The sequence below is a fragment of the Argopecten irradians genome, chromosome 4 (genome assembly GCF_041381155.1).
Source record: "Argopecten irradians isolate NY chromosome 4, Ai_NY, whole genome shotgun sequence".
Taxonomy (NCBI): Eukaryota; Metazoa; Mollusca; class Bivalvia; order Pectinida; family Pectinidae; genus Argopecten; species Argopecten irradians.
Window position 1 is genome coordinate 22,631,752 of NC_091137.1, and position 288,358 is coordinate 22,920,109.

The window sequence follows — 288,358 nt, forward strand, 5'->3', positions numbered from 1 at the left end:
AACAGTTTTTAATGGCGCAGCCATCTTTTCTGTTGGTATCGTATACAAATTACGGTTTCTCTTAGCAAGAAATTTCAGATGCCTGGTATTTGATGTGCCAATTTATGAATTCATGAATTTCTATTATAATCAAAGCATATGCGGTCCATGTATATAAGAGTAAATAAATGTAAGTGTTATATACAGCTGAGAATATTGATGGTGTTGCCATGGTAACCGTGTGTTTATTTTAATTTCGAGCATTTGAAGACAATAAAAAACATTAACCTCCACGAGCAAGTTTCAATTATATTTAGATCGTATTTCAATGTGAAATGCGAACAAAAATCGTCATTAAGGAATCTTAGGCGTCAAAAGGATTACTAAGTCGAGGAGGAAATAAAGTGGTCTGCAATATTTTCCAATTCAGATTTCTCATTTGAACTTCTGTGAGGTTATCTGTCGTTTACTTAACAATTAAAGAGTACAAATGTAGAAAATGTATTACTTTATACCTCCATGGAAACAAAAGAAGGAAAATGTAATTTGTGATGCTAATATGTTTAATAGGCTTGGATAAGGAATCCAGAAAAGGAACTATACGCATTGCCATGTATCCTGTATCCTGATGGGTCAAGAGCGTGTTCCACCCAAACCGACTGGCCTTGCTGAAGCGGTACAACAACAAGTTTGCTTCCGTTGTCAGAATTGTTACCATTTGCAAAGGCGACACCAATCTGATGACCATCTTTGATTATGGCGACATGAAGATATGACTCACTCCCGTAACACATGACAGTCACGGAAAAGGCGTACAGACCAGTTATGGGGGCAGTGAAGTGACCTTGATGGGGGTCATAACCGTTACCGTCGTTGGATACAACAGTGTCAAACACTATGATCTGGTTTACACCAAGGGCGGTATGCGCTGACAGGGTCGCAGAGAAACCAATACCTGGCATGGCGTCTGAAACTAAATATTTCACATACGGGTAACTGACTCTTAAGTAACATGCTCAAATATTTTTGCAATTGTTATGAATGTATTTCTAAGAGAAAGTCCGATGTTTTGACTTAGATATACAAGTCCATAGTGAATGAATGTCGTTGTTGAAGTGAAGACCGCTTACTCTTCCTGTGCATCTTGTTATAATATCCCACAACCATTAGTTCTGCATTAATCTAATATACATGTTCTTTTCGTGAAATTAATCTCAGAAGATGAAAACTAGTCCCATCTTTGTTTTACCTCTTTTTTGAAGAGTCTTCGGCAGTAATTGCCATTGATCTACAAAATTAAGTAAGAAATGAATCAAATTTATGCATAAAAAATGCTTAATTTGTCGTCTTTATTTTGTAGTTTTGTCGGTTTCAAATGCATGCATGCGTTAAACATATTCAATTTTATTTAAATAGATAATCAATTATATCTAGATTGTTGTAGCTTGATATGAAAGGGACAATTCAGTGAGGCTACCTCTGTTACATAACTACGAAGCAAAATATGGTATAAATGTTTTGTTCTACAACAAAGATGCTCCATAACATTGTTCAGTATTTTAATTGATACTGTTGACATTTCTAATCGTATAGTAACACGATTAAGCAGGTACAATATGTGCGCTGTATCCACAACCGAGGCAATGTCACGTAAGTTTAAAATTGTAATACAAAACCACCGATGAGTTTATAAAATTGTTTTAGTCTGGAACATACCACAATATTTAAAGGAGGACAGTGAGAGAGTTTGAACAATTCACACACATTTTGCCACAGTGGGCTTTCCTGTCATACTTCAGTAAAACCAGATAATCTAAATTCCATTAGAACATGTTTGTTTCCGATATATGTGCAAATTTTAATGTACTCTTAGACTGAATTGTCCTTTAAGATTCGTTCTGAAATACATTTAATGTATAGCTAGGTAGCTTGCTGCATAAAGAGAAAACAATTTTTTGTATAACATATTGTAGAAACTTTATGACATAGAGGTTACCTTTTAGTTCATTATTTTCGGCTGTAAGATCCTCTATCCGTTCTTCGAAGTGTTCTGTAACGAAATTTAACTTTTCGATGATGTTACAAACCATAATCATCAAAACCAATATTCTGGGAATTTCAAATCAGCTTCTTTATACGTATTGATGTAAATAAGACAAATAATAACATTGAATTACAAAAGTAAATTGACATACCCTTTAGCTCTTCTATACGTGTTTCGAAGTGATCTGTAAAAAAGAACAAGGAAATATATCCATGATATATAATATTATCTTAAATGTGTCACGTTTAGATTATTTTCGGTCACGACTTTAATCACTTGCAAGGACAATTTCTTCAAATGTGAAGAATTACAGCAAACTACGACACTTGATTTATTCTGTTTTGGTGAACTCATTTAACTTGCATATCTTAACCAGTATCAAAACGGTTGCTTTTTAAGCATGAAATCACGATCAGGAAACAGGGACTAATAGGCATACCTTTTTGTTCCTGTTTATCAGTTGGAAGCTTTTTGATGCTATCAGAAAAAGGATTTTTCTCTGTGACAACGAAGCATTAAATCGAACTATGGTATCCTTGATCTTTTGATAATTACAATATAAAATATTTATGTATAAAAAAATATACAAATATATCTTTAAAGGAAGAAAAAAAGTAATCGCTAATTGCGGAACTATGTTTTTTAAACTTCAAAATTACGGTATTTGTACGTTTAATACCTTGTGTATAGCAATCAAATTCAGTCATGGACTACATTGGTATTTTCCTATCTCATTACATCTTACAACTTCTATCAACCGATGCCTCCCCCCACAAAAATAATTATAATAAATAAATAATAAATCAATAAAAAAAAAACATCCCAAGACATGATAATTCAGAAACAGATGAAAATTGCAAATGTGGATTTGTAAGTAATCGGTATAACACGCATGAATATAAATGTAGTTACAATATCTAAACAAAAATGCTAAATATTTGTGTACTCGTGTAAGGATATTTGATACCCCGAACTCCCCGCACTGGTATTGTATATCTGTTGTATAATTCTATTTTAACTTATACTACTACTGATAATACGTGAACTAATTTAATATATTTTGACCAACTCCTATTATGAATTGTTTTTAACAGATCTTTTGTACCAAACTGAAACGTGAAGCAAGAATCATCCATGATACATATATCGTATACTACTCATCACTCGACTCACATCAATATACCCTTGAGTCCTCGGTGCTCAGCAGCAAGAAAATACTAAAGATATAATTTCATAAACATTCAATGAAACATATATTGGATATAGGCAATCGGGTTTATAAGGAATGGGTCTTGATTTTTAAGATGAAAAGAATTGTCATCATTTAAATAAAACAACCTCTATCATATCAACTTATGCCTTGTTGCTGATGCGCAAACTGACATAAGAAATGACCTAAATTTTTAAATAATTTTCTCTCTCTGAGATTTTTCCCCTTGCATTTTATAAACTTGAAATCATGATCCTTCTGTCTATATTACTGTAAAAGAAGAATTATTCGCGGTGTTGATGTTTTCGGTTAGTTAACTAAAAAGCACGTATACAGTAAATTATAGCCTTTATAGTTTCGCTTGTATTAGTAGGTGATGCAATATAAATTTCAATGAAATCAACATACCTTTTAGCTGCTGGTTTTCAGCTACAAATATAAGAGACCCGTAAACATCAAAAACGAAAATGATTGAATCACGTTTCTTTTCTTTTATTGTATTATATAGATATATTCTAAATTAGGAAAAATAAAGAAATTAATGTGTTTCATTAAGGACGCCGATGCACAAACATTTAGGAGATATGCGATGTGACTTTGCAGAATTACATGTATTTGGAAGTTGAACAAAACGTTTATATTTAGCAATTTTTAGTTTTTCTCTGCTAAAAGTGAATGCTAATTTTAAAACATGATATATATGTAAAGTGTCACTTGATTATCAAATGAGGTTGAAATAGTTAACTGCACTAAACGATAATGTAAAGAACTCAATAATAAAGAAAACATATTAAATGAATTGGAATGGAAGGGGAAATCATCTTACCATTCTGACGCAGGAAGGCGGTCTGTAGTGCCTGAACCTGTTGCTGAAGAGACGAGAACGTTTCCTTGGTAACTTCAGTATCACAGGTAACCGTGGTAGTTACCATAGAAATACAAACTAGATATAATATTACTATGGACGACATAGCTGTACGACAAGTATTGTCACACAAGTTAAAGGAACGTCACAAATTTTATTTTTATCTTACAGATAAGCTGACACACTTTACTACCGATATTCTCTCGGACAGTATCTGGTATAAATACATATACATGTATATGATCTTACTCGTACATAAGTGTTCATTTCATATCAGATTTTATGAAACAAGTTTTTATTTTTGCGAGCTTTGGCAGGCAAGTATTAAAACTTCGAGACGAGTTTCATAAAATCTTACGAAACGAAAACTAATATAGCACAGTGTATAATTTCCAACTGATTCATTTTGACTTCATTGTAGATGTAACCCTGGTCAATACTAGCCGCACTATATATCGCTCGGCTAGAGAGCATCAGACTAGTAATCCAGAGGTCACGAGTTCGATCCTTGGCAGAGGCAGGTATTAAATTTATTGTAAATCCTGCACCCATACATATGCCAAAATGCGTAGATTTTGGTAATTAAACTTTTAAATTAGTATTAAATCATGACTTGCTGCTATAAATACATGTAGTAATAATCTACTGTACAAGTATATAAGCAATTATTTTTAAAACATTGTTTTCCTCATTGCTACTGACGATAATTGTGGTACAAGTATCTAGAGTGTCAATTAAATTGCCGAGAAATGAAATTTCACTTGTTATGATCAAACTTAATGCAGTTTACATTTTCAAAACAAAGTAAGTAACTTTGGTCTAAGAATACCAGGAAGTTGCTAGAGAAAAGATCAATGTGTAACATTCATAATTTGATAGGGAGATGTACATGTGTTCGGTAATACGATTTGCATCCACATTTTTTTTCAACCATGTATGTGCCCCTTAGATTGTCACTGTTTGTGTCTGGGCATTAGTAAATGTTTTTAGTAAATTTCAATAAGAATTTGAAAGATAAGCTGTTGATCAAGATAAAAAAAAATCTAAATTGATTTAAAGTGCTAATTAAACTAACAAAATAAAAATACACGAACGTTATGTCACGGTAAGAAGCAAAGTGATCATTGTTTTTACATAAACATTCTTTTCCTTATTTATAATTTTTTTTTAATCATTTGTGCATTCTTCCGTTGTTCTAAAAGTAACTTCACCATACAATGTACAGTGATCAATCTGCAATACATTTGAAAAGAAGTATAGTTTAGGTTTTACTTGGATTACTCGATGCATGTACATATCAGGGACCGTCTCAAGACTAGATGCTTAAAATGAATAAATATACAATAAGGACAGGTCATGAAACATATGTCGGGTGCGCATTAGGTTTAAATTCAACTTTGCTAGCCAAGCGTATTCACTTCTCCCTGTTTCAGAAAAAAAGGATCGTGTATTCAGATAGATCGTGCATACCATTTTTCGAAAGAAAGTTTGCATGTGTACTTGATTATTTTCATATCGGATATAATTTGATAATTTAAAATCTCTATTTACATGACAAAGTGTTTATGTCTATGATAATGATACTGAAAAACCCCAATTTTATAGTCAGTCGAAATCTAAATCTTCCTATTAGTGTTCATACGAACCTGCAAATGAAGATCATGGTTTTCATTCCAACACAGTCTCGCTGATATTGAAATACGGAAAAATATCTTTTCAACTATATTTTTCTCGTTTGGTGCGACCACATCGAAAGAACATTTTTAGGAGTATAATAAACAATGTGTATTTTATTTCATTGAAAAAATGTGTTCCACGGTTCCAAGTTGGTCCTCAGATATGCGCTCTATAAAAATTGGGAAAACCCCCACTAAAATTCGCGAATCGCACGACTATGCAGCATTGCTGTCGTGTTATAGATTATCTATTGCATTTTACAAACTGTTTTTTTTTCACAAATGCATTGTAGATTTATATATATGATGTAAAATATATAAACATATGCATTTAGAAACCTCATATTTGACATTTATTTGTAGGTCTACTTTGATAATGGTCACCCATATACTAAGTCGAGACGGCCGATATATCACGAGTGGAACCATGCCTCTTAATAATTATCAATGTTTGTTTTCTTATCTTTTTTATTTCCTGTATGAAGTTTATATACACTCTAACTTCCAAATATGCAGATTTTATCCATAGCGCTCACGTACTAAAGACTAACGTTAGCTATGTTTTGCTGCTTTAGCTTATATGTTAGTTTTCGATAAATCACCAAATTTCTTTAATTTTTAAATCCTTACTGATTTATGTTGTAATTGTGACGTTGACAACTCAAGAAATGAAATGGCAAATCTCATTATTAAAGTTTAAACGAATTGTGATTCATAGAAGTAAGCACTATTGCATATTTAGCCGCTTCGGTAACTTGTCCGGTTGTTCCGGTTGCCGCTGAGGTGTTTAAAAAAATCGCTTACATTATTCAGAACCCGCGAATTGCCTATTAGAGAGTAAAATTGTATTACTTTTATACCTGCATTGAAATAAAAGACGACAACGTAATTAGTGATGCTAAAATGTTTAATAGGCTTGGATAAGGAATCCAGAAAAGGAACTATACGCACTGCCCTGTATCTTGTACCCCGATGGGTCATAATAGTGTTCTACCCAAACCGATTGGCCTTCCTGGAGAGTAACAACAACAAGTTTGCTTCCGTTGTCCGAATTGTTACCGTTTGCAAAGGCAACACCAATCTGTTGACTGTCTTTGATAATGGCGACATGAAGATATGACTCACTCCCGTAACACATGACGGTCACAGAGAAGGCGTACAGACCAGTTACGGGAGCAGTGAAGTGGCCGTGTCTGGAGTCATAACCGTTACCGTCGTTGGTTACAACAGTGTCAAACACAATGATCTGGTGATCGCCAAGAGCGGTGGTAGTTGATAGAGACGCGGAGAAACCAATACCTGATGTAGCGTCTGAAACTAAAATCAGGTAGCTAAAACATGCAGAAGGCTTGTGATACGATAGCTCAATATAAGCGTTTGTCTGAAGCACCTATGTTTGGACTTTCGGTTAGCTGCTCAAATGTTACAAACTTGGAGAACATTGAATTTTTGTTGCAAAGGGAATACGTGCTTATGTTTTATATACTTAAAAATATCTTTTGTCAGAAGCGAGGAATGCATTTCCAGAACATTATGTAGTATATGGGTAACTAAATCTCATTGTGTCAAACACAAATGTTTTTACCTTATATGGTAATAAATTTATACGACCTTTTGACTACGACATACAAGCCAATATGAAAGGTGTTTGGCCTGATTCACTCGATAATTACTCATAACTTTTCCGTCGTTTTCACTCTGCCTAATTCTCATGATATAAATGGATATTATGGATGTAATTGGTAGCGTGAAGATCGCTTACTATCACGATGCACTTCCTTAAAATAGCATAGAATTATAAGTTCTGAATTATTGCAAAATTTATGTGGCTATCACGAAATTGATTTCGAAAGATGAATACTAGCCGCATCTTTGTTTTACCTCTTTTTTGAAGAGTCTTCGGCCATGGGTCTACAAAGTTGAGTAAGACATGATTTAATGTTTATACATAAATCTATTTAATTTGATATTTTTTTTCGGTTTTCAGATGCATTCGTGCTTGAGACATATTCCATGATACTTGAATAGATAATGACATAATAATAGATAATTAAGATTCGTTTTGAAATTATCTTAATGTATAGCAAAGTATTTTTGCATTAAGAAACAATGTTTTATATAACATATTATTAGATTTGTGGCATAGAGCTTACCTTTTAGTTCATTACTTTCGGCTGCATGATCTTCTAAACGTTTTTCGAAGTGTTCTGAAATGAATTATTTTTATGACGATGAAATGCAAATCAACTTCATCAAAACCAATATTGTATGAATTTCAAATAAGCTTCTTCATATGTATCGATGTAAATAAGCCAAAATAAAAATAATATTGCATTACAAAAGTAAACTGACATACCCTTTAGTTCCTCTATACGCTTTTCGAAGTGATCTGTAAAAGGAACGAAGAAATACCTCAATGACAACGATAAACTAATATCTAAATAAAATTGTTTTTAACGTGATACATCTAGATTACTTGCGATTACTACTTTAATCACTTACGAGAGACTTTATGAGAGAACTAATTTAACATATCCAATTTGGAAATAATTAATAACTAACAACCTTTAGACGGATCTACTTACTTAAGAAACGATCGAGATCCTTTGTTTACTTGATTGGGCATTTTACAACATTAACAGGGGAGGCTGAAGTTGGTTCCGCTTAAACGGAACTTGGAACTCGGAACTAACTTCAGCCTCCCCATTTACAGCAATATATATGCACAACTGGATATGTCAACAGACGACCTGGGCAGTTCTTCTGTCCTTATCGCCTACATAACCTATCGTCGTACCGGCGGTATGTTCTACACTGCCTCAGTGTTGTGTTCTCTAACCCTGGCTTCCCAACTAGCCAGTGACCCGTACTCTTGGCATACACGATTCCTCCGCGTCCCCTTGTCGTAAACACAGTAGATGAGAAGACAATATCCTACTCCGAGGTATGTCACTACCCTCTATCCCTGTTATACTCCGGGGACAACCTCTGGCACCACTGCCAGTGTCCTATTCCGAGCTATGTCACTATCCTCTGTCCCTGTTATACTCCGGGGACAACCCCTGGCACCACTGCCTGCCCTTGCCTGTGTCCTACTCCGAGCTATGTCACTACCCTCTATCCCTGTTATACTCCGGGGACAACCCCTGGCACCACTGCCTGTGTCCTATTCCGAGCTATGTCACTACCCTCTGTCCCTATTATACTCCGGGGACAACCCCTGGCACCACTGCCTGTGTCCTACTCCGAGATATGTCACTACCCTCTATCCCTGTTATACTCCGGGGACAACCCCTGGCACCACTGCCTGTGTCCTATTCCGAGCTATGTCACTACCCTCTGTCCCTATTATACTCCGGGGACAACCCCTGGCACCACTGCCTGTGTCCTACTCCGAGATATGTCACTACCCTCTATCCCTGTTATACTCCGGGGACAACCCCTGGCACCACTGCCTGTGTCCTATTCCGAGCTATGTCACTACCCTCTGTCCCTGTTATACTCCGGGGACAACCTCTGGCACCACTGCCAGTGTCCTATTCCGAGCTATGTCACTACCCTCTGTCCCTGTTATACTCCGGGGACAACCCCTGGCACCACTGCCTGTGTCCTATTCCGAGCTATGTCACTACCCTCTGTCCCTGTTATACTCCGGGGACAACCCCTGGCACCACTGCCTGTGTCCTACTCCGAGATATGTCACTACCCTCTGTCCCTGTTATACTCCGGGGACAACCCCTGGCACCACTGCCAGTGTCCTACTCCGATCTATGTCACTACCCTCTGTCCCTGTTATACTCCGGGGACAACCCCTGGCACCACTGCCTGTGTCCTATTCCGAGTATGTCACTACCCTCTGTCCCTGTTATACTCCGGGGACAACCCCTGGCACCACTGCCAGTGTCCTATTCCGAGCTATGTCACTACCCTCTGTCCCTGTTATACTCCGGGGACAACCTCTGGCACCACTGCCAGTGTCCTATTCCGAGCTATGTCACTACCCTCTGTCCCTGTTATACTCCGGGGACAACCCCTGGCACCACTGCCTGTGTCCTATTCCGATCTATGTCACTACCCTCTGTCCCTGTTTATACTCCGGGGACAACCCCTGGCACCACTGCCTGTGTCCTACTCCGAGATATGTCACTACCCTCTGTCCCTGTTATACTCCGGGGACAACCCCTGGCACCACTGCCTGTGTCCTACTCCGAGATATGTCACTACCCTCTGTCCCTGTTATACTCCGGGGACAACCCCTGGCACCACTGCCTGTGTCCTATTCCGAGCTATGTCACCTACCTCTGTCCCTTTTTTACTCCGGGGACAACCCCTGGCACCACTGCCAGTGTCCTGGTCTGAGTCGCCTGCAATACCTTTGCCACTCAAGTGTGAAAAATACAAAACCTCTGTCACTCCTCTGAATAACCTCTGGCACGACTGCCAGTTCTGAGCCTTCCTGGCGTACCCAGGGCCGTTCACACTCCGTCACTGACACTGACAATGTGTACATCACCAGACAATCTTTGCAAGCAACCCCTTACTCAGGACCTTCCATCGATATACACAACGTACCGATACCAATGTTGCCTTTTCAGACAACCCCCTTATTCAGGTGCTGCTGGCACCAGTACTTTGTACAGCGATCAATCTAAATCTCAAAACAAGTTAGTTTTCGCTAACGTTTACTTTGAGCAGTGTATCCAGCTCTGATTGTTGATTTTTGGGTGTTTATAGTCAAGATTTAAGTAACAACTTTCACACGTTACTATGACCGTCCTCTTTTCTCAACACAGTCTTGGGACCGGCTACGGCGGAGTTAGTATCCAGCCCTTTTGATTAATTGATGGTCCTTATTCCGGTTATAACCGAGCCTAGGACAAAGTATCCAGCCCAACACATTTCGGTATGATTGTGTAATAAGTCATGTTCCCTGACAATGGTATAATTCATTTGCATACAGTAACTTGCAGTTGTAAGTTCTTTTTTATATCACCATCATATTGTAAGGTACATATTACCATTTTGGCAAAAATCACTATAAGCAAACCTAATTAGTCAAATTGTAGTATATGTATCGCCAACGATATTTTTTCTGACAACTTACCAGACTTAAAATACCCTTAACAGTTATCAACTATGGATCTTTGTTGAGGTTCACTTGGTGATATACTACCCTGGTAGAATTATATAATGACATGTACAATGAGCTATACCCTCTTGTCATTAGTTGATATTCTTCCAGTATGACATCAATAGACCGAATTAAAGGACGATATGTTATTTATTACTTTTTTCAATGTTGTATGAAAAAAATACAAAAAGAGCAACCCAAGTACATTTTCCCGAACAACTCGGGATATTTTTACGTCACAGTAGCAATAGCCAATGCGAATAATGATAAATCGTAGCATGTCTAAATAGTATCCACAAAAAACGCATTTTCAATACATGAAATCATAAGGAAAGTGAGAATAATTGGCATACCTTTTTGTTCCTGTTTATCAATTGCAAGCCTTTTCATGCTATCTGAAAAAGAATTTTTCTTTGTGATAATGAGGCCTGAAATCAAACTTAACATTGCAATTATGTTAATTACAATATGAAATATTTATCTAAACAGGAAAAAAATCAGGAAAAAGAAATTCAGCTAAAATAAGTTTTCAGCTTAAGTATTTGTGTTCATGTGTAAGGATATATGATACACAAGATCCTAATTTCGACGGAACTCCCCGAACTGGTATTGTATATCTGTTGTACTAATTCTGTCTTAATTATTACTATTGATGCAACTGCTACGTGCACTATTTGAAGTATTTTTAACCAACTCTGATGATGAATTGATTTTAACATATTTAATGTTTTCTTTTACTAAACTGAAACATGAAGAAAGACTACTCATTACCCGACTTTTTAAACTGAACACTTGATGTGGTAATTTTCGTTCAATGAATTGAAAAACATACCCATGAGTTCTCGGTGCTCAGCTGCAAAAAATAGAAATATGCAATATAATGACACAGACATTAAATAAATTATATATTAGATATATGTAATCGAATATATAAGATTGATTTTTCAGATGAAAAGAACTGCCATCATTCAAATAAAAACAACCTCTATCACATCCACTTACACATTGAAGCCGATATGCAGACTGAGTAGACGGAAAAATGAGGCAATTTATATTTTAAGTAATTTGATCTCCATCTTGTGTGTTCATTACATTTAATAAAATTGTCTATATAATTGTAAAAGTGGAATTAATCTCGGTGTTAATATTTCGCTTAATTAGCTTTCATTAAATATCCTCGTGCAAACATATTGACAGGCCAGATTGTTTTACATGTAAATAATTTTACTATAGGTGTTCAGTGTGTGCCTATTGTTACATCGTGAATAGGTTTAAGCCATGCTTTGCGATAGACGAACACGCAAAAATTATGTGCATGTTTTTTCGGGAAGTATAGCCTTAATAATTTTGCTGGTATAAGTCGGTGATAAAATATAAATTTCATTTGAAACAACATACCTTTTAGCTGCTGGTTTTCAGCTACAAAAATAAAAAACATGTTAAGTATAAAAACAAATATGATTGAATGAATTTTTTTTCTATTATTGTATTATACAGATATATTCTAAAATAGTAACAATAAAGAAATATTTAAGACGCACATGCACATACATTGAGGGAATAAGCGATGTGACTTTGCAGAATTACTTGTATTTTGAAGTTGAACAAAATGCTAATATTTAGTTAATTTTAGTTTTTCTCTGCTGTCAGTGAATGCTGATTTTAAACAATGAAATGTAAATTGTCACATAATTATCAAATGAGGTTGAAGTAGTTAATTACAATAAACAGCAATGTACAGAATTCAATAATAAAGTAAATCTATAAATAAAATGAATGGAAGGGGAAATCATCTTACCATTCTGACGTAGGAGGGCAGTCTGTAGTGCCTGAACCTGTTGCTGAAGAGACGAGAACGTTTCCTTGGTAACGTTACTATCACAGGTAACCATGGTAGTTACCATAGACATACAAACTAGCTGTAAAATTGTTATGGGCGACATAGTTGTGTATGTACAAGTATTGTCAGAAAAGGTAAAGGATTCTTATTTTTATCTTACAGATAAGCTGACACACTTTACCGATATCCTCTTAGACGGTAGTTGGGAGTCTATGTTTACTAGAACCTTGTACACGTGACAGGGGAGATAATTTTATTTCTTACAACACAATCAGCAATTATATATGAAGCAATTGATATTAAAAAAAAGCCCAATCATTCAGGCCATGAGCGAGGTCTTTGTAACACGTGTGTAAACTTGTGAAGTGAAATCGGTTGATAGCTGGGATCTGACGCACTATTCCATACTCAGAACATACTCGTACGGCCTTCCACAATAAATATCGTGCAGTAGGCCTATGTTGTACCGGTATTATTAAAGCAATGATATAATGACAATCCTCATCAGACATATGCCAAATGAAGTGGAAGTTATCTGTACTTTTAGAATCTCGATCGTTACAGTTTTCACGACATGCCGGAAAATGTTCCCGATACAATTATCATAAGGAATATTTTACCCTTATGAAACTAAAGATTATTTGTAAATACATTGAACTTTCAAAAGCATAATTCTATAGCTAAGGTATGTTGTGTATATATATATTTACCTGTGTTTGTAACACATTTCATTTAGATATTGATATGAGAAAAATGTGTCGGCTTATCAATTAGCCATCAATATATTTGAAGTCAATAAATCGTTCTGACCGACACGTATGAATTCAAAAGGGAGATTAACTTCCGGATGTTTCGGTCATCTTGAAATTGTTAATCAAAGGAAATCCTACGTAATGTGTAGATTACTTAAGTGATAGCGGAAGCTATCTTATTGTCATAGAATATGTTTTTTTACCCTTTGGCACCGTACGGCGGTCACCATTGTATTTGTGTCGGCTGTCAAAAGTTTAGCTGAAAAAGCCGGTTTACCTAACACCTGAAGCCATCTAGTGCCTATATAAGTCATTGGTCATTACCAATAAACCTCTGAACCTTATTGATGGCTTGACTATTATTTCTGGTAAGAAATTCTATGTTATTGCATACATTTGTTTGTAACTTATTTTTACTATTATGATTACTTATTAACTGTATATCTTCAAATTGTCAATTATTCATTGATTTAATTATTATTTTTGTACTTAATAACACAATGCGATTAATCAGGTATTATGATTGTAAAATGTATTTCAAACTCAAAAGTAAATAATTGGAATTGATGTTAATTAATTTTATTATCGTCCTAAGTTACTTATATGTTAGAAATCTATCTTAATTATGGAAGTCGATAATATAATTGAAATTAACCATCTTTGATAAGGTCCCGCAAAGCGGAGACCGCCATATTGTATTTAAACCTATTGAGTTACGTCTCTTTACATTGCACTGTGTAACGTTAACTTTACAGGTTAATCATAATGGTGTATCTTTGTAAATATAATCATTTTAATTATAATAATATCGGCATATGTTAATTATTGTAGGCATATAGATCATTAGGATTTGAATAATAAATCTTCTTGAACAGACATGATTATTTTGAGACAACAGCCGTGACCTGTTTGCTTTTAATACTTGTTGTAAATATGAAATTATTACATGTTGTAGTCATGGAATTGTTAGCCATAACTAGGTTGTTGTCTTTAGAATTAGCATATTTACTCATAAATCTTTCTGTATTTTATAATTAAGAGCATCGGTGATGTTGTCATCTTCGGAAGTAATGTCATTACATGCTCATTGCTATTGCTTTGATTATTTCATATTAAGAAATTATCTTGTTTTGCTAAAATCTGTAGTTGGTCAATTTATTGAATTACTTATAATTAAGATTTTAATATTGTTAATTTTCCCGTCGGCTCCTTTCACGCAAAGCGTATATTATGTACTCTACCATAAAATAATTATTTCCCCCCATTTTATGAGTATTTCCCCAGAACAAAAGAATTGTTTATTCAATATTGTAATCAGTTTATATTACTTAGAAAATAATTTGTATTGAACTACTACAATGTAAATGATGATTTCTTAGTTTCGATTGTATGTTTGAATTATGAAACATCATGACCAATAAACCTCTGGACCCTATTGATGGCTTGACTATTATTTCAGAACCAACTACAGCTATATAGACCAACTACAACCAAACAACAAACCACAAAAAAACTACATAAAACAATAGACAAAGTTGTCGTATATGTGATGTCGGTATTACTATTTATATTACGTGAAACATTATCAAATAAAACAACATAATGCCTGTTAACTGTTTACTAAATAGAGTATTAACATCAAAACTTGTCGTAAGCGTTAGTCTTAGTTTAGAGAGTGTGTCTACGACATTCTTTTGTGAAACAAATGTGTTAGTCAGGTGATTATTCAGTGCGGGAAACACAGGTATGTGTGTTTGTTTACGTAATGTCTGATTGCTGAATGTAAACAAATACGGACACATACTGCTTGGCTTACAACCGATGTTGGCCATGCTTATATTTTGATACACTGGAGAACATAGACTTCATGAGGACAGCAGAATAGTTCTTCAATACATCGATGTTTACAGTATATATGGCTGTTTTAAATTACGACCGGTAGGTGTATCACATGCATATATGGCTAACTTCACAGTAATATTTTGAGAGATGGAGTTATTTACCACGGCTGATTAATTTGTAATTATTGACCTTAGCTAAGATATTTATTTTTAGTACCTGCTATTTTAATGTAATTAAAAGACATTATAGCATCTTTGTTTTTTTAACCAGCAAATTAAAATTAAAACTGGGAAATTAAAAACAATAAGGCCTCCTACTGAGTAGACTATATCAAATTGATTTTTATTTTTGGTTTTGAAATATTTGTATATTAATTAGATTAATTTACCATGCAATCTGAGTGAGATATATCCAATTTGATTATGTAGTATATATCCTAATTAATAAACTACATAATTGTGTCATCATGCAGAATGAGAATACATTCATTCCAGATTTGGCTGATCAATCATGAATATCACAGAGCTACATGTCCTCTATTATGAAGTCATTCAAACAGATATGATTGTAGTGTGATTCTGAATTGATCAATGTGAAAATTACAAAAAGTCATGATATATGTATATGATGACAAAAAAATGTTATTTAAATTTAGTTTTAAAAAACTTACTTTTTATCAAGTGACATTTGATATTTTTTATCTGGAAATTATTCTGTGCAATTTTAAGTTCAGATATTTGCATTTCAAAATTTAATTTGCATTGTATTAAGAATCTAAATATTATTTTTGTAATCTGTGGTATTCTGTGGTTTAAAAGGTGTATTCTCGAAGAAATGAAGAGCTTACTAAATGTTTGTTTTATTGTTTTTGAAGAAATGCACAAGAAATGAAATCTGTATCGCCGGCCTACAATAATGGAAACTGTCATCAATATCGACCTCACTGCGGGTACAAATGTGTAGTCTGATGATCCAAATCCTTAATTTATACTGGGTATATACTTAGTAAGATATATGAAGATGTTTTTGATTTATAAAAAAAGATGGTCAGTATATTATAGTTATAAGGCCTTCCATTTTGTAATTGATTAAAACCCCTTCTTGGGAAGCAGTGGCCTTATGGCTATATACATTGAGTCATCAAATTACCACCACCTGTGTTACAAGTTCAAAACCTGTTAATAAGAAATCTCATTCACACATGCAAAAATTATTAATGTTTTCTTTTTTATTACATGTATTTCAGACACTGAAATAGACCGCGATGACAGAAAGACATATGCTGTTTACAAAAAGACACTAAAAACAACATGTGAATTATTTCAAAGTTAATCTTAACAAAGGAAAAAGAAGCCAAATGAAGAAAATGAAAACTCATGGATTTTGACCAAACTCATTAATTATAAAATATGATTGTGTCTCCTCATATAACACCTATTCCATCTTTGCATATTACAGAATTGCCTCCCTTGCGGGTAGGTATCCATTGTGATGTCATTATTTTGTTTGCGAAATTCTGGTAGATTTCTCTTAAAAGTATGATATTGTGCCTGCAAACACATGACATCACAACCAATAACTACCCGCTAGGTCATATAACTCTATTATATGCAAATATAGAATACCATTAGTCAAGATCTATACTATAAAGTAATGACTGTGCTGTTATATTACAAAATATATAATTTGAATTGAGCATTTAGGGAATTATATGTAGATGGACATGCATGTTGTCCTGTAATTTTAGTATTTATTTCTAATTTTTATGTGCACTACCATTCAATATTTTATTTATGAATGTATTTGAAAATAAAGAAAGAAATAATAATTTATATGAAATACAATACACTATTATTTAGTTGTCACTTTTGTTATTTTTCATAAATAAGAGCTATTCCAGTAAAACATCTTTCACAAACCCCTAGACTCCAGGTTTGCTTAGATATTCAAACAACAGCTGTTACAGGAGTTGTTTTTTTATTTCTTTTAAGCCAGAAGTTACCAAAGATGATTTTAATGAAATAACTCTTGTTAAGCACCACTTGATTTTTAGACGCTTTAAATCCCCTAAGTGAGACCCCTTCAAATCCCCCTAAGGATACAACTTCAAATCCACTGGTGTCCTTATTTACATATTGTAGACGTTTAAAATCCCCTATGTGTGACCGCTTCAAATCCCCTTAGCTGGACCACTGCAAACCACCTTATTGGGGCCACTTCAAATTCCCTTATCAAAACCACTCGATAACCTCTTAACTAGACCACTGCATATCTCCTTAGCAGAACCACTTCAAATCCACTGGTAAATAATTAAGATATTTTAAATGCTTAAAATTCCCTTAGGTGACTTCAAATCCACTTAAACTATCGTAATTACGATTGCAGCATACATTTTACATTTTTAGGTCACCTGACCAAAGGTCATGATGACCTGTGATAGTCTTTTGTCAAATCTTTTGAACACGGTAATGTTACGGAGTTATTGCCCTTTGCGCTAATAATTATTTTTGGATCTTGTGAACATGATAACTTGAGTAATAGACCAACATTGGAGAATTCTTTGAAAAGTTCGAAAATCAGCGAGATTTAAATTTAACTTACATAGTTATTGCCCTTTGCAATAAAAATAATGAACGTAGTGAACACTTTGAATTGAGTAAATATGCACCGATCTTAATGAAACTTAAAAGGAGACTAACATTAGAAAGGTCTCGTACGAGTTCGAAAATTAGCTTGATTTGACTGTAACCTACGGAGATATTGCCCTTTGCAATAATAATTGTTATTGGACTTTGTCTTTTTATAGAAACTATCCATTTATTTCTTATTTTCAATTTGTTATACCTATTTAAATGATTTTTCTCTCTTTCTCAATAACTATTAGCATATATATAAAATTTGTCTCTATCTAGAATCCAATAATTTCGTGCTAGTCTCGGAAAAGTACATACATAGGCCAATTTACTCCTTTCAAAACAATGGTAATAGTATTGCTATAAGAACCAACTTGATCAGGGAGCCTTTGTGTTTCAGTACTATCAGTACTTTGATTATTTCCTATCTGTTGTATAAAATAAAATGAGAACTAAGACTTTGTAATATTAATAATCCTAAAAAGGGCCAAAATAAATTCAAAGTGAAATAAAAAAAAAAGGACTTTGATTATAGCACATGAAAACTGACTTTTAAATTAATTCAGCTGATGCAATCCAAAAAATTAACAACGTAGTCATTGGAAAATCATTTGGTTGGTTTCTCTTAGAATCATAAATCATATATCGAAGAATAGGATCATAACACATCACCTATACAGGTAAGTTCACCTGATTGAATCAACGACTCCTGCATTTATGTATAATGTTTTAAAATATATTTTTGCACATTATCAAACTTCACCTATTTGTCTAGAAATGACATGATGCATGTCGATCGTGTAATCCGATATAGATTCCTCTAAAGTCCCACCTCTAAATTTAGCAAATGATAGCAGAAAAGTTATATGAAATATATATATTCAAATGAAATACATTTACACATCAATTTCAAACATTGAATCATTAACTAAATATTTCAACTAAACAAAACCCACCTCTCTAAAATTAATATCGAACTTTGATCTTCGACTTTCATTTCCAAGATAACACATCGAAACGTGACACATATAATTTTCGCTGGTTGTATAACACTATCATTACATCAACCATACTTAACAATCTGAATTAATTGTTAAGAAATAAACCTACCTCTTTGTTCCAGTTTTTAAACTGTAAGTTCTTCTATGCTTTTTTTGAAGCATTCTGAAAAAAAATCCTATAATTTCTACAGTTCAGTTCTCGGGTATGGCATATGTCTTCCATCCAATGGTGTTTAAATGTACATACATTTAGTTAGGTTAATATTTCGGAATAAAATACCATTTCAAAGTTATGAAGACTCTATGTATCAATTCTTATTGGTGTATTTCAAATTATGATGTCATTTTAAATTATTTCGCATCATTAAATCTCTGCATTATTTTAATCTGCAATATTTTTTTTATATCTGATTTAGCGATAATTACCAGCAAACACACTTAATTTGACGGATATGCATTTATGATTTTTTCATTAATTGTTTTCTTATTTCTTATGACGGAAAAGCTTCTCAGCAATATTACTAATATTTTATTATCTCCCAGTAAGGCAAAGACAAGCCGCACTATTTCTTTGCACATGCTCAACAATTACATGATGTTGTCATCTTAAGACAATAAAATATTAACGTTATCATGACGACGATGATGCTTCAACCAAGACACTTTGCTTGCATTACAATTGTTGACACGTTTACACATGAAAAGAATTAGAGGATAAGAGGGAAACACACTAGGCAAAGTCTTCCGTATGGCATTTTAAGAATTTTTAACCATTTGGCTCGAGATTTACCTGTTTGATAGGGATACCTTTCTGAATACTAATATTTGTGCGTGTGAAAACGAACTATTTTATTTAAACTAGTTTGACAACTCTCGGGAATAATTTAAGCAAAAATCAACACCTCTCAGAAAAAAAATCTACAAAGATATGATATTATGATAAACTTGATAATATATGTTAATAAAAACTGTAAAAAACATAACCATTCTAACATTGCATACCTGCACCTGTTAATGGAGAGAAGAAATAGTTGCCTTGGTAAAACCATTGCCACATGTAACAAAAACGGTCGCAGCAAAAATGCAATTAAGGTGTGACAATGTTACAGACGTTATACTAGTGGACAGGGTTTTATCGATAAAACAATGCCTTTTATATTAAAAAATAAGGCAAGTTAGGTTAAGGTAAATTTGAAGGTAACCTTTTAATGTATTTGAGTCTACAAAAGTATCAAAATCGTGTTAAATTAACATTTCAAAAACTAAAAACCGTTTTGGTTAAAGAAACACTCTGAGAATGTCACGTGATCTGTAGTGTCGTACTCGGCAAATTTCAGGCACACTTAAGAAAATATAAAAGGCAAGAAAATGTGTTGTAACTAACGTTTTACGGAACCGATTTTTTTTTGCGGTTTGGGACACTTATAAAATGATTTATTCAAGATATGGTAGTGTTTTGGGCAACTTCGATTCCGTGGAACAAAGACGTAGACATAAATTGTTGCGCGGATTGTTAGTTTTAAAGTGTACCTTACTCTACGAGTGTAAACTACATTTTTAGAGAATATAAAGAATCGCATTGTAGGTCCGTTACACCAAACCACAACACAATCGGTGTAATAAACATTAATTATGGTGCATTTTCTCACTGAAGACATTCCTGAAAGGAGGGGTATCACTAAAGTACAAAAATTCAAATTCAAGCTATCAAATTGTTGAAAAATCTTAAATTTCAGCAAAAATATTAAAGTTTTAATGTTAAAATAAAACAAATGCTTAACTAGGTCACTAGGTGACCTATTTTTTTGAATTTTTCATCAGTTTCCTGAACTGAATTTTACACATTAGGACTGAAAGCATTACATGTGAAATTTCACCCTTTGACCTTTTGACCTCTGAAATTACTATGAGCTGTGAAAAAAACGAATATTCAGAATAGCATACAATATGCAGCTGACGCTAAGGTATTTTCATGCAAAATATCTAGCTTATCACTGAGCGGCCGTAATACGGCCCAAAGCAATACCCTCCTTGCCATGTACGATACGTTGTGATCCCGTGGCTTCCTCATACAGGGTATGCACATTTAACACATGTAAATATAGAAATAATTCAGGTATCGATCGTAAAGTCATAACATCGACCATAATGTGAAATCAGATAACAACGATAGTTGGAGAAATTGTATGTAATTTATTGTGATTTTTGAAATATAGCGTTTCCAGTTACAGGGCTCAGATTCATAAACACTTATTCACTTTAAAGACTCCATTACTTTAAATTCTCCATAGGGAAACATTACAGAAGTTAAGAAAAAAACTTAACTTAGGAGCCTTCCTTAAACTCTGTAATACTTTCCTGTGCAGAATTTTTATTAATGGGTTCCTTAAATTTAAGGAATATTCTTGAAACTTTGCCCAAGTAGTAATATTTTGTTGTATTACCAAAACTCAACCATATCTTTCTTTCTAGCCACCATTAGTGATCGACCAGTTTCATATATGTTTGCACGGGTTCTAAAATTATTGTAATAAAAAAGCTAACGAGTAAATACTAATTATACAGGTTTTTAATAAGCCATGATCAGAAACCCCGAAAAGGCGCTGTGGCCATAGCCGTGTATCTTATACCCTGACGGATCGGAAAAGTGCTCCACCCAAACCATCTGTCCAGCCTCCAGTTGTACAACCACGAGTTTGCTCCCATTATCATAGCTGCTTCCATTGGCGTAGGCTTTTCCTATCATCTGACCGTCTCTCATGATGGCAGCGTGAAGATTCGACTCGCTTCCATCACACATGACAGTCACAGAGAAGGCGTAGAGACCTGTAACGGGGGCAGTGAAGTGACCTTGATGGGGGTCATAACTGTCACCGTCGTTGGTTACCACAGTGTCAAACACTATGATCTGGTGTTCACCAAGGGCCTTGGGTGTTGACAGGGACGCGGAGAAACCAATACCTGCTCCTTCCTCTGAAACTAAATACCAGAACCTAGGTAATATATAGAATATGTAAGCTAATATTTATTCCATAAGCAAAGTCGATCCGGTTTTTCAAATTATTCATACACGATTAATCTTGTTTTTCTCTGAGATTTCAGCAATACACGGGAGCTGACATTGATGATGCATACCAGTGTATCACGAATGTAAGTGTCGGATTTCTCTGTTTTATTTCACAGCAAATTATATCCTTTAAAAGCAACCTATACTTTGAGATATATGTTTATGGTGTTAGCAAATAATTTAAGTTTTTATCATTATCTTCTTTCTTTCTATTATTTATATAATTTGCATTTAAATTACAAATAATGTACCTCTCCTTTGCTGGGAGCCGTCAGATTGCAAGTAATCTGAAAATTTGAAAATAAGATTTAAAATTTACGAATGATTAAGAAATGTATTTCATATATTATATTTGCCATACATGACTATTTCATAAAACAGAAAAAAAATATCCAAGTTTCATATCATTAGATATTAAAATTTAGAGATTGAAAATCACAGTATATCGCATGCTTTATGAATCAGAAAGAGTTTTGCATATTAGATATATAAGATTTTTAATCCAATAAATCAATTACCTTTCAGAAGCTTATTTTCTGCTTCAAGATCTTCTATCCGTTCTGTGAAAGTAATAGACATTTTAATGATATATAAAATCAGTACTTTTTTCAAATTTATCATTTCAAGTAAAATGCTTACTCAGTAAACCAGTTAAAAGCTATAAATTCTATAACTACGTCAACATATCTTCTTTGCGAATTGCGAAGTATTCTGTAAAAAGGATATTCATCTGTATAATTACAAAACATCAAACCATATATAAGAGTCGCTATATCCAAATGGTCTTTATTCGATTAGGCATGTGTTTCGTTATTATAAGATCTCTGACTAGAGATTACTTTTATGAAATAATTTAAACCGCGAACATATTGGCTAGCGAAGTTGTGTTTAGATGAACCCCGCTAGAGTTCATATTCACAGCTTATTATCACGTCTGCTTAGTTGATGGAAATGCCCATTAAGCAGTTGGGCTTTATATGGAGGTGGTCACGTAGTCAAGATTGGCTGTAATTTATAGATCATAAAAGAAGTATGCAATTGAAAACGTCAAATTACGATCCGAAACTAATCTGACCTACCGTTTTGTTTATGGTTTTCAACGGTAAGTCTTTTGATGCAATCTGTAAAAGGAATGGTTTTGTTACTATGCGTAATTAATTCCAACATCTCTTCTCATTTTACATGCATTTACAAATGAATATGTAAATGAAAAATGCATCTACATGATACATCTTAAGACACATTTATAAGAAGTGAATCGTATGGTCACTGCCAGTAGCTTTAATTCCACATTTACGATTTAATTGCTATTTGCTAAAATTTAGACATACCTTTAAATTCCTGGTGCTCATCTGCAAAAATAATAATTTAGAAGTTAATTATATACTGATAATAATAATGGCAATTCCGTCTTTGCATATTACAGAGTAAGCTCCCTTGCGGGAAGGTTTTCTCTGAAAAGTATGACGTTACGCTCGCTAACACATGACAGCACAATCAATGCCACCGCACGGACAGATAACTCTGTAATATTGAAATACAGATTATATTAACTAGAATAAGCTAAATAAAGGCTATGTAGAAATTGAACTAATGGGAAATTGATATTTAAGCCATACATATTACAGAATATTACAGTTATTCGTTATTCAAACGTTATTCAAATTAAATGTACACACTTAAAACATATTTCACACTTATTGACTTAAGCTAACAAAATGTCGATAGATCTTACCATTCTGACGTTGGCAGGCTGCCTGTAATGTCTGCACCTGCTGCTGGAGAGACGATAGCGTTTCCTTGGTAACGTCACTGTCACAGGTAACTAGGGAAGTCAAGACACACAGACAAACAAACTGTACCAATGCTATGGACGGCATGTTTGCCAATAAATTTTGCACTTTGAACTAAGTAATCTCTATGACCGTTGCATTTATCTCGAAGATAAGCTAACACAGTTTTAAGACATGTTGTCAGTACGTATGCGTAAGTTATGAATTCATAAAATTGTCTTTCTTTTTTTTCCGGACTGGATAACAAATGAATATAAGCACATTGTTATGTGAGGCACATTAAAAGTAAAACAAAACATAAAATATTGTTTTTCTACTCAGGTATAGTTGAATTTCAGGTGAGGTGACTATTTTGCTAGAGTTAAATCTAGTATCTGCAAGAATATATCTGTTATACTTAAGCAACAATATATTAAGGAAACTCCAAATAACTAAGCTGACATTAAAAGCATACCGATGTATGTATCAGTCGTAATGCAAATGGAATACTAACCTAAGAAAACTCGTCTACAGCCTTTACAAAATATTGAAATATGATACAATGCTATGAAGATACAAGAACCCAAGAATGATTATTTTCTCTTTTCTCTTTTGGCTTACTGGTCTTTTATATTACTATAATGCTATTATTAAAATACTGATATGAAATATATTTTAAGACTTATATACAAATGTATCTATAAAAAAATAATTTGATTTGTATAATCTCTGGCTATGAGAGGGCTTATATAGCCCTATCCTATTGATTTAAAAAAAATGAAATGAAATTTTCAACAAAAGGAAAATTTCGATAACAAATGGAAAATGATCCGCCAACTTGGACCCAAGTGGAACGCTCTAAGACACTAAACATATGTACCGGTTCGATTCGACTGACATGACGCATTCCATTATATATAGTAGGAACTCGCTAGTGGAACGCATGGCTACAGTATTCTATATAGCTATTCTCAATATAAAAAATAACACATATTAAAGATTTATGTCAATGCTTTAATAAGCCATGATAAGAAATCCAGAAAAGGCACTATGTCCGTTACCATGGATTTTATACCCGGATGGGTCAAACTCATGCTCCACCCAAACCATCTGCCCAGCATCAAGCTGCACAACCACAAGCTTGCTGCCATTATCATAATTGTTCCCATTGGCAAATACCCTGCCTATCCTTTGGCCGTCTTTCATGATAGCAACATGTAGATTCGACTCGTTTCCAACGCACATGACGGTCACGGAGAATGCGTACAGACCTGTAACGGGAGCAGTGAAGTGACCGTGTCTGGAGTCATAACCGTTACCGTCGTTGGTTAGAATAGTGTCGAACATTATTATTTGGTGATCGCCAAGGGCCGCATCAGAGGACATGGACGTAGTAAAGCCAATACCCGCTGCATCGTCTGAAACTAGATTTAAGAGGCTTAACAGTATTGAAGCCGAACTTGGCAAAGTCGATTATACATTAACATGCTAGAAAGTATTTTACATTTTCTTCTCTGATTTGAAAGATCTCTGTTGCGAACTTTAGTTGGTTAGCTACAATTTCTATTTAAACGCAACATGCATAAATAATGGTACGTGCGTTGTGGACACAATTATTAAATTGCTAAACCGTCCGATCATTGTCGTTACATTCGTCAGAATTTTATGCAAGATTGATATATAGATGGAACTTGATCAATACTTGCATTGGGGATGTACGCCCCTTTCACACATTCAAGGATTATGCTCCGGAACACCACGGATTGGAAATTTTGTTCATCCGGGTACATACCAGATGATTCACGGACAGTCAGGAGCACTACGGATTGTGTCGGTCTCTACACGATTATTTCACGGAGGAACCTGGTGTTGAAACGGATATTCAAGGAATATCATGACACACGAACTTGTTAAGTCCGTGAAGCTTCCGGGAACACTCCGTGTGCAATCCGTAGATTCAGTGTTCTTCCGCAGGAAAAAATCGTACGCATATTTAATTTTTCTCCCGGACAAACGTTACCATGCCGGACGGCCCCGGATATCCCCGGATGCATACACGGCCTTAACACGGTGATGGAGGATTGTCAAATATTGTCCAGGATTGATCCGTGTTGATCCGGCGCCTCTTCCTTGAATGTGTGAAAGGGGCTTATTGCCGATAAATCAAAAAACGTTTGCACTTCTGGATCTATTGTTCTGTTCTAAATTCACTTTGAAAATGTTTGAATACAATTATAATGTTTTACCTCTCTTCTGCTTGGTCATAAGTTGTAATTGCAAATAGTCTGAAAATAATATATATATATATATGTATATATAAGATATACTGAATGGTTATGTATATCAGTTCAAAACTGTACTAATAGTTTTAATACTGTACAAACATTATGTTTAAATGAGTAAAACTTTATCAGAAATACTTCACAAAAGAAATAAACTCAATGATATCAAGTAGCGTGTTTGTAAACCGGGATTGACTAGAAATGTAGTTAAATAAGTACCTTTAAGTTCATTGTTTTCTGCAGTAATATAGTCTATCCGTTCTGTAAAAAACATATGAAGGTGGTTTTCAAATTTAGTTTTTAGTGTTTTTATTTCTGGTACCACATAATACAGATACAGGCCAGGTAGGCCAATATTATAATAAGTAAGACTAAGAACTGATGAAGAATGAGACTCAATTACACCAATTTATTTTCCTATATAATGGATGTCTTTCTAACAAAAAATATAAATCAATATTAAATATTTTAACAAGTTAATTCACATTGGAGTTAAGTTTTACGAGAAAAAAATAAGTAAATAACATACTGAAATGATGTATAGATGTTATGCTGAAATGCACACAATGTATTGTAAAATTAAAGAAATATTGAATATATGTACATCAATTATAAATAATAAAAATGTTGAGGTATTTTTCCCTGGTGTTTTGTATGTTTATATATCACTTCCTGGTATAGGTGGTCTTGAAGTTAATAACAATGGAATATAACTAATGGGGTTAAAAGTTGCGTTGTAAAGTGTTGTGCGCTTGTTATTACCATGTACATGCCATTTAAATGTCAACAGTATTCTCTAATATTAGCCATGATGTATATAAACCCTTGATCACTTTTGGTTTGTTAATTGTACCAAAGACTTCATTAAAAGGCTTGAAAACGATCACTAGATTAACATTTCAAGTCATTATATGAATACTCTGTTTTTTTCTTTAATACAGATTAAATAGACATACCCTTTTAATTTTGTTGTTTAGTTGTAGAGATAACAAAATAAAAATTCAAATTATAAATATAAATACGAATTGAACAAACTGATATTTTTTGATATCTTTCCTAGTAATTGGAAATCATTTTTGATGTTCAAGGCATTCCTATATACAGTGCAAGCAACGGGATATCTTTATATTGGAAAACAATCTAAAATAAAGTTTATGAACTATCATTATCTTTTGTCGAATTTCATCTGCAATAATACCCCGTTCATATCATGCTGTACATTTTTAATAATGTTTAACATTATTAAGAAGGTAATCTTATGCAGACGGTAAAATTCAATTAATTAAACAATTAAAGAATTGATATGATAACAGAAATCAAGTGCATGTGTATCTTACACATTTAAGATAAAGAGTGATTTGTTTAAATGAAATCATGCAGAACAACATCACCGAGGAAACCTTTGAAGCATTATAATCGCTAATATGTGTACATTACTTTAAACTATATCACGATATGATTGATCATTATGTTTTATTCTTTAGTAATAGCGTCATTTAAAAACAACTAATAAAGACTGCTTTTATACCGGGATTGATAAGACTAACCACTGATGAGGAATGAGACTCAACTACATCAAATTGTTTTTCTATATAATGCATGTCTTTCTTTTCAAACGATCAATAACTCAATAACAAAAAATATCTTTAACAACTTAAGTTCACATTGAATTTTAATTTTAAGAGAGAAAATAAAAAATAAGTAAATAACATATTGAAATAGTGTATGAATGTTATGCTGAAATTCGTAAAATATATCATAAAATTAAAGAAATGTTGAAGACATGTACATCAATAATGAATAATAAAAAATGGTCCCCTGTTTAAGTAAGTGTTGTTTTGTATGTTTTTTATCACTTCTTAAATGGACTTGAACATAACTAAGTTGATAAAAATGAAACATAACTAATTGGGTAAAAAGTATGTACATTGTTGACTCGTAAAGTGATGTGTTTTTATTTTTTTTATTTAGACAAGGTATATGAAATAATTTACAAACTACACAGCAATATACGAGTCAACAGTTTTTCCGTATTTAAGCCATGATGTATCTAAACCTTTACCAAACAAGCGATTTATAGTTTTGCCAAATATCACTAATTAAACAGGGGGTAATGCCTTCGATTTGTTATTTCCTGATTTAATACCTTTAGTGGAAATTATTTGAATATTATGCATTTTTCTTACCTTTTTGATTTTGTTGTTCAACTGTAAAGATAACAAAACAAAATTCAAATTATGGATGAATATATGAATTTAACAAATCGATGTTTTTTCATCTTTCCTAGTAATTGGAAATCACTTTTGTAACAAGCAACGCATTATCTCTATAACGGACATGCAAAAAAAAATCGTAAATAACTTTTGTGAACTTTCGTTATTGTTGTTTGCAGCAATAAACCGTTCATTCTTTTCTATTAAGTTTAAAACAAAAACCAACCTTTTACATTGATTGAATCTACGACAATTTTCTTACAACGTTTAACATTAATGCGTAGGTTAGATTTTCCAGACGGTCAAATTCAAGTAATCAATTAATTAAAAATTTGATATATAAAAAAAACTTTACGTAAAATAAAGAGTGTTTTGTTTAAATCAAATCAAGCAGAACAACACCACCGAGAAAACTTTTAAAGCATTATAACCGCTAACATGTTTACATGGCTGTTTAAAACAATATTATGATAATATAAAATTAACATACCCTTAAGTTCCTTATTTTCAGCTGAAAATAATAAAAAAGACACACATCATCTTATTAAGCAAACTTAAACAACACGGATACGCGTTTGGTTTATCCCATTCATGAAGCAGACAAACATAGATATTTTAAGCAAAACATATTTCCAATAGCTCGTAAATAAAAAATAATCGACATATAACGTTTGTTAAAGCGAATAGTCGGGCAAGTGACTGTAAAATCGGTAAAAATGGTATTAATATATCCGGTATAATTTCTTATGAATTAGAAAAATAAAACTTTCCGTCAAAATCGCTGTACATGCGAAGAAAATAATAATATCTATGGGAATCCTAAAAGTCCTCCCGACCGGCTATGAGTGCAGGTCAATCTTAACGCATGCGCAACATCCACCACTCTCCGTAGTAAACAAAACATGGCTACCGTAGTTTTGAACCAAAAGGTTTCCGCCAAAACAACCAACTGACTCACCTAAAATGCGAAAGGAAAGGCAATGGAGCAGCGACAATCCCAACAACTGACTCGTTAAACATTACGACGCATGGAGAGTGTTAATACAACTTGTTATAGTGAAGAGAACAGTTCAAACGAGCACGCGGCTCCGTAGAACGAATAATCATACCCTGCCTCCACTCCGTTCCCGGCAGGGTATGAATTCCACCCCGTTGCCGCTAGTGTTGCAAGCCCCGATGTGATCCACATCGGGCACTTTGAGACTGATAAAAATATATTTTTCGGGTATTATCCTTATGTAACTGTATTGTTCTGACAACTATGATCAATATTCAATTCACAAACCTTTCGATTATAATCTTTCATCAACTATTAGTGGTAAAATCGACGGCAAACACAACACATGTATAATTCTGTTCAAATAGCCGCCATGTTTGATTTACCGGAAACCGTGACGAAATGAAACAAATATGTTTAAAAGTTTTAAAAAGCCAACAAACTAAGAATAAATATGGTGAAACTGAACAAATGTAAGTATTATTAAGAATTAAGCAAAAAAGAATTTTTAAAGTTCATGTTAAAAACTTTGTAACATTTATTTCTTTCGTAGTGAAAATTTGTAGGTCATTCCATATATGGTACTAGGTGCCATATTTGGAGCGCGAGACTTTCTAACGAGAAGCATCATGGCGGCCAAGTGAGCCGTGTCGGAGATGCGAGCCATTCAAAAGTGCTTCAAAACATAATTTTGACAAGGAGGTGGGTAAATAAATAATCATTTTATGTTAAAAATGTTTGATATTGTTGAATTTAATTAAAAAATTACATGACACACATGAAATGCAACATTTTCACCGCTGGATGTTTTGCAACACTACGGGCAATGGGACGGAATCGTAGCTCTGACGACGACCATCTGTCAGAAATCTTCCGTCCGTCGTTCAGAGCTACGTCATCGCAGCTAGCGGCTCCGGACCGCTACTGTACGTACCTAGGCCTACTACCCGGTACTCCCTGATCAGCTGATAGTGAGTGAGTCTTCGTATTTTGATCATTATGTTAATAGTCCCTAGCAGTATTTTTTCATAAATGAGTGGTCACATTTGGTCACATGTTTCATACCTGTTCCCCAATCGCGTAAAACGTAACCCTGGGGTAAATAGCGGCTCTTTCGTGGGGCCTCTTTAGGGGTAATGAATGCCCTGTATATTTATAAAATGTACCGTTGTAATGCATGTACAGTTAGAATGTAACCGCTAGTGCATTATCAAGTTAAGATTTGTTTCAATTAATCTATAATATTATGCTACCGGTCAATACAGACCTGATGTATATATTTATAGATTTTTAATTTGTAAATTTTTGTTCTGTACATGTTCTGGTAAGTGTTATACACATACATTGTATATAGGATTTACATTGTAGGTTAATTGGTAAAATTGTATTGTATATGTTCTGATATACACATATACATATGTACATGTAGGTTTTAGCTTGTTCTTTAGATATATTTGGAGGACACATACAGTATTATTTCTGGTCATAATAATAAATAGTGTTTGTATATTTATTACAACTGTACCTGGTTCATGTGTATATGACAAACTTTACAGAGTTGAAATGTACTGCAGCCATGTATCATTTATAATTATTCTGAATTTTTGTTGGAACTATAGATAATGAATTTTGTATCTTTTTTGAAACAATATTTGATTCTATCAAATGCATCAGTGACACATTCACAACTTATAAAATGTTTTTCTCTAAAATAAAAAAAAACCCTGTAGAATGAACCTACATTTATTCATTTATATATATTTGAAATTGATCATTTCAATTTTTGTCATATTCAACAGATATAAAAAATTGTTGGTTCTTTTTTTCAGGCACCATGCATGCATAGTGACATGAATACAGAAAGTTCATCCGTTGGACCTGTATACAAGTGTATGTATACATATACATACAATTAGCATCATATGAAGACTGAAGAATGTTGATATGAGTGCACTTGAAAGTAAACTTTTCCAATATGGACCTAGAAGATCATGAACAGAACATTTAAACAGTATTAATTTATTAAATGTTCCTTTCAACTGTAATCATTAAAAAAATTATGATGCAATACTTTTTCATTGTTTAACTTTGTAGAAATATTTGTTTATATTAGTCCTCTAGATCCAGTGATTATAATTCTTGCATCCATATGCCGGCCCATTTGTTTGTCAGGGCTTGTGAGGTAGCTTTTCAATTACTTTTAAAATATAAGGATTTTTTTTTTACATATAGCAATATAGATACCATTGTCTTAGCATTTCTAAATTCTACTTTACAAGAGAGTAGACTCAACATATAAATAAAACCATAAAACTAGCAAGTTATCTGAAATGTTAAAAATCTTTTTGTCTGAACCAAATTTCACATTTATTGTCTATGTGTAACTTGTACATAGACCATTTATGTATTAATACTGTAGTAACAGTGATTACAAACACATAGACTAAAATGTAGTATGTAGTACTATGTACATCTGTCTTTGATTTGAGTTCTAAACAAAAAAGTGGTACCTATTGGGAAGTTGTGACTTGGGCGGAGGGTGAAATACAGAAGAAATAGCTACACATGGAAAAAAAGAAAGATATACAGTACCATATGGATTCAAAGTTGCTCCAAAATCAATGAGACTAAATAACCAAAAAAAAGCCATGTAAACCCCAAATATGCAATGACCAGATCAATGATAAAGCACCCTTCCACTTCCAGTTATCTGTAGCTATTTCTTCTATATTTCAACCCCCCACACAAGTTACAACTTCCCAACCTCATGATTCTTCTGACACACATACCTGATTGATTGTCATGTTATTTCAGGTTCCTATTCAGGTATTATTCCTAAAAACCAAAAAGGGTATACACACTGTGTACTCTCAAAGGAGGGGAACCACTTCATTCAAAAATGGAATTTACAATTTCATCTTAATTTTGAAATTTTCAATTTAATTATTAATTACTGGACTATTAAAACAGTATAGAACCCCTCGGCTACAGACAAAGTACTGTGGTACACATTTCTCTTAATAAATTACTTTTCTTCAACTCAATCTCAATCATCATCTTTTTCTCCAGAGCACAAAAAAGAACAGGAAACAACAGAAAAGGAAAGTAACATACATGTAGGCCTATATGTTTTCTGGAAATATATATGATGTGTTAATTCTCACAGCATAGGCCTACATGAATGTGAAGAATTAAATATTATCAATGTTTGAGAGAATTTCCTAGTTGTAATTCTATAGCAGCTACATGGAATGTACGTTTACATATATACATTGTACGATACATATACATCATAAAAGTTTCTTTCCTTCCAGCTGGACATTCATGTCATTTCTCTCCAGAACTCAAATATTGTTTACAAAAAAACAAAAAAACAAAACAGAGACATAGATAATTTAATTAAATCTCTGCAAAAAACTACACGAATAATTGAACACATATATTGTACTTGTAAAATATCTATGTATGAGCTAATTTATTTTCACATCTTTGACAGCTACATGCATGGACGTTCTATGGAACGTTTTCGTGTGGTTTTAAATGGGAAATTATGTTATGATTATTTGTACTTAACCTTCATGATTCGGTTGATGTAAACAAGGATTTATAAGTGAGACCATATACGTCCTTGATGTAAAATACGACGAACGCGATGCTGCAATAATTGCCCCTTCCGGGGCCCCATCTCTGCATCGGCCGAATATTTGTGTCGATTTCCATGTACAAGATGCTTTTATCGAAAAATTATTACAAAGCATTGTCATTAATGTAAGAATACTTCATTTGCATCAAATGTATCATCTCAAAACAACAATTTGCATACCGCATTTGTGGTTTATCACCGACACGACTGAGAAACACATGTCCATGTTGACATTTCCACGCAGCCTCGTTTTCAAAGAGTTTGGCGAATTTATATTTAGAACTGTGCTAAATTTACACGGTGCTTCCCCAAAATTTCAATGGTCAAAACTGGACACCGTAAGCAGAACTTGACCATCATTATGGTATACAATGACTTTTGGAAGGCCAAAGAACGCATTTAGTCTGGTTTCCTTTGCCCGACTATTCACTTTAAGGTAAAATCTGAAGTCCTGAATTATTTTCAAATATCAAATCATTTGGATATATTTTTTATCTTTAAATAAAGGCATGCGCAAAGCCCATTCATTCATATCATAAATACTTGTTTAGTTATATTCCCACTAGTATTTTACGTTGTGCAGAACATTTCAGTGTTTTAGTATTATAGCATAGCATTTTAAACTACGAAATACCCCTTGAGCATCTGATGTTCACCTGAAAAATAATATAGCGGAATGAACTGATGAATTAACAAAAGTGTGGCATACATATCTTACTTTAAAGATGCTCCACCGCTGACAAACCGTATTTTGTTCTCTATCAAAACCAGGAGCAGACAAATAAGTATTTAAAAGTGTGGCATATATATCGCATATCATTTGTAATTCATTGAGTTGTGTAAAAGTTATGATGGTGTTGATTTCAAGAATAAATGGTCCTATACAATACTGTATCATCCAATATGCTTTTAATGTAAACTATATAAACGTACCTTTTAGCTCATGGATCTCAGCTGCAATTATGAGAAATAAATCACATACAACGACATGAAATTTACAACAATTTTAGTCATATTTAATCATGTTGTAAAAGACGAAAGAATGAAAACAAATACAGAATGTTTCATAAAAACCTGAATTATTTTACATACGTTTTTCGTTGCCTTATCAACCGCAATCTCTGAAAACTTATTATTTAATTATTGTTGATAAGATTGGAGTTGTCACATATCATATGTTATAATGTCAGTAATTACCTATGTGGACAATTCTAGGAATCAATTACTAATACAACAAGGATATTAGGAAGAAACTCTTTTAAAAAAAAGACATTTGCTGTGGAGATAAAGATATAAAGCCGATTTTAAGTAATCTACAAGTTAACTTCACAGAGTGGACAAAGTGTGTAATGCTGACAACGCAAGTTGAAAATTTTCGTGTTTAGATAATACAAAATCTTTTTAATGCTTTGTAGACTACCCTTGTATATCGGCCTAATATTGACAACACGTACAGGTTACACATGTATTACACATGTACATAGCACAAACTAGATTGTTTTATTTCTATTTTCGTCTTGAACTTATTTTGGATATAACTGATAAATACTGACAATCTTCAGGTCAGGTCAATGAAACGATATCAGGTGACTGTGTTGTTTATTTTGAGTTATGAGGCTCGTGTTCTACGGTGTACATGTGCGCGTTCAGTGTTTCAATGAACAACACAAGACTGGTCACTAGGTGCCCTAAAATAATGGCGGCCCACTTTCCTTAGAAATGATGGCCATTTGAAAGAAAAATATTTCCCTCCCATCAGTAATGCTTTTAATTTGTATTGTCAGCTTTATTTTGATAATCTATATAGTTAATGAATATGTCCTACTCAATCATAGACCTTAACACTATTTACGGATACCATGCATAACATATATAGAAATCGAAATATTGCAAAGCAAATATTTGTAAAGTTCATCACTCTGATATATTAAATGATTTATAAAGCATAATGTACGCCTATTGACTAATTTAAATAGAGGAAAAAATTCTGACCATTTTGGCTTTGAAAGGCGACCTGTAGCGTCTGCATCTGCTGCTGGAGAGACGATAGCGTATCCTTGGTAACGTCACTGTCACATGTAACTGGGGCAGTCATGGCAAACATACAAACCAACTGAAATAGTTTCCGGAACAACATAGTTGCTTATTATCTTCTATTATACTTACTTGAGTATGACTATGCAGTCTACCTTTATATTAAAGAGATAAGCCGAAAACTGTACTATATGTGTGAGAGAGTACAGCTACGAGGCCGAGTGCTGTACCCTATTACATATGAATGATATGTGTACGTTGTTCAAGATACAAATTTCTCATAGAAGTGATTTGAAACTCTTCTGAAAATGTTTTTACCTTGAGACGTCGATGCTGTGCTAAGGATTTACCTTTTACTGGTTTATAAGTGACTGTCCAAAAATGATAACATATAAACCGAGCTACAGGTCACTTATAGACCAGTTATGATAACCCTGTATATTCCATGAAATATAACATAACTAGAACAAAAGAATATACGCTTATTATGTTTTAATTTACATATAAGCTGCCACACTTTAAGGCTATCAGTAATTAAGACGCAGTCGGGTGTGTTATCAAGGTATCATCTCAAATTGAAACATTTTTTACATTCAAATCATTTTAATAATTAGTAATGTAATCATTGTGTTTATAATATTTTATGGGATAAGCAAATTATCACGTGTTGTCAATTGATAGGGTTTATTGTCTAATTAATTGCAACTTACAAGTGTTAATCAGGCTTGTCAAATTACGGGAAAAGAACCAATGTGTGTTACCTTTGCCCTCAGATAAATGTTTATCAATACATTTGTTTAATATGTTAATTGCAACACCACAATGTAAAGTCATGTTATTTTTAAAATATTTGCTAATCTAATTACAAACCAGTCCCAAATGAAATCCTCTTTCAGAGTATTTAATCAGAATCGCCGCGTGAACATAGAAAATGACCGAAACGTAAACAATCAAAACGAGCATATGCATTATTTTGGAATGTAGAGTATGAATTTTGTAAAACAACGAATAAATCAGAATAGGTTCTCAAATCCTTGCTACCGGTCAGGGTTCTCGTGTAGGCAAAAATGATATTTTAGGCCGGGATGTAGGTGGGGGGGGGGGGGGGGGGGATCGGGGGCTGTCCATGTCAACTTAACGAACACAATGTTTTTCTGAAGCCTTATGACCACTGATCCTCACATAACATTGTGATAAACGTTGTCTCGCTCAAACTCGGGATTGAATTTCCGGTTATGACTTCATCAAGATGGCCGCCATCTCGAATTTCACTAAAGATTGAAAAATAGTCATAACAAATGACTTTTTGCAACCGAAGAAGACAATGTGATGGCATCAAAATGCGCCACAATATAAAACATCAAATACATTCTAAGGACCATATAATCCAATATATGTAGTTATTTTTCTACGCAGGAAATTAAAAAAATTGATTATTTTGAGCTCAAAATATGATAATTTTTAAGCAAAAATTTTTCATATTTGGCTTGAGCGCAGCAAAAAAATGTATGCCAACAGAAACTTTTATTTCTAATCAGTTATTTGACCTCTTATCAATCAGTAAAAACAAACACCAACAAAAAAAACCAATGTTAACATTGTATAAGCTCCGGTTATGACGTCATCAAAATGGCCGCATCTCGAATTTCACTAACAATTGAAAAATAGTCATAACATTAACATTTTTCAAACCGAAGTAGACAAATGAGGTATCAAAAAGATCATAATAGAACAACAAATTCATATCGGGACCACATAATTCAATATATGTAGTGATTACTAGGTAGGAAATGAAAAAAATCGAATTTTAAGCTCAAAAATGATAATTTTTTAGCAAATTTTTCATACTTGGCTTGACGCAGCAAAATGTTTACCAACAGCAAACTATTATTCGTAAACATTTATTTGACTTCTAATCACTCAGTAAAACAATAAAATATATAGAGATACAAAAAAGAATTATTATTATACCATCATTAAGTTTACAAAACATCACCGGGTGCGTATACTGGGTATATGCTATTTTTCTAACTCCAAACCGCTGACACTACAGTTTCCTGGTGTATTATAAGTTCCTTAAATAAGTTTGACTATTGGCGATTTATAAGTAGGAGACATGAATGTAAAGTTGACAGAATATCTAAAAAGTAGCTATAAGTTTATTTTATTATATAAAACAAAACCAAATGGGGTCAAGTAGACAGTTAGACTTTACTAAACTAATCAGGTATAGAGGCTGTCACAGCATGCTATACATAAATTGAATTGAATGCCATAATGGACCCCCTGGGGTTAAAGAAACTAGGTATACCTTACCTGTGACGCCAGACTGATCATCTCAGGTAAGGTGTCACCTCTGGTGGTGGGATGGGGAAATAGGGAGAAAAGGGCCCTAGGCCTTGTGACCATATATAACGACAGACCTGTGTGCCTAGAGTTTACAGTATACAAGTCATATATGCGGGTACAGTGTATACCTGTATCCCCGTGTACAATGTACAGTACATGTATATCAGTGTATGTGACAGACTTTTGTACCAATTACACATCAGTAAAATATGATAACAATTAAATAATTAATATGTACACGTATGCAGTTAGAAATCCTTGATATGAATATGATAAAAATATTGTATTTTATGTGTATATGTATAAACACTAAAAACACAACATGAATTATATGCGACACTTACATTATTTTAATGTACATGCGGGTCGATGATCATCACTTTAAGTTATTAATCTTTTAATAAATATACACAACTTTTGCTGCTTAATATTGATATAGATTTCATATGTTTATACAAAGATATATATAGAAATAAATCAAAATTTAATATATCAATCAAAATATATTTAAGATATTATGATGTAATATTACATGTGTAGAAATATATGTTTAAACAGAAATAAGGATTTGATTTAAATGATTAGACTCATCAACGTGGTCCGTTTATCATATGGAATGATTTCGCAAATTTTATTGACTGATCGTCCCAATCGCACAGCTGTTAAATAAATATATGAAATTTCTTAACAGAGTTAGAGACATATAAAATATATATTTGTATGTCTCTGACTGAGTTATTTGGGTACAAAGGTAGCTAATAATAAGAATTTTTTAATAAATTTCAACTTAATTTATTTCAGTTAAATTGTTGACTATTGACAAAATACAAAGTTCTGTAACTTTTCAAAAATCAAAACCCATAGGGCACCTGTTCACCTGTATTTTCAGGAATCACAATTTGTGTGTTAATTGAACTGGCTTCATAGGTAATTACAGGATTAGGGGAAGGACAGTCATGCATGACAAGACAGGTGATTCCTAGCTTAGTTTCTTGCCCTGGGGCCTGGCCAGTTACAGGTAAAATTCACCAAGCGACTAATGAGGGTATAATAAAAGTGTAATAGACAAAACTGCTAAATGTACAAAATCTGACATTCTAAATGTGAAATACAAGTATATATAGCTGTTAATTTCTAGAATGGCAAAAACGAAGATATATGATTCAAATAAATAAATAAAAAAATCAAATAAAAAAATTAATTTAATACATGAAATAAATTAAAAAATAGATATAGCTATTTATATCTAGAATACCTAATATTTGATCTGAGTAAAAAATGTAGCTATTAGTAAATGTATTATAACAAGTATAAAATATTTGATCCTAATAAATAGATAAGTTCATTTATTTTCTGAAAAAATTATCTATAGAAAGGTGTATGTGGTCAAGTCATATCGCTACGGTATATTCTTTACTTTAATATAAAACTCATATAAGGCTAAATCACTCAGACGAAACCCATATTTGTACACCAATAAAAGTAACCATTTTATTTAATAAATTAATTATTTACATACTAAACTTAGTTATGCTAAGTTTTAATTTACAGAGTACATTTAGTAATTCATCTAAAATAATTGAAATATATTTAAAACCATTCAATGAAATATATACATGAACAGATTGTACATTCCTACTTATGCAATAAGTAGGAATATCAGGCTCATTTATCTTGTGCACTTCGATGTGAACTCTAGTGCACTACAGTGTTAACTCTAGTGCACTACGTTGTTAACTCTAGTGCACTACAATATTAACTCTAGTGCACTACGATGTGAACTCTAGTGCACTACGATGTTAACTCTAGTGCACTAGCTAGTGAACCGGAGTTAAATTTTTACTTGTGCACTCCAGTGCACTTCACTACCAAGTTTAGCTTGCTCTCAACTGTAGGTAGGACAAGTCACAGTTTCGGTTTTTTTTCCCTATGCATAGTATAAGCAAAATGTCAGATGGTTACCACAATGTCTCATATTTCTTTCACTGGTTCTCAATTATAACCATTATCATTGTGCGTGCTTTCCCACCTCACTGAACTATCCTCTGACGTGACTCAGCATGTCTGGTAGCTGGTACATGCAGTCCGAATCAGAGTAATCGAGATATCAGTATCCAATTCGTCGAAAGCCAGAGCGTCGTTTCGATGTCGATGAGCTGATGTGACACTACATTACCAGTGGTGTTCTAGCCTGTCATCTTTCATGACCCATCCATGGCCAGAGTTTATATCAGGAACAACAGGTTCAGGGATGTGGGATCTCCTTCAGATTCTAACATTTCATATATGCTGTTTGCAGACTCCTCAGGAAATTACACAAGATCCAATTTCTTCAAATGGTGGAATGATTCAAGCACCATTCATCAACCTTGTGGACACTCGTGCGACTATAGATGGCACAGGTGATATCCTCGAGGTCGTTAATGAGGTCATACATGTAAATGTTAAATGTTTTTCATTGGTCAAACGTTCCCTAGTCCCTTGAAGGTACTGGTTGTGTCGCATCTGGTGTATGCGTGGATACACCATTGAAGACTCTCCAGAAAAAGTTTTCTGCAGTGCTCTCCAGACTTGGCAAAGAGAGAAACTTCACTGTAGACCTCATTTATGACCTCAAAGAATTCACCTGTGCCATCTATGGTCACTGATGGTTCACAAGAATGAGGAATTGTGCTTCATACGAATTAAGGAGAAGCAACTCAACCCTTCGCAGGATGTGGCTCTAGTGTCTTTTCCATCCAACCGGAGAAGTCTGGAACATCATATACGATATGTGAATCACTAGGTTGTAAACAGGATGAACTCCCACATCCGCGAACCCGATGTTCTTAATGTTACCTCTGGCCATGGACGGCTGATAAGTTAGAACCACCAAGGATTTATTAGTCCTTGGAACCACGATGGTGAACCGGTAATGTAATGTCACATCAGCTCATCAGCTGATCGACACTCTGGCGAGAAAGCACGCACAATGATAATGCTTATCATTAAGAACTATTGAAAGAAATATGTGATACTGCAGTAACCATCTGACATTTCCTTACGTTATACACAGAAAAATAAAGTTAACAGTGGATGCGCTATTTCTAAAAGAAACAAATTTCGGAAAGTGTCGTGGTATTAACGGAAACAAACGCTTTCTTCAGTTTTAATTTGATACCCTATTAGTTGGCGTTGTGCTGTAAAAAATCATTTTGAGACGCTACTGGTCTACAAACTCTCGAACATGATAATAGATTATGTTAGGAAATTGTCAAGTCCCACTTAGATATTAAGCCAACTTAAAATTAAAATGTGTTAAGATATGAATCGTCAATTGCCAATGTTATCTTCAGGAAATTCTAAGGCATCCGGTTTGTCAGCGGTTTGGAAAAAACAGCAATCATATACCCTGTATACGCACCCGGTGATGTTTTGTAAACCAAATAATGGTGTAACAATAATTCTCTTTTGCATTTCTATATGTTTTTGTTGTTGTTGTTTTTACTAATTGATAAGAGGTCAAATAACTGATTACGAATAATAGTTTCTTGTTGGGAAACAATTATGGCTGCGTCAAGCCAAATATGAAAAATTTGCTAAAATATTACCATTTTTGAGCTTAATTTTTTTTTTCATTTCCTGCGTACACATCACTATTTATATAGGATTATTTGGTCCTTATATTATTTTTTGTTCGATTGTGGTAATTTTGATACCTTATTTGTCTACTTCGGTTGAAAAATATCTATGACTATTTTTAACTTTTCGCATAGCGAGCTAGCTAGCTCGAGATAGAGGCCATCTTGATGCTTATCATCTGACCGTCTCTAATGATGGCAGCGTGAAGATTCGACTCGCTTCTATCACACATGACAGTCATAGAGAAGGCGTAGAGACCTGTAACGGGGGCAGTGAAGTGACCTTGATGGGGGTCATAACCGTCACCGTCGTTGGTTACCACAGTGTCAAACACTATGATCTGGTGTTCACCAAGGGCCTTGGGTGTTGACAGAGACGCGGAGAAACCAATACCTGCTCCCTCCTCTGAAACTAAATACCAGAACCTAGGTCAGATATAGAATATGTTAGTTAATAGTTATTCCATAAGCAAAGTCAATCCGGTTTTTCAAATTATTCATACACGATTAAGCTTGTGTTCCTCTGAGATTTCGGCAATACACAGGAGCTGACATTGATAATGACTACCAGTGTATCACGAATGTAAGTGTCGGATTTCTCTTTTTTATTTCACAGCAAATTGTATCCTTTAAGAACAACCTATATAGGCCATGGGCTAGGAGGGTCCCACATGCACCCCCCCCCCCCCAAACCTCCGAACCAATCTTTTTTCTTAACCCTTATGACCCACTGATCACAAATCAAAATGTTAACATTGCATAAGTTGGGATGAACTTCCGGTTATGACGTCATCAAGATGGCCGCCATCTCGAATTTCACTAAAAATTGAAAAATAGTCATAACATTAACATTTTTCAACCGAAGTAAACAAATGAGGTATCAAAATGACCACAATAGAACAACAAATACATTTCAGGACCAAAAAAATCCAATATATGTAGTGATTTCTACGCAGGAAATGAAAAAATCGGATTTAAAGCTCAAAAATTATGATTTTTCAGCAAATTTTTTCATATTTTGTTTGACGTAGCAAAAATGTTTCCCAACAACAATCTATTATTTCTAATAAGTTTTTGGACCACTTATCGATCAGTTTAAACAACAACAACAACAAAAACCAATGTTAACATTGTATAAGTTCCGGTTATGACGTCATCAAGATGGCCACCATCTCGAATTTCACTAAAAAATGAAGAATAGTCATAACACTGATACTTTTCAACTAAAGTAGACAAATGTGGTATCAAAAAGACCACAATAAAACGACAAATACATATCAGGACCAAATAATCCAATATGTGTAGTGATTTGTACGGAAGAAATAAAAATTAAGCTTTTAAGCTCAAAAATGGTGATTTTTCAGCAATTTTTTTATACCTGGCTTGACGCAGCAGAAATATTTCCCAACAACAAATTATTACTCGTAATCAGTTATTTAAACTCCTATCAATCAGTAAAAACAAAAACAACAACAAAAATATATAGAAATGCAAAAAAAAAATTATTGTTATACCCTCAATTTTATAGATTATCAGCGTCTCAAAAATAACACAACACCTACTGATAGCGTAACAAATGTAACCTAATTAAGCTAAGCCTGTGTTTCCATTAATATCAATAACAGTTCCAAAAGCGTTTGTGTCTTTGAAAATGAGCACATTCATTGTTTATTTCCAATGCATAGCATAAGCAAAATACCAGATGGTTACTACAATATAACTAATATGTCTTTCACTGGTTCTCAATGATAACCATTATCATTGTGCGTGCTTTCTCGCCTCACTGACCTATCCACTGAAGAGACTCGGCATATCTGGTAGCTGGTACATGCAGTCCGAATCAGAGTACTCGAGATATCAGTATCCAATTCGTCGAAAGCCAGATCGACGTCTTCGATATCGATGAGCTCATGTGACACTGCATTACCAGTGTTGTTCTAGCCTTTTATGACCCATCCATGGCCAGAATTCATATCAGGAACAACAGGTTCAGGGATGTGGGATCTTTTTCAGATTCTTACATATCGTACGTATATGCTGTTTCAGACTTCTCCGGCATAATGGAAATTACACCAGACAGATGCACATTCTTCCAATGGTGGAATTGGTTCTCCTTAGCACATAACTCCATAATTCGTATGAAGTACTATTCATCAATCTTGTGGACCCTCGTGCAACCATAAATCGCACTGGTGATATCATCGAGGTCATTAATGAGGGCATAAATGTTAAATGTTTTTCATTGGTCTGACTTTCCCCATTCCCTTGAAGGTGCTGGTTGTGTCACATCTGGTGTATGCGCAAAGAGACCATTGGACACTCTCCAGTAAAAAGTTCTCTAAAGTGCTTTCCAGACTTGGCAAAGAGTGAAACTCCACTGCAGACTTCAGTTATGACCTCACAGAATCCACCTGTGCCACCTATGGTCACTGAGGTCCACTAGAATGAGGAATTGTGCTTCATACGAATTAAGGAGAACCAACTCAACCCTCCGCAGAATGTTGATCTGGTGTGTTTTCCATTGTGCCGGGGAAGTCTGGAACATCATATACGATATGTGAATCTAGGTGAAACTAGGTTGGAAACAGGAAGAGCTCCCACATCCCTGAAGCCGATGTTTCTGATCTTAACTCTGACCATGGACAGTTGACAAGTTAGATCCACGATGGTAACCCGGTAATGTAATGTCACATCAGGTCACCGAGGTCGAAGACGACACTCTGGCGAGAAAGCACGCATAACGAAAATGATTAGCATTAAGAACTAGTGAAAGAAATATGTGACACTGTAGTAACCATCTTATATTTCCTTGCGTTATACACAGGAAATAAACAATGGATGTGCTCATTCTAAAAGACACCATATGTTTCGAAAAGTGTCATGGTATTTACGGAACTCTAATTTGATACCCTATAGCTATTAGTTAGCGTTTTGCTGTAATAATTCAGTTTGAGAGGCTACTAGTCTACAAAATTTCGAACATGAAAATGGATTATTACTAAGTCCCACTTAGATATTCAGCCAACTTTAAATTCAAATTTGTTAAGATATAAATCGTCAATAGCCAATGTTATATTCAGGACATTCAAAGACACCAGGAAACTGTAGTGTTAGCGGTTTGGAAAAAATAATAATCATATGCCGCATCCGGTGATTTTTTGTAAACCAAATGATGGTATAACAATTCTCTTTTGCATTTCTATATATTTTTGTTGTTGTTGTTTTAACCGATTGATAAGAGGTCAAATAACTGATTGTGAATAATAATTTGTTGTTGGGAAACAATTTTGCTGCGTCAAGCCAAATATGAAAAAATGCTGAAAAGATTACCATTTTTGAGCTTGAAATATTATTTTTTTTCATTTCCTGCGTTCAAATTACAACATATATTGGATTATTTGGTCCTGACATGTATTTGTTGTTCTATTGTGGTCATTTTGATACCTTATTTGTCTACTTAAGTTGAAAAATGTCAATGTTATGACTATTTTTTATTTTTCAGTGAAATTCGAGATGGTGGCCATCTTGATGACGTCATAACCGGAACTTCTACGATGATAACATTGGTTTTGGTTGTTTTTGTTGCTTAAACTGATTGACAAGTGGTCAAAAACCTTATTAGAAATAATAGATTGCTGTTGGGAAACATTTCTGCTGTGTCAAACAAAATATGAAAACTTTGCTGAAAAATCATAATTTTTGAGCTTTAAATCCGATTTTTTCATTTCCTGCGTAGAAATCACCACATATACTGGATTTTTGGTCCTGATATCTATTTGTTGTTCTATTGTGGTCATTTTGATACCTCATTTGTCTCCTTCGGTTGAAAAATGTTAATGTTATGACTATTTTTCAATTTTTAGTGAAATTCGAGATGGCGGCCATCTTGATGACGTCATAACCGGAAGTTCATCCCAACTTATGTAATGTTAACATTTTGATTTGTGATCAGTGGGTCATAAGGGTTCAGAAAAATATTGGTTCGGAGGTTTGGGGGGGGGGGGTGCATGTGGGACCCTCCTAGCCCATGGCCTACGTACTATGAGGCAATAGTGTCCTCTCAACCAGGCCATAATGGATTTAGTACATCACCCTCATATGAGACCCGTTTTCATGTCATCGTAACAGAAGCACCTCAAACGACGCGACGCAACGCTATCTCCATTTCCACACCACGTTGTTACATTATACAGTACAACATATGAATTGTTGCAGAAATCTGTGTTTCTATGAAACGGGATTCGTCTTCAAGAAGATTTAAACGTCGATCAATATAGAACATGAGTAACTGTCTTTTGTAGAAAAGCAACAGCTTCCATCCTCGCACACAACAGTCTGTCCACCATTTTGACGTCTTTGTCGGAACGATACGTTATAATGACGTCATGTAATGGTGACATCACAATACATTCACGTTCAATTTCGCGACACTTCAATAGTGCCCGCTTGCCCGTGCCCGTTTGCCTTGGCACTTTTGCAAATAGTACCCATGTGTGTAACCAATCAGAATCAGGTATTCTGTCACATGATGTACTAATAACTTTTATTTTTATAAATTTGCAATAGCGGTGTAAGACTATTCTGACTTTGATGATAATAGCAGTTGTTTACCACAAAAAGCTCAAATGAAAGGACTATTCATCAGGTAAGATGGTTTCAGTTGGCGATGATAAATAAAAGAAAGATTATTGCAGCAAGAAAAATATGTCTTATGACATAATCCTTGTATGTTGGGTAAATAAATAAAAACTAAATACAGATATTCCTTTGACTATGTCAACGAGGTAATTTGGTGTTTACAGAGACCTTTCGTGCGCTCCATTTTTAATTTTTATGCCAATTGTACTGAATTGATAATGCACCCCCTAATGGAACGCGTTGGGATTATTCTATTACAGGGGCACACATATGAAAAAAAGCAATACCTATAAAGATTAAAACTGCATTGAAATACATAATAAATAGAATTTCATCGAATCTAAATTTATTATATCTTGTTTTCAACAAAAGGAAAATTTCGATGACAAATGAAAAACATCCGGTCTGCCAACATGGACTCCAGTAGTTCGCTTTAAGACACGAAAAATGGTATCGATGGGTATCGGTACATCTGGTACGAACTCGCCAATGGAACGCACAGTAACTAAATATTGTTTGACTCAACAAATACGAATAATTAACAATCGAGCCTTTATTGAGAGATGACTATCACATGGGAATATATGGCCAATTATCGCTTAAATCGCAATATAAAGAATAAACAATTTTAAAGATTAATGCGAATGCTTTAGTAAGCCATGATAAGAAATCCAGAAAAGGCACTATATCCGTTACCATAGATTTTATATCCGGAAGGGTCAAACTCATGCTCTACCCAAACCATCTGCCCAGCATCAAGCTGCACAACCACAAATTTGCTGCCATTATCAAAACTGTTTCCATTGGCATATACTCTGCCTATCCTCTGGCCGTCTTTCATGATAGCGACGTGAAGAGTTGACTCGTTTCCAACGCACATCACAGTCACTGAGAAGGCGTATAGACCTGTTACGGGGGCAGTGAATTGTCCGTTTCTGGGGTCATAACCGTTACCATCATTGGTTACAACAGTGTCAAACAATATGATCTGGTGATCGCCAAGGGCCGCATTAGGTAACAGGGACGTGGCGAAGCCAATACCAGCTGCATCGTCTGAAACTAGAGTTAAGAGACTAAATTGTATCAAAGCCGAACTTGCCAAAGTTAATTATTGGCGATAAATATATTGAAGCAAATGATTGTACGATATTTTGATTAGTTAATCCCTTTGATTTTCGGAAGTGTATAATGACTCTTTAATTAATTAATACCTAATTAATGGGCAGAGCTATTTGATAGTTTCTAAATTTACAGTTATATGCAGGAAAAATGTATTAACCATTTATTTGTATATATTTGGATCGTATTACAGTTGTAGTTGCAGCACATAGTAGCAGCAGGCACACTCGGTTACGCGACCATTACAATACATTAACATGCTAGGAAGAATGTATTGGGTCGCAACATTTTCTGTATGAATAAGACATGAATATTCACTTTGAAATGTTTGCAAAACCCTGAAAATAATTATAAGGTATGATTATATTTGGTTTTGGAAATAATTTTAGTTTGTTTTACCTCTCTTCTGCTTGGTGATGCGTTGTAATTGCAAATAGTCTGAAAATTGGAAAACATGATATTGAATGGTTATATGTTTCAGTTTATAATCATACTAATAGTTTTAATAGTTTCTAATATACAGATATTTATAGATTTAAATACGAATATATGAGTTGATATCAAGTAGTGTGTATTAATAGAAACGAGGGCTGTTTTGCATACCGGGGTTTATTAGACATTTTAATAAAGTACATTAATTACCTTTTAGTTCATTGTTTTCAGCGGTAATATACTCTATCCGTTCTGTAAAAGAAAATGAAAGTGTTTAGACAAATTTGTTTTTGGTATATTTTTAAAAAATGTATTTGTGTCTTGTATCGCATACAGATACAGGCCTGGTAGATCATTTTCATAACAAGTACGACTAACTCCTGATGAAGAATGAGACTCAATTACGCCAAATAATTTACTTTCGTATTTAATGTCTTTCTTTTCGAACAATAAACAAATTATTAAAGACACATCTTTACATAGTTAAGTTGACATTGGAGTTTAATATACGGGAGGAATAAAAAATAAACACGTAAAAACATGCTGAAATGGTAATTTATAGGTTTGCAAACTATCACTTGTTTTCTGGTTTTACTTACTTTCCAGGATATTATATGAATACTCTGTATTTTTCTATTATATATATTAAATATACATAACCTTTTTGTTGTTGTTGTTCAGCTGTAAAGATAAAAAAAATATGAATTGAACAAGCCGCTGTATTGTAAAACCATATATTGAGGAAATAGGGATCTTTCCTGGTACTTGACATCATTTGCATGTTCAACTCATTATTATGTGCATTACAAGCTACGTGATACATTTACATTGGCCAAGGGAAAAATTCTTTATAGTTAATAACTTTTGTGAACTCTCAAAATCTACGAAAATTTTCAAGCAAGCTTTTAACACTATTGCGTAGGTAAGGTTTAGCGCTTAGAGAGAGAGAGAGAGAGAGAGAGAGAGAGAGAGGAGAGAGAGAGAGAGAGAGAGAGAGAGAGAGAGAGAGAGAGAGAGACGCAATCCAAAAAATAACTTGAAGATTGATTTTCTTCGACATCTTTACGGAGTGAAGCATTTTTATTAGAAACATGCATTTTTTGAATATGAAATTAACATACCCTTTAGTTCCTTATTTTCAACTGAAAAAAAACCCAACAAAACGGCACATAACATCATAATAAGCAAATTCAAATAACAACAAGTGTACGCGATCGGTTTAAACTTTTAATCCTATGCATGTTGCAGACAAACATGGACATTTTAAAAGTATTTTTTTCAATGGCTAATTCTCCTAGAACCAGTAAATAAAAGAAAACAAGACAAGCCCTGAAAAATTTTAAAAATATAAAATCACTAATATAACTAATTTCTGTTGTCAAGTTTAGGCATTGCACAAAACTAATTCATATGATAGATACTAGGTAAAACATATTTCTACTCGCATGTTTACACTATTTCTGAACATTTTAGCATTGCAGCGTTTTAAACTAGGAACAAATGATGTTGCCATACCCTTAAGCATCTGATGTTCACCTGAAAAGTAATTCCACAAATTTATAAATGCGGCATAGAATGATGAAATAATAAAAAAATGTGGTATTAATAAATATTGATGATCAGGAACAAAGCACCGTCTTTTAAATTAAACATTCGTCGTATCAATTTCAAACAAATTGCTCTATAACGATATCTTCTATCTCAGTTTAGCAAACTGTCATAAATATCTTACATGTACCTTAATTGCTGGCATAATTTTTACTCCATTAAGATTTGTAAAAGATATGATGTATGTTCTTCTAATTAAAACAAAATTAGCATACCTTTAAGTTCATGGATCTCAGCTGTAAGTAAGAAAAATAAATCATACACAACGACATGAAATTGAAACATCTTTAGTCAAATTAAATGAATTTGTAAAATGTAAAATGTTTGAATGAAAACAAATGTTCAAATTTAAAAATTAAAGAATGTTTCATTCAAAAATGAATTATTTTACATCACAAACGTGTTATTTGCCTTATCAACCGCAGTCTCTGAAATTGTTTTATTGTTAATTAGATTGGCGTATAATGTCAGTAACTACATGTGGAAAATGTATAAATTATCAATACAACTATGATACCCTTAAATCTCGACAATAAGCCGCGGCTTATATTCTTTGGTAGGGAATTAAAAGCTTATTTTCAAGAACGGCCTATTTTCGAAATTATTTATCCTGTAACGTATGATAGGCTTATTGTCGAGACCGACTTACTTTCGAAACATTTCATAGGTGTTTAAATTGAATATTGAAATAAAAATAAAACATAAAAAGTACATGAATAAAAATAAATACAAATATGTATTTATGTATAGATAATTATACATGTATCTATGTATGTAATAAAACAACAACACCACTACAGTGCGTTATGAGAATTGACCACACGTCAATTATTATTTTTTTTAATTTTTGTATTATTTCCTTGGGAGGAATCCGTGGCTTACTTTCAAGTGCGGCCTATTTTCAAATCGACGTATTTTCAAGATACATTTGTCTGTAAGACATCTAAGATATAATTTCAATATCGGCTTATTTTCGATTCAGGCTTATCGAGATCATAGGGTAGTAGGAATTAACTCCTTAATAAGTACTATAGGAAACAAAGATAATTGCTACTGTTTATATATCACTTTACTGGTTATATTTGCAGTGGAGATCAAGATATAAAGCCGATTTTGAAAATAATGTACAATTTAATTTCACAGTGAGGACAGATCTTTTTTTCTGCTTTTCAGATGTCCACTATGTGTCGGCGTAAAAGGTATCAATATTGGCAAAACGTGGAGATAACATATGCATTACAATATGCATTACATAATGAAAACTAGTTTGTTTTGTTTTTATCTTCATCTTCAACTCATTTTTGTATATAACTGGTAAGTACTGTCAGGTGTGTGTGAAATATACAAGACTGGTCACTAGGTGCCCTAAAATAATGGCCGCCAAACTTCCGTAGAAATGATGGCCGTTATACAGTCATCATCTGTAAAGCATTGGAAAGAAAAACATTTCCTGTCATCACTAATGCTTTAAATTTGTATTGTCCGCTTTATTATGATAATCTGTATATTTTATTAATATATGTCTACTCAATCTTTCACAGATCAAAGCATTATTTATAGATACCATGGACAACATAAATCGAAATCGAAATATTGCTAAGCAAATGTTTGTTAAGTTCATCAGTTTGATATATTAAATGATTTATAAAGCAGAAAGTAAGCGCATTGCCAAATTTAAAGCGAGGGATAAATTTCTGACCATTTTGGCGTTGAAAAGCGACTTGTAGCTCCTGCATCTGCTGCTGGAGAGACGATAGCGTTTCCTTGGTGACGTCACTGTCACAGGTAACTGAGGCAGTCACGGCAAACATACAAACCAACTGAAATAGTTTCCGGAACGACATGATTGCTTATTATCTTCTATTATACTTACTTGAGTATGACTATGCAGTCTACCTTTAAAGAGATAAGCCGAAAACTGTAGTCTACCTTTATCTTACAGATAAGCTGTCACACTTTAAGGCCATCATTCTTTAAGACACAGTCGGTAGGTTATTTAGGTATTACCTCGAATTAAAATGTGTTGGTATATTATTTTGGATCTGAAAAAATGTACACGTTCAAATTTTTTCAATTCTTAAATTTGTAATCGTTGATGCCTTATTATGTTAGTAACTGTAGGGAAATTACAATTGTTAATCAGGCTTGTCAAAAGACGGGAAAAATACCCCTCTAGTATCAATAATCCCACGCTAATGTTGCTTACTCCATATATGGCAATGAGAACCAATGTCCTCATAGACATGCTTGTCAATACACTTGTATAATATAGTGATGACAACACGATTATACAAAATCAGGTTATCTTACAAGGATTTGCAAATATAGTTAATACCCACTCGAAAATGTTAAATACTCTATCAGTTAATCTAACTAGAATCGCCATGTGAAAATAGGAAAAGACCAAAACTTCAAAAGTAAAAAAATGTCACATATTTAACTTTGGAAAATAGAGTCTATGTTTCGAGTATGGATGTTGTAAAACAGGGAAAAAAACAGAAATTGTACTAAACTCCTTGCTAACGGTCCGGGTTATCGCAATGCAAATATGATAGTTTAGGCATATTGATGTGATTAGGGCATTGTCTCAGTACAAATGTATACTGATATGTCACGCTTTAGACTGGATTACCTGTCATAGTACTAATTCTCTCCGTTTGGCTGCGTTCAAAAATACTTTTTTTCGGAGCGAAGTCTAGCGGAGAGAAGAAAAAGTGCGACAGGTTATCTAGTCCATTCTATCTGTTTGCGGAGATAACCTTTTCGGTGATTGAGAAAAAAATCGGGAAATTAACTTGCACCCCGAGAGAAAGTAAGTTGATATTTTGCTACAGTCCAATCTACACTAAGCTTGACTTGGGACAAAGAATGCACATATAACCTTATATTGTTTGCCTGTATTCTGCTCGCATACATATGTACAATAAAATAAGTGAAGCGTTTTTCATTTGTTATTTTTCTGCTGCGTTTCAATTGTAGTTCTACAATTCAAAACCAATGTTCAACAGGTGCTATGATGTCAGTTTTTTTCTGAATTCTCGAACTGTCATTCAGAAACTACCAAGGAATTTTATTTTTAGAGTGCTAGGTATATGACGAAAGCGGCCAATATTAGATATGTTTCCTTAACCACACCGTATATCTTCATAAAATATCAGACGAAGTGGTAATGAACAATTGTAGCTGCGTGTTGCAATAAAAAAAAAAACTCCGAACGAATGACTTAGATGTTTTTAATAAGCTTGGATTAGGAAACCAGAAAAAGTACTATAGGTATTGCCGTATATTTTGTTTCCTGACGGGTCACCGAAGTGCTCCACCCAAACCATTTGTCCTTCCTGAAGTGGGACAACCACGAGTTTACTACCATTATCATAATGATTACCGTTTGCGAATGCGACCCCTATTTTTTGACCGTCCTTGACGATGGAAATATGGAGCTCTGTCTCACTTCCATAACACATGGCAGTCACGGAGAAGGCGTACAGACCTGTGACGGGGGCAGTGAAGTGTCCGTGTCTGGAGTCATAACCGTTACCGTCGTTGGATACAACAGTGTCAAACACTATGATCTGGTGATCACCGAGTGCAGTGGATGTTGACAGGGACGCGGAAAAACCAATACCTGCATTTGCGTCTGAAACTCGATAAAATCACGACGATTTCAGCAGGAAATGATACTACATTGAAAGTACACATGCTTCACTTAAGGTCGTTTGATAGTTTATGTTTTTGATAAATATATTTAATGGACGAAAAGTTTGATTTCTGAAAGAGTAGTTCAACAGATTAGACAGTGTCGAGCATCAATGACAAGCCACCTAAATTGGTAAATAGGAAGAAGACCTTTGTTTTAATTCGTAATATTATCTGGTTACATAGCTAATGGTCATTTGGAACGGTTTTTGGTTGAATGGAAGTGTTATAAGAGAACGAAATGAATATGTTATATTGAATGATGGACCTGGACAATATGATTCCTGTTTATTATACCTACCTCTCTTTTGTTGACCTCTGCACTGTATTTGACAATGATCTGAAAATTATAAAGATTTAGAAAAATGAAAAAAAAACATGGTTAGAGGACAGGAATAGGAGTACTTTAAGTTCCAGATGTGATTTGCGTAGCAAGTTTTCTTCTTCATGTAAAGCTACCAAGGCAAGTTAAAAAGCATTCACTTGCAATTGACAAAAATGAAGAATGCAAAAATCTGAATCCAATGTCTTTGAACTTGCATTTTCAGTTTTAAAAGGAATTGTTTTGATAATATTAGGCTAAAGGTGATGCATTTTCATTTAGTTGTTTACATGCGATATCTAGAATTGATTTTTATCACATGATTGTGTGTAATGGGTTTAGATACAAATACAAAAAAAATCATTTAAATTCATCAAATCTATTAATCTACAGTTTATTGATTTCATACCTTTCATATTATTGTTTGCATCCTCAAGATATTTTATACGTTTTTCGAAGTTTTCTGAAAAAGTAAACAATATTTATGACTATGCTTTATAAACAAACAGAAAAATATCACTTTTGTATGTATGTCAACAATTTCTTAAGTTTGTCTATACTTTTGATTTAAGTGTTTCCAAAGTAAATTATTTTGATAATAAAATAAATAAAACTTCGAAATAAGTCATTATCAGATTGAGATACTCTTGCAATAAATGTGCATTCTTATAATGTACGCTTATTACCACTTTAAAACGATAGATCAGTGATGAAATCATTAACAAGAGAATAGATCATAATTATTTGCTTACCTTTTTGTTCCCGTGCATCATCTTTGAGCTCCTTTATGTATTCTTTAAAAAAATGATTATGACTTTATATATCCACAGAATTAAGTTCAATATACATATATAATTTATATAACGCACTAGTCAGATTCTCTCTCTCTCTTCCCCTCTATCTCTCCATACCCCTCCATACCCCCCCCCCTCTCTCTCTCTCTGAAACAGCAAATTCTTACCGTTTTGCGTTCGCAATATAATGTTACCATCAACGCAACCACTGCTTTTTGACCGATATTCTGACGCAGAACAATACATTAACGACAAATGATATCAAGTCATTGATGTGGTCTTGTGTGTGCATTTGTGTTTGAACATCTTTTATATTTGAGAACGTTGACACAAAGGCTCGAACCTGGAAAGCTTCAAATATATAAATATCCTGGGACATTAAAATGTATAGCATGTCTCTGACTGCTTAGATTACGTCTGTATAAACAAAAGAATGAAATATCAATAAAAAACATTTTCCAAATATTTCACTTGATATATTTCAGGCATTTAGAATATTTTCTAATATAAGAATAAATCATGTAACCATTCTGATGTTGGAAGGCGGTCTGCAGTTTCTGAACCTGCTGCTGAAGAGACGATAGCGTTTCCTTGGTAACGTCACTGTTACAGGTAACCAGGGGGATCACGGAAAAGATACAAAGTAGCTGTAATACTGGTATGGACGACATGTTGTGTTATAAATGTTCGTGACCTGTGACCCGGCCTTTATCTTAAAGATAAGCTAAGGTAATGTAAATACTATTGGTAGATACATGATTTGGGCCAAGTTGAAATTTAAGTATATCGTTTAGAAATCAATGTTATTAGAACAATCTAAGACATTATTTACAAGTTTAAATTAACTCGGTTAAATTGAATTGCAATTTTGCAATATTTTTATACCATTCAATTTCTCATCATTTTGAAGACGGCGGACCCTCCTGCCCGAGGTGTCCTGCATACTTGAAATGTACGTGTGCTATTAGACATCTCCAATTTTGCTCGACACGAAGTACTGGCAAGGACTTCATTCTTCGGGACGTTACGAAATCCAAAACAAACGTTATTCGTATTCATTATGCTTTACATGTACATGTATCATACATGAAATGTATATGTCCATTGTATGATTGAATTTTCTTATCTATCAAGGTTTCACTCCGCCAGCAGACGTTCGTTTGCGTTACTATCAAAAAAATAACAAAGTGACTGTGGTACATGACGAAACAGAATACTTGCTTTTAATTGGTTACAAACAATAAATGGTATGAAATTAGATTTAAATATTTTCTTAAACTTAAATATTACTGAGAATCAATTATACCTCAAAATTAAAGGAAACATATGCCAAATATTCGTGATATAAGAAATCAAATAATAAATGTTACTCAAAGGTAATATTAGCCCATTATAACTTATCGGATCGGTTACTATTGCCTCATAGTGTTTTCTCATGATCCTATACTTCCTCAATGCTGGTATAGAATATTTCAATTAAAGACCCACTACCTTTAAAACATAACCATTTCTTAAAAATATTAATAACATAAGAAAATATATACCGATGGACTAAGGTGAGGTTACAACACCAAACATGAGTAAGATTTCCTGCGTAATATTTGAAAACAGTGTCAGAAAAATGTATTGCGATTGGGAGGCTGCGGTTTGTTTACGTTTTCTCCCACCATTCACTGATTTGTCACCGTTTTTAGCGGTGGGAGATTTCTCTGTCAACCTCTAGGGTATGACAGATTGCGCGTGCTAACTTTTTGAACCTGAAGTCAAGCCTCGGGTTGGACGTTCATGAATTACCCCCCAAGGTTGTGATTTTGTTGTCACACCCTCATAGGTAGGAAAATATTCTATTAGTCTCCTTGTCATAGCGGAAATCTTGTGTCCATTTTATACTGCTACCTTACTGATTAATTCCATCAAAATATCCTAACCAAATTTTATATAAGCCTCTTTCTATTATTTTAAAATTATATCAGTCGCAACGCCAATGGGCGTCCTCCTGAGTATCATAAAATTGGATGTAAATCTGGTATGCTATAATATGGCTGCCTGCGACTCGAATGTAGCTTTTCCAATCTCACTGGTATAAAAATAATGTTTTGGATAGTCAATTATGTTGTGGAAAATTTCATAGAAGAAAATTCTCACTATTTGTTGCACTGCAAAAACGATAATGTTTTACGCTAGAAGTTCTTATCTCCCGTGAGATATGAAATAACTGATTAACTGTTAGTATTGTGTGGTGATAAATCTTTATCCCATGAACAAAATTTGCTTTAACTCAAAAGTCAATAATTTCAAGTACAATATTCCAAAATAAAAATGGCGTTTGTTATTTATAATAGATATCAAATTATGATTCCAACACTTTAACCGAATTGAATGTAGGTATAAGTGAAATCGGAATGCATTTGATGTTTATCTTTAGATCGCATGTATAAATCTCATTTGACACAATGTAGATCGCTTTTTTCTATACCGCTTATGTCACCACAATAAAATTTGGCATATCCTTAAATTACACTGGCTATCTAAATATATTTATATGATAATAAATCATTACAATAAAAAAAAACTTTGCAAGATATGTTTTATTTTATTAATGTGCCACCTTGAAGCCGGATTCATGTCTAAGTGTTAAAGCACTCACATGATCAATAATTCTAACTGTATTTTACGATGTAACAGAATCAGATTTATCTTTGTTGTGTTTTGTGTTTTTTTTCCATTCAAGCCACTTCAAATGATTAACGTAAAAATAAGGATGACAACTTGCTCTTACACAGAAATAGCCAAGTAGGACTGGAATATCTTGAAATGATGGTTACATAAAATAAAAACACGTGATCGATGAAGCAATCATCTTTAATAAGCTTGGATAAGGAAACCAGAAAAAGGACTATAGGCAGCGCCTTGTATTTTGTTTCCTGATGGGTCAAAATCGTGCTCCACCCATCCCACCTGCCCAGCCTGAAGCCGCACAACCACGAGTTTGCTCCCATTATCATAATGATTACCGTTTGCGAATATGACACCTATTATTTTACCGTCCTTAACTATGGCAACATGGAGTTCGGCCTCACTTCCAACTCACGTTACGGTCACGGAGAAGGCGTATAGACCTGTTACGGGGGCAGTGAAGTGACCTTGATAGGGGCCATAACCGTTACCATCGTTTGTTACAATAGTGACAAACACAACAATCTGGTGATCGCCAAGGGCCACATCAGGGAACATGTTCGCATAAAACACAATGTTATAATTGGCAGTTCCATCGTTTGTAGCTAAACATAAATAATAACACAATAATTGTAATAAGTTGTAGTAGAGGTGGTGCTACATCCGATAATACACGTATTTTGTTGAACTATGTAAAAGGCATTCCATTTGTTTCATACATAAGTAAATTACAGATTAAAAAATATATATTATTAAAAATAGCTCTGCATTTGAGAATGTTGTATATTACTTTCATCACGATTTAATTTCTCATTAAAAGACGATTGAAACATGAACCCTTAATCTGCAAAATGCATTCATCATACTTTTTTTAATATGATCACTGAGTTTTTGAATGGTTTCTTTGTTTTTTAGCTTTTTGCCGGATCTTGAATTTGACTTGCAACTGATCTGGAAAATAAGATAGAATAAAAAAGGTAAATAGATGAATACCGTTTTGTAATTTTGGTTCATTAAGTTAGAAAGATGTTAAACATATCTATTTTTGTTATTACATCTTCAATACAATTTAATAATACAAAACAATAGACTACATTTTAATGCTTTGGCCAGATGATCAAGTTTAAAGGATTTTATGTAGTTTGTAAAATTGAAAATTTTTGTGTTACCATGTAGTTTGTTGTTGATGTTCATTATGAAGCAAATGTTACAAATATATAATAAGTGTATTTAAGATAATCGTTTAATTCACATTCAACTAGAAACGTCAACCAATTTGATAGCAATGAACTGAAAGACTAAAAAAGGATAAATTCTACATCCTCATAAGTCCTCCTAAACGCTTGTCAAAGTGGTCTGTAAAATATACTGATCTTTATAATGAATCATCACAGTAAAAATGTTTGTCAATCAATTTGATTAGTCAGTAACACTACAATTAAACGATCTTTATCTTAGTATTATCATCGGATTTGACATCACTGTGAAATTGATATCGAATTAACATGCGACGCCAGCTACGATACAGGATCGACCATTGCTAAAGATCAAATATCTTATTTCTCATAATGAAAATTGCTTATACAGGCTTTCCTATTTTCTCTTCAACTAAAGTGATACCCTAAGGATAAATTAACACTCTGATGACTGCTTCACTTGTTGTGTTCTTCTTTCAATGAAATTACTTTCATGTTTTTCATGTAAACTATTGAAGGAAAGAATGTTTTAGAAACAAATAATTAAAATGCAATAATATTCATTGTTTCTGTGATGTTTATTTTTTTTATGTACCACCAGAAGTCTGTAAACATGCATGGATGTATATTTGATTAAATCTTACTGCTAATTATATTGGGCATTTCAGAAATTAATACTTTAAAATACGCCATTTAGATTTTCAGATGCGAATATGCAATAAAAATAATCAAATTTTCGAATGGTACTAAATTCAAGTACATAAATAGACTCGTCAGTGTATCAATTAAATAATGCATTTTAGAAATTAGTTAGCATAGTATATTAACGTCATGATACGAATCCTTACACAATGGAATAAAAGTGTTAATAGCTTACCATTCTGACGCTGAAAGGCGGCCTGAAGTGCACAAACATACTGCTGAAGAGACGAGAGCGTTTCCTTGGTTACGTCACTGTTACAGGTAACCAGGACAGTCACAGTGAATAATAAAGAACATCTGTAATACTTTTATGGACGACATGTATACTTAATAAGTTGTATATCCCCCGGGTCCGATTGACTCTCTGAAAACAGGTTTAATCTTAAGATAAGCTCACACACTTTAGAGTAAGTATCATGTGAAAAAGAAAACAAATTGCCTATTTGTAGGGCACAGGAAGGATAAATTCGGTAAAAATTGTGTTAATATATCCAGTATTATTTCTTATGAAACAGAAAAACAAAATTTCCCGTCAAATTGATCTACATGCGACGAAATTAATTTATATTATAGGAATCCTAAAACGTCCTCCCAGCTGGCTATGCCCATGTTGACATTTCCACACAGCCTCATTTTCAAAGAAATTTACACGGTGCTTTCCCATTTATTAGAATGGTCTAAACTGGGAACTGGGCAAGGTAAGCAGAAATTAACCGACGTTTTGAAATGTAAAGACTTTTGGAAGGCCAATGAACGCATTCACTTTAAATAAAAAATGTTATCGTAATTTCATTCGAACAAAATTTAGCTTTTAATCTTATGTTTTGTCAAATAAAAAAAAACAAACAAACAAACAAATAAAAAAAAAAACACCAAAAAACAAAAAACAAAGCAATACTTAATTTGCCAGAGTAATCACTAATCCTACATATATACAGTCGAGTATCGTTAAAACAAATAGGGAAAACTCGATTACTCTGTTGTATTTAAATTCGAAGTATTTTGTATGTTCCAATGAAACTTCATTCCATATTTAAGTAATTCGTACTCGAATACTCGGATAACTCAAAATATTATCTTTCTGTCTTCGAGTTGGCGAGAGCGGATTAATTATTCATACATCTCTGTACAATCCCGACACCCAGCATTTTATCCACAGTACCTTGTTCAATGTCTCTTCTCTTTATGATTGCACCCTGCTTTTGAGTCTATCGTTCAATTTCTTGATATCATGTCATGATAAATCTTTGAACTTAAAAAATGTTGATATTCTGGTTACTAGAAACCAACAAAATGTAACGTAGCAAACAGTCCAACTACTATTCAGTTATATTGCAAAATAATGAAACCGATATTTAGCAAAGTAGCATCCTTTATTCCTCATTTATCTAAACTGGTTACGTCTTCAATTACCTCCCTTTATCTTACTGATTGTTTGCTTGCTTTCTTGTTATTATATCGTTTTAATTGTCAGTTATCGATATCAGATACATTGGATACATAGAGGATATTCCATGTTTCTTGATGAATAACAGTTTTATTTCATCGAGTGTGGTTGGAATCTTTGAAATTTCTCACGAGTGCAAAGCACGATTCTAAACAAATTCAACGTTTCCATCTCATGAGATTATATCTATTACATAGGCCAACTAATACCAGTACCATCAATGTGGATGAAAAACAACAGAAAATTATCTTATCCAACATTTATGCTCCAACAATTTAAAATGAAAAATTAATAAGAAAGATGCACGTAATATTATGTTTTGTCTTGATATTTCAAAAAAAAGTATTCCCGCCAAAATGATATTTTCATTGTGAATGATTGGTCAATATTGAGTGAAAATAAGAAAAGTACCACATATTTTTTACTATAAAACCTTATATTTTACTCTAATTAAAAAAAATCCTTCACTATTTGATGCAGGAGGAATGATAGTGATTTATCATTATATCAATAGCGTCAATCCATCAGAAGGCAGATTTCATTCCATTTTGTCACGTGCAATAACATTTTGAGTATTTCACGGTCAATCAGAATTGGCGAACATAAATGACCGCGCAAATTTTTCAAGCCTAATAAAGTTTTTTAATTGCAAATCGTGAAATGATATCGCCGTTAAAAAGACATTGGGCGTAAAAAAATTAAAGTTAGTTGTCGAGAAATGTTGGTATACAATAGTGTAGACTGTCTCAACCTCCAGTATCAAACTTATGACAGACGCGAAAATGAACATAATTATCACACACAAAAAAAGAATAATGCTGGCTCAGAATAAACAACAAAACCCTAACGGATGGTGCGAACGTCTTTAATAAGGCCAGATAAGGACTCCAGAGAATGTACTTTCGTCATTACCGTATAGCTGGTATCCTGGGTGGTCATGATAGTTTTCTACCCAAACCATATGCCCAGCTTGGAGTCGTACTCCCACTGTCATAATTGTCAACGTTTGAGTGGGCATTGCCCACCATCTCACAATCTCTGATGATGGCGGCATGGACAGGTGACTCGCTTGCATGGCACAGGATAGTGATAGCGAAGGCGTATAGACCTGATGCGGGGGCAGTGAAATGGCCGTGTCTGGAGTCATAACCGTTACCAACGTTAGTTACAATAGTGTCAAACACTACGATCTGATGGTCACCAAAGGCCGTGGTAGTTGATAGGGATACATGAAATCCAACACTTTGACTTGCTAATTCACAGTCTGAAAATAGACTTATTAGCAATAATGGTCATCAAGTTATAAAACATGTGTATGTCATTGCATCTGGATGTAACCTACTGTGTATTACCTGTACTGCGATATAGCCCAAGGGAAGTAAATGTATATCATATTTCAAATTTCAAAGTAACTTGTACTGGCAGTAGTAGTGACCTTATTAGTTATTTAATTGCGGGTTTCCATAAAAATATCTAGCAAGGTGTAGCAGCGTTGTTTTAAAGGCATTAGTTCACATATTTAGCCAGCATCGGTTTATAATCCACGTTAGGCATCACTTCATGATAAAATATAGCCCATAGACAATACACAGGAAAATACTATACTAAATAGATATTTGATATCATGTTAATTGGATTTAAATGGCTGGTGTCATTGTTATTGCATAAAACGCTGAATCTTCTAGAGCTCATTTGGCATTTCTTTAGTTTGATCTTTGAAATTTAATTACAGGTATATTATTCATTTACCTCTCTTTTGTTGGACCTTTGTGTGTGATTGGAATTAAGCTGAAAGTTAAGGGAAAAAAATGTGTTTAGTTTTCAGAAGAAAAGTTTTTTCAATATTTGAAAACAGCATTAGCTGTTAAACTCACAGGGACCTGGCACGAAAATTTTTAACCATCAGTATACATATATATATTATAGTATCAAGGGTATGAACTCGGCGGTCGAGAAAAACGGACCTATTTTTAAAAAACCGTGATTATTTTAATAAATGGGCTATATACACCATTGACGCATATCTTACCTTAAAGAGAAATAATTTATCTTTCCAGTGAGTGCTTGATGAACACAATTGGCCAAGTATTGACGAAGTTATGGCTTGAAAAATCGGGAAATTTACGAAAAATATGCTAGGTAGACATTTCCCTGTCCGGTCGAATTGTCGTCTCGCCTCTAATGGGTAACTCAAAAACCAAGCCAAAAGCACAAAATCTACGCTTGTGGCGGTAAACAGTATCCATAACTGTGTTCATCCACAATCTCCTTTGGAGGTGTCATGACCCATACTTTGTAGAAACTCTATTTAAACATCGTGTAGCTCACCTACTTCTCAGAATACTTCTCGATTTTACTTATCGTTACTGCAGTATGCAAATTATGTAGTGTTGTGCTTATCGGTAAAATCGAGAAGTGTTCCGAAAAACAAATGAACATGGCGGTGATGGTTAAAGTAGGTGAGCCACACGATGTTTAAAAAGAGTTTCTAATAATATTGGGCATTTCAGAAAATGAAATACGAAGATAAATTTGATGGCTTTATTAACTCGTTCAATGATTTACCTTTCAGTTCTTTGTTTTCAACTCCAAGATTTTACGTCCGTTCTGTAATGAAATTGATATTTGTATTTTAGTTAGGAACTTTGATTTGTTGACCTCTTTTGGCTTAACCTCTCATTCAGTTTGCAGATAGTCTGTCCCAATGTTTACTTTACTGACATTTCTTCTCGGGATAACATGAGGCCACAAGTTTAGGAAAATCGTTGATCATAATATATAGTGGGCCTTCGATATTGAGAAGAACTTTAAAGGCCCACTATCTTTGCGAAACAAAAATTAAAAGTTTTTTTAAAAACAATAATAATATACGAAAATGTATATTAATGGCCTAAGAGGATGTTTTAACACCAACCAAATGCAGGATTCCCTGCGTAAACTATGTTAACAGTGAAGATTCATGCCGCGGTTTTGTCGTCTGGCGCAGTGATAATTAACCAACGCACAGTAATTTAGACGACGGCGGGAAACATAAAACGACCCGCGATATGTAATTAGGTCACTTACTGCATTTAGGTCTCAAATGACCTAAATGCTCTTCTGATAAAATTCATATGGAATAGATAGTCTCTTTAGATCTCAATAAATGGAATGCGAAGATAAACTTGATTATTCTATTAACTCATTCAATAATTTACCTTTCAGTTCTTTGTTTTCAACTGCAAGATTTCCCATTTGTTCTGTAAAAGAAGTTTGTGTTGCCATTATGAAATACGTAAGTGATATATCAAAGTCATTAATGTTCATTTCATTTTTTGATGTTTTTTTTTGTAAACTTTAATATGTTGACCTCGTTTGGCTTAACCTCTAAAGCAGGTCAGTCTGTGCCAAGGTTTCCTTTATGTTCTCATACTGACCTTTCTTCTTAATAGGAAAACATGAGGCCACAAGGTTAACAAAATCACTGATCATATATAGTGGGGGGCCTATCATTCCGCTTCTCGGGATCTTAGAGCTAATTAGGGGTCATTTGTTCAGTGTTAAAAAAGCTGATAATTCTTGTAACTAAGTTTCTTATATCTTTGTGCAGAATTTTATGAAACGTAAGCAGTTTTTTTAAATAGCCACATGATGCACGCGGAAAACGGGATCCGTATGACAAAGGACGAAAGGTTATCAATAAAATGACGTCACTTTATGTTTTGTCTCTGGTGACCTAAAATGCTTTTCTGATAAAATCAATATGGAATATATAGTTCCTTCATATTCCAATAAGTTAAATGTGAAGTGATTTATTATTTTACTGAAGTTCAGATAAAATTGCTTTATTGACTTAAAACATTCACTGGTTTACCTTTCAGTTCTTTGTTTTCAGCTGCAAGTTCCTCTATCCTTTCTATCACAAGAGTTCATTTTGTATTAATGAAATATTTAGTAATCACTCAAAATCATCAATAATTACATTCCATCTTATAATTTTAAACCCTTAAAAATAAATTCTACTGAATTCCGCCATTAAGTTGTTCTACGTTATTTTCATTATTTATTACAATCATTATAAATTTACATGTATAGGTGCATCCGGTTTTTTTTGTTTTTGTTTGTTTGTTTGTTAATCATTGTGTATTTCATTGTAAAGTTCATAATTGATATATCGAATTAACAAGTTTATGTATAAATCTTTAAGTTTAATATATTCAAAGATGACAGACCGAGATGTAAAATTTGATGAAAACAATTTACAATAAATCAGTAATATGCAAACATAAATGTGTAGAACGAGGGAATAAGGGAACGTACGAATCTCGGGGATAAATTGAAAACTCACAGGTGAATTGATGGAAAATAAAACGGGAGAAAACTGAACATAAATTCTTGAACTGTCTGATCTAATTTGTAGATATTCAAATAAAATATGTTTCAAGTTATAAGTTTTTATACTCATGAATCAAGATAAGCTTTTAATATGTTATTTATCACCAAAAGTTAATAACATTTTGAAAATTACAGTACTTTGAATGCATTGGTTTTAATTTTAGAAATACAAATATTAAATCATTATATGTACATCTATAGTGAAGCGAAATGAGAACATACGGTCAGACCATGAAGCCAAATTGTGGTCTACAATTTCATTTAACTTTGTTATTAGTAATCCTAAAGTGATTTCTGCCGGAATGTTTCCATCTAAACATACATAGGGCATAAAACAACAATTTTACAATTTTACAATTTTATAAGGCATCTGAAGTCATATGAATGATTTTCACGGCTTTTTCATCAAACCTTTTCAATAGATTAATAAAGAAAAATCAGCAAGCCAAAATATTTGCTCAGTTACAGCACACATAACTATAGATATTTAAAAAAAATCATAATACAAAATACACAACTGACAAAATGGAAAATATATACATGATTACTAAAAGGGATAATTCAGTATAAGAGTACATTAAAATTTGCACATATTTCGGAAACAAATCAGTTCTAATAAACATAAGATTAGTTGGTTTTACTGTGATATGCCAGAAAAGCCCACTGTAGTGAAATGTATGTGAAATGTTCAAACTCGCTTACCGTACGCCATTACACACATATATATAGTGGTCGGATGTCTTGTATGCCGAACCCTTGCAAGTGTAGTAAAGATTTTTTTGTCTAGAACTACTCAAATTGCTCTTACAGTAGTGTGTTTACCTTATTAGGCGCATGTTCTTGTCTAAAAATAATTTCATCTACTCCTCAGTGTTTATGGGTTGCATTTGTTAAACGTGCATGACTTTGACTCGGGTAAAGGTACAACGTACGTGCTTCGTGGTTAATTTAATTTATTTTAACTTAAATTAACAGAATTAGCCTCACTGAAGTGTCCCTTTAAAAATTTGGTTAATCTCTTGAAAATTTGTTATACACAAAAAACATTTTAATAACTATCACAAAATATGCCGTTTCATAATCAATTAGTGAAAAAATAACTAGCTACAACCATGAACGTATTCTATTTAATTCTAACCAAGAAATTCGTTCACTATATCTATAAAAATATTAAACAGGTTCAATGACGCCATTATAAGGTCAGGACAACTACTTGAATAATGGTCATATTTCTATCCCCCCTCTTTGTACACCGTCATAGCAAAAATGTCTTATATATTGAAGATATCCCATATAAAATATGCCATGTAATTCATCAGATGACTTAGATAATTTCTTTTGAAAATTCAATGCGATATCTTATTCCTTTATCTCATTCAACGAACATTCCATGCATAAATAATATTTTTTCATGAAATATTGAAGTCGGTACTAGGATAAAAAAACTACAGAAGCATTAATAAAGTAAACAAATCCGATAACTTCGTTTTGAATATAATCATATCTTATTGTCAAAAGTCATTTTACACATCTAAGTCAAATCTCAGATTAGCATTGTACAATGTATGGCAATATTAAAATAGCAAGATATTTGAAAATACACCAGACATCATCTGAAAATTGGTACGTTATAAATATAATAATCACGAATAAGAAAATTGAAGAAAATGGATATACCTGTGTGTTCCTGAAATGTAGTTTTGAGATTTTCGTTTAATATATTACGTGCTATTGATTTCTTTACATTAATTTTATTCACATTATTTCAATTATAAGAATTGGCATCTGTCATGTTAACATAATCTGACCATTCTGATGTTGGAAGGATGTCTGCAGTGCCTGAACATGTTGCTGTAGGGAAAAGAGAGTTTCCTTGGTAACGTCACTGTCACAAGTAACCAGGGCGGTTGTAACGAAAATGCAAAATAGCTGTAAGAGATTTAGAGCCATCTTTGCAAATTCACAATAAGCAATAACTAGTGCAACATGTGGCAATGTCTCTGAAAGATAACCCCTCAGGTCAAATAACAAAATTGTATAAGTCGTTCAATGATACTATGTAGGTAATAACAAATAATAAAACAAAATGTAAATTATAGTCTCGACATAAACAATATGAAATAAAACGACTACGATTCCATTCCGTCTTATATATAATCTTCCGTTATATGTTTATTCTTCGAAAGGAAATTCATTTCATTTAATGCTCTGATAACTTGATATGAGTTTTGTTTTTATATAGATACTGATTTTATCGCCATGTTAAACAAAATGTAGTTGAACACTTCAGTTTAATTGGTTTGGCCAGACATTAAGTTGATCAGTATTAGCATGAATACATTAATGTTGGAGCGGACGATGGTTAAGACTGATTAACACCAATCCGTTAGTCTGATATCACATCAGGTCAACATTGGATATTGCCATAGTGTTTATTTTGGTTTGTTTATTTTTACGTCCTATTAACAGCCAGGGTCATGTAAGGACGTGCCAGGTTTGTTGGTGGAGGAAAGCCGGAGTACCCGGAGAAAAACCACCGACCAGCGGTCAGTACCTGGCAACTGCCCCACATTGGATTCGAACCCGCATCCCAGAGGGCTTGTGGTAATATGTCGAGACATCTTAACCACTCGGCCACCGCGGCCCCTTAGTGTTTATTGCCCACAGACGAAATGAAAGGAAGGGAAGTAACTCTGAACGATTAGAATGATGTTTGAGTTGTAGAAATTTGCGAGAGAGTTTGTTTTCGATATTTCAATGTTGCAGTGCTCATTTGATTCTTACTTCTGAGACATAAAGACAACTTTCCATAATTATAGAAAGAGTGATAACATTAAACTGAACATAGATAACGTATATGATAAGTTTTTTTCGTATAAATAATTATTCGGAAATTATATCCGTATTGCACAGTTTGCAATTAATCCTATTTCTTGGCATTTGATTAAAATTAGTATTTTAACATTAAATTGACAAGTATGTATCTAAAAGATAATTCTAGGCTTCGAAAAAACACAGGGTAATGTTGTTCCGACATTCAATTTGTACCATCTTTAGATGAAATCTACATATATGGCTAACTCGGACAATAACATAATCTGGCGGAATTGGAATGAGTTTATCATTGGTAACCAAGTAGCTCAGCCGGTAGAGCATCCAGCTGGTGTTCGGAGGTCCCGAGTTCGAATCTTGGCCTGACCACTAGATTTTCTCCTCTCCTGTTACAATAATAAAACTTAAACTACATAACTAAACTTAGTTATACTAGTCCAATTTCTGCTCGGTAAAACTGACCATAATCAATGGTTCCCAGTTCCTGGTCAGCCATCTGCAGATCTTGAAGACCAGAGTACCTGTAGTACAAATCTGTCGACAGCGATTAAAGTAACCAGTCCTGTATATAGTATATATGAGTTGGAGAATCTCCTGGTGACTGCTTCAGAAATTCTGGTCCTTCATCTAGGGGTAATTATGGCTTCTTTTACAGTCAATAACAGCGGTTTTGACAGTGTTCCGTCACTGGCCATATATTACCGATAATTAATTTTAATTGAACATTTGTGAAATATGCATGTAGAACATTCCTTCACGTACTAGTAACCATATTACGATTATCTATGTATAAACTCTGTAGTTGTATCATTAAAGTCCTGTTTTGAAAGAATGTTACTTGATACATGCAAATGACTACTGTTACAGCTGTATATTGCAGTTAGACTAATATATCCTTTATCAATTGCCTCTAAAGACCACTATTGAAAAAAGGCATTGCAAATCAAACACACAGACAAACACATAGAAACCATGTATTTGATAACATTTTAATCTATGGAAACATATACCGATATTTTCTAAAACAATCTCAAAAAACAAGAGAACAGTGCGGTTGTTTTAATAGGCCTGGATAAGGAACCCCGAGAAGTCACTGTGACCATTGCCATGGATGTTCAATCCTGGAGGGTCAAAATAATGTTCCACCCAAACCATCTCACCAGCTTGTAGACGCACAATAGCAAAGTTGCTTCCAGTCTCGTAGGTATCTCCGTTGGTGACGACATCGCCAATCAGCTGTCCCTCTTTAATGATTGCAGCATGAATACCCCTCTCGCTTCCATGGTTCATTGCAGTCAGTGAGAATGCGTATAGACCTGATACGGGGGCAGTGAAGTGGCCGTGTCTGGAGTCATAACCGTTACCGTCGTTGGTTACCACAATGTCAAACACTATGATCTGGTGATCGCCGAGGGCAGTGGTAGTTGATAGTTTTGCGTAGAACCCAATGCTTTGACTTGATATCGGATAGCCTGAAAATAAACTTATAAGTATGAATAGAAATAGATGAATATATGAGGGCTGGTTGATACTCTATTAGCCTCACATATAAGGTATATCTTTGGCTAAATATCTCTTCTACAAATCACAAGGGTCTTAGAATAAGTTACAGTTTATAAGCACTATAATTGTTACCATTTTTAGCCGTATAAAATGGGTGTAGATCAAAAATCGTTAAAAATCATACATAATAGAACATATACGTTCTATACACCTAGATTTAGTGGCTAGAAAACGGTTACTAACGTTGGAAAGAACGAAGAAAAGAATTTTCCTTTCAAAACCATCCCACACAACTACACAAAATGATAGACGTTCTAGGTACACCTAGATTTAGTGGCTTGAAAACGGTTACTAACGTTGGAAAGAACGAAGAAAAGAATTTTCCTTTCAAAACCATCCCACACAACTACACAAAATGATAAACGATAGCATCCCCGTTTCAACAAAAATAACACAAAATTGTACACGACCGCTGAGTGGAAATTCATCATCCTATTTTCCCTGTACATTATGCATGAGCGAGACTGGCCTCCGCTACAATCTTATTGGCTGACTGAAATGAAAAGTTGTTATGTTCCTTTCGGGACATCTCGTGATTTACCTTTGTAATAACCCACACACCAGAGACACCCGAAGAGAAAATGATATGATGAATTTCCATTCACCGGCCGTGAATAACTTTATATATTATTATATAATATATGTTATTTTTCTTATACAAACTATTTCTCTGATTCCTGTCCTACAAATATGGAGTCACTGTTCTACACCGGCTGGTCTTAGAAAGCCAGAGAATGATAGGAGTGAAAAAAAGAAATTCCTGTTGACCTTCCTCAATAAACAAGGTTCACAACATACTGTGTAACATGTATTTATTTACATTCACTTTTCCATGATTGTTCCAGTGAAATTTTTATGTCGACTTCCTGAATCTATCACAATATTGTGGTTACATAACTACAAATGTCGTAACGAATTTGATATTTTTGGATTTATCAGACCATGGATTTCTCGTATTAACAATACCGAATTCATAATATGCGTTTATGTTTTTAAGTTTGTTTTTACCTCTCTTTTGTTGGGTGCTTGAGAGTGAATGCAAATAATCTGGAAAAGAAAACAACAAGAAATGCATGCTTTGGTTCAGAAGAAAAGTGATAATTTGCATGACTTCTTCAACTTGAAATTTTAAAACTAGAGTTTGAATCTGGGTCCAGTTTCACCAACGTTCCTTAACTTAAGTTGACAATGCAATTTAAAAACAATTCAACTAGATTTAAGAAAATATCAAGAATCGTTTATGAGACACATTACCCTGTCAAAGATCGCTATTCTCACTCACACATACACTATCTCCCCCCCCCCAACCTCTTTCTCTGTCTATTTTGGACCCCTCTCTCTCTCGCTACCAATAATCAAACATGTTCACAAATCCCAAATAAAAACACATGAATCGGCTCCGTCTAATTATATATACCTAGATATAATAGCTAGCAGTGCTTTTATAACCATGGACTGCATTTGGAAACGATTTATAAAACATGCTGCTTGAATTATTTGTCGTTTACGTCACAAAACACGTTTTTTAACCTGTATTGTCAGCTTTAAGTAAAGATCGTGAAACTGGGACCGGCTCGTTCTTAATTCACATGCGTTCTTACGTGAATCTTAAAATGAGAGCTTATCACTGTCGTCATTAATCCTATCTGTTCATTTCGTGACATTTCACTAGTGCCCTTTGTTCATTGTTTATTATGATCTGGAACAGTTACCAACGTCTGTAACATGAAAACATTTCTCATCACAAGGATGTCACTTCAGGAACTAATGGTTGTTTGGTTATGTTGTTACCCTATGTTGTATTTTGCAACACGTTTTAACTTTTACATTTGTAAATCAAGAGTACAGAGATTTTGTTACATATCCATAACACAAAAATATATTCCAATTTATCCTTAAATATCTATATTATCAACTTTAACTATTTTTGTATTAATGAATTAAATTTGCTTTTTTTCAGAAAGAGACATTTTTCTTCTCCTACAAAAACCGACAAAACAAAAACAGATGAAATTCACAACTTTGACTGACTTTAAGCCATAGAATATTTCTGCACAAATTGCATTTAATTTACATCAGAAGGTCTGTTGAGGAGATAGATAATTTAGGTTATTTTCAAAGAAACGACGCACAATACACGACAGTGAGCCGCAATGATGATTAGAATAGGTCATTTGATACTTATTATGTGATGACTTAAATACTCACTTAATACAATCCCATGTGGAGCAACTATTATTTTGAATGGAATACTGACATGTTTTATAAAGCATTCTAAATTTGAGTGAGTGATTAATTAATTAAATACATATAATAATTTACCTTTCAATTCTTTGTTTTCAGCTTCAAGATGTTCCATTCGTTCTGCAAAAGTATAATGATATCACGATGAGATATTTATCAATACATTAAAATCGTTTGTGTGTTTTTTTTTCGTTTTTGGATTGAAATGATATTCAAACAATAACAATTGTATGTACAATTTTGAATTTTATTCTAATAGACATATACATTATGTATGAGAAATCGAAAAAAGTTACATGACTGTTTAGAAATATTCAAATAAAATTAAAAACTCTCACACTCTCCTGCACGTTTGTTTGTTTGATTAATTAATTAATTAACGTCCTATTAACAGCTATGGTCATGTAAGGACGGCCTCCCATGTATGCGGTGTGTTGCGTATATGTTGTGCGAGGTGCGTGTTTTGGGAGACTGCGGTACATTCATGTTGTGTCTTCTTGTATAGTGGAACTATTGCCCTTTTTATAGTGCTATATCACTGAAGCATACATAAAATTTACACGGGCTCCATTATCATTATACCCTCATAACCTCAACAAAATAAAAATCTATTCCTTAATTATTTGGTGAATATATTCAGCATATTTTTTTCTTATTTACCTATTAAATTCAACTTGAATTATTTACAGATGGCACATCATAAAATCTAACTGTTGATGATGGTTTGGTAGCTCAGATTTAAACGGAAATGCTTTTAAAAATTACGATAATTTCTTGAAAATACGCTTCAATTAACACCATTTCATTGACTATCACAAAACCCCGTCATATATATAGCAATAGCTTACAGTTACCGTTGAAAGTTACTGAACAGAACTAGCTATACATAGGCACGTGTTACACGTGTTTGGTTTAGTGGAACTTAGAATGAGTTCGTTAAATGGTACACTCAAGGTTTTTTCACGTTCCTAGAACGCGAAATCCAACATGGCGGACAACAGCCTGGTATAATACGAGTAGTAAATAGATTTTTTGGAAATTCTATGATTCAAATTCAATATGTTAACTACAATAATTACGCTTTGCTCGGTCATTTTCGTTGTGTGTGTTGATAAAAACGCAATTTTCTCGGATGTAACATGCGAAGGTCAGTCATAATTTCTGCAAAACATGTATGATTACCGTAGCTGAGTTTAGTAATAAGGCTTTTATATAATAATATATTGTGTCTCGTAAGCCAATATAGCTGGGCATTTTATCAATCATGCATTTTTTTTTATGTTTTTGAAAATGTATGGCACGTTAATAAAATATTATATGATTTATTATATAGTTTATAGTGTCCAGAAGTACAGAGATACTGTAAAATAAATTTTCAATATATATACAAAGACATCTTTCACCAGAGGCCATATTGGTTTCAACTAAGAACCCTTAATAAGACATGCCAGACGAACTGGTTCGTTCCAGCAGAACGTCAGGTACCATTTAACGGAACATCATGATCGTTCCGTAAAAACCAGAACGTTCTGCTAAAACGAACACGCTGTAAATATCCAAAGGATCATGGAGCAATTCAAGATGTTTACATGAAAGATTCATCAAATTACGCTTACCATATACACAACATTGTATTTCTATTCTGTATTTTGTCATACTTTTCGGAGTACACGGCGCAAGTTTCGTTCACAAAATAATGACGTCACAAAGGATACCTAGAGTAAGGGAGGTAACTCTGGTATATGTAAAGATGGAATGGCACGTTTATATGCTAAATTAGTATTACAGAATTACAAATAGGAAATTCAGAAAGTAAGTTAATATGCATTAAACATAATTCAATTAATTCAAATGAAAAGCCAAATGCTAATGAAGTCTTTTCTGTTTCCTAACTTACGTCTTTTCTTCATATAATAATGGTGTTCCTTTCATTAACACTATCATATCTACAGAATTGACATATGCCTATGAAGCTATAATAAGTAAAACATAACTCACCATTCTGGCGTTGGAAGGCGGTCTGCAATGTGTGCACTTGCTGCTGGAGAGAAGACAACGCCTCCTTGGTAATATCATCATCACATGTTACCAAGGCGGTCATCACAAAACAACAAAATATCTGTAAGACTTTTAGAGACATATTTGTGACGTCTGACTCGTCAGCCTAAACTCTAACAGAATACAACATATGACCCGTACTCTAAAAGATAACCCCTCAAGTCGTTCCTCCAACGATAGCTATGTAAAATTATGACGTTGTAGGTGTAGTTTAGTGAGCACATTCGGACACATTTATATTTGTCACCCGACTCTCTATATAAATGTAAATGAAGTAATTTCGACCATACTATCCGTTGCATGATTTTTTTATGGGACCGATGTTAAAATAATACGTCTGGAGTTGCTGGGATCTGTTATGCTCCCTTTTTTGAATAATGGAGTGACTTGGCTTCTTGCCACGCTGATAGTAATTAGCAGTTTTGAAGAGACCTCTTAAAAAGGGTCATTTTAGCTCTTCTGCTGTTTCGATTATGAACTTTGGGTGTAGGTTGTCTAGACCAGGAAGTTTGTTTGGATTTCTATTTCTTGGATGGACTTTATTACCCTTTATTCTAACATGTTATGTTGACTATCTCATCCTGTTTATGACGTAATTCAGCATCTTGATCTTTGACAAATACATTTGCAAAGTAGTGGTTTAATGTATTAACTGTTTCCATACTGTTGGTTGTTATTCGCCATTTTTTTTTGATTGCTCCTAAGATTGATTTTACTCTGGATTTGGATCTGAAGTGAGACCAGAATAGTTTTGGATTTATTTTGATGTTCTCAGGTAGGTTTTTTTCATAGTTGTATTTTGAGGATCGAATTTCTTTTGTGGCAAAGTTTCTGGCAGATTGGTAAAGTCTGCAATTTTATTCCGTCTTGCAATGGAGGTATTTGATCCAAAGACGATTATAGCTCGGATGATGGCTGACTTGGCTACATGACTCCATTCACGGTTTAGAAGATTTTTGGAGTTACTCCCCTTAAAATATACTCAATCGCGACAATATATCTGCTCACTAAGCGAGTTCGATCACTAACTAATGACTATGGCCATGCTGTTCTATTTATTGAGATTACACATGCGTGTAAGCCACAACCAATCACTGCCATGTTTTCAAAAAATGACGCATGCGCAAAAGAAGTTTAGTTAACGTTGAACGACTAAAGGAAATCGGTGGTTGAGCTCTAGTCGATAAGACATGCGCATTACAATTTTTTGTTTCTGTGCACATGTGCACAACATGAAACTAAAGTAAGTTCGATCACACTTTAGTTTCACTACGGTGACTATAGCTTGTGATCGAACTCGCTAATATTATTACGTTGAAGATTGAGGAAATTCCAAGCTTCGTGAACATCTTGGATTAAAGTTTAGGCACTGACAATCTATCTTGGCGAGGCTATTTTTAATCTCTTTACTGACCATGCGTAAAAAAAGTCGAGACATTTTAATATTCGATGGATGTTTGAATGTGCTTGTTAGTAAAATTGGAGTTTTGTGTGTAGGCTTCTGTGAAACTCGTTTTAGAATGAGTATACTACCACAGGGACCTGGCACGAATTGTGTATACCACGTGTGAGAGTGACAGTCTATGTAAAAGTATTGGAAATAATCAGTATAAAACTGTATATATAGTTGTTACTGTCCGATGACATAGTGTTAATGTTTGAGTATAGAAGATTTGGATGTACTGTCTGCTGATTCCAATGGGTGTGCCTTGATTGGGGAGGCATTAAAATAGTTAAAACCCGAATCCTATGTTCTGTCCAATGCAGCTGATGTTGTTTGTTCTGATGAAGGACTACATGTAAGGCGGGGTTCTGGGTAAAGTAGGGTAGTATTTTAGTGGTTTGGGCTGTGGTTCATTTACCATTGGGCTCAACTGAAGTTCAATGGAAGTTTTATCTGTTTTGTGACTTTTAGTTGAGACCCTTGGTTGTTGTCATTCCATGTTTTGATTGGTGCTACTCTCGGGATTTCCTACTGGGGCATTTCTGTTGCATTACGCGATATCGTTGTCTCGCTGCATTCTGTAATGTTATCTTTAAATAAAAGATATAATATAATACGTGTAATTTCATTTCTAGTGTTCGTCTTTGGACTTAGACATGTACAACCTTTAATATAATTCTAATATATCAGAGTTACTTCCCTTCGTTTCACTCCATAAACTGGTACTACTAAGAATCAGTATGCGTTACGGGTATCTAAATAGCTTTTGATTTTTAAAATGTAATTGTAAAGCGAGGTTGATAATTGCCCAGCATTACAGTGTCAAAATGTACAAGGATTTTTGCAAGTGTTTGGCTTTGTAACATGTATCAAGGCTTAAATTAATGTAGATCTTGTGATGTTTTAAGTGTTATTGAAAAAAACAACTTTTGTTTATTTTGGTTTTGAAGACGACGTCTTCGTCGTCGTCTTCTTTCACTAAATATAATAAGTTACGCAATGGGACAGACAGCTTTACGGTATTGTGTCTATCAGATTGTTTTATTATAAAATCATCTATACGCAACTGTACGTTTCTCAGATTTTTGTTTCTTATTCACAGATACTTAATCTGTACGTTGTATACTGTGTGTAATACACAAGGAATAACAATTATCTCACGTTGAACGCAGTTTTACAAAACATTTCTACAAAGACAAAATGATACAGATGATGAGTATGCATGTCTGACGCATCTTTTTGTATTTTTACTTGTAGAAAACGTAGTGCAGTGTTTGTTGTACACAAAACTGTTTCACATGGACCTATATAGAAATAAGTTGTAGTCTATATATTAGGGTATCACTTCCATTAATACTAAAAACTGACAAAATAAATGACGTATTCGTATGTCCCTGTGATATATAATTTTTATGAATGAAATGATTGGCAAGGCCAGTGACACATAACGCACCTGTACGGAATGTAGGATAGGCGAATCAGGTTGTCCCCAGGCCACACATATTTTACCCAATCTATTAATGTCGTTTCTGTAGTGAATCAGAGCGTAGTGATTTCTCATGTTTGATTCATTACCTGTTGAAATATATCTATGGAGGAAAGGACGCGTGCTGAAACAATAGAGTGACCGTGACCTTATATATCGAGGTCCGAAAGGTCCGAAGGCCATTTGCCTGAAAATTTAATAAATATCTAAGCATTGAACTGTATTCCTATGGAATCTATTGTTTATACACATGTAGATGCCAGAGCTTTACAGACAATCTTCGTAATGCGCTCTATATATCGAAAGCTGTTACATATCTGTGCTATTTACTATCGAACACGCAAAATTACATATTGAAAAAATCATATTGATCGAATCAATGGTCCTTTTTATATCAGATATGGAGTTTCATATAAGATGGTTATAGGACGGCACCCTGCCAAATGTTCGGACGCTTTCGCAATCGCAATATCGATGTAGCTCTATATACCTCCATGTGACCATGTATTAGCCAATGACTATAGTTGAAAATCGGATCATATATGATATAGATGGTTACTAGCAATTTCAATACAGACTAACAGTTGAACATATAAACCTCATCTACATGTATACGTTCTTGATAAAATGGACTATATTCCCAATGGGAGACATATGCTGGCGATCGATTTACGATTTCTAAATAGTTTGTGATACAGACAAGAAATGGTTCCTTTTTATGTGTGTAGTGGGATTGGACTAGGTCGATTATCGGCGACCATGTAGCTCATTCGGTAGAGCACTAGGCTAGTGTTCGGAGGGTCCGGGTTGGAATCCCGGTCTGGCCGCTACATTTTCTCCTCTCCTGTTAAATGAGTATAAAGATAACCAACCTGTATTACATAACTCTAAAATGAACAGGAAAATGATGTAGATGCACGCGTACAGTACGCACCTGGTATGGGACTATATGGCCTTCGGAATACACGTATCAGGCGCTTATAATAGTGTAAGCTATACATAAGCTTTGCTTTCCAATTCTAGCTTCAAATGTATTTATACAAACAGATCACCGTCAAGATTCATGATGTTTTGGTCAATATTTCAATGTCAAGGTCAATCAAAGATATAATGCATTGCATTAATGAACTTAGATATATTGAAATATTGCTTAATTTGAAATAAACTGCAATTAGTTATATTTTGAAATCGGTTAGTTCTGACCCCTGGCAACAATTGAGTTATTGTTCTCATACCGCTAAATCGAAAGCTTAAGCCGACCGACCGGCCGCGAGGTGACACTCAGCCTTCATGCTTCTGAGATCCGAATACTCACCATGCCAAGATAAATCGATTTCGAATACAATACTAATAAATGGTGAGTTCCAATCACACGTGTCTGTTACGATATTAAATCTATATCAACACTAAGTATCTGAGTGTGTTCTGAAGACGGAGGATGTGATTAAAATGACTTCTACTAGCGAAAAACGAAAAACAACTTACCATTGAAGACAAATATGAACAAAGAAAAAATGATATGCGAGAAAATTTACTATTACACAATTAAGCATTTTCTAAAGGTTTTACGTCTTGTAAAACATTCCATAAACAGTATATTCTCATCAAACGAAAGGTATGTCGAGCCAGTGATGATTTGATGAAATTGAATTGAACTTAGACATTGTAAGTACTGTATAATTAAGATACGTTAAAGATATACCAACATTCCTAGGGTGTCATGAACTTATTAATCAATTATCAGAGACCGGAAACTGTTGTCCACATAGCATCATAGGTATGCCGAAAGCCAATCTGATTAAAGTTGCGCAATCTTTTGTAATGCTGCGATTAGCAGAGAATTAGCAGGATAACATTTTTGTAAACAATGGGATTTTACAAGCGCCGAAGGCACGTTGACTTCGGCAAATAAGAAATTAAGATATCAGCACGATTTCAACGTGGATTTGATTGTACATTATATTGCAAATGCTGAAAACGTTTCTTTCCAACATATATATATTAAACAATATAGTTTGAGTGAAAATTCACTTTCGTATGCTGTTCAATGATGAACATATTGCTTGAGGTAAATCGATTATAATTGACTTTTCGTTTCCATGGTAGTTACGTTCTAATTGAGCTATTGAAATCAAAATTAAACTCTGTCTATGGACTTTGGTGCTTCAAGCTACATTTGGTATATACCAAATTTTCACTGAAACATGCGACAGTATACGGAAACAAATATTAAATTATTAGAAAGGAAACATAGATACCATAATTTATATATGCTGTGACGGCGATAAGCTTAATCCGCGATTGCCTACTATAATGGAAATTTGATATCTTAGGCGAGGAATGGACCTAAGAAATTAATAACTTGACAGCAAATGCATTTGCCGAGTCAGAAATTATGATATCATTTTTATCTAAAATATTTGCTTTAATGTGTAGATATGTGCATGTAGATATACTTTCCAGACTTTTCAGATCAACTTTTAATCTTAAAATTCTCCGTTGGAAAGCATTACCGATTTTAGGCTTAACTAAAGATTGTTTCCTTAACTGAATTTCCTATGGAGAATTTTAAGTTCATGAATGACCATAAAACTGGGCCCTGTTTGACAAGGACACTCATCGGGAAGCAGACTGTGACCACCTACATGTAGGCATATTGATAGATTTAGAAACATTGAGATTGGCAACTTCGCCATTTTTACGATCGGCAGATGTACCCAAGTATGTGCCTAGGGGTTTTCCTCTATTCTCCTAAATGGTTATATACAGACAAAATTACTTATTTTCATGCTTTCAGAAATTATATTGAAATATATTATTCAGAAAAACTGGTCATATGAGACCATGATATAATGTTTAAATTTTGTATTAATGTAAAAATATAAGGAAAAATGCTTATAAACCGGAGGTCCCTCTGCCATCAACAGATATTTACAAACATCAACAATATACAATGCACACGACACTTCCTAGTACACATGACCCTACTCGTTGACAGTGAAATCGGTTATGTTGACCAGTATTTTGCACACGAACCAAACTTCATGGATGGAATTGCACACGACGTAAACAACTGCACACGTATCGATATATCGTCTTGCACACGAATTTAACAAAATTCCATACAATATAAAATGGGGATTTCTTAACCCCGCCATATTTGTCCAGCATTTGAACACAACTCCGCATCGTTTTAGGAAGAATTTGATTTCGTACAAGATGTCTGAAAGTAAGCAAGTTTCATATTTAGACGTATGAAATACGGAATTCACTCCCTCATTTGTTAGGTTACCTAGGTTGCTTATTTAGGCATATCGGCCTTATTACGATGAATACTGCTTACAAGTTGAATATGCATACATTTTAAAGACGAAGTTATGATATGTGTTTACTAAAGAAATATTTGTTATTGACAGTTGTTGACATTTATTATTGTTATTGACAGTTGTTGTTGTTATTGACAGTTGTTATTGTTATTGACAGTTGTTGTTGTTATTGACAGTTATTATTGTTATTGACAGTTGTTATTGTTATTGACAGTTATTATTGTTATTGACAGTTGTTATTGTTATTGACAGTTGTTATTGTTATTGACAGTTATTATTGTTATTGACAGTTATTATTGTTATTGACAGTTGTTATTGTTATTGACAGTTATTATTGTTATTGACAGTTGTTGTTGTTATTGACAGTTATTATTGTTATTGACAGTTGTTATTGTTATTGACAGTTGTTATTGTTATTGACAGTTATTATTGTTATTGACAGTTGTTATTGTTATTGACAGTTATTATTGTTATTGACAGTTGTTATTGTTATTGACAGTTTTATTGTTATAGTTTTTGTTATTGACAGTTATTGACAGTTAGTTGTTTGACATTAGTTATTGTTGTTATTGACATTGTATTGACATTTATTAGTTATTGACAGTTATTTTGACAGTTGTTATTGTTATTGACATTTTATTGTTATTGACAGTTATTATTGTTATTGACAGTTATTATTGTTATTGACAGTTGTTATTGTTATTGACAGTTATTATTGTTATTGACAGTTATTATTGTTACAGTTATTATTGTTATTGACAGTTATTATTGTTATTGACAGTTATTATTGTTATTGACATTGTTATTGTTATTGACAGTTATTATTGTTATTGACTTTATTGTTATTGACAGTTTTATTGTTATTGACATGTTTTGTATTATTGTTATTGACAGTTTTATTGTTATTGACAGTATTATTGTTATTGACAGTTGACTTATTTTGTTATTGACAGTTTTATTGTTATTGACAGTTATTGTTATTGACAGTTATTATTGTTATGACATTGTTTTGTTTTGTTATTGACAGTATTATTGTTATTGACATTGTTATTGTTATTGACAGTTTTATTGTTATTGACAGATTGTTTATTGTTATTGACATGTTATTATTGTTGTTGACAGTTGTTTTGTTATTGACAGTTTTATTGTTATTGACAGTTTTTATTGTTATTTTTTATTGACAGTTATTATTGTTATTGACAGTTATTATTGTTATTGACAGTTGTTATTGTTATTGACAGTTATTATTGTTATTGACAGTTGTTGTTGTTATTGACAGTTATTTGTTATTGACAGTTATTATTGTTATTGACAGTTTTTATTGTTATTGACAGTTTATTGTTATTGACAGTTGTTGTGTATTGACAGTTGTTGTTGTTATTGACAGTTATTATTGTTATTGACAGTTGTTGTTATTGACAGTTATTGTTATTGACAGTTGTTGTTATTGACAGTTATTATTGTTATTGACAGTTGTTATTTTTTTAACAGTTGCTGCCCTTTGCAAGCTTGAAGAATGCCTGATTGGAACTTGCTGTAGTGGGAATGATGCCTGCAAGTGTGACCGAGCCTGCCAGTGTCAGAAAGGTGCAGCAAAATGCCAATGTTCTGGTGAGTAACCGATTATCAAAATATGAAATTAAATTATGTCATAGATTGTCATCGCATTTTCAAAGTAAGTGATTTACTAAGATGGCAGTAGGTAGCATTTCTCATCATAAACATATTCATCCAATGGTTACTAACTTATTACTGTCATATCAATGTACATATTCGTACAGTACAGATGACCATGTATGAATCTGCAAATATTACGCACGGTTGCAGTCCTTTACACTATTGTAACCGAAATACTGAGGTATACAGCTACACTATTGTAACCGAAATACTGAGGTATACAGCTAGTGTTCATAAAGGTTTATCAATTTTATGTAAACAGTAGACTACCTTTGTGGAGTTCGTCATCCTAGATATCCAGGGTTACTATATGTCTACTTAAGTAGTGACATACATGTATACGTAATACCCACTAAAGTTACCATTGAATGGAATGAACACATACAATTGAATTACATTTCTGGTATACGAAGTATCATAACCACATTCTCTACCTTTTGATATCATTAAGGGTGACTATAATTCAAATCGTACTCTCGTATTTGCAAAAAAGCTCTTAAATAGTAGATTTAAACTACGAAGACTAAGATAATGTTGCTATTTCGCAAACAGTACCATAATACACTTAAAGACCAGTAATAGTTTGGAAAGTGAGGTAGTAATATCATACTAATATGGGAGATAATTTTAGACTCGTGTAGTTGAATATGCATTTTAAAGTCAGTGAAGTTATGTTTTACTGCTAAGCTTATAAAAAATGTTTGTTATTGTTATCGACAGTTGCTGCTATTTGCAAGCTTGAAGAATGCCAGGCTGGAAACTGCTGTGGTGGGTCTATTGCATGCAAGTGTGAAGGAGCCTGCCATTGTTCAAGATGTGGAGTAAAATGCCAATGTTCTGGTGAGTAACCGATTATCAAAATATGAAATTAAATTGTCATAGATTGTCATCGAATTTCAAAGAAGTAATTGGTTAAGATGGCAATAGGTAACATTTCTTATCCTAAACATCCATCCTCGATACTCCAATGGTTACTAACTTACTATGACCATCATTATATCGAGTAATATCGAGGATGAAACAAAGTATGCCAAACAGAATGCTGTGTTCAAATTTTATTGAAGCCATAATACATTTGGAAAGCTCTATAACATACAAACTATAGTGGATCTCGATAAGGACGGTTACAAAATTAAGGGTTCCTTTAGATCCAGTATTTAGTTCATTATTTGAATTATAAATAACCACAAATTATTGATTTCTTTCCGTTAATTTCTTTCTCTTTACTTTTTTCAGACTCGTGTGGATGCGGCAAAGGATGCACATCATTACTTTGTAACTGTCCTGTGGGATGTACCTGCAGACCGGCCAAATCCTAGGCAGAACATCGCCTTCATGATCGATCTGTGCTTATTTGTTACTCATTTCGGAATTACGGGGCCAGTGTTCGTTTTCATTTTTAAATGACTCCCTACTTGTCATATCATGACTAATCGATGTTACCTGGTGGGATCTCTCTGACCTTTGTGGTGACATTTGAACTTTATTAGCCAAATCAACGCATTTAACACACACTCTTGTCCAAAATGAATCATTTGATTATTTTTGATATGTAATAAATGTATATGACAGTTTTTATTTAATTGTTGATTTGTTTTGGACATGCTAAATCACTTTTCAATCTTCATCATTTGCCTGTATGTTTTTGAGAGCTACATATGGGCCCGATTAAGGTAGCTCCATACTTTTGGTAAAACCCATGTCATTTTTTTCTAACAGGTCTTATTTTCTTGCATTTTTCATGTAGATTTCAAATCTGAAAAGATAAATGGGTGTTCTCGAACTACTTTTTGAGATATTTGAGCTTGAACTATACCATCCATGCAAATTAGCTGACTGAAAATAGAAAAATTCGTAAAATTATGTTTTCTGTAATATTAGGGTGAATATAGTCTCGATCCTGTTGATTTTTTGTCCTAAATTTCTTACGATAGAACAATATACAAAACTATTTTATTTTTACAAATGCTAACTAATTTTTGTTATTTCCCAGGACCGTTTCTATACGTAATTATCATGTTTTGCCATATTTTCGCCCGTAAAAAATCAATGAATAGGCCAAAAAGGAAATGAAAACCCATGTCAATTTCACAATATTTGTATATGATATGCCCAAGGTAATATGTTTTTCAAATATCATATAAAAACACGGGGTCCTCGATCAAAATTTCACAATTTTGTAAGCTTGAAGTTTGTAACTCGCAACCCTACCCCCGTTTCATCCAGTGCTAAGATGGGTTATATTTGACTATTTTTTTGAAAATTATGCCGCAAAAAACGGCACTTCCGGTGTTTAAAAATCCATTCCCATTTACGACAGGGACCGCAAAAACCACAGAGATAGCATATAATTTTCACTTCACTGCTTTTATTTGATTTATTTAATGATTTTAAACATTCAATATTATATGTAGACAATTTTCACCCATTGAAAAAATATCCAAGTGTGATGTCGTGGCGTATCGGAAACCATTCTGGAATTCAAAACAACCTCCGCAACTTCCGGTATAGCGTCATATAAATTGGCGCGATTTTCAAAAGTATGGACCTACCTTAAAACATCTGACTTGATAAATAAAGGGAAGTAACTCTGTATATCAGGATAAATTTTATCACAGCAAGGAAAACGCACGGGGAGGCAATGCGAACAAAAATGTCGAAATAAGATCGATTGTAGTTACGAAAGGTGTTTCATTCAATTTTAGCTTGGATGTCTGAAACATATCCGTTACGTCCATTCAGAGATCTACCAGAGTTGCTTCCTTTCATTTCACTGGGTGCTCACCCAATCGAAACATCTCTTAGAGTATCCGACAGTCTTCGGAAATATAAATATATTTCCAAAGATTTATGGAAATTTCTTCCCGAGATGATGCGATTGGGTGCCAACAGTGCCACAGCACTTAGAAAGGATGGGCACCTAATGACACCACTTTGAACAATTTAAAAATCATTCTTCACAACAAAACAGGATCACCCCATACCAGAAAAAGGACCATCACCACATCCAGTCATACATGAAATTAACATTGCACAACAAGGAATAGATAAACTCTTAAAAACATCAAACCACACAAAGCAACAGGACCAGACAATATACACTGCAGACTTTTATGGGGATATTCATTCATTCATTCATTCATTCGTGTCTTTATTCCACCTTTAACGCAATCAAAACACTGTTCAGTCTATATATTTACATAATAAGTCTATTTTTACATGTTCGTGATCAAAAACGATGTTGGTTGCTATATAGTTAGATATAGTTCCGATTGTTGAATGTTATAGCTGCAGTTAATATAACAATGCCAGCTTTCAATTAAAAAAACTGATGATGGGGATAGTCTTCCTGTAATATTATTTTTTCTTCTGGAATCCTGAACATGACTTGTTTACCTATTGTTTGCTTAGACGCTCCAAGAATTTTTCTCGACAATCAGATGTATTCTGTATATTTACGCGAGATGAGTGACCGTACACACATACTGACGTAACTATGGAATTTCTCGATCATTCCTGAAGAAAGCCTCGACCAGCGATTCATTTTGTTGTTTATTACCGTTACAATGCTTGCACACATCTTTTGTTTTGATGTCAAAATCTTATCGAGGCGTGAACTAGAAGTAGTCCGCACCTGCACAGCGTTTGTATTCGTTACGTCAATGCGATTACGCTAATTTGAACGCAACTCCCATCCCGTTGACTATATAGGGGCATAGTGTAAATACATCTTCGTATCCATTGGTTTTGGTGATAAAAAATCAATATCAAATTTAAATACATAAACAAATTTTCATATCAGACGAAACTTCCACCGATTTCCTCCCTATCTTTAGCCAAAAATATACGTTTCTGTACGAGTTATACCCCTTTAATCGCACGAAGCGCACAGCGGCCGAGTCGCAATTTAAAAAAATCGCGAATACTTTTGTCATGGTGCCTTACATTTCAAAGAATTTCACGACAGAAAGTAATGCGAAAATCGCATCGCCCTCATTGTCATTTTATTGTTTCTGTCATGGGGTCACAATGAAAATCGCTCTAGGTCATATCACACTAGTGACATTTGTAAAAATTATAACACGAGCGAAATCACTGGATATCAGGCGATATAAATATTGGAAACTAAGTAGGTAATTTAAACTTCAATGTTAGTTTTGCAAATGGATATAAAATTTGAACGATTATCTGATTTTATCAGTTGTTTAAATATGACTTTACACGCTTTGAAATAAGACACTTTATCTGGTTTCCACAAAAATCATACATTAAAAACAGCATGTTAAGTGCCTGTTGCAAGTTATCCTTCTTTGTGTAACAGTTAAAGTTATATGTGCCGTATTTTTCATACTCACGAATCAAGATGAGCTTTTAATATGTTATTCATCACCAAAAATTACCAACTTTTTGAAAATTACAGTGCTTTCAATGCATAGGTTTTAATTTTACATGTACAAATAAGAGCTGCAAATAATTTTTAGCAGCACTGCCAAAAATCATTTATTTTCATCAATGGTGAAGTGAAATGAATACATACGGTGAGACCATGAAGCCAAATTGTGGTCTACAATTTCATTACAGATTTTTACAATGTTTTTAGTAATTATAAAGTGACTTCTGCAGGTATGTTTTCATTTAAACACATCTTAGGCATAAAAACAACAATTTTTCACTACAAAATTTCCGTGTTATTACTAACGTTTATAAGTCATCTGAAGCCATTTGAATGGTTTTTACAGCTTTATTCATCAAACCCAATTGGTTTTTAATAAATTAATGATGCAAAAATAGCATGTCAAAATTATCGCCCAGTTACGGCACATATAACTTTAAGAAGTACATTGAAAAAAACATACCGAGGTACATCTGTCGAACTTACAAATGCGGAGCTGTTTATCTATCCATGTAATCACTGTAGTGTACCCGATCTGGAGTGGACACTTCAAGATGGCGGCCGGTTCATAACGAAAAAGGCAGGTGTCGGTTACAAAGTGAGGTTTCTGCAGAAATTAGGAGCCGATTTTTCCATAGCATGGCTAGATTTTGAGTGAATTTTACAACGAACATACACATTCATTCCTCTGGATCCTTTATTACGTTTTATGGTTGTATCACGGCTCAGAATTAGGCGTTAGTTGCGATTTAAAATTCGAAAGTCACTGACAGGAAACAATGCGTAAGGACATCCTAACCCATGATTAATATATTCTACATACATGTATTTGGTTGGAACATTTGCAGAACAGATGTTTTTATTATTGAAATATAGCTAGTCCTTTACTTTTCTTTTTGACACCAGTTCACTTTGATGACTGTCTGTGCTTAAAAGATATAATTTTTGTTTTTATTTGATTTTCAGAATTTACGTAACCAGGAGTCAGAAATAAATTTAGTTTTTTACAGTGGAGCTCTCACCGACTTTTGGTGTTTATTCTCACATTATATCATTTTGTATTATAATCATTGTTCATAATATCATCACAATTAATTGTAAATCATAATGACATACTTTAATAATAATAATAATAATAAAATCTTTTATTTAACCAGGGTTACATATTCAGACAAGTCTAATTTACAATATGGCCCTGCATCAATATATACAGTTATCACAGACAACAGTTTAATACAGACAATACCTTAATTAAAAAGGCATATACATTCATATCAACATGTAAATATGGTTGCTTTCTAAAATATTGGTAGAAAGTATAAAACTAAAATTGTGAAAATACATCCTTTAAATATTTTTGTTTAAAAACAGCAACAGTGGGAGCATTTCTAATATCATTGTTCAATCCATTTAGTACATTGGAACAAGTGTAAACAAATGAACGCTTAAAATAACTTGTTCTAGCATTAGGAATATAAAACTTATTTGAAATTGAAGATCTTGTATTTCTCATACTAACATCCTTAATATAGGTAAACATGTTACTGAAGACACTAAGCAAGAACAGCTTTCCTAAAAATAGAATAGTTTTCTATTGGCAGCCACTTCAACTGAGTAAAAAGTACTTTCGATGGTGTTAAAATATCTCTAACATTTAGTAAAACTCTTGCTGCTCTTTTTTTTGTAGCTTGCATAATTTATGAATATAAGATTTGTTACTGGCCTCACTCCAAACAACAGAGCATTATATAAATTGTGAAAAAAACTATACTTTGGTAGACTTTTTTCAGAACATCATTTGACATAAATGGCCTTAGCCTTTTCAGAACACCAATCTTTTTTGAGACTTTCTCTCATACATAGTCAATATGGTCTTTCCATGAAAGACAACGGTCAACAAAAACTCCAAGGAGTTTTGCACAATGTACAGATTCAATATGAAAATCATTTATATTTAAATTCAACTCTCGGCATTTGGATAACCTCTGTGCTGATCCAATCATCATGCACTGGGTTTTGTTCAAATTCAGACTGAGTTTGTTTTCTCTCATCCACTTGATTGTACAATGTAAATCATCTTTCATTTGTGCCTCTAAAAGATCTACTGACTTATTTCTCACACTTTGAGAGGTATCATCGGCATACATAATTACAGTAGAATGTTTAAGACATTTAGGATAATCATTTATATTCAAAATAAACAGCAGTTTCCCAAGTATTGACACCTGTGGTACTCCAATATCTATAGGTTTAAAATCAGACATGACATCCTTGTAGCTTACTGCTTGTGATCTGTTTGTCAGATACGACTCAAAGAACCTTAATGAAAGAGGTGATACAGCATATGATTTAAGTTTATGTAAAAGAACAGCATGATTAACAGTATCAAAAGCTTTTCGAAGGTCGATAAATACAGCACCAGTTAGAAAACCTTCATCAATATTTTTAAGCAATTTATCAACAATATTAACTAAAGCTGTATCAGTAGAATGACTTGGACGAAATCCAAATTGACAATCACTTAAAAGTTTGTTCTTAGAAAGAAAATCATACAGAGTATTGTGAACATGCTTCTCTAAAATCTTACTAAGAACACATAATACAGAAACAGGTCTGTAGTTATTGACCAAGTTGGATTCACCAGCTTTAAAAATAGGAGTAACCCTGGCCTTCTTCCATTCAGAAGGAAAAGTTCCATTAGAAATGGACATGTTAAACAAAAAGGTCAATGGTGACACAATAGAGTCACCGGCTATTTTAAGTAGTTTCACTGAAATACCATCAACGCCAGTAGCCTTACCATCAGCCATTTTCTTGATTTCACCCAGAACTAAATCTGGTGTAATATTTGGTATAAAATAAGGACTGTCTGTAACAAAATTATCTACTGTTGGTAAACTATCATCAAAGGTTTTACCAATTACTGATCCAATATTACAGAAAAAATCATTAAAGGCATTAGCAACTTCTACTTTTTCGGAAATAGTACTTCCGTCAACTTTTAAATTAACGGTCAATGTTGATTTTTTACTAGGTAAAAATTCCTTTATCTTTTTCCACAATTCTTTAGAATTCTTAGAACATTGCATAACATATTCATCTAAATAGTTTTGTTTGGCTTGCCTAATTTTAAAAAGAACTCTTGTTTCTACAAGCTTTGTACAATAACCAATCAGATTCTAAGTGACAACATCTTGCTTTGCTATGCAGATAATCACGATTATGCATTTCATTTAGAATATCGTCATTAATCCATTGAGCAGAATGTGCTTTTACTCTTTTTTCACACAAAGGTGCATGTTTATTTATAACACCCAGAAAAAGATCTTTAAATGCAGTCCAAACATCATCTATATCTTCAAACACCTCAATAGAACTCCAAGGAACCTTTTGCATGTCAGCAGTCAGGTCTTTTAGGTTAACGTCCTTGAATTTCCGGTATTGGACAGTTTTGTGAGAGTTAAGGGACCTTCCCCTAAGCTTACGGATAGCATATACGGATAGCATATAGATATTTATTAGCATGGCTTTGAAAAAATTTATTACTTCATAGTTTTCGAAACATTTTCCAGAGTTTTCAATGACTCAAGAAGAGAAAGTTCTATGATAAGTTTTTTCGGTTAGGTGCTGTTGTGCAAAAATCCTAATCATACATGTACATGTATGTTGATTTACTAGATAAAGAAACCAAATTGTTTTACAAGTGAAATTGTTTTATTTTTTCATAGCATCGATCAACACTGATTATTGTTTTTCATAAAAAAAGTATCGCTGTCTTTGCGATTTTGATCTAATTACACTTAGTCACGGTCTTTAAGATTGAGTCAACGTCTAACATGTGAAAGGATTTTGGTGTCGTGGGCTCGGTGAAATTACCTAACTAAAAAGTGGCTTTCGGGAAGGTTCATCTGGCTTGCTCACGTTTCCTTTTCTTCGTTACCTCGCACCTCTTGCCCTTTCTACTGCATCGAACTCATGGTCCCTACAAACATCAATTATTAATTAATACAATAATTGTTAAACGAAAGTAATTTAATACAACTCATATGAATATCATACCGTACACATGAATGAATGTAATTATTATCATTTACAATTGTCCACTCCGTATCCAAATGTGTCCACTCCATATAAGAAAAGTATACTCCGTGCCCAAAATTACGATTCCACTTCGTGATTAAAAGGTCGTAAATTTTCAGGGTCCACTCCATGCCAATGCGATATTGTTTCAATATCGATAACTAATTAATAAGTTGACCAAATGAGTTGTGCTTTGGCATAATTAAGTAGAAACGCCATTTTGTGATATATTCGGTATATAAGCATCAAAACGTCCGAATATCGCATGTTTACAATGATTGTTACGCTTCGATTTTTAAATCGCAACTAAAGCCTACTTCTGAGCCGTGATACAACCATAAAACGTAATAAAGGATCCAGAGGAATGAATGTGTATGTTCGTTGTCAAATTCTCTCAAAATCTGGCCATGCTATGGAAAAATCGGCTCCTAATTTCTGCAGAAACCTCACTTTGTAACCAACACCTACCTTTTTCGTTCTGAACTAGCCGCCATCTTGAAGTGTCCACTCCAGATCGGGTACACTACATACATTGATAATGTTTCTCCCCAATAACATCGATTTCAGAAAGCAACACAAACTTAAACACAAATTATCAACTACTTTACATAATTCTAGATCATATGATAGAAGTCCCTCATAAATTAATTTATACAGGTGATTGACTTTAATTATTTGTTATCAACACGTTGTCTTTTATCTATTCGTGATTCCACCAGTTTACAAATAAGTGCCCAATACTCCAGTTGTCAGAATTTCGAAAGTTTGTTGACGTATTGATGTTATTAGTATTCCAAATTTCAGGTTTTGAGATACAATGTATATATACAGTATAGACATGGCCACTAACTTTATTTTCATAGGCTATATCATCACCTGTATTCGCTATCTATATAGAAATCAGTGATTAATGACATATTTTACTAATTGTCCCTGAACCCTTGTAGATACATTCCCAATCCTTCACGGATTGTCCATGCCTGTCTAGATCAGTATTACAGGTCATCATCCTATTAGCTGGCAGTCCTTAATGTTCGAACGGACAATGGTCAAGACTGACCACTAAACATGTTAGCTATCAAAACAGTAATAGGTTTTGCCTGATCTGATCACGTCAAACCACCATCGGTAATCCTGATAGTGTTTGCTTCCTCTCCTTGACGACCGATTTCATTCACTTCCGAAGATCTGATAATTTGTTTAGACATTTATAAGGGTTAACCCTTCTTTATGGCTTAGATCTGATCATTCCAAACGATCGATATTGTCTTTATACTAGTAAGCATACACAAAAACGAAAGGGGTTACCACAAACTGTTTTTAGAAAAGAGAATTGTTGATTTTATACATAAATACATAAGATTTATTTCTGACAAATTAGGAATGTGTACTCCGTTGACAGTCAGTTATGTAATTCCATGCTTATTTTTTATGAAATGAAATAAAATTTTAACATTCACAGCCGGATTTTTTCTTTAATGCAGTATTTTTGTGGTTGGTTATTCAAGTGTTCAAGTGTACATTTTCTATCATTTTGATGTGGTTTTGGAGATGAGGGTTCCATATTTGATTCGCATACTCGAAATGTGGTGTAACTAAAGCAATGTAAAGTAATTTAAAGCTATCCAGCTCATGCACTCTATAATTCTTCGTAAAATACCCATAATTGAATTGGCTTTGTTCACTTGTTCACATATATGTTTATCGAATATTAATTTACTGTCTATAATGACACCGATATCCTTTTCGAAGTTCACTAACTCCAGAACTCGTGCATCTTCCTAGAGTTTGTAATCTATTAAGCTGTTATTTGAATGTCCTACACGCATTATTTTGCATTTTCTGGATGAAATCGGAGTTTCCAAAATTCTGACCGCTGTTGTAGGGAATACATGTCTTTCTGTAACATCCTGCAATCTTCCTCTTTGTTAATTGCCCTAAATGTCTTTGTATAGTTCGCGAAAAGGAAGGTTTCGGTCCTTGACTTGTAACTTCCGGTATGTTGTTGATATAAAGAACAAATAATAGTGGCCCTAAAACTGACCCTTGTTATATACCGCTTAATATTACATTATTCCATTCTGATTTCGATCCGTTGACGACGACCCTCTGTTTTCTTCCAAGCAAAATGTTGGATATCCAGATAGAGAACCTCCCAGAAATTCCGTATTGTTCAAGTTTACATATAAGACGTGGATGGGGAACTTTATCAAAAGCTTTCATAAAATCACAATAAATTACATCGGCACATCCACCATTATCTAATATTTCTGTCCATTCATCCACAACCGTTATCAGTTGTAAAACCGTCTTCCATCCATGATACCAATCTGGGTTTTGCTAAACGACGCATTTCTTCTCATATGGTTCATTATTTCTTCTCTAATTACTGATTTCATTACCTTACATACACTGTTAGACATGCTGGCTTGTAGTTTGAAGTTTCCTTACGGAGTCGCTTTTTAAATATTTGCTGATACGTTAGCGCATTTCCAGTCTTCCGGTAGTATCCCGGTGTCTAATGATGTTTATTAGTGCTATACGGAATGTTGAGCTATATAGTAAGATCCTGTCTCAAATTCTTAACAATACTTCTTTTTAAAATTCACGAACTATGGAATGAGAATGATGTTTGCCAAACAACGTTCAAAACGAATAGTACATGTTGAATGATATTAAAAAATAGTTCATGAGCTTAAAATTTACAAACCGCAGAATATAGCAAAGTGGCCTTTGAATGTGTTTTTCCTAAAATAATCTACCTCTCAATTGATTTTAGGAACTTCCAAACGTTTGTCTTGACTGTGATATTGCCTAAAGCCCAGTTCAGTGCACATAGGAATTATGTCACTGGTAATACATGTATACACTAGCAATCCGTTACACCACGGTAACTGAAAACAAACATTTGGAATAATGTTGCTCTAGTCTTAGTTATATATATATAACCGATAAACGCTCAAGAATACCGCTTCCAGTAGCTCGGAGCCAGTTGTCATTCAGCATATTGATCGAGTAGGAACTCAAGCGTCGGAGGGAAGCTGAACTATTGCGGGAAGAATAATCATGCCATGCATAATAGATGCTTGGAAAGCCTGGTAATATCACGTCAATGTTACAGTGTACCCGTGGCACGCACTCGACTGATCTCAATAGTTAGTGTATCAAATCTACAAGCATTAATGGACTAATTAGAAGCATATGAAGATCCCACTGCAACATAAACGTTTTAACTACTATGTTTTACGGCAATGATGCCTTGATTCGAACTGGAGGACTATACTGGTCATCTTATCAAGCGATCGTAAGGTATGTTTAAGTGATGCTGTATACACTTCCCTTTCGTTTTGTGTTGTAAGTCTTTTTTGTAAAAATAAAACAATGATAATCTAGAATATAAAATACATAATTATCGATCGGCAAACCTTATACACATTATGCAAAATGATGTTCGCTACTGTATCGGAAACACAATACGTTGAATGGTTCCGAATCAATGTGAAACACAAAACATTGCTATTTTGTGTTCATTGTTAAAGTAAATAAGTGGAAACATATATGACATTCTTTTCATTTACACATTTTTTAATTTAAATATTTCCGAAGTGAACACATTTTGACTAGATCTTTAAGGGTGGTGTGTATGTATCTACATGCAGCAAAAAGCAAAGTGGTTCAAGGTATATTTATTAGATGCTTGATGCATTGTTAAACATGATTGATGTATGTGAAGTCGTTCTTGTTTGTCTCAGATTTTGCCCGTTCATAACATTGAAATAGTGACTAATTAATAAATTTCATTCGAAATCCAATTAAAGATGACTTTTGATTTGTCGGATGCTCGCTAAATATTTGGAATGTAGTTTGTCGTACTTTTCATTACAACTTTCGTCATTTTTTGTCTCTTTTCATTTGTCTCCGCGCGAATGTGATGTTTGTTTGTTTACCTATCATAAACAGAGAACTGATGATATTACACGAAACCGGAAATATTATTTATCAGTAAATATAAAGGTAAAATCTATTTTACGCCATAAAAAGTTAAGAAAATGATACAATCAGTTAAACATCTATATTTAGCGTTATATTAATGTTAGTTGGAATTCGAGAAAAAACTAAATCTCAAATTAAAATCACTTAAATTAGTTATACATAAAACAACACTAACAGTAAATGTTCAGTTCTGACTCTTATAATGAAGTCAATAACTGTACTATTTCCCACGGAATGGCCGTACTTACCGACAGGGAATGGCCATTCTAATCCACACTCAATCAACCTTTTTACTGTTCACGAACTGACCCTACCAATACTAAATCCCTAGGTAGGCGTTCGCGAAATTAAGTATTTGCACATCGGACTGAAAAAAGCCCGTCGCGAAAAACATATTTACGAAGTAAAAGCTATTTCTAGTATACAGGTTTTATCATGACGGCAAGTGTTTATTGTTTGGAGTAACTTTCAAAGGCACAAGTGCATGTCTGATAACGACGTACTCATAGCAGTGTAGATAAGTCGATACTCACTCGTACACGAGAGATAAGCATTATACTGATAACTAATTCACGTCCCTGGAAAACTCAGTTCATTACATAGGACACATTAACTCCAGATCAATAACACATACCACGTGCTCAGTCATCAATACAAACTGATACCATGACTATACAAAGAGGGGTATCTAGTTTTAACTGGAACTATTGTTGGGTATAAGTAATATAACATTCTCCCTGTGGACTTTCTATTTCAATATAGCTCATAAAATTGACAGGCCCACTGCATACCATCACGCTCAGCTTTGTTTCACGTTGATAACAGTTTATCTAGTGTTTTATAAGCAAACAAAGTTGATATCACTTTTATAGCGCGTCGCGGTGTTTCCATGTAAATTTCTCTGCTATTACCGAAAGCGTAATCCAAACAATGTGATAAATAAAATAGATAAATATTATTATCATCGAATGAACTTTTCAGGAATTGGTTATTACGCCATTTGGTTTTGGAGAAAACGTCATTAAAAACTAAGGATTTGTTTTCATTGGGAAGATTATGGTGCAGAACACATATAAAAACTATTGCCATCGAAAAGCCAATGCCAGTATATACTCATATAAATATACACGTAATATACTATTGGGCTACATTTTATAAGCTAATCTTACCAGCTTTATTGTGAGGAAAATAATTATATATAATAACCAAAAACGTAACATATTATAGATCTAAGGTTTTCTTTGTTTCTCGCCGAACTCGGAGAGAAAAGCAATGCTGTTTATTTTGATTTTCTATGGGTAAATATTATTTCAAATGTGTGGAAAATGGGTACAAATTACGTCTTAAATTTTCATAATCAATTTGTCATTTACACACATTGCGTATACTATCAATCTATTATCGGAAAACATTCATTTGGTGACTTCCTTAGGTTTAGTACAGCTCAGTGACATTTAGTCAGTTCCACCATTTGGACAAAATTCTAAGCTTTAATCATATATAACCCCTTCCTCATTTTCATTATCATAAAAGTGTTTTTCCGTATCTATTTCCGTATTTCCTACCTGGTTATGATCCTACACTAACAAGGCTAGGTCGTTCTTGTTTTGTTTTAACTGTTTAGGGTAAGTATGAATACATTTAGGTAAAAAATGGCAGTAGGACTATAAAATTCTACAGACGCGACGATTTCCCGTTTAGCAGTGAAATATTAAAGTGATAAGACATATTAAATATCCCCGCAAATATTAGCAACTACATATATACATTATATACCACAACGTTAAGTTTCGATCTGTTCTGAAACCTATTCTATCACGAGAGTATTGAGGCAACTCCAGTCGTCAAAATCGATATACATCGAAGCATAAAACGGATTCTGTTTACATAAATATGCAACTTTTAAACAACGTTTACATGTCGTAATCACTTTATTGTTATCATGGGAATACTATGGCGTATTTTAATTAGATAACTAAACCACATGTGTCTGGCAAGTGCTGGGGGTGATTGAGCTGCCTGCATTTCTTCATATGATAATTAGCATGACTGAGAATGTCGGTGAATAATGAATGAAGAGTTATGAATATGTGTGCTCGATTGAATTACACAAATGACACGCTAAGTGTTCAATGCATTTGAAAATAATGCACCATATCGCTATAATTACATTTTCACTGCAGTCCCACTATGTATTCTTAATAAACGCAGTTGGCAGACAATGAACTTCAACCGCTAATAATGACGTCATTATCATTGTGACGTCACAATTGTCGAGCAATGGCTGGCCAGCCTTGACGATAACGAATGATCAATTCATTATATTTACATTCTGAGTGTTTCGTCACTATATGAATCAACCAACTGACTAAAACAGACATTTGCCTATGAATACACTATGAATACACTATGAATACACTGTGAATACAGCGATTCTTGTGCATCGATCAGCTGATTTCAAACAATGCGCTAGTTTCATATCAATAAAAATAGTCCCTCGCGATATTTTAATGTATGATATCTAATGGGTTGTTTCTTGATATAGAATCAACCAAGGTTTACTGTAATAAGTCAATCAAATCGTGTTTTAACTATATTTCTTATTTATCGTTTGATATTTACAGAAAAAGGTAGATCGGAAGGCGAAAGCTTGAAAACGCGACGTTGCTATTCATAGCCGCTATGAAAATTAGAAAAATACATTCAATCCCTATATAGATGCAAAATCCCTTGGTATGTCAGAAAAAAATTGTAACCAAATGTAAATATAAGCATTGAACGTCTTTCAGTTGGCATTCATAGCCAATATAAATGCCAACTGGACAGAGGCAAATCCAACTTGTTTCATGGAATTTGCCTCTGTCCAATTGGCATTCATTTTGGCTATGAGTGCTAACTGAAAGACGTTCGATGCTTAAATGCCGTTACATTTATTTGATATCCTTACCTATGTTATATTGATTAATCTTAATAGAGCTTTAAAATACAAATGTTTGCTTTTAGGAAAGGTTACCAGTCCTAGATTGAGATATAAAGATATGATGCAACTTCATTTTTCTCCTGTTGAAAGATCTAGTATATAATGACTAGCAATCAAAATGGAGAAACTATAACATATATGGTTTTTGATAGTCCGCCTGCGAATTTTATTTATAGAGAGGTGCAACATGCCATAGTTTGATTATAGTCTAACACACTTAGTAACCTTGTTGCCACTCCTTTATTCAGTAATATGCTAAAACGTTTTACATGTTTTTCGAGCCGTATTGAATCAAAGAGAGCGACCGAAAAAATTATAAGTATATTACGAATTAGGAATCGTATTACCCCTCATCATTGGCTTTGGCAATATACATGTACATTTATTAAATAGAGTTCAGGCATGTAAGGCTCTAAGCATGACTGGTGAGTCATTGAAAGACAGTAGTTGTTCATCTTGTGTACAATCCCTAGAATACAGCATTATTTGATGTATTCAACATTAACAATAACCAGTTAATGGACTCCTATATTTGAGTTATCATTCTAATACTGACATAAAGAGTTTTCCGAATTCTATTCAATCAAATTAAGATGACAATTACCCACGGAGGGAACTTTCCAACTGCCAAAATGGAGGGAGGAGCAGGGTTTAGGGGTGTCAGTGATAAATGCTAACTACCTGGAATACTGGTTGAAGCAGGAAATCGCTGGATTTGGAGTTATGTTATTCAGGTGAAAATTATGAATTAATGATTACATCCTTGATATATCTGCATCCAGACAATTCGCGATCTTTTAAATGAAGACTAAGGGGAAGTTTCATGATCGGTGTCAAGGTTTATGTGGAAGATAAACGATTTCTTTTCCTATGCGATACTTAGAATGTTCATCGTTTCTTTTGATTAATTCCTTTTATTCTAATTAAATATGAGTTATTATCCCGATATAGCACGACCTAGATCTAGATTTATTCAATACATGACGTATGTTGCAGATGATGTAGATAAAGCAGTGAATACCTCCTCTTCCGGAATAATTCGATCATCTCTCTTGAACACTTCATATGTCTTCGAGCAAATCTTCCTTTTTGTTTATATTTGTCTCTATTTAATCAATGATGGGGCTTATTTGCCACAAGCAATATTTTGGCATTTTTTTGTTTGCAATATTTTTAACAACAAATCCCGATTAGCTAGTCTATATCCGTTAAAACTTATTGATACATATGTAAAGTCATAGATTTCGACTTATTCTCACATTCCTACCGCATGTAACATGATTTCAACATTTATTACATTCATTTCGTATTCCTGTCATCAATTTTCTACCATTATAGAAGACGTTTCGATCATTCCTTATCTAACGTAGCGCTTTGCTTTTAGGACGTGAGCAGTGTATTTGAATAAATGATTGCTGAATTGTTTTCCGTATTGATTCGGTCGTCTGCCGCGGTGTGTCCACGCTCAGACGTGATCTGATAGCGAATGTTTCTACTTTAAATGGAGTTCTGTCACTGTTTTGTCCAGTACTGGAACTTGTCAAATGGACTATCAGTGGTCACATGATACAATTTATGAAATGCTTTTCTTGTGTCAAATGTCTAGTTACTTCTCTATAAAACAATAAGGTACATGAAAGGTATACCTGAGGATGTTCACTATCAATGATATTTCAATGTTTATGGCATTTGTTTATTTTTACATCATTGTTTATGTCTTACCAGTTTTATTAAATCTAGTTACAATTTAAGTTCCTTAGCGATGCTATCAGTCCTAAGATAATTTGTGAGTTCTAGAACGAAGGAAAATAGTATGTTGCAGTTTCAACGTTTTGCTTAAAGTAATTTCTGTTCCTCTTGTGAATACTCTAACTTAATGCATGTTCAGTGTAATTATTCACTCAAGTTTGCTAGCCAATCGTAATCAATACCAAAGAGAGTGCCGTGTTCCATAGCCTCTCCTAACAACACAGGTGTTGTTCGACTGACATTTAAGTAACATTAAATATATTTTAAGTGAATCTTTGTTTGTTGGCAAGTTTATTTATAACATTTACCTATCACGTGACCCTTTATTACTACTTACATTAATCATGATTTTAACCACCAGATGCAAAAATAATATGGACAATACCATATTGGATTTTATAATATCGTCGTCAATGCCCACTTTTCATTTTACACAAAATAACACTTGACTTTATTTGACCTTGGCTTGTTATCGTAAAGCGTCGGGAATTGCCGAGGAATGACGGGGGGTATTGACGAATTGTTACGTATATTGCCGACTAAGACTGCTTCTGAATTTTTAGTATCCAAAATGCTATTTTATTCTTTTAATGTACAACCAACTGCCGTGACTAACAAATCGTTTTGAAATGATTTTTATTCCTTAAGGCTTTAGCAAAAGGCAAGTAATTTATCCTGCCAAGTTTCGTATCATGCACATTTCTGTCCAGTCTTTATAAAGTGAATGATCCGTTATGCTATATTCACAAAGACTTCAATTTTTAGACTATTTTCTATAGACAAGAATGCAATAGCTATTACTACATTTGAATGCCAAACAATTTAGATTGTGGGAAAAGAAGGCATTACAAATGAATATTCATTTGTTATTTTCATAAATTATATTTTAAAAGAAAGATTATAGTACCGTTGTGTTTTTCCCAATATTAGAGACTATCGCAGGGATTTTTGTATTTTGGTATCACTCCAAAAACGAGTGAAATTTGAAATAGTCTAACATTATCATTAAATAAGTAGTCCACAGAGACACGAGATGATCGTGATTTTGGTAGCCATACTCTCGAACCTATCGTGATTTGAACAGAAGTCTATAATCTGCATATTTTGGGATACGGGCAGTCGTCGGCAGTCCTCTGGCCCTGGAGACTCTCTTATATAAGTTGTCTATTTACGTATCGACCCGCCTGGCTCCTCACGAGGCGTACCGAGTGGTGCCGCAGATAAATCACGACTATTTAGCCCAATCCCGGTATCGATACAGGATAGTGGCTCTCACTGCATAGCCGTGGCACACTGGCTCAGACGTAAGCTCTGTAACCATTTGGCAGTGTTTAAGGATTCACTGTAAGGATATTTTATCAATAATTGCCTACTTCAGTGGACATAGAGACTAAGCCATGTTCCATGTAAACGGAATTGCTAAAACATTTTTTCATTCACTGTATTGGATACCCATGTTACAATATATATAGACTGTGTTTCCTTCCAGGAGTCAGTATGTGACTTCGTATAGTTAGTCTTCTTTCTATTTATACCGTGAAGGTCATGGACAGGAGATTATTACTTTGATTCTGATTGGTTTTTTTCCCTTTAGTTGTAAATATATATAGTTTGTTTACTGTGTTTCAGGACCGACGGGAGCATACGGAAGCATCGGAGAGAGTAACTACTGCCGGGATCAATTTTTCGGAAAAGACCAAACACAAAAATCAATTAGGCGTTCAAGGCGGATAATACAGCTAGATATCGACGTGGAATATATTCGTTTGCTTCGAGGAGCCGGATATTTACTATAACACTGCAGAGGGAAGTAGTCATTGAAATTGACAGTATTTAGACTTTTAATAAGCACAAATGTAATGACGGATTGTATTCTATGGAGTTACATTGTCAACGTGAGACCAGTGTGTTGACCTCTGAATCGTTAAATAGTGTTATTGTGTGTAGACAGTCCTAGACAGAGAGACTAGTAGAAATCCAATTTGGATGGACTTTTAAAGACGGATGCAGCAACTTTATCTGGAAGCCATCACGGAGCTTACTAAATTTTCCATTTCCAAAATATTGCGATTCATCGATACAGTGAGATAGATATACTTCAATGATAGTATACATTAAAATTCAAAGTGTACGCATTTCAAGGACAATGTTAAAACATTAACAGTAGAGCATCACCTATTTCTATTCGAGGTTTCAAACAATATAAAAGAAGTTACTACCACTTCAAAGTATTGAAAAAAGGAAAATGGCGCCGGAGTTGGATTCGGATGACAGCGACGTTGGGGAAGGAGGTCATCGCGGCGACTGGAATAAGTACAAGGTCCGTTCGCAAATCAACGAGGGTTACAATTCCTCCCAGAAAAAACGTGATATCATAGATACTTTCTTTACCTATGTTAATAGAGATTTACTTATATGTAAATTATTCTACTTTTTCTTTTTTGCTGCTTTCGGATCACTGTTTCCTCTCTTAGCCATCTATTTCAAACAGCTGGGTATGAACCCCACTCAGAGCGGTATACTCATTGGATTTAGACCCTTCGTAGAATTTTGTAGCGCCCCCTTTTGGGGAAGTCTGGCGGATAAGTATAAAAAAGGTAAGCATTTGATGTTATTCTCGCTCTTCTGTTGGATCGTGTTCACGCTGTCTATCGCTTTTGTTAAACCTCCTCCCCATCACTGTGTCGAAAGTAATATAACATACAAAGTTCAAAGCCCCCCGGGGTACGTGGCTAGGGATAGTGTGCTGCGGGGCAGGCGAAGTATAGACCTGGGACATGAAGCCGATGACGAGACTTTTCCTAAGCTACCAAATTTGGATAAACGTATGGAGATGAATAAGAGTGAAGGTGTGTCGTATAGCGTACCAGGGAAGGTCACAAAAGGTAATACTGATGACTATGTAAAATTCAAACCCTTGACATCAAAGTCACCAGCGAAGACGACAGTGCAGGTCAAACCAACACAGAAGACGCAACTGTCACATGCCATTCCAACAACAGTTACTATGCCTCACGATGCAGCCACTGCCAAGTCTGGGGCAGCAGATGCTCCGAAAGGGAGCTATATCAAACCAAAGTACAGCACTGTTTACTATGAGAAGCATGCTGTTCAGGATGTTTTCTTCACACTTCTGTTACTAGTTGTAATTGGAGAGTTCTTCAGCGCACCAGCTATAACTTTTGCCGATTCGGTCACCCTCGCCTATCTTGGTGACGACACCGATAATTATGGTAGACAGAGGATGTTTGGGTCTCTTGGATGGGGATTCTCTATGTTTTTCGTCGGGTTAGCATTGGATCAGTCAACAACCTTTCCAAATCATCCGTGCGGGTTACAGCATCAGGCAGAAAAAGACTACACGATATGTTTTGCCGTCTTCTCAGTTTTGATGAGCTGTGCCTTATTCACGGCCACACAATTGATATTCGATCATCGTCATGGCGGTGGGAAAGACTTCCAACTTGTGGAATTTGTGGAAAAGGTCAAGGATAGAGTTATGGAAACAATTACCGGAAAGCGTCCCTTGGATAGAGGGAGTCTGTTCCGGGATGAAGAAGATGATGACATCGACTACCTTGAATCCAAGGCAACAATGCAAAAACAGATGGAGACAGGTCAAGCTGTCGATCCCTTCAAAGAGGACGACCCTAATAAACTGCAACAGCCGAATGGAAACGGCAAAAATATTCAAATATCACTTGAAACTCGTCAGGACATGGTGTCTGACGTCACAAAGAAACCCGTGAGCATTACAGGACAAGATGACGACGACGACGAACCTTTCTTAGGGAGATGGATAGCGGTCATGCGGATGCTGTCCACGTATAAATACATTACAGTGCTATTTGTATCCTGGTTCATGGGATTCGGGATAGGTCTAATTTTTACCTTCCTTTTCTGGCATCTGCAAGACTTGGGAGGAAGTCCCACTTTATTTGGTGTAGCATCGGTCTTCAACCACATATCAGAACTACTTGCCTATTTCCTGAGCCGAAGGCTCATCTCTCGTATCGGTAAGTAGTTCATTTTTATTTGATTTAGAATGTTCGTTAATTCCTTAAGTGTTTTTAATATATTTTCCTGCATTGTGGACTAAGGGTTACTACGTTCATGTAGTTCAAGTGACTCACTTCCACTTCCGGTTAACAAGTTCCAAACCAACATGGACCATTTGGAAAGCGCTATTCGTGGGTTCAAATGGGAACTCCGACTGTCCTCCCCTTCGCTAAACTTATAATGCTTAAATGACCCTGACTGTAAGTAGGTAAAACAAACACAAACTAAACCTTGCCAATTAAATTTACTTTTCTTTTTAAATACGAAGTCCTATGCATCCAACAAAAGATTGATAGATATGCAATGACATACTACAGATTCAGACATGTCATTAGGTCATATATACATTACTAAAACACACTTTCTGGGGAAATTATTATTATTTTACGCGATTTGTATCTCAAAAAGCTTTTCGAAGTTCAACAATATGGATTTAAAAACTTAAAAGAAAAAAAATATCAATATAATATATACGATATCAATTCTCGGAGTTAAACTTTCACGAATTTACATGGATCGCGAAATTCGTGAAAAAAAAATACAGCCCACGCAAAAGACAGTTGGTTTACAGTATAGATAGGTTATGAATATGTTGTGTCAGTTCATTCTATCGCGCCGTACCATCATTGTGTATCCACAGTACTATTACGTGTAATCTTTTAGATTCATGTCCCACTAGCGTAGAGAGTATTGGTGACAGAAATTCAAAGAGACTTATCTGATTCAAGTCATTTACAATCTCAATTCAGATAAAGAATGAACAAGTACGATTTCATCTCTTCTTCATTGATTGAAGTGTACACAAACGTGGCTTGTGATTGAACACTTTTCAAAGAAAATGCGGGCAAAGACTCTAATAAGCAATTCGGTTCTATTTTAATTGAGTTTTCTACTCGCTTCAACCAATCTCTAATTCAGAAGTGTATTTTTATAGATCGGTGTCGTGTGAGAAATCCATACGTAAAGTGATTCAATAAAAGTGTAAACTACAACTGTTTATTAGATCGTTAGTCCAAGATCGATCGACCGAAACACTCTGAGCACGTGAACTGATAAATCAATCTTTGGTCGATGATTCAATTACTGCTCAAACACGCGAGATAAACGAAGCCCTGTGTATCGATTAGAAACAGCTAGTTCATTTCTCATTGAAAATTCTTTAATGATCCCTGTGCTTAGCGCTAATAATGAAGTGGCTCAGCTCGTTCCTTGTACTGTAAACCAACTAATTGTCGTGTGCTATTACAGTTGGTGTATTTCACGGTAGGTTAGGCGCCGCGAAAATTACTTAACGCGGAAATGTATTAATATGTGTCCACAATGCGGAATTAAAGTTTTTCTCTACCAAAAAACAGGAGCAGTCGAATAGGTAATTTTCTTCAGTTATAAAAATTACTCTCTTTACACCATTACCACTATTGAAAAGTTTGAGCTTCTGATTTTACTTCAAATTAAAATATTAGAAATAATTAATTGCGTCCCGAAAACATTCTACGTCACTATATCTTATAGGGAATGCAATACTGATTGACGACCGTGGCGAAAGCTATCCCACATGGGCCCAAAGCATCAGATGTACCGTTTTCGTCAGTCAAAAGAAGCTTTATTCCGAAACGAATAAAATTTTTGACATGACGTAGATATTGACGGATTTAATCTTAACAACAAAAAGTAAGACATGAGAGAGTATTATCGTTCTAACAATAGTTTCTTAAGTTTGAAAAAGTAAAAAAAAGGGGAAAAGACATGAGTCTTTTAAACTAAAACAAATCTAATCAAATTAAACAATCAATAACAGAAAAAGGAAAGGGATATTTGTCAGTAAATTGTTTAAGTGGTACTAATACGATGCTTCTGGTATAACGAAGTAGTGCCACGGCATTCAATGACGACATGATCGATGTCAACCATATTAAACTAAAGGACTGGTATGCGTGAGGTAGCACATCATTATAAACAAAATAATCGTCATTCCCAGCTATAAGGCAACTGCATTTCAAGGAACTTGTAATTTTCGTGCAAACATGCGGGTTTAACTGGTGCTCGGCTGGTAACTAGAAGCTAAACCAACACTGGTACAGCGGTGAACGATAGACTGAGGCTTTTGGCGACGCTCAATCGGATCTCCATCGATGTTCATATGGATAAGGATTTATTGGTTGTTTAGGATTTGTCGGTACTAGGAGAAGTAAATTTTGAGCAATAGAGATTTTCTAAATAATCTTTTCTTGTTATACAAGATCTGAGCTAGCGAAGAATCTGTGTTTGTTGCAATGCCCTCCCACAGACGGGAAATCCTCGTAAATAATCTCGGTTTTAGTAAATTATGAATAATGTAATTATCCTACACATATTGCTGGATTTCTGTCAGTCGTGGATGAAGTCATGCTTATCATTTGAAGGGCTGGCAGAATGTTTGCATTTAGCCATTCTGATTAGAATTTGCATATTCAAAATTATTTGTTTTATCTGTACATATTTGATATATGAATTAATACTGTATAAACTTATTCTATTTCACATTAATCTCTTCAATAGAAAAAAACGTGTATGAAGAATAAATAAATGTTTGAAAAGGGAATGTTATAGAACTTATTAGCCAAGATTTTAATAATTGTCTATTGCCTTGGGAAATGGGCTGAAACACGGTTACTCCCAGGTATACAGCCAGAAAGGGTTGTTTTAGAGCGCAGAAATCGTTGTTTAAGTTTGCCTACAAAATATTTGTTTAATAACAACACAAACGTATGGGAGGCGTTAGTGTTCACACATGATAGACCATTGTTAATCTCTAATTTACCTCTGTTGATGGGTCTGATGTCTACTACTAGTCCTTTTCCTCAGGGTCGCTATGACTATGTGGATAATATGCTTGACAGTTTACTACTAGTCATATTTCTTAGACTGGCAATAGACAACTTTAATATGTAATGTTACATCATATTATACCAACATTTTGAAAACATATCTTACGTTTCAGGTTTAAATTTAACACATTCGTCTGCTATGCACAATAGTGAGCACACACATTCAAACAGAGCTACTAAAGAGTGTGTTATTCTATGTTATGTTTCAATTATTAATTAAGTAACTAACAGTTTAGATACCATCCGATATAGGCATACATAATGAGGAATAATTATCTGTAAAGTCTGTATTGTTACTATTGTTTATTAAAACATACAAGTTGGTGTGTGGCTACGTTTAAATATATCTTCAACATTTCTTCTACAAAAGAAACAAATTGTTGTCCAGTTATTGCACATACAACTTCATGGTATCTTCAAACTGTATGATGCATACCATTCTATCATTGACCTTCCAGCTTTGATTATATAAATATACTAGCAATACAATCAAATGGTTGATATACTTAGAGAATTTACAAATAACCATATGTGCGTGAAGTACACATTAATGTGGGTTAAACATGGCGTTTTCAGTTAGAAGCAGGGCAAATAAGGCAATATTAAGTGTTATTTAGAATCCACATAGGACCTGTTCGGATGTAACATGCGGAATCACTAAGTAGAAGGTCAAACTAATCGATAAAACTGTTCTGTATCCCATTCATAACCCCATTTAAGAGGAATGTAAGTTCTGGGGTGAATTTATAGGTGACGTGTCACATAGGTCGGTCAACTTTAAATAATCTACACTTTCGCTCCAGACTCGCAGTAATATATCTTTTAGATCGAAAAGAGGAGATTGAGTTATAAATTGATGATGTTTTTCCTTTGCGTGAGAGCTACGAGCTTATTTCAATTTCCTTCTGTGTATCTCAGCTCTTTGCCGGTCTATCGCATTGATTTTTTCTCTAGGCTTACATCATTTCTAGTAGATACCCATGTTGCATGTAAACTGTTATACATAGATACCAAAGATTTATTGATTATTAGTTCATGGTGAAGTCAAATATAAACTGTAGAAATCCAACGCTGCACTGTGATGTAGGAGCCACAGTGAAGGACTTTCACTATAATTAATGCTCTCTCCTCGCTTCTGCAAAAAATGATCTATTGATCAGCATGGCTTTTGATTGATTACTTCCTCTCCATTGACTGAAGTATGCATTGATCAATGTCCTGTCAGCTCTTGCATCCTATAAGGAGTAGAAAGCCCTAGTAAAGAGTTACAATGATGACGGAATACTCCACGAATATCTGTCGAGGTCATGATAAGATCTGATATAGAATAATGAATTTAGTGTGATTCGAATGTGACCCAATGATCAAGATGGCATACATTCAACCGTTCTGAATCTCTAAGTCGCGAGTCTTTTCATCATTTTCTGTGATTGTAAAGTAATGTTTTGGATATTTTCCTGTATAAGGATGCACCAGAAAATGTCATTTCGGATACTGAAAAAAGTACCAGAGTGGTATTGCGCCTATCATTCTATCTTTTGCCACCAGCTCTGAATGATCTTTTGATCTAATGAAAAAATATACCATAATTTAACTTTATAAGTTCACTATTACGAATAACCATACGTGCGTGCATTACATGCAAATATGCTCTAATCTCTCACAGTTTGCCCTAAATAGGTGGTTTTCTCCACCGACTCCTGTCGCTAATATGGCCATGACTTCCATGACTATTGATATTTAATTTTGGTTATTATCAAAGAGAAGAAAAGTTCTATATTTGGACGCCATTTCATCAGTATTCCTTAGCTAAAAAAAATCCTCATAATATCGCACAGCAAAAATTAAGCATTCATCCTTGGTACTCGATTTTTTCGTTTACTTGTGTAAAGTCGATGTCTCAGAGCATTATAAGTAAAGACGTAAGCAAGTAAAGCAGACAATAAATCACAGTTATGGTTGATTCGTTCAACTATATGTAAATCTGTTCAAAATTCCTTATTAATTGAGAGACTCTTTATCTATGATGTCATTACAGCAATGTATCAGCCAATTAGAGGCGAGGTCACCAATGGTAACGTCACCGTTTGCGTTTGGATTAAAGTAATTTTAAACCAATGAAATGTTTGTTACACGCAAAATTGAATTATACAAAAATATACTTAAAAATGTATAGACGATTACAAGGACAATGAATTAGCGAATCACATGATGTATATCTACAACAATGTGTAGTTCAAATGTTTGAGATAATGCTGCTTTATAATACCATTTTTAAGATATTTAATGAACTTTCTTAATGTAGATGTAAAAGACACCCCAGACCTTTTCATTACATTTCAGTATATGACTAGTCAATGATACAAAGGAGAAAACGTCGATGATGGCAGTAGGTCACACCTGAGATCCGAACTAGATCAATTTCAAATACACTCACTCTCAATTTCTAACGTGTGATAAAAACTCGAGTTTTGTTGAAATGGTTTAAATGAAGAGATTTATGAAGTATTGTCGGTAGATGAATAGCTTTTCTATGAAAAACGATTAAAAAAGAAACGGATACGACTATACACGAAATGTATTCATTTAGAATATATCAAATTGTGGATAATACCTACTGGTAGAAACCGTCATCATTGTTCAGAGTTGATTCAGATCCCATGTTGGGGATATAGGAAAATAATGGCCGTCATAGCTAAATAATTTCCCATGAGGGGTGATGGAGGCGAGAACGTCTGTTAATTCTTGGGTAGGCGTGGACAAATCACCATGGCGACAGTGATTCTCGCACTGTGTTAACATGGGAAGCTTCCTACATCATTTCCCATTCTGCTGACCTGAATCACGAATTCTTGCTGACGAATCATTTCAATTTCTGAATCTGTACTTAATGTTAGGGATGACGTTTCTGATGTTCAATGTATTGTCCTGAAGTGTCGCTCCATGGCCTGCTAGATACCGTTATACGGTAGTATATATATTTTTTATAAAAATCTTCTGAGCTGTTTTCCTTTATTTTTATATTGTCAGTTATTCATTTTTTAAAATTCAAGAAACAGATAAGGTAACTGAACATGAATGGCGACTTTCCCCGATATGCAGTCAGTATATCATTAAAGAGTGCATGCGTATTTTTAAGGAGTTTGTGTGTATTTTTAAAGAGTGCGTGTGCATTTTTAAGAGTGCGTGTGTATTTTTGAAGACTGTAGTATGCCCGTGATGTCTTTCTTTGTGTTAGAAAAGGGTCTCTACACGAAGCACACGAGCAAATACCCTGATCATCAAACAAAGCCTACCCGGTCATTTTGTACAGTAAATATACAAGCCCTGTATCACTGAGTATAAACAGACGTAAGGTTGGAGTGACTTGACAAGGAGATCCAGCGAAAGAACGAAAAAGTCACATGTAGTAAAATATGCCCAAATGATATTTCAAATATTGATATTTCTGAAAGATATGATTAAAATCCAGTACATTAGACAGTGGACAAGGGTTCATGATGAAGTGATAATGATTTAAAGTAAAATAAATTTCCTCCACTTCGTGATTGTGGTTATCGAGTACATTTTAAGAAAGAGTGTACATTCCTTTTTGTGGTATTGTTCATAATTATGTCTGATATCAGTGTTGACCTGGTTTTTCCTTCCTCAAGCTAAACAGAGTTTAGGAGTAATAAGGAGTTGTGGAATGGATGGCTTATAACATCTGTTTATCCATTATAGTTTTGGTAGCCGATTGTATAAATATCCCGTAACTTTCTTTCTCAATCATGATGATGGTGCCCCTAATTGAAAGTTTTTGTCGACATCGAAAGTCACCACTAGATAATTGTTGCATTCATGACGAGTTATAGAAAGAAAGCCCAGATATATGGTGAACCGTTCATCACTTCATCACTAATGTGTCCTAGCGTAATACTGTATGGTGTCCCTGGCAAAATTTAGAATTTGGAGGACAACAGTTGTATAGTTATCACTGAGGTGTTACGTGTTGTAGAAAAGAAAAGTAGCTGAATGGTGTCTCTGATATTACTGACGTGTTGTAGAAGAGAAAAGTAGCCGAACTGTGTCCCAAACAGTATTGACGTGTTGTAGAAGAAAAAAAGAGAGTAGCTGAATGGTTTCCCTGACATTACTGACGTGTTGTAGAAGAAAAAAAAAGAGTAGCTGAATGGTTTCCCTGACATTACTGACGTATTACGTGTTGTAGAAGAGAAAAGTAGCTGAATGGTGTCACTGTCATTACTGGCGTGTTGTAAAAGAGAAAAGTAGCTGAATGGTGTTCCTGACATTATATTATTGGCGTGTTGTAGAAGAGAAAAGTAGCTGAATGATGTCCCTGACATTGCTGGCGTTTTGTAGAAGAGAAAAGTAGCTGAATTGTGTCCCAAACAGTACTGACGTGTTGTAGAAGAAAAAAAGAGTAGCTGAATGGTGTCCCTGACATTACTGACGTGTTGTAGAAGATAAAAAGAGATTAGCTGAATATTGTCCCTGTCATTACTGACGTCTTACGTGTTGTAGAAGAGAAAAGTAGCTGAATGGTGCCCCTGACATTACTAACGTGTTACGTGTTGTAGACGAGAAAAGTAGCTGAATATTGTCTCTGACATTACTGACGTCTTACGTGTTGTAGACGAGAAAAGTAGCTGAATGGTGTCCCTGACATTGCTGGCGTTTTGTAGAAGAGAAAAGTAGCTGAATTGTGTCCCTGACATTACTGACGTGTTACGTGTTGTAGAAGAGAAAAGTAGCTGAATTGTGTCCCTGACATTACTGACGTCTTACGTGTTGTAGAAGAGAAAAGTAGCTGAATGGTGTCCCTGACATTAATGACGTGTTGTAGACGAGAAAAGTAGCTGAATGGTGTCCCTGACATTGCTGGCGTTTTGTAGAAGAGAAAAGTAGCTGAATTGTGTCCCAAACAGTACTGACGTGTTGTAGAAGAAAAAAGAGTAGCTGAATGGTTTCCCTGACATTACTGACGTGTTACGTGTTGTAGAAGAGAAAAAAGAAGCTGAATATTGTCCCTGACATTACTAACGTTTTACGTGTTGTAGAAGAGAAAAGTAGGTGAATTGTGTCCCTGACATCACTGACGTGTTACGTGTTGTAGAAGAGAAAAAAGAAGCTGAATATTGTCCCTGACATTACTAACGTTTTACGTGTTGTAGAAGAGAAAAGTAGGTGAATTGTGTCCCTGACATCACTGACGTGTTACGTGTTGTAGAAGACAAACAAGAAGCTGAATATTGTCCCTGACATTACTGACGTTTTACGTGTTGTAGAAGAGAAAAGTAGGTGAATTGTGTCCCTGACATCACTGACATCTTACGTGTTGTAGAAGAGAAAAGTAGCTGAATATTGTCCCTGACATTAATGACGTGTTACGTGTTGTAGACGAGAAAAGTAGCTGAATATTGTTCCTGACATTAATGACGTGTTACGTGTTGTAGAAGAGAAAAAAGAAGCTGAATGGTGCCCCTGACATTACTGACGTGTAACGTGTTGTAGAAGAGAAAAAAAGCTGAATATTGTCCCTGACATTACTGACGTGTTACGTGTTTTAGAAGAGAAAAGTAGCTGAATGGTGCCCCTGACATTACTGACGTGTTACGTGTTGTAGACGAGAAAAGTAGCTGAATTGTGTCCCTGACATCACTGACGTGTTACGTGTTGTAGAAGAGAAAAGTAGCTGAATGGTGCCCCTGACATTACTGACGTTTTACGTGTTGTAGAAGAGAAAGTAGGTGAATTGTGTCCCTGACATCACTGACATCTTACGTGTTGTAGAAGAGAAAAGTAGCTGAATGGTGCCACTGACATTACTGACGTGTTACGTGTTGTAGAAGAGAAAAGTAGCTGAATGGTGTCCCTGACATCACTGACGTGTTACGTGTTGTAGACGAGAAAAGTAGCTGAATATTGTTCCTGACATTACTGACGTGTTACGTGTTGTAGAAGAGAAAAGTAGCTGAATGGTGTCCCTGACATAACTGACGTGTTACGTGTTGTAGACGAGAAAAGTAGCTGAATTGTGTCCCTGACATTACTGACGTGTTACGTGTTGTAGAAGAGAAAAGTAGCTGAATTGTGTCCCTGACATTACTGACGTGTTACGTGTTGTAGAAGAGAAAAGAAGCTGAATATTGTCCCTGACATTCCTGACGTGTTACGTGTTGTAGACGAAAAAAGTAGCTGAATATTGTCCCTGACATTACTGACGTGTTACGTTTTGTAGAAGAGAAAAGTAGCTGAATTGTGTCCCTGGCATTACTGACGTCTCACGTATTGTAGAAGAGAAAAGTAGCTGAATGGTGTCCCTGACATTACTGACGTGTTACGTGTTGTAGAAGAGAAAAGTAGTTGAATGGTGTCCCTGACATTACCACAAGCCCTCCACCTCTGGGATGCGGGTTCGAATCCCATGTGGGGCAGTTGCCAGGTACTGACCGCTGCTCGGTGGTTTTTCTCCGGGTACTCCGGCTTTCATCCACCATCAAACCTGGCACGTCCTTACATGACCATGGCTGTTAATAGGACGTAAAAATAAAAAAAAAATAAACCAAAACGTGTTGTAGAAGAGAAAAGTAGCTGAATTGTGTCCCTGACATTACTGACGTGTTACGTGTTGTAGAAGAGAAAAATAGCTGAATGGTGTCCCTGACATTACTGACGTGTTACGTGTTGTAAAAGAGAAAAGTAGCTGAATGGTGTCCCTGACATTACTGACGTGTTACGTGTTGTAGACGAGAAAAGTAGCCGAATATTGTCCCTGACATTAGTGACGTCTTACGTGTTGTAGAAGAGAAAAGTAGCTGAATGGTGTCCCTGACATTACTGACGTCTTACGTGTTGTAGAAGAGAAAAGTAGCTGAATGCTGTCCCTGACATTACTGACGTGTTACGTGTTGTAGACAAAAAAAGTAGCTGAATATTGTCCCTGACATTACTGACGTCTTACATGTTGTAGAAGAGAAAAAAAACCTGAATTGTGTCCCTGACATTACTGACGTGTTACTGCTTACATCACACTGAAAATGACGTCGGTAGGATCTGTGTTAGTGCATATAGTGGATTTTTTTTGTCATTTGACAGAAATAATCAGACAGATTACTGCCTCTGAAGTGAGACAATAACCATAGTAATGAAAAAGACCGCAACAACTAACGGTAGTGGCGGAATCCTAATGGCGGATTTTTATCAGAACATCGGGTAATTTAACACGTCATTGCTTCCTTCGTTATGTTCGCTCCAGTAGTTTTCTGAAAGACGCGGCTGTTAAGGAGAGATATGGTGCTGTGTTGAGAGCTGCTGAGTGGCATCTTTATTGTAATCGTACAAGTGTCTTCAAGGGTAACTTGAAACTGCTAAAACCTCGAGTTAATGTCGTTATTAGATTTCTGATATCTTAGAATTAGAAGATTATGAAGGGCTTTAATTATTGGAGTTTTAATGACCTGAAGTCCTTGTGACAAGTGGAAATAATTCATATTGTATTTTGGGTTTTAATATTTCCTATATTGGAAATAATTCATATTGTATTTAGGGTTTTAATATTTCTCTACTAAACAGAAACACTAACTGAAAATACCATTGATTATTGTTTCGCGTGGTGTTCAGTTTCCATTTTTACGCAACTAAGTTTTCAATGACTTCAAGTTTTAGAATGTTTTTATATCATCAGTATTAAAACTCTAAATAAATTCAGATGACTATGGGAATATGCCACATTAGTTAGGAATTTCTTGGGTATTCCCCGTCTTAATTCCAAGACTAATTATTGGATTTTGATTGTTTTTTTTATAATTGTTTTATTTTTCAAAAGTTTTTTTTTACATATATATTAAGATTGTACAGATATAGAATTACATACAAAAAGATAGCATGCAAAGTGAACACACATACACGCACTCAGCCTGCACATTCATACACCTTATTATAACAGATTAATGGTAGGTAACAATACAAACAAAAGCAAAAAGAAAAATTTGAAGACCAGAGACAGATAAGCAAAACAAAAGTATACAACATGTATTGACACCATCACAATGAGATGAACAGCAAGAGTAAACAAAACAGAAAACATGGACGAACAAAACAGACAGACATTAAAACTTGTAGACAAAAAGGATTGACAGACTTACATTGTACGTGTATTATCAGAATGACAACTGATAACATGAATGGACATAATGACAAAACATGGACTGACAAAAGAAAGAGGGAAGACTACATACTGTGATATATAAACACTTCATTTCACAACGATTAGCCATAGCGAAGCTATCCAATTTTAAGAAAAGAGAGATCTCACACGTAATGGGAAAACATACATTAATAAATAACATGTGATCAGGGACCTCCCAAAATATTTGGTGCTTTGCCAGGGTATGGGCGGACATATAAAAAAACTTTGTATGATATAATAAAATGGATATGAGGGCAAAAATAAAATGCATAAAAAACCCCTTAAATGTCATATTCCTAACAATGGCAACCATTTTTTCCAATCATTTTCAAATTTCATTTGAAAGGAATCGCTTTTATTAAAAAATATATATTTCTGGATACTGTAGTGATCTTTTATAACATTTACAAGTGCATTGATGTTAAGTGTTTTATGGAGACATTTTGTTTTATAAATATAGTGCTTAATAATCAATAAGATTTCATTATCAGCCACATTAGCATGTGGTGAAATTACTCCAAAGAGTAGAGTGTCTTTATTCATTAAGAAGGGGATAAACAGGATTTCAAGTAAATAATCAAAATTCTCAAAAAGTGCTTGGACTTCAGTACATTATCAAAGACAATGTACTATTGTTTCTCTTTCCCTGTTACAAAATGTACAAATTGGACTAGGGTGCAAATTAATCTTATATAGAAAGGTATTTGTCACAAGAATATAATGTATAATTCTTACAACCACTGAAGTTTTGAACTTTTTGTCACGGTGAAAGGGAGTTTATATATTTCCAAAACATGTTTTGGCAGTTGATTAGGCAATGTTTAATATATTCATTCCCACATTTCCACATTTTATCAATATTTATACAATAATGTAATAGTGATTTCCACTTTTCTGTAGAATACAAAGTTCTCCTTATCCAGCCTAATTTTAAAGAGTCTATAAAGGTTTGCACATCTACCATTTTCAGTCCCCCATCCTTATAGTTCTGAATAATGACATCATTTTTAGTTTTATGAGATTTACTACCCCATAGAAATTCAAATAAGAGAGAATTTAAACTTAAAAGAAGTTTGTCTGATGGATTGGTAAGGTGATAAATAAGTAATTAAGCTGAGAAATAAGTAAAGATTTAATTATGTTGATTCTTCCTATTGGAGTTAGTCTGCGTTTATTCAACATGTTAAGTATTGACTTTAATTTTACAATTTTTTAATCAAAATTCATTTTTGGAATCTCGCTTAAATTGACCGAAAAATCAATTCCCAAAAAAGTGAATTTGTTTCTACTCCATAAAAGATTATATTTTGGAAAAAAAACTTTTCCTCACTGTACTTTTTGCTTGCTATCCATACTACCTGTGTTTTACTGGTGTTGACATTTAGTCCTGATATTTTTGCAAAATTGTTTAATTCATTTATTGATTCCCTTAATGACATCTCTGAACCATCTAGTATTAGACCTGTGTCATCAGCGTATTGTAAGTTCATGATGTCTTCATTATCAATTTGGATACCTTTTATTTCGACATTTGACCTAATTCTAGCAGCTAGTATTTCTACGCAAAAAAACAAAAATGTATGGGGCGATCGGATCTCCCTGACGGCAACCACGTTTGATAGAGACGGGCAAGGAAAGATTTTGATTGATTTCCATATTAGAAAATTGATTCCATTAATAAACGTATGAATAATTTTACAATAAAAAATACTGCAAAGTCATAATAGAAATAAAAATATTTTTTATTTTTTGAAGAACTACAATTTAGAGATGAAAGACGTCGCCATAGCTTCCATTTCTGTAACTATACAGTTAGAAAGTTAGATGATGTTTTGAAATGTGACATTCTCTACAACCTACCAGCAGGAAGATCGGTTCTTGTATCAATTTTCATTTTGTATGTGATATTGTCATTATTATTGGTTTAAGTTGTTATATCCTATCATCAATGAGAAATTATTTCATGTGGCGTATTAAAACTAGCTCCAGAGCTAGAACACATGGCTGATGTTTAGAACACTCATTGGCTGATGGATGTGGTGCTAGTGTAGCGTACTGATAAGCTGACAGACTACCAATGTTCTTCCTGGAGTAAAATAAATAACAATGGTAGCGTCTGTGACATAACCATTAATAACCTGAGCCCCTCTCCCCGCAATCAGTAACTAGTCAATCTCGAGCATGCGTACAACTGTCATTTATTACACTTTGGATGCACATTAAGACAAAGCACAGGAAGTCAAGATTAGAATTGGCGAAATGAATGCTGAAAAGGATGAAGAGAGTGAACTATTTGGCTATTGATTGAGTTGTTGTAATGTTCACCAGAACTACGATGGCCTATGGTGGAATGACAACATTTCAACGAACTAAAAATGACAGTATAACATATTTCATTAATAGTACAAAAATTACGCTTATTGAACAATTTCGAGTAGTCGAATACTCATTTATTTATTAAATAATGGCTGGGAAGACCATAACAATACAATATTCAACGGATTTTGATGACACGTAAACCTGAATAAAAGAAACAATGAGAAAGAACAACTTTAACAAAAGGTAGAGTTTTCTCTGTTCGCTTTTTTAACAAGACATGCCCACGATAGGATGGTTTAAGGAGCTTAGCATGTCAGCCTATTGTCTCAAATGGACGAACAACGAAACACATACATGTAGACTGAAAAAATAGTTCAGCTGCAATGTTAATGAAAATATCCAGTGGTTGCTTTTCGATTTTCGATATGGTCCCGGGCATTGTCCTTATTTTGTTCAAAATTAAAATCTCAGTTTTTCGATTGGTTGTGTAAGACTGAAAGATTTTTTGTTGACACCATTTTGTATGACACTGTGCCGTTCTTTTGTTGCAATCCGGTTCTCATTTCATAGAACCAATAAATGCTAATTGTCTATTTGCATAGTGCATGTATATAGATAGATAGGCAGAAAATGGTCACTCGTTTCAAACACCTGACTTTAGTCTCATTCGCTATTCATTGTATCATTCGAACAAAACTACATTTTTATCGTCTCCGTTTAAAAGTTCACGTTTGATTTGTTGTCTTATTTAATACCAATATTGATTGTTATTTTGAAAATACGATACGTTTCAAAGAAGACATATTAATATAATGCAAAATACCAATTTGAGTAATAATTTTAACAAATTGATGCAGTCGATATCGATATTGTTTGCAAGATAATTCAGGTCATATTAATTATTGTGTTTTCTGACAATGTCTGATCTAAAGAAACGTTTAAAGAGCGGACGATATCTTAATAGCCCGACCATTTAACGTCGCTGCTTCCTCAAATAGTCATGCGACAATAAATGGCGGAGGCGAAGTTATGCTATGGAATACATATATAATATCTGTTCCGGAAATTAGCTGTTAGTGAAATAAATATGATGGACTGGTTTCCAATACGCGAGCGCTTGTACCTAGAAGCCGTTAAACACTGCCGCAATCATTTCCCGATGGAAGTGATTTTCTCCTTGTTTTTTGTCAAGCGTTATATATTTGTAGCTTTATTTAGCAACTTAGACCTAGTCGGCAGTAGTCCAAAGGCAAAAGGGATTTGATACTGATCAAGACACGCTGACAAAAACAGGATTGACAGTGTCTATATGTGTACCGGCATATAATGCATATACTTGAAATGACTTTTCCATAGTAAAACTATAGAAATATAAAAAGTAGTTTTTGCTCATGTTTACCGTACATTTGTATAAACCACATGTTCATTGAAACTGACAATCATATTGTTTGTATGAAGCAGCATTAGACGGATAAATTGTATGGGTATTGTAAATCTAGACACTTACTCTATTGCTACTAAAATATTTAACACATGCATATTGTAGATCTTCATAATATAGCGAAAACCTATAAACCACCAAATATTAATTGACTCATTTGCTGAAAATATAATTAATAATGTAACTTTGTTTCCCCATTGTCAACTACGTATTACGTCAGAGTGTCGGGTGAAATATAGATTTTTAATCCTCCCGCTGAGTCTAATTTATACTTCCGTTAACACCCAGTCTCTCGATTGATTAATCAACAACGTAACATACTTGTCATGTATTGCACGCTACAACTATATGTTGTACAAATGATGGAACGAAAATAGAACCGTCTGAGTGACCAAGATAATCTAATCATTCAGCCCTTCATATGCGCGTGTCTCCGTAGTATTGTGTAAAGCTGATACCTGATGCATTGTAACAGCCGCTGTTTCGTATATTCCATTGTCTGCAGATGTGGACATACTGAGAGTAACTTCGCTCACAATGGAAGAACGTCCTTCTTATAGAAAGTGCATACCTCCGATGTCTCACCAAGAAAATCACTAAAACTTGATACATGTCGTTCTTTTTGAACTGCACGATGCTGTTCCTGACCGAAGAGGTTAAAAGTAGCCTATAGCTCCTACATTTTCGCCTACCTTACACAATAAATCTAATTCAGTGTAATACAAGATGCATATAATCATGAGTATTTTAAACGTCCATATTAGCCAATTGATGATGTAGCAAAATATCAGTTCTACTCAAGCACCCCTAAAATGTTCTGAGCAAATTCTTAGGTCACATAAGTGTGATTGTGAACAGGCTATTCTGAATCATATCAACTTGTGGTGAAAGGTAGAGGGAAGGATATACCAGACAACGATGTCTGGCGACGAGTCCGCAAAACTGATATTGGATATGTTTGTAGAGGACAAAAACGTTGTTGGTGTTAGAGTGGTCCATGGACATTATTTTTTTAATTATTGATATACAGATGATTAACCTGATTGTTTTCAATAGAGCTGCAAACACATAATTTATTCCATTGGTATCTAAATATCCTTGAAGTAATGACCTATATGAGATTTAGGAAGAGGAACTAAAACAAATTAAGTCTTATTTGGAATGAAAACTCATTATTAATATAATACATTGAATGCAAGGAAATTATGCCATACACACTTAACCATTTTCATTTTACCTATTCGTCATTCTAAAGTCGGTATTTAGGTTGTACAGGAGAGAAAATTACCATGGGTTTGAAGGCAAAATGTTCGGGATTTCGTGTCTTTACATGTGGACGTATTCACAGCAAGTATACACACTGAACATACATGTAGGTAATCTTTCGCACGTATTTTACAGTTTTTTACACTGATTCTTGAGCAAGCTCGGTATTTTATGTCACACTTGGGTTGTGATAATGGAGACGTACACAGATAAATCGCCATTAAAACTACCACTCCCGGAAATTTCAGCTCTCCTCCTAATCGATAGAAGAAAACAAAAACGTTCGAAGACAATGCGTTGTGTCATGTCGTTAGACAAGCTCTCGTCAATTCTAATACGCCATCTCATACGAATTGTTCCGTTGTTGTATGGTTTTTTGGTAACAGAAACATTATATTGTAGACGTTTTTTGTCTTCCAGCTAATCTATTGTCTCAAAGGTGTCATATGTAAATATCAACGGAATAATCTTCCATTGTCGCGAACAAGAAATGTCTACGATACACCTACTTATTTTTCACTTGGAGGTTTCTTGCATGCACTTGGGATGTTCCTTTCAACAAGTATATTCATATTAATGAAGTATTAGATCAGGCTCCTTCATTAAATATATTATGGGGGGAGGGGGGAGGGGTAGACCTCTGAATACTGCAACATATATAAAATATGCGTGGTTTCTGAGAAAGTTTTAGGGGTGTTAGAATTACTGATCCTCGTTTTTGTTGTGTTAAATAGGACATTTAAATGTCCTCTCCAACTTCATGTGAAATTGAATTCAATAGAATTTTAGCTGTTTGATGGAGAATATGCACAATAAAACATTATGTATAGTGAAAATCGAATTGGTAAACTATTATTAAAGTTTCAAGAATTACCCAGTTGTATTTGGTTTAAATTTTATTTGCTCCTCTTTAGATACAAAAAAAAGATCATTTTGGTGTGTTTGGACGTGTTTTGCACATCCTAATACCAAATTCACATCTTTCCCGTTTTAAATTAATTTCAAATTGGTAAGAGTTTTTTATATGTAAATATCCCATTCAATCTTTAGAGATACTTGCAATGATTGATGCAAATTGAACGCATGCGCTGTGGCGTGCTGTTACGTTTTCAGGCGGTTCCCTATCATTATACGTGTCATATTTAGGTAAAGTATGATATAACGTCTAGCTCGCGTGAAAGCTCTTGGGAATAGTCCAGGGTATTTACCATCAAACATATCTCAGTCGATACCACAGCCATTATCTATACATTTTATAATAAAAGCCAAGCGAACCACAAAGAAAATGGATGCTTCCTTTTAAGAAAGAACTATCTTTCCAAAACATTTTAGGACTGGTTAAGAAATTGGCATCTTAAGTTAATGTTTCCTTTTAAATCCCTCTAAAAATAGGGTGCAACTGTAAAACATTAGTAATTCTTAATTTGAAAGAAATGAACAATAAAATGGAAATATTATTCTAATGTAAATCCAACATATTAAACACAATATATTCTGAATATTGAACAGCTAGCTATACCGGATGTAGCTAGAATATGCCGCTACTGGAAAACGAGGATAAATCATGTCAAAAATAACAATAGAGCAAAACCATTATTGTAATATAAATTCAGTGTAGTGCTATCTTTATTTTCTGAATATTGAACAACTAGAAACAGCATCATATAAACAGATAAAAACATGACCAACTGTAAATAGCACTAAAACAATAATTTCTGCAGCACAGACATGGATTGATTTGGTATTTCATTGAGATAAGGCTATATCGAAAAAAGATTTCCTTGAAACTAACTGTATCCTCTCTGAACTGTCACACTAGGGTACTGGTGAACACTGAAAGTAGTCAATCTACTCTAGATTTTACTAACGAATATGAGATCTTGTTTTAATTTAATTTCATATTTATTTATCAGGATTAGCTAGATTTTTTATGAATTAAGGATTCGAACTAGAGGTAGACGTAATACTGTCAGACAGATCAACAACACTGCCATCACAGTCTTGTTGAGAAATTGCAATATAAAAATGTCAGATTATTTGAAAAAATCCTTCTGATATGATAAACTAACTTTACACAGAAGAAAAGCAATCTTGAAAAGACTTTGTCTTAGACATTTACCGAACATTGTGTTACCCTATAAATAAACAATAAACTCGAGATATCAGCGTTTATCGATTTCCTGTTTACGACTCGACAGGATTGGAACCAAGTTACGTTCCAATATCGTGCCGGTAGTGTATACATCATGCCCCATTCTGTTCGTATGTCCATATCTGCATATTAACAGGCAACATAACAGTTCCATGTGTTTATTGCTTAAAGGTAGGCGTAATTAGCTACTAAACAAAGATTACAGGTAACCTTTTCTGTTGGATTGATTTCGATAGCACTTGAATCGATCGGTTGACATTCAGGAAATATGGATTTGGTTTATGAGTGACTTTGAAGTTGCACTGGGGATGTACAATATATTGCACTGATTGCATTCCGTTCTATCTGTATTAAAATTCTAACTTTTTGGTTTGGTTTGGTCAAAGCCATATTCACTTGAATATTTGACAGAATTTGCTGCCGAACAGAAATTAAAACGGAGTTACATGAGACAATGAATATTACTATACATGCCCAGTATCTAGCATTTGTTATTTCGTCTTTGCAGATCACGTGATTGTCTGCCTGCAGGTAGGTTACCATTGTAACGTCATTATTTTGGGTGCGAAATTGACATCATTTCCTCTGAAAAAATATGATGATATATTTGCAAACACATGATGTCACAATCAATACCTACCTACAAGGGCAGATAACTTAGTAATATGCAAATACGGAATACAGTGTATCTAAATTCGTATCTAAAAAATGTCTGTCTGTCTGTCTGATGAATTTTAAACATTGACTCATTCAATAAATCTGCGTTGTATCAAATGCATGGCTTTGTCTCGTCTACAGTTAGTATTTATGAAATAGCACGAAGCTAGGAACCGCTTATTTAAAACGTTTTATTATGATAAGACGTCTCCACCAACTGATCCTTCAGAACAACCACCCTTTTTGTATCCACGTAGGCGCTATGTAACGCCTTGTTTGTCTCAGAATAAGTCATGACAATGCAAGCTTTGGTGTTGGCTGTAACTCCAGACAGACATAAAACCTACCATTTGGTTGGTACTTGGTACCTCTTCTTTGAAGCAACAATCAATGCCTAGAAATGTGACATGCATTGTGCGGTACGTCCCCTTTCATCTTTATCAGTAGATCATAGTAATATTATATAGCAATTTTCAGATATTGTTCACTGGTTTTTACCTGCAACACTATTCGTATGAATATCTTGGAAATACCATTAACTAATGAACTGTAGAGTTCAATGGACTTATATAGAGCAGACATGAAATCGATATCAGAAATACATTTATGACTTAATTTTATTTCAAGTCTTCTTCAATTAAGGGGAAAATATATATCCGGAATGGTTGATGTATGTCTATGACGTAATATAGGTTTACACAAAACGCAAATAAAATTTAAGCAATTGCGAAAATCGAAGTGAACCCCGCATTTGTTACATGTATATATCATTTCAGTGCTTATCGGTGAGCGTAACCAATATCGTAATGGAAGGTGAAATTTGAAAGTAATAAAAAAAATTATTTGAACGATAATATGAACGTGTTTTTTTTTTACATTTTCCCTTTGTGTCAGAATACGTGAATGATGGAGCGATGTTTGTTTAAAGTTTTTAAAAGCAACGTTATCAAGAGCTTTGAAGTCATTGAACAATGGCTTGTGCGACATCTCAGTTTAAACGCCTTCGATATTTTGTTTGATCCGTCAAAGTCTCCAACCAGTTGATTCCTATTAATCCCATGCTTTGTTTTTGTCATTAATGACAAATCCTAGCAGGATAAACGTGCTCTTTGATGTAGTCTAATTTAAAATTTCTTAAGGTGCCAACAACTCGCATGTCTTGTAAAATTGCTGTGGAATTGCGTTTAAGACAGAAATCCTGTCGAATTTATTTGATGAACGATTTATTTGTGTAGATTATTTTACTGAACCAGCAATGGATTGCATGCACTATCCTTTTATTCAATATCTTTGCAACATGCACAGTGTATTATGGTCAATATGTTATTAAAAATATATCATTTTGACCTATTGCATATAGTAGGTTAAGATCATAGCGTTCACTCCCTGGATTCAGCGTTTGCAATGACAGTCTCTCTTACTGTGATAATTTTAATCGCTATACAATGGTAAATGTTATACTAATTAACTTTCTGGGGTTGTTTAATTAGGGCAGATCTCATAGGAGTTTGGCAACATTTTCAACTTCATTCTCTTGGGAGTTTTCAATAATTGTATGAGACATTTCAAACCAGTATTCTACAGCGGTAAACAGTATTTGTCAATTAAAAGCTAAATTTAGAAAAGATGTGAAGACTCGTTTTGATTTATTCACATTAACAAGTGCACCAAGCAAACTGCAGAGTCGTTTTTCATCCGTCACATATATGTAGTCTTCATTTCAACGGAAAACAAAAACAAATATTGTAAATTGATTAATATTTTCGAATCATGCCAACTGGTGGTAAGAAAGCCTCATTATCTTCACACTTTGGCAAAAATAGGGTGTTTATAGATTAATACAAGTTGCGTTCTCTTGAAACATTTCTAACGAAAACAGTGATGTCGGGAATGGTTCAACATCCAATAAAACACCAAGTATATTGAATTAGGGTCATTTGACGCTCCCTTTTTGAATATTGATTTGGCTATAAACTTCAATTCTTAATCAAAGAGATTGATTTTAATGTGGTTGAAACCGCTTTTAATATTAAAGCGATAACGTAATGTAATCATGTAATCTTATTTACATGTTTTATCTAAGTACTTCATTGATTCTAAAATAGTTATGAAATAAAATTAAAAAAACCAAACATTAATCATAACAAAATGCAAATACTTCGTTCCATTTATGAAATATTGTCTTAGTGTAACAGTGGCACCATAGGTTGACGCCAAAGCATTATTTTTGAGATTAACTACGTAACTACGAGACAGAGACGAATGCTGCAACAGTATGTTATGGCGCCATGATGGACACCGCCGATAAAAAGTCTGTGTACCCTGTCAGCACAGCACGCGCCTTTGGCTCCAGACTGGTCGATTACTGTTTTTCTTTTTTACTTTACGTAGGTGTCAACAGCTCGGTTAATATAAGAGTTATCGACAAAATGGAAAGCTTTTAACTATAGTTGATCAGTCTGAACCATACCGCATTGGGTAATTTTACCTGGCTCCATAGAAAAAACCCGCGTATTTGACGTTGGATGTCTCATAACGTCGTTTTAACATATTAAAGTCTTTAAAATGCTTTGTTTCACTTGCGTAAATAGCTAGCATGTTGTTCGGTGGTTAAATGTTGTTAGAATGCATTTTGATATTCACATGTTGCGTCTTCAAATGCTTTGATTTTTGTCTATGCTTTTATTTTTTATTCAAGAAATGATAAAGGACGTAATCGTTTGCTATCAAGGTTAGGAAGTGAAACGCCAATGGGCTGCCATTTGGTCTGATTACTAGACACTCATATTTGTTGTAAATACAATTAGGATATCTGTATAAAGATTGATTACATCTTAGCCGAAGACAAATACATTTCCAGTAGTTATCATATGTAACTGATTCTATTGCCCTCTATCCTCTACCTCATATCCTACCCGCTACCCTACCCCCTAACCTTCCCTCTTCCCTACCTTCTACCCTCTACTTCCAACCCTCTACCCTCTACCTCTCTATGAGTTGATATTACGGCCTATCGCCGTGCGCATGCGTGGATTATGACGCCTTAGATGTTCGAGTGAATTACAAAAGATTATAAAGGAATCATTTTAAGGATGTATTCTTCTGAGGTTTCAGTCCCGTTGAAGTCTCGTTTCTACAAAGATCAAAGACGTTATGAGATTTTCAAATACATTCTATCAATATCTGTAGCAAGTTGCCAGTGCAAATTTTGTCAAAAAATGATATTTCTATTTTTAGTAGATTTTTTTATACTGGGATTTTAAGAAATGGCCCATTTGGCGGTCATTTTGAAATTGCGTCTTTTATTCGCTTTGAGTAGAGTCACAGTTTTACCATTTTTACAGATTTTTTTCTATAAAGGGTTCAATTTGGCAAAAATGACTGAAATGGTCATTTTGAAGCGCAAATTAAGGGGTAATGGTAGCATTTGTTGTTATTCTGAGAAAAAAATATGAGTCTTATTAGTCAAAACTGGTACATTTTTAAAGAAGACCACTGGGAAGTAAATTCTACAAACATCCATACATATCAAGTACCTCATTAGGAAATTATGGCTTTAATCTCTTGTGTATATGATCAAAACGGCAAAATTCCCATAAAATCCAATATTTTGTCAACTAGGTATTTTTGAGTGACAATAGCTCAAAAACGAGCACACGGACATATGTTTTTTCTTCCATTTTCGTTTATGGTATAAACTCCTATTTCCGAAAATGTATATAAGAAAAAAAGGTCAATACAAGAAAATTTTGACTTCTTAGAGGAGTACATCGTTAATGAAGTATAATTACTGGATATAAAAGCAAATTTCTCAATTACTTTCCTAACAATGACAGTCGGTCATTTTACCTAAGTTATAAGACCCGATAATAAAAGCAAAGCAATATTATTTTATACTATGCGTTAAATACATATGATATATCTTTAAAATTTATGATGCACATATTGTAATCACTATTCCGCAAGGAATTTTATGTTTTTTAACTTTTAGCAAATCGGAAAAAAAAATATAAAAAAAACCCACAAAAACATTCAATATATTCATATTTTACAGATTGCTTGCTTGGACCTCTATTATCTCTTGCTGTGACGGGATATTTTCAAAGAATAGTTTATTTTTTCTGCAAATCTCTAATAGGTGTCAATCTAAAATGTAATAACGACTTTGTTGTCACAGGTGTCTGAAATTGTATTGAGTTTCTGATTTAAATACATGTTTGACTTTAATTCGACAAGTTAATCATGGTATAAATACTTTTTTCAAATTGAAACTCAAGTGTTGTATTATGATTTCAGGTCACATACGGGTTTTGTACGCTGGGTTGCTAGGCAACGTTGTCCGCTTTATGTACATATCATGGCTGAAGAGTCCTTGGTGGGTTCTGCCTTTTGAATTTGTACAAGGTAAGTTCAAAATGATAACCCTTAAATTATTATTTTTCTAACTGAGGAAGTCACATTGTTCATGCTGCGAAGTTGTAAGACCTAGAATTCAATACAGTGTTTAACTCTCAACTAAATTATGGGTTATCTAGAAACTTGAGAGTATTTAGAAAATATGGACACTAGGGCTAGTATTGTAAACCAATTCATATCAAAGAAATCGCTGCAAAATGTATGAAATACAATTCAAATCAACCTGTTTTAATCGAAAATCGCAAAGTTAATGTCGAAATAAAATGGCCTCTTAAAGTAAGTTGGTTTAAATTGTGAGATTGTAGAAATATACACATGACCTTATGAAGGAAATGAGGTAAGAATGAATGTGGAATATGGAAAAGAGTCAAAATACAGTTTAATGACAAGCATACGTAAATAAACATATTATCAAACACGTATACTGTTGATAGATTTATTTCCAAAAATACTCACAAGGACTTGACATAACTGGGACAGCAATAGTCAAATGGAATGGTTTATAATACAATTACGGACAACATAGTAATAAAATGGAGTCACCCATAGTTTGTAGATTACTTAGACAGAAGCAAACATTATAGGTGTACAGCGCTTCAAATGCGAGATCAATATTTCGTGATTTCATTTGAAGATCTATCGTTTGAAAACCCACGACTTACCGCTCAAAAGTTTGTGACGGACACTCACGTCTCACGCTCTATAGTTTATGATGGAAACCCACGACTCACCGCCTATAGTTTGTGAACGGAAACTCACGTCTCACAGCTCTATAGTTTGTAACGGAAACTCACGACTCACCGCTCTATAGTTTGTGACGGAATCCCACATCTCACCGCTCTATAGTTTGTGACGGAAACCCACTACTCACTACTCTATGGTTTGTGACGGAAACTCACGTCTCACCGCTCTATAGTTTGTGACGGAAACCCACGACTCACCGCTCTATAATTTGTGGGGGAAACCAAGGACTCACCGCTCTATAGTTTGTGACAGAAACCCACGTCTCACCGCTCAATAGTTTGTGGGGGAAACCAACGACTCACCGCTCTATAGTTTGTGACAGAAACCCACGTCTCATCGCTCTATAGGTTGTGATGGAAACCCACGTTTCACCGCTCTATAATTTGTGACGGAAACCCACGACTCACCGCTCTATGGTTCGTGACGGAAACTCACGTCTCACCGCTCTATAGTTTGTGACGGACCCACCCACCCATGTCTCAACCGCTCTTTAGTTTTGTGACGGAAACCCCACGTCTCACCGCTCTATAGGTTGTGATGGAAACCCACGTTTCACCGCTCTATAATTTGTGACGGAAACCCACGACTCACCGCTCTATGGTTCGTGACGGAAACTCACGTCTCACCGCTCTATAGTTTGTGACGGAAACCCACGTCTCATCACTCTATAGTTTGTGACGGAAACTCACGTCTCACAGCTCTATAGTTAGTGACGGAAACCCACGTCTCACCGCTCTATAGTTTGTGACGGAAACCTACGTCTCACCGCTCTATAGTTTGTGACGGAAACATACGTCTCACCGCTCTATAGTTTGTGACGGAATCCCACGTCTCACCGCTCTATAGTTTGTGATGGAAACCCACGTTTCACCGCTCTATAATTTGTGACGGAAACCCACGACTCACCGCTCTATGGTTCGTGACGGAAACTCACGACTCAACCTTTATAGGAGATTTCAGAAAAGATGGCGTGACGTCACAGAAAGTTTACATCCGGGTCCTCAAAGGTACAAACACAGTATGGCGACTAATAAAAACAATAACAGATATGTACATCCCTGCTACACAATCGATACGCTGGCAAAAGTATACACTTTCATACTTGCAAATTCTAATTTTTTAAATAGCTTCTTATTGTTTCAGAGGTAACAGACATTTATATTTACAACTTGTTCATTGCTAAATATATTTGTGTAGATTTAGTGTTGAAGCCAGCTTGCGAAGCGGTGCCGGGCCGTCACACGTACCCGCTTTTTGTTCACACGTAGAAATCCATGTTGTGAAAAAGTTATGAATAGATAATTGATTTCAATGTATCATATTTCTTTTATACACGAAAAATCTGTTCATAACACTAATTAATATAAATATAACGAAATGTAAACCACCTGGCCAGACCACGGCCGCTCGTGCATGGCTTCGCTGGTAGATCACCTCGGGTAACAGCCAATAATTGGGAAATTAATACTATTTATACGTAATTACCAACACATATCTCAATAAGTACTTGTAAAATATATATATTTCGTTATTTCCCATGTATATATTATTTTTAATGAATGGTATAAACCACTGTTACACATAAATAAAGATGTATGTGTACATGTACGCACACGTACAGTATGGCTGCCGATATCTCGAAAAATAAAAATAGTGAAATCGTTCAATTTCATGAGTTTACTTTTTAATTTTTAGCCATTTTTATTCCATGTGCCGTTATGTGAAGTTCATATTGAGGTGATATTACTTTTAAATAACTTGAATACATGTTAGATAGACTACATTTATGAAATCATTAGGACACATGTAACTGCAGAAAAAGGATTGCGACTCTAAGCGATGTTCTTGTCGAAAACATGGACTTGAATGTACTCACAGTTGTGGTGAAGGAATAGTTGTGCTTATTCGGTTTGTCATTTGAACGATCATTTTTCCTATAATCAGAATTTTCGTGTTTTCTGATTGTAAATATAGACATTGTATGGATCATTATATACAGTAGCCATGGTTACATGTATATTTTGTAGTTTTATGGAATATGTTATTGTGTTAACGTTTCCTTCTGAATTTATTTAGTGTGATATTTGAGACCAGAAAACTTCATTTTTTGCAAATATGAAAATATTGCTGGTCTTTCATCATTTTTAACCAATTCGTCTGTTTTGACCTTTATTTGACCTTCATAATATAATAATTTTTACATAAAAAGAAAGATCATAACAAAGTTTAATATGTCTTGTAGTTATATTGCAAGTATATACTGTATACATATAAATACTTTCCGAGAAAGAACAATTTTATTCCCCTACCCCCTTGATCTACAATGCGTATCTGCGAGGCAATATAGGTCAAAGAAAAGCTGATAATTTTCAATTTTCCCCCTTTGGGATTTCTTGGGAATTTTAATACATCATTCACTACATATCAAGGAGTAAGAAAAATACATAGTTGCTTCTGTTGCAATTAGTTTGAGGTTCAGCTATTTTTATGGCTAGTTTGACTGGTCTATTGTGCGACATCTCAGTTTAAACGCCTTCGACATTTTGTTTGATCCGTCAAAGTCTCCGACCAGTTGATTCCTATTAATCCCATGCTTTGTTTTTGTCATTAATGACAAATCCTAGCAGGATAAACGTGCTCTTTGATGTAGTCTAATTTAAAATTTCTTAAGGTGCCAACAACTCGCATGTCTTGTAAAATTGCTGTGGAATTGCGTTTACGACAGAAATCCTGTCGAATTTATTTGATGAACGATTTATTTGTGTAGATTATTTTACTGAACCAGCAATGGATTGCATGCACTCTCCTTTTATTCAATATCTTTGCAACATGCACAGTGTATTATGGTCAATATGTTATTAAAAATATATCTTTTTGACCTATTGCATGTAGTAGGTTAAGATCATAGCGTTCACTCCCTGGATTCAGCGTTTGCAATGACAGTCTCTCTTACAGTGATAATTTTAATCGCTATACAATGGTAAATGTTATACTAATTAACTTTCTGGGGTTGTTTAATTAGGGCAGATCTCATAGGAGTTTGGCAATATTTTCACCTTCATTCTCTTGGGAGTTTTTAATAATTGTATGAGACATTTCAAACCAGTATTTTACAGCGGTAAACAGTATTTGTCAATTAAAAGCTAAATTTAGAAAAGATGTGAAGACTCGTTTTGATTTATTCACATTAACAAGTGCACCAAGCAAACTGCAGAGTCGTTTTTCATCCGTCACATATATGTAGTCTTCATTTCAACGGAAAACAAAAACAAATATTGTAAATTGATTAATATTTTCGAAACATGCCAACTGGTGGTAAGAAAGCCTCATTATCTTCACACCTTGGCAAAAAATAGGGTGTTTATAGATTAATACAAGTTACGTTCTCTTGAAACATTTCTAACGAAAACAGTGATGTCGGGAATGGTTCAACATCCAATAAAATAAGTATATTGAATTAGGGTCATTTGACGCTCCCTTTTTGAATATTGATTTGGCTATAAACTTCAATTCTTAATCAAAGAGATTGATTTTAATGTGGTTGAAACCGCTTTTAATATTAAAACGATAACGTAATGTAATCATGTAATCTTATTTACATGTTTTATCTAAGTACTTCATTGATACTGAAATATAGTTATAAAAAAAAACAGTAATCATGACAAAATGCAAATACTTCGTTCCATTTATGAAATATTGTCTTAGTGTAACAGTGGCACCATAGGTTGACGCCAAAGCATTATTTTTGAGATTAACTACGTAACTACGAGACAGAGACGAATGCTGCAACAGTATGTTATGGCGCCATGATGGACACCGCCGATAAAAAGTCTGTGTACCCTGTCAGCACAGCACGCGCCTTTGGCTCCAGACTGGTCGATTACTGTTTTTCTTTTTACTTTACGTAGGTGTCGACAGCTCGGTTAATATAAGAGTTATCGACAAAATGGAAAGCTTTTAACTATAGTTGATCAGTCTGAACCATACCGCATTGTGTAATTTTACCTGGCTCCATAGAAAAAACCCGCGTATTTGACGTTGGCAGTCTCATAACGTCGTTTTAAACATATTAAAGTCTTTAAAATGCTTTTTTTCACTTGCGTAAAGTGCTAGCATGTTTTTCGGTGGTTAAATATTGTTGTTAGAATGTATTTTGATATTCACATGTTGCGTCTTTAAATGATTTGATTATTGTCTATGCTTTTATTTTTCATTCAAGAAATGATAATGACGTAATCGTTTGCTATCAAGGTTAGGAAGTGAAACGCCAATGGACTGCCATTTGTGCTGATTACTAGACAACTCATATTTGTTGTAAATACAATTAGGATATCTGTATAAAGATTGACTACATCTTAGCCGAAGACAAATACATTTCCAGTAGTTATCATATGTAACTGATTCTAGTGCCCTCTACCCTCTACCTCATATCCTACCCCCTACCCTACCCCCTAACCTTCCCTCTTCCCTACCTTCTACCCTCTACTTCCAACCCTCTACCCTCTACCTCTCTATGAGTTGATATTACGGCCTATCGCCGTGCGCATGCGTGGATTATGACGCCTTAGATGTTCGAGTGAATTACAAAAGATTATAAAGGAATCATTTTAAGGATGTATTCTTCTGAGGTTTCAGTCCCGTTGAAGTCTCGTTTCTACAAAGATCAAAGACGTTATGAGATTTTCAAATACATTCTATCAATATCTGTAGCAAGTTGCCAGTGCAAATTTTGTCAAAAAATGATATTTCTATTTTTAGTAGATTTTTTTATACTGGGATTTTAAGAAATGGCCCATTTGGCGGTCATTTTGAAATTGCGTCTTTTATTCGCTTTGAGTAGAGTCACAGTTTTACCATTTTTACTGATTTTTAAGCTATATCGAGCTATTTTTTGCTGTAGATCTTTGCTAGGTTCGTGGTCATTAAAACATTCAGCATTAATGTGTGAAATGATACACTTTTGTCTTTTTACTTTGTACATTTAATAGTAACTAGAACACTTTTATTTTTTACTTTAAAATATTGAATAATTACAAATATTCAAATGGGGCAAAAAAGTAAGCACACGGACCCCCCATTTTTCTGCCTGATTTAGAAAGAACAACTGTTCCCCTATTGATATATATATAAAATCAACAAAAGTGTAATACCAGAACTTTTTTCTATAAAGGGTTCAATTTGGCAAAAATGACTGAAAATGGTCATTTTGAAGCGCAAATTAAGGGGTAATGGTAGCATTTGTTGTTATTCTGAGAAAAAAATATGAGTCTTATTAGTCAAAACTGGTACATTTTTAAAGAAGACCACTGGGAAGTAAATTCTACAAACATCCATACATATCAAGTACCTCATTAGGAAATTATGGCTTTAATCTCTTGTGTATATGATCAAAACGGCAAAATTCCCATAAAATCCAATATTTTGTCAACTAGGTATTTTTGAGTGACAATAGCTCAAAAACGAGCACACGGACATATGTTTTTTCTTCCATTTTCGTTTATGGTATAAACTCCTATTTCCGAAAATGTATATAAGAAAAAAAGGTCAATACAAGAAAATTTTGACTTCTTAGAGGAGTACATCGTTAATGAAGTCTAATTACTGGATATAAAAGCAAATTTCTCAATTACTTTCCTAACAATGACAGTCGGTCATTTTACCTAAGTTATAAGACCCGATAATAAAAGCAAAGCAATATTATTTTATACTATGCGTTAAATACATATGATATATCTTTAAAATTTATGATGCACATATTGTAATCACTATTCCGCAAGGAATTTTATGTTTTTTAACTTTTAGCAAATCGGAAAAAAAAATATAAAAAAACCCACAAAAACATTCAATATATTCATATTTTACAGATTGCTTGCTTGGACCTCTATTATCTCTTGCTGTGACGGGATATTTTCAAAGAATAGTTTATTTTTTCTGCAAATCTCTAATAGGTGTCAATCTAAAATGTAATAACGACTTTGTTGTCACAGGTGTCTGAAATTGTATTGAGTTTCTGATTTAAATACATGTTTGACTTTAATTCGACAAGTTAATCATGGTATAAATACTTTTTTCAAATTGAAACTCAAGTGTTGTATTATGATTTCAGGTCACATACGGGTTTTGTACGCTGGGTTGCTAGGCAACGTTGTCCGCTTTATGTACATATCATGGCTGAAGAGTCCTTGGTGGGTTCTGCCTTTTGAATTTGTACAAGGTAAGTACAAAATGATAACCCTTAAATTGAATTTTAACCCATTTCTATTTTCTAACTGAGGAAGTCACATTGTTCATGCTGCGAAATTGTAAGACCTAGAATTCAATACAGTGTTTAACTCTCAACTAAATTATGGGTTATCTAGAAACTTGAGAGTATTTAGAAAATATGGACACTAGGGCTAGTATTGTAAACCAATTCATATCAAAGAAATCGCTGCAAAATGTATGAAATACAATTCAAATCAACCTGTTTTAATCGAAAATCGCAAAGTTAATGTCGAAATAAAATGGCCTCTTAAAGTAAGTTGGTTTAAATTGTGAGATTGTAGAAATATACACATGACCTTATGAAGGAAATGAGGTAAGAATGAATGTGGAATATAGAAAAGAGTCAAAATACAGTTTAATGACAAGCATACGTAAATAAACATAGTATCAAACACGTATACTGTTGACTAGATTTATTTGCAAAAATACTCACAAGGACTTGACATAACTGACAGCAATAGTCAAATGGAATGGTTTATAATACAATTACGGACAACATAGTAATAAAATGGAGTCCATAGTTCTAGATTACTTAGACAGAAGCAAACATTATAGGTGTACAGCGCTTCAAATGCGAGATCAATATTTCGTGATTTCATTTGAAGATCTATCGTTTAAAACCCATGACTTACCGCTCAAAAGTTTGTGACGGACACTCACGTCTCACCGCTCTATAGTTTATGATGGAAACCCACGACTCACCGCCCTATAGTTTGTAACGGAAACTCACATCTCACCGCTCTATAGTTTGTAACGGAAACTCACGACTCACCGCTCTATAGCTTGTGGGGGAAACCCACGTCTCATCGCTGTATAGTTTGTGACGGAAACTCACGTCTCACCGCTCAATAGTTTGTGGGGGAAACCAACGACTCACCGCTCTATAGTTTGTGACAGAAACCCACGTCTCATCGCTCTATAGGTTGTGATGGAAACCCACGTTTCACCGCTCTATAATTTGTGACGGAAACCCACGACTCACCGCTCTATGGTTCGTGACGGAAACTCACGACTCAACCTTTATAGTTTGTGACGGAAACTCACGTCTCACCGCTCTATAGTTTGTGACGGAAACCCACGTCTCACCGCTCTATAGTTTGTGACGGAAACCCACGACTCACCGCTCTATAGTTTGTGACGGAAACCCACGTCTCACCGCTCTATAGTTTGTGACGGAAACCCACGTCTCACCGCTCTATAGTTTGTGACGGAAACCCACGTCTCACCGCTCTATAGTTTGTGACGGAAACCCACGACTCACCGCTCTATGGTTTGTGTGACGGAAACTCACGTCTCACCACGCTCACCGCTCTATAGTTTGTGACGGAAAACCCACGTCTCACCGCTCTATAGTTTGTGACGGAACCCACGCTCACCGCTCTATTTTTGTGACGGAAACCCACGTCTCACCGCTCTATAGTTTGTGACGGAAACCCACGTCTCACCGCTCTATAGTTTGTGACGGAAACCCACGACTCACCGCTCTATGGTTTGTGACGGAAACCCACGACTCACCGCTCTATAGTTTGTGACGGAAACCACGCTCACCGCTCTATAGTTTGTGACGGAAACCCACGTCTCACCGCTCTATAGTTTGTGACGGAAACCCACGTCTCACCGCTCTATAGTTTGTGACGGAAACCCACGACTCACCGCTCTATAGTTTGTGACGGAAACCCCACGTCTCATCGCTCTATAGTTTGTGACGGAAACTCACGTCTCACCGCTCTATAGTTTGTGACGGAAACCCACGTCTCACGCTCTATGTTTGTGACGGAAACTCACGTCTCACCGCTCTATAGTTTGTGACGGAAACCCACGTCTCACAGCTCTATAGTTTGTGACGGAAACTCACGTCTCACCGCTCTATAGTTTATGATGGAAACCCACGACTCACCGCTCTATAGTTTGTGACGGAAACTCACGTCTCACCGCTCTATAGTTTGTGACGGAAACCCACGTCTCACCGCTCTATAGTTTGTGACGGAAACCCACGTCTCACCGCTCTATAGTTTGTGACGGAAACCCACGTCTCACCGCTCTATAGTTTGTGACGGATCCACGACTCACCGCTCTATAGTTTGTGACGGAAACTCACGACTCACCACTCTATAGTTTGTGACGGAAACCCACGTCTCACCGCTCTATAGTTTGTGACGGAAACCCACGTCTCACCGCTCTATAGTTTGTGACGGAAACCCACGTCTCACCGCTCTATAGTTTGTGACGGAAACTCACGTCTCACCGCTCTATAGTTTGTGACGGAAACCCACGTCTCACCGCTCTATAGTTTGTGACGGAAACTCACGTCTCACCGCTCTATAGTTTGTTACGGAAACTCACGACTCACCGCTCTATAGTTTGTGACGGAATCCCACGTCTCACCGCTCTATAGTTTGTGATGGAAACCCACGTTTCACCGCTCTATAATTTGTGACGGAAACCCACGACTCACCGCTCTATGGTTCGTGACGGAAACTCACGACTCAACCTTTATAGTTTGTGACGGTAACCCATGTCTCATCACTCTATAGTTTGTGACGGAAACTCACGTCTCACAGCTCTATAGTTTGTGACGGAAACCCACGTCTCACCGCTCTATAGTTTGTGACGGAAACCCACGTCTCACCGCTCTATAGTTTGTGACGGAATCCCACGTCTCACCGCTCTATAGTTTGTGACGGATCCCACGACTCACCGCTCTATGGTTTGTGACGGAAACTCACGACTCACCACTCTATAGTTTGTGACGGAAACCCACGTCTCACCGCTCTATAGTTTGTGACGGAAACCCACGTCATACCGCTCTATAGTTTGTGATGGAAACCCACGTCTCATCGATCTATAGTTTTTGTCACACAATAGAGAGGTGACTCGTGGGTTTCCGACGATAATAATAGATAGGTGACTCGTTGGTTTTCGACGATGGTAATAGAGAGATCACTCGTGGGTTTTTGACGATAGTTATAGAGAGATCACTCGTGGGTTTTCGACGATAGTAATAGAGAGGTCACTCGTGGGTTTTTGGCGATAGTTATAGAGAGATCACTCGTGGGTTTTCGACGATTGTAATAGAGAGGTGACTCGTGGGTTTTCGATGATGGTAATAGAGAGGTGACTCGCGTGTTTCCGACGATGGTAATAGAGAGCTGACTCGCGGGTTTCCGACGATAGAAAGAGAGGTGACTCGCGGGTCTCCAACGAAAGAAATACAGAGGTGACTCACGGGTTTCCGACAATGGTAATAGAAAGGTGGCTCTTTGGTTTCCAACGATAATAATAGAGAGGTGGCCCTTAGGTTTCCGACGATGGTAAGGCACATATTTGCAGAGGATAAATGTCTTGGTTTACTGATCCGATCCCTTCAATTTATAAAGCTTTTCGATACTATCGATTTTCTTAATCTTTCGCGGATGTTTTAAATTTGTGGAATTCGATAAAAACTCGAATATATAGAAATAAAGCATCCGTGTAACGGAACCACTATACAGTACAATGAAGCAGTAACCAAAGTGTTGATTGTAGATCAAGGAATGAGATCACGTTAAAAATGACAACTCCTTTAAAATGTTGAAATTGAATTGAAACGACACTTTAAAAATGTCGAGCCATTCTTTCCAAAATAATCTCGACAACTATCTTAAAATACGCTATCCTCAAGAATCCCTAAATTGTAGAAATGGGAAGGTTCCTCATCAGGCTCATGAGAGATCAGCATTGAGATTGCCAAAGTTAATAACCGATATCGTCCTAGGAAAGAGAAGTGGAGAGCGATTCGTGAATGTTGCAATTATATGTTCTTTAGAAATCGTTAACAGTCGCACCTAGTTATTTCTATGACAGCTCATGTTGATTGCGTGTTTCAGTACGACAGATGAAATCGGGATTCCGTAACATATAATTCCAAGATTGTATAGTCGGTAACTTTTAAGTAATTGAATTCAAATGGAAGCTCGAAAACGCATGTGCATGTCATTTCGGTGGGATTGGAGAATGTACCAGATATGTATTAAAATTTCGTTCAATGATCAACACACTTGGCCTGAGGCATCACTAACGAGTTCCTGAAGAACTTAAAAGCTGTAATAAGCATTTTTTTCTTTTTAAGGTAGTTTCTCCTATGTAATATTATAATTTTTTACGAGATAAGATGTCATACAGCCTACTTGTAAAAGTTTATTTAAGTCCTCAAGAGTTATCGTAGTTTGATTTTCAATATCATACCATTAGAACATGGTTCAGAGGTACTAAATTAGTGTGTTAAAATGTACATGCAGTTCCTCATCAACATCAATATTGCTTATTGGGTAGATATATTATCGGTTACCATGGTCCTGCCAGTCTGATAGACTTCCTTTATGTAACGCTGCCGTTTAGACGTTTAAGGAACGAAATGTATGAAAAATTGTGATATGGTTGTATTATTTACCCTTACTGTTTAGCTTCATATTTCATTCTTTGTCTAAGAAGACGTATATCGAGAGAAGGATTGGGTGCTAGTGTGGCGTTGGTATGCTTAAAAGCTTCCTGTCTATATACTACTTTTACGGTGTATGAAGAAACTGGTCATTTTGAAATAAGTTGTTCTCTTCTAAGAATATTCCTACATTTGGTTTAAAGCTATAAGCGTGTATGAGAGAGACAGGTGGTATTTATGAATTCTTTTGGGTGTCGTGTATTAAAGAAATTTGAATGCGAACAGTCTCAGACTGCTAGAGACGTCAATAAAGGAAAACATTCAAAATAGATGGGTGAATTCTAGATATTCTCCACGTATATATGAACAAGCGAGTATATCAAGTAGTAAAACGTATGAAATATGAATTTTCATAACTTGACGAAAACATGTCCACATTACAAATAAAATATTTAAGAATTAAATTACCATCTTCGGGGATTTATGGTCCTATATTTCTTCCAGGATTGCATACAAATTGAATAACGTACGTTAGCGCGTCATGATAAATGTGTCTAAATATATACATAAAGACTAACGTTTACATATTGCTCTTTAAGGTTTGACCCATGCCGCCGTATGGGCTGCGTGTTGTTCCTACATCACACAAGCCATACCCACGGGATTGCGATCCTCCGCTCAAGGCATCCTCCAGGGACTACATCATGGCCTCGGACGCGGATGTGGAGCCGTATTTGGCGGCATTATGGTCTATAGCTACGGTGAGTAGGGATATGTGTTAACAATGTAATAAAAACTGATGGAACGATGTGGATTTTGTCGCCATTTTCTTGTAGTGTCGCCACTACCTAATCACTGCTGTGTAATGTCTACAACATATAGTGATAAACAATGATAATATCTCACACCCATTACAAAACTTCAGAAAGGAGAAGAAACTATTGTCATATCCATTGCAAAAAAACCACGTTTATCCGATAATACCAATTACTATAATTTGAATCAAATGCAAGAACATTATTGTTCTGCAGGTAGAATGTGAGGATTGCACCCGCTGCCCACATTGCATGATCGTAAAATGTAACTAAATCTGGGATCGTGACCTTTCTCTTCTTCCTTTCTGACTTTACTCTTCCGAATATTTCCCCGAAAACCGCATCAATTTTGGCCTTCATCTGTGCACTCGCCCCTGTGAGGAATGCTCTGGGTTCTGTCCCCTGACCGAGACACACCATAGTCTATAAAGGAGTTAGTTTCTGTCTGTCTTTAGTGCTCAGCGTAAATTGAGTAGGACAACTGGTTCGCCCGTTGTAATTAATGTGACTCGGTGGGATTTATTGTTTGGTGTTTTCGGCGGCATACCTCAGTGATATTGCACTATAGAAATGACAAGAGTTCCACTATTACAAGCAGATATAACATGACTATACCGCTGCCTCATTCATGTCTACAGACACCCACACACGAAACACATAGGGGAGCTCATCCATAAATGAGTGTCGCTGTTATAGGACCATTAGGACAGGGTTAACAGAAAACAAGTTTTTTTTATATTGAAAACAGTACGAGTATAATAATTAACCTTTGCTTTTGTACGTACTCTACCTTCATTGCACATATATTTTCTATTTGTGTGAATCCTTCCATCATAGAACTAATGCAAATAACATCTTCTACAAAGCGTCTTCTTAACGTCAACTCGTGTGTCATCCATAAATTATGATTATGGCAATACTTGTCTTAAAGGATAACAGCGATAGTTAAAAGCATTTACTGTAAGCGAACCGTCTACTTTTATTGTAATTGTTAATGTCATGTTTTGTAATAAATCAGATTATTAGACGATAAAGATAAGACATTCTCAAGACTCTTAGAAATCCTAGTTTCGGATATCAACCAACACATTGACACTGTAAGAGTGTGTAAAACTGCTGACACGTAGTCTGTGAACGAATCACAATAAATTGAATTAAGATCAGTAACAGTCCGATTTGATTGTCTGAGATTTCAGTGGCCCTGATTGATCTTATTGTGTACGTCTGATTCCTAGTCCTGACGCTATACTGTGGATGGCGAGTTTGCACTATTGTAATACTGTATTGGGTTCTGGTTGGTATTTGGTCGACTGCATCGTAGATCAATGGAGTCTGGTATATTTTATCGTACACTTTCTTATTTAAACATGCTTAAAAGAGATTGTGGAATTTTAAGAAGAACAATGCAATGATGAATAAGCAAATAAATGCTATGATACATATGAAGTATTAAATCCTACTTTCTATGACTATAGTTGAAGCGCCAACCACACTGAAATAAGCCGCTAAACTTGTAAACGCTAACATATGTAATATAATGTAACCTGGTGATATTTCTTCTTTATTTGATAATAGTTTTCACCTTTCAGCAAATTCACTAGGGCACATTAATACTGGAATATATCCTCATATTACGTGACAAAGCAGGATTGATGAGATGTCATTAATGTGTGTTAGGAATAGCTCGTCACGTATTATTTAATACCTCGATCAAAAATAGAGATAAAGCTATTTTTGATTCAATACTTGATATGACATTCCAAGACATTTATGTACATTCTATAAGAATAATGTTATAAAATAGTGTGTAGTGTTACCTTGCGCAACGTTTTGTTCTATTTGGCTCCATCGTAAATAAGTTGTGGAAGGATAGTGGTGTAAATGTCGCGATGGGGTTATAAGCACGGGAATAGCAGCTCCGTCTGTGCAAATGTACCAATAAAACGATGACTTTGAAACTGTTAAGTTATAGTGTTATGATATCGCAAGATTGATATTGAAAATATATATCATCAAATATCATAAATCTTGACAATTATTTATTGTTTTCTATAAGGTAAACATTTAATATGCAATTTGTCAATTGAGATATAACTTTAGCCCATTCACAAACTAGTGTTTATAGAATACAAAATAATTTTATAGGGTTGTACGTGTATTTGTATTTCATTAAAGTTTCATTTTATACCTGTCATATCTCATGATCTCAAATATAAATGTGGGAAATCTAATCAAAATACATTCAAAATTAATTTGCAAACATTGACCTAAAGGAAGGAAGAAAATGTATTTCTGCTCTATAGAATTAAAACTGTTGATGTTATTAACATATATTTCTCTGTATTTGATGTTGACATATGTCGTACACATACCTCATAAATGCAAAACCATTGACAATACATCTATTTCGTTGATCTCAGGAGCTGAAACCACGTTCAGAGCGTATGGTGTGACTTGCTTGATTCTACTGATCCTGTATATTGTAATGAACTTCTTTATCGTGGACCATGGGAAGTTCTCGTTTGGAAGTCGCGATAAACACGAGATTCTCGAGGAAGAAGACAACATGTGTCACCTGGCACCGCATGGGGTCCCATCCGGCATGGCTCGTGACCTCTCTAGCAGCAAGCTTCGAGAAGAAGGTAACATTCTATTAGGATCATTTCACTGAATTAGTGTACGTTCGGTTTATCGAAGTCGAGTTAAGAGTTCCTCTCTCTTTAGCTGTTTGTCAATCAATTCTGAGACCCACAGTTGAGAAATTTATTTTAACAAAAATCATGTCCGTATTAAAATCTTTATTTCAATATAGTGACAATTCAATTATACAAAAAGAGAAACGAATTAATTCAATATCATTTCAAAAACACAAATTACAGAGGACTGATTTGGAAATTCTCTAAGTGAATTTATTTGTTAGCGTTTAATCAGTTTTTGGAAACAAATTTGGCTATGAGTCGGTTTTGAACTTTCATTTCGCAAAGTGTTATTTTTCATCACTCAGTATTATCCGAACTGCGACATAGGCAAAATTAAATCTTATAATACGTTATAATATGAGCAATATATAATAATGAAACACTGCCATTAGGTTCTCATTTGAGATTGTAGCTCATTCCAAATGTGACTTCGAAATTTATTGCCCGTACCTACGACCTTGCCATATTTTCTTTATACTTTTCCGAGGTTTTCAAGCAAACCATACATGGGTTATATGTGCATTTTGGTATCAGCCTTGAGTTCGGATTCGGGGGCTATTTATCTGTTCATTATTTCTATAAATATATACTAAAACCATTAGTTTTTAATAATATTTGATTAGTTATTGTGTAAAATATATGTTATTAATTTCCTACGTTTTCGGAATTGAATATGGTTCGAAAGAAAGTAATAGAAGCTTCACGCCTGTCACCATGTAACATGCATTGATACATTATGCAAGTGAATTTGTCAAATGACACATCGTTTATCGTTGTAGGTATGACCAACTACGGAGCGACAAGTAAGTAAAATCTTTCAGGTGATATAACCAAGATATTACTCTTAAAAACACATTAAATTACCTATAATAAACTAAGTGATAAGCGGAGGCGTTATAAACTTGGGATAATTTGCTTTTGACATTTTTAGATTAAATAACAATGTCATTTGTATCCACAAGTTTCAAATTGATACATGAAATATGAATGTATATATATATAGCAACTGCTTCGATTATCATTATTGAATATATATTTCACTTATACCTACGAATTAGGCATTGTACTTTGTACCCCAATAACTCAAAAAATACACTTCCGTATTTTTACTTTAAAGAAAGTATGTAAGTTCACTATTCCACATAATGAGTATAACATGGTCCTTACAAATACAAAGCGGTGCATTGTCCTCTATTTTATCACTATAACTATGTGTTGAATATTTGATCCTTTTACACCTCAGGTGGATATGTACCAAACGGACCCGGTGATGACTTTTATCCGGACGTAAGTATAAATCTTATCGCAAATGAGCATTTGTTTTCGCTGACAGAAAATATCATTTTAAGATGGGATGGTATTTTATTTTAAATAATTTTTTGCTTTTATATATACATATGTTCTTTTTTCTGCGCATTTCACGGGCGGTCAGGTTTGCGAAAAATAAGAAAATATGAATAAATGAAAGAAAATATAACACTTTATGGTTGTAAGATGTATTAAATTGCCGTTAAATGTCGTTAGGGGTGACAAGACAAATTAAGTATGAATTCGAATAAAGTAGTCATTTGTTTTAAAAAATGTATAGTATTGCTATGCCATTGATAAAAAACGTTCATTTAGATTTTAGAATATATCTATTTGATTAGGACTAAAATGATAACTTTAACCTATAATTATGACAAAAACTTTAACCAGAATTGTGTTTACCCCTGGTATCATTGATGCTTTCAGAACTTTGATAACGACACACAAAGGATAACTATAAACGAACCACCTGCAATGGCCACTCAAGTTTACCAGCAACAGCCCTACAACACCTTTGACCAACGCTATGGACCATAGATTAACAACATCTACGGGAAAAGATTTACACCGCGCCATAGCCTTTCCCAAACAACACCTACGACAATATGCTACATATGTTAGAAAACTGATTGGCCATAGAATATTTTACGAAATGTAAATCTAATGTCATAGATATTCAGTAGGGAAAACAACAGCTGAATACATCGAAGACCAAGAAGATTGACCAATTTACAGATACATGTATTTATTTTACCTACTAGCGAAAAACAAAACCAATGACAAAATATATTGAAATGATTTTAGAAACCTTAATCAATAAATACAAATGGCGACATTTAAAACTAGATGTTGTAAATCCATGTATAATCTCTATCTAAACTCTTTTAATAGCTTACATCGAGCATAGTACTATTGGGTTGGTGAAAGCGAAAGTAAAACTATACATTAGGACAAACATTTTGGTCCATAGAATAATATACGAATAACAATAGCTGCATTTTTATGTATATGCAGTGAAATGTTATTCACGACTTTACTAGCATTGCCTGTTTTTTTTTAAACAGCTTCATCTTCAAACAATCAATGTGCACTCAGATGCTGACATTTCTAATTTGAATCCATCATCCAACCATATCGGAATAAATGTCTACAATATGAACAGGGTTTGAACTCATTTGGAGGTTAATGTCATATCAGGTGGTTGAACATACTTCTCACATAAAACAAAGAGTACATAACACATCTCGGAATGATTGTTGACACAATGTATCGGTGTTTTAATCATACCTGTTATTTTTTACAAATGGTAAATTGACGCTAAATATCAATAAATAAAATATCACTTCTTACAAATATGTTAAATTTTAAGGTTTCTCGTATGACCCGGAGTTATAGTAATTTTCATGTGTAAAAAGACAGGTAATTAAAAAGTATCGATGATACGATACCAGAAGTCGATGAAGATTTAGAATTGTGTCTTCGGAAAAGTCTGAATACCGTTAAACTACGTACAGAAAAGTACATTGTACCATCAATGTAAATATCATTTGTAACTAGAAAGATTATCTTGTCAGTGTGACCCACTGATGTGTCATCACAAAGTATCGTGTCGTCTTTGTTAGCTCATTAAAAGTATGTGTGATCAGAGTGTTTGTAGCATGGGTGTCAGTAAACATTCACATGATTATTGTATATTGTTAGTACGATGAATTTATTAAGACTTGTTTCACATTGATGTCAACAAATCGTGACATAATTGTGAGAAGGCAGATATGTTTTACAACACGTTTTTTTCTAAAAGATATATAACAATATGTGAGCAGAGAGTGAGTGGGGGCTACCATAGGCATTACCTGTTTCCCCCATATAATTATCTAATTGTTAATTCCTTCTGTACTTTTGTCAAGGATATGGTAATATTAAATTCATATTTTTACCAATAGATAATGTACGCTCTTTAAATCTTAAAAACTACAATGGTACCAGCCAAATCTTGATGCTAAAAATTCTGTTTAACTAAAGTCTATTTCTTGGATACCTAGAAACCTGGGCATGATGTTGTCTTCGAGACAAGGTTTTCATGTATGTATGTGTAACTCGTTCTTGTGAGTATCATCCATGCTTTTATGCATGTGAATTTCGGAATGTGATTCATTTCCCCAACCGTTACATGCTGTATGATTGTTGACAAAAGGAGTTTCTATATACTTGCGTGGTTAACGTGCACAAAATGAAATGTGATATCATTTTAATGACTTAGTAATGTGTTTTAAATGTTAGATCGTTGATGTTACGTGATCTGGACAAGGTATGGTACACAATCACAGTTGAACGAGTGAATGACTGTCTGATCTATCAGAGTAACTTCCCTTTGATCGACTTCTGTCCAGACGTTTTGAGTTGTGAATTCATGTATGGATATATGCGTGTTCTTTCTGTAACTTGCATTACTAATCTAAACTTGATATAGCGTCGAACTTGTGCCATAATCATGTGAAATGATCATATCATGTCATGATTTTTATTCTTCATACCATAAATTCATTATTAGAAAACCTACCATGTATGTATGCATAGTTAGAAAGAAAATTGTAATATGAAGAAGGTAATTGATGTCAATGAAAATGTAAGGAAGTCATGTCAACTATTAACGGTTTATTCATGAAACGATTTTGTTGTTGTCCCAATTAAAAAGTTAGCTGCAGTTTTTACAGGTATTCATTTTAACAAGAACCACGTAGCAGGGATTCCGTGTATTCTAAAGGGAATAAAACTTATTTGTGAAAGATTAAGGTATATATTAAGAGATCGACAGATGACCTGCCGGGATTTAAAATAAGTAATGGAACCTTTGGGTGATCGAGAGATAACGTGTTGAGGCTCCTTTGAACCAGAGTCAGTACCAGAGAAAGTTCTATATTTGATAATGTAATTCAATTACGTATGATTGGGAAATATAGAATAATCTGTACAGGAAATTGGGACTCATCTGCATCGAGGAGAAAAGATATTGAGAGTGATCGACATATGACATAAAAGGAATCTTTTACGGTGGATCTAATAAAGTTTGATTCATTTGCATAATATGTGAAACCGTGCGTTGAACGGTCTAGAAAAACGTTAATGATGCTTATGCACCTAACAGAAATTTCTGCAATGTTCTACAACTCGCCGTAGTTGAACTAATTTTAGACACAACTTTTCGTCTGAGTGATTTTCAAGTGACACAATGTAATCCACTCGCATCGCAGACAATGCCGACGATTGACCATATAGCTGACGCCAAGAAAAGGTGGGATAAAGACTTATTCTAATTCATGCTTTGAACATTTGTTATTATGTATGAACTGTTACCAAACAGAAACTGTGAATAGCAATTCTTGTTAGTAAGTAGTAAATACATGATCGCGTTTTATGTAATTGCACATTAGCATAGACATTACCACACTCGAGAAAATGTCTATTGGGTATATTATGTAGCGATAGTGTAATGTAGCTGTATTTTTCGAGGTGGTATCGACTATAAAATGTATTATTAATGCGGTGACTTCGTCACCTTTAAGAAATGTGTATATGTTTATTAGTATCAAAGAATGTGATTTAGTTTGAAAAGTTCCCTAGATCTTCCATTAACAATTGAACGCCGTTATTTGGAAGTCGTATAACTAGAAGAGGCCGTTTAATTAGAAATTTGATGTTAATGCAAGAAACAAGTTCGAGATCACCTACATCATTTTTTATATTGGCTAGTTGACTTCGAGATACCGGGGTTCAACTGTACTTGTAGCGTAAGTAATATGGAGGTTAATGTTATATCAAGTACTTGTTGTTTTATTTAAAACAGGTAGTGTTGGAATCACAGATGCAACTTCATAGTTAATATTATGAAAATAAATTGCAATCTAGAATCGTTAACATGGATGTGTTATTTATTTTTTTACCCTTTGTTAATGTTTATTTTTTTCTTGTTTTTTTTTTATATTTTTTTAAATATTTTTCTCAACATATTGTAATGGTTTTACGATAATCCTGTGGGCAATAACCTGATATCATATCTAGCATACTTGAGAGTTTCAAATTTATGACTTTGTCCTTTGAAATCCTTCAGTAGTATGATAGTATACAGTTCGTATTCTCTAAAATCTCGATAATAAGTCTGAACCGAAAATAAGCCGATCTTGAAAGTAAACCTTGCATTGTTTGCTGCAGTCTAATGTATCCTAAAAACAAACCGGCTTTGAAAATATGCCTTAGATTCCATGCAGTGACATAAAACTTAGGCCCAAATGAAAAGAATACATAAACGATAGGCCTGGAAATTATGTTATTACATATGCATAAGTTATGGTACTTTCTTTATATCAATCATTTATTTTAATACCGATGAAAGAATATTTCGTAAACAAGACGGTATCGTAGATAAGCCATACTGGGCTTACGGGATAAATGACGAAAATAAGACGGACTTAAAATAGACCGCTTATCACAATGACACTGGGATGCTTATGATAAAATATGCGCGGCTTGTTATCGAGATTAAGGTAATTTTAATTGGCCCTGTCTCGACACATTTGGATAACAACTACAGGACAGAACTTACGTATAAAATCACAATATCACGTTTACCATAAAATACCAAGGTTATTAATGAATTTTCTGCATATATGGATACAATGTTTTTTTATGGTAAGATAAGATTATAATTATCTATAATAATATTTGTCAAATATCAACCTTTAGATAAAATTCTACAGCGTACGTGTATTACACGATTTTAGTAAGACTACGGTTTCTGTCAGTTTTTTTGTGACAAAAGTTCCGAAACTCTAATAGATAAAACAATACTGAGTTTGTTATTTTTTTTTTTTTTTTGAATTAATTTTCATATTTTTACATTAGCTGACCATGGGACGGTTCACCCTTACACAAAATTACACACATCATAGTACAAAACAGACATAATGTTTATTGGTAACAGTTCCCATTGCTTGGGTAAACGAAAGTGATAGAAGAGACTTAAACTAACGTCAAACTAAATTCTATTAGAAAGCTGTTTTTCACAGACTCGTCAGTAGAAGCATTATACCGTGAATGACAAGTTTAATGGTTAAATTACATTGTAGTACATGTGTTAATTCAGGGCAATGTATGGATCCAAATTTCATCTTAACACGTTTGCTTTCTGCATGCGTTGTAGTCCTTTTAAGAGATCAGCACCGTAGCCACTTGTTAAAACATAGTTGTTATGTCATGTATTGTTGTTTCTGTACTTTAACTCCCGGATTATCGGACCATTCCCTGTAACTGTCCTATATGTTACATGTTATTGTCTTATATGTGACTCTAATACAAGACAGTCACTTATAAGACAGTAAAAGGTAGCATATGGGAGAGTTACACAATACGGGTGAGTACATGTCTCCAGTCATAATCCCATAATAATGTTAACACACAACCTGCCGGAATATTCCATAATTTTTCAATCCAAATTACGAATAAAATCCCACACAATTTATATGAAAAGAAAATAATCCTCTATTGATGCGGAATTAAAAACATTCACAGAATTTCTTTATATATCCCAGATAGAGTTTTCCTCCTAATTATAAATTCACCATTTAACACTTATCAACAACATGAACTCCACATTCTGAAACCATATTGTTTTGTACACCACTTTTGATTTTAGATATCCAAATCATCTACACTGTGGTTTTACACTTATTTTGATATTGTTTCAACAATATTTCAGACTTTCATCTAAATCCCATTGGCTTGTTGAATGAAATTGCACATGGTATAAATCAATCCAAACCTGTATCTAGAGAGGTCGAAATTTCAAATCCCCTGAATTCAATGAAAGTTCCGGGGGCACCGACTGTTTTGAACTGGCCTGGAAATCACTTCTATATTCGATCATTTTAGCAAGACGCTTTCAAACAATTGCAAGTTTAGTTTCATATGTCACATCAGACATTGGAAAGAAATGTCATTTTAGTAAAAGCCACTTTACTATTCACATACTCCAGGTGTTAAAAAGAAAACAAATGCAAGCAAAAAGAACCAATGTCAGGCGTTAATCTACAACCGATATAGCATTGATTATAGGTTTGACATACATGTACAATGTATTGCGAATAAACTTTTATTGAAAATAATGGTCTTTACATGTTAATAAAATTCAATTTACATTTTTAGTTATAAACATATTGAACATAATCAGATGACTATCATCTATAGTAATGTTGATTGATAAAGGGTGCGGTATTTATGATAAAGAAAGTGCAAAAGTTCATACTTTCTTTAGAGAGTGGAAGAAATTGACGTCATTTTGCCTCAGTCATCAAAACCAAGTGACGCAGGAATACAACATGGTCGTTTAGGCAAAAGTCTCATATTGTAATTTTCTTTGCCTCTTAAATAGAATCCCATTGTTATGTTATTGGCTATGACGATACCATAACATAGCTGAAGGGTTGTTTCCATTGAATTACAATACATATCGCGCAGGCGATAATGACTATACATATCACGATAGCATATATTGTAAATCTATCTAATTATCTTTGTGGTATCTAATTCATGGCTAGTTACTACAGACTGGTCATGATGTGCCCCAGGGAAAGTTGATGGGAGGGCCGATATGAGCCTATAAGTACGGGTGAAGACTGCATACCTGCATACTACAGTAGACATGGACTCCCGAATGGTTCAGCTGGCTCTGGCCTTGTGTGGGTTCGTAGCGCTTGTCGCCTCAGAAGGTAAATTTAAACATTTCTTCGATTTAAAAAGGAAATTTCTAAAGGACTAGTATTATAATATTATTAATGCATTTTTGGTACTAATTTTATGTTGCATGTCTAGCCTAACGTATTATCACAATACCAATATATAACTGTTAATTACTGCTTTGATAAAAACAATAACAATGACTTTGTTCATTATATTTATTATCATTTTAGTATTCTATACTACTAAAATCGGAAGCAATATATAAGCTATATTCCATCATATCATATAAGACATTATTTGTTAAAACTTCCAAGAAGTTTACACAACATTCTCAATTTGCTTGTCATAAAACCCTAGAGAATTGAAGGCTATTTTAAAAGATAATTTAAACTAAAGAAATCTTATATATTCAAAATATATGTTAAAATTTTAATGCACCCATAGACTGAATAATCTCTTTACATGAGTTCATTTTATTAAGAGATTTTATGAAATGAGTCTTAGAGGTGATGTAAGCCTTGGCAAGCAAAAATTAAAACATCCAGACAAGTTTCAAAAAATCTATGAAATGAACACAAATTCCAAATATCCTTAATCACATAATTAGGACAAAATACATTATGAAGGATTTCAAATGTTAAAATGTACTGTTAAAATGCAACAGCTATTTTGCATCCCCTCCTTGAAACCTGACGTCACAACAATTTCCAAGTAGAGTGCATGTAAACAACTTCAAAATGCTCTAAGCGGCAGGTTGAGAAATCAATTGTTTTGTAGGACTTCATGTTTCTTGTGGTTGCAATGGAACACTAATATAATACATAAATGCTACAAAATTAGAAGCTAATACAACTCTAACCATTCGTTTATAATCTTATCACGACCTATGAACCAAATTCACAGATCGAAAACCACGAAAGAAAAAAATCCATTTTTTAAAGCATTCAATATAGCAGGTTATTTCGCTGACCAAACTTATCATGAATTGGACAAAAACTAGGAAATTATATATTGTGATTTATATATACTGTATATAATTCATCCGATTCCCAATATTTCACTGATTAAAATGTCGCGATCAATGAGATGAGAGACTGCCTTTCCCTACAGGTGAAGATGGAGGTTCAGGGCCTGGAGGAGTACCACCAAGCATAGTGGGAGGAACGACAGCGGCAGAGGACGCTTGGCCATGGCAAGTCAACATTCTATACCGGAAAAGGTTTATATGTGGAGGCACCATTCTTAACGAGAACACAATTCTTACTGCAGCCCACTGCACTGATCTTTTACAGTAAGTTAAACCTTCAACTGTTAATGACTTTGTATGTTTCATTTAAGCATTGATGTCGCTATTTTTAACTTTATCGGGGTATAAAAGAGGTTTTGTTTACAAACCGTATGAATCCGTGTCCTTTTCAATACAGGTGAAAGGGATTCTATGAAGATTCAGTGTCTTGACGCTTTCACTGTAATCGTAAATGCAAAATCTACATGTACTATACAAGTTCGATGTTGCATGTACTGTTGATGTTTAGATCCTAGAGTAAATAACGAGATTGAGGAAAATGGTGATTGAGCATTCCTTCTATGTACTTGAAAGTCACGTCTGATGTGTTTTTTTTTAATTTATCATGTCATATCTACAATTAGTATTATATAACTTCATCGCGGAGAGATTCCCCTGAATTTGTCCGGCGTATGTATAGTTAACATCCGTCATAGGCGTAAATAGTTTCTTCCTTCAGATGAATCCTGATTACTTTATATTAACACATGAACAAAGCAGGCTGCCAAAGATACAGAGCTGCACACTTCGACTGATAACATTATACAATATATTACTGTTCTATTTTGAATCCGTCGTCCAACTATAGTTGATGTCCCACAAAAGCGAATGTAGCAACTACTGTTGCTAAAGTGTCTGTTGTGGAAAGAAATCAAACGCCTGACCACCTCCATTTGGCGTATCAAAAGAAAAGTAAACTTCACCATTAGAACTTATATAAATTACGTCAATCAATGTCATAAATTTGTGTGCATTTTATGTCCCACAAAATCATAAGTGACAACTACTGTTGCTAAATTTTGTGTTGAGGAAAGAAATTAAACTCCACCTCCATTTGGCGTATTCAGAGAAAAGTAAACCACACCATCGAACATACATAAATTATATCAATCTATATAACGTATTATATTAAATACTGTGCACTCAAACACCCTGTTGTGACAACCTAGGTTTTCAAGTACACTTTCCTTTACAGGAAAAGGACTTTGAAAGTGGTGATTGGCGATTATGACCGGAGAAAGAACGAAAAGAAGACAAGAGGTGAAAGGAAAATGGCAGTTAAACAAATTATACAGGTAGAGAAGATTCTTATCATTGAATTGATACATTGTATCACATATTAACATAAGTCTTGTCAAAAGAAATTAATTCTTAATCATTTGTTAAATACACTAATTTGTCCGACGGGTCTTGGCACTATTGTGCCTAGTTTACCACTGTGACATCTTGTTTGTGAAGAATTATATGATGGTGCTTTTAATATTCAAATAAGTTTTTCTTATTAAAAAAATATCAAAATAACAAGAAGATATTAATGCATCAAATTCATACTAATAATAACGTATTGTTTTGCAGCATCCTGATTATGACGGTGACGTTTTACACGATTTTTCAATCATCAAGCTAAAAAGAAAGATAAAATACGGCGATTTCATTCAACCAATACCCAGTCTGGCGGATGACAGTATGAACCTGATGAATAGTACCTGTTTTGTAACGGGATGGGGAGCAACAAAAGGTTTGTATCATAGAGTAGAATATGTTACATGTTGATGTAACCAATGAGTAAACATTGAGAGATATTTGTCACAGGTTTGTGTAATCAAGGGTTAGTAAAATGGGGTAAGATAAGTCACAGGTTAGGGCAGCCAAGGGCTAGTTATGTGGCTTGGTAGGACCAACCAGAGTTAGAGGTATATAGAAGATCAGACTAATAGTCGAGGGAACAAGCTAGGATAACTATTATTATGTAAGTTATGCTGTTTACTGGGGGCAACTTAGTCTATGAGACAAAGCCTTGTAGCCGGCAAACCAGTTGTAATTAGTTAATAACGTAAGGTACCGTACAGACGGTTATTTTAGCGGAAATATTTTCGCGATTTCGCGGCCCATTGCTATCATCGCGAATATTCAATCCGCGACGAGTTGAGAGATGATTAATTTATAGCCCGAACGCCAAAAATAGAAAACTTAATTGTAGCTGAAATAGCAAACATTTGGACCCACGTATTTAGCAAGCATATATCACTGTTGTGTTTCGTTCACTCCAACTGAATGCACATAAACTACATTTAATTACAATTAATTGAAATAACTAATAGAGATATCTATTCCATTCCATAGGACCATTAAGTTCAGCACGTTTTCTCCAAGAACTCCAGACACCCGTGATTACCAATGATGCTTGTGAGGCCGGCATTATTTTGAATTACCCAGTTACGGACGATATGATCTGTACGGATTCTGAACCAAAAGGCTCATGTTATGTAAGTATTCTTGCAAAGATATTATCCTTTTTTCTCCGAATTGACCAGCAGGTATTGCTGTTATGTTTTACCCCTAACATTGCATTTATCTATCTAAAAATCATAGAAATATAGAAATCGTATGCAAGCAGAAAGAATGAATATTAATGCAAAAATCTGAAACTTGACCAAGAAAAACAGGATTCCCTTCACATAGTAAAATTGTTTTCAATATTGTATTGTTTGTGACAGGGTGACAGCGGTGGTCCCCTCCAGTGTTTAGTAGATGGTAAATGGGTACATGCCGGAGCTGTGTCCTGGGGTAACGAGAACTGTCGGGTCGGCCCCTCCGTCTATGCCCGGACCTCCTACCACAGGGACTGGATCCTATCCAAGATGTAGAGACAGCTATACCACTAGGAAACGTATTTGTTAATAAGCAGTTCTTGTGATATAAGTTGTTATTCAGCTGGTCGCCTCAGCTGTAATATGCAACGCTACGTAAAGGCAGCATCGTAGATTGTATTCAAAATGGCAATCGCGAAAGTAGCAATGCAAGTTTGTTAATGACAATATTTTCCATATGACGTCAGCAGGCTGACGTCTTAATAATTATAATTGTTGGATAGTTATTACTATATATCAATACTCATATACGTTATTAAATGTATGTAATTTTCCTACTCGAGTTATGTTTTCAATAGTTTGATCCGTATCATGTTTCTTAAAATCCAGGTTACCACAGATTATTAGATTATTGTCTGAAATAACGTTAATTTATTCAAATCAAACGTTATTTACATCACTATTACACAACATTCTTACAATGATCAAAATACATGAATATGATATAAATAAGTATAGTTATCATCATTTATATGCATTCATCATACTTATATATAACATTAGATCATGCTCAGACAACGACCAAACTGATTAAAATCAGATCCTTAATTATCACTACGTTTAATAAGAGGATCTGACACCATCCCATTAGGGGTCACGCTCTTTGAAATTGGTGCCGACATTATCTTGACTGAGACCGAAATAGTTTGAAAAGACTGTCAGAATTATTTTCGTGTACATAGTTATCTCGCCCAATGAGCATAACAAAGCTAAATGTATATGAACTTGTATACTAGGACTAAATGGCATCATCAATTCACGTAGCAATGTGTAGAATATTTAATCATATTGAAAAAAGTACACGTGGTATAAAGGTCATCCAAACATGACCCCTTATGGAACGTTGTCAGATTCTCGATTTAGCGGAGTGGTTATAAGGATCTTTATTTTAATCAGATTGAACAACGACATGACTTAATTCATTTGATTCTAATATTTTTCAGTAAAGAACTTTCACATGTTTACATATATTGATAGTCTCTCGAAATGTTGTTGGGTTAATCAATTGTTTTACAATTATTGATATTTTGTAATTGATTATTATTGACATGCTCCTATATTTTAACAATATTAAAAAACGCCAGCTGAATATAACATGCAAAACAGACACTTCAAAAGTATACTTCGATCAAGTAATCATAACATATCGACATTTTATTACCATCCCTATAAATTCCGTAATCAACAGCTGTCTGTAGCTAAGTATGTAATAATACACTGACTCGTTGACTATTTAAAACATCATTCGTTTAGACGTCGCGCACAATGTTCAGTCACTTTTATGTAACCTTATTAAATGTAAAAGACGTCATTATCTTATAACATGACGAGCGCAATTGACGTCATTTCCGACTTTCGGCAAACCTGCAAGACAAAGAAAAAACGCAATTTTTCGAATACTTTTTTGAATTTTCTGTAGAGATTTCGCACACGTATATTTGAGCAAAAACGTATTTTTTATTCTGAATAGAAAACATACTTCCTAATATAAAGTCATTTTTCAACGTCGTGAACTTGCGTGACAGAACAGTCAATCTAAAAATTTCATTTTGTGTCATTTCTGCAAGACAAAGGTTTTGTTCGATAAAAAAGTAGAACGACGTCGCAGTCTATATTTTCTGACATGTTATGAAAACAGAAGAAAAACGTATTTTTATATTAACAATTCATGTCTCTATCTCATGTATTAGTACCGTTTTGTACTGTGTGTATTTGTTTTTTTTCACTTTTTTATCTTTTCTCTTCGGATCTGTCGATCGGCAAGTCTACAAACAAAGTCCACCATTTTGAAGTATGACGTCACAATTCATTATAACGAAATGACATCATGATAGTTCGTTTTCGGGGAATCTCTTTGTCAAATTTTACCGCCATGTGGTGTTCAGTATGACCACAGTGACACTTTAACTGAAACCGCATACAGGTGCGTGTTACATCTGTCGCGCCAAAAAACGTCATTTTCTCAACAAAAACACATCAATAGCAAAAGTAAATATTACAAATATTTTGATAAAAGTCCTCCCGTAATTGAATAAATATATCCTTTCTGTTTTTCAATTTAAAAAAATAGTATTGCGCTTATATTATTTTACTGTTCAACGCTTTTTCCAATGAAATTTCGGCGTGACGTTAAAGTGACCGAACATTGTGCGTTATGTCTTACTGTAACATATATAGGGATTGGATTTCGTTTTTATGTTAACCATGCTTGTATGGAGCAATTCCTCTAAGAATATATTCTATGGGGCGCGTTAGCATGGTTAACATAAAAACGAAATCCAATCCCTATATTTACACTCACACGACTTTTTATTTATATTTTATGCAATAAAATCGTCATTTGAAAGTGACGTAATTATTCAATAAAAGTCGGTCAAAAGTGGGAGGAGCTTACTCAATTGAACAGCGAATGATGACGCTTCACGTAAGGTAGAATTATTCATCCGCGACGACAAAAAAGTTCAATATTTTAGTGTAAAATAAACATGACAAACAAAGTAAATTTCAGAGATAATTTTATTTGATCAGATCAGAACTTTAAATATATATTCAATTTTGCTAAAAGCTAATATATAGCGTAATAACATAAAGAATTTGTACACGGCCACATGTGTGAACTCGGTGACCGTTATTGTGCAGCGAGGCGAAGCAGACGCACGCTTACACACTTTAGTTTGCCGAAGTTGTGAAAACACCGATTTTCAAGTAGCTCAACGTGTTTGAGATGTCGTCTGTCTTGACGATATTACATCCTTGGGAGCCATGTGATTATATAATCTACGCTTAGATCCATATCGCCATCGATAGATGAAACAAATTCACTTGTGTTCGATGGATACAATGTATTTGTGGTGACGCGGAACTGTCAACACGTGTATTATTAGCGGTGCATGTTTTATAATACACATGATTAAATACTCAAAGAACAAAGACAAGAGGATATGTTTATAACTGACCTCTATCAGAGGGTCTCACACCCGTCCACCCCAAAGGCTCGATCGTAGGACGAACATAGGCACAGAGGTAATGTTTACATTTGACACCCATCATTTTTAACAAAAATGAAAGCACGTCGCCCCGGTCGGGACATTTTTCCGTTTCTTTATACAGTACAATTGTTAATTTAAAAATTGTTTGAATCATATATAAATATAAAACATGTATATATTGTTTACATTTTTCCAAAATTCTGTGAAAAACAACAATATACACGTAATGTTTCGTCAAAATGTAAACAAAGCCATGTGTTTCTTTTAAAAAAGTAGTCCTTTTACGTTGCACAGAACATTTCCTTACGCAAGTTCAAAGTTCAATGTTACCATGCAGTTATGGTAAACAAAATCGGCTAGTATTAGCGTATAGTGACCAAGCCTAGCAAGTGTAAATATATCAGTATATCTGACCCTAGACATGTTTATTTATTTACAATTTATAATAAAACTTGCGCTTGACAACGAGAAGTATCAAAGCCAAAGCTTAAGTTTAACCAAAACTAGTACGTAATTTTGTTTGAGCGATTCAATCGTATAAAATCGTCAATTTACATTTCTTGTACTACCAAGCATCAATTGTGATAGTGTCATAACATCGAATGTGACGTTTTTATCTCACGTAATGTTGACGTAAATTACGATGTGATAATAAACAAAAAGTGTTAAGCATGTATGAATATGTTATACATGTTATATTAAATCTATCAAAGCAATGAAATCAAATACAATCTTTTCATTTACAAAATGTATTAAAAAATGTATCAGAAGATTTAAAACTATGTCATCAGGACGTTGAATACGACGCTACCCAGTGTCATAATGACTAATAGAAATTTCCCTACCTAGAGGGTGTGACAAAGAAATCACAACCCGAGGGGACATTCATGAATTGCCCTCGAGGTTTGTGATTTCGTTGTCACAACATTATAGGTAGGGAATGATTCTTTTTCTCCCATATCCTAAAAGAGGCATTTTCACCGCAAGATGAACTTGGTTTCGCCGACTGTACATTTACGTCAACATTGATGACGTCATTAACAATACATGCAACGGGTACACCGCATGAAGTCATTGCATCACGTTTTTGTCTTCGAGTTCAAAAGTTAGCGCGAGCAATCTGTCATACCCTAAGGGTTGACATAAAAATCTCTCACTGCTAAAACTGGTGACAAATCAGTAATTGGTGGGAGAAAAACACATCAATACTTTTTAAAGGTATTCACTTTTACATTTACCATAACACAAACTAAAACACCACCTTGCATTAATATGGCGTTATCGCGTTTTCGATACTACCGACATTAGCATATACTAAAATTTTACGTCATCACAACATTAAATGTACAGTATTAACAGTGACGATAATGTTATTAGTGTGATATTATCAAGATGTCAAATATCACGTATTAAGAAATTGTGTGACACAAGTTTATGAGTAATTATGGTTGCTCTAATTGTATTATGACGTTGTGCTATGTTACCCTCCCTCCGATACTATCAGCTGTAGTGAATCAGACACGAATTGGTCACATCTTCACCAATGATGTCCTCATATATGATATGATGCTTTCATCAAGACGAGAGATGTTGTGACGTTTCCATTAGTATCGATCTGCTATTTTAAGGATAAGCGTGATAGGCCAGTACGCCGATGACCATTAACAAGAGGACAGCCAGAAACAAGTCTAGGCTACCACCAAAGGGCTGCAACACACAACAACAACAGGATATGACAATGGCAAGTGTATAAAACACGTATTATAATTGTTTGTCTAGATGTAGTTTTCCGGTCTCTGGCTGCTGTAAAATAGTTCTGCCTTGATTTCCAAGAATTCAAAAGAGATATACAACAGAACTGAAGCCAATAAATGACAAAATTATCCATATTGAATTTCCCTTCAGTAGTACGTAGTGTACCTTATAGTAATTAACCAATGATAATAAAAGATGTCCTGATTGATTCATTACAAGTCTCATATACGATTTATTTTCTTTACAGACTAAATAATTGTATGCGCTCCACATCCTAAATATTGGATTTAAAAGTGTATAGATTTAACATAATCGCATTACCACTAATAAATTACGTTATAAAGGAATAATATATTTATGAAATATATGTTTAAAGCATTTTATTGGTAGTTGAATACACAATGTACTTAACAGAACTCACTGTGAAAGTATTTATACAAGGAAGGATATGTAGCTGAATGATGTACTAAAAGACACAGCTGTTACTAAAGCAATACCTGTGTATAATGTTATGTTTTGTTTCTTTTCTGTAGTGGTATATTGATTACGTAAACTTCAACACGCATCGATTGCAATAGAATCCTTCATATGGTCATTTATAAAGACAAATAGATGTACCTAAGTGAATTTTAGTAAACTAATATTAAAGTGTGCACCAACATAGCGCCATGTACTTACACTATAAAAATCATAAACATTTTTTATGTGATTCACTTCAGTCTTGTTGAATGTCAATATATCCAAAGGGCCATGATAGCCCAGAAGTAAAGATATCCCCACATATTACTACACACCGTCCACTTCTAATTCACGAGTTCGAACACATAAAGGGCAGTTGTCATGTACTGACCCTGGTAGGTGCTTTTTTCACCTGGGTTTTTTTTCACCACCTAAAACCCGATGCGTTCTAAATAACTCCAACTGATTAAAGACATTAAACCAAACAAACCAAATATAGGTATCGAGTTCATTGTTGTTGTCGTACGTATTGTCGTATCTATTGTCGTATGTATTGTCGTATGTATTGTCGTACGTATTGTCGCACATATTGTCGTACGTATTGTCGTATCTATTGTCGTATGTATTGTCGTACGTATTGTCGTACGTATTGCCGTATGTATTGTCGTACGTATTGTCGTATGTATTGTCGTACGTATTGTCGTACATATTGTCGTACGTATTGTCGCACGTATTGTCGTACGTATTGTCGTACCTATTATCGTATGTATTGTCGTACGTATTGCCGTATGTATTGTCGTACGTATTGTCGTACGTATTGTCTTACGTATTGTCGTACGTATTGTCGTATGTATTGTCGTATGTATTGTCGAACGTATTGTCGTATGTATTGTCATACGTATTGCCGTATGTAATGTCGTATGTATTGTCGTACGTATTGCCGTATGTATTGTCGTACGTATTGTCGTACGTATTGTCGTATGTATTGTCGTACGTATTGTCGTACGTATTGTCGTACGTATTGCCGTATGTAATGTCGTACGTATCGTCGTACGTATTGTCGTACGTATTGTCGTATGTATTGCCGTATGTATTGTCGTACGTATTGTCGTACGTATTGTCGTACGTATTGTCGTACGTATTGCCGTACGTATTGCCGAATGTATTCTCGTACGTATTGCCGTATGTATTGTCGTACGTATTGCCGTATGTATTGTCGTACGTATTGTCGTACGTATTGCCGTATGTATTGCCGTATGTATTGTCGTACGTATTGCCGTATGTATTGTCGTATGTATTGTCGTACGTATTGTCGTACGTATTGTCGTATGTATTGTCGTACGTATTGCCGTATGTAATGTCGTATGTATTGTCGTACGTATTGTCGTATGTATTGTCGTATGTATTGTCGTACGTATTGTCGTACGTATTGTCGTATGTATTGCGGTAGGTATTGTCGTATGTATTGTCGTACGTATTGCCGTATGTATTGTCGTATGTATTGTCGTATGTATTGTCGTATGGATTGTCGTATGTATTGTCGTATGTATTGTCGTATGTATTGCGGTGTGTATTGTCGTACGTATTGTCGTATGTATTGTCGTATATATTGCCAAAGGTATTGTTGTATTGTCGTATGGATTGTCGTACGTATTGTCGTATGTATTGTCGTACGTATTGTCAAAGGAATTATCGTATTGTCGTATGTATTGTCGTACGTATTGCCGTATGTATTGTCGTACGTATTGCCGTATGTATTGTCGTACGTATTGCCATATGTATTGTCGTACGTATTGCAGTATGTATTGTCGTACGTATTGCCGTATGTATTGTCGTACGTATTGCCGTATGTATTGTCGTACGTATTGCCATATGTATTGTCGTACGTATTGCCGTATGTATTATCGTACGTATTGCCGTATGTATTGTCGTATGTATTGTCGTACGCATTGCCGTATGTATTGTCGTATGTATTGTCGTACGTATTGTCTTACGTATTGTCGTATGTATTGTCGTACGTATTGTCGTATGTATTGTCATACGTATTGCCGTATGTAATGTCATATGTATTGTCGTACGTATTGCCGTATTAATGTCGTACGTATTGTCGTATGTATTGTCGTACGTATTGCCGTATGTATTGTCGTACGTATTGCCGTATGTATTGTCGAACGTATTGTCGTACGTATTGTCGTACGTATTGTCGTATGTATTGTCGTACGTATTGTCGTACGTATTGTCGTACGTATTGCCGTATGTATTGTCGAACGTATTGCCGTATGTATTTTCGTATGTATAGTCGTACGTATTGTCGTACGTATTGTCGTATGTATTGTCGTACGTATTGTCGTATGTATTGCCGTATGTATTGTCGTATGTATTGTCGTACGTATTGTCGTATGTATTGCGGTATGTATTGTCGTATGTATTGTCGTACGTATTGCCTTATGTATTGTCGTATGTATTGTCGTATGGATTGTCGTATGTATTGTCGTATGTATTGCGGTGTGTATTGTCGTACGTATTGTCGTATGTATTGTTGTATATATTGCCAAAGGTATTGTTGTATTGTCGTATGGATTGTCGTACGTATTGTCGTATGTATTACCGTACGTATTGTCAAAGGAATTGTCGTATTGTCGTATGTATTGTCGTACGTATTGTCGTTTGTTTTGTCGTACGTAATGTCGTATGTATTGTCGTACGTATTGCCGTATGTATTGCCGTATGTATTGTCGTATGTATTGTCGTACGTATTGTCGTACGTATTGTCGTATGTATTGCGGTATGTATTGTCGCATGTATTGTCGTACGTATTGCCTTATGTATTGTCGTATGTATTGTCGTATGGATTGTCGTATGTATTGTCGTATGTATTGCGGTGTGTATTGTCGTACGTATTGTCGTATGTATTGTTGTATATATTGCCAAAGGTATTGTTGTATTGTCGTATGTATTGTCGTACGTATTGTCGTACGTATTTTCGTATGTATTGCCAAAGGTATTGTTGTATTGTCGCATGTATTGTTGTATGTATTGTCGTTCGTATTGTTCTATGTATTGTCGTATGTATTGTCGTACGAATTGTCGTATGTATTGTCGTAAGTATTGTCGTACGTATTGTCGTATGTATTGTCGTATGTATTGCCAAAGGTATTGTTGTATTGTCGTACATATTGTCGTTTGTATTGTCAAAGGTATTGTTGTATTGTCGTATGTATTGTCGTACTATTGTCGTATGTATTGTCGTATGTAATGTCGTACGTATTGTCGTATGTATTGTCGTATGTATTGTCGTAAATATTGTCGTACGTATTTTCGTATGTATTGTCGTATGTATTGCCAAAGGTATTGTTGTATTGTCGTACATATTGTCGTATGTATTGCCAAAGGTATTGTTATATTGTCGTATGTATTGTCGTACGTATTGTCGTACGTATTGCCGTATGTATTGTCGTACGTATTGTCGTATGTATTGTCGTATGTATTGCCGTGTGTATTGTCGTACGTATTGTCGTATGTATTATCGTATGTATTGCCAAAGGTATTGTTGTATTGTCGCATGGATTGTCGTACGTATTGCCGTATGTATTGTCGTACGTATTGTCAAAGGAATTGTCGTACGTATTGTCGTATGTATTGTCGTACGTATTGTCAAAGGAATTGTCGTATTGTTGTATGTATTGTCGTACGTATTGTCGTACGTATTGCCGTATGTATTGTCGCATGTATTGTCGTACGTATTGTCGTATGTATTGTCGTAAGTATTGTCGTACGTATTGTCGTACGTATTGTCAAAGGAATTGTCGTATTGTCGTATGTAGTGTCGTATGTATTGTCGTACGTATTGTCAAAGGTATTGTTGTATTGTCGTATGTATTGTCGTACGTATTGTCGTATGTATTGTCGTAAGTATTGTCGTATGTATTGTCGTACGTATTGTCGTATGTATTGCCAAAGGTATTGTTGTATTGTCGTTCATAATGTCGTATGTATTGCCAAAGGTATTGTTGTATTGTCGTATGTATTGTCGTACTATTGTCGTATGTATTGTCGTATGTATTCGTCGTATGTATTGTCGTATGTATTGTCGTAAATATTGTCGTACATATTGTCGTATGTATTGTCGTATGTATTGTCGTATGTATTGTTGAACGTATTGTCGTATTTATTGTCGTACGTATTGTCGTATATATTGTCGTACGTATTGTCGTATGTATTGCCAAAGGTATTATTGTATTGTCGTATGTATTGTCGTACGTATTGCCGTATGTATTGTCGTACGTATTGCCGTATGTATTGTCGTACGTATTGTCGTACGCATTGTCGTATGTATTGTCGTATGTATTGTCGTATGTATTGTTGTACGTATTGTCGTATGTATTGTCGTATGTATTGTCGTATATATTGCCAAAGGTATTGGTGTATGTATTGTCGTACGTATTGGCGTATATATTGTCGTACGTATTGTCGTATGTATTGCCAAAGGTATTGGTGTATGTATTGTCGTATGTATTGTCGTATGTATTGTCGTACGTATTGCCGTATGTATTGTCGTACGTATTGTCGTACGTATTGTCGTACCTATTGTCGTATGTATTGTTGTACGTATTGTCGTACGTACTGCCGTATGTAAAGGCCAGTGAATAAAATGATTTCCCAAAGGCCACTGTCTTTATGTTTTGGTTTATATTGTATTACATGTATTGCTCTATTTAAGCTTTGATTGAAAAAGGTGTAGAGTCTGATGATTATAAAACTGTTAGAGTGACAAAACGCCTATGGTAGCCATTTAAACAAGTGTGTTCTGGGGTTAAAATTCAAATATTTTGTTATTATGCATTGCAATACCTAGATTAATGTCTACGTCTCAATATGACTTTTTGAAGCACATTTTAATCAATATTTTTAGATTTCTATTTTTTAATTTGTTATTAGACTAGACTAACTAGACACGAGTCCAGCAAAACTATATTGTTATTGTGTTTTGTATACACATGCTCCTTTTCGGAAGTTTATTTGCGTGTGGTTTGGAACAACATATACAAGTTTTATTTTCATCCAGCTTTACTTGATTACAGAAATTTGGAACGCTAATTCTGCATTATCAAATATAATTCTTCTATCGAAAAAGGATGGCAATAATGCCTTCTCAGTTAACATTGTAACATTTTGACGCAATTATATAAATATTAACATGTACATTATGTGCTTGTATCATCCAAAAATACCATGTTTACTAACTGTATTACCTTAGAAAAAAATAAGTATGACATCGTAGTGATCAACGGGAACAATATAAGAAATTTCCATCTGACTGGCATCTACAACGAGGAAGTAGAAAATATAGCGACATCAGGAATATAACAACATTAGACAATAACGAAATATCAAACATTCAGTACTAAACAATAACTAAAAGAGATATATAGGCATTAATGAATTTTTACACCTAGCACTAATAAGAATAACATATGGGACACCAGGACTTACAAATTCAATAATTATTTTAAAATGATTAAACTTAAGTTGATGTAAATAGTGAAACCTATAGGAAATATGGGCTAACATTTACAGACAATAAAGTCAATGATTCATGATTGAGACATGACAGGAACTTAAGTCATATATAAGTACAAATTTGAGGCCAGTAGTGTAACTCAACTAAACCACTGACACGTAAAATGCTGAAAGTCAATAGATAAATGTAGGACAAAGGGATGTGCAGGTGACGTAAGACGTGTTTTAGTTGACTTTAATTAGTGAAGCATGCCCTTGTGTACTACTAGTATTTAACTGTCTTTCTAAACACAAAGATATGATCGATAAAGATAGTCTTCCATGCAGCTATGTGTAATAATACAGCTATGTTGGTAATACAATTTATGCAATGCGTGTTTATACAATTATGCATGCAATGTAAAATAATATTATATGTCCTATCTAACACTATTCTGAACTTGAAAGGATGTCGTTTTGTGTTTACCTTTTTCGAGGGATAAAATATCAAATCTTTGTCAAGTTTCCTGGGTAACATAAAACATAAAAAGGTAACAATGTGACACAAAAACATTTCAATCACATAAATAATTATATCTAAAGCTTTAAACGCCTGACAACCTGTAAAGCAACTGAAATACTTTACACTACATTCATCACTAAGCGTCTATCTTTATAACGCTGGTGTACACAATGGACAGTCACAGTTTTATGACTTCAAGTCATAACAAAAGTCTATAACAATATAATTATCTAGTTTTGCTTTTAACATATTTTTGTTTTGTAAATGTTCACATATGAATTTACATATCTAGCATAAGCAAGGTATGCAATGTCAAAAACGACAACATAAGATGCAGGTATCAAAACGTAATACCCTTACAATCAACAAACGAAATATATATACTTACTTGCTGGTGTCTGGTGAGCAATATTTTATGTATGTCCCTGTCAAAACTGCATTAAGTGCTTATTGATTTGATAGTTAATGTTTCCTGTATATATATATATACACTGTATATAGTGATTTTCTGTTAAACAATGACATGTAAGAATAAATACATTATGAACAATGCGTGAACACTTTTTTTTTTTTTTTTTTTTTTTTTGACTTACTAAAGCATGAATGACCGGCGTTGCAGTAATATCGCACGATCTTGACTTTACAAAATATGCAAATGTAAAATAATACTACAATATCATATAAAGCTACAATATAAAGATACTCAATGTGTAGAAGACATATTTTGTTGCATTAGCGTCCCTTGTGTTAGTCCTACTTACGCCATTGTTTCATGTTTTCTTTAAGTTTTATATTAATCGAGATTGTATAGATGCCAACAAATTTGCAAGGACGATCATTGATATACATGTAATTATGTTTGGAGCACAACAGTATTTTTCGTTATCAAACGGCTGTTGCCCTTACGAACAGCGTTTGCTGGTATGATAGTTACAATGTATGTTAATTATTCTTGAAATGTGTGGTGGGGTATATAAACAATACATAGCTATAGACTAATGACTAACACGACTATATAGTATTATGATAGATGTCATGACAACGAGTAAATCCTTACAACATGAACTCCTATAATAGTCGACGCTGATTACCTGACACACAAATTAACACCATCTAATTATGTACCATTTTCAAACGCTTTTCGACAGTAAATAAATCTAATTGCTCACTGCTGACTCGGTATGGGCAATTACAGGCGTAGAGTGAAATGATATTGATAAGTTCTATTTAGTCGCCAATTTGTTATATTTCTAGTTGCCGCTTTTTCAGTGATACCGTACATGATAGTACATGTTTCATTTCATTACATATGGATACACGAATATTAAACAGAACCCAGTTGTTTAAAAAGGTGATATGATAAGGTGACAATTTTCGAAATAAGGTAAAATTATTTCTTGTAAAACAAAGTTGACAATTTTTTTTATGAATTTCTAAAATATCCGATTCTCTACCGATTTACCCTTTATAAGTTTTGAAACAAATGGCAAACGCAATTTTCACTAATCAAGTGCTTAACATTTTGAACAAATTGGTCTAGTTGATAATTTCTCGAGAAGAAAATTCCACGGTCCATTTTTGATAATTCCTTCTCGGGAAGAAATGTAACTCTGGGAAACATGTTAACTTACGTGTCCTTTTATTTTATTCGTGGGTACTTAAGTTCGCGGGAGTAAGATTTTTTCACTCATTAAAGTTATATTGCATGCTAATTTCACGGTAACGATATGTTGCTTAAATATTTGATATTTGAACATGGACATGTAACTTGATAATTTAGCTCCACAAAAGCATATGTCGGCCTATAAGAGAGCTGAAATCTAGGGATCATATATTCCTGGTTTTGAATAAAGCGCCTTCAATCACCACCATGTTCAGTGACTTTGGGTTTTGTCGGATTCCGAATTGTATCACGTGACTAACGGTCGACACGACCTGCACGTGGTGAGCCAGGTAACTAGCGTAAGCGCACATGTGTTTGTCTATGTTTTCTTTCTGGCTAATATAAACAAATCATGCTGGTATATTCCACAGATGAAACATCCAATACACACATTGCCATAAAATATTGTGTGTATCAAATATTGTAATGTGCGAACATAATTTTCTTTGTAGATCCGGTCTGCTTAGGTCGACCACGTGTTTTGTTTATGAAAAATTGTTGACATTTTCTCTTGGTTTCACAACTCTCGTGCTACTTCGAGATTGTCACGACGATGTTCGGATGAAATCAGAATGATTCGGCATCTACTTCCAGTGTTGCAATTTTATAAAAAGTGGTAAAATTACAAAGTTTAAAACTCAGACAGACGGAGAAAATATGTATAACATGTATACTTAAACACACAATGACAAAAAAAACCCCGAAAGTTATAGACCAAAAAACTTTAATAAAATCAATTATACAGTATTCTGTGCTGTGATTATATTGTTACCATATTTCAAACTCATAGTTAAATCACCTATTAAACATTGATTATTTTTTGGTTAATAGCTAGTTTTGTATAACCATACAGAAAGACTTTCTCTCGTACATAACCGTGGAAAATCACATGGTTCAAAAAGATTTTCATTATTGTCTAAAAATATATTAATTGATATGAAACCGTCGTTTAACTATAGAAAACAATTCAATTATGTGTAGTTTTGATGAACAAATTAATATCAAATAGTCTGCAATGGCTAACCAAGGACGTATATGATAAATTACAGTGTTAGGTTTTTTTGATTGCACCAGGAAAAAATTTGGAAGGCCTCGGTATACTCTTGGTGTGTCTCTTTGCAATAGTGGAATTTTTGTCCTTTTTATAGTGATATATTACTGTTGAACATCGAGGTTCATATAACGGAGTGGTTTATTTCCCTCTCCAATTTCTCTAGTAATTCTTCAGAGGGTTATATAATGTTTCAACATCTAGGGTTGTTATGACAAGAACATACGTATTGTAGAAGCAATAGTAATATAAATCTGAATTCAATGTGACTTTTCTATTGCTTATTCTTTGAGTTTTACAAATAGTCTATTTCCAGATCACATACATGTAGGTGGGGTTTGGGTGTGAGAGTATGGGTGATAGGGAGAGAAGGGTGATCACAATTAACTTTGCTTCTTTCCTGTCAACAGTTAATGCCATATACTATTGTTTCGTTTTGGAAACATATCTAATAAGTACAAAAACAAACAAACACCTCCGAAAAAAAAAGATATCAGCTGTTTCATTTATTTGTGAATACAAAGTATCAAATATTTGAATTAGAATATATTGATGCAATATGAACAACATATAAATTAAAATAAAGTATGAAATTTTAAATTAAAATGATGAAATGAGATTGTCTTAAAACAAAATCACTTGTGATATAAAATGCTGAAAGCTCACAAAAATGGAAAAGAATGTATCAATTGAGAACATTTAAAAAACAAACCCTTGAGTTTAATAACATATATTGCACAGCATTACAAGTAGTTATATGATCATGTTAAGAATGTCTTCATGTCCAAAAAGACAGCTAAATGCTTGATTGTTCTAGATTTAACTCTTAGAACCTTCTTGTGTTTTCTTTGAAATTGAAAACAGCATTTGTGAATAATAGTGTCAATACAAAGCATATAACGAACTTCAAAATACAACAAACAAATGGGAAGACAATAGAATTGAATCATGTGGAAAAGCGATTTTTTGAATAGTTCAAAATTCGATTATTATATCAAGCTGCTAGTATTTCACAAAAATCAATCTTAATTTGATATAACAGTTATATAACTATTATAGCTAAATCATTTATTTCAACGGATACCGTTATTATCCCATGTAAATTTATTAAGTTGAAGAATAAAGAGAATGAATACAAAAATTGACGTGTTTTCAAGAACAAATCATATGAAACATGTACATACATGTATATGTCAAACTTTATGGATGATAAAACAACACTAATTCGTAAAAGTGTAAACGTGTCAGGTACTAATATCAATACACCTTAGTGTACGTCTAGTACGAATTATTCTGCCGTTCTCTCGTCTTTACATAGGCCTTGGGCCTTGGGCCTTCGATTTAAGGTCTGTGTAAAAAGACGATAGAATATAATAACTCGTGACTAGTGTCCCTCATGACTAGCTTATCAGAACAGTCTTGGTAAACAAAACAATATAATGGCAAAGGATTTTAATGCTATATCAAATCTAAACCTGGTAAGGTTATAAGACCCTTTCATATGTGGATATAAAGGATATGGATACTCTACCCGAGGGTCACAAAATGTAGTAAAACCCGAGGCTTGTCGAGGGTTTTGCAACATTTTGTGATCCTGAGAGTAGAATATCCCTATCCTTCATATCCACTTATGAAAGAGTATTTGTCTTTCATACCTCGACGTTTTATTGCAATTTTACAACTATAATATCCCGCCATTTTGAAATAGATTCGAAGAAATCCACGGCTGAAAGTAAATTTTTCATACATGAAAAATTACGTGATATTTTCAACAAAAATTCCGTTGTTTGCATCTTTTATAGTAAAATCTGTCAAGTTTGTGAAAAAAATGTTAAATTTTACCGAGGAAATAGAAATTTTGTTGACGCCGTGACGTCACGAGGCTTTATTGCATGGGTAGTCATGCAATACAGCCTCAGGCGGCATGAGTGTATTGCCCTAGACCAGCCAGTATAACACCCGTAGGTATGAAAGAAAATCTTGTCTGACATAATTTGGCCCATCGTCTATGTATTCGGCAAGCATATGCATTACGTTCAAAACGATAAGCATCACAGACATTTGTCATAATACTTAATACTTTGCACTGTACTCTAAACTTCTGGGTACTTTGAACACATAGTCCAGATCTCTTCTATATAATGCTAAAAATGGTGAAGTGATCATCATATTTAACATTAAAATTGATAATAATAGATATCAGTGTGACAGTGCGGTTTTTAAATTCATGTTCTGTTGTCTTGTGTTTCCTTTGTAAAGGATGGCAACATCAGGTTGGTACGATTGTTATTGTATAACGGTACAAGTAATGTATTAGTAATTAAACCAAAATACATTGTCAACTATGATTCCATTCACCAGTCAAATTCAATTGCAAACTGTTTTACGTAATGTTTTTTTTTTCTCAAATGCGAATGCATGCGTTCAAGTTAACGACTGTGTTTTGGTCTTAAGATCTTGTTGAACGTCTTTCGTGAGATAAAGATCTGGTTCGAAGCTTGAAGAATACTCAGGAGGTGTCAAATATTTGTAACTGTTATCCACAGAATGAGGGACACAATTTTCAGTAGTTGATCTAACAGAATCTCTGATCCTGACGCATCTATCCATAATATTGCGAATATTACAGAGGCAGACGACCACAGCGAGAAATACTATGACAACGCCGAACAACACAGCAAAAGATATATAGTACCACGTGGGGTCTTCTTTTTCCTGTGAATAAAATATAAAAAAAAACTATAACTATACAATAAAATAATAAGCCTTCTTTTATCTTATCTTTTTTATCAGTAAAAACAAAGCAAGGGATTCCTGATTTACATGCCATGATTTAATACATCATTTAAAAGAGGTATGTTTAACTTAAACATGTGTGATTTTAGGTACTCAAATGCTGCTTTACATTTTATTTAGATCGACCTATCTTTTATATGGCTTACTTACAAGCACGAATAGTTCCAATAACTGGTGTATTTTCAAGATTTAGTTAACTGCAAGAAATTAAAGGCTTGCTTTTAAGACTGATCTATTCAGGCATATGGTGATTGAGATTTTATGGTATGCAGGTAAAATATCATAATCGTAAAGCATACTCTACTGTGATTAATCAACACTCGAAATAATACGGGTTTTTATCTTTTTTTTTACCGCTCCCCTTTAGATCAATGACAATTTCTGAGCAAATAAATCACCACTCTGGTTCCGTTGAACAAAACCAATATTGTTACTAGTAGTATGCATCATGTATATCCATATCACTACTGAGGTGTGCTTTGTTGAATGGCTTGTAAATTTCGTCAACATAAACGAAAATCCATGTGCCATGGCGAAATCACAGCTCATATGCAGCTTTTGTAATTTGTCCCACATGGTCATGCATTATGATTTAAGGTATATTGTGAAATAATATAATAATATATTAACCTAGGTTCGACTTCATAAAAGGAGAACACTTGTGCCTTTATGTACATGCATCGTACTATGCATTTTGTGTATGACGCACAACATGCAGTAGATGGGTGTATTTCATTACAAAAAAAAAATGTGAAAATGAGTAATAAATTTCCGTGAAGACAGATTAACAAACGCATTTACTAGCGTTATTTTTAATAAGAAAGTGAAAGTTCCATGAAAATGTTGTTTACAAAACGTCCCTACAATGATTTCTTCCTGTACAATCAATTAAGGACAACTATCTATAAAATATCTTCATAGGGAAAGTACCAGTAATGTTGTCGTAGCACCACATAAAAACATTTCTACAATCAGATTAGATAAGCATTCGAAGAATCGGGACCATTTATGATTATAAATATGGAATAATTCAAAATAATAAGTAACGTCACTTTCATGTATATTGTATTCCCTCATACATAAACGTGTAATACAGGCTGTTCTAAGGCAATACACTCATGTCGCCTGGGGCTGTATTGCATGGGTACCCATACAATAAAGCCTCGTGACGTCACACTGTCAACAAAATCACTATTTTCTAGGTAGAACTTTTTTCAGAAACACAACTGGATTTACTTTTAAAAGATACTAACAACGGGATTTGCGTTGAAAATAACATGCTCTTTTGTATAGAGAATTGACTTGCAGTCGGTTTTTTCAAATTTATTTCAAAATAGCGGAAAATCATAGTAGTAAAATTGCCATAAAACGAAGAGGCATGAGAGAAAAATACTCTTTCATACGTGGATATGAAGGATAGGGATATTCTACGCTCGGGATAACAAAATATTATGCAACATTTGTGATGTTATGGCAAGCCTCGGGTTTTACAACATTTCGTGTCCCTCGTGTAGAATATCCCTAACGTGACGCTACCCAATCGGGAACGCTACCCAAAATGGAACACTTTTAAAATATGTGATATAGAATTTTCAGTTTACAATCTAAACTAACAATAACTGTCCTGAACAAAAAATGAGGTGCTGACTAATAACTGTGACAATTTTCTTTCCAGTTGCTTATTATACGTATTTGAAAATGAAAATAATGCAATTTTGAAAAAAACGACGAAACGACGTCGTGCAACAACCCTAAAAACTCTTTTTATTTGTAATCACACACACACAATTATACAATTTAAATCATAAATGTAAATATTACTATACATCTAAACAAGCCAATTGGCTTTCTAGTAATGTTGGAGTGAAAAGATATTGGTGAGATGATGCCAAGTAAACTAATCCATTAAGACTAAAGACATACTTGTATCTATATTCCTTCGGAAGGAACAAAACGGATTCTAATAGCTTGTACAGATACTAAGTGAACACATATAGTCATATCAAATATTCATTTGTTGTAAAATGTGACGATGAAAAAATAAATAAACTGAAAAAAGGACGATGATATGACTCAGTTTTCTCTCATTAAACTTCATTGGTGAAGTTTTCGAGAGTAAACAGTAACAAATTTTATCTTTTTTCTTGTAGTTTTTCGATTTATACCAGTTACCTAAGTCACAAATTGACCAATTGCAAAATTAACATTCTGACATAAATATATGGTATTGAAAATGAACCTCGAGGATGGGTATCAATGCAGTGGACAGATATCGGCAGATTAAGGTAACAGAATTATGAGAAGCTTTTACCTGTTTCGTACTCGCGAACCGAAATTGGACAGCTAGTGGTATAATATTAGGGCACTTTTTTTAAAATGTTTATGATTTATTATCATTTTCTATTTCAACATACATCGCAGGCATTTGAAATATGATAATGAATCATATAAACTCTTATTGGACTTTTTTGGAACCTGGAAACATTCAAATATAAATATCAGAAAAAATCAATTGCTCGATTATCCCTTCATCAGGATGACAGATTCAACTTTTCTCTAATGTACATCAATGGATTACTATTTATTCGCACAATGTAATTTAGGAAATGGTACGTATTTGCCGGAGAAATGATGCATTAAAAGTAATAACTACAGCTTATATTCAGTATTGATTAATGAATGCAGTACAACAATGTATGTTACAGTCTATACTTACTCCATGAACATTATCCACTTTTACAGAGTTCAGATCACGATCGTCTGCCGATACAAGTGTAAATCCCAAAACAAGAATACACAGTAGCCTCATCTGTTGGAAAATAAAAAGCAAGGCTTCAGATATCTTAAAATATGAAACCCCTAAACGGATAAAGATTTGTGTGTTTACATCCATTCACAGTGTGTGTCGGATGTTACAGTGATAGTCAATGTCATAACATCCGGTGTACATGTATGTGCAGTCATAGTGTTATTGTAAAATAAGAAAATAGCATCAGAATATACCTACATATATGTAGTGCTTGTACATAGAAATGTTTAAGTTGATATTTTAGGGGTATATGCTTTTTCTGCAACTAACGAGGGAAATAGCCTTGTTGATGGTGGAATCGCGAGATATTGAGAGACGATCTATATTAAGAAATATTATTAACATGTCACGACTAATTTCTGCTTATCTATTCGCAAAGGACATTCTAGAATTATTCTATATGCATCCTTCTACACAGGCAATATTTTCTCATCTGAGTTTCAGGCCAAGAAATATTTATTGGCCTGAAAACGACCTGAAATTGACTAGAGATTCTGGTCAATTGCAGGTCGATTTCTGGTAAAAAGTTCTTGACCTGAAATTCTGGTCAATTTCTGATCAATTTCTGGTTAGGAAATTTTGCCTGTGTTAGTCAACAGGAAAATAACCAACAATAACCATTTTACAGATTTACTGTACCGTATAAACAGTATATTAATAAAAATAAACACTAATTCAAAACTTGTTTCACTGGAATTAATACAGAAAGGAACATTGTGTTTTATTTTCTTTGGTTACAATTTATTATTATCAAACAGGATGGTTGGGTTTGAGTGATGCGATTTATCTCGCACCTATACCAACTATTTTTAGACAACTACTATAAACAGAATCTGAAAAGGGAAATGGCGTGACAAGGTTCATATTTTCAAGGTCACTGCGTTTTTTTATTTGGCTTACATAATGCGATTTTGCCCCACCTCTTGTAAATGTAAAATGCTAAACTAAGGTTATACCTGTTAAATACAACACTGAACAAACGACCATATTATACCTTATAATTGGTATTACATGTATTTTTCAATAACTGATAAAAAATTATAGTCTTATAAGCTTGCCAAGGCGGATGATCTGTATAACATTATAATGGTAATTACGCTTAGATATCGGTAAACATGTATGTGAACGATGGGCCGAATTTTTTTGTTTTTTTGCCATCGAATTCAACAATACGATTTTCTGGATCATATGTTCCACAGAATTGTTGGAATTGATCCAAGAGTTATTGTAAACAAAACTGTACATTTTATATATAGACATCACAACGAGATCGTCATTTTTACGATCAGCAGATGTACCTCGGTAAATTATGTGCCTAGAATGTTTCCTCTATTCGTCTAAACAGTCTACATGAGGATAATTTTGTAATGCTCATTTCCATGTTTTCAAAATCAAACGTTTTATTTTAGTAGGCTAATCAGGTCATACTGTATTATAATGTTAAATTTTCCTATACATGTATTTATATAAAAATAAAATGTTTGAATTAATACACTTAAAAGCAGTTAGCCAAGATAAACCCGAGGTTCCTCTGCAATGACGCAGTTTCCATTCTCTACCTACAATGTACAATGTATTTTTCTGGTATAACAACATCCTGTTACATGTACAATATTTATCTCACATCCTGTTACAACATAAACTTTTTGTTCAATCCGTCTACATTTGTTGTTCTAGTGTCTACATCCAAATTAATGTATCGTTTACCTAACCATATTATGGTAAATTTCATTATAAATTATTGTTTCTACTGATATTACAACGTGATTATTTACATCCGTGATACCGACTGGACCAAGTGTTTCTGTACAAGTGTAGTTTCCTAATGCTGTGTATAATATATAGTATTTCGGCCATTATCAAATTCAAAACAAAACTCATCATTGCAGCGTTAGCGTAGTGTTTATCAACCGCTAGCCAGGAGTATTCCGTACGACATTGAAACTCTCCGTTTAAGGGAGAGTAAATGCATCATACTGATCGAATACCTCTTGATAACGAAATTGGGTGAGCATATGTTTATATAGAAACATGACAATTTAAAAGTAACTTTATGTATGATGTTATATGCGTAATACAATAATCTTCAGAGTCATTCATCTCTATCCATTAGAACCATTCTAAACTTCAGATTATAAAAACTACACACAGTATAATCTTATACATATACTTACGTTTGTGTATCAATCAACAAAACCTTCAAATGACTATCAAAACAAGCATATGTTGGTCCTTTGACTACCAGTCCTATAATGTTGTGGTGATGTACAATCTATATGTGTTCATATCGTAAGTTCTAAATTCTAGTTAAAATGTATGCTATTTATAGAACGGAAATTCCTACTTTCACTTTCGAATTTAAGAGTTACGTATTGCACAGTGTATTTACCAAGAAAAGATTCATACATAATATTGCACAAAATAGTGCAATTACCAATAATAGAGTATATTCATACATAATGAAATTTCATGAAGCAGTAATAGAAAACTATTATCAGATGAATATATAATGGTCTAGTAACGCGGTGACACAATATTAATTAGGTAGCATGTTATTCTGTATCATTGCAAAGGTTTGTCGACATTGGATGGGTACAGTGTATCAATTTGGGCCGTTCTAGCTAAGGTCCCTCTGTGATGAGGATTTTGTATGTCTATGATATCATATTCAGAGGATACTCATGAAAGTTTTGGAGATCTAAAGCTCAAAGGGTGAAAAGGGGAACAAATGCAAGCTGATTTAAGATAATGTTAAAAAATTCATAGAAACTATCCACAGCCCAATTATCTTTTAACATTGCATATCCAATGTACTACCATTTGTCTCTATCAAACAACACTTCGTTCTCTTTTTGTCATTTTAAAAGGGTCCAAAGGGCCTGAAATTTTCGTGTTTATTTTTCATTTTTTCCCTTTAAAACTATGCCTGCACAATCATTTGCTAATTATTCTACGTTTTATTCGTAAATTATTTGATTAAATTAGACCATATCTTTATATCGGAGTCATTTCGTTTAGAAATATAATAGAAAATTTTGTTTGAAATAACTAAAAATACTCTCATGACAGTTTCTGTCTATGGGTAAATTAGTAAACAATGTTTGTATGGCTTGAACATAGCGATTTCAGGTAGCAACGGAACGTCTTTTTGTCCATATATATATTCTACGGAGCCTCCAGACTGACATGCCACACAGCTATTTTATTTCGTTTTATCGAAATGCTATTTCGTTTAACGAAATGTTACTTCGTTTAATCAAAATACTTTTTCGATTTAACGAAATTTTATTAAGTTTTATCGAAATATTACTTCTTTTTATCGAAACATTTTGTCGTTTTATCCACAGGGGCCAACTCAATGAAAATGGATGTTTAATAAATTATTTGTATTTAGTGGATGGACTGATGAGTATAAATTATTACAAAATCGGGATATTTACTATGTTCAAATATCCCGATTTTTTAAATAATTTTTCAAATATCCCGATTTTTTAAATAATTTTTCAAATATCGTATTTTCTGAAAAAAAAATCACATGACTGTTATATATATTCATCAGTCCATCCACCATATACAAAAAAATGTATGATAACATCCATTTTCATTGGTTTGGCTCCCTGTGGTGTTATCGAAATATTATTTTGTTTGAACGAAATACTATTTACTTTTAAGGAAATGCTATTTCATTTTATCAATAAACTATTTCGCTTTATCAAAATATAATTTCGTTTTAACGAAATCGTATTTTGTTAAAAAGAAATAATATTTCGATAAAACGAAACAGTATTTCGTTAAAAAGAAATATTTTTCGACAAAACGAAATAGTCTTTCGATAAAACGAAATAAATTAAGTGTGTGACAAGTCAATCAGGGGGGTCCGTTATATTCTCAAATACCGTTATCGCCGTAATTAGCGCTCCTCCAGTGCCCAGCTCCCCTTTTCTGAAGAAGCATTTGTTCTATGAACGCCCCATCTCATGGATTTAACGATGGTTTACAATGTGATGTCTCTTACATCAGAATTGTATCACATATAACATGAACTTGTCAGTCTTATACGTGTGAATCGCGACGTAATTTCCTAGATTTCAGGTGTTTTTAATGCACGTATTTGCAAACAAATTACATCTATGGCATATTTTTTTAAAATCATTTAAAATTTTGGACGCACTAGTACCTGAATACAGCTGTTGGTGGTGCTGCTTAACCGCGGTCGTCATCAGCCATGTCCATCCTTGAGAGAGCCTTAAAGATGTCTTCATCACCTCCGGGAAGACCATCTTTCCTTTCAGGTCGACACGTATCTTCAAGTTTCCTGCACAGCCTATGATGCCTATTACATTACTAGCTGATTTCAACGATGTGTGTCCCTCCCTTTGAAACTGGATCCATGTCAGTCCTTTTTGCACTCGCTTTGCCTTCTTCCTCTCTCTTTCCATTGTGTCCACAAGCTTTCCTAGCACCTGGTCATGCCTCCATGTGTATCGCCCTTGAGCCGCACTGCCACTTCACACGAAAAAATGATGTTCTCTAGACTTCCATCCCTGTCACACTGCTGGCATGTTGGATCTTCCTTCATTTGTCTTCATTTGTGAAGATTGGTTGGTGTTGGAAATACATAGTACACCGCTCTCAAGATGAACTGGAGCTGCCATGGTGTGCTCTGCCCAGGATAATTTCCTTTCTTCTGTTTCCCACCTAGTCCATGCTCCCTGACTTTTCATTTCTATACTTTTAGACTTTTTCTCTTCTTTTTGTTGCCTAATATTTCTTTGTATTTGTATCTGATTGTCTGACATTTTCCCAACCCCTGTCTTCCTATGTAAACTGCCTAACAATATCCTTGTGGCGAAGTCTGCTCTCTGCCTTCGATACATCTATGCTGGCTGACCACCTCCTTGTTATTCTCACCTCTACTCCTGCTTGTCTTGCTTTCCAATCCCTGTTGTCTTTGAGTGTCATGACGGGTCTTACTTTCCTGGTCTTGAACTACTCCACCAATGATGTTAATTGGAATGTAGTTTTGATGTCCGACTGTATTGCCCTGTTGATGAGAAGCACTGAGGAACTCCTAACCATCTCCGAAGATGTTTACTTATTCTCCTCTCAATTCTCTCGACTATTGATACGGAGATTTCATATAACGTTAATGGTCAGGATAGCCGTGGCAGTAGTTCTTGTTGGAATATGCATGCTTTGAACTTCCCTGGTAGACCTGTCTTGTCGATATTCCTCTTTTCTTCACAAATATGCTGTTCTATCTTGCTGTTGTTGTTTGAGTCTTTCAAGCTGTCATCGTAGCATTTTCCAAGACACTTAATAGGATTGCAAAAGGCGAAATTGTCTCGTCACTCGGCCTTTCTTTATGATTGAAAATCTGGATTTTACTGGCTTAAATTCAATCCTGGCCCATGATACTGTATCCTTCAGTGCTGTCAGGATCCACCTTGCTTGGACATATGTTATTGCTGCAGTGATTGTTAGATCATCCACGAATCCCCTGCTTGGTAGTTGTCTGTTGGCTCTAGACAGCGGGCCTCTCGTCTCTCTTTTCCCGGCTTCGATAATCATGTTCGTAGCCATAATGAACAACACTGCAGAAATTGTACAGCCTGTTACTATTCCCTTCTCCAATTCCTGCCATGATGTTACATAATCCTTGACAGCAAATCGCAAATAAATTCCATGGAAATAGCTTTGGATGATTTTCTTCACCTTCTCAGGGATGTGGTACTGTTCAAGAGACCTCTCTATTAATTTGTTTGTGACAGTACAATACACATTCACCAGGTCAAGCCATACTACTGTCGGATCTCCACGGTTCACCTTCGCTTTCCTGATCAGTTGACTTAAAACATTTGTGTGTTCCACACATCCAGAAAACCGGCTACCCCACATTTCGGTGCTGATGTATCCACATACTCGTTAGCAGTCATGTATGTTGCCATTCGTCTGAGAAGACCTCTTGCCAGAGTGCCTGTATCGCTCACATGATTTGTAATGTCAAGTTATGTTCTGAATACAGGTTCAATGTTCCTTTTCTGGAGGAGTTTAAATATTTACCCCCAATTTCCTTATTGAGGCCCACTCATTCTATTCCTGGGGGTAAGAGCCAAAAGTTATACAAATTCTGTTTGCTTTCCCAAGAGGATATTTCTGGCCAAATTTGGTTGCAATCTATGAAGAATTCTATGGCTGGTAGCAATTTAAAGGATTTACAACATGATTTCCCCTATTGGGCCCCGCCCCTCTTGCCACCTCGGTATGAGAGCCAAAATGTATACAAACTCTGTTTCCCTTCCCCCAAGGATGTTTCTGGTCAAATTTGGATACAATCCATGTAGAGCTCTATGACTTTTATGGGATTTAAAGGAAACGTTGACGGACAGATGTACAGACAAATAACGGACACCGCACAAGGACATAAGCTCATTGTCATTCAAATAAGAAAATAGGTTGACAGTTGGGAGAAATATATCACAGTGACCTAGTTAAGCCTTTACTCGATTTTTTGTATAAAGTATAAATAATTTGACAACTATGCTAAAAACTCAGATTTGCAACCAAGTCATTGCGTGATATCGCATAACAACACATTGTATATAGAGATCCTGCAACCTATTGTAGTTTCAATTGTAGGTTCCAAATTCAAAATTCCATATACAATGTACGTACATTAGATCCTAGTTATTACATTGTAAGTACCCTCCACTCCACCCCTCACTAGGTTAGTCAGCAAACACAGAAAAAAACATGGGCAACATTTGCATATGCCTGAGTATTCACAATCTCCTTTTGGTGTTTAAGATCGTGACAAAAGAAACTACGGTTAGTCTTTATAAGAAATAAATCAATTCGTAGTAAAACAAACAAAATTTATTATATGCATAGCAAGCTATCCACTGAGTAGTATTAAGTCGACTCAGAATGCACTCTGATTTAAATCATCTATTCTAGCTTGCATTGCCTAAACATCAATAATGATATTCAGGCACAATACAAAGTAAACAAAGCCCTCCTCCCATTTATGCTATATACTTTAGCATCTAATTCATAACAGGAGGATTTGATTTCTATATCTTGATCAATATTTGGAAGACAACATTCTGTTTTAAGAATATTTGATGCAAGTTTTGTTTTCTTTTGGTTGTAACCTTAAACTCCTAAGGGATGATATTTATTTACCCAGATGAAATGTAAACAATGTAGGAAAATATAGATGTATTCTCTACCAGCAAACGATTGCTTTAAAAATATGTCTGTCAAAGAGGACTCCATCCTTGCAAACATTGATCTTTGTAGCAGTAAATTGGGTGTGTCCATACTTCAAGCTCCACCCTAGGCCTCATTAGTTAATGCTTCATTCACCTGGTTGCTGTAACATCTTCTTAAGCTCATTAAAGGACAATACTTGATTGAAGAATATTAATTTACACACAGCTATTATTATAAGACAGCTGTAAAAAGTCGTGATCATTTGTAATACTTTAAGCTAAAGACATTTCACACAAGAGATATATATGGCTCAGATTTCTCGAAACAAAAGTTCAGACTTTAGTCAAAACTTAAGTTTTTTACCTTATATAACTTATATGAATATTTTTTACTTAAGTTTGCTTCAAGAAATCAGGGCATGAACTTGGTACACTACATATCACAGATACAATTGTATTCTGCATTTGCATATTACAGAGTTATCTCCTGTTGCGGGTAGGTATTGATTGTGATGTCATTGTTTACTAGCGTAGCATCATATTTTTCTGAGAAAACGACGTGAATTGCCCTCACAAAATAATGATGCATCAAAGGATACTTACCTGCAAGGGAGCTAATTTTGTAATATGCAAAGACGGACTTGACTTCTAGCAACCATCATGGAATCCTAATACTCAAGGCATGGACTACTATAATGAAGTACTTGAATCCATGAACATCACTTAGAACATTTATTTCAATCCTATATCAATGTACAAATAACATATCTTGTAGCACTGAATTTTCTTTTTTTCGGCTATGTTTTCTTTTTTGTCTTGGTTGTATTGGTGGTGGTCTTGTTTCAAATACTGATGCTAAGTCATTACTATCAATAGCTTTATACAATATCCTCAGTTCTGATTTCATCCTCTTTACCACTAATGTATTAACATTTTTTGACACATTTTCATTCACAAACTCCGGAAATTCTGCTGGAATCACCATTGCATGGCGAGAGCTATTTAAGTCTGTTATCCTAGGGTAGGAACTACCATCATAAACTGAAATCCAGTTCTTTTTGAAGTTAAAGTCATAGTAGAAACCACACAAGTCTTTAAGCAAGTCAGCTGCAAAAAGCAAAGAAAATAATTATTATCTTGTCCTTACAATGAGCTATAAGGCAATCAAGGAACTCAAATGCAGATAACTGTACAAAATAAGACCTTATCTATATCTAGCAATGAAGGTCCACAAACTTAGGTTCATGCTTGATCAAAAACCCCTTTTAAATGGGTATTCTGTCTTCGCATATTACAAAGTTAGCTCCCTTGCGGGAAGGTATCATTTGTAACGTCAATATTTTTTTAGCGCAATACATGTTGTTTTCTCCGAACATGACGTTACGCTCCCTTACACATGACGTCACAATCAATACCTTCCTGCAAGTGCAGATAACTTACATGTAATGTGCAAATTTGGTATTGTTGAATTTCGTTTCACAGAAGGGAATTTTTGCAGTAGTTCATGTTTACAAAGAACATAATCCAAATATCAAGTGTTGCTCCTCTACAAAATTCTGTATGTCTAGTCTAGATATTCTACATTATATATGGTTCAATTTACCAGTAAGTTACAGTTACAGTTCAAAAACTTTCCAAGATGTTCAGAGCTAGCCCAACCAAATTGGACCACTTATGCATGATACATATACTGCTCATAGGAGTAATATTCAACTATAGCTTCCATTAGACAGTGTGTCTAAACAACTAAATATTCAAGTGGTATAGGGCGAGAGTAGTTTAATTGCCACCAACTGGGCTCGAACTCACGACCCTGGACATGGGTATTGGTATGATAGAGCTAAAAGGAAATTTACTATTTACAATCAAAACCTGCTAAATACTCCCTACCCCTTTCAATTATGTTTGAACATGCACACACTCAGGTTCTATCTCCAACAAAGTCTCTCAATCTCCTATAGCTTTCATTTGGAATATTCTACAACATCAAATATTAAAAGGTGAAAGTATTGTGCAGCCAGTCTTGCTCAAACCTGTGACCCCATAATTACTTATCCATCACTCTTCCGACTTAGCTAAAGGGACATTCTCCCTGGAGGATAGCTTTGAGATGACTTTATCTTTATAATATGCAATTAAAACATACTACACTGGTGTTCAGGCACATTTGACAATGCCTTAGCATACTAACCAAGTGAGTCGTCATTTACAACTACCTCTCCAGCCAGATCAGGTAAGTGTTTGATTCTCCTTACATCTAAAACAAAAGTAAACACAAACGTGTACATGGTTAATTAACACTGGCAGTAATATAATTCACAAGTATGTAAGCATGTTATATCCAATTCAAATTGTATGGCTATTTGGGACTGAAGAAAGTGGTCTTATTAAGCAGGTGGTCTTTATACAGAGGTCGTTGCTAAAACAGGTTTTACTGTATCAGATATCATACCTGGCCGACAAAGAATATCACATGAAGAATCATCCAATTTATCCATCGATTGCTGTCGGAGATACAAAGGTTCATAAAGGCACTTGGCAGCTGGCAGCATTTGTCTTTGTTGTAAGTAAAAGAGAGTAAGCATAGTCCATGTGACACTGTGGGGTAAAGCATTGGCCCCCTCTTTACAGAGTCCCCTATAGGCTGCCCATGTTTTGAGAATTCGCACAAGGGAGCAGAACCGTTCATCTAGTGCCCCCATAGTATACAGCATCTCACAGTTTATCACTGGATTATTTTTGCTGTAAAAATAAAGTTTACATTAAATTTGAGTTCATTAATTGTCCTATAAATATATATAACAATATCTTAAAATCATATTATTTTTTATAAAAGTTAACAGAATCTATTTCTATCAGTAGTAGTGATACATCTATAAACATATAAACAATACAAAGATTGTTTTTAATGGTATGTTTATTTAGGAAAAACAGGAATCAAGATAAAAATAAAACATTCTCTATGAAACTGATTTCGCACATTAAAAAAATAAAAAAAGGATTGAAATTTAACAAGAGATCCCAGAGGGATCTTGGCGCCCACCAAAGAAAGATCTATGTCTGACAATGGAAAGAGGGATCTTTTCCCTGCTTTTCAAACTTTTTCAAACACATGACATATAAAATTTGAGACAGATCGCTATAGTACTTTCTAAGAAATAGTGGTAACAAACTTCAACAATGAAATCTAAGATGGCCGCCGGTTGGCCATCTTGTTTACCGATCAGTCCCGAAAGGCATTATGCATCAGTCCTAAAAGGTACTATGCACAACTAGGGTACAAGGGGAACCTACACATAAAATTTGAGAAAGATCCCTTCAGTACTTTCTGAGAAATAGCGGTAACAAACTTTAACAATCAAAATCCAATATGGCCGTCGGTCGGCCATCTTGTTTACCGATCGGTCCCAATTAACAATATGCACAACTAGGGTTCTTGGGGAACCTTCATATTAAATTTGTAAACGATACCTTCAGTACTTTTTGAGAAATAGCGGTAACAAACTTTAACTATCAAAATCCAAGCAATCTTGTTGACCGATCGGTCCCAAAATGCAATATGCACAACTAGGGCCCTAGGGGAACCTATATATGAAATTTGAGAAAGATCCCTGCAGTACTTTTTGAGAAATAGCGGTAACAAACTTTAACTATAAAAATCCAAGATGGCTGCCTGTCGGCCATCTTGTTGACCGATCAGTCCCAAAATGCAATATGCACAACTAGAGTCCTAGGGAAACCTGTACATAAAATTTGAGAAAGATCCCTTCAGCACTTTTTGAGAAATAGCGGTAACAAACTTTAACTATCAAAATCCAAGATGGCCGCAGTCGGCCATCTTGTTGACCGATCGGTCCCAAAATGCAATATGCACAACTAGAGTCCTAGGGGAACCTACATATGAACTTTGAGAAAGATCCCTTCAGCACTTTCTGAGAATTAGCGGTAACAAGAATTGTTAACGGACGGACGGACGGACAGAAGGACGGAAGGACAGACGGACGACGGACCACGGACGAAAGGCGATTTGAATAGCCCACCATCTGATGATGGTGGGCTAAAAAGTGAAGTTTACAATTTAAGATTTTAATCATCTTTTTTTTTATTATGACAATATTTTAAAGCGAATATGTAAATGCAAATAGGCATCATGGACATTGATTCAAACTATGCCATAATGTGCATACCTACCATTAGTACCTGATAATATTTTCCAGGCCTAACATATTCATAACCATACCCCATTCCTTATTCATGAAGAACTGGTAAAATGCTTCTACCAACAACTTCCAGTTACATGTCTTTCTTTGAAGATTTAAGTAAACCTCAACTTCAAAGCAATGACCATCAAAGGACCAAACTACCTGTCTCATCTGTTGTTGCACACATGGCCTTCAATTTTGTCATGTCATATTACAGGGATGGATATTATGACAGTAATGGTAACCCCTGGAATATCATCAACAGTGGCCATGGCCAGTTGCCAGACATTGACAGCTGGTCATGATCCCTGATTTTTCTCCTGTTACATTATTTTGTAAATGTAATCCGACTTTCCCCAACCATCTTAATCTGGTGTGTCCTTAAATGACCAGGACTGTTAAAAGGAAATAAAGTAATTAAACAAAAATAAATTAATTCCATCAATTCATTGGACTGCTACCACCCTGCTTGACCTTTTTGACCTTGAGGTAAGATAAAAGTTTTACAGTTTAGGAACAAAACATACCTTACCTTTCTTTTAAAACTCTACCAACTGATATGTCACATATGACATTTGAAGGAATGTGCTGAACTTTGATAATTGGCACTTTCGCCCATGGGAAAAAACTTTCTAATTTCAGTGAGGCAGCATGTTTCAGTTTATTCCTAATCTGGTTAAAGTTTTCCTAAAAAGAAAGAATGTGAAAATCAAACTACATGGAAAATAAAATACAGGTTTAAAGATAGACTAGTTCACACATACTATGATAGAAAATAACTTAATAATAATACATTAAGAAGTAGCAAATTGGCATAAAAACATATATTCAATCTAGGATTTGGACAGTGGACTATAGCTACAGTTAAATTTTGTACCTGATATTTGAAAACATAAATGTTATATAAACTGGGAGGCCTGGACCTTCACAACATATATGTGAAATTTGATAATGGTATCGGAGGATAGAGGAATCAAAACTGATGATTACACTGATGATAACAAACATCTATTGTCAAAATCCATGACATCAAATTTTTGGCCATTTTAATCCCCATTTAACTTTTATGTTATAACAAGAGCTGTTGGAGAACAGCAAAGCTCGCCTATTCAGAAGAAGTTGATGTTCAAGTATTTACTATTTAAACATGGAAATATGACAAATTAACAGACTCAAAAAACCCTAAAGGCCCCCAAATTGGTTGTATTATCACATTCAGCATCAATACACATTAGGAAAATGAAATCATAAACATTTATGATGACTTATGCTTAAACAATTGACAAAATAGAAACTTGCTCAAAAACTTTAACATGGAAATATGACAAATTAACAGACTCAAAAACCCCCTAAAGGGCCCCAAATTGGTTGTATTATCACGTTCAGCATCCATAAACATTAGGAAAATAAAATCATAAACATTTATGATGACTTAAGCTTAAACAATAGACAAAATAGAAACTTGCTCAAAAACTTTAACATGGAAATATGACAAATTAACAGACTCAAAAAAACCCTAAAGGGCCCCAAATTGGTTGTATTATCACGTTCAGCATCCATACAAATTAGGAAAATAAAATCATAAACATTTATGATGACTTAAGCTGAAACAATTGACGAAACAGAAACTTGCTCAAAAACTTTAACGTGATATGGGACGCCAACGCTGACGCCGACGCTGACGCCGGGGTGACAACATTAGCTCCCCCTATTCTTCGAATAGGCGAGCTAATAATTATAAGAATAATGAGAAATTAAAACATTTAATGTAAAATATTCCAGATTGTTCTTTTAATCAAATTACTTTTATCTAATGACTTCATACGCCATTTAATTTCACTTAGAAATGTATAGTGCGCAGGTATGTTCTTCAGTTTTAATTATGAACAAAATATTACAAAATTATCTCAATTTTTGCATCTTCATTCAAAACATTTTGCATACATATTATGTAGCTTTCAAGTAACAAATCACGGTTCTATTGTAAAATAATGAAAATAATATGAAAATAGGAATGGTGCCGACAATACGTTTCAGTTTGAAAGTGCTTGTCAAAGTGATTCTTTGGTCAGAGTTGTAAGTTACAGAAAAATGAAACAAAATAATTGTTGCATTACAGCCATCGACACTAATTTAGGACCGAGGGTCCAAGGCCTCTACAAATCTTGACAGGCCCCCTGATTTTGTGTTGCAGAGGGTCCACTGGGCCACTTAATTTTGCATGTTTATATAATCTTTATAAATTTACTGAAATATATTATCATTTGTTTCATTTATTTGTTAAAATAAACTTATGTTTGAACAATGTTCTATGAGACAAAATAACATATCAGATTCCATCAGATTCAAATTAGTTGGGTACCGATTTTTGAGCCCCGATAAATTTGCAAGGGCTCTCATTTTCTTTCTTTGGGGAGACAGATGGTCTCCATTTCCAATAAAGTTAGTATCTAAGTCTGCATTACCTTATCTGTTGATAGTACAATATCTAAGTCGCCTCCCCTACATCCCAGCTTGGTGACAGATGAACCATGGATGGCAGCTGGATCGTTTGAAACAGCTTCCCTCACAACTTTGAGGATCTCATTATACACCATGAAGTAGACAAGTTGGTGGTGGTAGGTTTGTCTCAGAAAGGCATCTAAGTGCATTAACTGCTCATTTACCTTAAAGAACAATAATCTCGTATACTGTCAATATATATACACTTAAGCAGTAAAACTTATGTTAGAGATTCTTGCCCCAGAAATTTATGCTACATGCCAAATGTATTTTCTTTATATCATTTATATAATAATAATAATTGATTATTGCTCCAAACTATTCAAATATCACTTTTCAGGTTTGTGCTTAAAGGAGTAGATCAAGAGCCTAAAAGGGTCAAAAATAACCCTATTCATTATCTTAATTAAGTGGTTTGATAATGATAATTGAGCCGAATAAATACTAACGTATGTTTACAGGATCACAAAATTTCCTTGCCATACTCATTTACACATATATGTATGGTAATAATATCATATCTACATAAAAACAAAATGATAAAGAAACATTACATAAATTCTATTAAATTCATTTGAATTCAACCATTGCAGATTTCAGAAAATTCCGATTTTTAGGAACGTGATCTTGTTGAAAGTACCAGAAACAGACTAAAGGAACATAGCTATTTAACAAGAGTAGAAATCTGCATATCCTATATAGTAACAACATGTTACATAAGATGTGGATGGCTTAGTCTAGTTTTTGAAGTAATACATTTGTCCTACGGTATGTACTAGAAAATGAAAATATTGATAAAGTTACTTACAGTTTCTTTCTCCTTCAGAATTCCATTAATACGAAAAGGGCTTCTTCCAACAGTCAAGTAGCCAGTGAACTTGTTTTGTGAATCCAGCCAGCTCTGCCCCTGCTTATTTCTGCTTTTCAATATTACAGACTGTGTGTTTATCTGTGGCCAAATAGATGGAATATATGATCAAATACAAACATAATCATATCAGTTAGAGTTAGACATTATCAGAGTGGTAGTTATGGCTTCTATCAGTATGATTATCATAAGTTTTTAATAATTCTATTGTTTCTTTAATAGCGTTCGATTGAACAAGGTGTTTGTGACGTTTCAGTACTGAAATTTGGAAGTCCTATAATCCAAATCCCATAGTCCAAATAATTGAATGTGTGTCTTCTTTACATTCCTCTTATAAAACAGATGATTGATGTACTGTCTGTTGATGAATTGTTTCCTCAGTGAGTTTACCATTACCAGAAGATCAATGACTACAGTGTTTGAGTTGTTGTCTAAGGAATGCTGGGTCCAGTTTCAGGAACATTCCTCAAATTTAAGAAAATTTCTTAACTTCAAATTCTCCATATAGCAAAGCATTACAGATAATGAATTCCTTAAAGTTAGGGAATGTTCATGAAACTGGGTCCAGATCTAGACTTATGGTGACAGTATCTGCTCTTCTAATTCTGTATTCAATCTTTGCATATTACAGAGTTAGCTCCCTTGCAGGTAGATACATGTATCCATTATTACGTCATTGTTTTTAATATTTTATGGGTGCAGTTCACATAATTTTCCCTAAAAGGTATGGTGGGACTCTCGCTTATACATGACGTCAAAATCAATACCTACACACAAGGGCAGATAACTCTGTAATATGTAAACACAGAATTGTTAAGAAAAACTTTGCACCAGAGAAGGATGCTATTTTCACCAAAGCTACATATGTATGACATCATTCACGTTTACCAAGACCTCTATATACTGTATAACATATGAAAAATTCATGTGTATTTTCTTTTGTAATTTTGAGCTTTGATATCATTTTGTAGATAGAAATATCCATCATTAGCTTATCATAATGGAGCAATAGAGACAAGGATATAAAAAGAAAATCCAGTTTTTATATTGGTGGCTTCATATACAATGTATAGTTGATACAAAAACAAGAAATATTTCATTATACAGCTACAGTAGTATATGTTATAGCTCATATATGAAATCTGACATTTCAATATATTTATTAAATAATTTTTAATTTTGATTTTACATCACCTCAGTTAAAGCTGCAATAAAGACTTAATAGTAATTATTTACATATATACTTACAAAGTTTACAAGTAAATTGTCCTTGATGTCTTTGTCTACCTTCTGAAGTTCTGTTCTGGAAATTGCATTGCATCTATCAGCATTTATTGTATTGTTCTCAACCATTGACCAGTAGGAGCTTTTATGGATCAGACTTTTCCTTAAAGTTTGTTGTCTTTGAAACTGTGGAATTTCTGTTTGGCCAAGAGTTCCTGACTCAGTTATCACATTCTGATGACTTGTTTCTTTAATTTCTGCTTTGTTTTGATTTTGTTCTTCTATCACTTTGTCACTTTGAAGTTTTACTGCAAAAAAATAGAAACCAGTTATCAATATCATATAATTTGACTCATATCATGTCTTTGATTTTTTCAAATAATAACTAAATAATATTTTTTTCAAACAATAATTCACACATCTAAGTGACATTTAATTGTTTTCTATGTTTGTATTTGGTAACTCTATATTGCATATCACTACATTTTATTTTGAGCTCGATTTTTGCTAGTCCTAACATTAGCTGCAATATTGAAGCTCAAAAGACAGATAATTGTTTTTTTCTAAATGCTATTGGAGCAACGTAATTTTTGTTGAAGCTAGGCTATTTACCCCTTTGTATGCATGTTTAGCCAGTTTTATATCTTTTACATTTATACACCTACTAGGCAATGTATCCGGAAAGTCAGTCAGATTTGTGTTACATATAAATAATTAATATAGCAGTCTTTTGAAAGAAAAATGTACAGCACTTCTACAGACATCTTGTGAGCAGTAAGATAACTAGATATTAACTTATGATTGTTATGTTAGGTTTTGTTTAAACATGTACATATCCAGTCAGTCCACCTGTGTTATTTTTTAATATTTATTACAAAGACTATTTATATGAAAATAGTAACCTAATTGACCTTTTTGGCCCCATCATTTGTACAATTTGGAATCCCCACCCTATAAGGATGCTACCATTGCATTATGAGTGCTATCCCATACTTAGTTTCAGAGAAGAAGTCGTTTATATCGAAATAGCCAAATTGACCCCTTTTGACCCCGCTCTTCAGGTCCCCGAGGGGTCAGCCCCATCATTTGTACAATTTTGAATCCCAACCCTATAAGGATGCTACCATTGCATTATGAGTGCTATCCCATGCTTAGTTTCAGAGAAGAAGTTGTTATATGAAAATAGCCAAATTGACCCCTTTTGGCCCCACCCCTCAGGCCCCTGGTCAGCCCCATCATCTGTACAATTTTCAGTCAGTAATCCATAATGATGCTATCAGTCAAATTTTGTTAAATTCCGACCAGCATTTTCACTATGAGATAGTCCAGGGGTGAAGAAGTATATTGTTGACAGACAGACGACAGACGCGGTGGTAGGTAACACAGTTCATAATGATAACTCTGCTCTATAATTATAGAGTAGGTCTTGGTTTTCCCAGAATTTTTCTAAATTATTCTTAAAACAGTTTATATTAGGTGATAATATAACAGATTCTATAAGAGAGTTCCAAATTCTGACAGTTCGCACAGTAAAATAGTTTTTCCTCAATGTTGATGTTGAATGTAGGGGGTAGAGATTTTTTTTAGTTTCCTTCGAGCTCTAGCACTATGTTTGGGGGCCACATCTGACTAAAAGCCTATACAGTTACAGCAGTCTTTATCATATAAACCAGAAATCATTTTGAACACCTCAATCATGTCCCCACGCATACGCCGGTATGATGAACTGGGCAATTTCAGTTTTTTCAGCCTTTCCTCGTAAAGGTTCTACGTAACATACCAAACATTGAATTGGTTTTTATTACTTTGTTGCTGATATGGTTTTCAAAGCTTAAATCTGATACTATAGTTACTCCAATGTCTTTCTCACTTGTTGTAGTCAGCAGTTGTTTGTATCAGTACACTCTCCAATATGCATGTGTTTACATTTGTCCAGGTGCATTTTTAATAACCAATCTTCACTCCATTTGCTCATGGTATCCAAATCGTTTTGCAGGATTTTCCTATCTTCTTTGTTGGAAATTATTTTGAAAATTTTTGTGTCGTCTGCAAAAAGATATATCTCAGAGTTTACTAGATTAGGGAGCTCATTAATTAAGATGACTAAGAGAAGTGGTCCGAGCACTGAACCTTGTGGTATTCCAGAAGTGACTTTTGTCCACTCTGAATCTTAATCATAATTAGATATGATGAATCCTTTCCGTAACATTTTGACCTAGTTTATTGAGGAGACGTTGGTGAGAGACCTACTCCCATAACATAAGAGTCGACTGGTCAGCCGTTTTTTTATCCGCCGTTATTTTGCCGACTCTCATTTCCGAAGGGTTATTTCTTTGATGCAGCTTCCGACGTCAGATGAAGGCGGAAGGAAAAGTGCAATAATATCAATATTTATAGCCCTAACAGTGATAACATTGATGTGTACTTACAGTTTAGGTAGTAATTATCCCATTTATCTTGGAAAACCATAACTCGAGGCCTCATAAAATAGTATTTCAGTGGATTAGATATGATGAATCCTTTCCGTAACATTTTGACCTAGTTTTAAATATGGCCGCTGGTTACTACAAAAAATGAAACATTGATTCATGCGGGCAGAATGCAAGTAAAAATTAAGGCAGCTAGTGCAAGCGTTTTCGGGACTTTGCAATTCGTTTTTTCTATTTACCGGCCAGTTCGCTATCAACATGAAGTTTTGTCTGGGTCATGAAAGTTTACTTTAGGAGATGTTAATATTTACTTTAGATGGATTTTACCGTTGGTTTTGTCAAAATACTTGTTGATTTATGAAAAAGAGGTAGGTATTTGACATTGATGACTATTTAAATATGATTTAAACGTTTTATATTGTCACAATCCAAACTTTGAAAATGTTACCCTCAGCATCGGGTAAATGGCCTATCAGAAGTTAGAGGTTAGAAACGACGTAATGTTCCAAAAGTGTCTCGTCGTGCTATACCTCTAACATTGTTGGAGTAATGAGGGACCATGTTGAAGGCCTTTTTGCAATCCATGTATTTTTTATGCATTTTTCAGCTCTTATAATAGTCTAATGTTTGACTTACAATGTAGTGGTAACAGTACTAGGCTGTTTCCGATTATAGGGTTTTACTGGTTGGACCAAGGTGCCCTTTGGCGCTTATGAAATAAGAAAGAAAACGACCATATGTACACTTTAGTGGGTATTTTCTATACATGTGTATAGGAAGTTTTGCAATATATTATTGACAGAACGTCAAGCTCCTTTGTAGTCCGCTAAACCTGCCTATATGATTAGGGTGGTTTTTTTGCCTAATATAAGCCTAATAGTTAGGCAGGTTTAGCGTACTAAGCTCTTGTGATACACTGTGCACAGGGCCTCTTTACTAATGATGATATATATAAGATAGGTCACGTCTATTTACATACATTACACATGTAAATAGACGTGACCTATCTTATATATATCATCATGTGTAATGTATGTAAATAGACGTGACCTATCTTATATATATCATCATTAGTAACGAGGCCCTGTGCACTGTGTTGACTGTATAACCAGACGAAATTGACTACATTGTAACATGTTAGCGTTGTAAGAATATGAATTGTACGTTGTCGTAAGATTACTTGTATTGATACCACGCGTACCTGAACTTTTGTACAAAAATGTCTGTAGAAATGGGGTTTTCCTAAAGAGAAAATTACTGCAGCTGTATACACGACCGCCACACATGGTCGCAGCCATGTTGGAATAACTTAATGTGCAAACCAGGAACTGGTTCGAGATTTCCGGATTTCCAAAACGAAAAAAAAATATATAAATACATCAAGGACGTATATGATAAATCCTTGAAATACATTGATATAGTAAATGTTATATTTTCATTTAATGAAATAAATTCTGAATTATTCCATTTTTTACATACCAATGACCAGAGATAAATAGATCTAACACTGTTAGACTTTTTGCATCCTCGCGATACTCCAGGGGTTCCGATCGTTACACCCACAGGGACCTGGCACGAAAATTTTTAACCAACAGTATACATATATACTGGCTGGCGACATATTATCGTGAAAAAATAGCGATTTTTCTCGATTTTTTTCTAAACGTTGTATTTAAATTTAGATTTTTAGAGTTGTAAATAAGCTTTAGTCCACAACACTTTAAATAAATAAGCTTTAAGTGAATTTATATGATATTTTACAATAAACACAGCCCTTTGAAAAAAGTCGGTCAAATAGGTTTTCGTGTCATTTTACTGAACATATTATCGTGATTTTTTTCAAAAAAATATTGAAAATAGTTACGTGTGATGGAATAAATTAAATTTGGTATCAACATAAAGATAAACATTTGAACTATTTTTAAAAAAAATAATTGATGTAAAAACTGCGTTTCAAACGAGAGAAAACGTGTATTGTTTATAACATGTCAAATCGTTAGATTACGCTGACAGGGGAAATGAAGAGGTCGCCATTTACCAATCTATTTCTGGCAAAATGACAAATATTTCTCACATGTCTGTATAAATTATTCTGAATAAATATAAAAGATATTTGAATGATTTCTGATGGTGATTAATTCTTTAAACAATAAAATAGCAAATCAAATCGGCATTGTTTACTACCTTGTATTTTGTCGTCTGGTCAAAAGCGCTTGAGTGACCCAGATAAGCGTTCTTTTCTAAGATTGAATTACCTCCCTTATAACATTAGTTTTTTGAACGCTGTTGTCTGTCATCAGAGGAAGCAGATGATATATAAATCGGGACTATTATCTTAGAATAAAGCCGATATCATGCATTCCCCTGGGCTTATGTTGTACTTGTAAGGTAAGATTTACTGAAATTTGGTATTTTTATGTTAAAAATTAAATTTTCTACTAAATTTGAAAATATTGTTGGTAATTTTGGTAGGTGTCATCTTTCTAAACACAAAACCGTTTAAAAATCGCATTCAGTGCAACCCGCCAATCAAAATCACGATAATATGTTCTTCACGATAATATGTCGCCAACCAGTATATATTATAGTATCAAGGGTATGAACTCGGCGGTCGAGACAAACGGACCTATTTTTTCAAAACCGTGATTATTTTAATAAATGGATTCTATACAACATTGACGGATATCTTACCTTAAAGAGAAATAATTTTTCTTTCCATTGAGTTCATCCACAATCTCCTTTGGAGGTGTCATGACCCGTACTTTGTAGAAACTCCATTTAAACATCGTGTAGCTCACTTACTTTAATCACAGGGCCTTGTTACTATTGATGATACATACATAGACGTGACCTATCTTATATATATGGATGTGGATGAACACAGTTATGGGTACTCTTTACCACCACAAGCGTAGATTTTGTGATTTTGGCTTGGTTTTTGAGGTGCCCATTAGAGCCGAGACGACATTTCGACCGGACAGGGAAATGTCTACCTAGCATATTTTTAGCAAATTTCCCGATTCATCAAGCCATAACTTCGTCAATACATGGCCAATTTTGTTCATCAAGGACTCAATGGAAAGAAAAATTATTTCTCTTTAAGGTAAGATATCCGTCAATGTTGTATAGAACCCATTTATTAAAATAATCACGGTTTTAAAAAAATCGGTCCGTTTTTCTCGACCGCCGAGTTCATACCCTTGATACTATAATATATATATATGTATATTATTGGTTAATTTTTTTCGTGCCAGGTCCCTGTGGTTACACCTATCTCATAGTAAAACTGGAGGCAACAGAATAGAACAGGTAATTTAGTCATACGATGTACATCAAAAGAGCCGTATAACGGTACACTGTGGTTGACTGTGGTCGGCTAAAAAACGATAAAAATCATACTCTACATGGTACTATCTACGAGAAGGTTGGAAAGCCTTAGACTCCGAATTTCTAACCCACTTCGGCTGCAATCTCATCATCCTCGATACTCCAGGGGTTCCGATCACTTACGATCTCTACACCCCTGGACTATCTCATCGTAAAACTGGAGACAACAGAATGGAACAGGTAATTTAGTCATCTGATGTACATCAAAAGAGCCGTATAACGGTACACTGTGGTTGGCTGTGTGGCTTTGATGTTAGGCGTCGCTCTCTCTGTAGTCTTCAAAGGAAATCTTTGCTAGCCTGTGATTGGTCAAATGTTTTCAGCTGAGCTGCCTTCAATTTCACTATGAGATAGTCCAGGGGTGTAGAGATCGTAAGTGATCGGAACCCCTGGAATATCGAGGATGCAATCTCATTGGCCTGTTTGAATAGTAACGGCGAACTCCATATATAGATGTACAACGTCCCGAGAAGAGAGACTTCGACCAATGAGATTAAAAAACGATAAAAATCATACTCTACATGGTACTATCTATACAGATAGTACCATGTAGAGTATGATTTTTATCGTTTTTAATCTAGACCTCTTAAACGTCAAAAAATGGTCTTAGGGCACTCTGGTGGGTCCATGATTATATAATCTGTAACTAATTCTCAGATCCCCGTGATCCAATGAAGGGTAGTTGCCACGGTCATGTAAGGACGTCCCATGTTTGCTCGTGGAGGAAAGCCGGAGTACCCGGAGAAAAAAACCACCGACAGTGGTCAGTAAATTGGGTTGTAATTGATAAAAAAGCTGTCTAATAAAACAAAAGAAAAGTTGATGGCGGGATATTTTTGGAATTAAATTACATTTCTATATCTACACCATTCATTAATGGAGGAAACAGTCCTGTTTTGAGACATGTATGGCGCAATTTAGCAGGTAATATCATTTGTATTCGAAACATTTAATTAGTCGTTTTACATTGATTAAAATCTTTAAGATAATATATACATACTCGCTATACCGTTCCAAAAGTTTCTAAGCTAAACTATTGCAGCTACATGTACATCATTTGTGTATCCATTACACTTTTTTATATTACATGTACATCCAGAGATATAATATCTAAATCTCTGCTGTATTACATTTGACATTTACAATAACATCAAAATGATTTTTGTGAAATTAAAACTATTACCATGTACAAGTACAGTATACACACATCTGTACATGTGTGATACTATAGTGATGTTAGATTGACCAAGTATAGACCGGGCACACTTCAATGATACAGTTGACGAGGCTGTAATGGGGCCGTATGGCATCCGCTGTCACTGTGAGTCCTATAATTATATAATCAATCATGTATATAGTTACTACATTTACGTAGTATACCAATCGAAATTACTTCTCGGGCAGATTTCCGTCGATCTTAAGAAATCATCCTCAAATTAAGATTGTCGGAAAAGAGATGGTTTATATGGAGCACAGTCGATAATAATGTATGTGAAATGAAACATATTTCATTGTTGAATAACAAAAGGATTGGACACGAGTTATATATAATTTCATTCATTTATGTGTCACATTATATATGCCAGACTGTTAATATCAAGTGCATGTTATTTTGAAAACAAAAATGAAATTGACAAAATCACAAAACACTTTGCAGCCACCGAATGTGATTTCTTAAAAATCAAGCACAATGAATTTCTCCATATGAAGCTCTTTATCGCTTGTAATTTTAAGTTAATTTTATCCTGTGTTGTATTGTAGAAATAAATATACATGTACACTTGTATATCACTGTGGGTTAAGTTTGACCAAGGACGTATATGAGAAGGATAAGTCACACTGGGTTTTGGAGACTTATAAATCACTTATAAATCCTTGGTTTGACTGATGCGTCAAAAGAATAACAGGAAATGCAATTTAATTTTCTTATTCTGATTGTCCATCGTTAGTTTATAAATAGATATTAGTGCATTAGTCGGCACTGTCGGGTACTATCAAATAAATTTTGTTTTCCGAAATCTTACATTTACCGACAAAAATCAACTTCGCTAGCCAAGGGTATTAGTCTAATTCTCTTTCTACTACCCTTGGCTAGCGAAGTTGGACAAAAATGTACATAAAAAATATCTCGACAACGAAAAAGAATGCGGGATTTTAGAAGTTGGACAAAAATGTACATAAAAAATATCTCGACAACGAAAAAGAATGCGGGATTTTAAAGTTTCTCATCAGTTTCTCATCAGTCCAACATCATTGGGAAGCCACAAACGGCTTGTAAAGATGTATAGTGATATTTACAATAATGGTAAAATATTTAAAATGATTGCTCAAATCCTTAAAAGTATGTCCTAGGTTTATGTATAATATAATGTCTTTCCTAGGTTGATGGTGAAAATTTCGTGGCGTGGTTTTTCCAGTGCTTGTTTAGCCTATTTTTGAAAATATTCAGGTTTTCAGCATTGACCACATCAACAGGGAGAGAATTCCAGGACTCCACTATCCTGTTACTGAAAACATTTCTTGCCGAGTTGAGACGAAAGGGTTTCTTGTAGAGTTTTTTATTATGACCTCTTGTACCTGTGTGTCTCATTGGAGTACACATGATCTCACTGGTAACAATATCGATTTTGTTGGTAATTTTGAAGGTCTCCACCATATCGGCCCTCAGTCTTCTATATTCAAGTGTTGGGATACCCAGGGTCTTCAATCGGTCCGGATAGGAGAGATCTTTGAGGTTTACTAGTCTTTTTGTGCCTCTTCGTTGAACGTTTTCGATGGTTTTATATCTTTTTTAATCCAGGGAGACCAAACGACAGAACAGTATTCCAAATGGTCTAACCAGAGTCTTATACAGTGTTTTAAAAGTTTGGTTGTCAAGATACGTGAATGTTCTAAAAATGATACCCATGATTTGGTTTCCCTTTGTTGAAGCTTTATTCACTTGATTTGTAAACTTCAGGGTATTATCTATTGTGACTCCCAGATCTTTTTCACTGTTGGTTTTCCCAAGTCGTATTCTGTTGTCGCCGTCCTTTATGGTGTATTGTCTGTTAATGGGGATATTTCCAATTTCCATATGCTTGCATTTTTCTTTATTTAGTTTCATTAACCAGAGGTCAGTCCAATCGGAGATCCTGTCAATATTTCTCTGTAGCTCTTCACAGTCCTGTAATGTGTTGATTTTTTAATACAATTTGGTATCATCCGCAAATAGTTTGGTAACACAATTCACTACCTCTGGGATGTCATTGACATAAATTAGAAATAGTATGGGCCCGAGTACACTTCCTTGAGGTACACCGCTTTTTACTTTTTTGGTTTTGGAGCTTGTTCCATTTATAATAACCTTTTGTTGTAGTCCCGACAGAAATTGTTGAATCCATGACAGAATTTTGCCTCCAATTCCATAGGATTTTAATTTGTATATGAGGAGTCTATGGGACACTTTGTCAAAGGCTTTACTAAAATCCAAATAAATAACATCGATGTTGTTGTTGTTGTCAAGGGCCTGTGTCCAGTGTTCTAATACCTCCAGGAGCTGTGTTGTGCAAGACTTGCCTGGCGTAAATCCATGTTGTTCTGGTGACAGTAAATTGTTGATCTTTAGGTGTTCCATGATCTTGTCACGTATTATCCTCTGCATGATTTTACAGGGTACAGATGACAGACTAATAGGACGATAGTTATTTGGATCCTTTGTTAAAAAGAACTACATTTAATACACGTTTATCTAACTCTCTGATGTTATAAAGCGGAGTAGCTTTACAAGTGAGACTTATATATCCTTAGTAGAAAAAAGTCAGGGTTACTGGTGAAAAAGGAGCTGGTAGAACTGGCCATAGTACCATTCAGTGAAATGTTTAACCGGAAATCTGCTACTTTGCGTGTCCGTGTGATGTGTTCAAATATCTGACAATCCCTTTAATACATTGAATATACCTGGAATTTTTGGCATAATTTGCGTTTGATTACCTATGTATATTATACTTTTAGTTATTTTCTTTGTATTGATGCAGATCATATCTAGCATTGATAGTTGATTTCAATATCAACCTTTTTTTTAGAAAATCACAAGCAGAGTGCTTTCTTCGTCAAAAGTTTTCCATTTAATAACAAAACTTGTTCGAAGTGAGTAATCCCGAAATTCCATTTCCATATATGGTTATGCCAATTTAAGGAAAAAGGCAAATGTAGTCGATATTAGTTATTTTTTTAAAGTCAAGATGCATTTTTACCTATTTTCCAACATCGAATTTTATTCTCAAATATATATCTATATGTTCACTGGCAGTAAATAGGTATGATTTGACATTGGAATGAATTTAGTATAAGTTATGTCTATCTTTATTTTATCGACTAGTTTTTTTTATATCGTAAACACCCATAATACACTCGCAAACGGAAGTAGGGTTTTATAAAGGAAATAAACTTCAAGATGGTGAGTAGAGAGAAATTTTCAGTCGTGATTTCAGTATTTTTACAGTTGCACATGTATTCATATAGTCGTTTATATCCATTAGTTCACGTGCATATCTTATCTCTTTTCAGTCTCAAATGTCAGAAGACCAGTTGTCTGGTAAGTTTAGAAAATATCTTGGTACTCATAACAAAGTAGGCTAACTTTATCTGACTCTAAATTCCGACGGGGTGTGTCCGAAGCTTCTTCAAGTTCTTGTCGAGCTTTTAATCGAAATTCCTAAAAAGTTGATATATCAGATTCCTTGATCATTATTGTCTATCGACTCCAACTGATGTGTTTATGATAAGCTTCATGAATGCTACAAGACTGGTTATTGGATTGCAGTGGTGTATAAGCGCGAACACTTCCGGAGTTGTTGGTCAATCAGTTTTGTATAGGGCTGTACATGTCTAACATGTGGCGATCCGATCCACGATTCAGGGTTGACGATTCACAGATCGGATCACGAATCACCAGTTAGATACAAGCAAAAGATTTAATTGAAGTAAAACTGTTTTTATTGATAAATCAATAATGGTCTTATATATATTGATAAATGTTTGATTGATAATAAAACCAATTGTAGCAGTTTTACATTCCTTGTCATTAAGCAATAGAGTTACAGGTGAAGTACAGCAGGATTCCGTCACTGTAACTGTAAAAAAAATCGAATCATTTGAATTTTGAAATGACGTCATCTCAAAAATACTACTGCACATCAATTACGGCATGAATCAAAGTCAAACCATCAGTGAAGTGGTACACTGTATATAAATATTATGGTAAGGCATAAATCACCATATCGAAACATTTCATTGTTACTTTTATTTTGGTCATATACAGAAAAACATTGAGATTGAGAAAAAAATTATTTAAAATCCATAAGATTAGCTTATCATTTAATTTGGTTCTAGGCCTATAGTTTTTATTTTAAATCAGGTGATTTATGATTTTGACTCATAATTAGCCTACCTTTCGTTTTTGACATGGGGTTCACATTCAGTACTCAGTTGCCTAATATAATATATTCATATTTTTACATATTTCCGACCCGTAATGAAAACGAAATCGATAATAATCTTTTACATCTCTAGAATTTAATAATTACGTTTTATCATTATTATTTTATGAAGAACTCACAACATTGCATCGAAGCGAGGGTACGAAAATAACATGTTGCTAGCTTTACTTCACGCAGCTCTTGTGTACTTCCAGTCTACTTCAAAGTGAAAACATCGATGATATTTAGACTTTAGTGTACATTCCTTCACATTTTGAGCTATGAGAGCATTAAAGAAGGTATTATTTTTTGCTTTTGAAAGATCGCGATCCACAAATATCAGGAGTAACGAATATTCGTATCCGATCTTTCTCAATAATTTGTGAATACTCGGATACTCGTTACAGCCCTAGTCTTGTAGCATTCACATTCATACGAAATTAGAATTGGACACAACAGGACTGGACATGACAGCTATCACCAAGATGGGATTGCACTCTCTAATAGGACAGACATAGATTACAATTAACATTATAACATTATAATAAGCAGAAATTTTCCAATAATTCTATTAATGATTTAGCATTATGCCTGGAAATACTGAATTCCTCATAAATTAACAAATAACCTCCCTTTATTCAATCCTAGTGAAAATTTCATATGGTTTCATTAATACCGCGGTGATAAATATGGAGCGAGAACAGCTTACTTGTTAATATTTCAATTAATACCTGTAAAGAAAAATTAAAGATTTGATTGAAAGCACAAGACAAGACAAAAGAACAAGAGGCCCACCCCGGGCCTTAACAGTCACCCGGAAGTCTTGATAAAAATATCAAAATATATGTGCTGAAATATTGTTTGAATATTGCTTTCATTAATGTATTCTCTTTCTTCAGAAATCCAAGAAGTTTTCAACATATTTGATTCTAAAGGTGATGGAAAGATAGCTGCCAGTCAACTTGGGGATGTTTTGCGTGCACTTGGGCAGAATCCTACAGAGCATGAAGTGAAAAAATGTGGCTACAGTAATAATCCAGGTACTGTCTATACATACAGTACAAAAGCAATATATGATTTATACATGTTTACATGTGATTAATGATAGGTACAGACATTGATAGAGAATTATATTACTGGTACAGTAAGGAAAATTATAAAATAATTCCTTATGTATCAATGCACATGTCACTAAAGCTTTCATGGTGCAAATGCAATCTTTGAATAGTATACACTAGTACCTAAAAATTATTACTTTTAGAAATGGTATACTGTATTTAATTCAATAAATTGTAATGAAATGGTTTACCAGGGGAAAAAATAGAAGATACACTGTAACTATAAAATAATCTCATGGGCATCCAAATGACCCTTTATTTTAGATCATTATTTAACAATTTCAGAAGTCAAATCATGTATTTTCTCAGAAACCTTAGGGGTAAAAAAATACAGCATTCAACATGTTTTTTCTAATGTAGTGTGAAGTCAAATGTAATTTTGAAAAAAATATCTGCGGGGGAAAAAAAAAATTAAATGACATGAATTATAAATTTATAGATGCCAGAGTTTCGTTTGAGGTGTTCATCCCCATTCTCCAGACAATCAGTAAGAACAGAGACCAGGCTACCCTGGAAGATTACATAGAGGGTCTGAAAATGTTTGACAAAGACCAGAACGGTTTCATCACATCCGCAGAACTGCGTCATATACTTACATCACTTGGTAAGTTTCCAGGAAAGTTAAAACTGCAGCCAAATGACATGATAACTAGCCTCGCACAATAGATAGGGTTGTATATTATGTAGCTATCAATATGCATCATGTTACTTTCAAACATTGTGTTTATCTTGTCTGGGCTACCATCTCAATAAAACTTCATCCATTTGCCATGATTTGGAAATGCTGTATAGTCAGTTATTTTTGTTGGTTTGATATTTGGTTTTGAAGTTCTGGGGGAAATATGGAGAAATGAATGAGATATATATATACAGACCCTTATAGACTAATAACAACATTTGAAAACCACAAAAATTCCATTTTCAGGTTTCTAGTACAAATTATGAAAAATTTTAACCTGCACAAACAATAGCTATCCTAAAATAATTTATACTGAATTTCACAAAGAGTTTCAGATGTTATTACCACAGTCTCCCACAACACTCACCTCGCACTACATACACGCAACACACCACATACATGGGAGGCCGTCCTTACATGACCATAGCTGTTAATAGGACGTTAATAAATCAAACAAACAAACAAACATTCAGATGTTATTATATTATAGAAATACCTGAGTAATTTAAGTATTCTTTTGTTGTTAATTTGTTGTAGTGAATAGCTTGACAAAGTTATTAGCTTGTTTAAATATTAATATTTGTTGTGTGTGTACAGGAGATAGAATGACAGATGATGATTGTGACCAGCTTTTCCAAGGCCAGGAGGATGCTCAGGGCAATGTAAACTACGAAGGTGAGCTTTGAAGCATAATTGTATACTAATTTCTGAGTTCAAAAGGTGTATTATAGTGGAAGATTCTTGGAACATGGGATAAAAAAAAAATCATATTTGCTTGATGGTTTCTAAAAATGAAGTAAATCTCATCCAGGAGTAGTTCTGAGTCCTTCATTCAGGGCATCCATTAACCTGAGACTTTGAATCATTGGGGCAGCAAAATTGATACACAATTTTTGCATGCCATGCATCAATCTGATGCTTAAAATTTTGACCACCACTGCATATAATATTTGTAGACAAAGATATATAGCATTAGTTGAAAAGTGAACTCCTGAGAAATATTGAGCTCAACACACACATTTAGAACTGTCTGTAAAACCAAATTATATTTAAAAACTATTTAAATCAATCTTAATGATAGAATACAGAAATATGATGAAACTTTAATAAATCTGTTTTGTTAAACTATCTGTTGTATATGTGCTGGGTAATGATACAAATGGTTATTGTCACAGATTACTGGTAGTTCAACATTTTCATAGATTAACCTCGGTTATCTTGATCCAGCCATCTTTGCTTTTCAAATAATAAGAGAAATGGATCAAGTAAACTGATACACCTGTTTTAAGAGAGGTTTTATAAAGAGTTAATTTAAATTAATTTCATTTCAGAATTTATCAAGATGGTGATGAACTGCTAAGATTGTTTGCTTACAAGGCCATTCCTGAGCTGAATTTTGCTGTGACAAAATAAACTAGAATGAACAATATATGTGTGAACCAGTTGATTTCTCCTTACATTTAAGACATTTTGCTAAATATTTTTGGACATTTAGAATTCCCTAAAAGCAAAAAGTTGATAGACAAACACATGGAGACAAAATGGTACAAAATATAATTGGTTTACAGTAGGTATTTGTAGTTCCATGCGAACGGAAGAACAACTTTGCAGAATACAGAATTGACTAATGATTGTTAAAGGTGAAAAAGAAAGACAGTGAAGATCCAGGGAAAAATCTTTTAAGTGTGGTCGCAAATATTCAAAGCATTATTTTCAAATGATTTCATGGCGAAGATCTGAATGTGCTTAACAATTGGTTGTAATGAGCGCTAAGTGTTTAAAGAGGAAATTGAAATTGGAATCTCCATTATATTGATACATGATACAATGCAAGAACCATATAGTGTTTTTACAAGGAGATGATGTTGAGAATGTTTCCATTATAAATCCTAGACAAGTGCTATTCCTCTTTGAGAATTTCCTTATTATTTTTTTAAACAAATTAAGTTCATTTATTATTTAAAAATTGTTGATAATTTCCAAGCAGAATACCAAGTTCAGTGTATTATCAGTTACCGTTAAGAAACTAACAAACGTGTTATTTGGGGGAAACTTGTATACCATTTCATTTTTATGATATGAAAATTAAAAAAAAAAAACGGCAAAGTCAAAAATGCAAAACGAGCTTGGTTGAAAAATTGATAAAGTATTGAAATCATACTTCTGACTTTTTCATCAACATTTACACATTATTCTTGGATGTTTGTGGACCATTATTTTAGTAGAAGCTTTGTTTATTCATTCCATATATTCTTATTTACCTGTAGAGCTGTAGCTTGTTGCCCTAAGCCGAAGTTTAAGTCACTTTTATTCAATAAGATGTAAATATCTTTTGAGGGGATAAGGGATGGGTTTAAAAACCTACTGCCATTGGCATTCCTAGTTTCTGTGAACGCACTGCTACATTTTACGCATACAATATTCATGTGTACATGATATGATATATACTGCATTGTATATCCTTTGTTAGAATGTGTGTTAAAGTATTTGTGATAATTCCACAAGTATGTTAATGTATTTGATGATGTTGGCCATTATTCATACTGAGAATATGGTTTGTTTTTGTGACGAACAAAGAAAATGTGAATTGAACTATTATAAAGCAGAAAATCTACTTCAAAAATATTTTACATGGTCGATGATGATCATTATCATTAACACTACTGAATAACAAGTAATAATTTAATATTTACACCCTTAAATAAAAATATATGAATATTTCAATGTGCTTTGAATTGTTTTTTCACCATCAATATATTGTTAACTGTTGCACTCGGCCACCACATTCCTGTTATCCAATGTACCGTGTTATGAATGTTCATTATTTAAAACCTATTAGTGTCAAAGTATATACTGGAATCAATGTTTACTCGCAACGTTTCTAACCCTTGTTATAAATAACTAAATATTTTAATAATCCAATCAATTCCCTTTCCTGTACATTTCTGATTTCACTGCTGTTATTAAAAGAACATTTTGACCTTGATAAAAGTACTGGGTGCAATTTAAACTCAGTTCAAACTCCATACCAGAGGAGGCGGTCTTGTGATATGTCGGGGCATCTTTCCACTGTCACTGCAGCCAAGACATAGCACATTCACATTTCTGTTCGCCAAAGTTGATAAACACTGATATGTAGATATTGGAGCATATACACTCTTAGTACCCAGCTTAAGGCTGTGTGTAATGCTCTTTTCCATTAAACACTTGCACATTGAAAGCACATAAAACTGGGGTTTAGGCATGTTTGTAATTATTTGGTTAGAGCAATATATATAATATGTATATCGCATGTCAAAGAAGCTGCTCCATTGCACTTCTAAGATCTGGAGATAAAACCCTCAATCTAAATAAAAATATACTTTTAATTCTGCTGCACTACGTCATGCTCTACATTACGCTCCAATATAATTAAAACTTTACTTGAATTCTGCTCCACTACGATGCTAGATACTTTATGCTCCAAAGGAGCTGCATAATGTAGAGCATTGTAGCATAGAGAGTCAATTCAATTAAAATGGGTGTTGTCATATTTTTTGTATTTGGTGGATGGACTGATGAATATAACTAACAGTTATGTTATTTTTTACAGAAAATAAGACATTTGATTTTTTTAAAAATCAAGATATTTGTTAAAAAACCGATTTATACATGTACTATCTACATGTACGTCGCTGTTGAAACATCTGGCTGCGCCTTTGACTTTAGTCATATTTAGGCTACACATAGCTGAAAAAATCATGAAAAAAGTCAATCCAAAACAAACCGTTTATTGAACTGTACCATGTGATTATGATTACAAGTTTTTTGATTATCGCTGGGTTATAATTAGCCATGCAATAAAATATTAGTGTTTTCAAAATAAAATATAAAAATGATATTGGGAATTCGACCCTGAAGGGACTCGAACCCTCAATCTTCGGCTCCGGAGGCCGACGCCTTATCCATTAGGCCACAGGGTCTACGCCCAAAAATGGAAGAATAAGTTGGTTTTAAATTTCATACATTTGTAGTAGGCGATCGAAGGTTCATAGACACATGTTAAACAATATTGAGCATTATTTGAAAAATGACTTCACTGTGGAAATTAAATCTATTTTTCAATGATGCAGAATTTAAATGAATGTACTATATACGAAACTACGGCTCCAGACATTGAGCGCAGCGATCAAGAGTCTTGTGGATCGAGATAAAATGGAGAAAAAGAGTGAGCGAGCCGGGTGTGATAAGTGGTACGTAAAACTCCTTAAAATAAAATAGGAAATGATGTCACTGTACTCTGGTACACACAATAACCACAGATTGTTTTAAATACACGTAAAAAAAAACGTTTTTAAAAGTATGTCATTTTCGATGCCCTGATAGGAGACACGTACAAATACTCCTTCCGACATAATCAGGTTGGGCAGTATGGGCGCAACCCTGCATATGGGTAACAGCATAGGCGCGTCTGCATCTGGTTTTGGGGAAAAAAAAAAAACAATTCCTAGTAGCTAGGGGTAGGTTATTATATTTTTATCAAAAACAGAAGCAGACGCCTGTGGTAACAGTTACCCATTTGAGTAACAATTACCTGTTTGAGTAATCAATAAGTTGCCAAAATGAGGAATGCCGTGAAAGAAAAATGCATGAAGCTGTTTTAATTTTTTTTTTAGTTTGACATGGCACCATTATTTTCACATCACTGTGGTCGATGGGGAACACCTAAATATTGTTATCTTACAACAAAGTGTATTGTAAACGGTGGTTTAATTACAACGATACATATACATCTGTACACAAAGCATCTACAATAATAATCAACAATACATGTTATATTTGACAAGTTTACACACATTAGTAAAACACGTCTGTACAGATTAGGGGTTGGAAAGAGAGAGCGCTGCGGGGGCGCCACATTTACTGCGTCTGCGCACATTGATGACGTCATCCAATCCGCAGTTCACAACACTCCTCCCCGTTTTATGGAGCTCCCTCCTAGGATAAAGATGTCGGTGGTACTGATGATGGCTCACAAGGTCCAATCTTGTCTTACTAGGTGTCAAGGTTCCTTGTCGAGGTCCTTAAGTTTATACTGAAAATACGGAGTGCAGGGGCACTAACTCCAAGAAACATCGTTTGTAGGGAAGATTACCAAACTAAATATTTGTTCTTCCAGGTTTTGGCCCTGAATTGGATTTACCCAAGGTCCGTTCTGCATGTTCATGATTGTTTTATTACATGTAATTTCCTTTTTACCAAAGGGACTTCACGTCCGAACAACAAACTAAATCTTATATACACTATATAGTTGTTCAACTGACCCTGCTTGGGAACGTTTTGCAGGTCAGTGCAATTTAGGTACCAGATAAAATGTAGCTGACCCCGCTTGACGGGTGTTGTCATTCATGCCAATAATGGCGCGAGCAAGCACATGCATATGCCAGACGGTGTAAACACACTCGATACAAACATATGACATAATAAATTATACAAGTGAAATAGGCGTAAATTCGCCGACGTCTGACACCAGTATTGTAAACGGTGGTTTACAACGATACATATACATCTGCATACAAAGCATCTACAATAATAATCAACAATACATGTTATATTTGGAAAGTTTACACACATTAGTAAAACACGTCTGTACAGATTAGGCGTTGGAAAGAGAGAGCGCTTCGCGGGCGCCATGTGATGGCGTCTGCGCACATTGGTGACGTCATCAAATCTGCGGTTCACAACAAAAGTGAGACAACAGAATTTGATATTTTATGCACAGAAACAAAGTCTTAGATCAGTTGTAAGGTATTCTAAAAATGATAACGCCATTTTTGATAATGATTTTTAAAATAAGTTAGAAACATACATAAGGTAAACAACATTAATATATGTGTTTTCTTTTCACAGAATTCCTCATTTGGGTACAATTGTAACTTATTGATTACTCAAACAGGAAACTGTTACTCAAATGGGTAGCTGTTACCCATATGCAGGGTTGTGCCCAACCTATTAATCACTTTGTATCTGCAGGGATCAATCTAGGTTTTGGGGGGAAACTACCCTTTTTCAAAATAGGGGAAAAGTTTGGGGAAATATAGGGGAATTTGAATCTTCTTATTTTGGTCCAAAATTATATTCATTTTCACGAAAAAGTACCGTAAAACAACTAATTTTAATTTTAGATTTAGTAAAGCAAGATTTTCAGCTCAAAATATGCAGTAGCTGTATGATAAATATTAAGAAATATGCAAACAAAAGTTTTAAAAAAATCAATGAAAAATAAGTCACAGGGGAAATTGTGTTACAAAAACGGTCAATTTTTTAGCTTCTAATGGGACATTTTTAAATCTTCAGGGGAATTTAAGGCCAGAGAGGAAATCATTCCTTGAGGGGAAATTTACCCATAAACGGTAATAAATCAGAGCTAGATTGTTCGCTGATTGGGGTTCAAACTCAGGACCTCCTAACACTAGCCATATGCTCTGTAGTTTGAGAAATCCCTCTTGAGATTCCTCCTCAAGACTTTTATATTTTGATGTTTGATAGATGGCTCTCGAGTTGGGCCTGTGACATGCTGGGATGAAGGGCTACCAAGTTTGTTCAAATGAATGACCTTGAGCTTCATTAAGGTCACAGATGTCAAATGGGCTGAAATGTCTTGATAAGAAATCTGCTTCATAACCAAGATGCCTAGAGACCTGATATTAGGCCTATGACGTGCTGGGATGAAGCGCTACCGAGTTTGCTCAAATGAATGGCCTTGACCTTCATTCAAGGTCACAGGGGTCAAATAGGCTTGAATCTTGAAATGACTTCTTCATAACAACCAAGAGGCCTAGGGACTTGATATTGGGCCTATGTCATGCTTGGATCAATGGCTACCAAGATTTGTTCAAATGAATGACCTTGACCTTCATTCAAGGTCACAGGGGCCAAATAACCTTTAATCTTTTAACAACTTCTTCTAATAACCAATAGTCCTAGGGACCTTATATTGGGCCTGTGGCATGCTGGGTTAAAAGACTACCACGTTTGTTCAAAATAATGACCTTGACCTTCATTCAAGGGATCAAATAGGCTAAAATCTTTAAACGGCTTAATGATAAACAAGGGGCCTAGAAACCTGATATTGAGCCTGTAACATGTTGGGATAAAGGGCTACAAAGTTTGTTAAAATGAATGACCTTGACTTTCATTCAAGTCACAGGGGTCAAATAGTCTTAAATCTTTAAACAACTTCTTCTTGATAACCAAGAGGCCTAGGGGCCTGATATTGGGCCTTGGCATGCTGGGATCAAGGGCTACCAAGTTTGTTCAAATGAATGACCTTGACCTTCATTCAATGTCGCAGAAGTCAAAAAGGCTTAAATATTTAAACAACTTCTTTTTAATAACCAAGAGGCATAGGGACCTGATATTAGGCCTGTTACATGCCGAGATGAAGGGCTACCAAGTTTGTTCAAATGAATGACCTTAACCTTCATTCAAGGTCATAGGGGTCATTTAGGCTAAAATCTTTAAATGACTTCTTGTTAATAACAAAGAGGAAAATGGGCCTCTAACGTGCTTTGGCATGATATAAATTTTTATTCAATCTCCTATTTGTTAAGTATGAACCATGCATGATTACCAGATAGCAGGTGAGCGATTCGGGCCCATTTGGCCCTTGTTTAGATATTGGGATACTAACTAATTGCACGCGATGCATCGATGCACCACCAAGCGATGCAATACATCGATGCATTGGTGAATCGTTACACCTCTAATTGTACTCATTAGTAGAGCATTCGGCTAGTGTTCGGAGGTCCCGGATTCATTAATCCTGGTCTAGCCACTACATTTTCTCTTCTTCTGCTTCACATGGTACGTATATGTATAGCCATCATGCATCGTCTGTTGTCAGTAAACTTTTCACATCATTTTAAACTTCTTCTCAACTTCCACCAGTGGGATAAGCTGAAACATACCCGATAAGATTGATCCTGACATATGGTCCAGGCCAAGAGTTACTGTATTTTTCAGGTCAATCCAAAATCCTAGATTGCTATCACAGCCGCCATCTTGAAAACACATCCTTCCCAATTACTACCAGTATGATTTAGCTGAAACTTAAATTGCTCGAAATTAATCCTGACATGGTTCTGACCAAGCGTTGTTATTTTTCCGGTCTTTTAGAAATCCCAGATGTCCGCCATGACCCCAAGTCAGATCTGCCTGTGCGATTAAGCTGAGACCTGCCTGAAATGATCCTGACATGGTTCTGAACAAGTGTTGTTTTTTTTTTTTGATTGATCTGAAGTCCAAGATGGCTGTAACAGCCATCATCTTTAATACATATTTTGAACTTTTTGTCAAATTCAAAATGGGCACTAATTGGTCCTCTTGTTTATAAATGTTATTCACAAGTCTATGTATAGTTGGGCCCTTTTGGCCCCCAAATCTGTGAAATTTTCAAATTTGTTATTTAGTAATTAAATTGTTGAATATCAAATATTGAGTACATCTTTGATAGAATAGGTATGGTAATTATGTATCAATGCAGCTTTGGTTACCATGGTAAATATCCTAAATACAGGTATGCAAAAAGTATGAAAAATATATGCCAATTTAGTCAATTTGGGCCATCTAGCAATACAGTGCATCATTGAACAAACCTGATTTTTCTCCTTAAATGATGTATCTGAGCTAGGTACCTAAATATTCTGAATAAATGTTAAGTTTGTTCAAGGTTTTGCTCTATTGTTTCTTAGACAAAAAATGTTTTAAAAAAAATAGGCAAAAATGACAAAAATTTTAAATTCTGTTTAATTTATGCATACTGTATTCGACCCAATAAGCGCCCATGGCCAGAGCGCTTAAAAAATTGATAAAAATGAAAAGGTGCTATTAAGTCAAAATTATTGAAAATTTGTACTGTTTTATGTACTTTTGGTCCTTATTTATGCCTGGGCAATTGAAATTGAGGCCTCAAAAATGGGGAGGGGCGCTTATAGGGACATGGGCGCTTATTGGGTCAAATACGGTATTTCGGATGATATCCATGGCAACTTAAAGCTGGAAAATTAGACAACTTTTATTACAACTAAATCAGGGACATACTTAAATGTAGCAATATCTTAAGTGCAACAAGTTTATTATTTCTTAATTAATACTTTGTTTAAAAAATTGATAGATTTGGGGGCCAACTTTTATGCTGGTAAGCCCATAATGTTACATGAATGATTGATATCATATTTTTCATTTCTTTTTGTTTGATTTAGGTAAATTACAGTTGAATCATGGCATTTTGGCAGACTATGACCAGGGTCTTTCTTTTAGGAGGCAGCACAAGGAGCTCAGTTTGCTTCAAGAGACTTTTTCACAGCTATATGTTAACAAGATGCAAAAACAATGGTGGAGTACTTAACTGTTTGCCACCAAATCAAAACCCTCAACTCCCCATCAGCTATATCTTACAGACACACTCTTTTAGTGAGCAAACTAAGGACAGAAATTCATCAATAAATCAGATAAAGAAAACTAAATACAAACAGGATATTAAAAGCCGTCCATATGCTGGGGCTAATAGGAATGTTAAGTATATGTGTAGTCTTGTTTGGCCCGATGACAAAAGGGGCAATGAACTTGGAGAGAAAACGAGGTGGACAGGTCCAGAAATACAAGACTTCGCTGTGAAGAATTTCCATACATTATCATACGAACAGCTGATGGATATCATAGCTTTTTGTGTAAAACAGAAAAACTTTGTTTGTCACAATCTTTTAGACTATTTATTGGAAAGTGTTAACAATAACTTTGAGAAAGATACCACTGTTTGGGATTCAAAATCTGTTGCTCAGCTCATGTTTTGTGCATTTGTGTATGGATATCGCAGACATAATTTATTTCGTCAAGTGGAGAAACATATAGAAAAACACCTTTCTATAAAGCAGTATGAAATGTCTGAAATGGAAGCTGTTATGATACTGTGTGCATATAACAGGTGTTCCAAGCAGTTTACCTCCGTTGAAGTCATCAGAAAGTTTTGGTCTATTTGGTTTGCTTACTACCACAAAATGACCAAGACATCCATTTCATCTGAAAATAAGTCACATATGTACATGTTCCTCCGACAAATGTGCCATTATACATCTCACCTAAATTCTTTGGAACAACTTCAGGCTATTGGAAATTATGGATGCCATCTACACCTTGTTGAAGATCACATCACGGTAATGCAGTGCCTGTCAACAGTTAGGTTTTATCATGCACCTTTTGTTGACAAGGTGATACAAAAAATTGAAGAATTAAGTAAAAACAATGTCAGTGTTCGTGTTAAAACTTTAGCAATATTTAGTGAATTTGTAGCCAATTATGAATTGCAAGAATCAAAAACAGACAGGCATTGTTTTGACAATTTATCAAAATTATTTGAGTTAAGTTCTGGAGAAGCTGCAATGTCTGCAAACTATTTTCCCAAACTTGCATTTGATGGAGGAGTTCAAAAAGGATCCAAACGCATTCTCATAGATTCTGAAGATCGATGCATCATGCGATTTGCCTTAGGGATGGTGATGGCAGGCAGAATTCCTCAGGACCTTATCAGTATTCTTCTTGGTAAAGGTTGTAAGTATCCTGCTATTATAAGAAGAAAGAAAAACCATTTGTTTTATGTGTCTGTGGTTGAGATATACATGTATGCAAAGTTGCACGTAATAACGCGAAAGTTTCATGTAATAACGTGATAGTTTTGCGCAATAACGCCCAAGTTTCACATAAAAACACAAAATTTTTATATTTTTTTCCTACCAAAATGAGCCCAATCAGCTTTCGTAATTTATTAACTTATACAAGCTAGGAAAAATTAAAAATGAGACATGATTGCTAATAATAAAAATATTGAGTGCAAATACTTGTACATGGGAACCCATCTGTAATGATTATCTATACTGACATGTGTTGTAAAAAAGTTTGACCTTCCAGTGTAAATATGATATAATCTATATTGTTTGTTTACAGTGGACAGCAGCGACTTATATCCTAAGGATCTCTTGTTACTACAGGCCTGTGTGGATATTGAATGTCCGAACTACACTGGTAACCGTCTGAGCTTGCCAAAGGTAATTATAAGTACATTTGTACTTGTATTAAAACTTTTCAATCATGTAGTTGGACTAATTTTAAAGGTAAAATATGAGTGTTATTTATGATTTTGAATAAATCAGATTCAGATTATCAGATACAATATTATGGAGGTCCATTGATATTTACATGGAATATAATATTGTATGACACCATGCATGCAGAAAGTTGCTTGAAAATGAAGTTGCCATTGCAGCATACTCGCTGTCACAGCGACAAATAATTGAATTAAAGAACTGCAGATCGTCTTGAAAACAAAAAGATTATCTTTAATATAGTCATAGTAAGCTTCATTACGACACACATGATATATTTGATGATACTTTTTTTTGCATCTATAACAATAACTCTCTGTGGTTTCTGCAAAGATAACTGTAATAAATTGTGGCAGCGCAATACTTCAGCTGCTGTACTCAAGCTCTCATGACCAACTCAGGTAAGAACATAAATTTACAAAAAAAATCCAAAAAAAATCATCATAGTAATTACTGATGCTTTAGGTTTAATACCTATTTTACTTTCAGTTTGTGTCTGATAAAAGAGTTTTCCAGAATGCCAAAGGACTTTTGAAGTTTAAGAAAAGTGATCACAACCACCTGTCGAAATTAGTATTGACCACTGTAGACAGCATTGTGGGGGAACAACTCTACCACTATCACAGTCTTCTGCCCTATGGAAATGAAGGTAACCAAGGCAACTTGTTTTTTATTAGGTCATCTGACCCAAAGGATGACCTATAGTCATCATGTACTGTAACCAACTTATTTTCGCAATTTGAAGTCAAATGGTGTCATTATAAATACACTCAGAACATTTTTGGGACAATTAATTTCTGTATTTTATAACACCTGTAAAATATGCAAAATATAATCACATACACACGTACATAAATTGACAGATCACCAGCTGTCAATTCAACTGTCTGAATACCGCACGTGAATTTGCACTTTTGTATTGTGTAAGTAGAGCAACGACATTGCTACAACATTGAAGTGAGAAGGATTTTGTCACTGTCTCTTTACACTACTAACACCACGCAAGATGCCTAAGAACCAGGAATAAATACCATTTTTCTTCACAAATGCTTGTCTTATTGGGTCAAAAGAAACACCAATGTAAAGCTTAATTATTAATATAATTACTGGGGTTGATTTAGTGCACATAGCATGTTGGGTCGAAATAACCCGCCGTATACATCAAACTGGCCGAGACATTTCGTACCTGCACACAATAGATGTAAACAAACATGTAGACGAACACGTGTTAGTGTTATTTCGGACTGAAGAAGGCCCTATAGTGGCTGAATATATATTCCATAGAAATGATTTTGATTTTACTTCGAATTTATTTTGGCCTTTTATTTCGGATTATTAATATACTAGCTTTATACCGTTTTTCCTCATTATAATTATTAACAATTTTCACGATATCTAGTCCTTACAAAATGTAAATAAGGACGGAAGATTTAGAAGAAATGTCTTAAATTTTCATAAAAAAACCAAGATCTCATGAAATGATGGACCACTTCAGAAAGTAAAATGGTAAACCTGGCACCCGCAAGCTCCATCAAAAGTTGCGCTGGCGGATATCAAAGGAAAACCAGCCGTCGCATAATATCATGGTCAGTGCACAAACACAAAAGCACTTGTGACGTCCAAAACTCTGAGTGAGAAATCCTTCTCACTTACAAATTGTAATGACAGACGAACAATAATTAAGGTAGATATGTGTTTGCTAAGTGGTGTGGCTGCATACTGTCTGGCAATGAGTAAATACATTTGTTTACAGTATGATAATATATTGAACAACAGTTTTAGGTTTAATATAAATAACCCTTCCTTCCTTTATCATCAAACAGTTTGTAAATTTTTCTTAATCTCCCCTATCCTTCTTATAGATATTAGGTCACTTGCCTATAGGTCATGGTGATATCCTTCTTATAAATATTAGGTCACTTGACCATAGGTCATGGTGACCTAATGTATTTGTATGTCATCGTTCATCTGTCATTACAATTTAAATAATTAACTATTCTTGTCTTCCAGTTATAGAGCTGAGACTGGATGAGGAGAGAAGGCCTACTAAGTTTGTAAAGTTACCATACTATAGACTGACTGACACTTTCAAGTCCTCAGGCACTGGGTATGTATGCTAATTAATTGTCCCCTGTGAAACATATTTGCGGGGGATATTTTCTTTCATACCTACACGAGTAATACTGGCTGGTCTAGGGCAATACACTCATGTCGCCTAAGGCTGTATTGCATGGCTACCCATGCAATAAAGCCTCGTGACGTCACGGCGTCAACAAAATCTCTATTTCCTCGGTAAAATTTTAACATTTTTTTCACAAAATTGACTGGTTTTACTATAAAAGATGCAAGCAACGGAATTTGTGTTGAAAATATCACGTAATTTTTCATGTATGGAAATTGACTTCCAGTCGTGGATTTCTTCGAATTTATTTCAAAATGGCGGGATATTATAGTTGTAAAATTGCAGTAAAACGTCGTGGTATGAAAGAAAAATACTCTTTCATAAGTGGATATGAAGGATAGGGATATTCTACCCTCGGGATCACAAAATGTTGCAAAACCCTCGGCAAGCCTCGGGTTTTACTACATTTTGTGACCCTCGGGTAGAATATCCCTATCCTTCATATCCACATATGAAAGAGTCTTATAGTATTGGATTCATCCATTCATCAGAGATTGTTCCTGTTACTATGGAAAAGTAAAAAAAAAATAAACAACAATTAATGTTCTCTTTCTGGGCTACAACTTCAAAACTGTCTGACTCAAATTCTCAAACATTCTGTTTATGTTAGGTTAGAGCACTTGTGCCATATTCCGGTTTTCATACCACGGACACTTGTGCTGTATTCGGGTTTTCATACCAGTAACCACTTGTGGGGCATGGATAAAAATTCCACGCTTTAATTTGAGGAACTCCTTGTTAAAGGAGAAGGTACATTAAGACTCGAATATGGCCGCAAAATTAATTCTCCAGTAAAGAACAACATATTTTGCCATATAACAGTTGAATACATTTGCTAACACATTACATCCCAAAAATATCCCGCACGTGCCAATTATGTTGACTATGACGTCATCAACATGCAGTTTCACAAAAATCCTTGAAAAATCATACTTTTTGAGTGGTTTTCTCTAAAAATGAATGTGGCCGCCTTCGTGGAGCAGAAAGAGATTTTCACACGTTGTGTATCGTGTATTTATGCATATCCATGCAAAATTTAAAGTTGCTCGAAGGTGGTGGCCAAATCCATTTCAAGCCTTTTCTAACCTAAAGATGACGAATTTCTAGCAAAATTTGGCGAGAAGAGGAAAATCATCAATTTGATGATGTCATAGGTGGAGCACATCGTGTACATGGTTATAAAAAGATATGTTTTGATGAATGGCAAGTATGAGAGTATTTATTGATGTGAAATTGATGTGGATCAGAGTAAATATTTTTCGGCCTGAAAAATTAAGGCCAAATACTGGTCCTATCATATCTACTCCTTTGTGTTTAAATTGTTATTACCATAAATACTTAATACCTCTATATTTAAGCTTCTGTATCAATAATGTCATAAAAGTTCAAGTTATCCGAGTGTTCGAATTAAGCAAGTTCTCATATCTACTGACAATCGCTCTACTTGGTATAAATAGACTAGTTCCATGTCGTAAAACGATGTGAACAAGACAGATGTCAAAACAGCCGATAGTAGTTGCAAAATTATAACAAGAAAACCTAGATATATATCTATTTAGGCAGATTTATGAAAAAGAAATCGGCATTTTCGGCGATCTCATTATCCAAAAAATCTCTTTTTGAGTTTAGGAACATTTTATGTTTGATTTTTGTCGTACTGACATAAAATTTAATACGTATTATCCGAGTTCTTCCAATTTTCCTAATTCGAATTTTCAGAGTTCTTTAAACAAAGATAAAGAGGGAATTCGACCGGGTTTTCGAATTATCCGAGTTCGTATCAACCAAGTTCCACTGTATACAGTTTATTAAGAGTATTGTAGGCATTACAATGTAGTTGTGATATTTTTTTGTAATTTTGACTTTTGTTTTTCAACTATTTATGTACCACTGCTCTGAAAATTTATTTCATTTCCATTCCTTGATCACTAGGATTGCCATCCTACTGCACAACAGAAGGCAGACAACCTTCAACGGAGGTGCTCCATTAGGGAGATTAAAAACCCAGAGAAGACACTTGAGGAAGCTCGGCTACCAAGTTGTCGAGGTAAAATTTTCGACTCATTTCTGTGTGCCAAATATTTTGTGTTTTAACATAAAACAAGATGATTGAATTTAAGCAAAACGATTTGTTTTGCTATTTGGCTTCATGGGTACATTTGTATGTATAATTAATCCATTTCTCAATATTTATCAGATCAAGTTTTCCTAACAATTTCAATGTCCTGCAAAATGGTAAAAATGTTAATTGTTCTTGCATAAAGCAGACTGTACATGAAAATATGGTTATACGTAACTAACCATAATGTAGAAAGAAAACGACTAATTGAATTGTATACCAGTTAAACTACAACTGTGTTCATTATAACATGTACTGTACACAGTGTATTAAATCTCCATGTTCATTTGATGGTTTGTACTATTTCATTAAGGGCACACTTCATTTCCGAAACAAAAATTAAGTTTTTAGCTCACCCGGCCCGAAGGCCGCGGCATCCGTCGTCCGTCCGTCCATCCGTCCGTCGTCCGTCCGCCAACATTTCCTTTAAATCGCTACTTGTCCTAGAGTTCTGCATGCATTTTAACCAGGTCAGAAACTTCCTTAGGGGAGAGGATCAGATTTTGCATAAATGGTGACCCTGACCCCCCCTGGGGCAGGAGGGGCGGGGCCCAATAGGGTAATAGAGGTAAATCCTATAAAACGCTACTTGTCCTAGAGTTCTGCATGGATTGCAACCAAATTTGGCCAGAAACTTCCTTAGGGGAAGGGGATCAGATTTTGCATAAATGGTGACCCTGACCCCTTGGGGCAGGAGGGGTGGGGCCCAATAGGGGTAATAGAGGTAAATCCTAAAAATCGCTACTTGTCCTAGAGTTTTGCATGGATTGCAACCAAATTTGGCCAGAAACTTCCTTAGGGGAAGGGGATCAGATTTTGCATAAATGGTGACCCTGACCCCCCTGGGGCAGGAGGGGTGGTGCCCAATAGGGGTAATAAGGTAGATCCTATAAAATCGCTACTTGTCCTAAAGTTCAGCATGGATTGCAACCAAATTTGGCCAGAAACTTCCTTAGGGGAAGGGGATCAGATTTTGCATAAATGGTGACCCTGACCCCCCTGGGGCAGGAGGGGTGGTGCCAAATAGGGGTAATAAGGTAAATCCTATAAATCGCTACTTGTCCTAAAGTTCAGCATGGATTGCAACCAAATTTGGCCAGAAACTTCCTTAGGGGAAGGGGATCAGATTTTGCATAAATGGTGACCCTGACCCCTTGGGGCAGGAGGGGCGGGGCCCAATAGGGGTAATAGAGGTAAATCCTATAAATCGCTACTTGCCCTAGAGTTCTGCTTGGATTGCAACCAAATTTGGCCAGAAACTTCCTTAGGGGAAGGGGATCAGATTTTGCATAAATGGTGACCCTGACCCCCCTGAGGCAGGAGGGGCGGGGCCCAATAGGGGTAATAGAGGTAAATCCTTTAAAATGCTACTTGTCCTAGAGTTCTGCATGGATTGCAACCAAATTTGGCCAGAAACTTCCTTAGGGGAAGGGGATCAGATTTTGCATAAATGGTGACCCTGACCCCCGTGGGGCAGAAGGGGCGAGGCCCAATAGGGATTATAGAGGTAAATCCTTTAAATCGCTACTTGTCCTAGAGTTTTGGATCGATTGTAACCAAATTTGGCCAGAAACATTCTTGGGGGAAGGGGAACAGAACTTGTATAAATTTTGGCTCTGACCCCACGTGGGTAGGAGGGGCGGGCCCAATAGGGGAAATAGAGGTAAATCCTATAAATCGCTACTTGTCCTAGAGTTCTGCATTGATTGTAACCAAATTTGGCCAGAAACATCCTTTGGGGAAGGGAAACAAAACTTGTATAAATTTTGGCTCCGACCCCCCTGAGGACACGAGGGGCTTGGCCCAATAGGGGAAATAGAGTTTAATCCTAAAAATCGCTACTTGTCCTAGAGTTCTGCATGGATTGTAACCAAATTTGGCCAGAAACATCCTTGAGGTTAACAGAATTCGTATAAATTTTGGCTTTGACCCCCTGGAGCAGAAAGAGTGGGGCCCAATAGGTGAATTAGAAGTAAATATTCAAATTCCTTTAGAAAAGAAACAATGAACTTATATTCAGAACATTACATAGCATTACAAACCAGGTGAGCGATACAGGCCCTCTGGGCCTCTTGTTTTTAAAAACAGTAGAAATATCAATTGTATATATATTGATGATATTAGATGGGGGTTATTACACCAAAGAAATGCAAGTTTATCTGCGTTATCTATGATAACAGTGAAAATTCATTTTGCTGCTTGGCCTCTGCTGCAGTGATAGTAGACTTAGGCACAGTGATTAGGATGACTTCCGGAAACATAAGATGACCTGCGTAATTAAAATTTACATTTGATTTAATTTAATTGTTTTCCGAATGTTATGATTAGTGTAGTATTAGCAACAAGTTTATAACTTTGTGACTCTACAAAATTATAAATTTTCATTTTACATTCCAATTTTGAAAATTAAACCCTTTAAAAAGGTAGTGGGTCTAAAAGAAACTTTATGTTTATACTGGGTAATTTGTTTTAACAAATGTTTAATTATAATCGTGAACATTTCTTCTTTGTAGGTTCCAATCCTTAGTCCAGAGGAGCTGAGGGATGCTAAAGCTGAACAGAAAATGACTGGAATGTTGAGGCAAAAACTGGAACAAGACTGCAATGTTGTTCTTGAGAAAAAGAGACCTCGGTGAATTAGTGTGAATTTCTCATGTCACCGGAATTGACTTTTATCATGGAGATAGAATGTATTCCATTACAGCAGTTTCTAACTGTTGTATCTTGACTGTTGCCGTTTAAGATGGATACACTCCATTAAAACAGTAATTAACAACTAACTGGACCATTGTCTTTCACGAAGGAGGAACCTTGCTAAAAGCTGTTATATACTGTGATATGTAAAAAAAAAAAAGTTAAACTCAAAAATATAACATTGTAAAGCCACTTACAGTGAACTTCAATGTGTTATGCAAAAGAGATTAAAGCACCAGATATATAGGGATTGAATGTATTTTTCTAATTTTCATAGCGGCTATGAATAGCAGAAGCTATCTACATATTCCTTGGAGCGCATTATGATAGTATATTATTAAGCTGAAAATCTTTTTTAACTTACATTGTTCCAGAAAAACATATATGGTAGAGGGGAAAGCACTTTGAAATTGGGAGACCCACCGATAGAAGCGATTTTCAATTTTGTTGACCCCTCCACGTATCTATTTTTTTGTGAATTAGACTATGGCATAGATGCGATTTAATTTTTTGTTTTACTCCAACATCATTTTGGATTTACATATTTTGATTTCTAGCATCACCAAAGAGTCCAAGGACAAAATTGTGCCGTATATGGTGCAGTGAACTATTGTTTGATGTGCTGCATCAATTACTAGATTTGAATAAAGGTACATTAGTACATCACGTGACAGAATACTGGATTCTGATTGGCTACACACACAGATACTACTTGCAATAGTGCCCGGGCAAGTGGGCACTATTGAAGTGGCGCGAAATTGAACGTGAATGTATTGTGACGTCACCATAACATGACGTCATTAACGTTGCGCTTCTACCAAGACGTCAAGATGGCGGACAGGCTGTTTTGTGCGGGGATGGAAGCGAATGTTGCTTTTCTACAGAAGACAGTTCACTAATGTTCTACATTGTTCTACTTTAAATTTTCATGAAGCTGAATCCCGTTTTTATAGAATCCCATATTTCTGCGGCAATTTATATGTTGTACTTTTAATGTAACAACGTGGTGTGGAAATAAAGATAGCGTTGCGAGGTATCGCTTGCATTGACGTGCTTCTATTACGATGACATGAAAAACGATCTCATGTCTGGGTGATGTACTAAACCCATTATGGCCTGGTTGAGAGGGCACTATTGCCTCATAGTATTGTCTCATGATGGGATAGTGCCCTCGCCTTCGGCTCGGGCACTGTTCCATCCCTCGACAATACTATGAGGCAATAGTGCCCTCTCAACCAGGCCATAATAGATAAATCTTCCTTGAACCAGTTGAAAATCTACTAAAGATGCCAAAGTGTTGCACAAGGGTAATGCAAGAGTAGACATCTGGACATTCACACTCGTTAACTGACACTTTTCCCCCGACTTAATACCAGTGAATTTAAATAAAGATCTACTGATGACAACAGTATTTTGCCAAAACTAATCCATTGTTTCTCTGTACCATTGCCAAATTTGATTGAATATACACAAATGTAATATGTTTTAAGATATTCTGTCATTATTATATTAAAACACCCAGAAATTAAAACATTTTTTTTATTGAAGATGAACAACACATTAATATTGTTTTCTCAACAGTTATTTTTGTAGTCAGGATGACTGACAACATTACAAACCACAAATTTTGAATTTTCTTTCAAAAGGTTACAAATGCTTCAGATAGACCTACCCAAAGAAGTGGTTTTATTGAAACGCCACCCTGTCAGTACAGAAGTGATTTTATGTTGAACCCACCATGGTACATACAATTTTTTAAAGTGCCTTCCCTGGGTGCCATATATGTTTTGCTGGAACAGCCCTTAAGTAGAAAAGGTTGGGTTTTTTTAACTAAGCTGAAAAGGTTTTTTTTAACTTTAGTAGAGAAGTTTTTTTTAACTTAAGCTGAAAAGGGTTTTTTTAACTTTAGCTGAAAAGGTTTTTTTTTACTTAAGCTGGAAAGATTATTTAATATATACCAGGTTTTTAAAAAAGAAAAAAAAAATCAAAGGCATTATTCAAATCCAGCACCTTTATTTTCTTACTAGCATGGTGCCTTTCTTGAAAAATAATGGAAGGCACCATATTTTCAATGTCTTCTAGGCAGAAAACATTTCTTGTTGGGGTTACCTTGAATTAGTTCATTTGATACCGTTTGAATATTTATCTGAATTGCTGATAGCACGTCGTAGGCCATTTGGTTTTTTGCAATGTGGCTGTTCAAGCTTGTCGGGAACGCGTACAAATGGACTAGCCTAACCCATTATAAATATAAGGGGATGGCAGGTGGAATATTGGAAATACAATTTACTTATCTAAAACCGGATTTGTTTAGCTTAAGTTGGATCAGGTTTATTTGCATTATCACTTTTTTCAGCTTCAAAAAGATTTCAACTTAAGTCAAAAACATTTTTTTTACTTAAGTGAAAAAAAAGTGATAATGCAAAAAAACTTTTTTTAACGAAGTTGAAATCTTTTTAGCTTAAGCTAAAATCTTTTTAACTTACCTAAATAACTTTTGAACTTAAATTATTATGTATTAAATATCAAAAGGACTTGCCATAGTTGGGACAATTTGTATAGGAAGACGGGCTGGGAAAAGTCAAACAACAAGATCGAAAGAAGCCAATGTATCGGAGAGAAGAAGACAAGTATGAAGAGAGAGTAACAAGAAGAAGAGAAAAAGCAGTAGAAATAGGAAATCAGAGAGTATGGACTAAGAGGGAAACAGAAGAAAGGAAATTGTCCTGTACACAGATCTAGAAATACACACCATGGCAGCTTCAGTTCATCTTGGGAGCGGTATAAGATGTACATGTACTTCCAACACCAACCAATCTTCACAGATGGGGACTGGTGGAAGATCAAACATGCCAGCAGTGTGACAGTACTGGAAGCACATTCTTTCATCGTGTGAAGTGGCAGTGACTCAAGGCAAGGGCGATACATATGGAGGCTTGGTGCTCGGACAGCTTGTGGGCACTTTGGAAAGTGAGAGAAAGAAGGCAAAGGAGTGCAGAAAGGACCAATATTTATTCAGTTTCAAAAGGATGGACAAACACCGATGAAATCAGCTAAGACCAACCTAGGTACGTTTCGGTACATACATGTATGGGAGAATTTTCGTGAATTTGATACATGTATAACGTTTCGGTACGTACGTTTTGGTAAAGTTTTGATAGCACTTTCGTATAATACTTTTTGCCAGTTATTATATTAACTACTCATAGACATATGTCGCTGAGTGACGATTGCAGGAACTAGGAGGAAAGTTTACCTTCCCGGAGATGGTGGAGACAGCACCAAAGTCTGACATAGTGCTGTTATCTCTAGCAAGAAGAAACTGGTCTTGGTGGAGCTGACTGTGCCCTGGGAGACAACGTGTGAATCGGCCCATGAGCGGGAAAAAAACAGTATGCTGAGTTAGTAAATAAATGCATATCCGGAGGAAAAGGCTGGTAGGCATGCAAATTTCCAGTGGAGTTAGCTAGGCTGCCGATGATTGCCCAGCCAGTCATGCTGGAGGATGTTTGGTGGCCTCAGTATCACGGGGAAAGCGAGGAAGACTGTCGTTAGAGAGTTGGGGAAGGAGGCAGAGAGAGCATCCCGCTGGCTGTGAATGCGCAGAGGAGAGAGTAGCTGGAAGCCAACCGTCGACGAGCAGGGACTGATCACCCCGACTGACCCACCATCCGGAGAGAGTTCCAGGATAAGGGTTGAAACCGTCGAAGATGGATGGACCTTGTTGATGACGACGACGATGAAGCAGCAACACCTGCAGCTGTATTCAGGCACCAACCAAATAGTTAAACTTCTGTTCTCATAAAGATCCTTCAAAGAATAGTCCGAAGTGACGATTCATTAGACAAATGGATCTATTTTGCAAAATGGATCCAGAACACGGGTGGCCAACGAATTCCTTTGACCAAGAAATAAAAAAAAAAACTGGCTGGAAATAAAGATCTGATCGTAAGGCCAAGAAATTATAAAAATGGTCAACAATAAAAGATCTGACCGTTATAGGCAAAAACAATAAAGAACTGGTCAAAAATAAAGATATAATAATTATACCGTATAGTCAACATTTTAGAGAACTACTAAAATAATTAAAATTCCGTTAGTGCAATACATAAAACAACTGATCCGAAGAAAGAACTGACAATAGGCCAAGACCTTAAGGATGTATTCTTCTGAGGATTCAGTCCCGTTGATGTCTCGTTTCGACAAAGATCAAAGAAGTTATGAGATTTTCAAATACAATTTATCAATATCTGTAGCAAGTTGCCAGTTGCAAATTTTGTCTAAAAATTGCAATTCTAACTTCAGCAGATTTTTTATACCGGGATATTAAAGATGCTGCACCGCTGACAAATGGTATTTTTGCACTATCAAAAACACGAACAGACGATTTAGTATTTTCTTCAGTTACAAAAGTTACTTTCTTTACACCATAACCACCATTGAAAAGTTTGAGCTTCTAATTTTACTTCAAGTTAAAAATATGAAAAATAATTAATTGCATCCCGAAAAAATTCCGTGTCACTATATCCTATATGGAAGGAAGTACTGATTGCACATGCACCAAAGGCGAAATAAATTATTTTATATTATTTTTTGTGTTAATTAGAAATATATATACATGTACGTGATCAAACACCAATTATTGTTCAACTGATGAATATCATTTATGCTTTATCGGCGGTGGAGCATCTTTAAGAAATGGCCCATTTGGCGGCCATTTTGAAATTGTGTCTTTTTTCGCTTTGAGTAGAGCCAAAGTTTTACCAATTTTTTACTGAAATTGATTTTACTTAAATCATCACTGCACCAGCATTTTTAGCTATATCGAGCTAATTTTTGCTGTAAATCTTTACTTGGTTCGTAATAATTAAAATATTGAGCATAAATGTATGCAATGATTCACTTTTTTCACTTTATTTTTACATTTAATGGTAATTTGAGCAGTTTTATTTTTTACTCTAAAATACTGAAAAATAACAAATATTCAAGTGGGGCAAAAAAGTAAGCACACGGACTCCCAATTTTTCTGCCTGATTTTGAAAGACAACCCTTTCCCTGTTGACATGCATAATATAAACAAAAGTTTAATACCAGAACTTTTTCTATAAAGGGTTAGATTTGGCAAAAATGGCTGAAAATGGTGCATTTTGTAGCTCAAAATTAAGGGGTAGGGGTAGCATATGTTGTTATTCTGAGAAAAAATATTAGTCTTATTAATCAAAACTGGTATATTTTAAAAGAAGACTACTGGAAAATAAATTTTATAAACATTAATACATATCAAACACCTCATTAGGAAATTATGGCTTTAATCTCTTGTGTATAAGGTCAAAACGGCAGAATTCCTATAAAATCCAATATTTTGTCAACTAGGTATCTTTGAGTGACAGTAGCTCAAAAACGACCACACGGACATATGTTTTTTCTTTCATTTTCTTTCATGGTATGAACTCCTCTTTCCAAAAATCTATATGAGAAAAAAAAGTTTAATACAGGAAAATTTTGACTTCTCAGATGAGTACATCCTTAATAAAGAGCTGACCAAAAATCAACATCTTGCCGTTAGGGTAAGACATTAATTATAAAGAACTGGTCAGAATAATTATTTGACCGTTAGGCCAAGCTAAAAATCAAAACATTTATGCCAAATGACATGTTACATTTGTCTGTTTGTACGTCAAAACAGCTAAGATCTGATCGCGAGCAAAAATAGAGATATGACTTTTAGGCCACAAGACGTTAAAGAACTTTAAAAAAAACTATGATATAGCCTTAGGTGTTAGCGAATAACTAGGACATTGAAGAACTTACCGCAAATAAAGGTATACAACGTGTGTCATTTAATGGTAAAATATTGGTAAAATAAATATCTGGCCACCAGGTCAAGACATCAAAGTAAAAATATGACCATCAGGCCAAGACATACGGGGCGGACGAACTGGTATAAAAAGTAACTAATTTGTATATAAATACCTAACTGTCGGAACAATCTAGAGTATACGTACGCTATTAAAGAACTGGTCAAAGAAAGAATAAATAAAGATAAATAAAGACAAATAAGAATAAACCTGGTCGTTACGCCAAGACATTAAAAGTTCTGACTGTTAGGTCAAGATATCAAACAACTGGTAATTAAGATGATGATCTGACACTGTTCGACCAAGACCCACTCCCTTTTCGAAACGACTTTTGATTTTAAAATGCCTGGGATGTACTGAAAAGTGATTGGCATTTTTGTAGAGTCGCAAAAATACTACAAGGATTTATAAGTCTCACTTATACATTGTACATTTGAAAAAGAGAACTTATTGTCAATCAAAGCAGAAACATATATATTAGAGAGATCTTTTTTTTATGATTGGCAGATGTACCTCTGTTTGTGCATATTTTCTTTCATATAAACTCTTAAATAGCTTAATACAGCAGAATAACTTTGATATGTTATAAACAAGGATTTATAAGTGAGAAGGATTCGTCAGTGTCTTTACACGACTAAACACCACGTGAGACGCCTATGGACCGGGAATAAAAACCATTTTTCTCCACAAACACTTGTCTTATCGAGTCAAGCGAAACACCAATGTAAAGTTAATTAACACAACATTTAGTATGATTTAAGGACGAAATATTGAGAAGAACTTTCTTAAATTTTCGTTAAAAAAATACGACAGCTCATGCAATGACAGCTCGCTTCAGTTTTGTTTGTTTTTGTTTGTTTAGTTTTACGTCCTATTAACAGCCAGGGTCATGTAAGGACGTGCCAGGTTTGTTGGTGGAGGAAAGCCGGAGTACCCGGAGAAAAACCACCGGTCAGCGGTCAGTACCTGGCAACTGCCCCACATAGGATTCGAACCCGCATCCCAGAGGTGGAGGGCTTGTGGTAATATGTCGGGACATCTTAACCACTCGGCCACCGCTTCAGAAAGTAATACGGTAACCCTCGCACCCGCAAGCTACATACATCAAAGGCTGCTTCGGCGGATATCGAAGGAAAATCACTCGTCGCCCAACGTCACTGTCAGCCCAAAACCCAGTGTGACTTATATATCCTTCTCATAAATACGTCCTTGGTTATAAAAGTTCAGTAATTTTAAAATGATTTAAGTACGATTTTCACGGGAAAGAAAGAAAAATATTTTAGCTTTTACATCAAGGACGTATATGACTTATAAATCCTTGTTGTACATTAATAAAACGAAATGCACTTTCGGTTTTGAATGTCTGATTTTCGAAAAACCAGGGAAAATTGCTTATTTTCATGCTTTTCAAAAATCCATAGGGAAATCTGGTCACATCAAATTAATACAATGTTTAACCTTTGTGTTAATGCAAAGATAACATGTTTTAAACAACACACTTAGAAGTAGTTAGCCAAGAGAACATGCTTAAAAAACTGGAGGTCCTTCTGCTGGTCAACACAGAAAAAGAAGGAGTTTCCAATCTCTATCATAGGGATCTGAGTATTAGATACAGTAGAGACATAGATAATTTAATTACTATCTAAATCTCTGGTTGTTATATCTCGTTGTTTTGTATAATGACAACAGACTCCATAGATTACACTATGTACATGTTTATTCGCCTGGGTACTGGTGGGAACTGCCTTGCCTAAAACAATGCATTTAACTACAATACATGATTATATTTACAATGTACAGGGTACAGGGCCTGGAAAATTAATTGGTGTGTTATCAGGTACCGGACAATCAGACGGGCGCTGTCTGGAATTAGATGCTGTCGGGTTACGGTCATGTCAGTTCAATTAACTGTTGGTATGATAACACTGATATACTCGTGACACTACACTGGTTACAGATTATATAATTATTATCCACCATCTGGAAAATGATTTTTATCGATTTTTTATCTAGACCCCTAAAACGCCCTAAAATGGTCTTAAGGCACTTTGGTGTGTTCATAATTATATTGTAACTAATTCTCAGATCCCTGTGAGTCTCTGTGTACAGTACAGTATATTTTCTGATAAAAGTCAAGAGAAGAGAACTCCAGTCAGTGATTTGGGAAATTATCGGTAATTAGTTTGAAAATATAAATGAAAAATCAAAAGCTAATTATTTATTATACAGTGTAAATAATTGTATTTCTTTGTGACGGATTTTAAAAACGTGTGTGGTTTATAGTTAGATACCACATTTAATGTCTTGGTCATTTTAGCGTTTGCGTTTGTCGTACACTATTAACAAGCGTGCGATTAACCGATGTAACCTTGAACGGGTTGCAAAATGTCGGGGGCATACACAAATCAAGATTATTTGCCGAGTTATGAGGAGTTGAAAGTACCAGAGCTACCTATCTCATTCTCAGCACTTCGTGCAGCTAGTTTGTATATGGGAAAATACTGCGACGAGCAATGTAAGGTAATGTTTCGATAAACAATGGCCGATGTTTGTTGGGCTGGTGACCAGTTCTGTCGGTTATGAATCAGCCAATTCTCGCAATTGCATGCGATGCCGATGGTGCGTATTTGTCTAAAAGACGGCGCTACAAAGCGGATTTCCAAAAAAACAATCATACAAACACTCTGTGTACGATAGCGAGAATTTGCTGGGCAAGAACGTGTAGGTATATATATTTAGCATCGACTGAAAGAGGGATTGATGCCAGGGATGGAGACTTTGGATTTGATAACATTTAGGCTAATAGTGTGTAGGGATTCAGGAGACCAATCGGTAGAATATAAAACTTACCACTAGTGATCGGAGGTCAGGGGTCGGCCAGTGTTCAATCTACGATTATTTTTCGTGGGTCCTTTTCAATGGTTTTTGTGAAAACAATGGGTCCCACAGTGTTATAGATACCCATTTCCATAAATTTCATGGGTCCTTTTAAAATTCTGTGAGTCCATGATTCGGGATGCGCACGTAGATTTATCACTGGGTCCGAACCAAGTCCTAGGCTTGTTTTGTACATCTTTCCTCTCTTGGTGATTTATGTTACACTGTTAAAACGTTACTGTTAGCCAACATATACATTAATTATACCACAGGAGTTTGACGTTCTGTCAATAAAGTTAATATATAGTATAAATATACAAAAAAATATCCCTATATACTATATATATTTATACTATATATTATTGACAGAATGTCAAACTCCTGTGATTGTACGTACATGTATGTAGAAATGTTGTCATGCTAGGCACTACTGACAGTACAGCATGTATTTACAACACAGGACCTAGTAAGAATATTCTTATCTGTCTTCTTCATTCTGACCAACCCTTTGTAAGAGTATATTATCGCAGCTAACTATGTATATGTACAGGGGCTTTACGTAATGTCAGTAATATATGACATGTTTAGAGAAAACACCCCTTGGTTGATATTATTAGTAGTGTCTAGGGGATATTTTATAAAAATAGATTATTCTTCATTTGAATTAAATTGGAAGAATGTCAAACTCCTGTTCATAGCCAAGAGGAGTAGTAAATTGCAAGACAGGGGTTAAAACCCAGATGCTCTACGGATTAAGCTACCTGGTTGGTCCATTAGAGAACTGTTACACCTTCCCCATAACCTTTTTGTGCACAAAAACTGAAAAGGACATTCCAGTTACGGTATATCTATACTAGTAGGACCCCATTTCCAGAACACTTACAGTACACAAGTACTCTTCCTTCCCATTTTATTCGACTTAACCCACAATCTAGAATACAGGTATAACCCTTTGTCAAGTTATCACCTCAATTGAAATAAGGTTTGGTCACAGGTACCAAAATTATGTAAGAGAAACAGAAAGATACTAACCCAGATTTGGGTATACAAGATACAAGATACAAGATACAAGATACAAGAAACTTTATTTAGTGTCGAATATATAAAACATGGTAACATAAGCTCGTTCGAGCTTGTATTTCGACAAAACAAAGTATATTGTATATATAACAGAAATTAAAACTAAAGCATCACAGTTGTCAGTAATTATAAGTACAGGCACTACATAAGCTATCACAGAATTTTTTACAAATTTGTATTAAAAGGGGTGACAAAACAAGCAACAAAGCAAACCAAAATAAAAATAAAATAAAGACATAAAGACATGTGTTACACCACAGGATGCAGGAGACATTAAGAACAAAGTTTACACTTACAGTCCGGGCCGTCCCACTTACGTAGCAGCCTCCGAAACTCTGCATAGTTTTTCAACCTTACGCAGGTCATTTGGGAGGCACCCAGATTTGGGTATGAACTAAGGACATTGAACAGCAGCGAAAGCTGTGTTGCTTTTTTACAAATCATAAAAAATGTATCTTGTTGCTGGTAATCAATCTAATCCAGAACTGTTACACATATAATCTGCAAGAATGTAAGATTATGGACAGTTCAGTTAAGACTGTCATGTCTGTCAAAGCATCTAAGTCTGGCTTGCATGAAAATTTCAAAGGAGCACTACAAGTGTATATCCTACATTTATTTAGTAAGGAGGTACAAATTAAGATGTTAACTTTTTAGCCAACCATTATAGCTCATATGTAGGTTCCTCTAGCCAGCTTGGATTTTGATATTGATAGTCAAGTTTGTTACCGTTATTTCTCAGAAAGTACTGAAGGGATTATTTTGTTCTCAAATTTCATATGTAGGTTCCCCTAAGGCCCTTGTGGTGCATATTGTGTTATGGGACAGATTGGTCAACAAGATGGCGGACAGGCCGTCATCTTGAACTTTGATAGTTGAAGTTTGTTACCGCTTTTTCTCAGAAAGTGCTAAAGAGATCTGATTCAAATTTCATATTCAGCCCCCGTTAGGGCCTTAGTTTTGCATATTGCATTTTGGGACTGAACGGTGACCAAGATGGCCGACAGGCTGCCATCTTGTATTTTGTTAGTTTAAGATTGTTACTGCTATTTCTCTGAAAGTACGGAAGCTATCTTTCTCAAATTTTATTTGTAGTATATTTGAAAAGTTTGTAGAGCAGAGAAAAGATCCCTTTTTCCAATGTCAGACATAGAGCATTCTTTGGTGGGGGCCAAAATCCCTCTGGGATCTCTTGTTTGCATTTAAAATTTGTTGCATCAACATTTTAGTAGTAATATTTCTGCAATTTTCTTTTTGTCATCAATTGAAAATGCAATAGGAAAAATAACCAAAAATAATTTTATTCATATAATACAGAAGTCATACACTGCTGTACTTAAGTTGGATGTAAACCTGATGTATATATGTTTCAAGTCAAATGCATACACATTTTTGTATCAAAGTTTTGATGATAACCTTATTTATTTCAGGAATTTATGTTGTGTAATGAGGAGCTGAAGGACCCAGTACGATGCATGAATGAGGGCAAAGAAGTTACTAGGTGTGGAATGGAATTCCTGAAAAAGTTACGACTGAACTGCCAAGAGGAATTCAGTAACTATCACACTTGTATAGATACAAAAGCTGGAAGGCAGATGGATTTCAGATTGTAAGTAATTTGCTGTAAGCTCCATGTCCGCATTTTAAACCACCATTATCAGATGGTAATAGAATGAATTAGAATTGATTCTTCAGGAGTGTTGTAGAAACTATCATATAAGTCCTTTAAAGATGCTCCACCGCTGACAAATGGTATTTTTTCACTATCAAAAACAGGAGCAGACGATTTAGTATTTTTCTTCAGTTACAAAAGTTACTTACTTTCCACCATTACCACCATTGAAAAGTTTGAGCTTCTAATTTTACTTCAAGTTAAAAATATGAAAAATAATTAATTGCATCCCGAAAAAATTCCGTGTCACTATATCCTATATGGAAGGAAGTACTGATTGCGCATGCACCAAAGGCGAAATAAATTATTTTATATTATTTTTGTGTTAATTAGACATATATATACATGGTCAAACACCAATTATTGTTCAACTGATGAATATCATTTATGCTTTGTCGGCGGTGGAGCATCTTTAAGTTATAGTTTTAAAACTTCTCAAATTGCATATACATACTATACATGTACATGTATATACATTGTATATATGGATTGTAGTTCCTAAATGGCACAATTTTATAATTCTATATTTTGTATTTTTTCATCTTTTAGAAAACAAAATGACCATCCTCATCTCCAGGGGTTACTAAACCAATGTGTATCCACTCCCAAGACTATTTTATAGTATAGTAAATGAAAACTGAAGTCATATTAATAGAAAAACCATCTGACCAATCACAGGGCTTCAGATCAAATGTTGTTGTACAAAAAGTCTTCAATTTTACTTTGATATCTACAGTCAAGGGCTTGGTACAATGGTAGTGATAGAAACTTCTGGAGTATTGAAGATGCAAAATTACAGAAATATAATGCTACTTTTTTGTTATGACATTATATATTATCACATACAATGTATCAAACAATACCAACATATACCTAAAGAGCTGATAACTCTGTAATACGCAAAAAAGAATTATTATAATTTTCAATTACACCTTATTTGCAGTATAATTATTTTGACATTTAGCTTTTTTTTCTTGCTTCTTCTTATCATAGGTGTAGAGGGGTTCAGCAGCCTTTGGATGATTGTTTGTTGAAGACAATGAATCTGGAGCGTCCGGATCCTGGCTATTTTTCGGAGCGTCGGTTTCACTCCACAACACGTCCAGCTCCACCAGACAACAGAAGGAAGCATGAGCCACTTCCAGGCATGGCTGATCCAGCCAACATGCCTAAGTCACAGAAACCTTACCCTTCAGTGTTACTTTGATGACTTTATGGCTTAATCTGTTGATACATTTGACACTGAACAGCCTTAAGGCACTTTCAGAAGAAAAGAGAGAATAAACCCAACATTTCAGTGGTATAGGTGATAGAAGACTTGCAGAATGATTTGTTATGCGTATGTTTGTGAATAAAATAAACATCAGTTAATATTTTAAGAGTTTTTTCTCATTTGAAATGTTTCGGATGCAGTTGTACATGTATGTGTGATTTATTCAGGTCTACCAGGATTACTTCCCTTCGTTTCACTCCTGGGCCGTTTTCGATTATACGGTTTGACTGGTTGGACCTAGTAGTTCATTTATTAATTAAAGACAGACCTGGTGATTTTATACTGTTTTCAGACGAGCCTTGGCAAAGCCCTCACAGGCATGTATTAAATATTGCAGGTCCGTCAGGATTTATAATTGAAATAATTACTTTAACCAACGGTCGAACCGGTTGTTCTGAAGGTAGTGGCAGATGGAAACAAAGGGAAGTAACCCTGATAGATCAGAGTAATTTAACCACAGTGTACCGCTATTCGATTCTTTTAATGTATGTACAAGAAAGTCTCTGCAGTCAGGTCTGCAGCAGACCTGTGATTGGTCAGTATTTTTCTCCTAAACTGCCTTCAGGTTTACTATGAGATAGTCCAGAGTGGATATAACAACTATCGAGGTTGTTATAAATTGTACATGTAGTACATGTATTAGTTTTATTTTTTGTCATTTAAGCATCAAATATCAATGATTAACAAGAGAGCAATGAACAGTGTGCTGTTATTCGATTCTTTTGATACATATACAAGGATGGCGATGGTGGGCTAAAATTGCCAGAAGGTGCACACCAACACTATAAATTCATGAAGTGCTCAAAATTAAAATTAAACCCTGAGAAATATTTTGACAAAGTGCCACTACCGCCTTTGTTGTTATAAATGCTTATAAAGCATTATACATGTATTTCTGGGACTTTTAATGAGTTCTGCAGCTTGAAATTTAAGGGTGTTTATACAAGTTGTAATAACCCAATCCATTTGTCTGTTATCTATAAGATATATTTAAACTAAACGTAACTGGCCTACTTAATCTTACTTAAGACAACAATAATATCCGTCGAAAAGTCTTTAAAGCTACAATATTGCAGCTAGATTTCTTTCAGCTATTTTCCCTTGCAATCTATAGAAAAATTTAGGTAATTAAATACCTTCAATTATTAAAAAAAATATTTTGGAGGTCTATACATTGTCATCATTGTAAAATCATGCCTGAATATATAAAGAAAATTTTCCAGTAAAACGTAGGCCTAGATAAGGCTAGATAACGTGTACATTTAATTATATGATAGAAAGTTTTGGGCAATACCTGATTGTGGTAGTGGACTGCGGTATTTAACACTCTCAAATGTTTACAGCTGGTTTAGATGGTACAAATTTCATTAGACATACAACGAAATCAAACTAATATTACTAACTCATTTATTTAATTTTGTCTATAACATGTATCACATCTAAAAAAAAACAATCAGGCAATATTGAGAATGATTTAATTTTGAGGAATTATTTTGTTAAATCATTTTGTGAAAAGATGCACAGTGTCAGAGGATTTCGATTCCCACGTGTTACGCAGAAGAAATATACCAGCAGCATGCTTCCATTGGTTTTGTTCTACGAGAACTCTGGTTTTCCTCTACTCGACATAGCTGCGAAATCATCATAATTTCCTCAACCAAAACCGGCCACACCCCAACTTGCCCTGTAAGTGTATTAATAATACGAAGGAAGCTGTCAACATGTCTTATAAAGCACAAATACCAAACAATGAGAACATCTTTTTATCAGCATTTACTTTGACAACCTGTCATTATTCAAAGAGGATTTTGAACATTTTCCGTCACTTGTGAATTGTTTTTAGATTTTCTCCCGAAAAGTCTTGTTAAAAAGTGTCTTGCTTTCTTTTCCTTCTTGGGCGCATTGACGGAGTTATTACTGCCCGATGCTTTCTTGTCGTCCGTTTCGTCCCAGTAAGGACTGACGTCCTTGACCGCCTTGATCAGACGACACCAGTTCCAATCCATCATGTCCTCTTTAGTGAAATCACAGAGGGTCACGTGACGCAGTAAATTGGGAATCTCCATTTTACTGACAAGAACAGGAACTAACCTTTTTTGTTTGGTGGCTGTAAATAATGATAATAAAAATAATAATTGTACTTTAAAACATGTATATGAATATGTATATTTTATAAAATCAAAGTTTGATAATACTGTTCATAATGTCTTTTTCAATATCTAGAATTTTCATTAGCTTTGTTTTATCTGTATCATTTATTTCTATTTCAAGCATTTAAACATTTTTAAGCACTTAAACATATTTCGCAACCAAAACCATGCATTCTGAAGACCTTTTTGGATATACTTTGAACAATTGTCCAAGTCAATTAAACAGTGTTTAGATAAAACAACTGGTGTATAAGGCGCCCCCCCCCCCCCACCCAAAAGAAAAAAAAAGAACAGAAACGAAAGGAATATGTATAAGGCGACTAAAAATGGAAGAACTTCTAATATCGTACCTGGTGACAAAGAATGAGCAAATTTGGTCATGAAGTCACAACTCTCACTCTTAAGGTATTCATCGGACAGGACAATGATCATCAGACGGCATCTGGAAAACAAAGTCAGTTGATGATATTAGGACAGGTATATATCCCTTCCTCTCTTACCCTCTTAAATACCATTTTACATATAATGTATGTGACTTTAAATTCCACCTTGTCTGTGTGATTTCAGTGTTTTTTAGGAACAGGCTTTATGTTAAATGTACAACTTGTGCTCAATATATGGTTTCATATTCAATATATATACATATCTATTTTCCTTTATTATTGTCGACCATAAAAATGCCCAACAGATATCAAGGACATGCTGTTATTGTAATTATTATCAACGTGTCCACATTTTTATATTTATATAAATAAGAACGTTTGCCTACCGTATTTTTATGAGTGTTGCGTAGGCATGAAACATTGCTTGCCCAGGCAGATCGTCACGTGAAGGAATACATAACCGACACTTCTTTTCTTCTAACTTCTTAGCCATCATATTGACAAACGCGGCATCCGTATCACTTTCGGAGTTCCAGCATACGAAAACGTCGTAATATTGTGGTTTTTTGTGTATGACTATATGAAACAAACATTAATCACACTGTTATCATTATATTCAAATATCATAATATTTAATTGATATGTTGTTAAATTTATCAACTGTACTTAAATGCGTGTATGTAATTTAATTTGTACATTCTCTGGCTAGGAGAGGGCTTTTATAGACCTAGCCTGTTGCCCAATTCTATTTTTTTCCAATAAAATTAGTTGAAATAAAATGAATACATAAAGTTCATTTACTAAATTTAAATCCGATACTTGAAATGCCACTTTATCTCTGTATAATGCAATACGAGCACAAATGGACTAATTAAAGCGACAGTGATAATTTGACTTCTAACCAAGGAAGGGCGTGTCGCCTGTATAAATATAGTTTTATTTTTAATATTATTGTAAGAATCATTACAGCAAGCAGCAATTGTAAGGTCACGCAATACTTACTATCCGCGTGAGTCAGCACAAGCTGGTCATCAATGAGAACGTTCTTCTCTGCAACAGAAATGAAAAGTACATCGATTGTTTTCTCTTACTCTGTGTACTTTCTATTGTTTTATTACTGACACACTACATTTGCATGACGCGTCCATGTGAAGCGTTAGAATGACATTATCGTCATTACAGTATTAATTATCGTGACGTCAAATAATTGAAATGTAAATTGCTCTGTGGTGAGACTAATATAATATTTCACTCCTTTGAGGGAGTCCTTACAATGCATCCTTGGAAACTTTTACATATTCTGGGAAGATTCTTAAGTTGGCTAACAAAAGACTTTGTCGATTGTTTGACAGGTGGAGAACCTTCGTCTGAAGGTTGAAATTTACCTGATCTCAATCTCAGAAGGTAAATGGTTATTTTTATCTCTTAACCTGACCTCTTTCTAATATAGTTTAGTGTTGACATTGTATAAATATCCTAAAATTTTTGACGTAATACATCGGAATGTTATTGACATAACGTACACACGGCATCGTCGTGACATCATGCTGTTGTTCTGTACGTGCAGGTTGTCTTGTAGAGTGGGTATGTATGTACAGGTCAAGAGAGATCTTTCTTAACTTCACAGACCATTTTGATTATTTTTTTTATCATAACCTCACGAAAACTGATGCATATTTATTGTGCCTTCATAAAAAACTTTGCAATGCTTCAAAATTTATGACATTGTTGATAATAGGCGCAGTACACTATGATATACTGATCACGTGACGTCATTGTCTATAGCTCGTGTGAGCTATAGGAGAAAACAGGTGAAAATGCAAGACATAGAGATGCTTATAGAGTGGATGGATAAGTGCATTCGTTGCCGAGTATAATGTGATCGTTTGAGGCGTGCTGCTCTGTATCTTTATAGTATGCCATTGCGAGTGACATTTCGACATATAAACTGCGAATATGTGACGGAAAACAGCGCAGCCCAAACTTAAATTGTTATGTAAAACAAAAATAAACCAAATTATTTTTAATTTATTATCTAGATGATACTATAAATTATCTATACAGTAGGTAGTTATTTAGAAAGTCTAGAAATCTGGATGTCATAAAACAAATACAATGTATGAGCATACTATGTCACTAATTTTGTTTTGTATACATTGAACACAAACGTCCTTTCCTCATACAGGGATACTATTGAAATCCAAATCACATATCTTTACGGGCGATCGTGAAGATAATTTGAAAATGACATTAGATAATACATGTAAATTGTAGAATGTGTTCTTGCGGATACTTACCAGCTAGTTTATTACAGCCTGGTAGAGGCTTTTCATGTCGTCGCAATTCTGTCTCTATGTCCGAATCTAAAACAAATCAGTAGATTTAATGAATAATAAGGAGTTTAATGTCAGCCGAACGTTTTTGAATTAAATTCGTAATAAATATTGGTATGGTTTAATATAGTGTTATATCCTTTTGACAGTCAGGGCCATTTAAGGACGTCATAATAAACATTAGTAACACGTATGATTTGTTTTTGCTAGATGGTTTCGTTTTAAATATATTTTAATAATGTTCCTTTTTAATACCATTTCCATAGCTCTAACAAATAAGTAAATTTAACAAGAGTAAACTAATTAAATGGTTGTCTAACACTGACAACGACATTGTTGTGCCATATTTGTATTGTATCTGTCAAAAGTTCGTTGGCTGTGTCAAATTACCATTAATATAACTTTCCTTACCAACCTGAATATATTTCACGAGAAAAGAGTAAAGTTGATGAATAAATACAGCATTAAATTATCTAGGGTAGAGATATGTGTACAGTAAGATGTCAGTTTCTATAAAAGGTTATTAAGGCTATTTTTTTTTTACAATCAAAAATTTCTGCTCTGTAATGCCGTGGCATCACAAATTTTGGCTCTTGGTAATGATTTTGATGTGTAATGTTATTGATACATATGTAGGTTGTCAGAAATGTCTATGTATGGATCAGAATCAAAGTGTTACACCAAACTTTAAATATTCCCGAACGAATCATTATCTTCGTCATCATGAATTGCACGTTGAAATAAACATTGTAACACACCATATGAAGCGGTTTGCAGCAAGATCTATGTCCGACTGCCAGATATTTTTTCTTATAACTTTAGTAATGAATTTGACACGTTCTGATCTTGTAAAAAAGGATCGTAAATTCATCACTCTTGAAAACAGTAAACATAAGGTTATATTCGTATAAGAAGATATGTTATTTATAATATTGTAAATAGGGCTAGAAACTTACTGATGTACTTTAAGCTATCCTCCATGACGTCATGACGTTGTAGCTTTTCTAAATGGGCCCATAACTGTCCAATACAAGGATTTTTGTCCTGGTGTTTCTCCCATTCTTCTAGCAATGCACGAGTCGGATTTTCACTGTTCTCAAATTTTCGTATTTCCTCGTATCTAAAATTTAACAGTTCAGCCAGACCTGTATAGTCTGGTATTAGCTCCAGAGTATCATCGAGTTCCCGTTCCGGATTCAACATGTCGGCAAGCTTTTTACGTGCCGTCATATTAAGAATGGAGATTGGGAGTTTATACCCTTCTTTTGATAGTGTCATCTTTTCAGAAACAATATCAGGTAGTATTGCCATTATTAGTTTGCTGTTATCCAACTTCTGTATGTAATTTTACCAATTGAGATACAAATTTATTTACCTTTTAAACCGTCATTGAGATTGGTAGCCGTTATTGACTAAACAATTGAACAGAAAGTTCATTTCCATAACACCAATAAACGACGCTCTCGTAGTTTTGGCAGCCAGTATGTAATTCACCTTCTCAGGCTCTCCATTCTTCGGAAATCCTCTTGATTTTGATATTCTGTAGGAAATAAGATTTCATTTTACATCATAAAACTGAAAGGTTATGTCAAAAAAAAAAAAAAAAAATAAATAAATAAATAAATAAAAAGTAAATAATAATAAAAAAAACAAATACAAAAAACCCCAAAACATAACAAAACCCCCTTTTCCTACAAAGCTTTACATTGAAATTAAATACTTCCTCATTATATATGAATTGAAAGGCACCTATTGATATTTCGGTAAATATATATGACTGTAAGCTCTATTTAGAATATCCTCCTTTGAGTTATCTATGACATTACCTTTGCCCCATACTGACTGTTTTGTTACCCAATAAAATCTAGTCCAACCACGTCCTATCAAGCCTAGATCTGCTTGTTCTAACTTGCCCAATAAATACGATAAGAATTTACAAAGTGACTGTACTCTCAGACATTGATAATATGAATTACAGCAATTCAAAAGAGTTTAGACATCAGAATGTGATATTAGATATAAAATTACTAGCTTTTTCTATATATCTGCTGTGATAGTCATGGGCATAATTAGTTATTTAGTGACAGGTAAAACTAACAGTTCTCATATGGAAATGAATTGATCCAGTAATACATTAACTGTCAAATTACTGTAAACAGGGTATTGAAAAAAAGCTTATTTGATAGAAATACATTTACAAGTCGAGAGTTCAATGTTTATTTGGGCCAATGACCAGGTACTGGCCAAAGAACAATATTTTCCTGAGAGATCCAGATTTCATCCAAATGCAATAAATAAGGTTGATAATATAAAATCCTTTATAGTATCTTTTATCAAAATATAAAGAGTATCCTTTAATCTCTGAGATGGCTGTTGTATAATTTACATAATGATATCGTTATGATTTTCTAATACTTGATACCAGATGTTAATTATGTCCCTTGTATTAGATAATCTCATTCTGAGTGAAGAGATCTATAATACAAATAATGAGTATCGTTTCAATGATAATTATTATATACATATCTACATGTACATACAAAATGTTTCACGTGTTGTCATTAATACCATATTTTTCTTCTATAAACATTATACACCTGAAATGTGTGGTACTATGTACATACCTGGTATATGATAACGAGAGTGCATCACAGAGAAAGTATGCCCGAATACCAGTTGAGGCGGTTGTTATAGTACTTTCACTCCTAGTTACATAAGGACGAATTTCTATCCGAAAGTACTACGTGCAACTAAATCTCCTTGCTTGATTCCTGGTATAACGTAAGACATTTGATTATACTTCCTAGACAGACCGGGGAATTTTGGAAATATTTCAAACTTCCTGTTTTGTTACTAAATAAAGCCATTCTATATCACGTCACTACTATTAAATGCTAAAGCTCTGCCGCTACCCGTTGTAGGTGTATAACAGGAATTAACCTACCTGTGCGTACGTTATTGTGCACGACTCGTAACAAAGCACACTGGCTGTGTGTATTACCGTGAATCCCCTAAAATACCTAATATGTATTTAGTGACATTAATGTAATGCTCACTCTAAATATCATTTTATTTTTATAAAAAATTGTGGACACTATAGTTATGCTTGACATATTTTCAATGTTATTTAAACAATGTTTATTTGTTCATCACCGCCTTTAACCACAATCAATATTCCACTTCCTTTCTTTACATCACGTCGTGTTCTTATGGTAATATATTATATCCTTCCTCCTTTATTTTTGATCATTCTCCCTCAAAACTAGGCATCCTCCATTGAGATCCTCACCCGATCCTTCCACCCCCACTCTCGTCCCCTAGCTCATGATCGTCTTTCCCTCTCAACCCACCATTTATCTATCTTACTAGTAAGTTACTAATAAGTTTTATAAAGAACTTGTTCCATTAAGAAACCAGCCTTGGAAAATTCAACACTAGAAAAATATTATATTCCATCTTATAATTTAAATCAAAAACCTTAGATTGGAATAAGGTATATTGTATATCATATCGTAATTGTTTTGTCTCAATAGGTGCACGGACATGTTGGCTTTAAAGGAAATATGATTATCAGACAGATGAAACATATTTCGTTTAATTTACAATGTAAAATGCTGTATGAGTACTAAAGTGTAGTGACATGCATCGAAAATGATTGCATATGGTCTGCTGAAAACGGAAAAAAAATGATAAAAAGTTTGTCTATTTGTCAAGTGTTTATCATCTTAGACAATGGCACAAAACAGTTAATCCTGTAGTATTTGTAAGTGTAATGGTAGTCATAGTATAGTATGTTAGTCATAGTATTGTCTGTTAGTGATATTGTCTGTTATTGATATTATTGTCTGTTAGTGATAGTATTGTATGCTAGTGATACTATTGTATGTTAGTGATATTATTGTATGTTAGTGATAGTATTGTCTGTTAGTGATATTATTGTCTGTTAGTGATGGTATTGTATGCCAGTGATGTATTTAAGTGATAGTATTGTATGTTAGTGATAGTATTGTCTGTTAGTGATAGTATTGTATGCTAGTGAGAGTATTGTATGTTAGTGATAGTATTGTATGCTAGTGATAGTATTGTATGTTAGTGATAGTATTGTATGCTAGTGATAGTATTGTCTGCTAGTGATAGTATTGTATGTTAGTGATAGTATTGTATGCTAGTGATATTATTGTTTGCTAGTGATAGTATTGTATGTTAGTGATAGTATTGTATGCTAGTGATACTATTGTATGTTAGTGATATTATTGTATGTTAGTGATAGTATTGTCTGTTAGTGATATTATTGTCTGTTAGTGATGGTATTGTATGCCAGTGATGTATTTTAGTGATAGTATTGTATGTTAGTGATAGTATTGTCTGCTAGTGATAGTATTGTATGCTAATGATAGTATTGTCTGTTAGTGATAGTATTGTCTGTTAGTGATAGTATTGTATGTTAGTGATAACATTGTATGTTAGTGACAGTATTGTATGTTAGTGATAGTATTGTATGTTAGTGATAGTATTGTATGTTAGTGATATTATTGTATGTTAGTGATAGTATTGTATGCTAGTGATAGTATTGTATGCTAGCGATACTATTGTATGTTAGTGATAGTATTGTATGTTAGTGATAGTATTGTATGTTAGTGATAGTATTGTCTGTTAGTGATAGTATTGTATGTTAGTGATAGTATTGTATGCTAGTGATAGTATTGTCTGTTAGTGATAGTATTGTATGTTAGTGATAGTATTGTCTGCTAGTGATAGTATTGTCTGCTAGTGATAGTATTGTATGCTAATGATAGTATTGTCTGCTAATGATAGTATTGTATGCTAGTGATAGTATTGTTTTTTAGTGATAGTATTGTCTGCTAGTGATAGTATTGTTTGCTAGTGATAGTATTGTATGTTATTGATAGTATTGTACGTTAATGATAGTATTGTCTGCTAGTGATAGTATTGTATGTTATTGATAGTATTGTATGTTAATGACAGTATTGTCTGTTAGTGATAGTATTGTTTGTTAGTGATAGTATTGTTTGTTAGTGATAGTATTGTTTGCTAGTGATAGTATTGTTTGCTAGTGATAGTATTGTATGTTAGTGATAGTATTGTATGTTAGTGATATTAATGTCTGCTAGTGATAGTATTGTATGTTAGTGATATTATTGTCTGCTAGTGATAGTATTGTTTGCTAGTGATAGTATTGTATGTTAGTGATAGTATTGTATGTTAGTGATAGTATTGTCTGCCAAAATAGCATTGTATGTTAGTCATAGTATTGTATGTTAGTGATAGTATTGTATGTTAGTGATAGTATTGTATGTTAGTGCTAGTATTGTTCGCTAGTGATAGTATTGTCTGCTAATGATAGCATTGTATGTTAGTCATAGTATTGAATGTTAGTGATAGTATTGTATGTTAGTGATAGTATTGTATGTTAGTGATAGTATTGTTCTTTAGTGATAGTATTGTCTGCTAATGATAGTATTGTATATGGCGTTATGGATTGAATTGATTTGATTTGATCATCACAGTTTTTAGCATTATCATACGGAGTTGATGGGTAGATTGGTTAACTATAATGAGGTGATCCAAAAAATGTTAACATTGTTATCCTGCATTATCAATAGTGTCAACTTGGCATTGCGTTTTTATTCTCGTTAGCAGAAAGTTGTTACATAACAGAATAGAATAAGTATTCTGCATTGGTTATAAAATCCTTATGAAAAATGTGATTTTTAATTCTGATAAAAAGTTTATATAAAAAAAGACAAGAAAAACCACAACGTTCCTGAAGTGACAAGGTTTAGATAGATCTTTGATGATCGCATCCATGGTAAATATGTAATGATTGTCAGAACTACAAAAACATTTTTTGTGTTTCCTGCCACTGACCTAGAATTCAGTCACATACGATTCAATTGATATTTGATAATCGTTGTGACCCGCATAACAGAGTTATATAGCCTTTTGACATTCAGTGACTTAATAAGCTTTCACATGTTATCTGGTGAACTAAATATACTTCTATATAACTACCATATGAACATGTGATCAACATCCATGACCTTTAGAACTGGCTAATAACATAAAACAGTTACAATACAGAACTGATTTGCGGAATGTCTATTATTAAATGCTGTTTATTGGTTTAAATAGCTTAATATGTTTAATTGGGAAATATTTAAATGAACTTCTCTGATTTTATCAGTTGTCGATACACGGATCTTGGGGGGATTTTCAACCTAACAATGTAAGTGTATAGATGTCTGTCACCCGGTAATTTCATATACATGTATCAAAATGAGATTATAGGTATATAAGAGATGTAATGAACCAAAATAGTATGCCTTCGTGCATTAAACTGTTCTAAAGGGAGAAAACTCTGTAAAGAATATCTTATCTGATTACAATGCACTGTTGTCATAAGCCATTTCATGCGTGTGGTGAAATAATCGTTAATTTTTCTTTTAATGTAAAGATGACAACTCCGTAGCTTTTTCAAAGTTGTTCCTTTGATACACACAAAAATAAAATTAAAACACTGGATGAAGTGGAAAATAAAAAATAAATAAACAACGTCAAAACTTTTTCAAAACCCTTTTCTCTAAAAATGTTAATAAAGTTAATAAAGGATACAAGTAATATTAAACCATACCAATACTTATTATGAATTCATTTTTAAAACGTTCGACTGACATTACACTCCTGACTATTCATTAAATCTGCTGTTTTGTTTTAGATTCGGACATAGAAACCGAATTGCGACGACATGAAAAACCTCTACAAAGCTGTAGTAAACTAGCTGGTAAGTCTCCGCAATGACACATTCTACAATTTTAAGCTAATAACACGAATGATGCTCGTTATCAACTTTTGTTTGGAGTTGTTTATTCAATGTTTCTTTCAGCGAGTGTCTGATAAGAACTTAGCAGTGAATCAATTATTGATAAAACTTGAGTACCAGTGGTACCAGGTGAAAAATAAACATAGATGTAATTTTATCAGTAAATGCGTATTACTAGTTTATGTCCAAACCTGTCTGTAAAGATCATAAATAAGAAAAGAAATATGCTCTTTATAGCCAAGCGATATTTATACAAGGGGAAATTGTCTTTCTACAAATGCGGTGGCTAACGTAGGTGTCTGTATTTGAACCTAAATGATATGTATGTTGGTTTATTCGCTTCCTTTGTTTATGGATATTTCATTTTGTTCAGAAATGTGACAATTATTGATACGGTGTCACACACGGTTATGTGTATTTATTGATACGGTGTCACACACGGTTACGTGTATTTAGGCAGGTTACAAATAATCGACTCTCTGAAATGATTTATAAACTTTGTATCATTTATTAATAAGAAAACAATATATCATCAGTAATAAAATTATTTTCATTTTAGTAGTCAACATGTAAAATTGATAGAAATGATTATGCAAAACGGAGTGAATTGCATTTATATAACATATTGTAATAAAAACTCTTATGCAATAAATTGTAGTTTGAATTTTTTTTAAATAAAAAACATTCTTGGTGTCACATATTACATTAATTTTTTATTTTGTTTGATGTTATTTCACGGGTTCACATTTGATAACTTCTTTCTTTGTTACCCGTTGTAGTATTGTTCTTGGCTATTGAGTAAATAAGACTACTGAAATAGCGGAGTACTATACTTGAGATACAACATAAAGTTCAAAATACAGCAACAATACGTTATCAAACATGTAATAGTTTCATGACACCAAAAACAGATTATGTTTTAACTAGAAGACCAGCTCCCTGGCAATGATATTAATTATTTGTCTTTAAAACATTGTCAACAAGCTCAATATACTATCTAAAGTAACAGTGGTAAAGGACACCATTTAGCTATCCCGTATAAAAATAACAACATGCTGATCCGCTAGAGGCGTAGAAGTAGTCCTTAATAAAACAAGATTGATTATAATAATATATGTACATGTATAGGTACACGCTAAATGTCAAACATACATACGACCATGACATGTTATTATTTTTGTATTTGTGAACGATACATGCAGGATTTGAAATGAAATATATTCTTGATTCTTAATTCTTGGATATTGTTTATTGAATAATGTACCATTTTCTCCATTCAGGCCCAAATTTGGTAAGGCTAATTTCTAAGAACGTTTTCTAGTACTAACGAGTCAATTACGTGATTACGTTATCGTTACGCTGACGTCATAATACCGAGGTCTGCACTTCACTATTTATAAGACAAAGGTCTGAAAGAGAATTTCAATAGATTCAATGGCACCTTAGGGTAGTTCAATTAATGTACGCTAAGAAGATAAGTACAAGTCATATAACGAAGTTTCATTGCGATGGCATGATAAATATGAAAATACTTTAAGTACACGTACAATATCTTTAAAGCTACTTACGTTTGCCACTTATTTTCTCCTGTTAAAAAAGACAATGAAGTCTACTTCAATCGTCATCAGCACTCTCTTAGCCATCATATTAAGCTTTCATGCAATTAACAAATCACATTTTCCAAGTCTATGAAACACTACACTCTAGCAGTGTAGCGAGCCGTGACCTGTTAAAGCTACTTACAAACTCTTACAAAATAACATTTAAATGATCATGCTGTTGTGCTCATTAGTTAACTATGGTGGCTGGTGTTACCAGTTAATTGACGGGATTTTAATTGTGAAAACAAAGCACCATTAAAATGCAAATGATGGTTTTATCTTATATAACATGTTTTGCTCAAAATTCTTTCCTTAATCAACTTTTCTTTTATAAAATGATAAAACACTGTATAAATTGTCATGCTATCTCTGTTGTTTACCTATCCCGAAACAGTTGTTTTGGACCTGCAGATTTATCTCTGAATTAGCTCATTTAATTTAAGTGAATTTAAATGAGACCAATATCCTATTATATTTGGTCTTGGCTGTATTTATTGCACAACCTTGATTGGAGAACAATTGGATTTCTGACCGGTACAACTGATTGGAATCCCCATCTCCTACATGATTATCTTTTTCACATAACATTAGGTCTATCCATTGATTAGGTTTCGTTGTATCTCTTCTGAAGTTCCCAATATTTGACCAATACACTCACACACACATACGCTTTGAACACACGAATTGTTTTGTTGTGATTGATTTCACAGGAACAAAATTTAGAATACTTTATTAAAAAAGCCTTGGAATGACATTTAGACATTTTATAAACAACTAAAAGGTAAAATTTAAAAATGAAAAAAATCTGTGATATTGATATTTGGTTTATCAACTTACTTCCATAGCTTATTGTGTATACATGTATATTATATGTATAAAATTCAAGATGAAAACATAATACAGCATAGTAATAATCGTTAGTGATCAATGAATACATATACAGTGTGTTATACCACCGTGTACTAGATTGCAATAAAAAAATCAATATTAAAACATCAACAAGGCTTACAATCTGACAAATGGAATATGTCTCCAGTTACACGTGATTATTTGTCTTTATATTTTTACAAAAATAATTGATCAAGAATTAGGTATACAATCACATTTCTAAAAATAAAACACAACAAATGATCTTTAACAGATAATACATGAATCACGGACACCATATTCGATCCAAGTATACAGAGCGTTACTGTACATTATCAGACCTTAATATCATGTTCAAAGACGGACAGAAGCACAAGGATGAGGACTCCAATTAAGAACCCGCAGTTTGTCAGGACGATGAACATCAACTTCTTTTTGGCCCTGACAGCTCCTGAAATCATTTCCGGAATCTGTAAACAGGAATAGAAGAGACACGTTTGTTAATATAGAGAGGAAAATAGCAACATAACTCGATATAACATCACAATATTAAAAAGGAGATTATTTAAAACGCACTATATCCTTATCACTAGCAAAATAAGAAAAGGCACGAAGGTACAGATATGGTATCGGATGATTTTATGTATCGGCGTTCTTTTCCAGTGCATTAGCGTACTGAGTTATACAAGTCTGAAGAAAATTCTTTATAGATGCGACACAAAATATTGGCAAATAGTGTTAAAGTGATGTTAAAATATACACACATATGAGTATGAGGTATGATTAGACACAACTATGGAGTATCTAATACAGCGAAATAATCAATTGATTGATAGAGTTTATTACCATGGCTATAATTGGGCCTTAAACGCTAAGGATTATGATGGATAGCAATTCGAGGATACAAGTAATCAAGATGCAGTAACAGTAACTTAAAATGTAACTATGAAATCTTGTAAAGTTACCTACCATGTTCACAAGGGATATGTAGAGGAAAAGTCCAGCAGTTACAGCGAATATCCATTGTCTCACAACAATGTCGGTGGCAACAGACACACCAACATATAGACCAATGAATGCGGTAAGGGAAGAAAGGAAGTTAAGGCACAGAGCCTTCATCTTGGACACGCCCGCATTTAGCAAAATAGCAAAGTCCCCTACAGGTGAAATAATAGTTCAACACTTTAAATTGTAAGCAAATAACAACACCTTTTTATTGAAGAATGATACTCTTCATATCGCAGATATGATATTCTTAAAAAAATATTCTTTCATCTGATTGTAAACCGGCCATTTTACTGTATAAATTAAAATGAACTAAAATATGATTAGAGTAGAATGGTTAAACACCCGTTTTTTTATTTGAACAAAATGTAACTCAATAACTTGATAAAGTGGATACCATTGTTCATTCGGAGTGTTGCTTTGATGCCATTTGAACTTTAAAATTTACATTCTAGTTTAACCTGAATACGAGTATAATTTAAAGGTGTACATTAATCCAACCAACTTCGTTTTAACGAGGTTTATAGAATGTAAAAGTAAAAAAGCACAATTAAAACCATGATAAAGCTTTTGTGCATTTAATTCCTTACCTAATTCGTGTGGTAGCTCGTGACAGAAGACGGCGATGGTAGTAGCCAAGCCCAAGGAACCAGATTGTGAGAAGGCCGCTCCGATAGCAAGACCATCGGCAAAGTTATGGATCGAGTCTCCTATCAGTACCATGATGACAACAGTTGACCAGCCTAGAAATATAATAATGTTAGTTTTATATACTATATCCATATACATGCGTGTAAGTGTGATTGCTGTTTAATTATCAAATACACCGTATGATAGCTATTTATTATTCCTCATGTCAGCAGTTTTATGTTTGAATTTATATTTAAAATGGAGGCATTTCTTCAATATCAAACTGGTTCATAATGGCATTCAATGTGAAAGAAATATTCTGGTAATGTTACCACAATTTTTTTTAAACTTTTGATAAACGAAAAGCACAAGGTGGATAAGATAGATTTTTAAATGATTTCAAAACAAATCATTCAAACTGGCCATAACGCAGTAGAATACAACATGTGACTATTTTTAATGAACATATCCACCTATCAGTTCTGAATAGCACAAATTGGATGCTACATCATTTGTACGTCATCCAGTATCCCGATGCTTTCTAATTTATAACATATCAAGTCTTCTTAAAAATTGGTACATGAACGTTAATTTTTACTTTTTCACTAGCATATGTTGTGATATTATTGTACAGAAACTTTAGTATAAAGTAGTAAGACCTTCCTAAAATATGAAATAATAACAGGTTTGTATACCTTTCTTCTCAGCATAGTCATCCTGCTGTATGGTACCATTACTGCCTCCAACAGTGTACAGTGCAGACTTTGATGACGAATCAAAGCCGTTGTTTATCTGCAGTAGAAAAATGTATTGCTTTATATGCTTTATTTGATTTTTTTTTTCATTTATGAAACATCAACACCAAATCTTCTTTTAAAGGTAGGTTTCGCCCAACCAAATAATTTTTTTGTAAAATCCGATAAACGGAAGAAAAGATGAAAAAACATATTTAAATACCTCAATTTAATTTCTTTATGTGTATGAGATTGAACAAATGTGTTTCGAACACAAAATTGAAGGAAATCCTTGATTTATTACGTTGTCAGCCAGACAGAATAGTATGTAAATGAAGCTGCGATTGATTGTGTTGTCGAAGTTTCGCGCCTGCGCATTGTTAAAAGTAAAGAAAATGGATGGACAAAAGCGTGCGAGATAAAAAAAAGATATGTCTGAATCGGCAACGAAGAGGAGGAAATTAGAATGGAATCGGTAGCACCCTAGGATATCTCTAGGGAATGAAATTCAAAGATGGCATGTAGCAATAGAAGAAACAGAAGCCACATCTCAAGCGGAACTTGCCCGATCTGTTGAGACTCGTGTTGCACTTGGTGAGTTAAATTTCAACACATATGATAGCGCACATACAGCCGCAGACAAACTACATATATAAGCTAGCCAGCGTTTGTAAAAAATATGAAGTGTTTTAGATTATATGATATGTATAAGCAGTCCATCGCACTTTGATTTGTTGTTGTTGTTTTTTCTAACTAAACATGACGTGGCAAACTGTCACTACTATCTGACTTTTTGTTGCGTGCTTACGTTTGTTGATGCGGCCTCGTTTTGGAAAAATTACGTCATGTTCTATGTAAAGCTTGAATTCGCTCTATTTTTAGAGGAGTATTTTCCTGGTCAAGCTAGGCAACTGACCACCAATATTGTTCGCTGTATGCATTGAAAATGATCTGAAGATTATATCTATGTACAAGATAAATTTCAATTCTTTATGTTTCATTGGGCGAAACCTACCTTTAAAGTTTGCCATTTTCTTGTAATATAAAATTATATTAGTAAACACTTCTATTTGTGGTTGAGAAATGGTATACTCAATCACCAGTATAACTTTAAACCAGAAATGCCTTCGTCTAATTAAAGAATATTGTATAAGAATGTTAAACAAAACAAGAAAAAATAACTGACATTTAACATGACGCGAGTGGTTTACATATAAATGCATTTTGATTTACTTGGTGTTTCCTTCCCTTATCAATACATCATTAATTAATATACATCATCCTCGACACTCCATGGGATTCAATCACTTACGATTTCTACACCCCTGGACTATCTCATAGTAAAACTGAAGGCAGTTTAGGAGAACAAATTTGAACCAATCACAGGCCTGCAAAAAAAAAATCTTCGAAGACTACAGAGAGATCGACGCCCTTCAAAGCCACACAGTTAACCACAGTGTGCCGTTATACGGCTTTTTATGTGCATTAAAGGACTAAATTACCTGTTCTGTTCTGTTGCCTCCAGTTTTACCATGATATAGTCCAGGGGAAGAGAGATCGTTTGTAAATGGAACCCCTTGATCATCAATGATGAATGTATATATGTATCACACCACATTTATTTGGTTTTAAGCTACAGCTAACATTTTCTTGATAAAGACTAATTGCAACAATCACCCTATGTCATTGATTATGAAAACATGACATGTAAATGTAAACATAATACATGTAACATGATTAAAAGTTATATTAAATGCAACATACCTTTCCCTGACCACCCATTTCCATATCCGGAGACATGTGAGAGTGACCATGGCCCTGTGGATACGGAAAACATGTACCAGATATAGTACTGCTGTTATTATATCAAATTGCTTATGTCACTATCTCCTTCATAAGGTATGGTTTTAGTGACAAATTTTGGAAAAGAGTTTTTTTTCAACTTTGGAACTAAACTGGAAAAATAAAGAATTTACTTTCATTTTACAAAATAGGAGACAATTTTTGAAACTTGATATTAAGCATTCGTCTTAGTCTCCTTTTCGATGCATATTTCCATAGAATATTTTCCGATTTATAGGTATATTCATTTGCTAAACAAACCTCATTATTTTCACTCAAGAAAATGCATTAATATTATAGTGTTATTAATCAGCTGTTATGATATTGGCCTAATTATTAGGCCGAGGTCTGTGATATTGGACCGAGGCCGAAGGCCGAGGGCCAATGTGACAGACCAAGGCCTAATAACTGGGCCAATATCATAACAGCTGATTTATGACACTTTTATTAATTAACTATCTATGTCTGCATACATTTAACATTGTAATTTGTTAGGTTTAGATATCTGATTTATAACTTAGTCTAAGTATATTACTAACTGCACAGTCAGTGATAAATCTACGTGCGCATCCCGAGTCCTAGATAAAATTTCATAGCTAGTGATGTCATCCATCAAAACACCAAGCATATCTTCGCCGTTTTTTGCATAAACGTTTTTTTGTCACTGGCCCTTTTGACAGACGACTCGTCAATCTCCATGTTGTCTGTTGACTGATCTCGTAAACCCTCTAGATGCTAGCTCAAATAACTTAATAACATCGAGAACTTCCGAATGACGAGGCGCGTTCGATTTGGCGCGTTTTTCAATATTAGCCGAGTTCAAAGTCGGCCAATACGAGAAAAAGTCGGCCAATATCATATTAGACGAGTTGCGTCAATTTTTTTTCAATATTGGCCGAGTTTGGCCAAATACAGCTCGGCCGGAAAATCCATACTAGTGTAATAACATAGATAGTTAATTAATAATTAGTTGTTCACATGAAATAGACATATACGTACAAAATATTTAACAGATTCAATCGCTACATAACTAAAGTTTAAATGTTTTAACACTCACATAACTGGAGTCTCCTCTGATCAACGACATAACCATCTCCAACAGGTAAAAAACATAGAGACCTGCAAAAATATAGTTGTTTATAGATATTAAACTTCAACTATCTCAGTAGAATACTGTGGAAGTATTTATTCACATCATTGATATTTTCGCTATTTTGCTATCATTAAATCTACGAGGGATATCGCGAAAATTGTTACTGCATGAAGAGTTGTAAAGATGACAGCAAAAACATTCTAATTCATTTTACACCAGATATAATAATAATGAAGCGTCTTCTGAATTAGTGATGTATTTATAAAAGGGCATCATTTTTATAATTCTTTAATACAGTTTCTTCAACACAGTATCAGGATTTTAAACGTACGCTATTAGAAATGTAAAGTATATTTTACGAGATAGGAATATAAATTTTATCACGGTCGATATACATTTCAATATGAATGGCTCAGTCATACGTATATGATATTTTAAAGAAATGTGTGTTTGATCCTCAGTCGTTTTGAATTGCTTTCTTAAAAACCCGCTCTCGTCTGACTGCACCATGTAACATACAATGTATATGGATATTACCGAACCCTTCACTTGACATTACAAAAACTTGTTGAAGATTACACACAACACCTTCTCAAACACAAACACGATCTAAACGCAGTTGAGCCTAAAATTATTCCGTAGATGCCTAAGGGAACCTGTTGAATTACAATAAACTGGTTTGAACTAAATATCGGATAAAGTCTCATCGTCAATTAGGTGAAACATCTTAATGAATCACTAACAGCAGACGGCAATGGTTGTAGAAGAGTAGGTGTGAAGTCATCACGAATGTCATAGTTAAGACAAGCAACTCTCAGTTCTAATCACCAAAACAACACACGATAATTTTTAATGTGAATATTGTGATTCGTGTAACTTGATCACTGGGTACACATGCTGTTTTGTAAACAAATTAAACATTTTTCAAATTAATACTATATGTTCGTCAAATGAATTTGAAAATGAGAATTAAAAGAAAAATTAGAATGTAAATGTATCGATGATTAGTTTGATGTCATTTCATGTCCCTTACCATTTGTCATTAACAATTTTGGTTATACGCCTCCAGCTGTTTCGAGTCATGCATAAACTTCTATTCTTTAATGCTTACATGTAAATAACACTATTGGACATGGGCATTTTTAACAATTTCATGAGACACTATAGTCATGAAATTTGCTCAAGTCAGTGATGTTGGTTCTAGTTTGCTTATTACTAACCTGCGATGGCAGCTAGGGCGTACCATACAAAGGGCTCCACGCCATGGCCGTGATCGTGGTCATCGTCAGGGCTATCTATGTGTATTCCAAAGGCCTAAACAGACAATCATTACCAGTTTAGTGACATATAAATTATGTAACGTCCGTGCGTTAGCCAAGAGAATGGATAATGTAATCGAATTAATAGGTTCATAAGTTTTAAGTAAGACACGTATAACATCTATTGTCTTAAAGGAAATCACCAGACACAAATTATGTTGCATTGAATATTTGCATTCTGCGCTTTTTATATGAAGGTCTTTTTGTTCAGCTCCACATTATTATACTAATCTTTTAGTGCATTTTCTGATGACTCATACAATATATACATTATGCATATTTAAAAAAAGATATTTTAATGATATTTCATGATATCACGACGAAATAAAGTTTTCTGTATGTTAAAGAGACAAAGTAAAACAATTGTAATGGCATGGAACATACAGCAGGCAGGAGATGAAGGAGAGAGTCTGATATAAGAGATCCGACAGCCAGACCGATAAAGGTTGCCATGACACCGCTGTAAATACTGGAGTCTTTAGTACACCCTAGGAGAAATATACCGCCCAGGGAACACAGACAGATGATAAGGACAGCCAAGGTACTGTATCCATAGCCTGGAAAGTGGAAACAATATGTGATGCAGGTATACATACTTGGCAATGATTTGACATAAAAACAAGTGATTTTCTGCTCAGATCATCTTAATTCATTCTGGTATTATAAAAATATGTATTGACCTGTGTAGCTGTGGGTTAAAATTTTATATAAATGCGTTTTCTATAATACCATATAATGTCAGTCCCATACCAATAGACAGTACAACTAACACTAGCGACCTTTATTTCCTGTGCCATAACTATAATTTACATTTTCACTGGTAAAACTTAACGATTATAACCTAACGCGGGAAAATTTCAGAGATTAAATATCTGTGACTAGAGAGTGAAGATATAATTCATCATAAAATGTTTTAGCGCAATCACGCCAATATCTCGTAAAATCGCAAAAATAGCATTCATGCAAAATACCGGTTATTCGACATTTTTGATCACATACATGTAAGGATGTCCACTGGATGTGATAAGATATATTTGTATACTGAGTAACAAGTAATACGATTAATTATAAACGAAATCTATTTGCCGTCAGTCATTGTTCTAAGGTATTAATTTCAAGGAATCTAATGAGACGTCAAAGATATGATCAAACATTGTATAACACGGTGGAGTCCATGTAGCAATGTCGAAATAAAAAAGTAATTATTGTGTTAATATTACCACGGAGTTGTTTGATGACAACACATTGTGTTATATATAACTGGCAGGTAAATAGTCTGTCACCAAATGCGCCGCAAGACATACTTATATAAGCGATTGCCAATTGTCACAGAATGACGGGTATTAATGTCTGCTGCTAGATTTATATACTAGATTTATATACTAGATACTTTCTTGCATCTACAAAGGTAATTTGAATAAAAAAATACACAAAAAGCGACAAATATCAATAAATACTTTGCTTCAGGCTTCAAGTATTATTTGAAGATCTAACAGATACATTGTATCAACATGTTTTCCATCAGCAAAAAAAAGGGTAACAGTATTTGATGTGTAATTGATGAAAATACACTATGTTCCTCATTTTGTTGCGTAGAAAATATTGAAATTATTAAAAAGCTATTTCCGGTTTCGATGAGATAGCCAATATTCATCAATAGACATTATTGGAATTTTGCAGCTTTAGTCGCCATGGTCACCATCCGGACTATGTATAAATTAATTAAACGAATTATTTGTTCATTTTTTGAAAATTTCATCTTTTTTTTCAATTTCTTTGATGGTTTTTATCTACAAAACAACATAGTTCAATCTTAAACAAACGTTTCTGCGAATATGTAGACAATTCTCAATTTGTAAGAGAAATATAAAGTTTGTTCAAGAATACGATCAATGGTTTGTATATGAAAAATGACATTGTTTTTTACATTTTCACAATTTAAGCGTGTATAGGATGGTTGACAGCAGTTGCAGTTGCACGCCCATCATACTTTGCAGTAAAGGTGTACTCGATATTTGAAGTTCAATAATTTATTCTCAAATTTGACAGGTTTGGGGGCCAAAAAGGGCACAAACCATATAGTCCTATTTGACTATTTCTTACGTTCAGCCTCTGTTAAGCTGGACACTGTCGTTGATTTGTTGGCAGGGGGTGGTGTGCAGGCGCCATACAGCTGCATATACAGTAGAGATGGGCACATATCGTAAAGCATCTGTTTGGGTACAGCACTTCCGTTAGTAGCTCCATAAATAGCTAATATATCTCCGGCACTATAACAGCGAGGGGTCTCGAACTATCAATAGAAATACGACAAAATTATCTCCACATGATAGATAATACTGCGTTTATGTGTTACATACTTGTGTTTGTATATCAGTTCACATATGTAGAGTTAACGTTATTACCTCAAACAGGAAAGTAAAAATGATTTGAAAGAAAATTAGAAAAGAATTTGAAGATTTAAAAAAATTCTTTTAACATATTTGTATATAAGAAATTGTGAAAATACCGGCATTATTAAATTATGTGTATTTGAAAAACAAGATTCATGCAATAAATACCCCTTGAAATACTAAGTAACGAAGGAATAAGTTATTTGTATGAATGATCTTTAAATAAAGCATACAATATATAATCGTATAATGTAACACACATATCAATAAGTACGTGCATAGTATTGTTTATTTATTACCGAAGCCCATTTATAAACCTACAGCTTGCATATCTGTTGCCATGGTAACCGATCGCTTTCGGCGTCTGCGATCGTGCCCGTGCCCATCGTCCTCAGTATGTCCTTCTGAAACGCTACTACCCATCTTCAGACCGAGCTCTCCCATAACGCGTTCCACACCTGATAAGTAATTTAACAAATGGAATTTCAACATAGTCTTTCCAAAAGATATCTACTAACGGGTAGCTTTCGGCAACCATCTAATAGAGCATCCTCGATACTCCAGGAGTTCCGATCACTTACGATGTAGAGATCGTAAGTTATTGGAACCCCTGGAATATCGAGGATGCTGATAGAGCAGAGGTTACATGTTCATGCGAATACGATTCAGTCACGTAAAACATGATACGTATTGTTACAAACTAATGAGGGTAAAACACGAACTAATAAATCAGTGAATAAACAAAAAATACAAATGAAGAAGCATAATTCTGAAAGTGAAATAGTATAAGGCTGAGTTTGAAGGTAATTCTGATAAAGTTCCATAGTGAATAGATTCCCGGGTTGTAATATAACGTTATGCCGGCAAACAAAATAGTACTTACTAGCTTTCGTGAAAAACCCGTTATTGGATACCTCGAACTTATCTTCAAATTCGTCGTTGATGAACTCTTCTCTTGGCAATGTCCTACACCCTTGTTGAAGATTTAGTTTGTCATCTAAAATAAAGACAAAAATTAATTATCCGGATCTACGAATCACTACATTTACCATAACCTGGTATGATTTGAAAGTGGGTATTTAGCGAAAGTCATCTTATGGTCATTATATTGCCTTGATGGAGTTTTAACTTGCAACTCGGAAGAGTATTATTGCTTGAGTTCTTGTAAATCATGGTCTCCTGGCCATCACAGTTTATTCAGCCCTTCCAAGAATATACAAAATTCTAATCGTGCGTCATACCCAAGACCAAAATTAATTATGAAAAATGCGATAAAATCCAATAGTTGAAGTATATATTAGTTGAACTTTTAGAAAGCCATAGATTATGGTAAAATTCAAAAGTTACATTTTGTAGCGGTTACATTTTGTAGCGAAAATGAAATAGTAATGTACTATACATATCATTTTCACTTTATGAACTTTTGTAACATATCGTTGTACCCTTGGAAGTGGTTATATACATATATCATATGTACTTACGAGAGAGGAAATGATATATAAGTAGAGATGATATGGCTTCAATGGAGTCGGAATGGAGTCCTGTATTAGTCGGAATTCTCAGCTCATCAAATATCTGACCGGTACTAAGGCACTACAAAGAAAGCGTTGAAATGATACATCATGTCATTTTTCCCACACAGACAAATTTGATCATGCAAGTAATTACATTCAATAACATTCAAACCTGTCTATAGAAACCATCCAAAGGACAAAGACAAATGGTCTTTATAGGCAGGTGGTCATTATACATGGGTCAATTTGTGTTAGAATTGGTCATTTGGAACTATAATAAAGTGCTTGTATTCAGCAGATAGTGGACGCTAAGGTTGTCTGACTGTATAATTGTAGTTGGATATTCATAGTTATAAGTCCGTCTTGCCAAATGTTATGTAAGGCCAAAACATTATATGCATGTTTCATGTTACTTGACTGCATTCTAATATTCACGTTTTGTCTTAGCACCAATATTTGACTGTGATGTATCTGTACTAAATACCACAGGGACCTGGCACGAAAATTTTAAACAACAGTATACATATATATATATATATATATATATATATTACAGTATCAATAATATATGTTTACTGTTGGTTAAAAACTTTCGTGCCAGGTCCCTGTGTTAAATACCAACTAAAATCTATAACCTTCATCACTTTTCTCATTGTCATACATTACAATCTATCTTCAAAATTGTACTGAAATCCGAGAATTCTAAACTCGTTTAAATGCTACTATGATCATACTTAAGGATTTAAAAATGCGTTGTTCGTTTCGGTTGTGTACAACATATAATTTTTTTGTTTGTTTCAGAACATTCTTTGCATATATTCAGTCAACAAAGACCTCTATTTCTTCAAGGTGAAAAATTGATCTATCAATCACTAGTGAACTAAAACATAAAAAGACATATTACGAACGTTGGCGAATTTCGATGCTAGTAACGTTATTTCTAGTGGAATACAAAGAAGTTTCAGGATCACTTACCTTGCTTTTTGTAGGCATTGATTTAATTTCGTTTTCATCATGATCATCGTCGTCATCGTGTTCGTGATCATCATCGCTGTGGTCATCGCTGTGGTCATCGCTGTGATCATCGGTAGGGTCATCATCGTCGTGATCATCATCATTGTCGTCATCATGATCGTCATCATGATCATCATCATGATCATCATCATGATCATCGCTATGACTATCATGGTCGTCGTCATCATCGTGATCGCCGTCATCATCGTGATCGTCGTCATCATCATATATTTCATCCAAATCTTCCAGAGCATCATTAAGCTCTGTATAAATGACACTGTCGTCATTATCAGTGTCGATAAGCTGCAAAAGGTTTGTCTTATACTGATGAGAGTCACCAGTAACTGGTACGGTCTGATAGCAGTGGTTCTGTACGGTAAATACGTGGTACAGGAGCATGATCGACAGTTTACCAAAATCGTCCTCCATTAAGTCTTCGCCATCAATAATCCCAATGACCCTGAAGAGCTCCTGGCTGCTCAGACACTACAAAACACAAACAATGATGGTCAAATTTAACATTCAAGCGTTGTATATAATAATGAAAACGGCTTATATCAACTATATCCGAGCAATCGAATTTTGTCCTTTTCACTTACGATACAATAATATCTAACAGCGATACCGTCTAGTGTTTTAAATATAACGAACTGTTCATCTATCATACTATTTTCATGTAATGTATATTCTGATTATTTTTAATTTAGTTTTCAACATCACATTAGTGTGACCAAACTGTCGATAAACATCTTCTTTGGTATACTACTACATTATACCAATCGAAAGAAATTAACCGACTCTTAATTAAGCGTGCACATACCTTTATAATATTAATAATTTCCAGACAATCTGTTTTTTTTATGTTATTTGTATGACATCATAAATAAAGGAATTCGTAATTCATACGATAATTTCTAAATTTCTATTATTATGTGATACCGATACCGCTTTTTATTCACATAAGCTTCGTAATTGTGAATGCAGGATAATGGGAACTTTCATTGTATTGTTTGGAGGGCAAATAACATTTCAAATGGATATATCTCGTTTGGTTTTATCATTCTGATGGTATGATTCCGTGAGTATCGTGCTGTCCAGTCCAACTTTTACCGCATTAATTAACGTACACGTGTCTATGTCTATAAACAAACGTTATATTGTTTTATTGTTACACAACCTATCTGACAAACGTGACTTCATACCTGTACCTATTGCACATTATTTTAACTGACACGCCTTTCCAGTAGATAGTCAACAACTCATGTTGGGAATATTAATGTCTTCCCCTATTTCTTAAACATTTGAACACGTACAAACTCCACATACCTTAGTGGTATGCATATGAAATATGTACCTCGTGTCTCGATGTGACACCTGGCCACAACTGGTCACCATATATTTCCTGGATAGGTCACAGTTAGTGGTAATTGATTACAGGTCACGTATACTACTATTTATAGCAAAGTGATGATACACGTTGTAAACCCACGTTACAGGTGTCTGAACGTGAGGAAAAAATCGCAGTTTGCACGATGTAAACAATAGCTAATGATAATTTGTACCCGAAGGCTCTAACACTTCCTTATGGTTAAGCATGAAAGAATAGTGAGACATTAATAACATATATGTATAATTGTACTTACTTATAAAACAGCATCGCCATATCAAGTTGGTATAATTTTGTGGAATTGTTTTCGTCGTGACCACAATATACTCCACATTATCATTTTGGTACAATGTAACGCACACACGTTTCAAACTCGGTTATATACAACTGGAATATTTTCTTAAACATTTGTTTCGTCATGACAAAATTCAAATGATCTAACATCATCTCGGTCACATAAAAGCATTTAAAACACATTTTTTGCCAACGGAAATAAAACAACTTACTAAAAATGAGTAAAATGACTTTTTTATTTATCGGATTGATGTAAACGTGTTCTTAACTGATGTATTATACACAGAATTCATGACGAACTTTTTGTCCAAGCGTGTAAATGTATAGTTACAGCGTGACATATGGGGATTGTTCCCGCCAACATAAAAGTCACCTAACTGATGACCCATGAGGGAGTGACCTTCTATCAAATGTATTTATGGAAGGATAAACGCAAAAAAAACCCATACAAACAGTACGCGTATGTACGTAAGATGTCACTTTCATGTTGGAGGAAAATGACCTACCTATATTAGCATATGGAGAGTTTAAATATCAACTGTCATGGAATTAAAGATATGTTAGTAGAGTTTGCTTAACATAATGTGGCAATGTCAATTTCGAAAGAACAATTAATACAAGTCAATTAGTATTAATTAGTCTTATATAGCTAATATCACTTCATGATTGATCGCAGAGTAGTTCAGATATTTTTCATTCAACTACTGATTTTCTCCTTCTATTCGTGGCTAAATTGTGATTTTCAACTATTTTGTCCACAATGGTACCTAATGCAGTCAGGACATGTGGCTAAAGGCATGGCAGCGTTTATATCATGGATTTTCCGTCCATGAATGTTTTTACCACCATCAAATATCAACATTTCCTTCCATGATCTTACATTGAAATGTGACAGTAGGTAAATAATTTAGAAAATTGTAAAAAAAATGGGGTTTATTCATTGAGATTAGACCATTTGTAAAAAATATTTGATTGGGTACTACATTTTAAGAAAGATTCGTCTATGAATCTATGTCTGTTAGGTACCTGTAACAACATTTCAAACGTTTTGGGTTCTATGAATTAGCTGTGTAGAGAAATAGACAAACAGGAAGATTAACGACAATATACCATATAATCTAAACAAAGGTCAACAAATCAATGACATATATAAGCAAAGAAAAGAGAATAAAATGTCAGAACCATGCGCTTCAGATGCCTAAGTGTTCATTTTTATAACACAAGCGAAGTTTCATGTAACAAATCACATGTATGGAATATATATAGGTATGGTATAATATAAATTTCGATGCTGCATACAGTTAAAAATCGGGCAGTTTGTCAAGGAAAACTTTGAAATAGATAAAGAGAGAGAGCTAAGTGAGCTTGTCTAAAATTGGTGTTCTGATAGATTATAGCGGAATGTTATTATGAATTGTGGTTGGTAGGTGGAAGATTTAATGTTCATATTTGAATAAAAATGAATTCATTTACAATATATCAACATGTAAAATGAGTCATATTATTATTTTAATGAATAGAAATGTGACATGCATGTTGGAATGAAATTAGGTTGGAGGCTTAATTGATATTCTTTTTATTTATGTTAAGAACATTCCAAACGTTGTATGATCATGATTATAAAACACATCCAAACCTGTATATAAAGTACACCGGAGATATAAGTAAAAGGTCCTATACAGACAGGTGCCCTTTATACAAATATATAGTAACTTGCACCAAGTGGGGCTGATGAGTATGTACTTAATAGGCATGTATCCTTTACAACAGGTTTTACTGAAATCAACAAATGTTTGATTATCAATCAGCTACAAAGCAGTAATGTCCGGTGAAGTTCTGTTCCACGTAGGACAAGTGTTTCTAAGATCATATTAGAAACGGGATCTTTTACGTCAGACAATTTACAGAAGGAGATTGTGATTTTTCTATTTGATTTATAGATTCTGTAAACAGAATACCAATATATCCCTGAGGTCAGACTTAAACGTTGAATCGATGCAGGTGACAAGTAGGAAGGGATTACACCACGTTCTTATACACGTATCTGTATTAAGAACATCACGACCAAAAACAGTTCAATTGCTTCTTACAGCAAACATGTCGAATGTGTTAAGTAAACTTTCACCAGTATTTCATCAACGTTAACATGCTTTGCTATTCTATTTCATCAGAGTTAGATTTTATCAGAAAAATGCAATCATGTTAACAATTTGCACAGCCACGGCTTTGGAATGATGGAAATGTACATAAACATCAGTATTTTACTGCAGTCCAGATAACAGGTATTTGACTCAGAACCGAATTATACTTTTCGCCTTCGTCGTAAATACTAGAAAACAAATATAATACATTCATTACCGTCAAGAAAAATAAATTGCATACATATGTACTATTTCATGATAATTCATAGTTCGTCAACTGTTTTTGTAAGTAATACTTTAAAACTCTTTGCTACCACTGAAGTTCTTTATCATCCAAAGTTACCTACAAATTCGTATTTACATTTACATTTTTTATAGTTGTATAACTGTGTAGACTTGAATTGACTGATTATAATAAATTTACATTCATTACAAATTGGAGTTATACGATCACTAGAAATAGAAGTGATGACACGCATTGTTTTACACTAGGAAGATTCATGCTAGTCAATGTGAGATTGCCAACATGTATTTTTTTCTACATTAATGATCACTCAATTTATGTCCAGGTGTTTTAACTCGAGATGTTTATATGACAGATCCGGATATCCTGTGTTTGCTATTAAGAAATAAAAGCTAAGCTATGCTATAGAGTTCATTATGCCCTATACCCACAAAAACCCCACTAGACATGTACAGTCCTACTGCAAAGATCGGTTACGCCATGTCTTATTTTTCATACCTTCGTATGAAGTGCATACATATATATATAGTATGCAATACACAGGCACTATATATAGTAATTGTAAAATATGGATACTTATACAATTAAGGTTGCTTTTATGCAATGAATTAAAACAAAATCCGACAATTTACGAAAGGACCGAATTAGTGTCATATTCAAAAAACGGAAAATTACATATTCAACTTTTTCCTATCTAAAAAATTAGCGTTTTATATTTGATCATTTTCCGATTGATATAATGTTCATATACGACACTGCAGATTAAAAATTATCGTTCAAAGACACACTGGAGCGATAACAAGGCTCCTGTCCCACTCTAAATTGAGGTATAGAAATTAATTCATTACTTAATGTTGAATTTTAATGAAAATCAATAGTTTTTTCTTGTTTATACAACTGCATTTGATTCGTAAATGAAGTGTATTGGAATGTTTGCAGAGAGAACCACCTTCGCTTTTATAATCCACCAGCCTTAGACTATCTAAATAAATATCACTCATGCAATGAGAACCTTTTATAACATTTTCTTTCATACCTACGGGTGTAATACTGGCTGGTCTAGGGAAATACACTATATAATGCCGCCTGAGGCTGTATAGCATGGCTACCCATCCAATAAAGCCTCGTGACGTCACGGCGTCAACAAAGTTTCTATTTCCTCGGTAAAATTTGTTAACATTTTTTAACAACCTTGACTGGTTTTACTATAAAAGATGCAAATAATGGAATTTTTGTTGAAAACATCACGTAATTTTTCATGTAAAATTGACTTTAAGCTGTAGATTTCTTCGCATTTATTTCAAAATGGCGGGATATTATAGTTGTAAAATTGCAATAAAACGTCGAGGTATGAAAGAAAAATACTCTTTCATACTATTCTTTTCTTTAAAAATTAGAGTTAAAATATAAGTCTCTTTCATATGTGGATATGAAGTATAGGGATATTCTACCCTCGGGATCACAATATGTTGCAAAACCCTCGGCAAGCCTCGGGTTTTACTACATTTTGTGACCCTCTGGTAGAATATCACTATCCTTCATATCCACATATGAAAGAGTCTTATATTCTAACTCTAATCTTCTGATTGGGTAGCTGTATAACCAATAAATTGTCTTCTCTCATACCCAATATGAAGTTTATACACCATAACACTCTCATAGTGTTTTTGATTGTGATACTTGACTACCAATGTATAATTTTAAACGATTTCAATGCAGATAATGCAGAGAATGAAATTCATTTTGTAATTTTTGTATTTAATTCATTGATAATTTTTCCTCTCTGTCAAGCAGCGGATGGGTGATTTTAGACAAGCTTTATTTTATAAAAAAAAACTATTCCTCGTGCCAAATAAGAATATTTCAATCTTAAATAGTTTGTTCACGCTTTAAGAAAGACAGGTTGACGTTAATGAAATTATGTCTACTTCTAAATCGGTGAAACTTTGGGTGGTCGAGTTGTTTCCTGTTGCATATACATATAGCAGCATGGTGCAACTCCTTGTTACATGTCGTCTGCACAGTTGTCTCTACCGTGTTATTGATCTCATGTCTGACAGTGAATCTGACCCGTGGAATACCTGGTCGAGTCAGATCCCGTCTACAACTTGTCTGGAACAAACAGTATTGTCTAGTAACACAAAGCTGGATTTAACACATCTGTTATGCATTGGAGTTATTTTACCTATAGAGGAAAGTCAGACGGCGTGTGCTTTAAACCAGGAAGTCATGAATGTCCTTAATGACGTGGTTTGAACTACCCATTCACGTACTGGGTAGTTCACTTAAATATCGGTCACAATGTTCACAATGTTCTTCTTTCATTAGCTTGGATTTGAAATTTACTGTTTATTTACGGCGGATTTGTATGCATATTCTGTACTGTATACAGGTATTTCGAACGTGGGGATGAAAAATCAACCTGATACAAAAAGAATATATAGTCGATGACTATAATACACATGTCCATGTATGCTGTCATCTTCATAGAGCAAATAAAAAAATAAAGGTGCTTATAGAACGTGAACAGTTTAAACAAGTAATCTTTGAAACCTGATATATGGCGACTGCTGTTATATGTCTTAATTTTACACATTTGTCATGGGCTTTAGCATTATCCTTTAGATGTTGATATATGAGTATTTTGACCAGATGTTTCGTGTATCTATTTAAGAAACATCGAGTAAATAAAACAAATGACGTTTGTTCTGTCATATTGCCCGTCTATAAGTTCTCCATATTACAAGAAAATGAAACAAATGAAGTCTGAAAAAGCCCATTAAAGATGACGTTATCAAATGTTACGTGTCCCCATGGCGGTAATAATTTCAACTTGTTTGAATAAAACTTATTTCAATGATTAAAAAAAAGTAAAAGTCAGTATGTGTATAAATATAAGATATTATTGGTATTATCCGAACATGGCTGCATTGAAAACACTAACTACTTTCTCTGATTTCGGTTATCATTTCATTTTAGTAGATTTACTTCACAATAAGTCAATTAAGAAAAATAAAACAAGCATCTACAAAGAAAAAAATGTTATGAAAACAAATTCAGTACATCATATTTTATATCATCTTCATTTGCTTGTAAATCGGATGTTTCATTTTCATAACCCTCCTGGAATGGATATTTGTACGTTTTTTCTATTTCAGTTTTAAAATGGTATCACACTTTATCTTAGGCATCCCAAACATTTCTTCGAAGGACAAAAGAAATGTTCGGAGCAATCTTGTCTTTAAATCTTCATCTTTTTGTATTTATTTATGTATGATCGTATAGCAATAACTTTTCGTATATTGATCGCTCGAAGATAGAATTTAGATACGCATTATAAAAAGTGGACATTACCACACATCTCGAAATCCATCAAAACTTTTAGTGTTTCAATCCAAAAGTTTCAGAGTCAAGTAAGTTACATTCCTTAATCTTTGCACATCGTGTTCTGATCGACGCATTGAGTATTGTGATAAATTTCAGTAAATTGGGACTGATCGGCGAGCTTTACGAGGATGAAGTGTACCACTGTATGTATACGGTAATCAATTTACAACGGTCAGCAGTAGTCATACACACGGACAATTACTGAAGGTTGTTAATGGTTGTTGTCTATTTCATTGAAACATGTACTTATCATATTGAGCACATTCCCACAAACCAATTGTGACTGCTTGAAAGCGATGTACAATGATAAAAGTTAGTCGTATGTGTTTAAACTATTGTGGAAAGCAATACATGTGGTTGCTGAAAATAGGGACTGGTTTATCGCCCACGTGACTGGGTCTATAAACAGGCTTTTTCTCACCGAGTTTTTCTATTATCGACGAAAAACATAGATATATGTGTATTTATCCAAAAGAAAAGCTATAGAAACAGTATGAAGAGAGAAATATTCTGTATTTGTATATTCCTGAGCTATCTGCCCTTGTAGGTACGTACATGTATTGATTATGACAGCGAGCGAGCGTAACGTCAAACTTTTCGGGGAAAACGACGTGAATTGAGCTCACAAAATGATAAAATGGATACCGACCCGCAAAGGAGCTAACTCTGTAGGGGAAAAAACCATGATAAACAACAAAAATAAGTAAAATAAGTAGTCAACATGCATGCACTACGCTCAAAACAATAAAAAATATGTACTACACGTACATGATGTACGACAGTATTAAGCGACACCCAGTTATAGATTGGAGCTTATGTACGGAGCTTAAACCATAAAAGTGGGATCATGGGACTGAAAGGATTCAATTCTCAATTTTCCAAAAGTTTTAATCATCCGATACTTTTTTATTAGTTATATATCATCGGAATAACTTAAAAATCTATTTAAATATTTGAATAAGGCTTTTAACGTGTGTCTAGGACACAGTGTGTATGCATGTTTGTATGATTATAATGATCAATGGTTATGTAATACCCGATGGTTTCTACTGTAATGGTACCCCCCCTATAAGGATTATCTCAATGTTGTAGATACTCCCTATAAGGATTATCTCAGTGTTGTAGATACTCCCTATAAGGATTATCTCAGTGTTGTAGATACTCCCTATAAGGATTATCTCAGTGTTGTAGATAACCCCTATAAGGATTATCTCAGTGTTGTAGATAACCCCTATAAGGATTATCTCAATGTTGTAGGTACCCCCCTATAAGGATTATTTCACTGTTGTAGATACCCCTATAAGGATTATCTCAGTGTTGTAGATAATCCCTATAAGGATTATCTCAGTGTTGTAGATAACCCCTAAACATATTATCTCATTGTTGTAGATAACCCCCTGTAAGGATTATCTCAATGTTGTAGATAATCCCTATAAGGATTATCTCAATGTTGTAGATAACCCCTACAAAGATTATCTCAATGTTGTAGATACATATAAGGATTATCTCAATGTTGTAGATACCCCTTATAAGGATTATCTCAATGTTGTAGGTACCCCTCTATAAGGATTCTCTCAATGTTGTAGGTACCCCCCTATAATGATTATTTCAATTGTTGTAGATACCCATAAAAGGATTATCTCAATGTTTTAGATAACCCCTATAAGGATTATCTCAATGTTGTAGATACCTATAAGGATTATCTCAATGTTGTAGATAACCCCTGCAAAGATTATCTCAATGTTGTAGATACCTATAAGAATTATCTCAATGTTGTAGATACCCATAAGAATTATCTCAATGTTGTAGACACCCATAAAAGGATTATCTCAATGTTGTAGATAACCACCTATAAGGATTATCTCAATGTTGTAGATACCCATAAAAGGATTATCTCAATGTTGTAGATAACCACCTATAAATATAAGCTCAATGTTGTAGATACCTTTAAGGATTAGCTCAATGTTGTAGATAACCCCTACAAAGATTATCTCAATGTTGTAGATACCTATAAGGATTATCTCAATGTTGTAGATAACCACCTATAAGGATTATCTCAATGTTGTAGATAACCCCTACAAAGATTATATCTATGTTGTAGATACCTATAAAGATTATCTAAATGTTGTAGATACCTATAAGGATTATCTCAATGTTGTAGATAACCCCTACAAAGATTATCTCAATGTTGTAGATACCTATAAGGATTATCTAAATGTTGTAGATAACCCCTATAAGGATTATCTCAATGTTGTAGATAACCCCTACAAAGATTATCTCAATGTTGTAGATACCTATAAGGATTATCTCAATGTTGTAGATAACCCCTATAAGGATTATCTCAATGTTGTAGATAACCCCTATAAGGATTATCTCAATGTTGTAGATACCTATAAGGATTATCTAAATGTTGTAGATAACCCCTACAAAGATTATCTCAATGTTGTAGATACCTATAAGGATTATCTAAATATTGTAGATAACCCCTACAAAGATTATCTTAATGTTGTAGATAACCCCCTAAAAGGATTATCTCAATGTTGTAGATACCTATAAGGATTATCTCAATGTTGTAGATAGCCCCTACAAAGATTATCTCATTGTTGTAGATAATCCCTATAAGGATTATCTCAATGTTGTAAAAAAAACCTATAAGAATTATCTCAATGGTGTAGATACCTATAAGGATTATCTAAATGTTGTAAATAATCCCTACAAAGATTATCTCAATGTTGTAGATACCTATAAGGATTATCTAAATGTTGTAGATAACCCCTACAAATATTATCTTAATGTTGTAGATACCTATAAGGATTATCTAAATGTTTTAGATACCTATAAGGATTATCTCAATGTTGTAGATACCTATAAGGATTATCTAAATGTTGTAGATACCTCCTATAAGGATTATCTCAATGTTATAGATAACCCCTACAAAGATTATCTCTATGTTGTAGATACCTATAAGGATGATAACCCCCTATAAGGATTATCTCAATGTTGTAGATAACCCTTATAAGGATTATCTCAATGTTGTAGATACCTATAAGGATTATCTCAATGTTGTAGATAACCCCTGCAAAGATTATCTCAATGTTGTAGATACTTAAAAGGATTATCTCAATGTTGTAGATAACCCCTACAAAGATTATCTCAATGTTGTAGATACCTATAAGGATTATCTCAATGTTGTAGATACCTATAAGGATTATCTCAATGTTGTAGATACCTATAAGGATTATCTCAATGTTGTAGATAACCCCTATAAGGATTATCTCAATGTTGTAGATACCCCCTATAAGGATTATCTCAATGTTGTAGATACCCCCTATAAGGATTATCTCAATGTTGTAGATACTCCCTATAAGGATTATCTCAATGTTGTAGATACCTATAAGAATTATCTCAATGTTGTAGATACCTATAATGATTATCTCAATGTGTTAGATACCTGTAAGGATTATCTCAATGTTGTAGATACCCCCTATAAGAATTATCTCAATGTTGTAGATAACCACCTATAAGGATTATCTCAATGTTGTAGATACCTATAAGGATTATCTCAATGTTGTAGATACCTATAAGGATTATCTCAATGTTGTAGATACCTATAAGGATTATCTCAATGTTGTAGATACCTATAAGGATTATCTCAATGTTGTAGATACCCTTATAAGGATTATCTCAATGTTGTAGATACCTATAAGGATTATCTCAATGTTTTAGATACCTATAAGGATTATCTCAATGTTGTAGATAACCCCTAAACATATTATCTCAATTTTGTAGATAACCCCCTATAAGGATTATCTCAATGTTGTAGATAACCCCTACAAAGATTATCTCAATGTTGTAGATAACCCCTATAAGAATTATCTCAATGTTGTAGATAACCCCTATAAGGATTATCTCAATGTTGTAGATAACCCCTATAAGGATTATCTCAATGTTGTAGATAAACCCTAAACATATTATCTCATTGTTGTAGATAACCCCCTGTAAGGATTATCTCAATGTTGTAGATAATCCCTATAAGGATTATCTCAATGTTGTAGATAACCCCTACAAAGATTATCTCAATGTTGTAGATACCTATAAGGATTATCTCAATGTTGTAGATACCCCTTATAAGGATTATCTCAATGTTGTAGGTACCCCTCTATAAGGATTATCTCAATGTTGTAGATACCCCTTATAAGGATTATCTCAATGTTGTAGATAACCCCTACAAAGATTATCTCAATGTTGTAGATACCTATAAGGATTATCTCAATGTTGTAGATACCCCTTATAAGGATTATCTCAATGTTGTAGGTACCCCTCTATAAGGATTATCTCAATGTTGTAGGTACCCCCTTTAATGGATGATCTAAATGTATGTTTCCTCCATCTTACAGTCAGTATAAGATTGTTATATGGATACACTAATTTAATATCATGTATGAATGATCTAAGTATTAAAAAAATGTCATTCAACGCATTAAGTAAAAACTGCCAGCTGAAATACATATATCACCAAATAACTTCATGCGGGATATAACTCACAAATTGTGAACTACTGTATGGGTTGTGTTGTTGTTTACATCGATTCTTAATGAGGTTTGTTTGTGGTGTATTAGGTACATAATTTTTACCCGGTCCATCACATTAATGCACATGTTGATATCTACCTACACTCACTTATAAGATAGTCATCAATATAGAGCACATGCTCGTCACTGTGGTAAAAAATACCATAATTCATGATATATATATATCAAAACATTAATGGGAAGGTCTGATGGTACAGTACTCATATAAAGCACGATTGTACCAGGGACTCCTACTTCAACTACATGGTACGGAAAGCTTTCATTAATGTCGTGGCTTCAAAAAATACTACGTCTTCTAATATCTATGCAGTATTATGACGGAAAGAGATCTCGCGAGAATAAAAATTGACGAGATAATTTATAAGGAGTGTATCGATATACATGGGTCATTGTATGTTACATGACATATTATTATCTAACAGGCGTCATCACCTCCTTGTGACAATGACAGATGACGTCGGTAGATGGATCATAACGACCAAACATCTGCCTGGGGAACAATATTTATATCTAATAGCACTAAGATTGTGTATTTTCCTACCATTTTAATATGTATTACAATTATAAGGTTGTGTATTTTCATACAATTTAATATTTTATTTATAAATAACAGTTCCGTAACTATATAATTAATCTGCGCATGTTCCAAGTCATGAAAGGCTTGTTTTTTGTTTTTATTAAGTTTAGACCTTGGTAAGTCTCTCATCGTTTAAACAATTATATTTAAGCTTAATTAAACGAGGTTTACGGAATGTCCTCATTCAACCAATGACAGTGAATGGTGACGCCAGTTGACAAGCAATAACACAACGAACTCTTCGCTGTGGAATACGGATGAATTCTATGAAATATAGTACCATGCTTCCTTAATCTATACAACTGATTTAATTACCATTACTACTAGTTTCTAAACTTATATTAGTTCAGGAACTCACATGACATGATTCACGTACCGTATTCGCCGTAATAAGCGCCCCTCCCCGTTGGTGGAGAAGAGTTAAAGTTGTTTAATAACTTTCCAATCTTATGGGTTTAACGATGTTTTACAACATGTGATGCCTCTAAAATTAGCACTGTATTCCATATACCATGAACTTCCGAGTCCTAAATATGTGAATCGCGACATAATAATGCGTCCCAAAGGTTAAAAGGTATTTGCATGTTAACTCGGATATATATAATGCGTCATGAGAACAGAAAGAGTTAAAATATGGCTGACATTTTTCATTTCATGTCAACATATTTTATTGATAACAAAGGGATCAGACAACAGGCAAGCCTATATAAGTCTTCTCCCGTCCCGGAGGTCACATTGAATACATGTTTACATACATAGATAGACAATGTTATAGGATTATTGTAAATGAATATATACATGTAAATAATCCCATATATACCCCTCTCTCTCACACATACACACACTTACACACACTCTCTCACATACACACACTTACACACATAGAGTAGCTTTACTCAGATTCATGGATTAATGATAGAAGATTGAAAATACATCAAGAAGATTAGCATACGATATTCATAAATAAGTATATTTAATGTAAGTATATAACTAAATAACATTTTTCATCCACAACCTAGATTTTGGTTCACTAATAAGCGCCCCATCCCACCTTTGATACATTTTTAGCTAATTAAGGCGAATACGGTTTCATCGATCACAATAAGGATTCATTAAAATGATTATGGTTGTATTATCAATTTAATGCAATGCCCAGGCCATCTAGAGTAGTTATATAGAATAAGCACCATAAGTTCTAGACAAAGCATGTTTTCTCTGCATAATTAAAGATTTCTACACTTGATAAGTAGTCTAGATTTAGAAATATTCCTCCTGTTTTCCAAAGACTAGCATAATACGCAGTTATTGAAGATTTGAACATTGCTGGATGAAAAGTATTAAATAGGTATTCTATAAACTTCATGAATATCAATGGTTGGAATTTAAGGAAAAGGCCACAACCTAAATAAGTTAATGTGCAAATTGTTCAAATTGTCAATTTTTAATAATGCACTTTCATATACAAAACTATCTTATTAGAGATTTAGATGGTGTACCTATTATTAGAATACTTGATATTAATATTCCGTTTTTGTGCTTCATCGTGCAATTTGCAAGCCATCATGCGTACTATATTTAAGTATGTGTTTCGTAGCACAATATATTTTTGCATTTTTATGATTCGCATTTATTTGTAAACCATTTTAAAAATTTGAAAGGTAAATGTGCAACGTCCGTAGCATACAGTTGTATATAACGAGTTGATGCAGTGTCACCTTTATGGACAACAATTAACATTCTAGTTCATCATATATGTATATATACAGACATCTGAAGCTGTTTCTCTAGCTCGACGGTGCACATCACCTGGTGAATACAACTCACTCACGGCATGACAGCTAGTTTATGAAGATTGATCAATTAGTTAGCACGTCATGATTTATGCTTAGAATGAAAACAAGACTTCTATACGCCAGCTGCTTGTGGGATAGAACTGTCTACCACACCTTATCAAACATGTTAAACTGTTACAGTAACTGTTGTCAAGAGGATTTGCTAAAAACAATTGCTACATTAAATACAAAATATCTACAAATATGTTAAAGGTTGTATATGTATTTGAAGATTTCTCTCCGAAAGTTAACAGCAATGCTTGAGATAACGTATATCCCTCAAAATGTCTCACAAAAGCTATGATACTTACCAATGGATTCGGACATTGGCTACTTGTTGTTGGGCTGGCGGTCGGAAATGGACATTTGAACCTTCTAAACAATTGTGTCACCAAATTATCAAGTGTGGATAGCGACATAGAGTTGTTGGTTACTCGTAAGATCCCCAAAACTTTATCAAATGGATCCACTGTTAACTGTGAATGGCCATGGTCGACCTCGTCCGACTTAATACAGCCGATAACAGAAATAACAACATACACAAAAAGAACGTTCATTTTGTCTGTCTCTGATGTAAGCAGTACGGATGTATGAAGCGAAATGACAGAAGACTTCAGGTGAATCGTTATAGAGCGACAAACGTCAGAAAAAGTGATTCACATTTGGCTCAAATCAATGCAAGGCCGTGCGCAGTCTTCGCTAGCTGGTTTCTTCTCTGGGTGTAGGCCGTGTGCAAAACCTTCCAGCCGACAAAATGTGAAACGCCCGTAGTCACGTGGGTTTTATCGCATGGTTGAGTTTCTTGTACGTATATGGGACACCGTCCGTAATAAAACTTAAATCACTTACCGAATAAACACACAGCCTTATAAAGCCATTGTCCTACAAGGCGGACAGTGGATATATATAGCACTTTGAACGGGTGTCAGATTTGTTATTACAAAACCATTCGGGTGCAATCCAGTCCGTGCCCTGAAATCAGACAAGTCGCTTCTCACTTTTGTGGCTGAGGGTAGAAACAAACCTTGAACTCCAAAATTTCGGTGAAGGTATTTGCAACTATTTGGTATGCCATTTAGCCTAATATATCAATATGTGGACTGGAACAAAACGAAGCTGACAAAAAGTATGTAAGCATAGGAGCTAACATTATATGTCACTGTTCGGGCCATATCGAATCCTTTTCGACCTTGCCATACAAATTGTGGTTGCAAATTATGTTAAGCAAATCTAATATTTGATATATGGCATATACAGTATCACTAGCTTAAATAGGAGCTCTTGCCTTAGGGTTTTGCATAATGCAGAGCTGAGATCCGAGCTATACCTAATACAATAAGAGTAAAAAGAACAAATAGACGATAGTAAATTTTGGTTTTAGTCGGGTTTTATTAGCTGTTTAACGCCCTATCAACAGCCAGGGTCATATAAGGATTTACCACGTTTGCTGGTAGGGGAAAACCGAAGTACACGGAGAAAAACCACTCACAAGTTGTCAGAAGCTGACAACTGACCAAAATGGGTTTCGAACTCGCGACTCAGAGAGGGACAGCTTATAAAGTAGTAAGAAACAGAACTATTTAACTATTTTTACTTTAAACTGGATTGAAATATTTATATACCTTTGCCAAAGCGACTTTCTACATGTTTCCATTAAAAAGTGGGTTTGTACTGTGTACCTGCCTATCATTTACGCTTCATTTCATATAATTAATGTACAGTTAAAAGACTCAAAACTCACAAATCTGATAGGAAAATTTTTATGAAGTTTTAAATGAATTGAAGAGTCTATTACGGCCGACAACATTCACCGGTCAGGGAACTGTATAAATTAACTTTTTAAGTACATTATATAGCTACTTAAAACTCACCGTGGTGGGGTTAAGTTTCCTTGCGACACTTCTCGAAAACCATTTATATATCATTATGTTGCTGATACATTCGGAAACACGTGTACCAAACGTCAATACCCAAAAACATCTCAAAATGCAGATAAAAACGACAATGTTAGCTCTGGTTAAGTCCTAATTTTCTCTCTCTCGTTTCAGGGGGTACTTAGTTTCGGTGTCATATACCATACGGTGGCACTTATCGAAAATCAATTTCAATTCAATTTCATACCGAAATATTAAAGGGAACATTAAATTTTGTACATAAATCGAAAAAAACCCAGTTCTAATGGAAATTAGATCGGTCGGTTTTACTGTGATATGCCAGAAAAACCTATAGTGGTAAAATGCGTGTGAAATGTTCAAACTCGCTCGTTGTCCGCCATTACACAATGTGGTCGCGATCGAACATCTTGTATGCCGAACCCTGTCCGTTGCTCGTAGAGTAATGCTTCTTTGGTGTAGAACTGCTCAAATCGCTCCGACAGTAGTGTGGTTACCTTATTAGGTGAATTGTCTTTACTAAAAAATAATTTTATCACCCCCACAGTGGTTATGTAGTTCATTTGTTTAACGTGCGCGACTTTGGCTCGGATATGGGTGCAGCGCACATATAATAACTACTTAATCGTATTGAGCAACGGTTTGTAATTACAAAGGTGTCAATTAAAATACTAAACAATGACGTGAAATTTGTCAATATTTTATGTTATATGTTTCATAAGGAATTAAGAACTATACATTTATGCCGTATTTTGCTTCTTGGTTATGTAAAAGAATTAGCCTCGCGGAATTGTCCCTTTAACAGTTTTGTCTAAAATAAGCACAGTACCAAAGAATACCATTCATTACTAAATGAATTATCCTACTGGATTTCAAAATTACATGTGATAAGATGTAACATACATGTAAATATGCAAGAGATGAAAAAAGATGTATTACATGTATATTTAAAGATGGGTTCCTAAGTACATTATTAAGGTTGTTTTTAACCGGAAAATTTACTATGTGCATTTCAATGGAAAATCAATAACAATGGTACCAGATACTGCAGAATGACTCCATTCATGTCATTAGTTTTCTTTAAGCAAATAAACTGAATAATCAAAATTGACATTCCACTAGTAAATATTCACGAATGTAACGTGATCATTGCCATCCAGACAGATATCAATAAGAGAAAATAGGGTCAACAGGGTCAGAGGTAATGTTTACAGGGTTGTTGGTGTCGCTTATCTCATGGAAATAAATAGCGAATTTTATTACCGGGCAATTTATTTTACACATATGTAAATTACACGTTGATAACCCTCGAATGATATGTCATGCTTCGTCCAGAGGCAAATATGAGGTAACAAAATACACGAATAATGGTAAAGAAAACGAGAACATACACGTAAGTGAGTAACGTACGTAATCAAATTATTCCAGAAAAAAAAACCCATAATCTCTGGGAAAACAAACTCTTATGGAAAATATGCATTTTGCATTCGTATCTGCTCGTATGGTCAATAAGAGGGAGGCAGTTTTCAGTTTTAATACCATTCCTTAATTTAGTTGCACTATATCGGACATTCATTATAACCTTTGGGTTGTACATAACACGAACTTTTCGACGCTGTCTCCTGTAAGACTGCATACCTTTAATTGATGTGTATTTTAGCGTTGAAAACGTGCTTTGTGTGCGGTTAAGCATAAATGTCAAAGAAGAAGTAACCGTCATAAAATATACTATATATTGCGTGTCAATTTTGTGATATCTGCTCATCTACATGGTGTAGATGAACTATGCATATTTCCACGCTTAAAAGACGGATTAACAGACCATAAAATACATGTAGGTGTTCAATTCAATTCAATTCAATTCATTCTATTCACTCCAGACACACGATCTGTGTGTAACAGGAGCTCAATCAAACAAATACATATAGAGATGACAGAACACAGATACATCAATTACATAATAATGTTCTACAAGTTTAGCAATAATACATACATTACACTTCCTTACATACATCCTTACATTAACATGTAATATATTTTTGTACATACTTTACATACCTGTGTAAATACTTTATATTACATTACATATATATTATACACATTACATACGTACATTATTCTACATAACTACATAAATACATTACATACATCATACACATTACATTCATACATTATTCTACATAACTACATAAATACATTACATTACATATATTATACACATTACATACATATATATTATACACATTACATACATATATTATACACATTACATACATACACTATTCTACATAAATACATAAATCCATTACATACAATATACACATAAATCCATTACATTACATATATTATACACATTACATATACATACATTATTCTACACAAAAACATTACAAACATTACATTTATTAAGGTACTTGCATACATTACATTACAATTCACACTTTTTATACATAAAGACATATGAAATAAGCATAAACATGTACACATTGTACAAACACACATACATGTATATAAGTATGAAATAAGTATAAACATGTACACATTCGTACAAACACACTTGCATGTATATAAGTATGAAATAAGTATAAACATGTACACATTGTACAAACACACTTGCATGTATATAAGTATGAAATAAGTATAAACACGTACACATTCGTACAAACACACATACATGTATATAAGTATGAAATAAGTATAAACATGTACACATTGTACAAACACACTTGCATGTATATAAGTATGAAATAAGTATAAACATGTACACATTCGTACAAACACACTTGCATGTATATAAGTATGAAATAAGTATAAACATGTACACATTGTACAAACACACTTGCATGTATATAAGTATGAAATAAGTATAAACACGTACACATACGTACAAACACACATACATGTATATCAGTATGAAATAAGTATAAACATGTACACATTGTACAAACACACATACATGTATATCAGTATGAAATAAGTATAAACACATACACATTCGTACAAACACAAACATGTATATCAGTATGAAATAAGTATAAACATGTACACATTCGTACAAACACACATACATGCATATCAGTATGAAATAAGTATAAACATGTACACATTCGTACAAACACACACACATGCATATATTTATATAAGTATGTGATATGCATATATCCATACCAAAACACATAAAAGTAAGAAATATATAGAAAAAAATAAGTATACATCAAGTTTTTTCAGAAGTGCAACATTACATATTGAAAACATACCTTTCATTTTGGATTCACTTGGGCAGTTGTAATAATATTCTGGAATATGTTTGTATCGAATTTCCTTTACTAAATCATTTTCACATTTGTATAAATAATGGAACTCATCACCAATGTCTAGATAACATAATGTACAAATCCTATTTTCTCTACTCACACCCGCCCACCGACCTGTTTCAATTGGTAGCTTAATATTCGAAGTTCTAAATTTACATAAAGTTTTTCGTCCTTCTGGATATAATTTTTTGAGATAAATTTCTAGTTCCCACTTGATTTTAAAGATTGAATAAGTTTTACCACGAGATAAAGTATTAATATCGTTATTCCAATGTTGAATAAATTGGTCAATTAATCTTGTTTAATACATAATTTCAACTTATCTTTACTAATAGTGCACGTGTTTTGGAAATTCCATATATTACTGAAACCAGTATTATCAAAAATGGATTGAACAAAAGCCAGCCATTTGTACTCAATTTGACCTTGCGAATGAAGTTTATTAACAAGAGTATATAATACACTAGATAGTTTTCCACCCCCTGTGATGAGCTTGTGCCAGAAAGTCACAGTTCTTGTTTTAATTTCAATTTCTAATGGATATCGTCCCAATTCGCCATATACCATAAAATGTGGTGTATTATTTCTTAATTTTAAAATATTTTTACAAAATTGCATGTGGATTTTTTCAATAATTTGAGTATTTTCATATCCCCATATTTCGCAACCATACAGTAAGATAGGAGCCACAAGTGAATCAAACAATTTAAGTTGGATATCAATCGGAAGAGAAGCATTTCGGATTTTCCTGTATAGAGCATAAAGTGCTTTATTCGCTTGTTCTATTAACTTATTTTTAGCTTTGCAAAATTTCCCATTATAATTGAATATAATACCAAGATATGAGTAGGAATCTTCAATGTTTAGCCTATCATTATTAAAAGTAAATGTATGTGTTCTTCTGCTTTTCTTGTTTTCAAAAATCACTACTTTTGTTTTATTTACATTTACAGTAAGTTTCCATGTTTCACAATATCTATGGAAACAATCAAGTGCTTTTTGGAGACCATCTCTTGATTCCGACATCAGAACAGTATCGTCGGCATACAAGATAATAAAAAGTTTCAATCCTAGATACAATCCAATGTGTGTAATGCATGCAGTTTCAATTTCTTCCAATGGATTTACATTATTTTCACTTAAAAAACTTTCTAAATCTACGGAAGCCGTCTGGCGCCACATCAAAATACATATTTATTGTGTTCCCTCACAATGTTATTGTGAGGCCACACAATAATTATTGTGAGGGAACACAATGTTATTGTGAGGCCACACAATGATTATTGTGAGGGAACACAATCTTATTATGAGGCCACACAATATTATTGTGAGGGAACACAATAGTTATTGTGAGGGAACACAATATTATTGTGAGGGAACACAATCATTATTGTGAGGCCACACAATAGTTATTGTGAGGGAACACAATATAATTGTGAGGTTCCCTAACAATAATATTGTGTTCCCTCACAAGAATATTGTGTGGCCTCACAATAATATTGTGTGGCCTCACAATAAGATTGTGTTCCCTCACAATAAGATTGTGTTCCCTCACAATAACATTGTGTGGCCTCACAATAAGATTGTGTTCCCTCACAATAAGATTGTGTTCCCTCACAATAACATTGTGTGGCCTCACAATCATATTGTGTTCCCTCACAATAATATTGTGTTCCCTCACAATAATTATTGTGTTCCCTCACTATAATATTGTGTGGCCTCATAATAAGATTGTGTTCCCTCACAATAATCATTGTGTGGCCTCACAATAACATTGTGTTCCCTCACAATAATATTGTGTGGCCTCACAATAAGATTGTGTTCCCTCACAATAGCATTGTGTGGCCTCACAATAATATTTTGTTCCCTCACAATAATTATTGTGTGGCCTCACAATAACATTGTGTTCCCTCACAATACTATTGTGTGGCCTCACAATATTATTGTGAGGGAACACAATAAATATATTTTTTGGTGTGGCGCCAGACGGCTTCCGTACACAAGACTTAATGTTCAAATATAAATTGTAAATGACTCGGAAAACTTTTCCACTTATATTTTGAGCAATTAACTTTTTCCATAGACCTACGCGCCATACAGTATCGAATGCTTTCTTAAAATCAATAAAGGAACAATATATTTTTTTTTTTTCTTTTGTGAAAGATATATAGAGATTAACGAGTGTAGGATAAAAATGTTTTTCGTGGTTGAATAATTTTTCCTAAACCCAGCTTGCGCATTAGAAATAAGGTTAACGTCTTCTGCGTAGTGATTCAGCCTTTCATTGATAATTGCAGTGAATAACTTTCCAAAACATGACATAAGAGTTATTGCCCTATAGTTGTCCGGGTCTCTATTATCGCCTTTGTTTTTTATAAATTGTTTTAATAACGCCAAATGTCCATGATTACGGAACTTTACCCGTTTCTAAAATTATGTAAAACAGTTTTACATAAACGGGTAATAAAGAGTTACTTGTATTTTTAATGTACTCATTTATAATTCCATCAAAACCACCAGTTTTATTATTATTTTTCAACTTTTTGATCGCCTTTATTATTTCTTCTTCCGATATAGGTTCGTTAAATGTCATATTATTTTGATCATCTAGTATATTTGTCATATCAAACTCATCTTCGTCATTAAGGGTACTACCACTAAGGTTTTTAAAATAATCGTATATTTCATTGATTGATAAATTAACGTCACGTGATTTACCAGGTCCATCAAGCTTGTTCAGTATATTCCAAAGATTTTGGTGATTTTTCTTGAATGATTCTCTTATTTCTTTTTCTTTGTTAAATTGATATGATTTATAACATTTGTTTATCTCTTTCCTGTATTCCTTGCTATCATGTTTAAGATTAATTCTATTCACATTATTTTTACTTCTATTATATTTATGTTTTGCTTTATGAAATTCCTTCCTAAGTTTAGCACATTTACCATTGAACCATGGCTTATTTGTATTATTGTTATGTTTTCTCTTATAACATTTTACTTCGAATGCTTTTGAAGCGCTTGATTTAAATAGTTGCCTATGTCGTCAGTTATAACATTTATATCAGAGCTAGTTATATCAGTTATTTCCTTACTTAGTAAATTATCTAGTTTTTGATTAATGTCGTTTAGGATACCTTCATTATCATTTTCAACATTGTTAATAAAGTAATTACTTCTGTTGTTTTGCCATTTTAGGGAGTTATCGTTAGATTGAGATTGAACAGGGTTTGGGTCTTTTATAAAAGTAGAGCTATATGTAAAGCGAAATACAATCTCAACTCTGCAATGAACATCTGGAAACAATGGGTTAAAATCAACTAATTCAAAGTTAGATATCACATTAAATAGATCCGCTGATACAATAATGTAATCAACTACAGTTGCTTCATTACATGTTTTTTTACCGATAAATTTATCTTTGCCAGCGCGGCCATTAGCTATATAGATATTATTTTTTTTACATAAATCAAGAAGTTTCCTACCATAGGTGTTAATCCTCGCATTACATTCACTATATCGTAAAAGTGGAGTGTTAGAGGAGCTAAGTTTTCTATAGTCATACATGAATGAGTGTAATTCATCAGTTGTATCTATATCCAGTATATCTGATAGAGCTTCGTCTGGCTCGATAAAATCAGGGTAGTTTCTGGTTTTTGTATTAAAACACCAATTAGAGCAATTTGAGGTGAGTTTTTGGTAAGTTTAATCAATTTGTTCTCAATTTCAGTAAAAGCCTCACGTGAAGAGTATTTTGAGTTATCAGGCGGGATATAAACACCTCCAAGTAATAGTTTTATGTCATATTTAAATAGAGAAACCCATTGCACAAATTCGGATTCTGTTTGATGAAAGTTTAACAACGCTTTGAGCTCAGTTTTGTAAATTATTACAATACCGCCAGATTTTTTACAGAACTTTTTCCTGTTTTTAACATAATAAGAAAAGCCATCAGGGACATTCAAAATATCAAATTCGTCAGTTTTGCTTTCAACACAAACAAAAATATCATAGGACTGTATAAGATCTAGGAATTCTGGAACTATAAGCTTTTGCTTTATACCACATACGTTAAGATAAGAAATGTTGAAGCCAAAAATTTAATGTTACTGGTACCACAAAAGGGTAGACCTCCTGTTGGTCTGTCCTAACGACATGAGTTATGTTATGGACCATATTGATAAAAATAAATTTTAAAGGAAAACTTGTTATAGGTCCTATACCAATAATGATTTATTTCGGAGATAGGAAGGGAGAAATTGTGAATTTCTAAGGTCAAGAGTCAAAGATTGTGAATTAAACACACTTAGATTGATTATTATTTATTATTATTTTTTTTATATTTAGAACGACCATATAAGGTGATCGAGTTCTGCCAGTCAGAACATTTATGCCCCAATAAGTTATTTAAACGACTAGCAAGATGCATATAACAAAAAAAAAAAAAAAATCAAAACATTCCAGCTAAAACGATAGTCACTTAAATACTGTGCTCTGATTGGTCAATATTGAGTAGAAATGTAAAGACCGCTATTTTCTCTCGTGTAATTTATTAGTAAAAAGAGGATACGTTTTTCGATTTGGAAGCAAAAAGGAAAAAGTGTGTCAAATACATTGTAAATCTCTTGCTACCACCAGAGACATACACCGGTACATGTTTCTGTTATCATACACGGGCATTTTCAGACTATAAAATAATCTGACAGCATGTCTTGGTAATAAAAAGAATATTAAGAATTATAGAATTATAATTTATAGAAATAGAAATTTAATAGAAATATAATTTAAGAATTATATTAAGAATATTTTTTACTAAGACATCTATTAAAATGAATTTATTAAAAAAAATGCGTGCGCCTGTGCTACCACAGAAAATCGATTTAAGATTTAAGTAAACCTTAACAAGCAAATTCGTGGAATTTCCATCCCCCGCTTTCAGGACATCTTGTAGGAAACATTATTGAGTTAAAGGACTAATATCGGCATCTTTCTTATTTTCTTCATGATTTAGAAGAATGTTGAAAAAAAATCCTGTTGTAAATCATGCAGAGGCAGGACTAAATCGAAGTCAAGATGAGCGATCATGATTCGGAATATTTTGATAAAAAACAAATAAATATTAAACATCTCTAGGTGGGTACCACTTAGTCAAACAACCCGAAGTTAGCCGACATTGTAACGTCGTTGCCGAGAACGTCATGTGAAAACCGTAACTACGTAACATCTGTCCGAACTCTTCCGAAAACGGGTCATGAACTTTCCGACTTCCGTTCGGCAATAATCGTAACTTCTATTGCGACCAGTTTGAAATGAAGGCATGTTTACATGTATCGATTTTTAACAACTGCTGCACCAAAGTTATTAAAAAATATTATAAATATACTTTAGTACATCTTAATTTCAACTACATCTACAAATTCTAACAATATCGGAGTCGAATTTAACTTGACTTTTTGTTGATAGTTACGTATAGTGTGGCTTTAAGGTTTAACCTTGGTTGAAACAAGAAAAAACAACAACTGAAGTCTTATTCGGAAGTAAGATGTGTAAAATAATGTCCGCTGAAAGTGACTAATAAACTTGGCTGAGCTCTTAAGGCATTTAACTTCGATACTAACTTTTAAGAAAATCGATTTATATTTGTTACAATTATTGCACAGGGAATTACAGAAAATGACGTTTTTGGTACATCAAAGGGCCATAACTCCACTACATAATGTCTGCCTAACGTTGGCAATCGAACTAGGCCAAGCCCTTAAGGCATTTGACCTTGTTACCAAGTTTGAAGAAAAACGGTTTACATTTGTTACAGTTATTGCATGGAAACGAAGTGTTACAGACAGATGGACAAACCCAAATTAATATCCTCCGTTTCGGAGTATTGATTATTTATATTCATAGTACACCAGACCATCTTTCTGCATTATGAAATATCAGCGGAACAATGACATAGAGAGTCTACATAATGTTCCATCATTGACTTTGAGGAAGCGTATGATGCGATTGACAGTATAATCCTTTGAAATATTTTAGTAGACGCTGACATCTGTGTTAATGTAGAGCGATATATCAGGAAACATTAAACCATGTTTGTATTAAAAAGGTCCTCTAATTGGTTCGAGGTGAAGTGTGAATTAAAATAGGAGTGTTTATTGTCACTGATTTTATTTTACTTCTTCACTAATGACCTTTCAACAAGTGACCGCCTCATATTCCTACGGCCCAATAGTCCAAGGGCCCGTTAGTCCGAAGGCCCGTTAGTCCGAAGGCCCGTTAGTCCTAAGGCCCATTAGTCCTAAGGCCCAATAGTCCAGGCCCGATAGTCCTAAGGCCCAATAGTCCGAAGGCCCGATAGTCCGAAGGCCCGATAGTCCGAAAACAGATAATATAACTGGAATATATATGCGAACAATACTCTGAATGAAAAAAACCGTTTATTACAGTTTTCGATGCAAAAGATTTGTTGTAAACTTGCTAAGGTATACTAACATGTATATGTGACTGATTTGATAAGAAAAATAATAATAAACAATGAGATGTTGCGAATTCTAAAAAAGAGCATAATAAGAGAGAAATACTTAAATGTGTCTGATATTAAAGAATAATTAATTTTTCTTTGTTTTCATACCAAATCTGGCTTTCTGATTGGCCAATATTTTTTTGCATACCACTATAATTAATTTTTGGAGTATAAAATTAATTATCAGTATTGATGTCACTATTTTTTTTAATTTTATCGGGTTATGAAAAAAAAATTGTTTGCAAACTTTATGTGAGAATCCGCTACGCGGATTCACACAGTTTGCAAACAATTTTTTTTTCATACCCCGATAAAATTAAGAAATAGTGACATCAATGCTTAAATGAAAAAAATAAATTGTTTGCAAACTGTGTGAATCCGCGTAGCGGATTCTCACAAAAGTTTGCAAACAATTTCTTTTTTTCATACCCCGATAAAATTAAAAAATAGTGACATCAATACTTATAATTAATTTTATACTCTATTTGATAAAATGAAGTATGTTTAAATGTAACATTATAGTGGTTTTTCAATGGATTATTTTTTTCCGAATCAATACGCAACGTCAATGTCTCTATTGTGACGTCACGATAACGTCGAGGTTTCGCGCCATTCTCGGATTTTTTTTCATAGTGGTATGCAAAAAAAATATTGGCCAATCAAAAAGCCAGATTTGGTATGAAAACAAAGAAAAATTAATTATACCCCTATAAAATTAAAAAATAGTGATATCAATGCTTGAGTATATACATTTTATATGTACAATGCGATCCGGTTGAACACCCCCCCCCCCCCCCCAAAAAAAAAAAAAATGAAATAAAAAAATATGTATATATATATATAAATATATATCATTATGCGGACCATTTCCGTCATTAAGGGTATGAACAAGTCAAAGAAAGGGGAATGAAACGCAAAAAAAAGTCGTTAAATACATGCACATATTGTAAAATAGAACGACATTTACAGGTATAATAATGGTCATTTTGCGGTAAGATTTGATAATATACATCATTTATTCATGGAGCAACGTTAATCCTAATGCAATCAAATTACAGTGTTTACAATCGGACATCTTAAAGCTTGTATGTTTGTAAGATAATTCATAGAACGTATGCTTGTAAGATATAAAATATAACATATAAACTTCTATCATTATTATCATTTTGATGTAATTTTGACCTAGCAATGCTCCATGAAGAAATGACAACTTTCCTTCCATAGAAATTGTCAGATCAGCGGTGAAGAAAAATGTTTTCTTGAAAATACAACTCCAAAAATGCTGTATACTTTTCCAAATATAAATTTATTTAATATAACTTCATAGAATTCGGTAGGCGATTCCCGGAGTGCCCGAAAACCGGCCCGTGCCGTCCGAGCTCGAAAGACTAGACCTGAACTGATTTGAATTTTTAAATTTAATTACACGTACAAACGTATAGCACATAAGATTACATTAGGAATTGACACAAAATGACATTTACTACTCGTCTCACTGGTCAGTGGTCTTAAGCTTCAAAGAAAAATAATTAACGTGTCCATTGTCCTGGTGATACGTATCATATCTGGTTTGACCAGTGCTCTGTACTATTATAATAACATCATACGGTATATAGGTGTAATTACTACAGAGCTGTACACTAATTAAAGAATCCCAAATAACAATATCAAAAGTAAATGAATTGATCATAGATTTTAAGTACAGTATTATTACACAATATTAAAATGATTTAGCAAAAAAACAATATAAAATATCGAATGCACATAAATGTTCGAACAAGCACCTTGTCCTTTTGAAAAACTGGCCGATACCAATGTACCGATTTGTATTCGCCCTCGTTGTCTCGAATGGTTGAAGATGGAGAACATGTGGTATGCCGATGTCCATTGTACAATGACGACAATTTATGATTTTATGAATATGTCTGATAGTGACAAACTTTGTTTTATTTTATCAGACAAGTATATAGAGAATAACAGCTACATGGTTAGTATCTTACAATACAAGGTTTATATTGGTGCGAGACTTAGGAAAGCCGAGATGACGAGACTTTTTCGAGTCATCTCGGCTTTCCGTGTCGAGCACCAATATAAAACTTGTATTGTAAGTTACTAACCGTGTATTCTGTTTATCCTGCAACCTTTATGGCATTCAAAACGAAAGCAAATGTGACAGTTCCTTACTTTGTTTCGCTCGCAGCGAGACGCTTTCGCTTAACCGAATGAGAGTGTAGATCTACTCCTTTTTCCTGCCGTGGAAAATAAATAAGCGCATTCACAAACAGTCCTAGGATCTACCCGTAATTCTATTCAGTGTGATATGTCACTAAAAGGAAATGAAAATACTCAAATAACAATAAATACCCATTAAAGAATTACTTAACAATACATACCTTTGTCATGAGCCAAGAAAAAGACGACACCGCTATACGAGATTTTCGATATCGTAAAAATGATGTCATTTCGGTGAATGTGACGTCACGTTTTAGCGGGACTGAATGACGTTTCATTCACCAGAAGGTTAAAGTTCTGGGTCATATTAGAAAAAGTTCCGTCAGATATAGAACAAATTCACGTGATCGTATTGACGGATAAAGCACAAGTTTACCCGGCAGTAGTTATCGGTCAGTATGTGGGACAGTTGCAGGATAAAAAAGTATACAAGTTTCTAAAAAAATGTTTCCATATCTTTAATAAGTGATATTCCTATTCAAAGGGAGATATATTTTTATTTATTTATTTTTGGTATGTAGATTTTATCCTTCTCGTACATCATCCATTACTAATGCCATATAGTATAAACGGTATCCTTTTTCGTGCTGTACATCGAGCGTAGACGATTAATGTATATTTTACAGTCCCATTATGCTCATCACTATTTTGAATCAACCTGTCTATTTGTTCAAGGTTAGAAGCATGCAGTAAGTCAGTTATTGCATGATTTCTTGTCACACGGGAATTTATTAGGCATTTTTAAATATTACATCCTCGCTTGCTCCGGAGTTTTACTCGATAGTCATTGAATAACCATTACATATGTACATTACCTCCGTGTGAATAATGTTTGGCATATATAATAGAAGTACAAACCGATGTTATATAATAACTTGATAATATGTTCTCTGGGACTTTCCGTTAAGGTATTATCCCATGTAAAAATAATGTGTATACTTTTGTAAAGTAGAACACGGTTGAACAAACACTCATAGCACCTGCTATACACACCGCTAAACTAACGATATGGCTGCATGTATTTAGGCACAGGAATATGTCCCGACCCATGATGTGGACCATTTTTCCTGAGACGTACATTTTCCGATATTTTGTCCAAAAGTTACATTCTTCCTATCTGTATACAAGTAGCTTTTATTTTCTTACTCAATCGCTTTTGACTACAAGAATTTATTCTATGAGAATACAGTAAATGCAAATAAAAAAATGTAGTGAACAATTCGTGATAAAAGCAAAATGAATCAAGACTCCATGCATTAATGTTATAATACAAAATCAGAAAATAATACGACTATTGCATTTTTAGACAATCCATCAGTATTTATTCTGCTTCGTATTGAAATGAGTTTAATACAACGACATACAGGAACTCAATTAGGAGGAAAAGAAAATTACACGATTATTTTAGATTATTTAAATGAAAAGTCTAGGAATGTTTAGCTTAACCAAGTAGGCAATGAACTCATACTAATTCCATGTAAAAATGTTATGTGTATTATTTAAACTGTGCCTTATAACTCTATATAAAAATTAAATTACACGAGCAAAGCATATAATACCAAGTGTAACCAAAGCGATATACCTGTTTATTTTAAACCACTTAATAAATTTCATTTAATAAGTCAGAACTTTGAGTTGTATTTAGAATTTTAAGTACAAATCAGTTTTGTGTAATTGCAAGACTGGATTCATATCGTATCAGGCACATTTATCTATTATTCTTTTGAACATTTACTGGGATCTTATGGGCGAAAGTGTTTTAAATAGCATGCAGTGTGCAATTAGGCACGGTTATTAATCACTGTGAGGTTTGAGAGCAAGTAACTGAATTGAAGTTATATGAAAGCTTATTCTAAAATGAAATACGACTACACCACAAATATGATACACAAAAAACCCACACAATTTTGGACAATTCAAAATTGAAATTTAACGTTACATTATTGTCTTTGATGAAGGAGAGAATTATCTGAGCCGACTTTTTATATGTATTTAAATATCAGTAATTTTGTACACTTTTATCTTTATTTCGAGGTAAAACTATATCCAATCCTGTTTAATGTATTTAACGTATATCAAAAGAGCACTTCGTTCGAAAAAATGCAATAACTATTTATAGATTTTTGGCTGGTTAAAGTTCAGCAAGCCTCTAGTAATAGCAAGCAGTTTCATCCCAGTTAGGATATCCTACCTATAACTAGCTGACAGGCATATGTGAGATTTTACTATTCTATACAACTTGAAAAGGGTCACTGAAGAAATTGTTATTATTATAAGAATTTTATCTGAATAGTCTAGAACGTCACAGATCTACTATTATAGTATTGTATGAGGTTAGACATTAAGTTTATCACTTTTCTGGTTTTGCTTCATCGCATACATATTTCATATCGCTCCTGTTAGCTACATTTGTGGAATACGCAGGTAGCATAGAGACCATGAGGTCAAAAATCAGAATTATTTATAATGTACATCCGGGTCTTGCTAGTCAGTTTACTGTGTGTTGCAATTAAAGGTCATACACATAGCAGTTGTGTTGACTCTATGCACGAAGTTATAAATTATTGCTCTGATAATTTCTTGTTAAATTGCTACCATTAACAGACGTAATACTTCCGTACATACACGTATTAGTTTCAGATCTC

General features: G+C 34.3%; 17 protein-coding genes, 1 long non-coding RNA gene and 1 other non-coding gene across 32 annotated transcripts; 6 read left to right on the top strand and 13 right to left on the bottom strand.

Moving 5' to 3' along the window:
• Positions 1–524: 524 nt before the first annotated feature.
• LOC138320991 (cerebellin-3-like) lies at positions 525–4,250 on the bottom strand. Its single transcript, XM_069264349.1, has 6 exons — positions 4,060–4,250; positions 3,642–3,662; positions 2,175–2,207; positions 1,976–2,029; positions 1,229–1,267; positions 525–952 (listed from the first exon to the last, which is right to left on the bottom strand). The coding sequence occupies exons 1-6, from the start codon at positions 4,202–4,204 to the stop codon at positions 543–545; spliced, it is 702 nt and encodes a 233-aa protein (XP_069120450.1). The 5' UTR covers positions 4,205–4,250; the 3' UTR covers positions 525–542.
• Positions 4,251–6,667: 2,417 nt separating this feature from the next.
• Positions 6,668–13,127, bottom strand: LOC138320989 (cerebellin-1-like). The gene is made up of 8 exons (XM_069264348.1): positions 12,704–13,127; positions 12,304–12,324; positions 11,738–11,758; positions 11,259–11,300; positions 8,131–8,163; positions 7,928–7,981; positions 7,656–7,685; positions 6,668–7,091 (listed from the first exon to the last, which is right to left on the bottom strand). Exons 1-8 carry the CDS (start codon positions 12,846–12,848, stop codon positions 6,682–6,684), a joined length of 756 nt encoding a protein of 251 aa, XP_069120449.1. The 5' UTR covers positions 12,849–13,127; the 3' UTR covers positions 6,668–6,681.
• An 8,397-nt stretch (positions 13,128–21,524) lies between these two features.
• Positions 21,525–23,951, bottom strand: LOC138320988 (complement C1q-like protein 4). 2 transcript variants are annotated; one of them, XM_069264346.1, is made up of 6 exons: positions 23,776–23,951; positions 23,372–23,392; positions 23,120–23,161; positions 22,559–22,600; positions 22,292–22,327; positions 21,525–21,952 (listed from the first exon to the last, which is right to left on the bottom strand). In XM_069264346.1, exons 1-6 carry the CDS (start codon positions 23,918–23,920, stop codon positions 21,543–21,545), a joined length of 696 nt encoding a protein of 231 aa, XP_069120447.1. In that variant the 5' UTR covers positions 23,921–23,951; the 3' UTR covers positions 21,525–21,542. The 2 variants fall into 2 exon arrangements, with proteins under 2 accessions (XP_069120447.1, XP_069120448.1); XM_069264347.1 differs by lacking the exon at positions 23,120–23,161.
• Positions 23,952–24,805: 854 nt separating this feature from the next.
• Positions 24,806–35,552, bottom strand: LOC138320987 (complement C1q tumor necrosis factor-related protein 7-like). Its single transcript, XM_069264345.1, has 7 exons — positions 34,940–35,552; positions 33,881–33,901; positions 28,798–28,818; positions 28,281–28,301; positions 26,314–26,355; positions 26,059–26,097; positions 24,806–25,236 (listed from the first exon to the last, which is right to left on the bottom strand). Exons 1-7 carry the CDS (start codon positions 35,082–35,084, stop codon positions 24,827–24,829), a joined length of 699 nt encoding a protein of 232 aa, XP_069120446.1. The 5' UTR covers positions 35,085–35,552; the 3' UTR covers positions 24,806–24,826.
• A 10,365-nt stretch (positions 35,553–45,917) lies between these two features.
• LOC138320992 (cerebellin-1-like) lies at positions 45,918–50,632 on the bottom strand. Of its 3 annotated transcripts, XM_069264350.1 has the most exons (8): positions 50,447–50,632; positions 48,963–48,983; positions 48,655–48,675; positions 48,261–48,281; positions 47,800–47,820; positions 47,350–47,391; positions 47,107–47,145; positions 45,918–46,647 (listed from the first exon to the last, which is right to left on the bottom strand). In XM_069264350.1, the coding sequence occupies exons 1-8, from the start codon at positions 50,589–50,591 to the stop codon at positions 46,238–46,240; spliced, it is 720 nt and encodes a 239-aa protein (XP_069120451.1). In that variant the 5' UTR covers positions 50,592–50,632; the 3' UTR covers positions 45,918–46,237. The 3 variants fall into 3 exon arrangements, with proteins under 3 accessions (XP_069120451.1, XP_069120452.1, XP_069120453.1); XM_069264351.1 differs by lacking the exon at positions 48,261–48,281; XM_069264352.1 differs by lacking the exons at positions 48,261–48,281; positions 48,655–48,675.
• Positions 50,633–51,964: 1,332 nt separating this feature from the next.
• On the bottom strand, positions 51,965–54,762 carry LOC138320993 (cerebellin-1-like). 2 transcript variants are annotated; one of them, XM_069264353.1, is made up of 5 exons: positions 54,086–54,762; positions 53,518–53,559; positions 53,175–53,228; positions 52,745–52,783; positions 51,965–52,390 (listed from the first exon to the last, which is right to left on the bottom strand). In XM_069264353.1, exons 1-5 carry the CDS (start codon positions 54,228–54,230, stop codon positions 51,981–51,983), a joined length of 690 nt encoding a protein of 229 aa, XP_069120454.1. In that variant the 5' UTR covers positions 54,231–54,762; the 3' UTR covers positions 51,965–51,980. The 2 variants fall into 2 exon arrangements, with proteins under 2 accessions (XP_069120454.1, XP_069120455.1); XM_069264354.1 differs by having other exon boundaries at positions 51,965–52,384; positions 54,086–54,755.
• Positions 54,763–56,646: 1,884 nt separating this feature from the next.
• On the bottom strand, positions 56,647–62,844 carry LOC138322185 (uncharacterized). Its single transcript, XM_069266236.1, has 3 exons — positions 62,778–62,844; positions 60,539–60,844; positions 56,647–56,840 (listed from the first exon to the last, which is right to left on the bottom strand). The coding sequence occupies exons 1-3, from the start codon at positions 62,842–62,844 to the stop codon at positions 56,647–56,649; spliced, it is 567 nt and encodes a 188-aa protein (XP_069122337.1).
• Positions 62,845–67,754: 4,910 nt separating this feature from the next.
• On the bottom strand, positions 67,755–72,768 carry LOC138322431 (complement C1q-like protein 4). Its single transcript, XM_069266459.1, has 4 exons — positions 72,592–72,768; positions 70,672–70,713; positions 69,358–69,396; positions 67,755–68,258 (listed from the first exon to the last, which is right to left on the bottom strand). The coding sequence occupies exons 1-4, from the start codon at positions 72,731–72,733 to the stop codon at positions 67,846–67,848; spliced, it is 636 nt and encodes a 211-aa protein (XP_069122560.1). The 5' UTR covers positions 72,734–72,768; the 3' UTR covers positions 67,755–67,845.
• Positions 72,769–78,652: 5,884 nt separating this feature from the next.
• Positions 78,653–82,162, top strand: LOC138320994 (metallothionein 10-II-like). The gene is made up of 4 exons (XM_069264355.1): positions 78,653–78,810; positions 80,399–80,518; positions 81,305–81,424; positions 81,821–82,162. Exons 1-4 carry the CDS (start codon positions 78,801–78,803, stop codon positions 81,901–81,903), a joined length of 333 nt encoding a protein of 110 aa, XP_069120456.1. The 5' UTR covers positions 78,653–78,800; the 3' UTR covers positions 81,904–82,162.
• A 10,017-nt stretch (positions 82,163–92,179) lies between these two features.
• LOC138320995 (major facilitator superfamily domain-containing protein 6-like) lies at positions 92,180–145,309 on the top strand. The gene is made up of 8 exons (XM_069264356.1): positions 92,180–92,366; positions 99,409–101,795; positions 125,028–125,135; positions 137,172–137,333; positions 139,808–140,029; positions 140,866–140,889; positions 141,330–141,373; positions 141,821–145,309. Exons 2-8 carry the CDS (start codon positions 100,025–100,027, stop codon positions 141,929–141,931), a joined length of 2,442 nt encoding a protein of 813 aa, XP_069120457.1. The 5' UTR covers positions 92,180–92,366; positions 99,409–100,024; the 3' UTR covers positions 141,932–145,309.
• Positions 145,310–148,025: 2,716 nt separating this feature from the next.
• LOC138320996 (chymotrypsin-like elastase family member 1) lies at positions 148,026–152,337 on the top strand. Its single transcript, XM_069264357.1, has 6 exons — positions 148,026–148,155; positions 149,237–149,417; positions 150,388–150,487; positions 150,768–150,930; positions 151,536–151,678; positions 151,910–152,337. The coding sequence occupies exons 1-6, from the start codon at positions 148,089–148,091 to the stop codon at positions 152,057–152,059; spliced, it is 804 nt and encodes a 267-aa protein (XP_069120458.1). The 5' UTR covers positions 148,026–148,088; the 3' UTR covers positions 152,060–152,337.
• A 1,968-nt stretch (positions 152,338–154,305) lies between these two features.
• On the bottom strand, positions 154,306–173,919 carry LOC138320997 (uncharacterized). Its single transcript, XR_011208271.1, has 4 exons — positions 173,782–173,919; positions 171,515–171,607; positions 162,519–162,590; positions 154,306–156,759 (listed from the first exon to the last, which is right to left on the bottom strand). It is a non-coding gene; the product is annotated as an uncharacterized lncRNA (long non-coding RNA).
• A 5,619-nt stretch (positions 173,920–179,538) lies between these two features.
• Positions 179,539–192,262, bottom strand: LOC138320998 (poly(A) RNA polymerase GLD2-B-like). 7 transcript variants are annotated; one of them, XM_069264361.1, is made up of 11 exons: positions 191,248–191,311; positions 190,683–190,755; positions 190,047–190,181; positions 189,488–189,663; positions 187,642–187,925; positions 186,334–186,474; positions 185,489–185,689; positions 183,556–183,710; positions 181,274–181,563; positions 181,013–181,078; positions 179,539–179,928 (listed from the first exon to the last, which is right to left on the bottom strand). In XM_069264361.1, exons 5-11 carry the CDS (start codon positions 187,744–187,746, stop codon positions 179,570–179,572), a joined length of 1,317 nt encoding a protein of 438 aa, XP_069120462.1. In that variant the 5' UTR covers positions 187,747–187,925; positions 189,488–189,663; positions 190,047–190,181; positions 190,683–190,755; positions 191,248–191,311; the 3' UTR covers positions 179,539–179,569. The 7 variants fall into 7 exon arrangements, with proteins under 7 accessions (XP_069120462.1, XP_069120459.1, XP_069120460.1 ...); XM_069264358.1 differs by lacking the exon at positions 189,488–189,663 and having other exon boundaries at positions 191,248–191,314; XM_069264359.1 differs by lacking the exons at positions 189,488–189,663; positions 190,683–190,755 and having other exon boundaries at positions 191,248–191,340.
• Positions 192,263–197,797: 5,535 nt separating this feature from the next.
• Positions 197,798–203,413, top strand: LOC138321000 (myosin-2 essential light chain-like). Its single transcript, XM_069264366.1, has 6 exons — positions 197,798–197,871; positions 197,982–198,009; positions 199,792–199,932; positions 200,450–200,614; positions 201,287–201,364; positions 202,021–203,413. The coding sequence occupies exons 1-6, from the start codon at positions 197,869–197,871 to the stop codon at positions 202,047–202,049; spliced, it is 444 nt and encodes a 147-aa protein (XP_069120467.1). The 5' UTR covers positions 197,798–197,868; the 3' UTR covers positions 202,050–203,413.
• Positions 203,414–204,578: 1,165 nt separating this feature from the next.
• On the bottom strand, positions 204,579–204,651 carry Trnar-ccg (transfer RNA arginine (anticodon CCG)). The gene has a single exon. It is a non-coding gene; the product is annotated as a tRNA-Arg (tRNA).
• A 121-nt stretch (positions 204,652–204,772) lies between these two features.
• Positions 204,773–219,072, top strand: LOC138321001 (uncharacterized). 4 transcript variants are annotated; one of them, XM_069264368.1, is made up of 8 exons: positions 204,787–204,921; positions 208,847–208,939; positions 209,932–211,276; positions 211,670–211,770; positions 212,317–212,476; positions 213,838–213,934; positions 215,942–216,056; positions 218,642–219,072. In XM_069264368.1, exons 3-8 carry the CDS (start codon positions 209,950–209,952, stop codon positions 218,762–218,764), a joined length of 1,923 nt encoding a protein of 640 aa, XP_069120469.1. In that variant the 5' UTR covers positions 204,787–204,921; positions 208,847–208,939; positions 209,932–209,949; the 3' UTR covers positions 218,765–219,072. The 4 variants fall into 4 exon arrangements, with proteins under 4 accessions (XP_069120470.1, XP_069120469.1, XP_069120468.1 ...); XM_069264367.1 differs by having other exon boundaries at positions 208,847–208,928; XM_069264369.1 differs by lacking the exon at positions 208,847–208,939 and having other exon boundaries at positions 204,773–204,921.
• A 7,943-nt stretch (positions 219,073–227,015) lies between these two features.
• On the top strand, positions 227,016–231,682 carry LOC138321003 (NADH dehydrogenase [ubiquinone] 1 alpha subcomplex subunit 8-like). Its single transcript, XM_069264372.1, has 3 exons — positions 227,016–227,200; positions 230,068–230,246; positions 231,303–231,682. Exons 1-3 carry the CDS (start codon positions 227,066–227,068, stop codon positions 231,514–231,516), a joined length of 528 nt encoding a protein of 175 aa, XP_069120473.1. The 5' UTR covers positions 227,016–227,065; the 3' UTR covers positions 231,517–231,682.
• Positions 231,683–232,972: 1,290 nt separating this feature from the next.
• On the bottom strand, positions 232,973–239,734 carry LOC138321002 (myeloid differentiation primary response protein MyD88-like). Its single transcript, XM_069264371.1, has 7 exons — positions 239,073–239,734; positions 237,405–237,988; positions 236,413–236,478; positions 235,118–235,165; positions 234,502–234,691; positions 234,083–234,174; positions 232,973–233,689 (listed from the first exon to the last, which is right to left on the bottom strand). Exons 2-7 carry the CDS (start codon positions 237,757–237,759, stop codon positions 233,379–233,381), a joined length of 1,062 nt encoding a protein of 353 aa, XP_069120472.1. The 5' UTR covers positions 237,760–237,988; positions 239,073–239,734; the 3' UTR covers positions 232,973–233,378.
• Positions 239,735–245,223: 5,489 nt separating this feature from the next.
• LOC138321004 (zinc transporter ZIP4-like) lies at positions 245,224–272,500 on the bottom strand. Its single transcript, XM_069264374.1, has 14 exons — positions 272,067–272,500; positions 257,263–257,787; positions 256,255–256,366; positions 255,657–255,770; positions 255,095–255,231; positions 254,484–254,673; positions 252,765–252,937; positions 252,282–252,375; positions 251,026–251,087; positions 249,891–249,944; positions 248,088–248,184; positions 247,353–247,505; positions 246,727–246,914; positions 245,224–246,227 (listed from the first exon to the last, which is right to left on the bottom strand). Exons 1-14 carry the CDS (start codon positions 272,310–272,312, stop codon positions 246,093–246,095), a joined length of 2,280 nt encoding a protein of 759 aa, XP_069120475.1. The 5' UTR covers positions 272,313–272,500; the 3' UTR covers positions 245,224–246,092.
• Between the last annotated feature and the right edge of the window lie 15,858 nt (positions 272,501–288,358).

Bases quoted from the DNA above. Each gene is read 5' to 3' on its own strand.
- LOC138320998 (XM_069264359.1), bottom strand. From the start codon at position 190,149: ATGTTACGGAAAGGATTCATCATATCTAATCCACTGAAATACTATTTT. The intron at 187,926-190,046 runs GTAAGTACACAT...ATTTTTTTGCAG, and splicing joins GGATAATTACTACCTAAACT to TAAAACTTCAAAGTGACAAA. The intron at 181,564-183,555 runs GTAAGGTATGTT...TTATTTTTACAG, and splicing joins GGTAGAGTTTTAAAAGAAAG to CAAAAATAATCCAGTGATAA.
- LOC138321001 (XM_069264369.1), top strand. From the start codon at position 209,950: ATGGCATTTTGGCAGACTATGACCAGGGTCTTTCTTTTAGGAGGCAGC. The intron at 211,277-211,669 runs GTAAGTATCCTG...GTTTGTTTACAG, and splicing joins TATTCTTCTTGGTAAAGGTT to TGGACAGCAGCGACTTATAT. The intron at 211,771-212,316 runs GTAATTATAAGT...TTTTACTTTCAG, and splicing joins ACCGTCTGAGCTTGCCAAAG to TTTGTGTCTGATAAAAGAGT.
- LOC138321000 (XM_069264366.1), top strand. The intron at 199,933-200,449 runs GTACTGTCTATA...ATAAATTTATAG, and splicing joins TGGCTACAGTAATAATCCAG to ATGCCAGAGTTTCGTTTGAG. The intron at 201,365-202,020 runs GTGAGCTTTGAA...ATTTCATTTCAG, and splicing joins GGGCAATGTAAACTACGAAG to AATTTATCAAGATGGTGATG.
- LOC138320993 (XM_069264353.1), bottom strand. From the start codon at position 54,230: ATGTCGTCCATACCAGTATTACAGCTACTTTGTATCTTTTCCGTGATC. The intron at 53,229-53,517 runs GTAAGCAAATAA...TTACTTTTTCAG, and splicing joins TGATGCACGGGAACAAAAAG to AAAACTTCGAAAAACGTATA. The intron at 52,391-52,744 runs GTAGGTATAATA...GATTTTATCGAG, and splicing joins CAGAGGTCAACAAAAGAGAG to TTTCAGACGCAAATGCAGGT.
- LOC138320991 (XM_069264349.1), bottom strand. From the start codon at position 4,204: ATGTCGTCCATAGTAATATTATATCTAGTTTGTATTTCTATGGTAACT. The intron at 3,663-4,059 runs GTAAGATGATTT...TTATATTTGTAG, and splicing joins CGCCTTCCTGCGTCAGAATG to CTGAAAACCAGCAGCTAAAA. The intron at 953-1,228 runs GTAAAACAAAGA...TGAAATATTTAG, and splicing joins GAAGACTCTTCAAAAAAGAG to TTTCAGACGCCATGCCAGGT.
- LOC138320994 (XM_069264355.1), top strand. The intron at 80,519-81,304 runs GTGAGTAACCGA...TGTTATCGACAG, and splicing joins AGCAAAATGCCAATGTTCTG to TTGCTGCTATTTGCAAGCTT. The intron at 81,425-81,820 runs GTGAGTAACCGA...TACTTTTTTCAG, and splicing joins AGTAAAATGCCAATGTTCTG to ACTCGTGTGGATGCGGCAAA.
- LOC138320987 (XM_069264345.1), bottom strand. From the start codon at position 35,084: ATGTTGTTCCGGAAACTATTTCAGTTGGTTTGTATGTTTGCCATGACT. The intron at 26,356-28,280 runs GTAAGAAAAATG...TGTTTTTTACAG, and splicing joins TGAACAACAAAATCAAAAAG to AACGGATAGACTATATTACT. The intron at 25,237-26,058 runs GTAAAACATTAT...TCTTAAATCTAG, and splicing joins TATGACCAAGCAGAAGAGAG to TTTCAGACGATGCAGCGGGT.
- LOC138320989 (XM_069264348.1), bottom strand. From the start codon at position 12,848: ATGTCGCCCATAACAATTTTACAGCTAGTTTGTATGTCTATGGTAACT. The intron at 11,301-11,737 runs GTATGTTTTTCA...ATTCTTTTTCAG, and splicing joins TGAGCACCGAGAACTCATGG to ATAGCATGAAAAGGCTTGCA. The intron at 8,164-11,258 runs GTATGCCAATTA...TTCCTTTTACAG, and splicing joins TGATAAACAGGAACAAAAAG to ATCACTTCGAAAAGCGTATA.
- LOC138321004 (XM_069264374.1), bottom strand. From the start codon at position 272,312: ATGAACGTTCTTTTTGTGTATGTTGTTATTTCTGTTATCGGCTGTATT. The intron at 252,938-254,483 runs GTAAGAAATAGT...TCCACTTTCCAG, and splicing joins CAGCTTAACAGAGGCTGAAC to GCTATGGATACAGTACCTTG. The intron at 251,088-252,281 runs GTTAGTAATAAG...ATATTTTTGCAG, and splicing joins CGCCCTAGCTGCCATCGCAG to GTCTCTATGTTTTTTACCTG.
- LOC138321002 (XM_069264371.1), bottom strand. From the start codon at position 237,759: ATGGCAATACTACCTGATATTGTTTCTGAAAAGATGACACTATCAAAA. The intron at 234,692-235,117 runs GTAAGTATTGCG...TGTTTCATATAG, and splicing joins TGTGCTGACTCACGCGGATA to TCATACACAAAAAACCACAA. The intron at 233,690-234,082 runs GTACGATATTAG...CATTATTTACAG, and splicing joins TGCTCATTCTTTGTCACCAG to CCACCAAACAAAAAAGGTTA.
- LOC138320988 (XM_069264346.1), bottom strand. From the start codon at position 23,920: ATGCCGTCCATAGCATTGGTACAGTTTGTTTGTCTGTGTGTCTTGACT. The intron at 23,393-23,775 runs GTAAGATCTATC...TTATTTTTGCAG, and splicing joins AGCCTGCCAACGTCAGAATG to ATGAGCACCAGGAATTTAAA. The intron at 22,328-22,558 runs GTAATTGATTTA...TCAAATTTTCAG, and splicing joins AGAAAATAAGCTTCTGAAAG to ATTACTTGCAATCTGACGGC.
- LOC138320995 (XM_069264356.1), top strand. From the start codon at position 100,025: ATGGCGCCGGAGTTGGATTCGGATGACAGCGACGTTGGGGAAGGAGGT. The intron at 125,136-137,171 runs GTAAGTTCAAAA...TTGCTCTTTAAG, and splicing joins GCCTTTTGAATTTGTACAAG to GTTTGACCCATGCCGCCGTA. The intron at 140,030-140,865 runs GTAACATTCTAT...TTATCGTTGTAG, and splicing joins CAGCAAGCTTCGAGAAGAAG to GTATGACCAACTACGGAGCG.
- LOC138322185 (XM_069266236.1), bottom strand. From the start codon at position 62,844: ATGGCAACACAAACTTCTTTTACAGAACAAATGGGAAATCTTGCAGTT. The intron at 60,845-62,777 runs GTAAATTATTGA...GTCTATTTTCAG, and splicing joins TGAAAACAAAGAACTGAAAG to ACTGTGAATTAGCAAGTCAA. The intron at 56,841-60,538 runs GTTTGGGTAGAA...ATTTATGTTTAG, and splicing joins GACTCCAAGCTGGGCATATG to CTACAAACGATGGAACTGCC.
- LOC138320992 (XM_069264350.1), bottom strand. From the start codon at position 50,591: ATGTCGTTCCGGAAACTATTTCAGTTGGTTTGTATGTTTGCCGTGACT. The intron at 48,676-48,962 runs GTATGCTAATTT...ATTACTTTTCAG, and splicing joins TGAGATCCATGAACTTAAAG to GTGAACATCAGATGCTTAAG. The intron at 46,648-47,106 runs GTAAAACAAACT...TCTTAACTCTAG, and splicing joins CATCACCAAGCAGAAGAGAG to TTTCAGACGATGCAGCTGGT.
- LOC138320996 (XM_069264357.1), top strand. From the start codon at position 148,089: ATGGACTCCCGAATGGTTCAGCTGGCTCTGGCCTTGTGTGGGTTCGTA. The intron at 149,418-150,387 runs GTAAGTTAAACC...TTTCCTTTACAG, and splicing joins CACTGCACTGATCTTTTACA to GAAAAGGACTTTGAAAGTGG. The intron at 150,488-150,767 runs GTAGAGAAGATT...ATTGTTTTGCAG, and splicing joins CAGTTAAACAAATTATACAG to CATCCTGATTATGACGGTGA.
- LOC138322431 (XM_069266459.1), bottom strand. From the start codon at position 72,733: ATGTCTCTAAAAGTCTTACAGATATTTTGTTGTTTTGTGATGACCGCC. The intron at 70,714-72,591 runs GTGAGTTATGTT...ATACTTTTGCAG, and splicing joins CGCCTTCCAACGCCAGAATG to AACGAATGGAACATCTTGAA. The intron at 68,259-69,357 runs GTAAAAACAAAC...GTTTATTTTCAG, and splicing joins AAGCACCCAACAAAAGAGAG to GCTATCCGATATCAAGTCAA.
- LOC138321003 (XM_069264372.1), top strand. From the start codon at position 227,066: ATGTCGGGGGCATACACAAATCAAGATTATTTGCCGAGTTATGAGGAG. The intron at 227,201-230,067 runs GTAATGTTTCGA...TATTTATTTCAG, and splicing joins ACTGCGACGAGCAATGTAAG to GAATTTATGTTGTGTAATGA. The intron at 230,247-231,302 runs GTAAGTAATTTG...TTCTTATCATAG, and splicing joins AGGCAGATGGATTTCAGATT to GTGTAGAGGGGTTCAGCAGC.